Raw genomic sequence first — 283,490 nt, 5'->3', positions numbered from 1 at the left:
TCAATAGAGAGTTCAGTCTAGAAAGCGGAAGTGGGTACAGTTTAGAGCGAATGTGATGAATTTCAAGAGGTTTATTGATATGTTCAGCAAGGCCATTTATAGAAACATCATGTATATCAGGTGGATTTGGCGACGATGTCCATGGCTGAAATCCTTAGCAAAACCGTTCGGAATTTTTGGTTCTCATTGCTCCTTCACTCCGTACTTTTTTAGGCCTATTAAATATTTTGATTCGAGCTACACTGATTAGTCTTTTGTAGACAAAACGCTCAAGACGAGCACAAAATTGTAATCCTGGTATCTATGACTAACATATCCTCACTATCTTCTTTTACACTTGTATACTATTGAAGACTTATAATCTAAATATTTGTATTTTTTATCATAAACATTGATAAAGTTGAATATCATTACTATTCACTCCGTAATTCTTCATAAAAAACAATGTACAATTTGGAATTTTGTAAATGTCTAGTTTTTTTTTAAATAAATACAATTGATACTTAATTATTAAAGAGTGTTTTATTACAGCTCTAATTATTATTTGTTTTTTAAAGATTTTAGATATTTATACACATTAATAACAACCTGTGTTCTTTCTTTTTCGTTTTCTATTGTCAGATCAAGTCCAGCTCCTAACATTTTCCTTGGATGGTTTTCTTATACTAATTTTAGCTATAAGTATGGATACAATACAAGAAAACATAAACAAGAAGTAAAAATAATAATTTATATTATCTTATTCCTTCCTTTTAGATATAATTTGTTGGTTTCTGTAAAAAAAAAATGAGCTAATATTGATTTTGCCTCTAAATGATGACACTATATAAATTTCCTCAAAATTATTGCCAAGATAATCTAAAAAAAATTTCCCAAATAAAGCCAGAAATCATTTCCATAACAAATATTTAAAAAATGACATCCAGTCAGGTTTACTTGAACCAACTATGTTAGATATTATATATAACTGAGGTGTATTATTATCACATATGTCTCGACGTAATGGAAACTACAATTAAGTAAGCTATAATAGTATCAAATGTGGAGCAAAATATCCTTACCCTTTTGTTTTTGTCGGAGTTCTTGTTGCTCAGTCTTTATATGTTGTGTTTTTGTTAGTTGTTGTTTGTCTTTGGTACCTTTTTGTATTTTGCTATGGCGTTGTCAAATTATGTTTGACGGCTTGGTTTAAAAGTCCCTTTTGGTATCATATGAGTCTGTAACGGTTACAAAAAAAGATTGTACCGTTCTATATTTACGACTGAGAGTTGAAGTATTCTCTTTTGTAAATCTAACAGTGCCAATGTAAGTCGAACCTATATTGTATATTTGAAGACAAATATCACAAATTGATTATATAAAACAAATAAATGTTTATCAAAGAACAAGGGTCAATCTTAAAAGTATGACAATTTGATTTAAAATTTATCAGAATAGAATCTATTTTTAATAGCTAAATTCTTGTCAAATTACAAATTAGATCGAGTACATCATATGCTATCACTTTATGGTCTTTGATTTTTTGGAAATGAAAGCTTCAGAAAAAACTCGACTGCAACCTACGATTCAAAATTGTCTTTAGTTTTAAAATGTGAAGATATGTATTGTATTTTTTTGCAGGGGTTGTAGCCGAATTAGATCGAGTACATCATATGCTATCACTTTATGGTCTTTGATTTTTTGGAAATGAAAGCTTCAGAAAAACTCGACTGCAACCTACGATTCAAAATTGTCTTTAGTTTTAAAATGTGAAGATATGTATTGTATTTTTTTGCAGGGGTTGTAGCCGAAATTAATTGTCCTAAAACCTATAATACTTTTTTTAAAAGAAAGATTAAATCAAAACTCACGTTGCAACTAAAATTCAAAGTTAACGGTTCATAACTTCGAAATCTACAATTTGGTGTACCAAAAAGAAGTTATTTTGAGAAATAAATTTATGTTGCAATAATATTTTTGTGTTTTAAGTAAACATAGGACCTTATTAAAAGCATTAAAATGTAAAGACCAATTGTTACCCTCTTCGAACCAAGTCCCTTGCTACTACAGGTGGTTAAGAGACTTTGGAAGGACTTCTGCTACTTCAGAGTCCCTTTCCGCCAAAAAATGTATCCCATGGTTTTATCTAAAATTATAGGCTTCGTAGAACTTGAATTGCTCATATTGAGAAAAATGCCTTATTTTTTTTACATAAAATACATATATAAGACCGTTAGTTTTCTCGTTTGAATTGTTTTACATGGTCATTTCGGGACCTTTTATATTTTACTGTGTCGTATGGGCTTGGCCTATTGTTGAAGGCCGGACGGTGACCTATAGTTGTTAATTTCTGTGTCTTTTTGTCTCTTGTGGAGAGTGGTCTCATTGACAATATTACCACAACTTATTTTTATATATTGTATTTTCCCTAATTGTGTTCAAGAGCTGTTCTTAACTAAATGATAATTCCGATAAGGATTCCGCATGTTGTTTTCTATATCTATTATGGTTTTCAAAATGCTAGATATTCATACTTTAATTTAACTAAATAAATTATGCTTTTAGTTAAATTATGTCAATGGTCATTGATATACTTACCAAGACTGCAAAAGTAAAAAATAACATAAATACAAAACTCTAGGGACTTGATACAGTCATTTCCATGTGCAGAAGATTGTGGTCAATTCCTGTTTTGTTAAATTGGTCCTGTGGTTTCAGACAAAAAGATTGTTTAAAAAGTGAACGACGACGGATGCCATGTGGTGGCAATAACTCACATAACGGTGAGCTGGAAATATTCACATTGAATTATCTTTTAATTTTTTTTATTTAGATGTTTTATATTAGATTTGATTTAAAATGACCTCTATTACGACGATGGTGTAAGTGTGAAATCCCAAAGCTAATTTGTAGGTAAAAAAATATATAACCCTCTACAAAGTAGGTTAATGCCACTAAAAAGAAGTAATTTTCCAAAAAAAATTTATTGGTGCAGCTGTGTCATATTACAAATGTATCAACCATGAAAAAAAAATCCTACAATTGTATTGACTTGTTCAAGAGATCAAAGTTAGAAACATATCTCTTTATATGAGAATTCAGCTTTATATATTGATATTAATGAATAAAGGACTAAACATAATAAAATAAACACAGATAATATTTTTTGTATAATTTCAACCTACTTAGACAACATATTTGTTCCAATTGTTTAAATTTCCAAGTTAGGTTTCGTCATTATTTTTGTCTTTCTCAGCCCTTTTCTGACATCAAAAGTATACCAGTGATTGCTGTCTGCAGATTCCTCCTCTTTGTAAATTCCGTTTATATTGGAATAAGTGCAGGATGCGTACCACCATCCTCCCTTCTTTCGAGTAGCACAATTAGTACCGTGATATTCAATATCGTTGTCCTTATCTCGTGTGGTAAATTTCATACCGTTCATCGGCTGACCCGCTGAATCTTTCATGGAATCACCTGTAAAGCGAAATGGAATGACTAAAGAAATATGAACACTAACGAGTTTGATGGAGAGTTGTCTCATAAGCACTCATACCACATCTTCTTATAACTACTAACGGAAATTATCAAACTTAAAATTTGCTACTGCAAGGATCTGTACGTAGTCCTCTATGTCTTCTTTCTTAATGTTAAAAACATTTGTTCTCTATTCTTTTTTTTCCATTTCCCCATCATTCACTTTTCATCTTGATATTACAACCAATTATTCTCTATCCTGTTCTTTTTTGTCATTTTTTGTCATTTTTTTTTATTCGAGCGTCACTGATGAGTCTTTCGTAGAGCAAAAGCGCGTCTGGCGTAAATTTAAAATTGTAATCCTGGTATCTATGATGAGTTTATTTGCAACCACTGAGTCGATGCCACTGCTGGCGAAAATTTATTTTCCCGAGGGTATCACCAGCCCAGTAGTCAGCACTTCTGTGTTGTTTTTTGTAAAACTAAGGCTTTTCTACCTCAGGAATAGACAATCTTAGCTGTATTTGGCAAAACATTTAGGAATTCGTGGTCCTCAATGCTCTTCAACTTCGTACTTTATTTGGCCTTTTAGACATTTTTTTATTCGAGCGTCACTGATGAGTCTTTTGTAGACGAAACGCGTCTGGCGTAAATATAAAAAATTGATCCTGGTGTCTATAATGAGTTTATTATTACATTTAGCGATATTCTGCACTTTTTGCCCATTAATTTCTATTCTGTTAACCTTATGCAGGCCATCCTTAATTAATTACGCTTATCACAAAAGGATAAGAAAGTCATCCGTATAGACAGCATAAAACAAAAACGTCCTTAATAATTTAAGGAAAACTATGCTTAAGAGAGTTGGACCTTAAGGACAATTACACAACTTTATGAACTGGACTCAAGAAATCCTAGATGTTTTCATACAGAACCAAAAGCTAAAAACCTAAAAAAAAATACGTTTGTTGTATACATGAATATAAAAAACTTCAAAAATACATTTATAGGGAAATTAATATTTAGTTCCAAAAGCATGTAAAAGTTGTTTGACAGTACGGTCAAAAAGAGGCTTAAGAGAAAGGATGAGGATATACATTTGACCGTATAATGGATATGTAATCATAAAGAATCATGTATAGTCGTCACCTACCGTTAAGGGGAAATAAAGAGATACTACGTCTACTAGATTCTAGGACTTATTTGAATTAATAAAAGGTTGTGTATAATAGTAGGGTTATGCATATATTTTATATCTTTAGTGAAGTTGATAATAAACTTAGTACCTTCGTACAGCTGTATATAAAATTAGTACTTAAGTAGGCAATGTATACTAATTGCAGGGATAGAAAATATCGCTAATGTGGAAAAACATTTCTTATTTAGGGTAGAAAGTATAAACAATAAAAATACTGATCTCCGAGGAATTTCAAAACGGTAAGTCCCCAATCAAATGGCAAAATCAAAATCTTAAACACGTCAAACGGATGGACAAAAAACAGTCACATTCCTGACTCGGAACAGGCACCCTCTCATGTTGAAAATTGAGGACCAAACCTGGTTTCACAGCTAGCTCAATCTCTCACGGGTACGACAGTCGCACTAAATTCAACGATATTGACAACGATGCGTGAACAAAACAGACAGACAATATAGGTAAAATTGTAAATCCCAAGGAGGGCTGTATATATATACAGCAGTCAACATTGTGTTGTAATATTAATCACTAAAAAAAGAAAATATGTAACAAAGAAGCACAAAATTGAATTTAGACCAAGCAAATTAACGAATGATATAGTACCTGCTGTTCCATGATAGTCAGAAATGCTCAATAGGTACTCTGTACCCTCGACACCAACGTTAAATTTGCCGTAGATAGCATAGGCTGTATTTCCGGAATAATCTTCAAGGTCAAACCGGACTTTGTAAAGTCCTTGATCAGTAATATAGTGAAGATTATCATTTCCTGAAGTTACAAAACATTTTTTAATTATCCTTGAAAGCAAATACTGTGGATTCATTAATTTTCGTTGGATGCCAATTTTCGTGGGAACAGAGGAACCACGAATTGGAATTTTCAACGAAATACAAGTTTTCTAAAAGAACTTTGCAAAAAGTACGAATTTAAATATCCACGAATATGCAAGTTTTCATCAATCCACGAAAATTGGTACACACAAAAATAAATGAATCCACAGTAACGAAGATAAATGAAGACTTTCTTATTGGAATGTGTTATGCATGTTCGTGCAAGAGCAATTTTTTTAACCATTTTATATGTTTCTCTTTATTATTTGTTGTTTTTCAGTATATCACTAATTTGTCAATTACTGCTATCTGAAATAAAAGGCATATATTTAAATCATTGCTTAAATTTTTTACAAATTTACAGCTTAATTAATGTGGTTTTTTTTAACGCCACTTTTTAGGGGGCTCGCGGGTCTAAATGAATTTTTTTATTTAATATAGGATTTCTCTATATTTTTCTATAAATGAACTTTATCTTATACTTAATAGAAAAATGAAATAAAAAAATGGGGTCACCGTTCATTTTCGCTCACAATCTGCCTTCGAAAGAAGCATACATTTTTGTTAATGTCCTTTTTTTCTGTTGAACTAATAGGAGAAATAGCGGCAATATCGAAATAAAAAAAGAACTAAATTACAGAAATCGCTAAATTTTTACAATTATTTAGTTTATGTACAGCTTATTCGAAAACAACAATAAAAAATATAGGTCACCGATGAGTTAAAAAAGATATTTTAATTTTAATGCCAAAAAATGACATTTTTGCACCAAAGGGAGATAATTTGGAGCTTTTTCAATGATATCTACATTTTAAAAGTCCGCTGGGGCCAACACGAATTGATTTTTTGGAATGATTTTTGTACCATATGATAAAGTGACAGCTACTTAAGGTAATCAATAAAATTTGTAATGAAAAATTAATGTTTATTTTTTTCTGAAAATCTTATACCCTCGAGCCTCCTTAAGCACAACATTTATACTTTTTCGTGGCGGCCAGTATTAATTGGTGGAGGAAGCCGGAGTGCCCGGAGAAAACCACTGACATTCGATAGGAAAACTGACAATCCTATTCAATTAAGATTGAAGTCGATTGCACCCGTATCAAGTGTTGGCTAGTGAGTACAGTAGTAACTACTTAGATCACTCGGCCACCGAGGCCCCCAAATTTACAGATATTATTGGTTGAACTTTATAACTTACTATGTTAGTTCGTTATGAATAATAAAAAATATGTATGACTCAACAACCAAACAACTGTACAAAAAAGATATTAAGAAGCATTCAACAACAAACAGGAGTCTTTATTGAAATGAAATATCATTGATATGGTCATAATTATAAATTAAATGTTTACAAATCTTTAATTTTTTCGCTAGATAACAGAAACCAGATTGTCAAAAATATGTTCATTAGTTTATAGTTTTAGTGTATTTAAATTTTGAGGATTTTTGTTTTGTGGATATATCAACTATTTCATAACTCCCGTGAATATCTAATTATATCTACCCAGCCAATGTTCTCCTATGATGTCACCAAATCCAGATTTGTAATTACTCCAAATCCTGTCAAAACTTACTGTACCATTAAACCGTCTTTGAATAACCTATAACGGAAACATGATTTAAATAATAAAATTGAGAATGGAATGTGTCAAAGAAACAACAACCCAACCATAGAACAGACAACAGCAGAATATCACCAATAGGTCTTCAATGCAACGAGAAACTGCGTCACACGGAGGCGTTCTCCTTTTTTTTTTTTTTTTTTTTTTGCCTTTTTGCCTTTTTTTTTTTATTCGAGCGTCACTGATGAGTCTTTTGTAGACGAAACGCGCGTCTGGTGTAAAAACAAAAAGTCATCCTGGTATCTATGATGAGTTTATTTACACTATTTGCCTGTCATCACCAAGTATGTTGTCAGAAATATTAATTTTATACACTGATGTTTTTTGTTATTCATTAATCATGTGTTTCTTTGTCTAATACGTTTTCCTATTATTTGTATTGTAGTCCTGTAATATTATGTCGTCATTTCTATATTATATTTAACATTGCCATTAAAGTGCGAGGTTTGGCATGCCACAAAACCAGGTTCAACCCACCATTTTTTCCTTTAAAAATGTCCTGTACCAAGTCAGGAATATGGCCATTGTTATATTATAGTTCGTTTCTGTGTGTGTTACAATTTAACGCTGCGTCGTTTGTTTTTTCTTATTTTTTAGTGTAAATTGACATTGCGATAAGACGTGTCATGGTACTTGTCTATCCCAAATTCATGTATTTGGTTTTGATGTTATATTTGTTATTCTCGTGGGATTTTGTCTGATGCTTGGTCCGTTTCTGTGTGTGTTAGTTACATTGTAGTGTTGTGTCGTTGTTCTCCTCTTATATTTATGCGTTTCCGTCAGTTTTAGTTTGTTACCCCGATTTTGTTTTTTGTCCATGGATTTATGAGTTTGAACAGCGGTATACTACTGTTGCCTTTATTTAGAACAACTTAAAGAACTTGTATATATTTTTCATAGTACGATATGTCTTATAGGTCGGGACAAAAACCGTGAATTCGTTTCACCATATGTACGTTTTATATGAATCCCGAAACAAAATTGTCTGTTAGTAATATTGATACTATCAAGAATCTTGCATCAGACTACTAACACAAAGATTCCTGGTACGATCCCCGCTCAATTTCAGTGACTCGATTTTCTGCTCTCTTTTGACACCATTTGCGAGTATGGTCTTGAGGAAACGATGATAGTCCGTCGGAAGAGGACGATAAATGACTGACCCACCATATATTTTGCACGTTAAAGACACCCTTGAAGATTTCGAAAAACAGCACATTAATGCCGCTACAAGGCAGCGCTCGCACCTGCAAATTGGAAAGGGCTTAATATCACTTGCAAAAACTAATTTCGCAATCCACTGTAAATAAATACGTTTAAACTAAGAATCTTGCTGTAAATTAAGCGGAAAAGATGCGACAGACAATATTCGTTATGAATTGATTTTGGGATGTTTTATCAAGTATCTTGTTGAACTATTTTGGCCATTGCATACGTTCTCACGAATTTCAAAAAGAACTGCACATATTTATCTTGATGGAAAAATTTGTAAATTAGCATTATATTATTAATCTCATAGAATATAAACCGGAAATCATGAATAATGTATGAATATGTTAGATGTTTATTAGAAGATTAATGTTCGTGTATCTTCACTAAATGCCTTAATAAAAAAAAAAGATTTGGTATGATTGCCAATGAGACAGACCAAATGACTTAGACATTAAAACAACTTGTTTAATATGAAAGAGTATAGCGGGACAAATCTTCTCCGATATACTCAAGGTTCAAAGGGTTTAATACACTCCCACGAAATACGATTGACAAACTGCCTATTTAACCGTTTTTCGTTAAAAAAAAAAAAGAAAAAAAGAGGCTAAAAATAACAAAAGAATGCTCAAACTCAAAAGTCGACAAACAAACTGACGATGTGATGGCAAAAAATAAAAAAAACATAGAAAACTAATGACTGAGCAACACGAACTCGACTAAAAAACGGTGCTTATCTAGGGTTCTCCGGAAGGGTAGGCAGATCTTGCTCCACATGTGTTAACTGGTTGGTTATTATATTTAGATCACAGTCGCATTTATAGTAAAAATTAAGTTTCTTAAAAAATACCATTGCATTTTTACTTCATAATTTATTTGCTATAATCAAGTTGACCATCTATAACATCGGAGCGTGGGTACATGGCACTGCATCAACTAGTTAGACGATTGCCATTTGAAACTAGTCCTGTTCTGACAATGATAACGTAAAAAACATCTATCAACCAGAACAGTGAGAAACAGGTTAAAATCACAAGGACTGAAGAGTTATTAGACGTTCCATGTTATCTGATCAACATCCACGATTGAATTTGGCATGGTGTTTATCGCACGGTGGATTGAACTTGTAACCTGCATGGCACAAGATCCATTGGTCGGACGACAGCCGGTTTCTACGGCTTGAAACAGATTGGCGAATGGGAAATTGGAGACAGAAAAATACGGCACATACGATTAAGAAAATTCTCTGTAATGATATTAGGTTGCATCCCTTGTGATAACAAGTTGGACTTGGTGAAAAAAATTGAACACTGTGACAACACTTTTAATAATTTCATGCGTCCGTTGCGCTTTTCTGGATGAATCTGCATCAGGAACGCTCAAAGCCAATTATTTGAAATCCGAGGATGTAGAAGTAAACGAAACCATTGAAAAGCTATATGACAAAACTACCTAAAACAAGTGGCCAAATTCATCTAAGGTTAACTTTGCCTGGTGAGTTTTTTTTTTTAACTTTAAAAATGTATAAACGGAAATTTTAGAAAGGTTTGTTATTAATCATGTCAGAACCGATGTAATGACTATTGAGCTGATGATACCCGACATACGAGGAAACCTTACAGGTGATCAATACACTAGGGAAATTCTTCAGCCGTTTGTTATTTCCATTTTAACAACCATCCACTAGCGGCAAGACCTGTGTTTACGAATGCCGATGACAGGCCGCATCGTACAAAGTTGAAAGCGTTACTTATCTTCAATTTCCAGCCATGAGTCAACAATGGAATCCGGTAGAGTATGTTGGGACACATTTGTCAGTTTGAATCAGACTTGCACCGGGAATGGCAACAGCTATATAAGAATAGGGAGATAAGGAATGATTGACATTGAGAAAACTATCCACCATAGAAGAAATCCAATGACATACTGGAGTGATCAGATCTAGAGTTGAGGCCGTCATCCAAGCACTTTTCACTTGGTAATACGCGTTACACAATGGATGTCGTTACGTAAGACGATTTCATCGGTCATTATGAGCTCACAATGACAATACTTACATGTACATGTTTTAGTTTTGGGTTGTGATTTTGTGATACTTTATTCATTAAATCATCGTTTCTGTTTAATTTTAATGCTTATGTAAAGTATTAACAGTCAACATTTATATGTTTACGATCATTTGGCAGGTCATATCATAGCTCTAATAGTTTCATTTTCATTTCGAAACGCGTGTCGGTGCCTATATTTTTTCTGTGTGTATAAATTGTTCCTAAGATATATTTTTAGTTTTAGTTCTTGTGTATAATTTGGAGTTTAGTATGACGTCAATTTTCATTGAACTAGCATATATATATATGGTTATTGGTTATGGGGCCAGCTGAAGGACGCGTCCGGGTGCGGGAATTTCTCGCTGCCTTGAAGACCTATAGGTGACCTTCTACTGTTCTATGGTTGGATTGACACATTCCCCATTTCCATTCTCAATTTTATTTGAAAGAGTAATCATTGCAAGATGTGCGAAAATCTTTTTCGCAAAAAACACAAAGTAATTAGAAACGACTCAGATGCAATTCAAATTATTTGTCAAATATTTCAATTGAAATGAAATGAACCAGAGTTTTAACTTACTTGATTGTGTATTTTACTGTGTATCATTAAAGTTCGTTTCCACAGTTGGATTTCGCTTTTCGGGACGCTTTAAACTGGATAAGCATTAAGCATTGTGTAACAATAATATTCATCGACTCATCTTCATGGTTACTAGGACAAACAATATACTGTGGATTTATTATTATTCGTTGAATACCAATTTTCGTGGATTTAGTGCACGCCTGGTAAACCATCTAATCTCAACCAAAATGTTGAGACGGAAAAAAGTATTCTGGCACTTCCTGTTGAGTCTTTCTGGTTCAAAATATCCAAAATAAACACAGGGTAGGTCGACTTTTCGTCAATTTACTGAAAATCAACGACTTTTTTGTAAATAGGAGAATGTCATGCCATAGATAAATGATAATTGTAGCTAATATGTCTCTGTTTGGTTCAAAATATCTGAAATTGAAGTCACAATCACTTTTCTCCTGCGGATTATCATGTTTACTTTCTTTGAATCCGATAAAACTGCTATGATATTAATGACCTAGCAAGAAAATATGTCAATTATTTGTGTTTTTTTTTATGCTTTACGATAACCACGTCTGTAAATTGCAAAAATATTTTTTGTCAAGCCTATTCTAAGCAGAAAAATGAAAAATTCTAAATGGTTGAGATATAAAGGTACTGGTTGAGTCTTTCTGTCACAATGTTGAGACTTTCTGGTAACTTTGTGTCATAAAGTATATTATTGTTAAAATATTGGCGCTGAGGTTTCAAAGTTCAAATTAACTACGACTAGCAATCCTAAACGCATGCAATATTACTATATAAAGACAAAAACTGCTAAAATAGCTATGCTTAAGTTTAATTTAAATAATTAAATGTAATTTCTGTTGTAAAAATAAAGTTATTTCCCAAAATGAACAACGAAACTTTATCAGTGAGCGGTACTATTCGAGTTTACCTTTTTGCGGTTAACCTGATATATATGTTTTCTGTCTGTGGTAAGTTAAAATCTAAATACTGATACAATTTTGATAAACATGCAGCAAAAAATGACGTTTGTTCCTCTATTCATGAATATTTGATAAATATGAGTTATTTCTGAATACAAATTGCATATTTTTTAATGATACTTATAAAATACAGAAATTACCGATTATTTAACAAAAAAAACATTTGTGTTTATCGTTTAAAACAAAAAAGTTATGTCTTACTTTCGAAAAAGAAAATGAGGACACAAATCTGAATTTTTAGCAAATATACAAAATTTCGAACTCATTTTACTCAAAAAGTAGCACATGAAGGTATATTTTTTTTTTATTGCATATTTGATTTAATGAGGTAAAAAATAGCCTATATGCAAATTTTCATCAACTTGTAAATACAGGTTCAAAACTGTATCGTATGCCCTTAATACAACCACTACGACTATTCTACGGTTATGCTCAGCAGTTCAAGACCGTATCCTTTACAAAAGTCGATTCTAGTCTAATTGTATTATCTGGTTCTGTCCTGGCCTTTTATAGCATTTTTTAATAGTATTAACCAATGTTGTTTTCCTATATTATATGTCTCTAATTTGTGTCTAATCTTACGTACTTGTATGTAATGTCATGAAAGCTCTTTATAGGGCCCTTTAATTGGAAATAAAATATTTTTTTTCTTATTCTTATTCTAGAACGATCGTAATGAGGACGTTGTGACAGAAAAAAAAACATGAAAATAACGAATTTTCCGTGACATTTTATGCCACTTATACCACGACCTCAACACGCTTTGAATTTATTTTAGATCGCTGTGAGCGTTGTGCGATCGTGGTCTAGTGTGCCGAGGGTATTCTCAATATCCGCTCGACATTTATTAAAAAAGGGAACTAACAGCTAGGAAATTTAAGAGTAACTCAAAACGATTTTAAGGTGGTATGGGTGTCTTTCTCCATCTTGGATCGTAAAAAACAGAGAACCAAAGGTCCAGACTTTCTATCAAGTCAGCAAAATTTGATGCAGGAATGCAGATATTTAATGTGAATTTTCATTTTATGTCCGTTATGTAATGAACAAATAAAACGGACTTGTAGTATGCCGAGAAATGGTAGGGGTTGAAAAGAATTAGAAAACAAATATCAGAATAAAAAGCCAATAACTTTGCCTGATCATGATTTAGAAGATCATATAAAAAAGAAGATGTGGTATGATTGCTAATGAGATAACTCTCCACATGACACCAACATGACACAGAAATTAACAACTATAGGTAACCATACGGCCTTCATTAATGATCAAAGCCCATACCGCATACATGTAGTCAGTTATAAAAAGCCGTAAATATGCATGATACTAAAGAAAACCAACATACCAATAATTGTTTTTTCCTGACGCGATTTTCAATTGGTGTGTATCCGTCTTATAGTCAATTATCGTTCTGTTATCCTTCTGTTCATGTCCGTCTCACATCCGTTTTATCCTTTATATGTCCGGTAACTTGAGATTGTTAGTGAACCTGTCTACCGGACCTCCAACGGATGTTTAACGGACGAGTAACAGATACAAAACTAACACAGAACGGACGAGTATTGTAAACAAAAAAACAGACGCCTACTGGACACTTCATCCGTTGAACGTCCGTTCAAAGGTTTTTAACATGCTAAAATTTTTCCACCGGACCAACCGGACGTCGACTGATAAAGTTGATACTGAACGGAATGAAACAGATATGTACGGACGTCTATAACGGATAACAACATTCGTTTCACGGAACGAACGAATTGAAAAAAAGTTATCCGTGCGGCGTCCGTTCGCGCTATCTGGTAAGGTGTGACTGGAGATTTAAGCATATGTTACACTTTTTTTTTTTTAACGATAACAAATATTTTATTGCATGTTACACCTTAACGGATAGCGCAAACGGATTACTTTTTACAATCCGTTCATGTCCGTAAGACGTCCGTTAATTTTCGTTTCATGTCCGTTCAACATCCGTGATATCCATCAATGGCCCTTCTGTCCGGTGGAGAATTTCGAGCATGTTCAATACTTTGAATTAACGGACATTCAACGGATGAAGTGTACAACCAAAGGTCTCTTTAGAAGCTGCCTGCCATAACTATACAGACACGAATAAAATGACAGTTGAAAAAGATAAGATTAAAATGACAGTTGAAATGTCAAACAATATACGGCAAGTTTATGAATTTTGGCGGTTGTACATTTGTATGTATAATTGATACTAAGCTAGTTGAAAATTTCAATCACCAGAAGATCTCAACATTGTTCCAGAATATCTCAACCGATACCAGAAAATCTCAACATGATCTACTTCATAACATATTTAGCTTAATTAAATTATATTAGTAAACAAAAGGAGCAAACTGTTATTTTATGTTTATAAGGTTTTAGAAAAATACTAATTTACTGATATATACGTAGTTTATCAATGATTTCACTGTAATTTTGTCAATAGCCGACTGCACTGGCCACATTTACCCGCAGGAGAAAAGTAATTACAATGTCATTTTAAATCATATTGGTCCGTGTTATACACGAAACAAATCCTAATTCAATTATCTATGGCATGACATTCTCCTATTTTACAAAAAAGTCATTGATTTTCAGTAAATTGACGAAAAGTCGACCTACCCTGTGTTTATTTTGGATATTTTGAACCAGAAAGACTCAACAGGAAGTGCCAGAATACTTTTTTCCGTCTCAACATTTTGGTTGAGATTAGATGGTTTACCAGGCGTGTAGTGGGTACAGCTGCAACACGAAATCAAATGTTCAACGAATGTCAAATTTAGCAAGTTTTGTATGCAAACTTCTACCAAACCACGTAAATTAAATACCAACAAACATGTGATTTTTCTATCGCCCACAGTATAAACTATATTTAAATGCAATCAGAGATCGCTGGCAAATATTTAAATGCATTGCAAAATATCCTAACAGCATTTTCTGTTTATTGCCTACATGTTTCCAATCTTTAAAGCGGTTTTATATTGATACACTCAAACATGTGTAGACCCTGCACGGCATGTGTAAGTTATCATATACAGTGTAACTTAAGTTATCCGACACACTGGAGGACCAGGAAAAAAAATTCGGATTAAGCAAGGTGTCGGATTACTCAGGTTTTTTCTACAAGGATATTCATATTTTGGGACAATCGGTTAAAGCAGGGTGTTGGAATACTCAGGTGTCAGATTAGGCAGGATGCACTGTTTCTCAACTAAATGGAGCTTACCGTCCAACCTCCATCATCAGTCACCATATCACAGAAAACAGATATATCAACACCATTTTGTGGTCGTATGGTATAAACTCCACTGCACGTTCCTGGTGACAGATCACTACAATCATTAGGCAAAGGGCCGATAACTCTTTCTGAAAATTAGAAGATGTTAATAATGTCATCATTTTAAGAAGATAAGGTGAAATATACCATAAGAATATTCGACTCATGATTAAGACAAGCTGACTAGGCCATGGCAAAAAATCGAAAAACGTCAAAAAACGAACACAACAAATAAAAACAAAATAAAGACTACACGAATCCCAACATAATAACTGATGGATTTTATGTTCCCGGAAGAGTAAGCAGATCCTTCTCAAATATTTGCACCTATTTTTGATGTCACATTTGCGGAAAATAGGACGTGAATTTTGTTACGGCAGTTGAAACATAGCCGTAACAATTTCTGAAACAGATATTCCATACCGGTAAACCAATTAGGTATTGCGTTCTTAGAATTTTCGAAGGGTTGGCTTCAACAATACTTCATTTAGTGGGAGATATTATGGACATAATTGTGCAAATCGTGATACAAGCATGAAATTATGTATACAGGTAGGCTAAATGATAATTAAAAAAAATCAGCTGCTGGCCATAAAAAAAAATCATTTTTTTCAAAATGGCCACCGCTCATTTGGAAATGGCGTCATATTTAATTGGCTACATTCCATAAATCCTTTAAAAGCTGTTTTATAGGTATAATCCAATGTAAGTTTTGATAAAACTTCATTTAGAATTCCTACAGTACGATGAAACAATACATACATGAAAAAAAATGGTGACTTCCGGTTCCAAAATGGCGGCAACAACGTGGAAAATGTCAATTTTATTATTTTTTTTAACTTAACAAGAGATGTCACGGTCTTTGTTAGGTTCAAATGCATATATACAGGCTGCCTATCTTATAATTATCTGACAGTTACCAATACACACACCTGTACAAGGAAGACCAGAACGGTAGTATTTACAGTCAAAAAAATCCCGACACGAGGATGGAACGACAGCCAAAGAAGTCCATTTTTGTTACCAACTGCCATTGTTTTTGTTTCTACCATCCAACTCCAGTGTTCATGACGTACATCAACCTGTCGAATGCATAAATCCGGATGTGCCCAAATATGTCCACCTTGATATGATTCTCTTTTAGTCCGGAATAGAACCTCTGGTAGGCATCATAAAGCTGCTGCTTCCTAACAAACGATTCAAATCGTGCCTTGTTAACAGCAAATGTTGATGTTGCCATCATGATGCAAACAAATGCTTCTATGGTGTCAATGTCTGTGTTCTAATACAAAAGCGGGGTAAAAACGTTCGTTACATCTGGAAATACTTTCCATGTCTGCCAAGCTGACCTCTTCACTTTCCCATGAAATGCCTACACAGTGTCACATCCATTGAATGCATGGCAGAAAGGAAGAGCACCTACACGAGGACCAAACCAATTTGCTATGACATGTAGAGGAAGCCATAGAAAGTCTTCAAAAACCTATTCACAATTTGTCCACATCTTATCTTACGATTGTTGCGATTTCTAATACTACTACGTCCATGTCAGTACTACTTAAAATTCCTTTGTACCATCATTTTCAGCGGCCTGCATAACATTACCAATGATCTGTTTCTTCATGGTTACAAGGGGATAGCTTGGAAGTTTCCGTATTGAAATTGCAAAGAATATTTTCACCTTTAGTAACATAAGCATTTTAATAAATAACTATAGAAACCATTATGTCAGCAAGAAGCATGAACAAATTCGTTTTGTTGTCATCTTCACAGCAAAAACTACTCCAAATCCTAAAAGATGTTACCAGAACCAACAACTTTCCGTCTAGCACCAGTACCTTGCTTTTTTTCTCTCGTCCCAGCCTTTAAATTATTCATTTAGTAAACATCAAATACAATGTTTACTCTTGGATACTTATTGTTAAAAGATTATAGGTAAGGCAGTGTGACATCATTTGAATAATCATCAAATATTCATGCCCCACGTTGTGACCTGGAATTAACCATTACTGCTACCCCACCGACAAATGCGTCAGAATTTGGATCAGTTGATGCCCAATCGCAAAATGTATTAAGTAGACTCGTTTGTTGCGATTTAATATAACAGTTTAAAGTGATATTCTGCGAGAAAGAGGAGCATATTGGTTTTCATGGCTAATGAAATCTTTAAAGTCAAACTGTCAGTTTGACAAGAAATTAAGTCATAGAAAAGAGATCGCAGTCACTTTTAAGGATCTCCAGCTTTGTTTTTGACAAAGAAGTTTCCAGTTTCATTTTAAACCTTTTATAGGGAATTGCTCTTTTTTATCTGGTTATATAAAAAGCAGATTCACCTTCGTTTTGCATTTGCCTCAAAAGGTCTTTGTATTGTTTGGACCCAATATCTTGGAGTTTATAAACATATATTACCCGCTTCTGAATCAGCAACATCTTTAGGGGAGTCAATTGTGTACAAATCTTACGACTCATCTAGAAATGAATTTCTAAACTCGTTCATTACGTTGGAAGGCCTTTGGAGTTTTTCATAGAAATACTTTTGTGTATCGTAGAGTCTTCATGACGTCGTTCATCTATTGTAGAATGACTCAAACCACTATATCTTTCAAATTTATCTAGCAGTCTACTGACTTCTGGTCCAGCTACCATTCATAGTCTCAAAGGGATCTTCGGTTAAACGTATGGCACCAACATCGTCCTTCACAATTGCATTATTCTGTTTTTGTGTCTGATCAATTGTAATATAAAAAAAAAACTTTCTGGTCTTACGCATAGTAAAATTACCACTTGCAAATTCCATTGATACCTTTGGGTGATGTTCGTGAAGGGAAGTCAGATCTCGGAAATGAATCAGTAACCATCGACAAAAATTAACATGATCAAGACAAACAAAATACGGCATCAAGCTTTGTAAAGTACGATATATGACTTGTGGAATGGGCGTAATCCCGAAAGCACCAGAAGTGCTTAGTTTATAAATGAACGCGATATATTAAACTGTGGTCTGAATTACTCTTTTTCCGTTCACCAGTTGATCAAATACTTATACGTCACAGAGTCATGAGCTATATTGTCTGCGTTTACGCTTTCATAATCTGACATTATCAATTCAAGCAAAACACATCTGTTATCTGATGCACGTGTTTAGTCCTAATTACATTTGAACATTGAACATTGTTGCAATATCGGCTTCGGTGAGGGCACTTGTCCATGTTCTATCACACAATATTTCACTCAGACTTTTAAAACAAGCCATTGCATTGTACAATCCACCAAACATGACGATAAACTTATCTTTTCCGTACAAATCTGGCCATTCCCACTGAAATTGCTTATTCAATACCAAAGTGGTTGATCTGCAGCTATAATATATGGTTGCCTGGGATTTAGAAAGTTAACCACCTTGTTCGCCTTATCCAATAAATGCTTAATCATTGCACATGAAAGGGCGTATTTTTAAACAGTGGCATCATAGAAGTTACACTTACTTGCTCAAAAGAGCCTAGATCTTTAGAGGAAAGAAATGACGACAAAAATAGTTTTACGAAATCCAAATACTCATCTGTTAGATGATCTACGATTTACATCATTGTACCCTTGTAGTGCGCGCAAATCGCTCTTAATGCCTTTGAAAAGTGTGCGCATGCACAAAATTGATAAACGCATGGGTATCGTAACCTCGAAAATGTTATAAAACAAATTCATAACATCATTAAAAATACCAAAGAGCTAAGTATATAATGAATAGTTCAAATGTTTTTGTGTGAATTTTGTAACATTTTCGCACATGCGCAAACCATGAACACGTCAAATATTAATTTCTAGTATATATGTCACATGTAAAGAAGTTAGCAACCTAATCTGATATTATTTTATTCTAAAAAAAAGGTCAAAGACAACATTTTCCAGAAAAATAAGTATTTTATAACTGGAAAAAACAACCATTTTAGAAAACGTGGTGGCCATCTTGAAAAAGTTAATTTTTTTATGGCCAGCAGTGAATTCTTTAAAAGTTTATAATAATGATGCTTCGTGGTAATTTTCATACTTGTATCATCATTTGCACAATTCCCTCGATTTTGCTTGCTAATATCTTCCACTAATTATCTTCCTTGAAATCATCAACTGGGAAGGAGTAGTTGCAGTAAGAGCCGAATTTGGCCTCAAATATTTTCTGAATGATTTTGGACACTTTTTAAACACTTAAATTTCTACTTAGGTTGATTCAATTAGTTTATGTGAAAGATTTGAACTGATTTTATCATTAAAGACGCTCAAAGGCAAGCTTAAATATGTCACTTTTCAGATGATTTTTTGTCAAAAATGAAAGCGGCCGCATCCGTGTTCACTCTCAACCTTTATATATGTTATGTATTGTGATTAAATACAACTTATATTTAAACGTTAAGAATAAACACTGATGCGGCCACATCCATTTAAGACGGCAACCGTCTGAAATTTAAGTAAAATTCTAAAATTGTGAAGATTTCAGAAATTTAGCATGACTTAATGGTGCTAGTAACCGATATATATGCATTTTCTTGTAAAAAAACCAGCCCATATTTATGTAGCAGAAGTATTCTACTTTCCAATGAATAGCTAAAAGTTTACATTTTAATAATTTTGCAACACTACAGTATATAGGGCCAAAGAGGGGTCTTACTGAACCTACAGCTTTGAAATTTACAATAAAACTACAATAACTTATAAATATAGTGTTAAAACTAGGAACAAGAATACACAAAAATTTAACAAAATTTCTAGTATTTTGTCACCTAAAAGTATTCGCAGGCATCATTATCAAATTATATTATGCAGTAAAGAAAACTACTTACGGAGTTAGTGTTACCCATGGAGAAATATAGGTCAGCAACAAATGTACCACTTTAGATGAAATAAAAAAAGGTATCGAACTGAATTAATCAAAATTTCCCTTTCAAGTTGTTTAATTGTCCCTGATGTTATGAGACAAAATATTTTAGAAGTATAAGAACATTCCGTTTTACCTATTTTTTACCAAAGATGGTAAAAAGAAAGTATAACTTGAAAAGAAGTCTTCTTTGAAATGTTGTACAATTAAAAATTAAACATTCTAAGTATTGATTGTTTGATAAGCTATACCACAGAACCTGTATTATTTTAACAGCCATTAACAGTATCACTTTGTTGTATGCATTAATGTTTGCGATTTGAGAAGCAGCACTTAATATATCTTTATATTTTTATTTCTTTTATTGAAATTATATACAAAAGATATTTATTGAAATGCAAAGCTTCTACAAAATTTTAAAGGTTTGCAACAGTATCAATTACGAAAAGTAAAATCACAACAATACTGAACTCCGAGGAAACTTCAAAACGGAAAGTGTCTTATCAAATGGCAAAATCAAAATCTCACATAACACGAAAGGATAACAACTGTCATATTCTTTCTTAGGAAGAAAAATGAAGACAGATAAGAAGTAACCAATTTCCTTGAACTTTACGTTCCGCTATATAGATGATGTTCTCTCACTAAATGATACAAAATTTGGTGACTTTGTTGAACGAATCTATCCCATCGAACTGGAGATAAAGGATATTACAGATACAGCTAAGTTTGCCTCATATCGGAGTTCAGTTCTTATAGTATTTTCTTAGTGATTTTAATTTTTTTTCACACAAAAAACACTTCGGATGAACTAACTGTATTAAGTGTCATTTTCATTTTTAGGCTAAATACATTCCAATTTTCATGGACTATCGTTTTTTTCTCTCTCACTATATTTGATGATTAAATTGACATGGGCCAAATAAAAATTCTATCATCACCAATCATTTTTCAATTCATAATAAGACTAGCGATACAAAGTTCAACTTACAAGCTTCTTTTTTTATCATTTCTGACCTGATACCAAACCCAACGGCTGTTGTGTTAAATGCAATAACATCTTTACAGCCGACTGATCTCAAATTATGCTATGAAAATTGGAGGACAATCGATTTGTTGCTTTTTGTCTACCTTGAGGGAGTAAAAGAGCGAGACATAGGTGTTCTGTGTACGGCGTCGGCTTTATGGGGAACCACTAGTGGGTAGGTTTATGATAATTGATATGCAGTTGTATAAGCATTGACATATCTCATACACTTCAATGAAGATTATGTGGGCCCACCCCTCAGTCATGGTATATGTACTTTAAAAACTTTTGCTTAGTTTTCATGTATTATTTTTTGATCGGGTTGGTTTATGGGGAACCGCTAGTGTAAGGTCAATGATAATTGGTATGCAATTGTATTAGTATTGGCACATCTCATTACCATGGAGATTATTTGAACCCCTCCGCCTCAGTTATGGTTTATTTTTTTTTGAAATTTTGCTAAGTTTACATGAATTAGTTTGTGCTTAGGTTTGCTGAAAGGGAACTACTTAAAGTAAATATTTTTTTGGTATGCTTTATATAAGCATTGACACAATTCATTCCAAAGGAGATTGTTTAGCCATGTACCTTCAGTCAATGCTCATTGACAATATTTGCAAATTTTACATGTTAAAGTGTTGCTATTTTAATTTCAACATTACTCATTGTCAAACTCATAGATAGAAAATAAACTGACAACGCCATGGCTAAAAATAAAAAGACAAACAGACAAATAATAGTACAGAAGACACAACATAAAAAACTAAAGACTACTCAACACGAACCCCACCAAAAACTTGGGGTGATCTCATGTGCTCCGGAAGGGTAAGCGAATCCTGCTCCACACGTGGCACCCGTCGTGTTGCTTATGTTATTACAAATCCGGTAAATAGTCAAATTCAGTAGGTTACATTTGTGAAAAGGGAAATGGTATTGTAGTTGCGACATAAGGAACATTTCCTATATCATCTGGGAAACGGTTATTCCATAACGGTCAACCAACTCGTGATGGCGTCCGTAAAATTTACGAAGGGATGATTTCAACTCTCTTGATTTAATAGTTTCCTTGTGAGTAGCAATCCTCTATCAAGGAAATCATGATAGGAAACACAAGCCCGGGAATATTGTATCAATTGGGAGATATATATACTCCGTATGCAGGCGCTGCTGGAATGTTGCTACATAGAAATAAACTCATCATAGATAGCAGGATTAAAGTTGTATTACGCCAGACGCGCGTTTCGTCTTCAAAAGACTCATCAGTGACGCTCGATTAAAAAATGTTAAAAAGGCCAAATAAAGTACGAAATTGAAAAGCATTGAGGACCAAAATTCCTAAACGTTTTGCCAATTACTACTAATGTAATCTATTCCTGAGGTAGAAAAGCCTTAGTATTTCAAAAAATCAAGTTTTGTAAACAGTTAATTTATAAATATGACCATATCAATGATGATTCATGTCAGCACAGAAGAGCTGACTACTGGGTTGGTGATACTCTCTGGGTTAAACTCCAGCAACAGTGGCATCGACTTAACTTGAAATAAAGGATACAACAGATACAGTTTAGTTTGCTTCTTATCTTGACTTACATCTAGAAATAAACAATCAGAGTCGGTTGAGAAAAACACTTTGCGACAAAAGATATGATTCCAGCTTTCCAACTGAGATCTTTCCACGAGGTGGTGAAGTTCCCTTCGATAGTTTTTCGGATCACCTGAGATCACCCCCAGATTTATGTGGGGTTCGTGTTGCTTTCGTGTTGCTTATTCCTTAGTTTTCTATGTTGTGTCATATGTACTATTGTTTGTCTGTTTATCTTTTTCATTTTTAGCCATGGCGTTGTCAGTTTATTTTTCGATTTATGAGTTTGGCTGTCCCTCTAGTATCTTTCGTCCCTCTTTTACGAACATCATGACGAATTGTTTGACGCTTACAGAATATCTGTTTCACAGACGTCGGTTATGTTCCAATTGCCATTACCACAATCCCGTCCTCCTTTTCCTCGAATATGACATACCGAAATAGGATTATAACTGGGTAGGTGCAATATGTGGCACAGGATCTGTATACCCTTCTTGGGCAGAATTTTTTTCGTTTTTCGTTTACTTGCCGTGACATTGTTAGTTTGTTTTGGATATATGAGTTTGAATATCTCGTTGGTATGTTTGTCATAGTTTAGTAGTTTTTTTCTAAACTTGTAGGGTATCGGTGGCCGAGTGGTCTAAGTAGTTACTTCTGTAATCACTAGCCAGTCATCACTGAGGTTTTCATTTCGTACCCCACTCGTGTTGTTGTACTCGACTCCAATCTTAATTGACTAGGATTTTGAGTTTTCCTAGTAAAGGTCAGTGTTTTTCTCCGAGCACTCCGGCTTCCTCACCCAATAAAAAACTAGCCTCCACGAAATAACCCTAAAGCGTTAAAACACCAAAAATCAAATCATATCTTTAAAGTGTCATACTTTCTATTAAACTTTCTTTATTCCATTGACCTTGTTAAGAAAAGGGGAAAGGTGAGCGCTAAACAAAAGCCCTATCTTGTCACATGTTCGAGTTCTAGACCACCAAAGTCGAAAACATCGTCAGTTGTTAAAATATACTGTGTGCTTAGGGGAACGTTGGTAAACATGAGCCTCTTGCCTTTGTTAGTCTTGTATGATTTTTAATTTTAGTTTCTTGTGTTTAATTCGGTGTTTAGTATGATGTCCATTATCACTGAACTAGTATAGATATTTGTTAAGGGGCCAGCTAAAGGATGCCTCTGGGTGCGGGAGTTTCTCGCTTCATTGAAGACCTATTATTGACCTTCTGCTGTTTTCTGTTTTTGGTCGGGTTGTTGTCTCTTTGACACATTCCCCATTTCCATTTTCAATTGTATGGTAGGTCTATGATTCATTCCACTATTCTCTCGACGTGGGTCGACCCTTGTCTGCCACGACCGCGTGGTAATTTTTATGCTGTTATATTGCCGTCTCATTGGTGTAGTATACAACAACGTTATCATTGGTAACAAGGAAAATAATCAAATCATTTAATTAAAAGCAAAGATACCAGGCTTATAATTTGTAACACTATCTATATAAGACTCATCTGTGACACTCAGATCAAAATACTCTTAGTTAGAAAGCCAAAACAAGTATTAGGTTAAAGAGCATTGATGACCCGAACTTAAAATATTCTTTAAGTATAACTACACAATATGTGTGAGACAAATATATTCAATACCTACCTGGTATTGAATTCCTTATAAGTGTTGTTGATCCAACCATATGTTCAGTTTTAGGACAACAAGCGTAAAATAATGAACATTGTTCTATAGAGATATCATACATGCTCGAGCAGCAATCTTTCACGTTTGTGCACTGCATTGCACATTCCATTTCCGATTCGACTCGCTTACTATATATTAACGCCTCACCTAAAACTATTTGTGAATCTTTTTCTTTAGCAAACATTTGTGACAAAGCAGCACAGAGTGATGTTAATTCTAGAATATATACTATTCTGTAATAAAACATCCTTTATTGTCATCAACTAGATAAACTAATCGAGATATAAGTTTTACAGTTATATATATTACTTGATTTATTTCACTTGACTGGGCGGAGTTTTATCCGTTCGCTCATATATATGTTATAGACACGTCTATCTATAGACAGGTGTTTTGGGAGAAACGCATCTTTGAACTTTCCAGTTATGGTTAATTGATCCGGTTTTTATGTTAACATTATACGGGTATTTGCAAATTAAATAATGAGACACAGTCGTTATTTTTCTTGTAAAGCCGATTTTTAAAACATGTTAAAAATGTCAAACTTTGAAATTTGTGGATATGAAAGTAACACTATAACGACAGCAGTTGCAAAATCTGTATATGTCGCTATATTATAATGTGTTGGTGACACTAAAGTTTATTAGAAATCAGTAATAATTATAACGGCAATCATCCTTATCAAATAGACTGTCCTTATCCAGATTGAAAAGAAAACGTCGCCTGATCAGTTGAAAATACATTGGTAATATGAATGAAGAAACTGTTTTGTATAGTTTTAATGTCATCAATATAACTGTTGTTGAAATATTTAAATTAATAATGAATAACTGAACTGATCATCAAAAACATTGTTTGATACAAAAAGAAAAATCACAAAAATATTGATCTCCGAGAAAATTCAAAACGGAAAGTCCCTTATCAAATTGAAAAATCAAATGACAAATGACATCAAACGAATGGACAACAACTGTCATATTTCCTGAGTTGGTACAGGCATTTTCAAATGCAGAAATGTTGGATTGAATCTGGTTTTATAGCTCTAAACCTCTCACTTGTTTTACAGCTGAATCAAATTGCATTTTATTTACAACGATGCGTGAACAAAACAGACATAATAGGTAAAATTTTCAAAATAGGGGTACTGCAGTCATCACTGTGCCATAATCTCAATTAGAACAAAGAAACGAAAAAATATTCAACCAAGAAGCACAAAAAGCATTTATCAAGTTTAACAACAACATTCATTAATGCAATCTATATATTCAATATAAAAAAACGGAGTTTTGGTATGATTGAGAAGGAAAAAACTAACCATAAGAACACAGGACAAAGATTGTCTGATGAAAGGTATGAACTTCAACAATGAGTAAACCAACAGCAGAAAGCTTTTAAATTATTATATGTTATACCTTATTCAAAAGAGAAAACAAAGGCTCTGATTTTTATTACAACACTACTTGTAACCAGTGAACGAAAACAAATAGGACAACCAACAGAAACCACTAGATTACATTTTATGACTTGTTATAGGCATGTACAGAATGTAGTGGAGTTTAACGTTTTCGTGATTTCTTAACCGACTCCTAATAGACCAGTTTTGAGTTCATCCGTCACCAGAAAACAACTCGTCCTCAATGCTCTTAAACTTTGTATTTATTTGGCTTTTTAACTATTTTGATCTGAGCGTCACTGATGAGACTTATGTAGACGAAACGCGCGTCTGGCGTATAAAATTATAATCCTGGTACTTTTGATAACTATTTACACCACTGGGTCGATGCCACTGCTGGTGGACGTTTCGTCCCCGAGAGTATCACCAGCCCAGTAGTCAGCACTTCGGTGTTGACATGAATATCAATTATATGGTCATTTTTATAAATTTTCTGTTTACAAAACTTTGAATTTTTCGAAAAACTAAGGATTTTCTAACCCCAGGAGTAGATTACCTTAGCCATATTTGGCACAACTTTTAGGAATTTTTTATCCTCAATGCTCTTAAACTTTGTATTTATTTGGCTTTTTAACTATTTTTATCTGAGCGTCACTGATGAGTCTTATGTAGACGAAACGCGCGTCTGGCGTATAAAATTATAATCCTGATACTTTTGATAACTATGTACGCCTTTGTGCCGTCATTTACCAGATAAAGAGGATCGCCTGTATCCCTGGACTATTGAAGTTCATCCAGTATCTTAGTTTTCGTCATTGTGCAGGATAAACCAGAAATAATGTATATTTTGTAAGTACTTATTCACAAATCCCTAATGACAGCATTGCTGATTGTCAATTATGAGAATTTAACTTTGCCGAATAATTCGTGCAATATAATATTAGTTTTCCAACCACTCGCTCACTATTGGAACGGAAGTGACGTAGTCCAAATAATTATGACGTCTGGCAAGGCTATTTTAATTGTAATAAGGCGTCCCAGAAAAAAAAATAGCCTTGCCAGACGTCATAATTATTTGGACTAGAGTGACGATGCCCCTAAACGCATGAATGATGTTCACTAAAACCAGAGTTTTTGACGGAAATGCATCGAACTCGAACGTTGTCTATTGGGACAATTGTGTAACAACCAAACATAAGATCACACTGTAAAAATGCGCTGGAAAGGAAAAAATCAAAATAAAATTATAGCACAAAACAAAAGCTTATAACAAAAAGACAACAAAACACAAGTTACCGATCTAACAATATGCGCAGTTATCAAAACTTCTAAGTTATATTTCAATTACTAGTACTTAAAACAGTGTAACCTGTGTAACCCGACACACTGGGGGGCCAGAAAAAAATGTCGGATTAAGCTGGTTGTCGGAATCCTTTGGTTTTTATGCAAGGATAGGCATATTTTCGGACCACGAAAATGTGTCGGTTGAAGCAGGATGTTTGCATACTCAGGTGTCGGATAAGGCATGTGTCACTGTATGACAGATTCTACAAAAATGATGAAAAAAATGCTAACACATAAATATACTTAAATTAATTTAATAAGAAAAAATAAGCATGTAAAGATTACTAGTCAATTGGAACCATATATATATATATATGTTGTGTACAAGTTATCATTTTGTACAAATTATAATTTGTACAAAAATATTATACACATTACAATTTGTATTTTGGCTTTGTACAAATTGTAATTTGTACAAAAAGTGCTTGTACAAATTACAATTTGTACAGAAATTGATAAAAAAATCACTTCTAACTTGTACAATAATTCATCATATGGATTTTAATGAAAAACAGCATTGATACATATCATAGATTGCTATTAAATGACCACACAGTACACCCTTAAGTTACAAAATTCAAAAAGTAGTTCTTGATCATTTGTTTGAACAGGTGGTCCAATAAGGTTATACAATAAATCACCAAGTTTTCTTCATATAAATAATCTGTCTTACCAATAAATATGCCTATGCCAGATCAGGAATATATGTCAGTTGTTTTTCTGCTTTTTTATCAATGTTTTTTTTTCAATGTTTTAGCAATAATCTTTGTTTTATAGATCTGACTATGCATAAAACTAAATGGAAATCAGATGAGACTATCTAAACTTTAAAACTGCTCTAGTTCATTACTTTAGGAATATTTATCAAAAAGTAGTATTTCAATATTCAGCCCCATTCTACTATTTAGTCAGCCATCAGTCCTACCCTGATATACCATATCTTTTTCGGGTAATTAATTCTACAGAATGTGAATATATATGTTCAAACTCTTTTAGGTCATTTTTTAGTAGCAATAAAAATATAAAAAAAAAATACTATACATGCCCTTGAATTTTTACTAGATAACAATTTTGTTCGCTTTGGGGATTCCGTATATCGTCAGATGATCGGAATTCCAATGGGGACTAACTGTGCACCACTTATTGCGGACCTGTTTTTGTATTGCTATGAGTTACAATTTATGTCAAAAATAAGCAAAGACCCATCGAAACAACATCTGATAAACAAATTTAATAATACTTTTAGATATTTGGATGATATTCTGGCTCTCAATAATGACGACTTCAGTATGTATATTAAAGAAATTTATCCTGTTTAACTTACTTTAAATAAAGCTAATACTAACAATGACCACTGCCCTTTCCTCGATCTTGATATCTATATCATTAACGGACAGCTGAATACTAAAATTTATGATAAAAGAGATGATTTTTCATTTCCTATCGTTAATTATCCATTTTTAGATGGTGACGTTCCCTTGTCACCATCTTACGGTGTTTATATATCTCAATTTGTAAGATTCGCTCGTGTATGTAACAATGTTTTAGATTTTAACGAGAGAAATTTATGTATTACTGAAAAATTATTACACCAGGGTTTTCGATATCACAAACTAGTCAAAACATTTACTAAATTTTATCATCGGTATAAGGACATCATTCGTAAATATAGCTCAACATGCAGACTTCTTATACGTTCAGGTATTTCACATCCATTTTTTTATGGAAATATTCTTTATAAAGCACAAAGGTGTCTGTATTCACCTCAAAAACTAACAAAACTTTTGAATAGACTTATTAAGAAGGGATATAGTTACGATACTGTTGTCAGGTCATTAAAGATTGCATATTTTGGCGTTAATATTAATTCACTTATAGGGTTTTTGCATCGAAACTAAACACATTTATTCAAAAACCAGTTGTTGGCATGACACGGGTTATGATCTTCTCATATATGTTATGTTGGTATGATACTAAACCCCTAACGGGAAGGATTGTGCCTGATGTTCATATGATGAAATCATAATCTTTCAGTCAGTTTAATTGAAGTCTGGAGCTGGCATGTCAGTTAACTGCTAGTAGTCTGTTGTTATTTATGTATTATTGTCATTTTGTTTATTTTCTTTGGTTACATCTTTTGACATCAGACTCGGACTTCTCTTGAACTGAATTTTAATATGCGTTTACTTTTCTACATTGGCTAGAGGTATGGGGGGAGGGGGGAGATCTCACAAACATGTTTAACCCCGCCGCATTTTTGCGCCTGTCCCAAGTCAGGAGCCTCTGGCCTTTGTTAGTCTTGTATTATTTTTAATTTTAGTTTCTTGTGTACAATTTGGAAATTAGTATGGCGTTCATTATCACTGAACTAGCATATATTTGTTTAGGGGCCAGCTGAAGGACGCCTCCGGGTGCGGGAATTTCTCGCTACATTGAAGACCTGTTGGTGACCTTCTGCTGTTTTTTATTCTATAGTCGGGTTGTTGTCTCTTTGGCATATTCCCCATTTCCATTCTCAATTTTATTTAAAAATTACATAAAACTTATGCAGAATGGACAACGGATGTGTATTGGTATATGAAAACTAGTCGGTTTAGTATTAATATCAAATAATCAGACCCGATGGCATTGAACCAACAACCTTGCTATTTACAAACAAAAGTGAAGCGGAATTAGTCATGTAAATCCAATCTTTTGATATATCGATCTCAATTGTAAACCACCGCAGTGAACTATGGTCATATATTGTATAAATTGTAATTTGTACAGGCACGTACGCGTTTTGAGCAAATTGTAATTTGTACAAAGTCAAAATACAAATTATAATTTGTACAAAGTCAAAATACAAATTATAATTTGTACAAAGTCAAAATACAAATTATAATTTGTACAATATTTTTGTACAAATTACAATTTGTTTCTTAATAATATTGATATAATATATAACAGTATCCCGACTAAACGTCATTATCGAATCAAACATTTTCTTAATCTGTTTATTTCATTTAAAAATGTTAAAATTCAATCAACATGTTTAAAATTATGGATGTACTTAGGTAAACAATCTAGAATTGAGATTAGAGTCGATTGCAACTGTGACATGCAGAATTGGAACTCACAACTTGAGTGTTGACATACTAATGATACAGTAGACTTATTTAGACCACTTGACTACTGAGGCCCCCAATCTGAAATTGAAACTTGGCAAGATCACTAAACCCTCAAATTGACAGGGTAATAAGACATGGGACATCTACAGACTGACTGTCAGATTTCTCCTACAAACAAATCTAAAATTAAAATCTATGACTTTAGAAATTTACCAGATGACAAGTTTCTTAAAATATTCCAAAGACAGGCATAATTCTTGCTTATTTCTAAGAAACATGTATCTTCTGACATTTACTTAAAAAGTATCACATCATATTTAGTAAAATGTCTGGTATAACATTTTATAAGTTAATTAGATGATTGAATTCAAAAGTGTTTGTAAATTATGTAAATCTCTTGTTTACTTTGTCCTTAATCCACATCGATTTGACCTTCTCAATTGCAATCTGATTGGTCTTCTCAAAGGTCAATAATGGATTCTCATTGATGTTGTCATGGGTGATTTGCTTCCGATTTGTCTTTTTCAAGGAACCTGTCCATTGGTTTTGTGTAAGGATTTTTGATCTTTGACCTTTTGGTGGAATCTTAAAACAGCCAAGTTCGTAGTCTGCTATAAAAACGTATGCCAGATCTATGATGATTTTGGCACATCCACTAAATGTCGAGTTAGAAAGGTCAAGGTTAAAGAATTTCAGGCACATACTGGCTATTTTCTTGGTGTATGGTAGTTCTGCACATAATGCTGGAGGATTCTTAGCTAAAAATATAGAATGAATCAAAATCTGAAACAAACACTTGGACTTTGTGTGTAAATTTATGTTTTGCTTAATACATATGTATAGGAAGATCATGGTATAGGTGCCAATGAAACAACTCTCCATTCAAATAACAATTTATAAAAGTAAACCATTATAGGTCAAGGTACGGCCTTCAACACAGAGCCTTGGCTCACACCGAACAACAAGCTATAAAGGGCCCCAAAATTACAAGTGTAAAACCATTCAAACAGGAAAACCAACGGTCTAGTCTATATAAAACTAGAGGCTCTAAAGAGCCTGTGTCGCTCACCTTGGTCTTTGTGCATATTAAAGAAGGACACATGACAAAATTGTGTTTTGGTGTTGGTAATGTGTTTGAAGATCTCACTTCACTGGACAGTCTTGCTGATTACAGTTATTTCTATCTATAATTAATTTGGCCCAGAAGTGACTGTTGAAAATAAATTGTAAAAATTTACACAAGAATTTACAAAAAATTGATAAAAAAATGACTATAAAGAGCAATAACTCCTTAAGGGGTCAATTGACCAACTGCCTATTCTAGAGGGGGCGTGAATCAGATACTTAAAAATTCCAAAGATCTTTTAGAGTACATATAATCTAACACTCTTTCATCTTGTAACAGTATTAAAACATTTGACTTTTCTACTATGTACACTAGTATTCCACATTCCAAACTAAAAGACAAATTGAAAGAGTTGGTATTGCTTTGCTTCGTAAAAAAGAATGGCCAACGTAGATACAAGTATCTTGTCTTAGGGAGGGATAAATCCTACTTTGTAAAGGATCACTCTGATTCGAACAAAAAATTCTCTGAAACTGATATTATCAAGATGCCTGATTTCTTGATTGACAACATATTTGTTACGTTCGGAGGACGTGTTTTTCAACAGACCGTCGGCATTCCAATGGGAACAAACTGTGCCCCTCTACTTGCCGACTTGTTTCTGTATTATTATGAGGCTGACTTCATGCAGGAACTTCTTAGGAAGAAAGATAAGAAGTTAGCACTATCCTTTAACTCTACTTTTTGCTATATAGATAATGTTCTTTCACTAAATAATTCAAAATTTGGTGACTATGTGAAACGCATCTATCCAATCGAGCTAGAGATAAAAGAGGGACGAAAGATACCAAAGGAACAGTCAAACTCATAAATCTAAAACAAACTGACAACGCCATGGCTAAAAATGAAAAAGACAAACAGAAAAACAATAGTACACATGACACAACATAGAAAACTAAAGAATAAACAACACGAACCCCACCAAAAACTAGGGGTGATCTCAGGTGCTCCGAATGGAAAGTTCACAATTGGAAAGCTGAAATCATGTCTTTTGTCGTAAAGTTTTGTTTTCAACCGACCCTCATTGTCAATTTCTAGATGTAAGTCAAGATATGAGGCCGACTTAACTGTATCTGTAGTATCCTTTATCCTTTATCCTTACGTAGTAACTACAATCCCCTTCCCTTTCATGAATGTGACCTACCGAATTAGACTATTTACCGGATTTGTTATCACATAAGCAATACGACGGGTGCCGCATGTGGAGCAGGATCTGCTTACCCTTCCGGAGCACCAGAGATCACCCCTAGTTTTTTTATGGGGTTCGTGTTGTTCATTCTTTAGTTTTCTATGTTGTGTCGTGTGCTGTTGTTTGTTTGTCTTTTTCATTTTTAACCATGGCGTTGTCAGTTTGTTTTACATTTATGAGTTTGACTGTCCCTTTGGTATCTTTCGTCCCTCTCTTTGACTTATTTGTAGTTCTTACTTTGCTGTACATTATTGCTGTTTAAAGTTTATCTCTATCTATAATAGTATTCAAGATAATAACCAAAAGCTCCAAAATTTCTCAAAATTACCAGTTCAGGTGCAGCAACCTGACACAAAGTTGTCCGATTGGTCTGAAAATTTCAGGGCAGAGAGATCTTGACCTAATAAACAGTTTTATCCACATCAGATTTGCTCTAAATGCTTTGGTTGCAGAGATATGAATCAAAAACTGCATTTTACCATATGTTCTATTTTTAGCCGTGTCGGCCATCTTGGTTCATGGGCAGGGTCATCGGACCCATTTTTTAATCTAGATACTTTGTCATGTGCTCCAAAATCATGTTAAGAAACCTGTTATTAACAAACAGTCTAGTAATATCGTTTTAGTTGGACATTTTCAAGTTTTAAAAGTATAAAGAATGGTATAAATGAAGTAAAATTTAAACAGTTGATTGATATGTGTATACATTAAGTCAAAGTTGAACTGACATTTAAATAGTGATTTAAAGTGTGAAGTGAAGATATTGAAACATTTTTATATACAAAATGGGAATTGGCATATTGGAACAAAGATTAAATATTAAATTACGTTGATATAAGTATAACGCTAAAAAAAAATCCGTCGTACCTTTCAAACGCTAAACAAATTTTCAAAGTAAAGGGTTTAGATATGTGTATTTGTAAAATACCATTGAATAATTTTAAGCGAATAAAAAAACATTTAAAAATACAGAAAAAGCACATTTCTTTTGGTTTAAATGATAAGAAAATGTTCACAAAAAGTTCAAAAATAACATTTATGTTATACATGTTATATGTTCATATTCTCAAAACATCATTTAAATGTCAAAAGTATATGAGCATGATGATTTTCAAATGTTTAAAACCAATGCTCAGAAAACATTTCTCCAATGTTTTAGAAAACAACTGAAATTCTTATATCTTTTTGACAAAACCGCTCGGAATTTTAGGTCCTCGGAGCTCTTCCTCTTCGTATTTTATTTAGCAATCAAATATTTTGATTTGGGTGTCACTAATTAGTCTTCTATAGACAAAGCGCACGTCAGGAGAACAAAATTGCAATTATTGTGTCTATGATAAGTTCACTAACATATAGTCAGCAATTCATGTTACAATATAATCTAAATATCTATATGTGTAGTATCTTCCTGTTGAATCTCATTGCCATGTACCTAATATTTTCCTTATTCAATACAAGGTGTTCATGTAGACTTTGAAATTTTGGAAATGTCTAGTTTTCCTTTGAAATTAAAACTATTAATACAAAATAGTGTTTTCTTACAGCGTTTATTCATTTTTATACAGATTTTAATATTTCTACACATCCAAAACAACTTGTGTTCTGTCTGTATACACAGCTACTTTTGCATAGGTACTATTTCTGTACTAAAAATATGTAGTACTGGAAATTTACTTTTTATATTTAGTACTATTTCTTTACATTAAAATAATTGTAATATTTAGGTACTTGTATTTTACATTACTATATTTGAACTAAATATTTTGGTACAGAAATAATACAATATTCCATGTTTGAAAATGATAATTTTAAGAGATTTGAAATAGAAAAACTTTCAAGGTGCTGAAAATGAAACGGTAGTAACCAAAAATCTGTAGTACCTAAATTTCAAGTACAAATTAAGTACTGTAAAATACAGGTACCTAAATATTACAATAATTTTAAAGTAACAAAATAATACTAAATATTAAAAGAAAATTTCCTGTACTACATATTTTTAGTACAGAAATAGAACCTATGCAAAAGTAGCTGTGTAGGTATATTTTGTTGGATCATGTCTACCTCCTCATATGTTATCTTAGATGGTTTTCTTAAACTGTTTTTTAAGCTGTCGTGATATACATATAAATGCAAGTAAACAACAATAAAAAGTGAAAATATAATTTTAAATTGTTTAATAATTTCGTCATATACTATCATTTTAGGTTTCATCTGTTAGTATTAGTAAAAAAAAATGAAACAATATTATTATTGTTTCTGAATGATGAAACGAGAGTAAATTCCTCTAATTTATTACCAAAATAACCTAAAGAATTGTTTTTAAATAAGTCCAGTAGTAGACCTCTACAACATCTGTCGACACCTACAGTTTAGAACGACTACGACAGGTAAAATGTAAAGGGTCGTCTAAAAAAAAAAATGAGATCATTATTGATTTTATTGCTTTCAATCATTGACAATGACAAAACTTTCCTACAGAGTCCAATTTTTTTTTTAATTTATTATAAAGAAAATGATAGACTTTAAGTCACATTTCATCTTTTAGACGTTTAGCTTCTAGCTGTCCTGGTTGCATTTGGAAAACAAAAAGAACAAATCATGTTTTATTGTAGTTGATATTTAATTAAACAATGATTATGTCGGTTGACAAGGGCGGCACATGTCTGTTAGTTTTGGCCTTGGATGCCTCCATAATGTACTCAATACTTTGTATCATTTCAATTCACCAATTTTGTGTTCCACTTGAATTCTGTATTCACCAATCACTGCTTAATTGTTGTAACATTGAAAAGAGGGGTCAATTAAATTTTTTTTCAAAATTCATCAAGGATACCTCAAACAAGATTTATTGAAGCGGAGAAGACCGTCGTTGTTAAAAAAAAAGAAGTAATATTTCCTTTCGACCTAAAAGATCAAGATGTAATTATGTAAAAATCGAATATGTACATCAACTAAGGTAAAGATCGGTGGAAAAACACAAAGTTGGCCGTGTTTACAAGTGTGATACGGACGGACGGTCAAGTATTCTTTTTCAATTTTGAAAAAAAATCATTAAAGCTTTTACACCAACAAATTAAATCGTTATTGGCATGTGGCAAATATTTGGCGAAAGACTCACATAATCACAAACGTGAAGAGAAAATGGGTTAGGATTCTGAATGATTGGAATATTTTTTTAATCAATTCAACATGAAATGTCGTCAGATACATACGAAATAAGAATATATGACAGAGACATATGTATGGTGGACGGATGCAGACGTTTCCCCTTTTCGTGTTTTCGGGGAAATTCAGAAATCGAGAAATTGAGAAATCGGGAAATCGAGAAATCAAGAAATTGGGAAATCGAGAAATCAAGAAATTGGGAAATCGAGAAATAGAGAAAGCAAAAACGCAAAATCGAGAATTCATTTCGCGTTTTCGCGTTTTCGTGTTTACTCTTTCGTGTTTTGGCGTTTTTGCTTTCTGGATTTCTGGATTTCTCGATTTCCCGATCTTATATATTTCCCAATTTCTCGATTTCCCTATTGCTCGATTTCCCGATTTCCCGATTTCTCAATTTCTCGATTTTGCTTTCTCGATTTATCGAATTCCCAATTTCGCGTTTGCAAAATGAAAGGAGAAGTCCCGAAAACTCGAAAAGGCGAAATAAATGGCCGCATCCGACCACAATACATATATTTATTTATTTATTTGGTTGATATATATATTCTTAAACTATATAGTCAAAACAGTATAAAACCGCCAATCCAATATGTTACATAATGATAATCATGATGGTTTTTGTCTTTGAGACGACCCATCAATTTTACCTGTAAACTGTACGTGTCATTAGTCGGTGTCGAGAGATGTTGAAAAGGTCTAATTATCGACATCAATATATCAAAAAATCACATCCAGTTAGGTGCACTCGAAACAACAGTGTTAGCTATTAACTACAACTGAGATGTATTATCATCACATGTCACTGGACGAAACCAAAACAAACAATTACTCAGTCTATAATTGTATCATATGTGGAAAAGGATCTGCTTACCCTCCATGAGCACATGTGAACATCCCCGGTTTTAAGTGAAGTTTGTTTTGCTCAGTCTTTATTTTTCTATGTTGTGTTTTGTAAACTGTTGTTGTATTTTAGGATTTTACGTTTTTTTGCCATGGCGTTGTTAGATGATTTTCGACTTATGGGTTTAAATGTCCTTTTGGATCACATGAGTCTGTAACAGTAAATTGCACGTGACTAATAAAATAAGATTGTACCGTTATATATATATACGACTGAGAATAGAGTATTCTCTTTAACTGATCTTACAAAGCTGCATTGAACCTGTAGTGTATTTGTGAAGACAAATATCATAAACTGAGAATATTTAAGAAAACAACGTTTACAAAAAAAGTGAAATAAAAAAATACAGTTCCTTAACAAATGGCAAAATCAAATCATAAACACATCAAACGAATGGAAAACAACTGTAATATGCCTGAATTGGTACAGGCATTTCTTAATGTAGAAAATAGTAAATTAAACCTGTTTTCAAACCTCTCACTTGACTATGACAGTCGCATAAAATTCCAAAATATCTTGAATACCGAATGAGTTGGGAAATGTATTTTCCATATGCAGGTTAAACTGGTATATTTCTACCACAGGTGGAAATGTATAATTTAAAATTAGAATCGTCGCGTTTGTCATAAATTCTGGTACTGAGATGACCACTTATGTCAAATTCGAGGTAATAGTCTAAATACGAGGCAAGGAAGGCGTATTTGTTGTTTCTTTAATTTCTAGTCTGTAGGATATATTAATGGTACCCAATCTGAAAAGTTTGGATTGTTAATGGAAAGAACATCATCAATATATATGAATGTGAAATTAAATAATCTGGCTTCTTTAATCTTCTTGTTTTGACAAGCGTCTGAAGGAACTCCTACTCATATGAAAATAAGAATAGGTTGGTCAGGAGAGGCACACAGTTTGTTCCCAAAGTAACGCCGACAATTTGTTAAGAAATTCTACCTCCTATAACAAATATGTTATCCATTAAAAAAAAACTCCAGCATACTGATCACTTGTTCCTCTGTGCAGCATGTTTTATCTTTTTGTTCACTATTAATTTAATATGCCGTATGGTATACACTCGTAATAGTATGATTTACATACAAAGACAATAAAATTTGAAGCTTTGTCCGCTTTGAACGACAAGGTTCACTCTTAGAAATACGTCAATTTGATTTCAACTTTATCATAATGGAATCTTTTTGAAGAAAAAAAAACGTAATGCTTGGTAAAACAAATTACTTATTCCAGTACATTATATGTTGTCAATATATGTTTTTTTGGTTTTTCGGTTTTTAGGAACTCAAAGCTTGAAGAAAAAAAAACCTACGTTTTTCTTCAATGGAAGTATTACATTACTTAGTTTGTCAAAAAAAAACAATGTTTGTCTATTATATAATTCAAGATAATAGGCAAAACCACTCACATTCGTTTTTATTGACAATACATAAAGGCAACAGTAGTGTACCGCTATTCAGTAGTCATAATTCGATTAAGCGAAAACAAATCCGGGTGATAACTCATATCAGGATCCAGTCGGTGGTTTTGGTCATGTAATATAAAAGAGAAGATGTGGTATGATTGCTAATGAGACAACTATCCACAAAAGACAAAAATGACACAGACATTAACAACTATAGGTTACATTTTTGTAAATCTTTTATCGCTTATCAGTCTTGTTTTTTTCTCAGTTTCTGTCTATCTATTTCAGCTTTTAAGTAAAAATGCAGAAATGCTAAAATAAGTCTAAAATATGATTTAAGGTGGTATGGAAGTATAAATTAAAAATGAAAGAATTTGTTCATACTATGCCAAAAAGTAGTTTATATTGATATATGTTCAAACATATAATAAAAATGATAGGCCGCCGAATATTTTCTCAGGCTACAGGTTGTAACAAAATGACCTATTTTGTATGGATTATACAAGAAAAAAACATCATTATATGATTAGAAGAAAAACTAAATGATAGAATTGTCAAACAAAATACGAAAAGATAGCTTTTAGAAAATGCTTTGAGAATATCAAAAGAAAAGATAGGTTTATCGTACGTTTTTTCCGGCTAAAATACAAAATTGCAAAATTCCATGTAGATTCCTTCAGAAAATGTACTATTTCAGAGTTACCTCCCCTTCAACTGCCAATTTAAAACATTAAAAATTAAGCAAATATATTCTACACTTATAAATAAATGATATTTATAAGTTAACATTTATTTATAAGTTAAAATCTTATAAAATTGTTCTTCAAAATGAAAATTAACATTACTTATCTGTATTCCTGCGTCACATTTCGATTACTGATTGAAAATCTGGACCTTAGGTTCTCTGTTTTTTAGAACCCAAGATTGCGAAAGTCACACATACTACCTTAAGGGCACAATAAACATATCAATTAATGGAAAATCGCAATATTAAAGACACTAACAACTGTCAATAAACTCATTATAGATTTAAGGATTAAAATTTTATATTTGCGCCAGTTGCGCGTTTCGTCTACAAAAGACTCATCAGTGACGCTTGAATCAAAAAATGTTAAAAAGGCCAAATAAAGTACGAAGTTGAGGAGCATTGAGGACCAAAATTTTTTTTTAAGTTTTGACAAATAGAGCTAAAGAAGTCTATTCCTGAGGTAGAAAAGCCCTAATTTTTGAAAAAATCAAAGCTTTGTAAACAGTTAATTTATAATTATGACCATGATAATTCATGTCAAAACACAAGTGCTGACTATTGGGCTGGTGATACCCTCGGGGAATAAAACTCCACCAGCAGTGGCATCGACCAAGTGGTTGTAAATAAACTCATTGTAGATATCATGATTGAAATTTTATATGTGCGCCAGACGCGCAATTTGTCTTCAAAAGACTCATCAGTGTCGCTCGTATAAAAAAATGTTAAAAAGGCCAAATGAAGTACGAAGTTGAAGAGCATTGAGAATCAACAATTCCTAAAAGTTTTGCCAAATACAGCTTAGGTAATCTATTGTTGTCCCCGCAGATAAAGCCCCAAACAACCTCGTTTTTGTGTGTAAAACTCATTACATTAACTGCTTGATAAACGAATTAGGTATTGACAATTCACTTGGAAACTCAACATATACCCTCACGACACTTACCAAAGAGGAAATCCTGGATAATCATAGGTCTGTTCTGTATTCCTTTGGAATTTCAACCAAAGATGAATAACTGGATCTTCCATCACTGTATTGGATACCTAAACTACATAAGTGTCCTTACAAACAATGGTATATTGCTGGGTCTTCCAAGTGCTCCACAAAACCTCTTTCTAAATTATTAACATCTATTTTATCACCAATCAAAGACGGGCTTCAAAGTTATTGTGAAACTGCCTATTCTAGAGGGGACGTGAATCAGATGTGGATACATAAAAATTCCAAAGATCTTTTAGAGTACATACAATCTAACTCTCTTTCATCTTGTAACAGTATTAAAACATTTGACTCTACTACTTCTACTCTTTACACAAGTATTCCACATTCCAAACTAAGAGACAAATTGAAAGAGTTGGTATTACTTTGCTTCATAAAAAAGAATGGCCAACGTAGATACAAGTATCTTGTCTTAGGGAGGGATAAATCATACTTTGTAAAGGGTCACTCTGATTCAAACAAAAAATTCTCTGAAACTGATATTATCAAGATGCTTGATTTCTTGATTGACAACATATTTGTTACGTTCGGAGGACGTGTTTTTCAACAGACTGTCGGCATTCAAATGGGAACAAACTGTGCCCCTCTACTTGCCGACTTGTTTTTTTTTATTATGAGGCTGTCTTCATGCAGGAACTTCTTAGGAAGAAAGATAAGAAGTTAGCAATATCCTTTAACTCTACTTTCCGCTATATAGATGATGTTGTTTCACTGAATAATTCAAAATTTGGTGACTATGTGGAACGCATCTATCCCATCGAGCTAGAGATAAAGGATACTACATATACAGTTAAGTCGGCCTCATATCTTGACTTACATCTAGAAATTGACAATTAAGGTCGGTTGAAAACAAAACTTTACGACAAAAGAGATGATTTCAGCTTTCCAATTGTGAACTTTCCATTTCTGAGTAACAATATTCCAGCAGCACCTGCATACGGGGTATATATCTCCCAATTGATACGATATTCCCGTGCTTGCATTTCCTATCATGATTTTCTTGATAGAGGATTGCTGCTCACAAGGAAGCTATTAAACCAAGAGTTCCAAATGGTGAAGTTGAAATCATCCCTTCGTAAATTTTACGGACGCCATAACGAGTTGGTTGACCGTTTTGGAATAACTGTTCACAAATGATATCGGATATGTTCCTTACGTCGTAACTACAATCCCCTTCCCTTTCATGAATGTGACCTACCGAATTAGACTATTTACCGGATTTGTTATCGCATAAACAACACGACGGTTGCCACATGTGGAGCAGTATCTGCTTACCCTTCCGGAGCACCTGAGATCACCCCTAGTTTTTTGGTGGGGTTCGTGTTGTTTATGCTTTAGTTTTCTATGTTGTGCCATGTGTGCTGTTGTTTGTTTGCCTTTTTACATTTTTAGCCATGCATGTCATGGCGTTGTCAGTTTGTTTAAGATTTATGAGTTTGACTGTCCCTTTGGTATCTTTCGTCCCTCTTCTATTCCTGAGGTAGGAATTACTAGATAAATATTTTAATTTCAGCATTATGTTTTCTTTTTAGCAATGTCGGCTATGAGGATTGATTGACAGGAACAAAAAAATTCACCTTATTTTAAATGCTTACGGATAATTAAAAGAGAATAACATAAATATCAAACCCCAAAGGAAAATACAAAACAGAAATAAAGGCAACAGTAGTATACCGCTGTTCAAACTCATAAATCCATGGACAAAAAACAAAATCGGGGTAACAAACTAAAACTGACGGAAACGCATAAATATAAGAGGAGAACAACGACACAACACTACAATGTAACTAACACACACAGAAACGGACCAAGCATCAGACAAAATCCCACGAGAATAACAAATATAACATCAAAACCAAATACATGAATTTGGGATAGGCAAGTACCGTGACACGTCTTATCGCAATGTCAATTTACACTCAAAAATAAGAGAAAACACAAACGACGCAACGTTAAAAAAGTGTTTTATCAAATGTCAAAATCAAAAGCTCAAACACGTTAAACGAATGGAAAACAACTAGTATATCCCTGAATTGATACAGGCATTTCCTTGTGTAAAATGATGTGGTCAATTCATCTTTTTTTTTAAATTGGATTTGCAAATTCAGACAAAAGAGTGTTTACAAAGTTAGCGACGACGACGGACGCTAGGTGGTGGCAATAACACACATTAAGGCATGTAAGGTGAGCTTTAAATATTCACATTGAACACTCTTTTTCATTTTTTATTAAGATGTTTTATATTCAATTTAATTGAAAAAGACGTCTATTACGACAATGGTGTAAGCGTGAAATTCAAAAGCTAATTTGTTAGATATAAAAATATAAAATTCTCTCTCTGTCCTCTACAAATTAGGTCAATGCCAATAAAAAGAATTATTTTTCAAAATTTATATTGGTGCAGTTGTGTCATATATATTAGAAATGTATCAACCATGATTAAAACATCCTACAATATGATGGGCGTATTAGCACCAAAATATTACCATAATTTAAATGCCCCGTTCTTAGGCTTAAGTTACAGCAATTATGGATTATTTTCAAGAGGGGGGCAACAATGGCCCTTATCACACCTTGTACTTAATAATGAGTTTTAATGATTACTTGTCAATGGGATCAAAGTTAGAAACATATCTCTTTATATGTGAATTTAGCTTTATATATCTATATTAATGAATAAAGGGCTAAACATAATGAACTAAACACAGATAATAATTGTTGTATGATTTCAAACTACTAAGACAACATATTTGTTCAGGCCCTATTCCATTGTTTAGATTTCCAAGTTAGGTTTCATCATTATTTTTGTCTTTCTCAGCCCATTTCTGACATCAAAAGCAACCCAGTGATTGCTGTCTTTAGAATTATCCTCTGTGTAAATTCCGTTAATATTGGAATAGGTGCAGGATGCATGCCACCATCCACTCTTCTTACGAACAGCACAATTATCATTGCGATAATCAATATCGTTGTCCTTATCTCGTGTGGAAAATTTCATACCGTTCAACGACTGACTGGATGCATCTATCATCGAATCACCTGTAAAGCGAAATGGATTGACTAAAGAATAATAAAAAGTATTTTACTGAAATTTTTTACGTTTTTTTAAAAACCATTAAACTGGCATAAAACTTGCACATTCTCATAGATTGAAACAAATCTTTTCAAATTGCCAAGACAATTATATATATATAAATTGTCTTGGCAATTTGAAAATATATATATATATATAGGTATGTGTGTGTTTGGGTGTCTGTGTGCGTGTTTTAATGAAAATTAATCCACAACTTTGTTGAACGCATTTGATATTTAATTTAGAAGGTGAAAATTGTCCTATTTGATCAAACAATCATTTAAATGGTGATAAAAAGAAGCGGAAGATACCAATGGGATTCAAACTCATAACTCGATAACAAACTGACATGCCATGGCAAACTCATAACTCGATAACAAACTGACATGCCATGGCAAACTCATAACTCGATAACAAACTGACACGTCATGGTCAAACTCATAACTCGATAACAAACTGACATGCCATGGCAAACTCATAACTCGATAACAAACTGACACGCCATGGTCAAACTCATAACTCGATAACAAACTGACACGCCATGGCAAACTCATAACTCGATAACAAACTGACACGCCATGGCAAACATATAACTCGATAACAAACTGACACGCCATGGCAAACCGAAAAACAAGAATAGACACTACAAACCACCATAGAAAAAACTTTAGACTGAGTAACACGAACACCAGCAAAAACCAAGTATATCTCACAGAATAGTCACATAAATTCGTGGGTTGATAATAAGCCGTAATTGGTTATTTTTATAAAATTATTTAAAAACTATAACTATGAGTTGAACGTCTATAAAAACAAATGATACCATTACGAGCACACGAATCATGCTACTGCAATACCTGCACGAGGATCTGGGTGAAGTTTTCCGTGTCTTTTTTTTTAATGTATAAGACCATTTGTCTCTATATTCCTATTTTTATTTCCCAATCATTCACTTTTTATCTTATTATTACATCCAATCATTATCTACTCTGTATTTATTTTTCGTTTTTGTTGTATTCTTTATTACTTTTGCCGATCTTTCTGAACTTTTTTGTGCTTCTTTGTTAAATAATTGTTTGGTTTTTTTTAGATTAAGATTGTAACACGAGGTTGACTGCTGTACCCTTACTTTGACAATTTTACCTATTATGTCTGTTTGTTCTATTCACGCATCGTTGTCAATTTAATGGAATTTGATGCGACTGTTATACAAGTGAGAGTTTTAGCGCTATAAAACCAGGTTCAATCCATCCTTTTCTGCATAAGAACATGCCTGTACCAATTGAGGAATATGACAGTTGTTGTCCATTTGTTTCATGTGTTTGTGCCTTTGATTTTGCAATTTGATTAGGGACTTTCCGTTTTGAATTTTCCTCGGAGTTCAGTTCTTTTGTGATTTTACTTTTTATGCTAATTATTCGCTATTCTGTTAAACTCATACAGTCCATCCTAAATAAGGTACGCTCATTACAAAAAGATACGAGAGCGTTCCGTATGGACCGTTTGTGAGCATAAAGCAAAAACTCCTCGATAATTTAAAGACAATTTTGCTTTAGGGAGTTGCAACTTTAGCTCAACTACACAATTATATGAACTGGACTCAAGTTCCAAATTATATTTAATTTATATATACAAAACTTCACAAATGCATATATAGGGAAATAAATATTTAGTTCCAATAGAATATAGTAGATGTGTGACGTTTTGGCCAAAACAAAGCTTAAGAGAAAAGATTAGGATATACATGTGCCCTTATAATGGATATACAATCATGAAAAGACATGTAGAGTCGTCATCTACCGTTAAGTGGAAATAAAGAGGTACATGTACTACGTCTGCAAGAATGCCCGGTCTTATTTGATTTAATATAAAAGGCTGTGTATAATAGTAGGGTTATGTAAGGACTGTGTATAGCCTTAGTGGAGTTAATAATAAAGGTAGTACCTTAGTATATCTATAAATAACCTAATTACCTAATATAAATAGGGTTATGTATGCATAGTACCTTAGAATGGCAATGTAAAACCTAAGTTGGTATTTGTATAATATTTGTACTGTTACGTATAACCGAAGTAGGGTTATGTAACTATAACCTTTAAAGCTATGTATAAACTATAAGAAGGATAATTAATAAACTTTGTATGGCTATGTATAAATTATAAGTAGTGTTATGTATAATATATCAGCGATATGTATATTCCAAGTACCTTAGTAGTGCTATGTATAACCTGATTACTTAAGTAAGCTATGTATAATCATAGTAGGGATAGGGAATATCGTTAATGTGGAAGATATTGTCGTATTTAGAATTTAGTACCTGCTGTTCCATGGTACCCAGAAATGCTCAATATGTAGTTTGTTCCCTCGTCACCAACGCTAAATCTGTTGTAGATAGCATAGGCTGTATTTCCTGAATAATCTTCAAAGTCAAATCGGACTTTGTAAAGTCCTTGATCGGTAATATAGTGAAGATTATCATTTCCTGAAATTAAAAAACTTTTTAATTAAGAATTGAATGCTTCTTTTTGTAAATTCATTGGGGTGCAAAGCGTTGACCGAAGCACATTTTGTATGAAACGCGGAAGCGCTTCATTCTGAAAATGTGCGCACGATCAATGCTTTTACAACCCTATGAAATTACTAAAAGAAGCATTCAATACTTATAATTACATTTTTTCGCTGTGATCATGAAAAATCGATTTTTATTATTCATTTCTTTACGGCATAACCCTGTGCATTTTTTTGTGATAACATGTGTCATCGTGAATGTTAAACTTCATTGGGATGTGAAGGTGAATTGTAGTATGACGGATTCTTCTGAAACATACATGTAATGTAATTATTCATCCTTGAAAGCAAATAACGAAGATAAATGAAGACTTTCTTATCGGAATATGTTATGTATGGTTTTTATCAATAAGGGTTATCTAACAGGCATATATTTAAATCATTACTTAAATTGTTACAAATTTATACATGTTACTGAGCTTACTGTTTTAGTTTGTTATGAATAATTTAAAAAGTGCATGACTTAGCAACCAAACGACAGAAAAACAAGATATCAAGCATTCAACAATACACAGGAGTCTTTGTTGAAATGAAATATCATTGATATGGTCATAATTATAAATTAACTGTTTACAAATATTTGATATTTTCGAAATACTAAGGATGTTCCACCCCTGGAATAAATTACCTAAGCTGTTTTCGGATTTTTTTTATTTTTTTTTTTCGGAATTTCGGGTCCTTCATGCTCTTCAATTTTGTGCTTTATTTTTTTCTCTTAACCATGTTAACCTTTTTCATTCGAGCGTCACTGATAAGTCGTTTGTAGGTCGAAACGCGCGACTGGCGTGCACAATTTTAATCCTTGTATCTATGATGAGTTTCTTTACAGTGTGGCAAGGATTAAGTTGCCCAATTCCTTAACAGGTAAAAATAATCTTATCAGAAACTATGGATAATGCTATCAACATCAAATATTTTAATATACAAATAAATATCTTTACTATATATATCTTTCAGTTTCACTCTGAAAATCTATACAAAACTTGAAAACAAAACAGACGACTTTTCGTTTCCAATTGTTATTTTTTTTGAACGGTGAAGTACCTTCTTATGATGTGTACATTTCCAAGATCGTTCGCGAATTGACGTTTTAGATTTCAATGAGCGTAATCTATGAATAACTGGTGAATTATTAAGGCAAGAATTTCGCTACCGAATTATTTCATAGATATAAATATTTGGTTTGGAATTATCACTGTAGCTGTAAATGCCTTATAATTGCACATGAGACATATATATATCCACCAAAGTTCAAATGAAGTAGAGTTAACGAATTATAGCCAACCGGACGGCCTTCAACAATGAGAAAAACTCATACTGTATAGTCGGTAACATAACAAATAGGAGTACAATTTGATTAAGACTCGCATAATTTGCTTGAAAACAGAAACCACATTTTCATAAATATGTTCATTAGTTTATAGTGTCAGTGTATTTAATTCTTGAAGATTTTGGTTTTGTAGATTTTTTTACTATTTTATAACTCCCGATACAACATCTAAGTATATCTATCCAGCCAATGTTCTCTACATATTAACTCTTTTATAACTCCCGTGAACATCCAATTTTATCTTACCTCCTATACATTTCTAGGAATATGATTGGTTAAAAAAGAGTCCGCCTGGAGACCGTGTATATTCCATGTTAGGTTAGCGGGAGGCGGGGCTTATTTCAATACACGGTTAGTAGTGGAGTTACGACTTTGGTACTATTTGATTATTTAAATGTATTGTTCTGTTTAATATTGTTATATCTAGGTTGTTGATATTAAATTGTTATTGTTGACATTAGTTTTTTTTGTGCAGACCAATGGAAGTGTGTTCTTAAAATTTAACACTTGAACACTTTAATGTAAAAATAAGAAGATGTGATATGATTGCAAATGAGACAACTCTAGTCTGAATTCAATAAATAAAGATAGTCGGTAAGATAAATTCGTTACATAGTGTGCTAGTGACATAATACGATATATACGGGGTCAGTAAATTCCATATGGGGTTTGAGCTTCGCTCTCACCCAATATGGAATTTACTGACCCCGTATGTATAGTATTAGGTCACTAACACACTATGTAACTAATAATATCTACCCAGCCAATGTTCTCGATATACTAACTCACGATACAACATCTAATTATATCTACCCAGCCAATGTTCTCCTGTAATATCACCAAATCCAGTTTTGTAATTACTCCAAAACCTGTCAAAACTTACTGTTCCATCAAACCGTTTTTGAATAACCTACAACAGAAATATGATTTGAATGAGACTATAACACTATTTGCTAGTCAACACCAAGTGCGTCGTCAAAAAATCAGTATTTTACACACTAGAACAATTGAAAGAACTTGTACACCTTTGCCAACAATGAGCGTAGGTTGAAAACAAAACTTTATGACAAAAGAGATGATTTCAGCTTTCCGCTTGTGAACTATCCATATCTATGTAGCAACATTCCAGCAGCGCCTGCATACGGAGTATATATCTCCCAATTGATACCACATTTCCGGGCTTGTATTTCCTATCATGATTTCCAAGAAAGCTATTAAACCAAGAGTTCCAAATGGTGAAGTTGAAATCATTCCTTCGTAAATTTTACGGACGCCATCACGAGTTGGTTGACCGTTATGGAATAACCGTTTCACAGATGATATGTTCATTATATCGTCACTACAATCCCCTTCCCTTTTCACGAATGCGACCTTCCGAATTAAAATTGAGAAAGGAAATGGGGAATGTGTTAAAGCGACAACAACTCGACCATAGAACAGACAACAGCCGAAGGCCACCAATGGGTCTCCAATGCAGCGAAAAACTCCCGCACCCGTAGGCGTCCCTCAGCCGGCCCCCCAAAAAAATATGTATACCAGCACAGTGACAACGGACGTCATACTAAACTCCGAACTACACACAAGAAACCAAAACTAAAAATCATACAAGACTTACAAAGGCCAGAGGCCCCTGACTTGGGACAGGGGCAACATTGCGGCGGGGGTTAAACGTGTTTATGAGATCTCAACCCTCCCCATATACCTCTAGCCAATGTAGAAAAGTAAACGCATAACAATGCGCACATTAAGTTCAAGTTCAAGTTCAGTTCAACAGAAGTCCGAGTCCGATATCAGAAGATGAAACAAAAGAAAATAAATAAAATGACAATAATACATAAATAACAGCAGACTACTAGCAGTTAACTGACATGCCAGCTCCAAACCTCAATTAAACTGATTGAAAGATTATGTCTTCATCATATGAATGTCAGGTACAATCCCTCCCGTTAGGGGTTCAGTATCATGCTATCAGAAAATATATGAGAAGAACATAACCCGTGTCATGCCAACAACTGTTTTTTTTAAATAAATGTGTTTAGTTCCGATGCAAAGACCCTATAAGTGAATCAATATTAAAGCCAAAATATGCAATCTAAAATGATCTGACAACAGTATCGTACATGTAACTATATCCCTTCTTAATAAGTACTAGAACACACCCGTGATATCGCGGGTCCGTGACTGAATTAAAGTATATAACTATGCGCAAGCCTTATTTTAGTATTAGTACTGTCATCTGATAAAGTCATGCCGATTATAAGATACACAATTTTCTCTGCTTTCAAATATTTCTGTTTGAACCCGTCGAACTGGAACTTATCAATTATTGGTAATATTAATTATTTGGAAAACAAAAGGTCCTGGAATGGAGTATTTTTTAATCAACAGCATTGTCCTATATTAGTTATAAATAAAGTTGAATTCTTTGATTTGCTGTTTTACGTCATGCCCGATAACAAATTGAAATTTTCCAGATTTTTAGTATTCGTATTGTTATCTTAGAAAGTCTTACGGATTAAAATACTACAATAGGTAACAATTTGACAATTAAGTAGTGTCAACCCTGTGATTATGACCCGTGTATATAGCATATTAATCCTGAATACACCGTTTGGTGGTGCGCCTGTCAGATGCGGAACGTACAGATAAGGTAATAGGTAACAGGTGATTATACTATTGGTATCGGTATCGGACTCGACCCGGAACTTCCTAATTATTGGCAATATTAATTACGTGGAAAACAAAAGGGCCTGGAGTGGTGCAATTTTTAATCTACACCTTTGTACTATATTAGTTGTTAGTTGTATATAAAGTTGAATTCTTTGATTCGTCGTTTTTACGTGATGACGGCTGACAAATTGGACCTCGTAATTTTAGTATTATAGATGTTTAAAGGTTTTGTAAGCTTTTGAGGTGAATACTGACATGTTCGTGCTTTGTAAAGAATATTACCATAAAAGATTGGATGTGAAATACCTGAACGTATAAGATGTCTGCATGTTGAGTTATATTTACAAATTATTTCCTTATACCGATGATAAAAATGTTTTGACTAGTTTGTGATATCAAAAACCCTGGTGTAATAATTTTTCAGTAATACATAAATTTCTCTGGCTAATATCTAATGCGTTGTTACAAACACGAGCGAATCGTACAAGTTGAGATATATAAACACCAGAAGATGGTGACAAGGGAACTTCACCATCTAAAAATGGATAATTAACGATAGGAAATGAAAAATCATCTCTTTTATCATAAATTTGTGTATTAAGCTTCCCGTTAATGCTATAGATATCAAGATCGAGGAAAGGGCAGTGGTCATTGTAAGTGTTAGCTTTATTTAAAGTAAGTTAGACTATTTAGCGGATTTGTAACAACATGAGCAACACCACGGGTGCCACATGTTGAGCAGGATCTGCTACCCCTCCGGAGCACCTGAGATCACCCCCAGTTTTTGGTGGGGTTCGTGTTGCTTAGTCTTTAGTTTTCTATGTTGTTTCCTGTGTAGTTTTTTTGACTGTCTGTCTTTTCCTCTTTTAGCCATGGCTCTGTCAGTTTATTTTCTATCTATTTTAATTGTCCCTCTGGTATCTTTCGACCCTCTTTTGTCAAAGTGCGATGTTTCTTATACGTCGGGGAAAACCTTGAATTCGTTCATCCATGATATAACGTTTCACATGAATCCCAGAACAAAAATGTCTGTTACTGATATTGATACTAATAAGAATCTTGCTGCAGATTAAGCGGAAAAGATGCTAGAGGAAATATTGATAATGAATTGATTTGGGATATTCCAAACTAGTTACATCTTCCTTATAAACAAGTGTGCACAAATATTAAAGCTTTTGTAAAATTGCAAGTAAATTTGAAAACAAAGAAAGTTTGCAAGTATCTTGTTGAACTATTTGGCCATTGCATACGTTCTCACGAGTTCAAAAAGAACTGAACTAGCAGGCAAATATCTATCTTGATGGCAAAATTTGTAAATTAGCATTATAGAATTAATCTCATAGAATATATACAGGGAATCATGAATAATGTATGAATATGTTCGATGTGTAGTAGAAGATTAATGTTCGTGTATCTTCAGTAAATGCCTTGATATACTGTGGATTCATTATTATTCGTTGGTACCAATTTTCGTGGAATTCGTGGGTAAAGGTGAACCACGAAATTAACTGTTCAACGAATGACAAATTTTCTATAGGCTTGTATGCCAACTACGGAAAAACCACGAAATTAAACATCCACGAACATGTGAGTTTTCCTTAATCCACGAAAATTGGTAGCCACGAAAATAAGTGAATCCACAGTACAAGAAAAGGGAGATTTGGTATGAATGCCAATGTGACAACTCTTTACAAACCAAATGACATAGACAACTTGCTTAATATGAATCTTCTCTGATATACTCAAGGTTCAAAAGGTTTAATACACTCGCACGGTACGGTTGACAAACTGCCTATTTATCCTTATTTAGTAAAAAAAAAAAAGAGGCTAAAAATAAAAAAAGAATATTCAAACTCAAAAATCGACAAACAAACTGACGATGTGATGGCAAATAATAATAAAAAAAAAAAAAAAACTAATGACTGAGCGATGCTAACTCCACCAAAAACCTGGGCTTATCTCGTATTCTCCGGAAGGATATGCAGATCCTGCTCCACATGTATTAACTGCTTGATTATTCTATTCGGATCACAGTAACATTTATAGTAAAAATTAAGTTTCTTAAAAAAAATCATTGCATTTTTACTTCATAATCTATTTGTTTTTCCCGTTTGTTCGATGGGCTATCACTATACTATATTAACCCGGCTTGTGAGAACACACATCCAATTCACCTCTGGGAAAGACTTGTTATGATCCGGTAGACCATCTTCAATATCGGAGCGTGGAGACAGGGCACTGCATCACCTAGTTAAACGATTGCCACTAGAAACTAGTCCTGTTCTGACAATGATTACGTAAAAGACGTCTATCCATCAGAACAGTGAGAAACAGATATAAATCACAAGGACTTAAGTGTGTTAGACGTTCCAAGTTATCTGATCAACATCCACGATTCCGTTTGGCATGGTGTTTATCGCAAACTGGATGGAACTTGTGACCTGCATGGCACAGGATCCATTGGTCGGACGAAAGCCGGTTTCTACTGCTTGAAACATTGAGTTTGGAGACAGAAAAATACGGCACATACCACAAGTAAAAGCGAACCAACTGTCCTTTATAGTTGATTCTCTGTAATGATATAGGGTTGAATCCCTTGGGAAAACAAGTTGGACTCGGTGAACATACGAGGAAACCTAACAGGTGATCAATACATCAGAGAAGTTCTTCAGCCAGTTGTTATCCCCATTTTAACAACCATAAACTAGCTGCAAGACCTTTGTTAACGAATGCCAATGACAGGTCGCATCGTACGAAGTTCAAAGCGTTACTTATCTTCCATTGCAGGCCATGAGCCAGCATTTGAATCCGGAAGAGCATGTTAAATGGGACATGTTAGTCAGTTTGAATCAGACTTGCACCGGGAATGGCGTAAACTACATAACAATAAGGAGATAAGGAATGATTGACAATGAGAAACTATACACCATAGTAGAAAATCCAACGCCTGACTGGAGGGATCATATCCAGGGTTGAGACCGTCATCCAAGCACGTGTCACTTGATAATAAACTTTTCATCATGGATGTCGTTAAGTAATTTAAAATGGACGTTTTCAAAATGAAATGACGATTTCATCTGTCATTATGAACTCAGAATGTCAATACTTAAATGGACATAACAGGGGTTGTGATTTTGTTATGATTTATTCATTAAATCATCGTTTCTGTTTAATTATTATGCTAATGTAACGTACTAACATTTATATTTTTACGATTATTTGGTCGGTCATATCATAGCACTAATCGTTTCATTTTCTTTTCAAAAAGCGTGTCGGTGCCATCACGAGTTGGTTGACCGTTATGGAATAATCGTTTCACAAATGATATCGGATATCTTCCTTACGTCGTAACTACAATCCCCTTCCCTTTCATGAATGTGACCTACCGAATTAGACTATTTACCGGATTTGTAATCACATAAGCAACACGACGGGTGCCACATGTGGAGCAGGATCTGCTTACCCTTCCGGAGCACCTGAGATCACCCCTAGTTTTCGGTGGGGTTCGTGTTGTTTATTCTTTAGTTTTCTATGTTGTGTCATGTGTACTATTGTTTTTCTGTTTGTCTTTTTCATTTTTAGCCATGGCGTTGTCAGTTTGTTTTAGATTTATGAGTTTGACTGTCCCTTTGGTATTATCTTAGATTGGTATTATCAGACTTGTTAGGCACAATAAGAACTACTAGCTGTTTCTACTTGTATTGATTCTAAAACTCATCTTGCACATAAATCTCAACGTCATAAGTAGCGTGACGTTACAATACATACATAGCGGTACCGCGAACGTCTAATGAACACAGTCCTGAACATCCTGGGGGCCCGCGAATGATAATTTAAGCAATAAATAAAGAACAATTCTTAAAATGAAATAACTATTGTCTCTCAAATGAAATAAAACTTTAACTATTTACACTTAAACAGTCTTTATGTTTTACGGAACGGTTGAATCCAACTTTTGATTTTCTTCTTGGCATCAGTTTTTGCTTTTATAGTTGAAGTAATAGTACTGTCACTAGAATCACACGGACTATTTGTTGATAAGAGTTCAAGTGGATATAGCTTACTTATCGGTCTAGATGTCGTACCATTTTTAGTGCGTAAAATGGCAGACCTACAAAGTCCATCTCTCCCATAAACTTACTTAACGACAATCGCTATATTCCACACTGTCCTTGGGGTATCATCATGAATCTGTACAATGTCACCTACTTTAATGATTTGGGTGTTATTTCCGGTGTTTCTATGTTGTTCCCTGAGTGAAGTGAGATATTCTCGTCGCCATCTGTTCCAGAAGTCGTGAATAATGCGTTTTTGAACACTAGATTGTCTATTTGCTGTGTAATGTGTTAAGTTTTGTACGTTCTCCTCACTGTTGAAATTATTTGTTCCTGAATACGGTAAAGTTTTAATCCGTCTTCCATAGAGAAGATGAGACGGTGTAAGCGGTTCATCATCGGTAAGGTCCGTTGATACGTGGGTTAACGGACGATCATTTAATATAGCCTCTATCTCGGTCACAATTGTCTCTAGCACTCTAAAAGTAACTAGTGCTCGTCCTAACACTTTCTTTATGCAATTCTTGGTCAAGCCGATCAATCGCTCCCACCAACCACCATACCATGGTGCACGCTTCGGAATAAATTTCCACTGAGTTCCATATATGTTGAGTTGTTCCTGAATAGTAGTAGATTTTGTAAGCATTTCAGTATCCTTCGCTGCTGCGGTATATGTTGTACAATTGTCAGACATCATGATTTTTGGTAACGATTTGCGGCTGGTGAATCTCCTAAACGTTTGTTCTGTAAGGTCTTCAACGATTTCCAAATGCATCACCTAGTTAAACGATTGCCACTAGAAACTAGTCCTGTTCTGACAATGATTACGTAAAAGACGTCTATCCATCAGAACAGTGAGAAACAGATATAAATCACAAGGACTTAAGTGTGTTAGACGTTCCAAGTTATCTGATCAACATCCACGATTCCGTTTGGCATGGTGTTTATCGCAAACTGGATGGAACTTGTGACCTGCATGGCACAGGATCCATTGGTCGGACGAAAGCCGGTTTCTACTGCTTGAAACATTGAGTTTGGAGACAGAAAAATACGGCACATACCACAAGTAAAAGCGAACCAACTGTCCTTTATAGTTGATTCTCTGTAATGATATAGGGTTGAATCCCTTGGGAAAACAAGTTGGACTCGGTGAACATACGAGGAAACCTAACAGGTGATCAATACATCAGAGAAGTTCTTCAGCCAGTTGTTATCCCCATTTTAACAACCATAAACTAGCTGCAAGACCTTTGTTAACGAATGCCAATGACAGGTCGCATCGTACGAAGTTCAAAGCGTTACTTATCTTCCATTGCAGGCCATGAGCCAGCATTTGAATCCGGAAGAGCATGTTAAATGGGACATGTTAGTCAGTTTGAATCAGACTTGCACCGGGAATGGCGTAAACTACATAACAATAAGGAGATAAGGAATGATTGACAATGAGAAACTATACACCATAGTAGAAAATCCAACGCCTGACTGGAGGGATCATATCCAGGGTTGAGACCGTCATCCAAGCACGTGTCACTTGATAATAAACTTTTCATCATGGATGTCGTTAAGTAATTTAAAATGGACGTTTTCAAAATGAAATGACGATTTCATCTGTCATTATGAACTCAGAATGTCAATACTTAAATGGACATAACAGGGGTTGTGATTTTGTTATGATTTATTCATTAAATCATCGTTTCTGTTTAATTATTATGCTAATGTAACGTACTAACATTTATATTTTTACGATTATTTGGTCGGTCATATCATAGCACTAATCGTTTCATTTTCTTTTCAAAAAGCGTGTCGGTGCCATCACGAGTTGGTTGACCGTTATGGAATAATCGTTTCACAAATGATATCGGATATCTTCCTTACGTCGTAACTACAATCCCCTTCCCTTTCATGAATGTGACCTACCGAATTAGACTATTTACCGGATTTGTAATCACATAAGCAACACGACGGGTGCCACATGTGGAGCAGGATCTGCTTACCCTTCCGGAGCACCTGAGATCACCCCTAGTTTTCGGTGGGGTTCGTGTTGTTTATTCTTTAGTTTTCTATGTTGTGTCATGTGTACTATTGTTTTTCTGTTTGTCTTTTTCATTTTTAGCCATGGCGTTGTCAGTTTGTTTTAGATTTATGAGTTTGACTGTCCCTTTGGTATTATCTTAGATTGGTATTATCAGACTTGTTAGGCACAATAAGAACTACTAGCTGTTTCTACTTGTATTGATTCTAAAACTCATCTTGCACATAAATCTCAACGTCATAAGTAGCGTGACGTTACAATACATACATAGCGGTACCGCGAACGTCTAATGAACACAGTCCTGAACATCCTGGGGGCCCGCGAATGATAATTTAAGCAATAAATAAAGAACAATTCTTAAAATGAAATAACTATTGTCTCTCAAATGAAATAAAACTTTAACTATTTACACTTAAACAGTCTTTATGTTTTACGGAACGGTTGAATCCAACTTTTGATTTTCTCCTTGGCATCAGTTTTTGCTTTTATAGTTGAAGTAATAGTACTGTCACTAGAATCACACGGACTATTTGTTGATAAGAGTTCAAGTGGATATAGCTTACTTATCGGTCTAGATGTCGTACCATTTTTAGTGCGTAAAATGGCAGACCTACAAAGTCCATCTCTCCCATAAACTTACTTAACGATAATCGCTATATTCCACACTGTCCTTGGGGTATCATCATGAATCTGTACAATGTCACCTACTTTAATGATTTGGGTGTTATTTCCGGTGTTTCTATGTTGTTCCCTGAGTGAAGTGAGATATTCTCGTCGCCATCTGTTCCAGAAGTCGTGAATAATGCGTTTTTGAACACTAGATTGTCTATTTGCTGTGTAATGTGTTAAGTTTTGTACGTTCTCCTCACTGTTGAAATTATTTGTTCCTGAATACGGTAAAGTTTTAATCCGTCTTCCATAGAGAAGATGAGACGGTGTAAGCGGTTCATCATCGGTAAGGTCCGTTGATACGTGGGTTAACGGACGATCATTTAATATAGCCTCTATCTCGGTCACAATTGTCTCTAGCACTCTAAAAGTAACTAGTGCTCGTCCTAACACTTTCTTTATGCAATTCTTGGTCAAGCCGATCAATCGCTCCCACCAACCACCATACCATGGTGCACGCTTCGGAATAAATTTCCACTGAGTTCCATATATGTTGAGTTGTTCCTGAATAGTAGTAGATTTTGTAAGCATTTCAGTATCCTTCGCTGCTGCGGTATATGTTGTACAATTGTCAGACATCATGATTTTTGGTAACGATTTGCGGCTGGTGAATCTCCTAAACGTTTGTTCTGTAAGGTCTTCAACGATTTCCAAATGCACAGCTCTAGTGTTAGCGCAGGTGAATAGACAAATATATGCTTTACTAATACTGTTGCTTTTTGTTCTCACATTCAATGCTCCTGTGAAATCGACACCGGTAACGGTAAACGGTGGTGAATCATTAAGTCTGTCGGACGGCAGTGGTGGTGGATCGGGTGTAAGATAGGGTCTTCCTGTAATTTTACGGCAAGTAACGCAATTACGGAGTATTGATTTCACACATTGTCGAATCGACGGAATCCAGTAAGACTGGCGAATAAATGTCACTGTACTTTCTAATCCAGAGTGAAAATTCCTTGCGTGTGCATCCATAACAATTAATTTACAAAGTCTGTCTTTGTTCGGTATTAGTACTGGAAATTTAGCTGATTCATCAATAGGTGCATTGTTAATTCTCCCGCCACAACGGATAATGTTCATTTTGTCTATGTACAATCTAAGTTGCTTCACTAGCGCATTTTTATCGATTTGTTGTTAAAACTCTCAATAACATCCGGGTATTTACGCATTTGCGAATCTCGGATCCATGAAGTCGAAGCAGTCTGAATTTTATTGACACTAAGATTTCCTGTTAGTTTGTCATTATTTCTACAGTTGTTTATGAATCGGTACATGTATGCTGTTATACGCAAAAGTTTTTGGTATGAGCTGTAGCGTTGTATATCCATAATTTTACTTATTCCTTCATAAGATCTGATTTTCTGTTGCGGTTCACTAGTTGATTGTCCTTGCTCAATTGTAGTGCTAAGAATGTGTGATTCTTTATTTTTCCACTGTGGCCAGTTTGATTTGTCAGTGAGCCATTCAGGTCCTTTCATCCAAAGTTCCAATTCTAAGAATTTCGTTGCAGTTACTCCTCTCGGTAGCATATCTGCCGGATTTGAATCTGTCGGACAGTACTTCCATTGGTATTCTTGAGTAATTTCTTTAATTTCCTTCACTCGATTACTAACGAAAACGGGTAATTGTTTCTCAGTAGTAAGCCAACACAAAGTTATCTGACTGTCACTCCATAATGTGACGCTTGTATCATCCAAGTACGCTTTCAAATGCTTGACGAGTCTTGCGCCTATCAAAGCTGCACTGAGTTCTAACTTCGGGATTGTTAACTGTTTCAGAGGTGCCACTCGATTCTTTGACATGATAAGTACGGTTTCTTTTCCACTGACTAAATATGCGCATGCCCCATAGGCTTTCAAGCTTGCATCCGTAAAAACATGTAATTCTAAATTGTCTGATTTTTCTTTGAAATACGGTCTATTAATCTCCAAATGTGAACATTCATTAATATCTTGTAGTACACACTTCCATTCTGTTGTAATTTCAGATGTAAGAGGTTCATCCCAATTTAATCCTTTCTCCCACAAAGTCTGCATAAGAATCTTACTACGCACAGTAACTGGACCAATAAGTCCGAGTGGATCATAGATTTTCGACGATTGTCTTAAAATCTCTCGTTTTGTCAGACGTGTATCTTCAATATCGGTGTATTCCGGTTTGGCGAAAGTAAGTGTGTCGTTACAAGTGTTCCATCTCAATCCAAGCACTTTTATGAGTTCATCTTTGTCTAATACGTTGTGTGAATTTGCGCGGTCTCGCAAAAGTTGAGAATTTGAGGCCCATGAGCGCAAGTTAAATCCTGCTCTAGTTAATAAGTCTCTTGCTGTATCAAAATATTTCAATTATGCACTCTCTGTAGGAAAACACAACAGTATGTTATCAACATACAAATCATTCATTAAAGTGTCAGTATATTCACAACGGTTCTCTCTCAAGTGTTTTTGTAGAACGGAATTCAGTATGAATGCCGATGAAGTGGCTCCAAATAATACAGACCTAAATCGGTAAGTTGATAGTGGAGTTGATGGGTCTGTTGGTGTATCGAACCAAAAGAAACGTGTGACATCTCTATCTTGTGTCTCTAATCCAACGTTCAAGAACGCCTTCTCTATATCAGTAGTAACGGCAAATTGGTGTAAACGAAATCTTAAAAGAATGCCGACTAAGTCATTTAAATTGGGTGGAGTAGTCATCAAACAATCATTAAGACTAGGCGATTCTGGTGTTGCTTTACAACTGCAGTCGTATACGACCCTGATTGGTGTTGTAGTTGAATCTTTTCTCACAGCATGATGCGGAATATAGTGTATTTTGCTCGTTTCGTCGGTCTCATTAGTAGTATCCACTTTCTCTATGAAGCCCCTTTTCTCCTGCTCAGCCATTATTTTTCCATATTTTTCCAGTAGTTTGGGTTCTTTGCTAAGTCTTCTTACTACATTTTCTGTCCTTCTTTGTGCAATTGCTTTATTTGTCGGTAACGTAGGGTGATCCTCTTTTCATGGTAACGTTACAAAATATCTGTTGTCATGGTAACGAATTTGTTTCTCTTCATAAGTCTTTTGAATATCTATCTGTTCTTCTAACTTTGTGGTGTCAATTTTCTCGGTAGCCATTGACTCTATTTTCCAAAATTTCTCCAAGTCGTACTCATCGGTTTTTGTTGCGATCATTACGTTCATCATTGAAGCTCTCTTGTATCCATCTGTGTCAGAGTTGTGTGAATGTAGCGTTCCAGACAACAAGTATCCGATTTTTGATTGAACAGCTGTCGGTCCTTCGCCTCGGATAATATCATTCTGGACAATTGACCAAAAGTAATCAGCTCCAATTAGAATAGAAATTTCAAAGTTTTCATCTGCTGTTACTGGGTGAGCTAATTTGATTCCTGACAAATATGTAAGTTTTGCTGCTTGGCGTACATAGGTTCTCATCGGTGCTGCGATCTCTGGAACGATCAAGACTCGAATCGGCAGTTTACCATCTGTAGTTATGAGATATACCAATCCTGTTCTCAAATGGCGAATTTTAGTACTATTTGCATTGTCTCCAAATCCGGATAGGTTAACGTTTTCAGTTCCAGTAGGCTTGAGTTTCCATTTCTCTGCTAATTCCTCTGTGATAAATGACCGCTGTGCGCCTTCATCAAACAATATTTTTGCATCAAGTATTTCATGCTCTGCACTTACTGGGTTCATTGCTGTCTTCAAAAGTACACGATCTGGCGATTGTGAGTGTAAAACAATGTCTGGTTCCTCCGCGTTGTGTTGAATTGTGCCTACGTTTACATCCCCTGTAAGTTTGTTGTCTTCATGTGTTTTAACATTGTCTTTGCAAATGCTGGTGTGATGACGTTTGTGACACTTGTTGCAAGTTTTTGTAGATTTACATGCTGATAAGCTATGGTGTCCTAGACAGTTAAAGCATAAGCGGTCTTTTTTCACGATTGACATTCGGCTATTGTAATCAGATACTTTAGTGCAATTAACAGACGAGTGTGGCTCTTTACAGTACGCACAGTGTGGCTTGGGTTTAGTGTTACTTGCGTTTGTATTCTTGTTACCTCTATTTCGATTACTGTAATTTGTATTTGTCAGAAAGGCGGCGGTAGCTGTAGGGGGTTCTAACTGTTCTGAAGTTTTGCCTGCATCCATAATATAAAGTTCATCGAAAATTCCACGGCGTAATTCATTCAGTTGTAAATCTGTAGATCTATATTGTCTGGCAAGATTTCTGCGGATTTCACCGGGTAGTTTGTTCATAATAATGGGCACTAAAAACGCTCCGTATGTGTCTTCACTTTGACCTAATGACTCCAAACCTCTAATGTGTATCTCAATTTCATCGTAGTAGTTTTTCATGCTAGATATAGTGTATTTAGGGGCTGGTATATCAACTAGTGCTTGCATATACTTCTGTCTTATTACATGCGATTGTCCATATCTTTCTTGCAGTAAAGAAATAGCTTTCTCATAATTTGCATGTGTAAGCGCAAACCCTGTGACGGTTTCCAATGCTTCATCATGGAGTAGTGACTTCAAATAATTAAATTTCTGAACATTTCCAAGAGTAATGTTTTCGTGAACGGATGTCTCGTATGAATCCCAAAATGACTGCCACTGCATAATATTACCATCAAAGGTAGGAAGATTCAATTTGGGCAACTTGTTGTACTCATTTACTCTAGTGTTACTACGTGAAAACTGAGTTTCCGGTTCACGGAAGTTTGAATTACATGTATTCTGTTTAGTGTATCTCTCGGGTTGAGCATAACTTTGTTGATCATGAGCGGGTTGAGCATAACTTGACTGATCATGAGCGGGCTGAGCATAACTTGACTGATCATGAGCGGGCTGAGCAGGGGCGGAATGAGAAGGGCCGCTATAACTGACGAAATCTTTTGCATTTGTATTGAGTGCGGATGTATTGACAAGAATGAGCTTTTGTATTTGCGTTATTTTTCCATCTAATTTGTAAGCATACTCATCTGAATCGACGATCTCGGCTTCTATTTCTCCTTCATCAAGATTTTCTAGAATGTCCTCATTTAGTTTTTGTAGTGTCTCTTGTTTCTTCAACAGATTGTTCACAATTTTAGTTAACTCTTCAGTGTTCACGGGCTCATCTCCGTCGTCTCGTATATCCTCAAATTTCTTCAAAAGTCGGGAAATAACACTTCTGTGTCCTGCACGTATCGAACGTAGTTTGGAACTCATCCTGGTCACGGCACCAATATCTTAGATTGGTATTATCAGACTTGTTAGGCACAATAAGAACTACTAGCTGTTTCTACTTGTATTGATTCTAAAACTCATCTTGCACATAAATCTCAACGTCATAAGTAGCGTGACGTTACAATACATACATAGCGGTACCGCGAACGTCTAATGAACACAGTCCTGAACAGGTATCTTTCGTCCCTCTTTTTTTGTTCCCAAGATAGATTTTGCAAGAGTAATCATTGCAAGGTCTTTGGAAATCTTTTCCTCAAAAAACAGAAAGAAGGCTCAGACAAAATACATAATATTTGTCTAATGTTTAAATTTAAATCAAATGAACCAGTGTTTTAACTTACCCAATGGTGCATTTTACAAAATGTGTATCATTAAGTTCGTTTCCACAGTTGGATTTCGTTTTTTTTTTGTGACGGCATAAACTTGATAAACATTTAGAATTATGCAACCATAAAATTTAACGACTCATCTTATTATGGTTACTAAGGCAAACAATAGATGAACAATGTTTAAATGCAATCAGAAGATAGGTGGCAAATATTTAACGCATTGCAAAATCTCCTAATAGTATTTTTTGTTTATTGCCTACATGTATGCAATCGTTAAAGTGGTTTTATATTGATACAATTTAAAAATATTAGACCCTGCACAGCATGTATACGTTAACTATATCTCTTAAGCTTACAATTAAATGGAGCTTACCGTCCAACCTCCATCATCAGTCGCCATATCACAGAAAACAGATATATCAACACCGTTTTGTGGTCGTACAGTATAAACTCCACTGCACGTTCCTGGTGACAGATCACTACAATCCTTCGGCGTAGGGTCGATAACTCTTTCTGAAAATTAGAAGATGCTTATAATGTCATCATTTCAAAAAGGAAAGGCAAAATATACCAAGGGAATATTCCGACTCATGAGTGAAGACAAGCTGACTTCGCCATGGCAAAACGTCAAAAAATTAACACAACAAATAAAAAAAACTAAAAACTGTGCTACACGAACCCCATCATAATAACGGGAGGGATCTAATGTGTTCCGGAAGGGTAAGCAGATTCTGCTAAAAAAATTGCATCCATCTGTGATGTCAAATTTTCAAAAAAGAGGACGTGATTCCTGAAACAGATATTCCATACCGGTTAACCAATTAGTGATTGCGTCCCTAGAATTTTCGAAATGATGACTTCAACAGCATTTCACTATCTTCCTTGAAAGCATCAACTGGAAATTTGAAATTTACAATAAACCTATAATAACTTATACATCTAGTGATAAGACTAGGAACACGAATACACTAAAATTTAACAAAATCTCTAGATATTTTGTAATCTAAAAGTATTTGCAGGCATCCTTATCAAATTATATAATGCAGTAAAGAACACTACTTATAGGGTTAGTGTTACCAATGGAGAAATAAAGATCAGCAACAAATGTACCCCCTTTAGATGGAATAAAAATGGTATCGAACTGAATTAATCAAAATTTCCCTTTCAAATTGTTTAATTGTCCATGATGATAGGGGACAAAACCATTTTTTAAGTACAAGAACATCTCATTTTACCCATTTTTCGAGAGCTACCAAAAATGGTAAAAAAGTAGAAATTAAAAACAAGCAGAGAGTTATATGATTGTTGTTTTTCTATCGTTTTCATCATTTCTTTGAAATGTTGTACAATTAAAAATTCAACATATTAAGTATCGATTGATAGTTAAGCTATACCATAGAACCTGTATTATTTTAAGTATCAATTGATAGTTAAGCTATACCATAGAACCTGTATTGTTTTAACAGCCATTAACAGTATCACGGTGTTGTATGCATTGAAGTTTGCAATTCAAGAAGCAGCAGTCAATACTTTTTTATCGTCTTATTTCTTTTATTGAAATAATATACAAAAGATATTTATTAAAATGCAAAGCTGTTACACAATTTAAAAGGTTTGCAACGGTATCAATAACGGAAAGTAAAATCACAAAAATACTGAACTCCGAGGAAAATTCAAAACAGAAAGTGCCTAATTAAATTGCAAAATCAAAAGCTCAAACACTTCAAACGAAAGGATAACAATTGTTACATTCCTGACTTGGTACAGGCATTTTCTTTAATATGTAGAAAATGATTGATTGAACCTGGTTTTATAGCTAGCTGAACCTCTCACTTGTATGACAGTCGCATCAAATTCCATTACATTGAGCACAATGCGTCAACAAAACAAACATGCTCTTCATGGTTGCAATAAACTGTTATCACAGAGATATGTCTCGCTTTTTTGTAATTTCTATAATGCCAACGTTGAAATAAAAATTGCAACACTTTAAGATTTGCAAAAATTGTCAATAAACCTTGACTGAAGGTACGTGTCAAACATCTCCATGGAAATGAGATGTGCCAATGCTAATACAACGCATACCAAATACCATTGACTTATCATAAGTAGTCCCTTTTCAACAAACCTAAACACACATTAATACATTTAAACTTATAAAAATTTCAAAGTCAATAAATCATAACTTAGGGGGGCGGGGTCAAATAATCGCCATGGAAATGAGCCCTCGGTTTTAGTTTGTTACCCTGATTTTGTTTTTTGTCCATGGATTTATGAGTTTTGAACAGCGGTATACTACTGTTGTCTTTATTGATTGCTTATACAACTGCATACCAATTGTCATTAACTAACTACAAGTAGTTCCCCATAAAAGAGGAAGAAAGATACCAGAGTGATAGTCAAACTTTACCTGAGGAAGTTTGAACTTTAGTTTCTTAATCATTTCTTAGTGCATCTTCAACTTCATATGTGTTGTAACCTTCCAACTGTTTCGATTTAAGCGCCACTGATGAGTCAATTGTAGACAAGACACATGTTTCGATCCTGATGGGCGTGTCGTCCCTGACGGTATCACCAACCCAGTAATCAGCACTTCAGTGTTGCCATGAAAATCAATTATATGGTCATTTTTATAAATTTCCTGTTTTCAAAACATTGAATTTTTCGAAAAAATAAGGATTTTCTTATCTCAGGCATAGATTACCTTAGCCGTATTTTTTTTTTTTTTTTTTTTTGGAATTTTGGATCCTCAATGCTCCTCAACTATGTACTTTTTTGACTTCATAACTATTTTGATCTGAGCGTCAATGTCTGTATTTGGATCACGCCTCTATTGTGCTCTTTCCAATAAAATATTGAATTGAATTGAAAAAAATGTAGACGAAACGCACGTCTGGATTTATTAAATTATAATCCCGGTATCTTTGATAACCATGATAACTATATAATATAAACTATATAAGAATGAACTACTGGAAATTTACTACATGGAAATGAACAGTTCACAATAAGGAAGCTGAAATTATAACTTTTGTCGTAAAGTTTTGTATCAACCGACTCCTATTGTCAATTGTTCGATGTTACTCAAGATTTTATGACAATTTAACTATATCTGTTGTATATTTTTTTCAAGTTCGATGGAATAGTTGCGTTAATTGTGCTATAATTTTCGGAAAATTTATAACTGCCCTAGGGACACAATTAAGGGTGCTGACGAATCTCGTAGTGACTATTATTCAATAGCATCTTTTTCACTACCATGGAGAGAAGTTTTAACATGAATTACAAGTCGGAGTGAAATTATATAACATGAAAACTTGAACTAATCGGACTGTTCAAGCACTCCCTGTCTGTTTATCTGGTAGTAAAACATGTAAAATAAGCAACTAAAAAGTAAAAACACAAAAATACTGAACTCAGAGGAAAATTCAAAAAGGAAAGTCCCAAATCAAATGGCAAAATCAATAGTTCAAACACATCAAACGAATGGATAACAACTGTCATATTCCTGACTTGGTACAGGCATTTTCTTATGTAGAAAATGGTGGATTGAACCTGGTTTTATAGCTAGCTAAACCTCTCACTTGTATGACAGTCGCATCAAATTCCATTACATTGTCAACGATGTGTGAACAAAACAAACAGACACGATAAGTAAAAATGTCAAAAATAGGGGTTCAACAGTCAACGTTGTGTTATCATCTTAATCACTATAAAAGCAACAACAAATGTAACGAAGAAGCACAAAAAGGCATACATCAAATTTAACATCCTCATGTTGCTTATATTATACGATTTTATGTATCTATGTAAAATCTACCCATACAGGATATAAGGTTTTCAGTACTGGTGTAAAAGTGCGCGTTTGAAATTCGAGCAGGTAGACATAAAATAATTGTGTCGTTCAAAGTACAGAGTCACGTTAAACGTATATCATAAAAACAGACTTAAAGTAGTATTAATGACCGACCGTGCAAGAGCTGTATAGCCAGTCAAGGTCGTTAAAAACTTCCATTTGTTGTAGTATTAATAAATAAAATAGTTTTGTCATTCAAAGTATGACAAGATACGTAAGTAAAAGTAATATTAATGAATAAAATAATTTTGTCGTTCAAAGTATGATGGTATACATAAGCACAGAGTCACGTCAAATGAATATCTAAAAAAAAACTGACTTAACAGTAAAAGTAATATTAATAAAGACAAATAAAAGAATACTATAACACGTTATTAAGATGATAACCAACGTCAGGACGCAAAATCTATACTTCAAGACAATCTTGTATTATTTGTGAAGTTGATACGGAATATTTATCTACAAGTTCTTGGTACCTTCCGATGAACCTTTTTAGAAAAAGGACGAGACTTTCTTTGACATACCTCTGGTTCATCAACTTTCTGCTCAGACACTGGTGACGTTTTACAAAGTCTGAGTAGGAGCTGCAAGCTCTTGAATACTGAAGTTGGGAAATGTATATTCCATATGCAGGTGAAATTGGTATATTGCTACTAAGGTGGGGGAAATTGATAATTTCAAAATCAAAATCGTCTCGTTTTTCATAGATTCTGGTACTGAGATGACTGTATAAGTCTAAAAATGAGGCGGAGGAAGCCATGTCTGTTGTCTCTTTAATTTCTAGTTCTGGTGGAACCCAATCAGAAAAGTTCGGATTGTTAATGGAAAGAACATCATCAATATATCTGAAAGTGAAATTAAATAAGCTTGCATCTTTAATCTTTTTGTTTTTGACAAGTGTCTGAAGGAACTCCGATTCATATGAAAATAAGAAGAGGTCGGCAAGGAGAGGCGCACAGTTCGTTCCCATAGGAATGCCGACAATTTGTTGAAAAAGTCTACCTCCAAATTCAACAAATATGTTGTCAATAAGAAACTCCAGCATACTGATCACTTGTTCCTCTGTGTATAATATATATAAAAAAGAAGATGTGGTATGATTACCAATGAGACAACTATCCACAAAAGACCAAAATGACACAGACATTAACAACTATAGGTCACCGTACGGCTATCAACAATGGGCAAAGCCCATACCGCATAGTCAGCTATAATAAGCCTTGATAAGACCATGTAAAACAATTCAAACGAGAAAACTAACGGCCTTATTTATATAAAAAAATGAACGAAAAACAAATATGTAACACATAAACAAACGACAACCACTGAATTACAGGCTCCTGACTTGGGACAGGCAGTATGTTTTACCCTTTTGTTCCCTATTAACAAAATATGCCTTATGGTATCCCAAAGTAATAAATTTATAGCGTATGCTACCATTTTTATGATGAAAAGCATTGTGGATTATTTCTTTTAGACGGTTTTTCAATTTCGCATGGGAATGGTTGTATACAAGGTAGAAAAATCTAAAGTTTTGATATAACTAATTTCAGAAAAAGACCGAGATTTAAAATTATCCAGAAGTTCTTTAGAGTTTTTAAGAATCCACATATGGTTAATACCACTACGCGAGTAAACAGTATCACAGTATATCTAAGGACCCCTTTTCACTGCGGACAGAATTTTAGTCAATCTAATGGACAATTCTTTAGTAGAACATGCAGATGAGCCGGCAATGTACCGTTGTTTGTACGGAATTTTGTGAAGTTTAGGTATCCAATACAAACAAGGTAAGTCCTCCGATTTGTTGTTCTATGCAATGTTCATTGAAGCCATGAAGGACTTATGATTCGCCAAAATCTCATCCTTGTCAAATGATAGGTTTTTGTATGTGGGATTACCTAAGTGCTCATTTGTTCCTAATTCTTTTACAAGACACTCGTAGTAATACGATTTACATATAAAGACAATATTATTTGAAGCTTTGTCCACAGGAACAACAACATACTTATCATGAAGAGATGATAGGCATTTTACAGCCTCTTTGTCACTGAAAGCGGACTTAAATCGATCATTCACACAGTTTTTCAACTTATGAATGCGACGTTTTATCAGAGACCTGATTGTTTTGACCCATTCTGACAAAGTGTCCAGTTGAACCTCTTTTCGTTTATCCCATGCTCTGGCGTAGTCCTCAATGGAATCCATAATTATTTTGAAGTTATGGTTCCAATTGATGTGTTGGGGTTCTCTAAACTTAGGAAACGATTGTTTCCAGATTTCTCTTACACCAATTGAAATAAATCATAATTTGAGCTCAAATAAAATTATAAGTGCTATCTGTGAAGAAGGTTTAGGAATTACGTAGTTTATTCTGATGCCAAAATAGTAGACAACAATGTATTGTGGGTTATTCAGAAACTCAATGATCTACCAAGTATGTTTAACACACAAATTGAAGTCACATACAAAATGCTAATTTGACCAGTGATCATGATATTTAAGAGGTCAGAGTGGGTGCATTGATATGTAATTAGCATTTAATAGTTGTTTGTGCACAAGGCATGAGTGCAATGTGATCATAGCTATTTGTAAAAAAAATATTATTGAGCTATCCAGTGACCAGCGAAATATTATCAAGGTTTTGACAGTTTTCGCTCAAGGCAGAAAAGGAACGGAAATGCTCATTTATTTTAAGTATACTAATCAAAAATAAAGTGGAAAATTGTAAGTATGTTTGTTGTGTTGTTGAAATGTGAAACACTGCTTATTCGAGTGCAACTTGTGTGTCTTATTCAAACGAAATACACGATATACAGGCATGGAGCCATGTAAATAAATACATCTTAAGATATGTTCTAAGACATGATCGAATTTTGTTTAGAACTAGATTAACGATGGTCTTCGCAATATGCTGAGACGGATCTAACATTGTTGGGCTCATGTTTAGACGAATTGTATATATATATATATATATATAAAAGTCTATAAAAACGACCAACCAGCAAATTTACTATGTACCGGATCGTCTAGAATAGGCGATACTATGCAGATAAGGAAAAAATTATATCAGTCTAAAGATTTGCACAACGGTACTGATATAAGATGTTATAACATCTTATATCAGTACCGTTGTGCAAATCTTTAGACTGATATATATATATATATATATATATATATATATATATATATATATATATATATATATATATATATATATATATATATAAGTACGTCTGAGTCAGTGACAACCCTACAACAGATGTATCCACCGGATCGCCATCAATGATGGTGATACATGGCTGTGTACATAATGTATATACAACTCGTCTAAACATCAACCCAACAATGTTAGATCTGTAAATTTGCTTTCGCAAATTTTTGGTTCTTCCCTCGCCGGGATTCGAACCCATGCTACTGTGATATCGTGACACCAAATCGCCTGCACTGCAGCCGTCCCGCTAGACCACACGACCACCTGGGCTCTAAAAATAGAGCTTTCGCTGGCCGTGTGTTACCTTTCCACGTCAGTTTTAATCTAGCGGCGTACTGCAGGTGGTCGTGTGGTCTAGCGGTACGGCTGCAGTGCAGGCGATTTGGTGTCACGATATCACAGTAGCATGGGTTCGAATCCCGGCGAGGGAAGAACCAAAAATTTTCGAAAGCAAATTTACAGATGTAACATTGTTGGGTTGATGTTTAGACGAGTTGTATATATATATATATATATAGATTACTAACTTATCCAGCATTTCCGGTATAAATAGTTTTATTTCACAAGTACATATAATGGCCAAAAAACAATACAACTCTAAACATTTCTAGATCTTCTGTAATTTATTTGATACAAATCAGTCATGAAGTTACTTGTGTATATTTTTTTCTGAAAAATTTTGATTTCAGTCAAAATGATAGGACATTTTTTGACTGATAACTCACTTTTGTCTAATAGTGACTTATGTTCTTAAGGGAAAGTTGGTATACATGGTAGGTCTTTGATTCATTCCAATATTCTCTCGACGTGAGTCGACCCTTGTCTGCCATGGCCATGTTGTAATTTTCATGATGTAGTATTGTCGGATCTCATTGGTGTATTCAACAATGTTCTCGTTGGTAAAAAAGAAAAGTATCAGATCAGGCCATTAAAAAGAATAGGTTTGTTTGCCCAAACCCTACCTACCCAGAAAAAAGCTGCCTACTCAAATTCTTTTATTGTCCTGATTTGAAGAAGTTTTTTTTTAATCAGATAGGCATGAAGACTAATAAACACCCGATACTTCAATTTAATACTTAAAAACCAAAATATTTTTAACTGTGGCCTCATTTAATTAAGATATTTTTAAAGCTTGACTACACAAATAAAAAAATTTAACTCTGGTATCTATGATGAGTTTTATTTACAACCACTGAATCGATGCCACTGCTAGTGGAGTTTTGAATTCCCCGAGGGTGTCACCAGCCCCAGTAGTCAGCACTTCTGACATGAATTATCATTGATATGATCATATTTATAAATTAACTGTTGTACAAAATTTTAGAAATACAAGGGCTTTTCTACCTCAGGAATAGATTACCTTAGTTGTAAATGGCAAAACTTTTAGGAATTTTGGTCCTCAATGCTCTTTAACCTCGTACTTTAATTGACTATTTTATTTTTAACTTTTTTTGATTCGGACGTCACTGATGCGTCTGGCGTAAATACAAAATTTAATCCTTGTAACTATGATGAGTTTACACAATATTTGAGAGAGAAAAATATACAAGACCTACCTGGTATTGAATTCCTTATAAGTGTCGTTAATCCAACCATGTGTTCAGTTTTAGGACAACAAGCGTAGAATAATGTACATTGTCCTATAGTGATATGATACTTGCTAGAGCAGCAGTTTTTCACATTTGTGCATTGCATTGCACATTCCATTACAGATTCGACTCGCTTACTATATATTAACGCCTGACTTAAAACTATTTGTGAATCTTTTTCTTTGACAAACATTTGTGACAAAGCAGCACAGAAGGATAAAAGTTCTAGAATATATACTATTCTGTAATAAAACATACTTCTTTTTAAATCGTCAACTATATACTCTAATCGAGATGTCTATAAGACTTACAGTGATATAAAAAGTAAAATCACAAAAGTACTGAACTCCAAGGAAAATTTAAAACGGAAAGTCCCTAATCAAATAGCATGATCAAAAGCTCATACACATCAACCGAATGGATAACAACTGTAATATAACAAGTATCAATAAGGAAACTGCTTTTTATTGTGATGATGTCATCAATATAATTGTTGTTGAAATATTTAAATAGATAATCAATAACTGAACTGATCAAAAATATTACTTGATACAATAAGTAAAATCACAAAAATATTGATCTCCGAGAAAATTCAAAACGGAAAAGTATCTCATCAAATTGCAAAATAAAATGACAAATCACATCAAACGAATGGACAACAACTGTCATATTCCTGACTTGGTACAGTCATTTTCAAATGTTCCATTATATTTACAACGATGCGTGAACGAAACAGACATAATAGGTAAAATTTTCAAAATAGGGGTATAGCAGTCATCACTGTCACAATCTAAATTAGAACAAAACAAAAACAAATAGTCAGCAAAGAAGCACAATGAGCATCTACCAAATTCATTAATGCAATCTATATATTTAATATAGAAATACCGAGTTGCGGTATGATTGAGAAGGAGAACATTAATCATAGGAACAAAGGACAAATATTGTCTTATTAAAGGAATCCGTTAGAACTTCAACAATTAGCAAATCCATATCGTATAGAAAGCTCTTTTAAAAAAATACGGTCCTGGTATGACAATTAAAAAGTTAAACTTATAGGGCACATTTATACTACAAGAACAAACAAACGAAAATATAAGGGAACCAGTTACATTGAATTGTAGGTCCGTAGCTTGTTACAGAAACATAAATGACCTGTGATTAGGTCATTTACAGTGGAACAACTCACGTCACTGTTATTTGGTATGCCACTGTTTCTTTATTTACCTTTAATTGTGACATTTTTACCTATTTTGTCTGTTTGTTTTGTTCGCGCATCATTATCAATGTTGTTAAACTTGATGCGGCTGTTGTACAAGTGAGACGTTTAACGCTATAAAACCAGGTTCAATCCACCATTTTCTACATTTGAAAATGCCTGTATCAAGTTAGAAATATGACAGTTCTTGTCCATTCGTTTTTTATGTGTTTTGTCGTTTGATTTTGCCATGTGATTATGGACTTTCCGATTGGATTTTCCTATGAGTTCAGTATTTTTGTGATTTTATAGTTTTTCATAATTTTCACTTTTCATATTCATGCAGATTATTTGGTGTTATTAAGCCTTTAGTTTTCTATGTTGTTTCTTGTGTGCTATTATTTGTATGTTTGTCTTTTTTTATTATTAGCCATAGCGTTGTCAGTTTATTTTCGATCTATGAGTTTGACTGTCCCTATGTGTCTTTTGTCCCTCTTTTTCGGTCCTGCTTACTCAAGGAATCATGAATTGACATTGAAGTTTGTATAAAGCTAAATAAAGTAACAGAAGGTCGCTATGACAAAATGTGAAACAAATAAAAAAAAAAACCAATGTCCAGATTTCAGACAAAACAATATTTTAAAATAAAATTAACAGACATCAACCCACGACAAAAACTGAAATACAGACTACTACTTAGAACAGTGACATATAAAATGTGGCACCGGCCAGGGATAAATTTTTGTTTGTGAGCTCCCAATCCTCTTCTTTCAACATGTACAAGACACAAAAGTGTAACAGGGCAAAATGTGTCTATAGATCATATAAACATTTACCACATGTTTAAAAGAAATTCCCATTAAACATATGGTAAATGCATTCTATAGCTTTTGTCTAATGAAAACTATTAAACAATCTGAAAAAATAACTGCAACTAGTTATTCTGCAGGTTTCATGGATTAGTGTCACTGGAAAAAACTATCGTCATTTTAACTACTATTGATGATCCATTTAACCTTTCATTTATTTCATATACAGTACTGTCCCAGGTAAGGGGAGGGTTGTGATCCCGCTAACATGTTTAACCCGCCACATTATGTATGTATGTGTCTAATCCAAGTCAGGAGCCTGTAATTCAGTGGGGTATCCGGTCGTTACCTCCCCAAGTCGATTCGGTCCAAAGTCAATCGTTCCCAAGTCGATCTGGCCAACGTCGATCCGGTCAAAGGTCGATCCGGCCCCATAATAAAATAGGAATAAACTATATTGACTAAAGTTAGGCAATCAACAAGGTCTTTCTAGTTTGATCTTTTGTTGGGTGTTATGTGTTATAATAATTAAATGTATTTTTTTTAAGGTAACATCAGAGACTTCTATAACACATGTTTTGTTTTTGTAATTGAAAGTAAAATCACAAAAATACTGAACTCAGAGGAAAATCAATTCGGAAAGTCAATAATCAAATGGCAAAATCAAATAACAAAACGCATCAAAAACGAATGGACAAGAACTGTCATATTCCTGACTTGGTACAGTCATTTTCAAATGTAGAAAATGGTGGATTGAACCTGGTTTTATAGCTAGCTAAACCTCTCGTTGTATGACAGTCGCATCAAATTCCATTATATTGTCACCGATGAGTGAACAAAACAAACAGACACAATAGGTAACAAGAGTGCACACGCTGAAATGTCTCGCCTTCTATACTAATCATTGATATTATGTTGATAGTCCTAAGTATAAAGCTAAGCTTTATTACAACTGTCACATAAACTTAACATTAACCAAGATAACAAAGACCAATGAACCTTGAAAAAGAGGTCCAGGTCAGATGAACCATGCCAGGCAGACAGGTACAGCTAACAATGCTTCTATACAATATATATAGTTGACACATTACTTATAGTTTAAGAAAAATAGACCAAAACACAAAAACTTAACACTGTGCAATGAACCGTAAAAATGAGGTCACGGTTAAATAAAACCTGCTCGACTGACATAAAGATCATAAAATATTTCCATACACCAAATATAGTTGACCTATGGCATATAGCATTAGATAAAAAGACCAAAACTCAAAAACTTAACTTTGACCACTGAACCATGAAAATGAGGTCAAGGTCACATGACATCTGCCCGCTAGACATGTACACTTAACAATCATTCCATACAACAAATATAGTAGACCTATTGCATATGGTATGAGAAAAACAGACCAAAACACAAAAATTTAACTATAACCACTGAACCATGAAAATGAGGTCATGGTCAGATGACACCTGCCAGTTGGACATGTACACCTTACAGTCCTTCCATACACCGAATATACTAGCCCTATTGCTTAAAGTATCTGAGATATGGACTTGACCACCAAAACTTAACCTTGATCACTGATCCATGAAATGAGGTCGAGGTCAAGTGAAAACTGTCTGACAGACACCAGGACCTTGCAAGGTACGCACATATCAAATATAGTTATCCTATTACTTATAATAAGAGAGAATTCAACTTTACAAAAAATTTGAACTTTTTTTTCAAATGGTCACTGAACCATGAAAATGAGGTCAAGGACATTGGACATGTGACTGACGGAAACTTCGTAACATGAAGCATCTATATACAAAGTATGAAGCATCCAGGTCTTCCACCTTCTAAAATATAAAGCTTTTAAGAAGTGAGCTAACGCCGCCGCCGTAGCCGCCGCCAGATCACTATCCCTATGTCGAGCTTTCTGCAACAAAAGTTGCAGGCTCGACAAAAATGTCAAAAATAGGGGTACAGCAGTCAACATTGTGTTATCATCTTAATCACTATAAAAACAACAAATGTAACGAAGAAGCACAAAAAGGCATACATCAAATTAACATCCTCATTTTGATTATATTATACGATTTTATTTGTCTATGTAAAATGTAACCATCAAGGAAGGAGGGTTTTGAGTACTGGTGTAAAATTGTGCGTTTGAAATTCGCACAGGTAGACATGGAATAATGTTGTCGTTCAAAGTATGGCGTGATGCATAAATACAGTCAGGCAAAATAGATATAACAAAAACTGACTTGACAGTTAAACATTGTTAAAGTAATAATAATCAATAAAATAATAGTGTGGTTCAAAGTATGACGGGATACATAAGTACAGAGTCACGTCAAATGTATATCACAAAAAAAGGGTGGGTTAACAGTAAAAGTAATATTAATAAATAAAATAATTTTGTCATTCAAAGTATGACAAGATACATAGGTACAGAGTCACATTATAAAATAATTTTGTCGTTCAAAGTATGATGGGATACATAAGCACAGAGTTACGTTAAAAGGATATTTAAAAAAAAGACTTAACAGTAAAAGTAATATTAATAAAGACAAATAAAAGAATGATATAACACGTTATTACGATGATAAACAACGTCAGTACGCAAAATCTATACTCCAAGACCTTCGTGTATTATTTGTGAAGTTGATACGGAATATTTATCAACAAGTTCTGGGTACCTTCCGATGAACTTTTTTAGAAAAAGGACGAGACGTTCTTTGACATACCCCTGGTTCATCAACTTTTTTGCTCAGACACTGGTGGCGTTTTACAAAGTCTGAGTAGGAGCTGCAAAATCTTGAATACCGAACAAGTTGGGAAATGTATATTCCATATGCAGTTGAAGTTGGTACATTGCTAATAAGGTGGGGGAAATTGATAATTTCAAAATCAAAATCGTCTCGTTTGTCATAGATTCTGGTACTAAGATGACTGTGTAGGTCAAATTCGAGGTATAAGTCTAACAAGAGGCTCTCAAGAGCCTGAATCGCTCACCTTAATTTTTTTGGTTAAATCTCTCATCAATGATTTTTTGGCTTTTCAATTTATTTAAATGTTCTTTGAATCGTCCTCTTTTCTTCAAAAGCCAAAAAAAAATCATTTTCTCCTATGTTCTATTTTAGCCATAGGAGCTATGTTTCTGACATACAAGGAAATGAAATATAAAATTTATACTAGATACTCTGAAACTCATTTAGCCTAAGTTTGGCTGAAATTGATACAGCAGTTTCAAAGGAGAAGATTTTTTAAAGTAAGTCAACATGATGAACAAATTGTGAAAAAAGTCTTTAAAGGGCAATAACTCCTTAAGGGGTCAATTGACAATTTTGGTCAAATTGACTTATTTGTAGATCTTACTTTGCTTAACATTTTTGCTATAAACAGTTTATCTGTATCTATAATAATATTCAAGATAATAACCAAAAACTGCAAAATTTCTTTAAAATCATCAATTCAGGGGCATTATACCTGAAAAACCAGTTACCCAATTCGGCTGAAAATTTCAGGACAGGAAGACCTTGACCTAATAAATACTTTAACTTCTTGTCTTATTTGCTCTAAATGCTGGAGTTTTCGAGATATAAGCCAAAAACTGCATTTTACACTGTGTTCTATTTTTAGCCATGACGGCCATGTTTTTTGACGAAATAAAAAATAAAGAATAAACTTTATTTTATACACCCTACTGATCATTCAGTTGAAGTTTGGTTGAATTTGGTTTAGTAGTTTTAGAGGAGAAGATTTTTTAAAGTTAGCAAATATGATGAACAAATTGTGAAAAATTGTCATTAAAGGACAATAACTCCTTAAGGGGTCAATTGACAATTTTGATCATATTTAACTTATTTGTAGATCTTACTTTGCTGATCATTTTTGCTGTTTACAGTTTATCTTTATCTATAATAATATTCAAGATAATGACCAAAAACTGCAAAATTTCCTTAAAATTACCAATTAAGTGGCAGAAATCCAACAATGGTTTGTTTGATTCATCTGAAAATTTCAGGGCTGATAGATCTTGACCTAATGAACATTTTTACCCCCATGTCAGATTTGCTCTAAATGCTTTCGTTTTTGAGATATAAGCCAAAAACTGCATTTGACCCCTATGTTCTATTTTAAGTAACGGCGGCCATGTTTTTTGACGGATCAAAAATCGAAGCACACACTTTGTGCAGGATAATCTAAGAAACAATCATGCTAAGTTTCATCCAAATCCATTCAGTAGTTTCAGAGGAGAAGATTTTTTAAAGTTAGCAAATGTGATGAACAAATTGTGAAAAATTGTCATTAAAGGACAATAACCCCTTAAGGGATCAATTGACAATTTTGGTCATATTAACTTATTTGTAGATCTTACTTTGCTGATCATTTTTGCTGTTTACAGTTTATCTTTATCTATAATAATATTCAAGATAATGACCAAAAACTGCAAAATTTCCTTAAAATTACCAATTAAGGGGCAGCAACCCAACAATGGTTTGTTTGATTCATCTGAAAATTTCAGGGCTGATAGATCTTGACCTAATGAACATTTTTACCCCCATTTCAGATTTGCTCTAAATGCTTTCGTTTTTGAGATATAAGACAAAAACTGCATTTGACCCCTATGTTCTATTTTAAGTAACGGCGGTCATGTTTTTTGACGGATCAAAAATCGAAGCACACACTTTGTGCAGGATAATCTAAGGAACAATCATGCTAAGTTTCATTCAAATCCATTCAGTAGTTTCAGAGGAGAAGATGTTTGAAAAATTGTTAACGACGACAGACGACGACGACGACGACGACGACGGACGCCAAGTGATGGGAAAAGCTCACATGGCCTTTTAGGCCAGGTGAGCTAAAAATGAGGCGGAGGAAGCCGTGTCTGTTGTCTCTTTAATGTCTAGTTCTGGTGGATATATTAATGGAACCCAATCAGAAAAGTTCGGATTGTTAATGGAAAGAACATCATCAATATATCTGAAAGTGAAATTAAATAACCTGGCTTCTTTGATCTTCTTGTTTTTGACAAATGTCTGAAGGAACTCCGATTCATATGAAAATAAGAGGTCAACAAGGAGAGGCGCGCAGTTCGTTCCCATAGGAATGCCGACAATTTGTTGAAAAAGTCTATCTCCAAACTCAACAAATATGTTGTCGATAAGAAACTCCAGCATACTGACCACTTGTCAATATTATATATTTTTTAAAGTTGACAATGTTTTGAATAGTTCTGTGTACATAAAAAAAAGTTTGTATGTATAAGCTTGGGGATCGGCTTTTTATGTAAATAAGGCTGTTAGTTTTCTCGTTTGAATTGTTTTACATTGTCTTATCGGAGCCTTTTATAGCTGACTATGCGGTATGGGCTTTGCTCATTGTTGAAGGCCGTATTGTGACCTATAGTTGTTAATGTCTGTGTCATTTTGGTCTCTTGTGGACAGTTGTCTCTTTGGCAATCATACCACATATTCTTTTTTATATTGTATCGTTGTGTATGTAACTATTTGTTATTACACAGGCTAAAAGACTTGTTAAGATCACAGTCAATTGAAAGAAAATGCTCATTACTGCTAATTATTGTTGATGTCTGTTTTTGCTCTAAATGCTTTCGTTTTTGAGATATAAGCCAAAAACTGCATTTGACCATTATGTTCTATTTTAAGTAACGGCGGCCATGTTTTTTGACGGATCAAAAATCGAAGCACACACTTTGTGCAGGATAATCTAAGGAACAATCATGCTAAGTTTCATTCAAATCCATTTAGTAGTTTCAGAGGAGAAGATGTTTGAAAAATTGTTAACGACGACAGACGACGACGACGGACGCCAAAAGATGAGAAAAGCTCACATGGCCTTTTAGGCCAGGTGAGCTAAAAATGAGGCGGAGGAAGCCGTGTCTGTTGTCTCTTTAATGTCTAGTTCTGGTGGATATATTAATGGAACCCAATCAGAAAAGTTCGGATTGTTAATGGAAAGAACATCATCAATATATCTGAAAGTGAAATTAAATAACCTGGCTTCTTTGATCTTCTTGTTTTTGACAAATGTCTGAAGGAACTCCGATTCATATGAAAATAAGAGGTCAACAAGGAGAGGCGCGCAGTTCGTTCCCATAGGAATGCCGACAATTTGTTGAAAAAGTCTATCTCCAAACTCAAAAAATATGTTGTCGATAAGAAACTCCAGCATACTGACCACTTGTCAATATATATTTTTTAAAGTTGACAATGTTTTGAATAGTTCTGTGTACATAAAAAAAGTTTGTATGTATACGCTTGGGGATCGGCTTTTTATGTAAATAAGGCTGTTAGTTTTCTCGTTTGAATTGTTTTACATTGTCTTATCGGAGCCTTTTATAGCTGACTATGCGGTATGGGCTTTGCTCATTGTTGAAGGCCGTATTGTGACCTATAGTTGTTAATGTCTGTGTCATTTTGGTCTCTTGTGGACAGTTGTCTCTTTGGCAATCATACAACATATTCTTTTTTATATTGTATCGTTGTGTATGTAACTATTTGTTATTACACAGGCTAAAAGACTTGTTAAGATCACAGTCAATTGAAAGAAAATGCTAATTACTGCTGATTATTGTTGATGTCTGTTGATTGTTTTAAATTCTGTTATATATAGGTTTTAATTATAATTATACCCAATAATCTTCAAAGACTTGTTATGAAAACATAATCAACCTAGTACTTGCTTTATACTCATCTAAGACATCTAAAGACAACTTGATATTTGTCAAAGGACATTTTTTTAACGTATATCTTTCACATTATAGTAAAATTCTTAAACATTTATGAATTACTATTTATATATATTTTTTTCCTTATAAATATATTTTTTTCATTTGGGCTGGATGGACTTCAAATATTGGCCGGATCAACGTGGGACGGATCGACTTGGGTGGATCGACGTGGGGCCGAATCAACATGAAAGCATTCAGTGGTTGTCGTTTGTTTATGTGTTAAATATTTGTTTTTCGTTCATTTTATGAACATAGATAAGGGCGTTAGTTTTCTCGTTTGAATTGTTTTACATGGTCATTTCGGGGGCTTTTATAGCTGACAATGCAGTATTTGCTTTGCTGTTGCAATGGGCATTATTGAAGGCCATACAGTGACCTATAGTTGTTAATTTCTGTGTCATTTTGGTCTCTTGTGGAGAGTTGTCTCATTGGCAATCATACCTCATCTTCTTTTTTATGGGTAGTTTTACAAAACTACTAGCATATACTGATTTTTAGTCAATTTGCATCAAATATCTATCAAAATAGAAATTATTTAAGAAATGCCGCATGAAACAAGTCTACAATTTTTATTTCTATATTATCTGGTAAATACTACAGAAAAAGTTAAATAAATACACAATTTGTATTAGCACTGACACATTTACAATTAAAGTGTTAAGTGAACACTGAAGGTAAAGATTGCATTCATTTTGCAGTGTGAAGTATACTACAGATTAAACTTTGCATTGCATTTAGCAATTGAGGAATTTTTATCTTTCTTTATCCATAACAGTGGCGGATCCAGAAATTTTCATAAGATATGCCCACTGACTGATAAAGAGGGGGCCAGGTCCAGTCATGCTTCAGTGTTTCCCTTAACTAATTTTCTAAGGCCGTTTAAATTTACCTCTGCATAATTATAATTTCACATCTTATGTAATTTCAATAAAATAGTTTTTGATAAGATATGTCATACATATACACGTTCTTGTTCCCTTGAATATTTGAGTATATATTTCATATTTTATTGATAAATTGCTGTCAGAGCACATACACAGATAAATGTAAAGAATATTCACTAAATGCATTATGTTTTTGTGCTCTAAAAAGTAGAGAAAATGCTGCATCAAACCAGTCCCATAAGGGTTTTGATTGGATGAATGCAATCTTTACCAGTATTTAAAAAAAAAGTATATGGTGATATATTCATATAGATTACAGTGACATTGGATATCAATACATGAAATGTTATTTTTTTATCTTTCATCCTACTCTCAGTTTATCATACATTTATTGAATATAAATTTTTAATTATGCATAACAAGTAAAACTAGAGGCTCTAAAGAGCCTGTGTCACTCACATTGGTCTATGTGAATATTAAACAAAGGAAGCAGATGGATTCATGACAAAATTGTGTTTTGGTGATGTTGATGTGTTTGTACATCTAACTTTACTAAACAGTCTTGCTGCTTACAATTATCTCCATCTATAATGAACTTAGCCCAGTAGTTTTAGTAGAAAATGTTAATAAAAATTTACAAATTTTATGAAAATTGTTAAAAATTGACTATAAAGGACAATAACTCCTTAGGAGGTCAATTGACCATTTCGGTCATGTTGACTTATTTGTAAATCTTACTTTGCTTAACATTTTTGCTGTTTACAGTTTATCTCTATCTATAATAATATTCAAGATAATAACCAAAAACAGCAAAATTTCCTTATAATTACCAATTCAGGGGCAGCAACCCAACAACGGGTTGTCCGATTCATCTGAAAATTTCAGGGCAGATAGATCTTGACCTGATAAACAATTTTACTCAGTCAGATTTGCTCTAAATGCTTTGGTTTTTGAGTTATAAGCCAAAAACTGCATTTTACCCCTATTTTCTATATTAAGCCATGGTGGCCATCTTGGTTGATTGGCCTGGTCACTGGACACATTTTTTAAACTAGATACCCCAATGATGATTGTGGCCAAGTTTGTTTAATTTGGCTCAGTAGTTTCCGAGGAGAAGATTTTTGTAAAAGTTAACGACGACAGACGACGACAACAGACGACGGACGCGAAGTGATGGGAAAAGCTCACTTGGCCCTTTGGGCCAGGTGAGCTAATAAAGTATACATATAATATATAACAAAGGGAAATCATTTATGAAAATAAAAAAAATTGAATGAAAGCCCTTGAACCTATGTCATTAAGGAAAGATGTAAAGTCCCTTAGTCTGTACTGATGTGTTTTATATAAAAGTAAGAAGATGTAGTATGATTGCCAATGAGACAACTATCTGTCATATACCAAAGAAGTCAGATTGAAACATCTAATAAGTCAACTATGAGTAAAACTCATACCATGTAGTAAGCTATAAAACATTTAGCATGACAAAACGTAAAAGAATTCAAAAGAGAAAACCAGCAGATTGATAAGTGCCAAAAACAATTAAACTCAAACTGAAGGGGCACTATCCAATAGGAATCTACCCCTGAGATCATTCCCAAAACGAACATTCACAACATATGGCATAAACAACAGAATGTATACAAAATTATTCAAATAGTTTTCAGGTTTTACAAAAAATGCTGAACTCCAAGTAAAATTCAAATCTTAAAATCAAAAGCTAAAAAAGGAAAACAGCTGTCATACTGAACAGATTTCTCAAAAAGAGGTGGTCAATACGTTTTTTTTTTTTGCTTGTGGAGATCAGTTTTTATAAGTGAAGAAACCTGGAGAGAAACACCCTCCTTTGGTAGAAACACTGATAATCCTTATCCATTAAGATTGTAGATAAGCGCTCCTATCATGTGCGAGATTCAAAATTCACAACTTTAGTGTTGACAGACAAGTAATACAGATGATTAAATTGAAAATGGAAATGAGGAATGAGTCAAAGAGACAACACACCCGACCATAGAACAGACAACAGCTGAAGGCTACCAATGGGTCTTCAATGCAGCGAGAAACTCCCGCACTCGGAGGAGTCCTTCAGCTGGCCCCGAAACAAATAGGTTACTAGTTCAGTGATAATGGACGTCATACTAAACTCTGAATTATATACAAGAAACTAAAATTAAAAATCATACAAGACTAACAGAGGCTCCTGACTTGGGATAGACACAAAAATGTGACAGGGTTTAACATGTTTATGAGATCTCAACCCTCCCTCTATACCTCTAGCTAATGTAGAAAAAACAAATGCACAACAATCCGCATAGTAAAACTCAGTTGAAGAGAAGTCCGAGTCTGATGTAGGACTACTTATACCACTCACCTACTGAGGCTCCCAAGACGAGACAAAAACAAGGGGTACAATCAAAATCATGTGATGGATATACACACACCGGAAGTAACAGTCGAGTAGACCGCTTGAAAGGTAAGTAGTCGTATTTACTTGTTTATATCAATAAAATTTAATAAATAAGGTAGTGCACCGAATGTAGGATACTATCTAGTTTTGAAATACACAATTATCCTTTCTGGAAAGCGTGCAGTTAATGCGAACACTTCGACACAGTTCCAAAATTTCACCGTCGAAGTGTTTGCAATAACTGCACGCTTTCTAGCAAAAACAATTGTGTATTTTAAAACTACAAACTATCCGACATTCGGTGTGCCAACTTATTAATCAAAATTTAATTGATATAAACAAGAAAATGCAACTACTAACCTTTCAAGCGGCGAGTTAGACTGTAACTTCCGGTGTGTGTATATCCATCACGTGATTTTGATTGTACCCCTTGAAAAAACAAGAATGTGTCCATAGTACACGGATGCCCCACTCGCACTATCATTTTCTATGTTCAGTGGACCGTGAAATTGGGGTCAAACTTATAATTTGGAATTATAATTACAAAGATCATATCATAGGGAACATGTGTACTAAGTTTCAAGTTGATGTAACTTTAACTTTATCAAAAACTACCTTGACCAAAAACTTAAACCTGAACTTTGCACTATCATTTTCTATGTTCAGTGGACCATGAAATTGGGGTCAAAACTATAATGTGGCATTAAAATTCGAAAGATCATATCATGGGGAACATGTGTACTAAGTTTCAAGTTGATTGGACTTCAACTTCTTCAAAAACTACCTTGACCAAAAACTTTAACCTGAAGCGAACGGACGCACAGACGGACGCACAGACGGACGAACGAACGAACGGAGGCACAGACCAGAAAACATAATGCCCCTCTACTATCGTAGGTGGGGCATAAAAATATAAAGATCACTGAACCCTGAAATTGTCAAGGTAATGAGACATTGAGCATTGACTATCAGATTTCTCTTGCAAAAAATCTAATGATAAAATCTTTGAAATTAGAAATTGACCAGATGACAAGTTTCTTATAATATTTCAAATACAGTCATAATTCTTGCCTTTTTAAAGCAACATGTATCTTCTGACATTTTCTTAAAAAGTATCACATCATATTGTGTAAAATCTGGCCCTATTTTTCCTCCTATTATAACATTTTATAAGTTATTTAGATGAATTCAAAAATGTTTGTAAATTATGTAAATCTCCTGTTAACTTTGTCTTTAATCCACATTGATTTGACCTTCTCAATTGCAATCTGATTGGTCTTCTCAAAGGTCAATATTGGATTCTCATTGATGTCATCCAAGGGGGATGGCTTCAGATTTATCTTTTTCATGGAACCTGACCATTGATTTTGTGTAAGGATCTTTGATCTTTGACCTTTTGGTGGAATCTTGAAACAGCCAAGTTCGTAGTCTGCTATAGAAATGTATGCCAGATCTATAATGATTTTTACACATCCACTAAATGTTGAGTTAGAAAGGTCAAGGTTGAAGAATTTCAGGCACAAACTGGCTAATTTCTTGGTGTATGGTAGTTCTGCACATAATGCTGGAGGATTCTTAGCTAAAAATAGATAGAATGAAGGTCAAAGTCAGAAACAAAAACTTAGATAAAAAATTAATACTATCTAATTACATCCAAAATAGCCTTACTGACGATGGAAGTTTTTAACGACCTTGACTGGCTATACAGCCCTTGCACAGAATGTAGCTAAATCATAATCTGTCAGTCAGTTTAATTGAAGTCTGGAGCTGGCATGTCAGTTAACTGCTAGTAGTCTGTTGTTATTTATGTATTATTGTCATTTTGTTTATTTTCTTTGGTTACATCTTCTGACATCAGACTCAGACTTCTCTTGAACTGAATTTTAATGTGCGTATTGTTATGCGTTTACTTTTCTACATTGGCTAGAGGTATAGGGGGAGGGTTGAGATCTCACAAACATGTTTAACCCCGCCGCATTTTTGCGCCTGTCCCAAGTCAGGAGCCTCTGGCCTTTGTTAGTCTTGTATTATTTTAATTTTAGTTTCTTGTGTACAATTTGGAAATTAGTATGGCGTTCATTATCACTGAACTAGATATAGGAAGATGTGGTGTGAGTGCCAATGAGACAACTCTCCATACAAATAACAATTTAAAAAGTAAACCATTATAGGTTAAAGTACGGCCTTCAACACGGAGCCTTAGCTCACACCGAACAACAAGCTATAAAGGGCTGCCTCCGGTTGCTGGAATTTCTCGCTACATTGAAGACCTGTTGGTGACCTTCTGCTGTTGTTTTTTTATATGGTCGGGTTGTTGTCTCTTTGGCACATTCCCCATTTCCATTCTCAATTTTATAAGTTACTATCTTAATAGTTTCTGAATTTATTGAAGCACTGAATACTGTTGATGATAAATGTAAATTTGGCTACCAACAGTTTACCAGCAGTGGTTTCAAACCAGGGCTATTAATAAATGAAAGTAACACTTGTTAATTTTTTTCAGACAATGCAATTTCTAGATTTACCATAATAAAAAAAGCTTAAACTTCAACAATTAGCATGATTAACAGTCTGGAATATAATGCTGCAATTTTGATAGTCTTTGTTTGTAATATATTAATGTATTACTTAATGCTTAGTATATTTGTGGTGACTTTTTGGGTTATTAACTTGTGTTGTTTATTGTTCTAATTGATCTTTACCACACATTGTATATATACATAATGGGGGGGGGGGGGGGGACGTTAAACAGCCAATTATCATCATCATTAAATGATTTGAGAGGGATTTGATCCAATTTTTAAAGAAATCCCTATGCATAAATAACCTCAATCAAGTAGAATTGAATATAGTATTCTTTTGGAGACATTCAATTATGAGGATTAACAGAAAAGAGAAAAGTTGACTAAAATAAAAAACAAACAAGAATAATGAGATGCTTAAATATAAAGAATAAAGAATAATGGGAAAAGTATAATGAATTAAAATACCTTAGTAAGCACTCTCACATACCCCACGTCCCCACATTGTCACTGGAGAAATAAAATAACCGTAAGAAAAACAAATTGTGTAAGAAAACAAATTTAATTATCATTTTCTGTTGATATGCACATCTGCATAGTATGTCCTTATCATCTAAAAAGGTTTCATGAAATTCTGTTGTGTGGTTTCAGAGGAGTTGAGATGACAAACTGTTGCAGTAGTATATTGAAGCAAATAAGTTCAAAGGGATGTAACTCCTAGAAAAAAAAATGGAATCGTAATTTCCTGTAGATTTGCACATCTGCATATAGTATGTCCTTATTATCCAAAAAGGTTTCACCAAATTCTGTTGTGTGGTATCAGAGGAGTTGGGATGACAAGAAAGAGGACTGACGGACTGACAGACGGATGGACAGACAGGTCAAAAACATTATACCCTCCGCAACTTCGTTGCCTGGGGTATAATAAGGACAATTGGTATAAAAATTAAACAATACAGAAATGAAGCCCCCCCCCCCCCCCCCCCCCCATCCAGACCCTTAATCATATACCACTTCAATGCTTACCAGAAACTGTTTCATTGATTAAGGCTCTCCCATCAATAGTCAGAGTGAGAGAAATACCATATTCTGTTGGTAAATATGTCATATTGACACACACTGAAAAATAAAGAGAGGCATATAGAGGGTAGGTGCAGTCTATCCTGCAATGAGGAGTTGTTTTTGTTCTCTTTTAGAGGCTTTGTTTTGTTGCTTTACTTTGCATTTTATAAGGTGTTATACAATGTATTAATCAAACTTGTTATATTTGAGCTAAAACAATAAAAATAAAAATAATGTTTTTGTTTTATTTGTATGAGAACAATGAAATAAAGATAGAATATTTGTACCAGTCCCAAGTGAGAAACTTCTTTAACTGTACTGTTTAAATCCATTTCATGGTGTTCACGCTGGCAACAATCTCTTGTTCTGGAAGTGTTGAAGTGGTCTGGTCTATGATTCTATAAACGATATCATATGAGGAACTTCTGGACTTTGTTGTAATTTTTTTTTTATTTTGGTTCATTTACATGTTTCAGAATTAAGTGTGATGTCTATTTTGACAATAAGATACATGTAGCAATAATTGCATGTATGGTAAACTTATATTTTACAAGTACACACCCGTGATATCGCGGGTCCGTGACTGAATTAAAGTATATAACTATGCCTAAGCCTTATTTTAGTAATTAGTATTGTCATCTGATAAAGTCATGTCGATTATACATGTTATAAGATACAATATTTTCTCTGCTTTCAAATCTTTCTGTTTGAACCTGTCGACCTGGAACTTATCAATTATTGGTAATATTAATTATTTGGAAAACAAAAGGTCCTGACTATCCAGGAATGAAGTATTTTTTAATCAACAGCATTGTCCTATATTAGTTATCTTAGAAAGTCTTGCTGATTGCTGAATAAAACTACAATGTACCAAATAAAAGTACATGGGCGCAGCAATTTTATGAAGGGAACATGACATAGAGATAAAAATAGATGGCTCTCTGTGATTGGTTGTTATATCTTTTATATATTTTTCTTCTGGAAAGCAATTTAGCTGCATTATGAATGAAGTTTCATGCAAGCACAAATCTGTCCTTAAACGTTTAGTATGAAGGGCCGGAAATTTTTTTTTTATGTTGCTCAAAATTAGGGAATTTTTTCTGCGAAATCGTCAGGTATCGTGAAAAACCCCAAAATTCACCAAGAAAAGCCATGGGACAATATATATTTGAGTGCGGTAAAATCGCAAATAGATATCGAGCTTCAATTAGACAACAGCAGTTTTTCCCTAATTAGTTTATTAAAAGTGCCTTTTAAGGAGATAATTGCTAAAAATAGCATTGCCGGCAATGGGGCCACCATTTAGTACTTTATATCCATAAGGTAATAGCTAACAGGTGAATATACTATTGGTATCGGTATCGGATTCGACCCGGAACTTGTTAATTATTGGCAATATTAATTATGTGGAAAACAAAAGGGTCTGGAGTGATGTAATTTTTAATCTACGCCATTGTCCTATATTAGTTATATATAGAGTTGAATTCTTTGATTTGTCGTTTTTACCCGATGACGGCTGACAAATTGGACCTCGTAATTTTAGTATTATAGATACATAAAAAAATGTCACTATGATACAGATTAAAAACTAAATAACAAAATTGCCATGGTTACCTGTACTGTTTAGATCAACTTCATCTAGTTCTACATGTTGACAACAACCAGCATTGTATCCCACAACATGACACTCTCCGTTCCTGCCACCATGGATGATCAGTCTCTCGTTTAATTGATGAAGCAGTCTCTCATTTTGTACCTGACCCAGTCTCGTCTGTAATTCTATAAACAGAATAAATTAATATAATATTCATTGAATATTGACACACACTCACAGTATATCTGCGTTATGGAAATTTCGACTGCAGATTAACCACATAGAAGTAGAATATATAATTACTTTAACATTTTTAAAGTTTTTGTTATTTTTTACATGTTTCATTAACATGTTTTATTGTTTATCAATATAAAAAAGAAGATGTGGTATGATTGCCAATGAGACAACTGTCCACAAGAGACCAAAATAACAAAGACATTAACAACTATATAATTCAGATATATAAACATCTAGCATCAATCTGGCCGAAAGATGATTCGTCCAAAAAACAATTTGACCCAAGTCTACATGGCCTCAAGTCAGTCATGCCCCAAAATGAAATATTTATCAAAAATCAGGGATCGTCTTGCACCTTTATCACCCTTAATTTTATTTATAATATAAATCTAAAATATCATAAAAATCAAAAGTGTCAACTGCTGTCTTTTATCTTAAATAAAGGGTTGACATGATAAAGTTGTTAACTAGAGTACATTTGCATACCTCTTACACTAAATGCAAATGTGTGACAAGACAAAAGAAGAAAAACAAATATCAGATCTGTCATTGAAGTCATTTTGTTTCCCAATAAATTTCTTCCTGGAATGAATTGAGAGTGACTTCCCTTTTCCCAAATTTTCTCTAGACTTTTCCATACAAAAGAATGAAAAATCCTTTGATCACGTGACAGTACCTGTTTGTCTGGTCAAAATGGCGGCAGTCTTGAAATTTTTGTGTTTGTTTATTTTACTTAATCCCAGCAGTTGCAAGCATGAAATATATAAGACAAACGACGCTATTGCTGCAGAATATGAATTGCCAAACCTTCCGTATGACTATGATGAACTTGAACCTTACATTGACAAGGAAACGTTGAGAGTTCATCACCAAGGACATCATGCAGCTTATACAAAGAAGTTGAATGCTGTTCTAGAAAGCTGGAGACAGTATAATAATTCTGTAATTACGAAAAGAAATAATGATTTTTTTTCTTTCAGCATACAGTATAATTATTTGAATATAGTTTAAATGCTTTAGTATTGACATGATATGAGTTAAGAATATTTATGTCATCTATATTTTTCTGTTTCAAGATTACATCAAAGACATATACCAGTACACTCTATTGCAGGGTTTGGATTAAACAAATTTCATTATTTCATTTAGTCAAAGTTCATGTTTCCAGTAGTCATGGTAGTTAGCTGCTCGAAAGTGGGCATGTCAAATGACAACATCTACATGTCAGAGATGTATAGTAAATCATATAAGTTATATACTGGTTTAACCCCATTCCGGTGGTCATAATGTTATTCTTCAAATCCAACTGGCGGTCGAGCTAGACGGAACAAATATGATTCAAATAAATAAAATTCAGATATTTAGCTTTACAATGATGCATAATATGTTACCCAATTGTCTAGTTTATTCAGTTCAATAAATGATTGAAAATCGGCGATCACCATCCGCCATTGTTTTGTTTATTAACCTCTTTCCGGTGCAAAGATAAAATATAGTATGGAGGACAACTAGAACACTAATGCACCCTATTTTGTGCATCAAATAACCTTAATATTCCAGTAAAGAAACACAAATGAGCAAAACATTGTTTTATTCAGGACAATTTACATTTGCAAGATGAAAAGTGGTTACAGAGTCAAATGTGCAAGAATTAAAAAAAAAAAATATTGTAAGAATTTTTTGTTTTATTTTTTTACTTTTATTGTGAAAAATCCATAAAGATAAATTTATTTGGATGTCTATAAGGAAACAATGATTTCACAAATTTTCAATATTTGAAAAATTACCTGAATACATAAAAAAAAAAAAGATAATTTTTAAAACAGTTTTAAAACTATTGTGTGTTTGTTTGAATCAGAATAATGGAATAAATATTGTTCTGTGTTGCAGTTTACGTTCGTAAAGAACTATTCCCTCTTCTCAAAACACTAATGTTCATAATTATCACTGCAGAATTGAAGATATCTGTAATAAAAATTAACACTCATAAACACTTAAAACATGAAAAAATGACCAGTAAAAACTGAAATCTGCTTTGAATCAAATTGTTAGCAACATGTTATTTCTATTTTTTTATTTTGCTTGTATGGCACTGTACAACAATACCTTCAACAAAGAGCAAAACTCTTGTTGTATAATCAGTTGTAAAAGGCATTGACATGACATATTGTGAATCAATTCAAATGAAGAAAAAAAGATTGATCTGACTTAGGGAGCTACCATTTGATTTTTATGGGGGGGCTAGGATGAAATTTGAAAAAAATAGGCAGGACAGGAGTTTTGAGTAATAAAAAAGGCAGGATGAGACACTTGCAAAAAAAAAAAGTCAGGACGACAATTTAGGTAAAAAAAAGTCAGGATAAACTAAAAAAAAAAAAGGCAGGACCGAACAGAGTGAAAAATAAAAAGGCAGGACAGAGATTACAGCTAAAAAAAAATGCAGGACAAAATTTTTCATCCTAGCCCCCCCATAAAAATCAAATGGTAGCTCCCTTATACATCTTTGTAACTAAACAATTTAGAAAAACAAATGACAGACCTTGCAAACAACAACTGAATTATAGGCTTCTGACTTTGAACAACCCTGTTATATAATAACCTTTCTATTGCTGGTTTAAATCATCTTCAATTATCAGCAGTCACCTTTAAATCTCAAATTGAATAGTAATTTTTAACTGATGTATACTGCATATAATATTAATGAGGTCATCCAAATCTTAACCTAAAATAAACAATTTACAGATTTGTAAACAGTAACTTATCTAATTCCATTTAGTAAATGTTGTTATCACATTAAGCTATTAACTTAACCAATCATATCTTTTCTCTTTATAGATTTGTGAATCATAATTTATATTGGTGGATCATGTCGCCAAACCCTGATGAAGAAGACAGAAAACCTTCTTCAAATCTGATGACTGATATTGAAAGAAGTTTTGGCAGCTTTGATAAATTTAAAGAAGCATTTACACAGAAAGCATTGTCCTTGTTTGGATCAGGTATTTCAGATTTTTTTTATGAAATTGAAATTTATTTCTCCTTTTTTGGATCAGATTTAGATTTGTTATGAAATTGAGAATTATCTCCCCTTGTTCAGTCAGAGATATAACTCTATAGGGTTATTACAGAAAATAACTTGCGTGTGTTATTACAGATACTTTTCCTTAAATTTTCTAAATCTATAATAACATATGTTTGTTATTTGTAAAATTATTTAATCTATAGTGGACTCTAGGGAACTCATGGGACTTTGCGCAGAAACTAAATGCAAAGCCTTGATAATTAATTTTTAAATTGAATTAATACATTTTTGATTAACCATGGTAAATCAATGAGACAAGGCTATTAACTTAGAATTAACTTAGCTGTGATAACAAGGCATAGTTATTAAAGGAATGTAACTTATTATAATTTTTATAAGAAACTTGGGAATTACTGAGAAACTTACGCAGAACCTCATTACATGCTCTGGTCATTATTTCTTACAATAAATTAAAATACATTGTAATTCAGCATGATTTATGTCTAAGCAAATGCTTTGAAGTGATATAGAGAAGCTGTGATAACATCCTTCAGTTATTACAGGCAATTTTTTCTGTAATAACATATAAGTGTACTATTCAAAATTGGAATACTATGAACTGTTACATCTTTTAATAGTTAAGTATACATAAAGACAATAGTAATATCAATAGAACTTGTATACATTTTACATACCTGTCAACTGACCCGTATTCTGCGGGTGTGACCCGAGATTTTCACAATTCTGAAAGATCACCCGGAACACCCGCCGGGTCATTGAAATAACCCAGGAATTTCGAAAATGACCTGATTTCACCCGTATTTCTTAGCCTTGAGATTGATTTCATAAGTAATATTCCTTTGAAATACCAGCAAATTCGTTATTCTTCCATGAACAGGAAGTTCATCTAGCTATGTGAACTGTCAAATTAAGTGACCCATTAAGTGCATGGCTTCACTTGACAGCTTTGGTGTCAAACACCAATAATTACCTTAGCTTTAGGTCGTAAATAAATTGCACCATTGGTTTACAAACTGAACTAGAGTTACTTCCCCTTATTTGTCACCATTCAAAATTATTCCTTATATTTACGTTTTATGGGTGAAAAAGATTAAATCATAAAAATATAAAATTCAAATACATATTGAAAAATAACTTTTCATTATGTTTGTACCTTTATACATTTTTTTTTAAAAAGTTGAAAATTATTTTTTACATTTATACTTCCTTTAACTGTATTACTATATTTTATCATAGTCTAATTTCCTTGATAAATGAAAATTAATATGGTTATAGGCTACATAGTCAATAGTCTCAAACATTTAAGATTTACATTAAATTCTAGTGTTTGATGATTGTAGTATTTTTCTCAAAAAGTAAAGCACATATAAGACTGAGTTACACAAATTTATAAAAATCTTTAAAAGTGCAATGAAATAATATTTAATAAGATTTAAAATGACTTAACAAAGTGAACATGCATTGATGTTTTGGTATCTTTGATATACATTATAAGAAAATGTACCATAAATACTGAAATTCAGCTCGAAAAAGTTCGTACACGTTATGACCTGAGATTTGATTCTTCAATGCAGGTCATGACCTGCATTTTCATTGTCACAGGTTGACAGGTATGATTTTAACTAAACTTATGATGTATATTGTCCCTTTGAAACATGTAACATAGGTATGCTATCACAGTTTTTGATTTTTTAGTCCACAATAACAAATGTATGTTATTTTCCTGTAATAACCCTATAGAGTTATATCCCTGACTGTTGTTTGGATCAGATTTAGATTTGAATGATGAAATTGCATAACTATCTCCCCTTGTTTGATTCAGGTGGCAAGTAACAGTTTTAGTGTACCAGAACATGTGTCTCATGCAGAAATTTTGTTATAGTTATTCTGTGAAGCATTGAGCCTTTGAGGTATATAATTGCATTATGTGGACTGAAAAAAAATGTCTGTAAATTGTAGGTTATTGTACTACACATTGCCAAGTAAAAAGTTGCATACACAGGTTGGCGATTTCCTTCAGATAATGGTCCAATCAGAAGTCGAAATTCTGGTCTCCTCACTTGACGGCATCCAATCGAAGTGGGGGAAAATTTAGTATTATTTAAAGAAAAATATCTTGAGATTTTGATGGTAAGGATACGTTCTGACAAGGGTTTTATCAGTGGCGGATCCAGAACTTTTCCTAAGGTGGGGCCCTCTGACTGACCTAAGGGGGGGGCCTCTCCAGTCATGCTTCAGTGATTCCCTATATAATCAACCAAATTTTTCCCACGAAAGGGGGGGGCCCAGGCCCCCCAGGGCCCCCCCCCCCCCCTGGATCCGCCTATGCTTATTCACTGAATATAATTTATCTCTTGAATTTTGACTTTAATTCTTGTCGGCTTTTAGCAGGATTCTGCAGGTGAGGAAAAGATTGGTATCAGAGCATCAAATTTTTTGCCTTATTTGCAATGCATTTATAAATTTCAAAATCTCCATGCTGGACAGACACCCAAAGTAAATGGTTTTCTATATGTTCACATAAGCGTGCACACATCTTCGTTACTTGAAACCATACATTTTATGTGTATATAAGCTTGAATGAATTTTTCAAAAAATAAAATCAAAAATCCAGGAAATTCTGAAGATTTAATGGTTCATGTGGTTTCTGCCATCTCAGGAATTTCAGATTTTTCATGAAATTGAAAATTATCTCCCCTTGTTTGCAGCAGGTATTTCTGATTTTCATTATTAAAAAATAGTAAAAAAATTACCTCCCCTTGTTTTGATCAGTCATTTTTAGATTTGTTATGAAATTGAAAATTATCTGAAGTACCTGATCTAAACAAGGGGAGACAATTTTCAGTTGACAACAAATGCATAGAACTTCATATAGTTGAAAACTTTCATGACCAATGTAAAAAAAACACTTGTTAACAACATGAAAATTGTCAAAATCAGTCAACAAAACTTGAAAGTATCTTTATCACAGCTTCAACTTAAAAATCATGATTATAGCTAGTTATATAACAAGTAAAGTTTTAACCTCCACGTCAAGGACACTATCCCTTTATCTGTCAGTCCTTCCCTCTGTACATCAAAGAAAGCATTGTACAAATTCAAGCAATCTTTCATACTTTGATGAGTTTCCGTAAAACTTTCATAAAAACAATTTAAAAGATGACAGAAAGCTCCCTTCCAATTTTGTAAAATTTCCTGGTTGATGAATTTTAATATCTCATATATCCTACTCCAGCTTGCGCATTAATTTTCTTTACACAATTGTTGAGATTATAAAGATAAAGAAAAATAGACTACTATGCTAGGATAAATAAAAACAAGCTATCAATTGATTTTGAAAATTTTCTGATTCACCATTCTTAAGTTTTAGGATGTCAGTCACCAATTTAAAGAAATGTTTTGCTTTCTTTATAGTATACTTAGATAAATGAGATTTATTTTAAATTTTAACAAGAGACAAAATTGTTCAATGACATTTTTTCATGGACAGATTATAAATGATGTACTTTTGGAAAAATGATATGCTTTTATATACTGGAATTTGAAAAAAATAAATATTCCAGATTACAATGCTATATAAAAAAAAAATGACTTACTGACCCTGTAAAAACTGCAAGTCAGTGGCAATCACACATCATCACCTTACTTAAAGATAGGGAACCCCTAAACGCATGTCCAGTTTCAATATTGACCAGTATTTCCATTATCCAAGTTAATATTTTTTTTCATTCTAGATAAAAATATTGAAACTCTAAGCCAATACTATATTATATTATTCCTGAAATTACAGGTTATGTATGGTTGTCAAGGCAACCAAAGGACAGGATGCTCATCATTTCAACAACAGCCAATCAGGATTCTCCATTGTCACAAGGACTCTGCCCAATTTTAGTGATTGATGTATGGGAACACGCCTACTATTTAAAACATAAAAACAAGAGACCTAATCATATCTCTGATTGGTGGAAACTTGTAGACTGGAAAAATGTAGAAGAACTGGATTCTTGGTTTTTAAAAAATAAAGGGCATGATGAACTATACTTATGGTTTTAACTTAAATTATTTGTTTGGTAGATATCTGTCGACATATATTTGTTCCCCCTAACAGAAGGTCCCCTTAACCTACAATTTCATTGATTCCTGTTTGAAATAATATTTTATATCATTTAGTTTGTAGGGAAAAAATACCATATTTGTTCCAGTGGAAAAAATATTACAGAATATTTCTTCCATTTGGTTACTCATAATATGATGGAACATCCATTTTTAACATTCTTTGTTACTTTTGTTTGTTTTTATAGTGATTAAGATGATAACACAATGTTGACTGCTGTACCCCTATTTTGACATTTTTACCTATTGTGTCCATTTGTTTTGTTCATGTATCGTTGTCAATATAATGGAATTTGATGCGACTGTCATACAAGTGAGGGTTAAGATAGCTATAAAACCATGTTCAATCCACCATTTTCTACATTTGAAAATGTCTGTACCAAGTCAGGAATATGACAGTTGTTATCCATTCTTTTGATGTGTTTGAGCTTTTGATTTTGACATTTGATTAGGGACATTCCTTTTTTGTTTCCTGTCTGAGGGTTTTACCACAAGTATCACATGAACTTAACATTATCAATCTTCTATGATAATGAGGTCATGGTCAGATGAATCAGGTAAGACAGACATGTACACCTTACAATAATTCATTAAACCAAATATAGTTGACCTGTTACTTTTAATACATTTGTAGTATCTCATATACGGAAAATGATGTCAAGGTCTGATAATACCTGCCAGACAGACATGTACACCTTACAATTATTTCAATCACCAAATATAATTACTACTGCTTGAAGAATTTGAAAAAAAACTATTACTTTATAGTACTTGAAAAACAGACAAATACACAAAAAAAATAACATTGACCAATGAGCCATGATAATGAGGTCAAGGTCAGATGATACCTACCAGACAGACATGCACACCTTACAATCATTCCAACTATAGTTGACCTATTACCCATAGTAGTTCAAAAACAGACCAAAACACAGACTTAACATTGACCAATGAGCCATTAAATGAGGTCAAGGTCAAATGAAACCTGCCAGACTGACATGTGCCCATTACAGTCATTCCATACACCACATGTGGTTATCCTTCTGCTTATAGTATTTGAGGAATGGACCTAATCATTCAACTTTAATCTTGATCAATGAAACAGGGAATGAGGTCAAGGTCATGTGAATCCTCTCTGATGGACATGTATATCTTGCAAGGGACCAATATACTAAATATAGTTGTCCTATTACTCATAATGAGAGAGAAATTCACATGACAAAAAAAACTAGATTTTGTTACTGAACCATAAAAATGAGGTCATGGACATTAGACATACAACAGGCATACACTTTGTAACATAAGGTCATGGCATACAAGATATGAGGCATCCAGGACATTTGCCTTCTGAAATATAATGCTTTCAGCATATAGATTACACCACTGCTGCCGGATAGTTATATCCATGCATACAACTTCAATATATACTGACAAACTTTATGAATGCAGCAGATCCCCTTCCACCTTGTGGACAATATTTCAAATACATTTTACTTGAAGCTTTAGTTCTCCTTTTGAAGATCTTGTTAATCTGTTTAATGATCTTGAATTTTGCTAAAATACAAATGAGGAGATGTGGTATGATGCTAATGGGAAAATTATCGACCAGACCATGAGAATGTAAACAAACTATATGGAACTGTATGGAAATTGTTAATTACTTCTTCTCCTCTAACCACACAGCATGACAGTAGTAACATTAATTAACAGCAGAGTGGTTTGCTACTAAATGTAGTAAAGAGTTATTTGTCTAGGCAAGTTAACTGGTCTTTATTGTGGATTGTTAGTTCGTGCAGTGCACTACCACATTTCAAAAGCCAGCCCAACTTGTTGGTCTAGTACAAAGGAGGCTTCATATTCATACCACATTAACATGTTCTCATCCTGATCAGAAACATGGATATTTACTTGACATGCATGGCCAAAAAGGGCCCTCAGGGAACATCCTCCTATGAGAAGGTAATGAAAATGGAAATGGGGAATGTGTCAAAGAGATACAAATGTAACAATCTCACAGAAGATCAGAAAACAGCCAAAGGCCACCAACTGGTCTTCAATGCAGCGAGAAATTCCTGCACCCAGAGGCAAGCTTCAGCTGAACATATATGAAGCTGATCATGTTGATTAACTTGCATAAAAACTGAATAATAAATAATTAATCTAACATATGAAAGACAAAACTTAATTAAGAAAATTGTTCTTTTACTGTCTCAAAAACTTTACATACATATACACAAACAGAAATATATCGTCTATTCTATTTATAGACACAGTTACTGCGGTAAGGATAACAATGTCTGTTGGCCTGACGGTAAGTATGTGATGTTACGTGACCCGGACAATTGGTAGGCAATGTCTTCTGCCGCCTCTAGTTTACGTAATTCGACTAATCCTTCGCCTGCCTCTCTGAATGCCAAGGCCAGTAACTTGGCTCCTTCTGAATCTCCCTCTGCTGTTATGACAGCAGCTTGCCTCATCATCTCGGCCTATAAAAGATAACTCTGAAAAGTTACAAACCTCGCCACTATTTGAAATATGTTACTTTTTTTCTCTCCAGTTTTTACTGATTCTAGAATTCAGCGTTTTTTTCTCTTTTTTATTCTTTTTTTTGTGTGTTGTTTTTTATCATCATGATCAAAAGGATTAATTACATAATAGTTATTGAAAAACTGGTGATTATGGAGATATGGTATTGATTAAGACAATGATAACGACTGAGCCATAGGGGAGGTCATTATTGCTGTCGCAGTCAAAACCACTGTCCTACGGGCAGTCCATGAGGAACCATGTTTTCACAAATTCTCATAAATTCAAAAAGTTCAAAGCAAGCTCGAGTTATTGTACCACTTCTATAGCAAAGAGTGAAGACCAGCCGTAGTAATACATGTAACTATAAGTCACTGCTATTCATTAAAGTGCAATTTTTCAGTATATGAATACTAAATACAGTTTTTTATAATATTATAATTTACGAAAACATATGGTAAACAATTCAACAACTTAAATATAAAATTGAAAACAAGAAAATGTTTTATTAAAATGATATCTCTCTAAACAGAGAAACCATGCCTCACCGGTCATTAACATGTAAAAGTCCGTAAACGATCGGTTTTCTGGTCAACTTTGTTCCGTTAAAGACCGATGGAATGAATAATAAAGAATGTCATGTGACCCCTTTGTATCCAATAAGAGAATCCAATCCTTAACCAATATGAAATAAGCGTTGATAGCAGATCATTGAATGTGTCTGTTAAAATATTCGAAACTTTGATTGACTCGGGACTATTTGGAGATTGACATATTATTTAGACCCACTGTACATTCAATACCAAACTATGTGTCCTCTGATTGTTTTTTTTTGGGGTTGCTGTCTTATTAATGTGTACCCGCTTCTAATTATTTTCATATTTAATATAGACTGATCAATTAATTTTTTTACAGCTGATTTAACTTTTTAAACTTTTGACTTGTTCATTTCAAAATGTTCAAGGTCATCTGTACAAGTCTGTGTGTTCATATTGGCCTTTCTTAGTTCATGTTTATAAATATACTAGCAATGGAATTCTTAAATTTCAAAATATTAAAATTTTATAAAGTGAGACTTAAATATCACCAAATGAGCAATGAACAACAACACAGGTGCCACACGAAAACAACAAGACAGGTGCCACACATGGATCAGGATCTATCAGAGTGTTGGCGGCGTTGGTTTTGCTTCAGACTTTAGTTTTCTATGTAGTGCCTTGAAGATTTGTTTTTCTTCTCATTGTTATTTTTGTCATGGTAATATGGTATCATTGGTTTTTCTTTGACCTTTTAAATTTTATTGTCCCTCTAGTATATGAGACTCCTCATGGGGATATTGATTATGTGATTACTTGGTCATTTTACAGTGATTATTTGATTACCAAACCAAATATATATATGATTATTTGATTACCAAACCAAATATATATATGATTATCTGATTACCAAACCAAATATATATATGATTATTTGATTACCAAACCAAATATATATATGATTATTTGATTACCAAACCAAATATATATATGATTATCTGATTACCAAACCAAATATATATATGATTATTTGATTACCAAACCAAATATATATATGATTATCTGATTACCAAACCAAATATATATATGATTATTTGATTACCAAACCAAATATATATATATGATTATTTGATTACCAAACCAAATATATATATGATTATTTGATTACCAAACCAAATATATATATGATTTTTTGATTACCAAACCAAATACATATATGATTATTTGATTACCAAACCAAATATATATGATTATTTGATAAACAAGGACTGTATTTTAGATTATTTGATTATCTTGTTAAAAATTAATCAATGAATATGTGATTATATTGGCAAAAAAATTGTGATTATGTGATTATTTGACACCCCCATGAGGTCTGTCTTTTTTATTCAACATGGGTGGTACCTAAAAATGTTGAATGAAAATTGGAAATGCCTATCCTCATATTAATCTTACCTTTTCTACAAGATATCTAGCTCGTTCAGCATCTTGCTGGGCTACCTGTTTCATTTCTACAGCTTGTGTGAATTCTCTACCAAATGTTAAATGTGTCTGGAAAATAAAATATCTTTGGATTATCTTCCCTTGATCATTCTGAGAGTGTAAAGAAGTCACAATCATCATTCAACTTCTCTTTAGTTTAAACATATTTATCTATAGTGGATTGGGAAACAAGTTATTGCAACTTATATTTAAATAAAATCCTTATCCACTTTGCGGGTGCGAGTGCTGCCTTGTAGCGGCATTAGCCTGCCCTTTTTAATACTACAATGGTGCCTTTTATGTGCAAGAGATATGGCTCTCTCTTAACATGGGTTAGCCATTTAACGTCCCCTTCCAATGGACTATCATCGTTTCTCAAGACCATACTTGCAAATGGTGTCAAGGGAGAGCCAAAATTTATTCCCTCAAATTTTCTTCCCAGTGAGAATAAAACCAGGAACCTTTGTGTTAGTGGTCCGATGCACTAACCACTACACCATGGCTCTCCTTTGTAACATGCTTAAGGTATTTTTGCATTGAGTACCTTGACATAGCCTATTAGGAATTAGTAAAAAAAAAAAAAAAAACACACATTGTCAACCTTAACTAGGGTAATTCCATGATAACGGTTATAACAGAGACATATATAATTATATTGTCTTACTGAATATGAATTCATTATTATCCCAGGGATACCAATATACACGGATTTCATTGGTACAGTCGAACCTCAAATTTAATAATGTTAAACAAAAAAACTAATTTTCTACATTCTTGTATAAATACATGTCAGACTTAAAATCCACGAAATCCGTTTTTAATAAAAACTAGGATTTTTTTTTTAAAAGCACATGATTCATATAGTTCAAATTAATCTTAGAAATATTCTTAAAAAATGTTAAAACTCAAAGGTCAAGGACCAGCTCATGACCCCTGAAAAATCTTACCAATGAAATGTCATCCAGAATTAAACCAAATGTGGCAGCTCTTTCTGTTAATTCTTCACTAACTCTGTGTGATACAATTTCTCTCTGTGTTATCATTTCACTTGCATCAAACTGGGCCTAATAGAACAAAAAGAAAACAAATTAAAGGTGGTACATGTATCTTAAATTTCAGTTTTTTTCTGTGAAACACTGGTCATTTTTGTGGATCTTTAGGCCAAATAAATATATATGTGTGGTTCCAGTTTCCAGACCAATCCTAGTTAAAACGTCGCGACTCTAGAACTTTTTTTTTCATTTCTGAAAAATAAATTTTCAAAAGATGAAATTTATGAATCAAAATGATCAAATTCATAGATTTCTGTCATCCGATTTCCATCAAAAGTATCTGGTATGGCTAAAATGCAAAAATTCATAAAAGAATGCAACAAAATTAGCTAAAAACATATCATGATTGTTTATTTTACAACCAAACACATGTAAAAATGACGGCCATCCTGTTTGAGCTTGTATAATACTGGAAACAATTTCAGTAAACACTCAATTTTTTCCCTGATTTTGACAATCAAAAATTAAATTTTTTTTTTTTTTTTTTTTTTTAAATGGCGACAAACCGACCCTATTTTTTAAAAGTTTGTAACTGGAACCACACATATATTTTTATTTGGCCTTATAGCTTGCTGTTCATGCTGTTTGATGTGAGCCAAGGCTTTATGTTGAAGACTGTACTTTGACCTTTTACAAATTGTGACTTAGATGGAGAGTTGTCTCATTGGCACTCATACCATACATGCCATATCTTCTTATACAGATTTACTTTATATTTATTCAGATTGGTAGGGTTTTATTTTCTGTTCTTTCAAGGCTACATTTAACAATTAACAATGTATTGACAATTTGAAAAAAATGTAAATATTAAATAAATGTGTTTGTGCTTAATTTAGATTTTTGAGTCAACCGCAATCATTGAACATGTTGAATGAGGAACATGCAAATAAAATTATCAGTAGAAAAGGGATTTTTGTTTCAGATTACATTTTTTTACCCATTGAGTTTATCAAATTGTCTATCTTGGAGATATTATTACTTCAATACAGCCAAATGGAATATGGCAGAAGGAATAAGGGTAAGGGTATGCCAGGTAGTTTCATATTCCGGAAACAGTTTTCAGATGTGTGCTTGACTTTTAACATTAACTTTCTCTCTTTCTGTTTTACAATACTATAACTTTGCATTTTTCTAATTTTAATAGACAATATATTTCAAGACGTTCATTTGTGTAGTGATTTTCCGGTAGGAAATAGGATAGCTCTGGTGAAATCAAACACATACTTTTGATGTTAACAAGAGACGCTGCATCTCTAATCAAATTTACTCACCACTACAGCCTTTAAGACTTCATTTGTGATGGATGGAAGAATTCTTTCATCGTAATCAAGACCAACATTTGTGTATATATTTGGGAGGGCATCAGCCTTTGGTCTGAATAAAATTCTCAATGTGACATTAACGTTCTGTAAATCTGAAAACATAAAATGATTATTCTTTGATTTCTCAAAAACCATCATATAGAAAAGTGCAAAGATTTTGTATACTAACAAAATTGGGAAAATAAGCAAATAATATGCATGATATAAACACGATAAATATACGGGAAATGTGTCAACTCAAGAAAGTTCTGTAAAAGCGACTCTACCCAAATTTTTACTTGATCTGAGTTTTGAGGTACATGTAATTTAGGCATTGTGTATGAGTTTCTTAACATTTGTTTTTCAGAACAAAAAAACAAAGCCAATTTTGAGACAAACTGATGTATGGACCACGAACAGACAGACAAGGATATAACTTAATACCCCCTCCCCTGCAGCAGAGGCTGAAACATTCCTTTAAAAGAAAACAATTCAATATTCTTTGTTTTTTACCCTTCTGATAACAAGTTGAAATCATGCTATCATTGAAGACTAAATGAAAATAATGTTGCCCTAATAAATGTATATTTTATTTCTTATGGATTGCTATCTCAATGATTTATTATATACCCCATGCCATAACCCCTTTAAATATAAGCAAAACATAATCATGATAATGTACTAGGATGTTTTAAAATTATTTTATCTACCAGGCATCTGATTTAAACACAATCAAGTTAATCAGCTACATCCTGTAGTCATAGGCGGATCCAGGGGTGGGGCCCCCCCTTTTGTGGGAAAAATTTGGTTATATAGGGAATCATTGAAGCATGACTGGAGAGGGCCCCCCCCTTAGGTCAGTCAGCGGGCCCCCCTTAGGAAAAGTTCTGGATCCGCCACTGGTAGTTAGTAGTTATCACAAACGAATAGTTTTTTCGATAGTTTCCGTTGTATATTATTATCAATGGAAAATTTTCCTACCTTTGCTTCCTGTAACAACAGGAACACTTCTTGGTCTTGATCGAATGTCAAATATGATTGGTTTCTGTACCCATGGTATCAAAAAATGTGTCCCTTCTCCAGAAACTATGTCTTGTACTCCTCTGAATCTGTCAAATATAACTGCTCTATGACCACCATCAACTGAAAAAATAGAAAAGAATACATTTTCTATCATTGTGATATATATACGTGTTCTTTAACCAATAAAAAATTTGATTTTAATATTGAAAACCTTAAAAAAAATCATGCATGTCATGATGTTAACAATGCAGGACAACTCAGCCTAGAGACAACTGGGTACTAAATAAAACCTGATCAAACAACATTGTCTAAAAGTTGTGATACACAGTCTGATTTGTCTAATCATTGTTTAAAGTCTTTGAGTTATCATGTGATTATGACAGCCCAACTTCTGAGAAAAAGTTTGGTTCATGTAAGAAACTCATTTATGTAGTCAAATCTTTCCTATTTATACTAAATATAACTTTGTCCAAGTCGATTGTATAGATGGTCAGAGTTTACGTATTGACGGTCCAAGATGACTTTTATAGCGGACTATGACTTTTAAATCATACTACATCTTCTTTTTTATAATTAAAAGATGTTCTGAGTTGTCTTTTCTTTGAAATCAGCACATTTTATCTCAGTGACTAGTTGTCTTGCACCTGATGTAAGTTATAGGTCTGGTGATGAAATCAAAGCCAGAACAATGTCAATGACCTACTTTACTGCAACCTTGTTTTGAGTTCACATGCATTTCAATTGTTGTTAATTTTTACCTCTGAGAGCCAGTATTGTTTCTACTATACTAAAATAAAATTGAAATATGAAGGTCAATAAGGACCACTGGCACTGAATCGATTATTGAACCCACATGACTTCTAGACCTGTGGCTGTGCAGCTGATTACATAATTGTGTAACATTTTAGAAATTAAATTACGAATCTCAAATCTACGGTCAGTCAAATTTAACATATACACAATATCTTAGTACGTCAAACTCATCTTCGACAAGACGAAATAAGGTTTTCAAAAAGATGAAGTTTACCGTTGTATAATGCTGTCTGAGCGACTCCACCGACTAGAGCAACACCAAGGCCTAGATATCCAATTTTACTTAGAAAAGACATTGTTTATGGCGTTTGTGGTGGTTAAGAAAGAATATATTGCTCAAAAATGTTGTTGTCACACACTCTGAATAAAAAAGGATGATAAAATCCAAGAAAGGTCAACTTTTTTTGGTCAAGGCAGCATGCTATGAAAACCGGATATTTTATAAAACTTTTACCGGACGACGGATACGAACCTGTTTTAAATACGGATGAAGGGTGTTTTTTTTAGAAGTAATTTGGTAATTTGCCACAATTTATTTAAAAAAAAAGAAATTAATGTAGTATGATTAACCATGACAAAAAAACCTATCTAGAGGATATAGACAAATACTTTTAGAATATTCAAAAAAATGTGATCCTATTCATAATTAAAAGATTCAAGAATAGAACATATCTCAGGTAAGTATAAATCCATACAAACATCACATTCAAGCTTATTACATATATGAACTAGATGTATTTTGACTTCTTCTTAAAACTTTGGATATATAAACTGCACGACAAATCACGGTCAAATAGTGGTTCACACTACCAGCAGTTAGTAATGACTTCTGTTTTTGTCACGTATTACATGTCTCTGATATAAATTAGGCAGTGGATATTTTGCCAGCTCCGGCAAAATAGCGATCTATATAGAGTTTTACTATTTTGCTGGTCTTATCTCCGATTTTAATATGACTATATATGAAATCCAAATTTATTGAAACTATTTATGCATAAATGATATGTGTTGCTAGATGTGATCAATTACTCTGTTTTCGCCTTGCATCCTGGGTCCTAGGTCTGGTGTATTCACTTATAGTGACCTGGCTCATTAAATCATATGTACACACGATATTTATGTTTATCTTGTAAAGCATTTTGATGTTGTTGAATTTTTATATAAAAACTAATATGATATGCTTATCAATAAAAGAATTAGAGTTATCATTTTTCATATGGGTTTGCATGTTTAGTAAGTAGTAAACAATGCATATCTTCTATTTCAATACAGATTGTTTACAGACTTCCTTTTAAAGAAAAGAAAACTAGTATCAGTTTTAGTATGTATGCTTTTAAAATGTTTTAAAAAAGACATGTTTTAGAGACTTCTAATTAAAATAAAGAATATAAACTTTTATATGGACGCTTTGTATATATAAATGTGCTATAGAAGACTTATTTGTATAAGGTTTCTTTTCCAAGTGTATATTTCTATATTTTTTCTATTCTTAATCTGTATACTTCTAAGTCTTGATCTTAAAACCGGCAAAATAGCAAAACTATTTATAAATAAAGTTATTTTGCCGGAGTCGGCAAAATAGCGCCAAGGATGCACCTATTAATTACCATTGATGTGGCCATATTTCTTATCAATCAAATGTTAACAATTTCTACACTCTGAATTGTTCACTGACTGAATTATAAACGACTTTCTACTCCCAGGAATAGCTATAGATTGCATAAATAGTGGTTTGTCAAACGTTTTGGAATCGGGAGTATTCGAAGCTCGTTAACGAATTACCAATCTCCCGACCTATTTTCCTCGATTTGGACATAACTGAGCGAGACTTAAAATGATCATCATGACATGAGTGTCATATATGGAGCAGTGCGTGTTAGGAGCATCCGATATTACCACATGCCGATTTTGTAACCTAAAATATTGTACATGTCCCCCATGAAATATTGTCTATCGGACAAAAGTTCATATAGAATATTGTCCACTGACAGTATTTCATAATGAAATAGTGACTTTCTCCATGAAATTTTGTCACCTCCTTCTGGACAATATTTCACTATGAAATTCTGTTCATGATAATGCCTCACTATAAAATACTGGCTTTGAAAATATTTTTTAATCGAATTATTACACTATTAGAAATAGCACACAAGCATGCAGCATGCAGCATGCACATTTTCAAATTTATGACTGAAATGGTTTTGTATAGAAAGGAATTTAAAGTATTACTAATAGAGGGTGGTAATGGGGGTACCTTCATGACGAATAACGGTAAAAAATTCTTGCCAAATGACGTTAACGGTAATTTTTGGTGCATGACGATAAATTATGCACTTTCTTAATTTTAGACCCAAAAAAATGGAATGATTTTCACGTTATTTTTTTCCACAAATAACGGTAACGATAATTATTTGAGACCTCTGACGAATCACGATAAGGATATTTTGACGAATCACGGAAATTTCACGCTAACGGTAGCCGAAAATGGCCGTTTGACGCCTGACGGTATAGGGCATTATTACGATCTATTACCCTTTCAATAGTGAGTTTCAAATTTTCATAGATATATTACAAATGGTTAATTATAAAGGCAACAGCTAGTATACCGCTGTTCGAAATTCATAAATCGATAGAGAAAAAATAAATCCGGGTTACAAACTAAAACTGAGGGAAACGTATCAAACGGCAAACGTCAAACGGTCATTTTCGGCTGCTGTTAGCTTCAAATAGATTAAAATTTTAACGAGGTTCGTCAAAATAACTTTTTCGAAACATATATTGAATAAACTATTCGCCATGTAATGAAACATGCCTGATTCATTTAAATTATAATTTTTAAAAGTCTAAGCGTTATTTTGAAAAGTAAAAAAAAGAGAAAAGTTAACAGATTAGGTGTACAGACCTGCCAACTATCCCGATTTTCGCGGTATCATCCCGATTTTCATCCCTCAACCCGAATCCCGATATCGGGATTCTAAAACAAGTCAAAATCCCGATTTTCACAAAATATACCCGAAAAAATTATTTGGTGTCCGATTTTGAAGTTTTTCTGATAATCTATAATTTTACCTGGGGACATATTATGACAAGTTTACAATACTACGCTAATCAACGGTCACAACAGGTGTCATAATTTGTTGTTGCAAGTAATTGGATTACCTGATTGGTCATAACAATCCTCAATATTAATTAATATTATTATTTGTAAACAGAAAGTCGGTCAGTTGGCCTTTCATTTTTAATCAATTTATCATACGAGCACAATTTGCAACGTTTACCGTAGTTCCACAACGAAATCGTAATTAACTTAAAGATGAGAACTGTATTGAACTCTTAAAAAAACATTGTTTATCTTGAAATCCATTTAATTTTTGAAATCAGACATGTGTCTGTTGATTTAAAATCGACGCCATTTTGTATTCTTCTACTGTGAATAAACCTCCGCCGGTAAGAGCACCTCCGAACACAAAGAAAGATAACTCAACTTTTATCCATTTTCTCATTAATACTGATAGACTTAATCAAAATCTGTATTTATCCTTCTAACTTTAGGACATATAGGTTTATGTCTTTTGAGTCATGGTCCAAAAGATAAGGTTTTTGGAGGGGAAAAAGGGGTTTTCACTAAGTATCCTTTATTTTTTTAATGCCATTTTTCTCTATTCTTAAGTTATTTTGTCAATTTTAAAATAAGTACAAGAATCATGCCAATTAAAGAAATCAAGGCTTATAAGATCATCATCAGTATACCAAAAGAAAAAAGAAGAGACATGAGACTATTTTAAGAGTAAAAAACAGTGCACACAGAAACGCCGCAAAAATTGTCCCTTAAAAATATGGTCGCGCACTAAATCCCCCATGGAGATTTTTAAAAGTTGGCAGGTCTGGGTGTAACAAAGGATTTGTCAGTGACAGTAAACAAAATCTTGGTGTAACAGGTGCCCTTTTATAATACGTTAACATTACAGATCAGTTTCCGACATTTGTTTTTGCATTTACTTAGTTCATAGACGGAAACAGACCGGTCTTTTGGGCGCATGCGTGGCTGTATGATGCAAAACGTGGTTGAGAACTGAAATCGAAAATAACAAAGTTTAGGCGACTAGACCAAAATTTGAGTGGTAAGTTAACGATAACATCTTCATTGTGTATTTTGGTCAACTGCTATTAACCCTTTTTGAATGTAATTTACTGTCAAACTGCAATTTGAAAGTGAATAAAATGTTGGGGACGCTATCAGGCCATCTTGCGCCACAAAAGAAACTAGACTTTCTTATATGACGTTAAATATCCCATGTGTAAATGAATGTACTTGTTATTGTTTAAATGTGTTAACGAAGGAGTACACAAAACATTTAAAAAGTTTGTTTTTAATTGAGAAAATTATACACGTGTATATTTAGGTTTTGTAGGGGAAATAACTCTTGATTCGAAAACCATGTACCTTTTCTTTTGTAGTTCCCTCCTTTCTATGACCATTAGGATGACACTGATAATTTATATTGAAAGTATCTGTACACTTTGATAAACTTAAAATCCTTCTATATCTTTTTTTATGAACACTGCCATTATATTGTCAATCTGGCATCATGTTCTGATTTGAAATGTTAGTTTTTAGTGATGGTTTGTGGTACAGTATCCTCAAGGTGCCTCTTTTTATCTTTATTATTTCTGTTGCTGCTTCATTTTATATTTTGTCAAGATTAAGGTTCATCATAAGGAATTGAAAAATATGGCCGTGTTTACACCTCCAAAATTACTATGAGTACAGACAAACTGGTACATCCAGGAAAGTTTTAAGGCATGGCAGGAACTAGATATATAAAAGTTATATGAAGTCTATGTTTCAGAAAATTAAAAACTTACCTGGATTTTGATGTTCATTTTTTTCCAGTCTGCAGAAGATAGCAAAATAAACAAACACCCGAGTTTCATTTGATACGGTCCACTCAGTTACACAGTTTAAACCTGTTAAATCACCTATTGTTTACAGGTGTCTATTGTCCATCTATTGTCCATTTAAATCAATACTACTCACAACATTGATTATATGAGGGGAGCTTCTCAATCGTTTTCACTACTTAGTTAATTTTTGCACCTTCTGCAGGAACGAAAAAAAATGGATAGCAAAATCTAGAAAAGTTTATAATTTTCTGAAACATAAAATGCATTTAAAATTTATATATCTAGTTCCTGCCATCCCTTAAAACTGTTGCAGGTGTATAGGTTAGTCTGTACTCAGAGTAAAATTTAGGGTGTAAATACGGCCATTTTAGCCAAAAGGTTATGATGAACCTTAATTATCTTATAGACATATTTAAACTATGTGAATATTGCCATTAATCATCATGATCATGATGTTAATTAAAACCACCCAAGTTCCTTCAAACAATTACAATTGAAAACATTTCAAATTTTGATGTCATTATTTAGAATTGATTGTTGTCTAACATTAGAAGGTTATAAATATTGGTAGACAGATCAAGGGTCATTAAGAAACAAAAATCAGCTAAATAAGTGTAAATATGTTTATAATATTATTTATTTATATGCTGCAGGCTAGGCTTTTGAAACAACAAAAACAACCATGGCAGATACAGAAAACAGTCCACCTGCAGATGATGTTGACATGAAGGCTGGTGGTGATGCAGAAACAAATAACAAATCACCAAATGGTGAAGTGAAAGTAGAAATCAAAGACGAACCAGAACCTGAACCAGAGGTTTTAGGTCCACCAAATGGTCTGGAAAAGAAAATTATTAAACAGATGGAGGTATGTTATCATGGTTATTATTAAAAAGAATTTGTGGTATGATTGCCAATGAGAAAACTCCCAACAAGAGACCAAAATGATACAGAAAATAACAACTATAGGTCACCGTACAGCCTTCAACAAAAATCAAAATTAAAACTGATAAGAAGTTGGTGATGTAAATCATTATCATTTTGATCAGTAATGGATTGCATACATCAAACTTGCAGATAAATGTTGTTTTTATAATATTTGAAGTGATTAAGTAATTTTGAAGATATTTTTCCTACTTCATTTTATTTTAATCATGCTGTTATACATTGATGCAAGCAGTGACCTACATATATCTTAATGTACTACTGGACATCTCTTGTAAATGATTTGTATTATATTTTGCAGTATTATTTTGGAGATGTGAATCTACCCAGAGACAGATATTTACAAGAACAGATCAAGTTAGACAATGACGGATGTATCCTTTTGTCATCACAGCAACAGTACACTAAAAGAGTGTATTAATTTAAAGTCATTCTTTGTGACTCACCCTTTATATATCTCCCTATATCAGTCAGAGCTCAGACATAAATAAGTCTGAATCTGCTTTTGGCTCATAGAGGTCTAAATTTGTAAGTTTTAGGATTTGTCTCCCTTTAATGCAAGACAAAATACGACTTTAATAGGTCAAATATTGTTAAGCAAGAACTAATTGACCAGAATCAAAATGTTGCAAAATATTGTCTCCTACAAGTTGATAAGTGATCAAAATTGGTTATCTTCAAGACCCACGCATATTTATAAGGAGGTCATGCATCTAAATCAAATAATGACAACATTGAAAGACAATGCGTTGTCTTCTAAAGAAAAATATGAATGAGAGTCTAAAAAATCAGAGATAATGTTAATTAACCTTACAATGCAACGAATTGGAACCACACTTAATGAGGTAAAACATCTGTGTTTAGTAAGGATGTTCAATTAGACAATTAAATATAGATAGCTCAAGTCCTTGTGAACTCGCAGACAGGTTTTTGCTGTCATAGGTGGTGTAGTTTTGCCAACAAGTGAAATTAAGTTTTTTTATCAACATAAATAGACCTAAACAAGTCTGTCATTTTCTGACTTAGATAAGTCTAAAATTGAAAACACATTTTTATGATAAATACATGTTTTGACTTCTTTAAGTCAAAAACAAAAATCGACTTGTTTATGTGTGCTCTGACTATATCTATTACATACTCACATAGGTTATACATCCTACAGAGCCGTAAATCTGTGTTGTTTCCTTAAACTATTCTACATTTTCAAGCAATCACCCTGTTTCAATGTGTAGCCAGCAAAACAGGCAAGGGTGATTTTAACAAAGCCCCTTCAGCATAAAAAAACGGCTATGGAAATATTGGGTGGAGAAAACATTTTATTGTACCATACCACACATCACATCTTTTTTTTTCATTTTCTTATATCCTTTACTACCCACATAAAAAAGATTATGTGATGTGAAAAACTACCCTTCAACTGTATTTTTTTCTATGGAACTTTTGCAATTTTGATCTGAATGACAAGGACATAATCCCTTACACAATTTCAGTAATCCCTAAAGCCGGTCAGACATGTGCCAACATCCAGTAATAAAAGGTTTGGTCTAGTAAAATGTCATAAATTATTGGACCAAATGACCAGTCAGTGTAGATTTTAGAATTTGATAAATGTGAAAGACCACTAAAACACTGACTTGACCAATAATGCTTTCCCTGTGAGTAGTGTGAGATTTTAACAACATTTTTAGTCGCTGAGAGGAAAATATTATCTACTTATTCATCTGCATTATAATTTACCTTAACAGAACTTCAGGGGTTGCACTTGCAGTTTTCACACGATTCAACAGATTAAAGGTTTTAACAACAAATCACAATATCATTGCCAAGGCTATTAGGAAAGCTTCATCAGGTCTCATTAGTGTAAGTAAAATTGAGAATGGAAATGGGGAATGTGTCAAAGAGACAACAACCTGACCATAGAACAGACAACAGCAGAAGGTCACCAACAGGTCTTCAATGCAGCAAGATATTCCCGCACATGGAGGCGTCCTTTTTTTTTTACAGTTTGATATCTCGCATTTGAAATTCAAAGATCATAAAATAAGAAATATTTACCAGAATTGCATCTTCTATATAAGCTTTAACAAAACAATAATGGGTTACTAGGCAATTGTTTTGGAAAAAGTCTGAAGGGTTACAAAATGTTCATCAAAATTAGAAAAAAATTTAAAAGACAAATCGTTGGCAACAATTTTATATTTTAACATGACCAGTTTTTATACGACCGCAAATTTTGAAAAAATTTTCGTCGTATATTGCTATCACGTTGGCGTCTGCGTCGTCGTCGTCGTCGTCGTCGTCGTCGTCCGGCGTCCGAATACTTTTAGTTTTCGCACTCTAACTTTAGTAAAAGTGAATGGAAATCTATGAAATTTTAACACAAGGTTTATGACCACAAAAGGAAGGTTGGTATTGATTTTGGGAGTTTTGGTCCCAACATTTTAGGAATCAGGGGCCAAAAAGGGCCCAAATAAGCATTTTCTTGGTTTTCGCACTATAACTTTAGTTTAAGTTAATAGAAATCTATGAAATTTTGACACAAGGTTTATGACCACAAAAGAACGGTTGGGATTGATCTTGGGAGTTTTGGTCTCAACAGTTTAGGAATTAGGGGCCAAAAAAGGGCCCAAATAAGCATTATTCTTGGTTTTCGCACAATAACATTAGTTTAAGTAAATAGAAATCAATGAAATTTTAACACAAGGTTTATGACCATAAAAGGAAGGTTGGGTTTGATTTTGGGAGTTTTGGTCCTAACAGTTTAGGAATAAGGGGCCCAAAGGGTCCAAAATTGAACTTTGTGTGATTTCATCAAAAATTGAATAATTAGGGTTCTTTGTTATGCCGAATCTAACTATGTATGTAGATTCTTAATTTTTGGTCCCGTTTATTGGTCTACATTAAGGTCCAAAGGGTCCAAAATTAAACTTAGTTTGATTTTAACAAAAATTGAATCCTTGGGCTTATTTGATATGCTTTATCTAAATATTTACTTTGATTTTTGATTATGGGCCCAGTTTTCAAGTTGGTCCAAATCAGGATTCCATATCAAGTATTGTGCGATAGCAAGAAATTTTCAATTTGCACAGTATTGCACAATAGCAAGAAATATCTAATTGCACAATATTGTGCAATAGCAATTAATTTTCAATTGGAGTTATCTTTCTTTGTATAGAATAGTAGTTGATAATATATGTTGGAAATTTGCCAGACATGACTATGATGTCATTTTCTATTTTTATTTGCCAATAACTTTATGTAAATAACTTCATTGGAAATTTGCCAATATAAAATGTTACTGATGAAGCTTTTTTTCCTTATCTTATCTAAAATGTTTTTAGATAATGTATGTTGGACATTTGCCAGACATGACTATGATGTCATTTTCTATTTTTATTTGCCAATAACTTTATGTAAATATTGAACTTCAATTTGCCAATATAAAATGTTGCTGATGAAGTTTTTTTTTATTGTTTTATACAATAAACAATGTATATTCACTTTTACTACCACCCAATCTTTACCATTCAGTGATAACAAGCACTTTATTTTACATTTTAATATTTTATGATGTATTTAAAAGAGTAGTTATTGTTGCAAACTCCATTAGAAATTTGAATTGATATCAGTTTTGGAAAAAGGGAAACAGGGATGTGAAAAAAAGGGGGGGGGGGGTTAAATTTTTCTCATTTCAGATTTCATAAATAAAAAGAAAATTTCTTCAAACATTTTTTTGAGAGGATTAATATTCAACAGCATAGTGAATTGCTCAAAGGCAAAAAAAAACTTTTAAGTTCATTAGACCACATTCATTCTGTGTCAGAAACCTATGCTGTGTCAACTATTTAATTTTAGATTTAAAAAGTTTGATGAAATCTTTAATTGATTTGTAAAATCTTGACATTTGTTTTGTGTAAAAAAAAAACATGTAATGTCAAAAATTTGATCACAATCCAAATTCAGAGCTGTATCACGCTTGAATGTTTTGTCCATACTTGCCCCAACTGTTCAGGGTTCGACCTCTGCGGTCGTATAAAGCTGCGCCCTGCGGAGCACCTGGTTGTGAGAATAAAAAGGGTTAAAAGGATACTACAGTTGTTTGATACATTTTATTTATATACCTTTACAGAAGCTTTTTTTATATATTTTTTCAGATCAGTAAAGATGGAGTGTTTGTACGAAGGAACCCAGACATGGCAGTACCAGAGAACACGGAGGAATGGAGAGAGGATTTCAACGCAAGGACAGCATATGTTGTATGTTGATTTCTATATAAAAAAGAAGCACTTATACAAACAGAGCAAGCAAGCCTACCAAAGTCTTACTCTACATGCATTAGGAAATTAGCTGTAAACATCATTATCAGCTCTGTTTACTTTATCATGGTTGTCTGTTTTCATCGGAGGAGGAAGCCCAAGTTTTACAGAGAGAGCCATCTATCAACCAAAAGAACACTTTCTACCTTTGTCAATTAATCATACAAATTACCTTATTAGCAAAGTTAACACTTGTGGTCTATATTGTTTGTACATTACCAAAAAACAGCAAAAACTACTGATTATTTGTTTTAAAAATGTCCTTGTAAAGAAATATAAATGGCTAAGGGCTATTCCAGAAAAATTGTATGGGGAGGTTGGAAGGCAGTTTTTGTCAGCACCCGCCATCCAGACAATTGTAATTGAGAATTATAGTGTATTATAGTGTGAAAAGTTGCTCTGATACCCATCACCAATGTATTACAGAGATGGGTCCGATTACTCTCAATGTAATTGATTAAATTACAATTACTTTGTCATTTGTACGATTAAATTAAATTAATGATTACATCATTTCTGAAAGTGTCTGATTAAATTAATGATTACATTAGCAAAGTAATCATGATTACATCTGATTACAATAAATTAAAAAAAAAAACACATTTTGAATGATATGAATGAATTAACATTTGATACAACTAAAGCACTTTTTAGAAAGGACTTTGTTTTATATATTAGAAAATGATAACTTCAAACTTCATCTATTTAATGAACCACAAAGGTTCACAACATACATACATGAACATTGTGTCACTGGTTATGACCCGTTACACTTTATCAGCATTGATCTCTGAGTTATTTTCACTTCAATTAAATATGGCATTATAAAGAGTTTGCTGTTTGTCTTCTGACCTCTTTGAGACTTTATTTGTATATCAAGGTGCAGTTTATGGAAGTTAGAATATGGTTGAAATAAAGTTACCAGTTAAAAACTATGTAAAATTTTAACAGAATTATTTAATCAAATTGTAAACAAAATACAAGTCCTATAAATCATTGCATTTTACATTTCCAGTTTAAGAAAATACAAAAATTTGCTTTAATATCTTGAACAAGATATTTGTCCAACTTTTAATTTTGTTTGTGCTAATTAGATAAATTTTCACATGTCTGATTAATCTTTTATCATATACATCATTGTACATTGTTCTACAGTTATACTCAATTGGAAATTGCAATAAAAACAAACCTTGATTGGTTTCCTACCTGTCAATTCAAAGTTGACAAAAATCACAATATTAACAACAGATCATAATTCAGGATTAAAGAAAAGTATAATAGTACTTGAATATAACAGTTATTATCATATATATATATATATATGTACATCTTTCAATTGTGAATATATGTACAATATCTTTTATTAAGACTAGTACAATATATTTTACTAATTGTATCATATATCTCTTCTTAGGCTATAAATGATGACTTTTCAATACTGTTACAGTTTATTTTTTACTGAAGTATACAAATCAATTAACATGCTTTATAAAGTAAATCAAACTATCTTAACATGTAAATATTTATTAAATAAGAATAACAAAATTGTTCATTTATTGACCATAAACACCGTTTAAGATTTTGTTTTCATTGTAATCAGAATGTAATCAAAAAGTAATCAGGATTACAGGGTATTTTGAAAAGTAATTGATTAAATTAAATTACATGTAATCAGATTTTTGGCTGATTAATGATTACAATGATTACTTGAAAAATTGTAATCAATTACAGCTGATTAACGATTACAATTACAATTACCCCAAGTCTGATGTATTATTAATACAATGTGCCTTCCAACCCCCCATACATTTTTTTCTGGAATAGCCCTAAATTAAATTTATTTATGCAGTTTCATTGAAGACAATAATATTTCAACAATAAATACTAGATTTTGCCATACTTTAACCACACGGCAACCAAACAACACAAAAAACTATAAAAAGTTTTAAATTATTGTTCTTCAAAATTCGTTCATGTTAAATGAAAGCATTCAGAGTCTTGGGCTCATTTATGTAGTTTCACATAAGGATAAGATAACTAACGAGTGTTTTCAATATTACTGCTTAATTAATTTCTCTCATTTTGTGTTTTACAGAAAGGATTCCCATTGAAAGTTAGTTTGGACAAATTAATTATATTTTTCGACAAGCTTGGCGCTGGAGATGTAGACACAGTATTTATGAGACGAAATCCAAACCGAGAATTCAAGGTAAGTAACTCTTTATATAAGGCTGTTCATTCAACCAGCCTTGTTATAAAGTGGAAAAGATTATCACTAGTCAAGGATAAGTTGGTTTTTTCTGTAAGCAGTATAAAAGTTAGAAGATGTGGAGATTGCTAATGAGACCGAAAATACATGGATGCACTCATTTTAAAAACTACAATTCATGTTATATAAACTGATTCCACTATCTGAAATGAAATATTTTTCACATCCTGACTAACAAACATTCTATACCCCCCCCCCCCCCCCCCCCCCAAAAGTGTTTTGCCATATTTGTTAACAAAATCATCAAATTAAAAAATTCTGCAATTTATAGAAACTAGTTCATGGTGTATGAATCTATATTTATTCTACCTTCAAGTTTTGAAACATGTGATTTCTTGATAAAAATACTTCCAAAAAATGTCTAATTGCTGTTAATACAATGTACTGATCAATTTCAAGTTCACAATATCGATACAAATTGAAAGCAATCAACTCCCTCGGCACTAACCAGCATTTTGATTTGAACTTATGATTGTATTTTCATGATTATTATTTTTAAAGGGATCAGTTTATGTGACCTTCCACACAACAGAGGGTATGGACAAATTTATGAATTTAGGAGAAATTAAATATGAAGACAAAGTGTTAGAAAAGAAAACAAAGTGAGTAAACATTAGTTATCTCCCTTTTGTTCAGTTTAGAACAAAATAAAAATTTGTTTAAAATACCATTTAATTTCCAGAAATTGAAGCATCACATCCATAACACTAAGTAACATAATTAATCTCTGATTGCATCACATTCAAGCAAGTAAACAGTTGGAATATTGTCTCTTTGACACATTCCCCATTTCCATGCTCAATTTTATTAATCAATATCTTGAATGTGTTGGTGAAAAGTTAAAGTGAAGAAATTTTCATCAAAAAGTGAATTAGTGTTGGTCAGATGACCCTTAATGCTTATATTTATATGCCTTATAGAAACTCCTTCCAATTTTCTTTGAGAATGGGTATATAAAAAGTTCAGGCCTGAAGTTAAGACAAAAGTATATTGCATGTCTGGCAGAATTTCTCAACAAAATTTGAAAAAAGAAAAAAATATATACAATATAAAAAGAAGATAGTGCTCGATTGCTAATTGAGACTACTCTTCATGAGAAATTGCACAAATTTTTAACTGTAGGTCACTACGGCCGTCAACAATGAGCAAATCCCATATCACATAATTGATATTAAGGGCCATTAAAGAACAAATTTAAAAGAATGCAAACTGGAAAACTAACAGCCTAATTTATGTACAAAAAAATGACAAAAATACAAATATGGTACACAGCAATAAAAGACAACCACTGAATTACAGGCTCCTAGCAGGTCAATTTGTCTTTCTGGTTTTACGGTTAACTTGCACACAATTGACACAAATACAGGTGTTCATTTCATTTTACAGAATGGATTATTTCAAAGAAAAAGAGGAAGAGAAAAAGAAAAAGAAGTTGGAACAACTGAGAAAGAAAAAAGAGTAAGTAAAAACTATTTTCAATTTATGTGTCTGTATTCTTTAAAGTCATATGAAACCTCAAATTAAAAAAAAATATGCATCTGTTTTTATGCCCCACCTACGATAGTAGAGGGGCATTATGTTTTCTGGTCTGTGCGTCTGTTCGTCCGTTCGTTCGTTCGTCCGTCTGTCCCGCTTCAGGTTAAAGTTTTTGGTCGAGGTAGTTTTTGATGAAGTTGAAGTCCAATTGACTTCAAACTTGGTACACATGTTCCCTATGATATGATCTTTCTAATTTTAATGCCAAATTAGAGATTTTACCCCAATTTCACGGTCCACTGAACATAGAAAATGATAGTGCGAGTGGGGCATTCGTGTACTCAGGACACATTCTTGTTTATAACTAAATGGATAGTTTTCATTATAAAACTTTTGTACATATACTTTTTTCTGCGGAAAATTCTTTAATTTGTCCACATTTAGAAGAAGTTTACTTATTTTTAATTGCTTGCTTCCAGGAAGCAATTCGCCGACATATTTTCCGTATGCATAGTGACCTGAGCGTAACCCTCCTCGTAAAAATCCGGTGATCGCAATACGCATGAATCTGGCATTAAAATAAACAATTATCTGATTGTACATGTTAAGCACGTGCTCAATACCCATGCTTTTTGTTATTTATTTACTATAAGGTGACAATCGGTAAACTTCGGCTTCAAAACACGGCATTTAATGAGCAGCCATATTTGTTAAATCATAACAGACAGAGAGAAAAAAAATTGACGATTATACGATATATTTGCGTAAATAATGATAAAATCGTGCACAGAGGACTTAGTTTGTGATATATACATGCATTGGTTCAAGAATTGGAAAAACATTATTTTTCACCACTCACTCGTTTCATATGACTTTAACAGTTTTTTTATCATTGTCAAGTTTGGGTTTTCAGATAAGCAAACATTTAAACTAAAAACCTACATATTTATTATGCTTTTAAAATGTATGCTCCTGATTTGGGAGTGGCTAAACATTAAGTGTCTTATTATGAGTGGTGCATGGTGTCATATATATATATACAAGATTTTCTTGCTTGAGTATTATAAATGTTTTATGTGGAAATATAATTTTTTTTTACAGAGAACAAAAGAAGAGAGAAGAAGAAGAAAGACAGGTTAGTATTTGTATTGTATGTTGTCCTTGTCATCTACTCATAAAAGCTATCAGTCAAAAATCTATTAGGAACATAGTCTGAAAATTTCAAATAGTGCAAGTGGCAATAATAGCCGCATAAAACACCCAATCAATCAATTTAATATCAACCTATTATAAGGCCAAATAAAAAAGTATGTGTGGTTCCAGTTACATCTGAAAAAAAATTGGGGTAGGTAGGGATTTTTTTTTTATTTTATGGTTTTTTTTTACATTGAGTCTATGGGAGCAACATTCTGACTTTTAAAGTAGGGATGGTAGGGTTACTGGAACCACACATATATTTTTATTTGGCCTAAGAAAAAGTTTTATGTAGCATTTTCTTCCTGCATCTTGCAGGTACATGTAGGTTGAATATTTTACATTCTGTATAGTTACATAAATATTAATTCTTACGTATGAAATTTTAAGTTTCCTCATTTGTCAAAATGCATTAGGTTATTTTAAGATACATGTTTACAAAAATAATGCATATGAAAGTCACCTTTCAAATTCACTTATGTTTTATTGTTTTCAGCACATGATTTAATGAATGATATTTATACCCCCGCTTTAAAAAAGGGGGGGTATACTGTTTTACCTCTGTCTGTCAGTCCGTCAGTCAGTCAGTCCGTCCCATGAAACTTTTGTCACATTTTTCTCAGGAACTACACATCCACCCTTTCTGTAATTTGGTATCAACATTTATATATGTCAGCCATACCGTGTGATGCGTTTTCAGATTCATCACTTGACAACTTCCTGTTTACCGAACACTTGTCTGATTTTACACATGATAGCCAAGTTGAAAATTTTCGTCACATTTTTCTCAGAACTACAATACTAGGATTTCTGAAATTTGGTTTCAGGATTTATATAAGTCAGCTATACCGTGTGATGCGTTTTCAGATTCATCACTCAACAACTTCCTGTTTACCGAACACTTGCATATTTTTACACTATTAATATTATCCACTTGCGGCGGGGGTATCATCAGTGAGCAGTAGCTCGCAGTTTCACTTGTTTTGTCATGTTTTGCTTTCTTTCTTCTAAAAATCAAGTAAAATCTGTTCCATTTAAACTTGTATGGTATCAAAGGAAGTTCTTACAAAATGGCTAAACCACAAATTGAAGCATATACAGAATTTCTTGACGAACAATGAAAGTGGAGATTTTGAAGTTCTTTATCCGGTTCCCTTGACCCTTGTATGTTGTTATGGAAACAACCCCAAGATTACCCATTGGATATGTGTTAATATTCATTTACATTATGTTGCAGCGGGTAATTGACGCAATGCAAGTTGGATCTGTACTTTGTGTGGAGAACATTACAGCAATTGACACAGAAAGGGAGGCAATCAAAAATTATTTCACAGACTTTGCCCCAGTGGCGTGGGTGGACTTTGATACAGGTGATACAAAGGTAAGGAATATTTTGATAGGTACAAAGAGTTGGTTCCATATTATTTTAAACAGATATATCATGTTAAGGAGGGGTATTTGGCAATTTTTTTTTGAATTTTAAAGAAAAAATTCTAGGGTCAGGGGTTTTAAGTAAGGTTCGGTCGGGAACAGGAAACAGACATATATTTTTTATAGCCTTCGGACATATTTTGTAATATATTTCTATCAAACTTAATTTATTACTAGGCTTGTGTCAGGTTTGAAGAGGCAGGAAAAGCGGAGGATGTTTTAGAAAAAGCAAAGGCAGCTAATGAAGATAAAATTGTCATTAATAATTGTGAATTGGAAGTTCGAGTTTTAGAAGGTAAGAATTACTACAATAAAGAAATGGAGACCTATTCTATTCTCTTAAAGAAAAAGAATGTCAACAATGAAAGTGAAACAAAGGTAAATCATTTGATTGACTGATTCGATCCACAAAAATCATTCTTATACAGGTAAAAATGATGATTAACGTATAGTTTTAATCTATAATATTAGATTAAACAGACCTAGTATCTGTATTTATGTTTTAACTAAATATTGCTTATATGACCTTATAAGGTATTCAGATGTCAGCTCGATGGTTAATTAGAGAGCGTCTAGACTAAAATACACACGAAATGAAGCTTCTTATTATTGAGTCCATGCCCTGTCAGCCTGTAAATTGTTTATTTTAGAGTCTTATTATAGTTTGGATAAATGTTTTACATTGTTATAAATCTGAAATGAGAATTTGAGTCAAATCGTTGAACATAAATTTGACAGCTACTTCCCCCTATAAAATTTGTTAACACAGTAACTGATTTTCATTTTATTTAGGTGAAGAAGAAATAGTCCATTGGAGAAAAATTTTACGAGATCAAGATGAAAAAAAGAAGAAAAGCAGCAGTAAAAGGAAAGGACGAGATCATAGAGATAGAGGACCAAGGGTGATTATCTGTGTTTTCATTGTACTGTTTGTAGAGATATGAATTGGAAATCATGCAGTTATTTAACATACAGTTAAAGATTTTAATGTTTTACAAATGAAATACACATTAAAAATGATAATCATTAAACAAACACAAATTGAAAATCTTGGAGGGCAGAGGTCAAACTGTATTTTGGAGAAGATATGAAGCGTGAATTTATAATACAGAATCTTCACTTTTATAAATACACCAAGCAAGTTAGTAGAAAATTATAAAATTTATGGACTCAATGAAAAGAAAAAAAAGAATTCCTACTGTAACCTACTTACCTATTTTTTTCAAAGTGGTAATAGGAAATACACATATTATTTTTTTTTGCCTCAGTATTTTAATCAGATTATTTTTGGATGTAATTTGTAGAGTAAAAGAAGTCGAGACGATAATAATGATGATAATGATAAGAGTGGAGGAGATGATGATCATGATGATGATGATGACGATGGAGATGAATAAAAGACAGATTTTAAATATTGTAAAATTGTAAGTACAACTTGGGTATTGTCATTGTTAGTATAACTTGTATGAATAAAAGACAGATTTGAATTATTGTCATTATAAGTAAACATGGATGACTAAAAGACAAATTTAATTATTTTCATTGTAAGAATAACTTGGGTGAATAAAGGAAAAAATTAATTATTATCATTATAAGTATAACTTTGGTAAATAAAAGACACATTTAAATTATTGCCATCATTGTATTAAGTATAAATGGACTAGATTGAAAGGCAATTTTTATATTGTCTAAAATTATACCTCCACTATATACACCTTATCGCTATTTGTCCGCCATTGCTGGAAATCACACGGGTTCCCGTAAAATTTTGACGTCATAAAACAAAATGTCTGACGCCACAATGGAAAAGTGATTGTTGTTGACGTCAAAAGTTCAAGCGGACGGGTCAGCCGGGAATAGCGATAAGGTGTATTGTAATCAATATGTATTAGACCGTCTATCTATCAAACAAAGATTTTTGTCACCCATTTCTCGTGAACCACTGAACAGAAAGACTGCATATTATGTATTTACAGCCGATTTCAATGAGTGTGAAGCCAAAGGTAATATCTTTGGTTAGCTTGCTTGTTAGCTGAACAATGACTTCATTGTTTTCGAAGTAGCCTAGTCCAACAGACAGATTGGTTATCTGCTGGACTAGTCTACTCTTAAAGGAGGGTAAGTTTACCTGTCCCAACAATGACTTTACTGTTCAGCTAACAAGCAAGCTTCACACTCATTGAAATGGCTGTAAAGCAGTGTGACATTGATTGCACTTTTCTGATCTACTTCTTTACTTGAAATAATTCAATATGTTGAAGAAACTTGAAAATTTCATTGCATGTTTAAACGAATAAAATATGATTATTTTTTTTTTGTATTTGTAAAACCAGGAGATGATGTTTATACACATGTTAGACTCAAGATTAATAATGATTATAAAACTTGATGCTGATCCTGGACAAATTAACCATAGAATATTTGAAATAGCTCTTGGGACCAATTATTGATGCAGGTTGAAGATATTTGTTATGTTCTGACATTACATTTTTTCTTAATTTTGTTTTGGTAGCTAACTCTTTTTTTCTGGAAGTTTTATGAGGAGATAACTCAAAATAATGTACTCATGGTTTTAAGGGAAATAAATATTTAGTGATGATTTGTATGGGAGATAATCATGATAATAAAAAAAAAAACACAAATAGACGAATTAATGATTTCAGTACCTTAGGTGTCCGTCTGTTTATCGGTCTTCTTTTGTATTTAGTAAACTTAGATATATAAAAATCAACTGAAAGGGATGATGACTTCTAGTTCTGTTTTGACCAGCTTAACTTTTTTTTAGAATATTTACAATAAAATGAATTAAGACATGAAGTTTTTGTCTTTAAACTGTAAAATGAAAGGAGATTTTGTACACATGATGAGATTACTATGTTGGATTCCCCTACATGAATCTGATGAATGTAAACCCCAACTCTGATGTAATTTTCAACTAAGCTTTCTTAAACTTAAATAATTTACCCTGAGAACATTAACTTTGTAGAACAAATTATTTGGATGGAGAAAAACTTGTACATGTATGTTCATGGATATTTGAATTTGACAAAGTTTTGAAAGTTCATACAAGCCTCTTAGATAATTTGTAATTCATCGAATACTTGTAAACATTCTTATGTTAACATTACACCCATGAATTCCATGAGAAATTGGTTTCTCAAGCTTATTTGTTACCTAATGTACAACACTGTCAGTGGTTAAGCAAAATTAACTTAAGGGGAGATAATCATATAATACACAACTAACAACTTGCATAATTAAAATACTGTTGACATTGTTATCATACCCTGCAGAAAATAGTTCCAAGAATGCAATTCCCCTTCAAATTGTTTCGCCTTTTAGAATTAAATAGAGAATTGCTTTTATTTTGTGACTTTCAGATTTGTGCAACTTAACAAGTAAAATGATTGTCTTATGTCAATGTAATTGCACATGCAGAGAACACTGATATATCTAAAACTTAGTTACAGATGATGAGATTACTATGTTGGATTCCCCTACATGAATTTGATGAATGTAAAACCAACTCTGATGGAACTTTTATTTTCCTTTATTAATAAGAAATTTAATTTTTCATTGTTTGACTATGACTTGAAGCAAAGAAGATTTACAATATTCACTGAAAAATATAAATTGTCACAATTAATGAACACTGATGAAAAAAGATTATGTATAGATTAATTGACTTGAGATGTACTGAAGTTCCCTACGCAGTTAAGACATCTGATAAATTGATGCAAAAACACTGAGCAGGGCTTGGTAATTCAGTACTTTATCTTCCACCATAAAATGACCTAATCAGTTTAAAATACTAATTCTAATGCAACAAATTTGTAACGTTCATTTTGATTGGATAACATCACTTTTTTACATGGCATCAATTGACAATTAATTGACAATTGATGCCAATGGGACGTACGCGCAAGCGCAGACGGCATATGACAAATTTTAAATAGAATTAACGTTGTTTTCAGTCAGTTTCATTAGAATTGAGATAACAATATTGTATTTTAAGCTCCAACGGAATCAATTGGGGATTTGATGGGCGCAAATTAAGTTTACTGGTGACGCGTTAGCGGAGCTTAAAATACAATACAGTTATCTCCTAACTACTGTAAATTAAAAAAGATTGAAACATAAATAATCAGACATATGTATTTCCAAGTCTGCTATAATAAATATCTAAACCAGGAGATGATGTTTATACACATGTTAGACTCAAGATTGACAATGATTATAAAACTTATTGCTGATCCTGGTTTATTATTATCCTAAAACAGCAGTGTACAAAACACAACCTAGAAAACTTAAGACTTAGCAAACCAAACCAAGAATGGGCTCGAAAAGGGTAAACAGATCCTGCTCCACAAGTGATCAATAAATACAAGTTAACAGAGAAACAAACATACAATATAAATACAGATATAATAGTTAAGGTAAACAAATACAGTAAGATATTTTAAAAGTACAAAATTATGATGGCGTATATACATGTTTAGTAGCATGTATAATAAAAGGTTGAACTCAATAGAAAGGAGAAAAAGATCAGTAAGATGCTTATGGGATTACATTAACATGGAGGGACACACTTTTTAGCTCACCTGGCCCAAAGGGCCAAGTGAGCTTTTCTCAGCACTTGGCGTCCGGCGTCCGTCGTCCGTCGTCTGTCGTCCGTCGTCCGTCGTCGTCTGGCGTCGTTAACTTTTACAAAAATCTTCTCCTCTGAAACTACTGGGCCAAATTTAACCAAACTTGGCCACAATCATCATTGGGGTATCTAGTTTAAAAAATGTGTCTGGTGACCCGGTCAACCAACCAAGATGGCCGCCATGGCTAAAAATAGAACATAGGGGTAAAATGCAGTTTTTGGCTTATAACTCTGAAACCGAAGCATTTAGAGCAATCTGACATGGGGTTAAATTGTTTATTAAGTCAAGATCTATCTGCCCTAAAATTTTCAGACGAATCGGACAACCGATTAATGGGTTGCTGCCCCTGAATTGGCAATTTTAAGGAAATTTTGCCGTTATATGGTTATTATCTTGAATATTATTATAGATAGAGATAAACTGTAAACAGCAATAATGTTCAGCAAAGTAAGATCTACAAATAAGTCAACATGACCGAAATGGTCAGTTGACCCATATAGGAGTTATTGCCCTTTATAGTCAATTTTTAACCATTTTTCGTAAATCTTAGTAATCTTTTACAAAAATTTTCTCCTCTGAAACCACTGGGCCAAATTTATCCAAACTTGGCCACAATTATCTTTTGGGTATCTAGTTTAAAAAATGTGTCCAGGGACCCGGCCAACCAACCAAGATGGCCGCCATGGCTAAAAATAGAACATAGGGGTAAAATGCAGTTTTTGGCTTATAACTTAAAAACCAAAGCATTAAGAGCAAATCTGACTATTAGAAAATTGTTTATCAGGTCAAGATCTATCTACCCTGAAATTTTCAGATGAATCTGACAACCTGTTGTTGGGTTGCTGCCCCTGAATTGGTAATTTTAAGGAAATTTTACTGTTTTTGGTTATTATCTTGAAAATTATTAAAGATAGAAATAAACTGTAAACAGCAATAATGTTCAGCAAAGTAAGATTTACAAATAAGTCAACATGACCGAAATGGTCAGTTGACCCATATAGGAGTTATTGCCCTTTATAGTCAATTTTTAACCATTTTTCGTAAATCTTAGTAATCTTTTACAAAAATCTTCTCCTCTGAAACTACTGGGCCAAATTAATCCAAACTTATCCACAATCATCTTTTGGGTATCTAGTTTAAAAAATGTGTCCGATGACCCGGCCATCCAACCAAGATGGCCGCCATGGCTAAAAATAGAAGATAGGGTTAAAATGCAGTTTTTGGCTTATAACTCAAAAACCAAAGCCTTTAGAGCAAATCTGACAGGGGGATAAATTGTTTATCAGGTCAAGATCTATCTGCCCTGAAATTTTCAGATGAATCTGACAACCTGTTGTTGGGTTGCTGCCCCTGAATTGGTAATTTTAAGGAAATTTTACTGTTTTTGGTTATTATCTTGAAAATTATTATAGATAGAAATAAACTGTAAACAGCAATAATGTTCAGCAAAGTAAGATTTACAAATAAGTCAACATGACCGAAATGGTCAATTGACCCCCTAAGGAGTTATTGTCCTTTATAGTCAATTTTCAACAATTTTTATAAAATTTGTAAATTTTTACTAACATTTTCCACTGAAACTACTGGGCCAACTTCATTATAGATAGAGATAATTGTAAGCTGCAAGGATGTTCAGTAAAGTAAGATGTACAAACACATCACCATCACCAAAATACAATTTTGTCATGAATCCATCTGCTTCCTTTGTTTAATAGTCACATAGACCAAGGTGAGCGACACAGGCTCTTTAGAGCCTCTAGTTTATTAATACACTTAAAAAATAAACACAGATTGTTTTTTACTATTAAATAGTGAGCAAAATGAAATTATATTTGGACTATTTGAAAATTCAGTTTGTAGAAATAATACTACGCATGTATCTACTTAAGTGTTGATACAGTTGACATTTGAATTTATATTCAGAACTAAGTTACAGATGATGAGATTACTATGTTGGATTCCCCTACATGAATCTGATGAATGTAAAACCAACTCTGATGGAACTTAAACAATATATGTTAATTTTTCATTGAAAAGTTTCATTAAACTTGTTAGATGATGTTTATAAACATGTTAGACTCAAGATTAATAATGGTTATCAAACTCATTGCTGATCCTGGTTTATTCACATGCTAAAAGAAAAATAGACTACTTAAAACATTAATATGTGATATTAGTCTACATATGCAAGTTTCAAATGTGAAATTTGTAAAGAACAAAAAACATAGCAGTAGTTCATTCTTAAAAAAAATACATTTAAATCCAAATTGAGCTCACAAATTGTATGAGCTGAAGGATCCTCTTGGAAAATATATTCACATCTAAATTTATATTCAGAATCTAGTTTCAGATGATGAGATTACTATGTTGGATTCCCCTACATGAATCTGATGAATGTAAACCCAACACTGATGGAACAATTATTCTAATTTTGATGTTATTCTTACAAAAAAAGCTTCCAGAAATCTATAAGAGTGATTTTGATAAGTTTAAAGAAAAAAGTTTTCCTTTGATAAAATGTATGACTAAATATATTTGACTATTACATCAATTAACTTTTTTCCAAGTTTGGATTTCTTTTTATTACAAAATGTTTTAAGTATTTCTTATGTGGTCATGGTGATTATGTAGAAATTTTCAGAAAAAAATTAAAAGCAATAAAATACACAGAAAAAAGACTGAACTTAAATTATTTGTCTGAATATTACCTAAGCCGTATTTGGCGCAACTTTTTGAAATTTTGGGTCCTCAATGCTCTTCAACTTTGTACTTGCTTGGCTTTTTAACTATTTTGATATGAGGGTCACTGATGAGTCTAATGTAGAAGAAACAAGTGTTTGGGGTATCAAATTATAATCCTGGTCCCAATGTGGTCCTTTGATAACTATTTGCCATAAGCATGATAAGTAAAATATCTAAATAGAACTGAATTTATCTCATTGAGTTGGATTATGATCAGTTTGCCTGCTAAAGATCACTTTTGCCTACCAGGCAAATCAACATTTATACGTCTGTTACAACTCAAGATTAACAACGATTATTATAAAAACTTATTTCTGTACATAATTTTAAAGGAAAAGGTTCAGCTATACCAGGAGATGATGTTTATACACATGTTAGACTCAAGATTGATAATGATTATAAAACTTAGTGCTGATCCTGGTTATGTTATACTCAAAATTGACTATGATTAAAACATAATGATGATCGATTTCCTGTCCTTACCTATATTCAGTCCCAAATGTGACATTTATTGTTGATCTAAGACAAATTTTGGATGAAACAAGATTATAAAAAATTAATTTTGTGCCAAATTCCTTGATTAATAAATTAATTAGCTTGTTTAATTACATATTAAATTTGGACAAAATATTGATTCAATCCTTTGATAAAAATATAAGAATTCTAAAAATCTTTACCCACATTCTTTATCAATAAAATTTCATTGGCTATATATATATATATATATATATATATATATACATGTAGGAGTTTGACAAATACTAATTTTGATCAATGAAAGCTAAAAAGAACGTGATAAAGAATGTTCAGCTGAACTTTAGAGTTATCTCCCTGTAGTGTTATGTACCACCTTAAAACAATTTTATTATACCCCACGCAACTTCGTTGCGGAGGGTATAATGTTTTTGACCCGTCAGTCCGTCCGTCCGTTCGTCAGTCCTGTTTCTTGTCATCGCAACTCCTCTCAAACCACACAACAGAATTTCACGAAACCTTTTCAGATGAAAAGGACATACTATGTAATTGTGCATATCGACAGGAAATTGCGATTCAATTTTTTTTATAAGAGTTACGCCTCTTTGAACTTATTTGCTTAATGTACTACTGCAACAGTTTGTCATCGCAACTCCTCTGAAACTACACAACAGAAATTCACGAAACCTTTTTAGATAATAAGGACATACTATGTAGATGTGCATATCGACAGGAAATTACGATTCAATTTTTTTTCTAGGAGTTATCCCCCTTTGAACTTATTTGCTTTAAGGTACTACTTCAACAGTTGTCATCTCAACTCCTCTGAAACTACACAACAGAATTTCATGAACATTTGTAGATAATAAGGACATACTATGTAGATGTGCATATCGACAGGAAATTACGATTCAATTTTTTTTATAGGAGTTACGCCCCTTTGAACTTATTTGCTTCAATGTACTTCTGCAACAGTTTGTCATCTCAACTCCCCAGAAACCACACAACAGAATTTCATGAACATTTGTAGATAATAAGGACATACTATGTAGATGTGCATATCGACAGGAAATTACGATTCAATTTTTTTTATAGGAGTTACGCCCCTTTGAACTTATTTGCTTCAATGTACTTCTGCAACAGTTTGTCATCTCAACTCCCCAGAAACCACACAACAGAATTTCATGAAATTTTGTAGATAATAAGGACATACTATGTTGATGTGCATATTGACAGGAAATTATTATTCAATATTTTTTCTTATACAATTTTTTTTTCTTACAGTTATTTAATTTCTCCAATGACAATGTGGGGACGTGGGGTATGTGAGCGTGCTCACTAAGGTTCTTTAATTATGAAGTACATTTCTTAGATACAAAATATAATCAGGTTATTTACACAACATTTTCAAGTTCTATGACGATTTTCAGCGAAAACATCTTAGTTTACCTGCACATTTTGTACACATGATGAGATTACTATGTTGGATTCCCCTACATGAATCTGATGAATGTAAACCCAACTCTGATGGAACTCAAAATTCAGTATTACATGTATTAAGTCACATGTATTCAGAAATTATGGAAATATGACCACTTTGAAGTATTTTTCTGAGAGAGAAATTTTAAACTTGGCAAAATAATTTTCTTTGGATAATACTTGTAGGTAAATAAATTTTAATATATAAACAGTTATTTAAGTTCGGACATCAATTTCAATGTTTAAATCTTATGAACTTATTCTTCATTTATCATAAAGGCAATCATCTGTATAACACTCCCATTAAACATGTTTAATTCCATTATATTGACATCCTTGGGTTAACAAAGTATATAAGTAAAAATGTTAAAAATAGGGGTCAGTTACTTTAACATTAAAAGATGTAGATGATGCATATGAAACTGTCAAATGAAATCTTTAGAATCTGTCTTTATTGTGCAATTCTTCTAATGAAAAAAGTACATTTAAACCAGGAGATGATGTTTATACACATGTTAGACTCAAGATTGATAATGATTATAAAACTTATTGCTGATCCTGGTTTCTATAAACAAATGTTTAATTTAAAATTTATTTTTATTAAAAACAAAATGATGTTGATCCTTACATGTTATATTAAAAGTTCAAAAAACTTTTACCTCATGATTTCGATCAATGAGAATCTTGAAAGAACTTGATTCAAATGTTCGGCTGAATTTTACAGAGTTATCTCCCTGTAGTGTTATATTCCACCTTAAAACAATTTTAATATGTTGTTCATTACTTAGATACAAAATATAATCAGAATTGAGCAAGTAGTTATTTACACAACATGTTCAAGTTCTATGACAATTTTCATGGAAAACAGAGAAATTTTACCTGCACATTTCGTACAAATGATGAGATTACTATGTTGAATTCCCCTACATGAATCTGATGAATGTAAACCCATCTCTGATGGGACTTAAAATAAAATTCAGTATAAAGGCACATGTATTGGGAAATTTGGGAAATATGACCACTTTGAAGTAGAACTTTTGGAGAGAGAAACTTTACTCAGCAAAATATTTTTTATGGGATAACACTTGCAATGTTTGAATCTGATACCTGGCTGTTTTAATATTATGAATTCACTCTTCAGTGTAATAAAATTTTCAAAATGCTAATTTAAAGTTCAAAAATATTTATCTTAGAGGATATAGTTTGAGCATAACTCCATCTTATAAATTTAATGATTTAGTTGCAATCTAGTTACATATGATGAGATTACTATGTTGGATTCCCCTACATGAATCTGATGAATGTAAACCCCAACTCTGATGTCACTTGAAATCAGTTTTATAAGGCACATGTATTTGGAAATTATGGAAATATGACCACTTTGAAGTATTTTTCGGTGGGTAGAGAAAGTTTAAACTTGGCAAAATAATTTTCTTTGGATAATGCTTGTAGGTAAATAAATTATAATAAAAACAGCTATTTTAGTCGACATCAATTCCAACCTTTGAATCTGATACAAGGGTCCTAATATTATTAATTTATTCTTCATTTTTTTTAAAGCTAAACCTCTAACTTGTATGACAGTCTCATTAAATTCCTAGATTCGAGCGTCACTGATGAGTCTTTTGTAGACGAAACACTCGTCTGGCGTATATACAAAATTTAGTCCTGGTATCTATGATGAGTTTAATTATATTGACATCCATGGGTTAACAAAACACAATAAACTAAATAAGTAAAAATGTCAAAGGAGTTACTGTGGATTCATTATTATTCAAGGGATACCAATTTTCGTGGATTGCTTGGATATAGGTGAAACGCTAAATTAAATCTTCAACAAATGACAAGTTTTCCAAAGGCTTGTATAAAGACTTCTGCAAAACCACGAAAGTAAATGTCGGCAAACATGCAAGTTTTTCTTCAGCCACGAAAATAAATGAATTCACAGTTACATAAACATTAAGATGTAGATGATGCATATGAAACTGTCCAATGAAACATTTAGAATCTGTCTTTATTGCGCAATTTTTATAATGAAAAAAGTTCCTTTATACCAGGAGATGATGTTTATACACATGTTAGACTCAAGATTGACAATGATTATAAAACTTATTGCTGATCCTGGTTTCTAAAAACAAATGTTTAACTCTAAATTGACTCCAATTAAAACTTATGGTGCTATTAGCTACATAGTCTACACATATGTTAGTTTCAAGTTTGACATTTGTTCCGAACTATTATTGCCTCTTATTTATACCAATATTAAATTTTGAATTGATATTCAGAACTAAGTTACATATGATGAGATTACTATGTTGGATTCCCCTACATGAATCTGATGAATGTAAACCCCAACTCTGATGTTACTTAAAATACAGTTTTAAGGCACATGTATTGGGAAATTATGGAAATATGACCACTTTGAAGTATTTATCAGAGAGAGAAATTTTAAACTTGGCAAAATAATTTTCTTTGGATAATACTTGTAGGTAAATAAATTTTAGGAAAATAAAATTGAGAATTGAAATGGGGAATGTGTCAAAGAGACAACAACCCGCCCAAATAAAAAACAACAGCAGAGGGTCACCAACAGGTCTTCAATGTAGCGAGAAATTCCCACACCCGCAGGCGTCCTTCAGCTGGCCCCTAAACAAATATATACTAGTCCAGTGATAATGAACGCCATACTAATTTCCAAATTGTACACAAGAAACTAAAATTAAAATAATACAAGACTAACAAAGGCCAGAGGCTCCTGACTTGGGACAGGCGCAAAAATGCGGCGGGGTTAAACATGTTTGTGAGATCTCAACCCAAAACATCTATTTTAGACTGGACATTAATTCCAATGTTTGAATCTTGATACAATGGTCTTAATATTATGAATTCATTCATCATTTATTATAAAGCTAAACCTCTAACTTTTGTGACCTTCCCATTAAATTCTATTCTATTGATATCCATGGGTAAACAAAACAAAACTAAGTAAGTAAAAATGTTAAAAAAAAAAAGGGGGGGTCAGTTGCATAACATTAAGATGTAGATGTAGATGATGCATATATATGAAACTGTCAAATGAAATCTTTAGAATCTGTCTTTATTGTGCAATTCTTCTAATGAAAAAAGTTCATTGAAACCTGGAGATGATGTTTATACACATGTTAGACTCAAGATTGATAATGATTATAAAACTTATTGCTGATCCTGGTTTCTTTAAACAAATGTTTAACTCTAAATTGACTTTTATTAAAACAAAATGATGCTGGTCTACATGTGCTCAGTTATATTCTCATAATTTTGATCAATGAGAATCTTAAAAGAAAGTGATTCAAATGTTCAGCTGAATTTTACAGAGTTATCTCCCTGTAGAGTTATATACCCCCTTAAAACAATGTTATTATTTAGTTCATACTCGGATACAAAATATAATCAAAATAGACCAAGAAGTTATTTAATTTACACAACATGTTCAAGTTCTACAACGATTTTCATGGAAAACATCAAAATTTTACCTGCACATTTTGTACAAATGATGAGATATTCAGAACTAAGTTGCAGATGATGAGATTACTATGTTGGATTCCCCTACATGAATCTGATGAATGTAAACCCCAACTCTGATGTGACTTTAAAATTGATATTAACGCACATGTATTGGGAAATTATGGAAATATGACCACTTTGAAGTAGAGTTTTTGGAGAGAGAAATTTTAAACTTGGCAAAATAATTTTCTTTGGATAATACTTGTAGGTAAATAAATTTTAGTGAAAACAGCTATTTAGGTCTGGACATCAATTGCAATGTTTGAAATTGATTCAGGTCTTTTGATTTTATGAACATGATGAATTTATTCTCCAATCTTCAAAATGCCTATTTGAAGTTCAAAAGACAGAATTTTGTGAACCGTTGTGTAAATTTTTTTTATCTTGGAGGATATAGTTTGGTCAAAATTCCATGTTAACCCTTTCCTCCATAATGACGCCTTTTGACGCCACCCCCTTTACTCCATAATGACGCCTTTTGACGCCTGTGTAGTACCTCATTTGAAACGCTATGTCTCCAAAATGTCTGCGTCAGACTTAAAAAAAATTGTATCCAATATGAAAAGGAGATTCATGAGAATATCTGACTTGAATTTCATTGATGAAATATTAGTTTTCACAATGCATTAACACTTTAAACCTGATGATTTTTTTTACTGAAAAAAATCCTATGCGAATCAAGTATTTAAAAAAAAAATATCCATGGAGTAAAGAGTTAAAAGTGTTTTGATTGAATTGCAATCTAGTTACAGATGATGAGATTACTATGTTGGATTCCCCTACATGAATCTGATGAATGTAAACCCCAACTCTGATGGAACTTAAAAAAAGTTTAAACTTTTATTTTGTATTATAAAGATAACAATTCTTTGTTGGTTATTTCTACATGAATACACTCAATGGAGCTGAAATACACTATGATATTTTGTCTGCGTAAAATAAATGTTCACAAGCAATTTCATTGGAATTGATGGTGTCAACCTTTGAGTATATGATTTTAGCCTTAGCACCACAATCGCTTTTAAGTTTTCTTCAGAATCTTGATGATGACATTACATTGTTGTGAATCTAAAGTTGTATAATATTTGTTCTTGAGGACCAGGAGTCAGTTTCATAAAAATACTTACTATTAAGATTGATTGTAAGACCTGAACAATTCACTTTACTTACAATAAATCTTAGTCGCAAGCTTTTTTGTGAAACTGGCTCCAGGATCTTGTTACAGCATAGGTACATGTTTCACATTTATCTATAATTCAGAATCTAGTTACAGATGATGAGATTACTATGTTGGATTCCCCTACATGAATCTGATGAATGTAAACCCCAACTCTGATGTAGCTTGAAAACTTGATGTTTTGGCTGTGCAACTTGGAAGAAACTTAACACTAACTTACGATGAAAATAAAAAAAGTTTTTAAATATCAGTCTGCACCAAAAAAAAATTTCAACTACTAGTCAGAAGACGAATATTCTGACATTTTTCTTATTGGTCCAAACAAAGTTTTGCAAAAACTTACTAGTCTGAAAGAAATTTTTGTGAGAAATAGAACCTTAATGTTGTAAATAATTTTAAAATTACAAGGAAACAGGAGGTAAGATTCAGGTTCTGTCCACTATTTTCTACATCCCTGTAACAAGTCTGGAATAATACTGGTTTTCCATTTATTTAATGGGTTTGAGCCTTTGATTTTGCCATTTGATAGGGACCGTTTATGAATTTTCCTCAGAGTACAGTATTTTTGTTATTTTACTTTTTATGCATAAGGTTTATGCAGCCTTAACAACTATTTCTTTCTTTTTACAGGTATATTTATCATGACCAGCAAAAGAAGAAGACAAAAGACTTCTATTTTAAGTGGAAATTCAGTGTTCTCGACATTCATATCTCATTTTTAATCATGCAGTAGTCATTATTGTTGTTGTATGTGTTATTTTTAAAACAATGACAGAAATAACCATAGGAACCATTGTTGAACAGACATATGTTGTTACCATGGTGATCATACATAGTAACCAAACACAAATGAATTTTTTATGAAGATTTTGTATTATGTAATGTTGTATTCCATATTCCTTAGTAAGGATCCAGTCTGTCTTTTTTTTAAGACTAATGAGTAAATAAGCAGTGTTTAAATTGCAATAATGACCATGTAGATTTATTACAAAAGGCACTTTTATATATTCATTTTAATTGAGAGCAGGATAAATTCATGTTGTCTTTTATAGGCTTCAAAATGGCTAATTGCAAAGACTATGAAGTACATACATGGGAGCTGGAAATTTGTTTATTCAGTAAATATTGCTTAAATTTTTGAAATTTCATCTTTCCAAATTCAAGTTAATCAATGAGCAATTAATATACCAGAAACTGTTATCTTTTAATTGTAAAGTTGTTTTATTGTGAAAGAATTATTTTAATGTATTTCATAGCTTTGAATACTGTGCTCATCTGTTATGAGCATGAGCAAATAAAAGATTTGTATTTTGAAATGTTATCCTAAAGAAAAAAATAATCTGGACTTGTAATAGGAATACATGATGTGGTTTTATCTTGTTAAACTGTAAGGCATATAAGATGTAACATTTGAGTGTTTTATCTGTCAGAGTGGAATAGATCACAGAGATGATCTGTCACATTCTAACATACCATCTTGTAAATATAAAATCATTCTCAGTCAGACAATAATGGTAGTTGTTTCTTTACTTTTTTTTTTGCCTGTTATAGTAGATATAAGAAGATGTTGTATGAGTGCCAATAAGATAACTCTCCATCCAAGTCACATTTGTAAAAGAAAAAACAACATAGGTTTAAGTACGGTCTTCAACAAGGAGCATTTGGCTCACACCGAACAGCAAGTTATAAAGGGCCCCCAAAAATGACTAGTGTAAAACCATTCAAATGGAAAAACCAACATTCAACATAATCACTGTACTAGTATAAATATTTTTTTAAGGGGCCAGCTGAAGGACGCCAACCGATGCGGGAGTTTCTCGCTACAATGAAGACCCGTTGGTGGCCTTCGTCTCTTGTCTGCTGTATGGTCCAGTTGTTGTCGCTTTGACAAATCCATTTCCTTTCTCAATTTTATTTTAAATTTTTTTTTTTAAACGAGAAGACTTATTTACCTGAAAACCAACCCACAGTTTGGAGAATGAAGTAAGAAATAAGCCTGTATATAGTCAACCAATTTATCCAAACCAATGTTAAAAAGCCACCTACAATGAAATTGAGTATTTTCATGCCCACACCTTAGTGGATTAGTGATAAGGTCTATTGCTGTGTTCCTTGAATACTACAAGCAAAGGGTCAACTATATTTGTAGTATGGATTGTAAGGTAAAGAGGGTCAACTATATTTGTAGTATGGATTGTAAGATAAAGAGGGTCAACTATATTTGTAGTATGGATTGTAAGATAAAGAGGGTCAACTATATTTGTAGTATGGATTGTAAGATAAAGATGTTTATTTGGGATGTTTAGACTGACCTTTGACTTCATTTTTAGCCCACCATTCCAAAGGGAGGGTGAGCCTTTGCCATCACTTGGTGTATGTTGTCTCCGGTCTGATGTAAACTATTTCAAACATCTCTGAAACTATGGAACCAATTCCAAACAAACTTAAGCTGAATTACTTGTAGGGTATCTAGAATAAAGTTTGTATTTTATCTTCTATTAAAAAACATGGCCGCCATCATCACCCATGGCTAAAAATAGAATACAAGTGTAAATGCCGTTTTTGGCTTTTAAGTCCAGGAAATATAAAAACCCTGCACAATGTGGTAAAAGCATGAAATTTGGTATACATATAAACTAACACCATTCTAAGCAAAATAACATATGGAGCCAACTTGAAGAAAATCAACTAATGTTTTTTTTCCAAGATGGTGGACAAAATTGCAAAAATTGTAAACTAAATATCAAAGGAACCGTACACACGGTGGTAAAACAATGGAACTTTGTATATTATCTCTTTAGACCCTTCTATACAAATAACTATATGAAACCAATATGGAAAAAACTTATCAATTTCAGTTTTTTTCAACATGGCTGGTAGAATAACAAACATGATGTCAGAAACAAGTCAAAAGGATGGTGCAATATTTAACCAAAAAAAATAAATAGGATGAGTACAATTGAAAGATATATATTTATACAGTAGCTGTCCTATACAATTAGACGTTCATTCATCCTGTTTGTGTCGGTTAACCCTATACTCAACAGTCCATCAGGCTCAATCTACTACTCTTACATAAAGCTGTTCTCGGAAGGGCGGATTTGAAACACTTGCACTCTTGATAACCTTATTGTATCCACAGTGAACAAGCTCCTGTAGTGAAGGGGCTGTCAGGAATATTGTCCAGAACAGGTTCCACATGCCGTTGTCTTGCTTCTATATATATCAAAATACAAAGCATTTAGAGAAAAGCTGACGGAGGGTAAAAGTCCATCAGTTATAGTTCAATAAGCTGAAATTTATAGATGAATCTAACAAATAAACTCATCATAGTACTCGCAGTTAGTTGACAGCTAGTTCAAAGCCACTAACAACTAAAAGTTTGATTTTTAATGTAATGTGTCTTCTGATTGGCTGACGTCGTTTTGTTTATCAGCCCATAGACAGAAAAAAGATTACAGTTATTCCTTAAATAAAAAAAATCATGCATCTAAGACTAAATTATCAATCCGTACACAACCAACATCACATGGATTTAGTATAAAGACGTCATAAACAGTCTGAGAAAAACCTTGTGCAATACAAAGATACAGCTATTGACATATTGTAGATCCATGAATGTGTAAATGTATAAAACATACTAGTAATATTTAGTTTGCTTTTAATTTACAAAATCAATATTAATACCGATAAAAACAATATTCAATAATCTTATTACAGTTGAATTGGTAAACTTTTAGAAAAATGTATTTAAAGGATTGATAAGTTTATTAGGATCGTTTCTAAATTTCCGTGCATGGTTAACAACATTTCCGTAAAAATGAGGATGTGCTATCCCGTTTGAAATCAAGTACGGGAACATCAAACTTCAAAACCAAACCATTTAATATATCTATGGAAAAATTTAGTAAAGGTTTTAAGTAATTCTATGGTAACGAAATCCCTGACTTAACAATTTACCAGTAATACATAGATTAGGTTCGTTAAAATCAAAAACGTCACAACAGACACGGGCATAGCGAACGAATTGTGAAATATAAACACCGTAAGATGGTGCCAAAGGAACATCACCATATAAAAATGGAAAATTAACAATACAGAACGAAAAATTGCCCCTTTTTGTCGTAAATTGTAGTGTGGAGTTTCCCGTTTAAAACCAAAATATCTAAATCTAGGAAAGAACAGTTCTTACCGTTTAAATTTGATTTAACTTAAGTATAAGTTCCTTTGGGTAAATTTCAGCAGTATATTTAGAAAATGCTCGATTATTTAACGAAAAAATATCATCATGATCAGTAAGTGTTGTTGAATTTATCAATTAAATGCAACTTCGAGGAGTCTTTACTGAGTTTGGTCATAAACTGTGATTCATAATAGTACAAAAACAAGTCTACTATTAAAGGAGCGCAATTACTCCATAAGGATACCTGCAACCTTTCGATAAACTCGATATCAAAAAAAGAAGATTTGGTACGATTGCTAATGAGAGCAAAGCGACACAGAAATTAACAACTATAGGTCACCGTATGGCCTTCAACAATGAGCTAAGCCCATACCGCATAGTCAGCTATAAAAGACTCCGCGGGAAATGATAATAAATCAATTCAAACGAGAAAACTAACGGCCTTAATTAAACAAAAATGAAATGTTAAATTTGCCTTATTCAAATTTTATGAAACTATTACACAATGCTATTTTGATGAAAAACCAAAACTTGCAGACATTTGTGGTTGGGCAAGGATTCCTTAGTACTTGCTGATTTTCAATTATGTCTTTGTAATGAGAATCGTGTTTTCCTGTTACGAACACAACATAAACGCATAGGTTTTATTCCGATCTCAGAATTTTAATTTGAGTGTACTATAAAGATAAACCTGTCGGTTTAAGGCTAAAATGATTAGTTAATTAACAACTGCATCATTTAATCATATGGTCCTCAACGGAATAAATGGCTTTGTGTTTATCTAATAATTCTATATTTACGATAAGATGTTCTCGGAAGGCATTAATTTTCCTTCAAATAAACCCACTAAGATTATTTTTGAAAAAAAACCTATCACATTACAATTATCACTGGGGTAAAGCTGATGACCGTAACTGCATTCACGGTCATCCCAAGATGTCGGATGAAAAAATAGGTCAGTATCTGAATTGTCTGTTACAGTGTTTCTATATCATTTGCTTTACAAAGGACATTGATACGATGTAAATTTATAAAAGATTCACACGGAAATTACTTCCGAGAAATGTGCATGAAACAGGAAATTCGATTAAAAAAAATCGCTAAGATGACCGTAAATCACAATCGAGATGGCCGTAACAGAATCAGCAATTCATAACAAGGGCGACCGTAATTGGTTAAAAGATGACCGTAATTTGTAAAGGATGACATAATTTCTAAATGATGACCGTAACTTTTAAAGGATGATCGTCAATTCTTAGAAATATCCGTATTTGTATAACTACTTTTTTTGTATCAAATGATTAATGGTGTTGATATAAAACATATTTATATGAGAAGGTAGGAGAAAATAAGACGTGCTTTAAATACGAAGTTCACCATATATATCTTTTTTTTTTACGGTAGAGGGTATAATTTTAAAATGAACATACAACAAGACATGCACATGAAAAAGTGGGGGAAACATGCAACAAAAGCACGATAAAATGACACCTTACAAGTATAATAATAAAAAAAAAGTGTGCTGCACAGCCTCCAACTAAAAGCCAAAAGATTTTTTTTTTATTTCTGGAATTCCTTGTAATGACATATAATAAATGCACTTTTTTAAAAATGCCAATGGATGTACACCCATTGTTATTATATATATCGTCTTTGATTTGTCTTCTATTTTGTCTTGCAAGTAAAATAACAGAACCTGTTTTTAAAATACTACGACCAAACTAGTGAAGGCAAGCTCCAGCAAAATAGATCCTTAAAATAGTCTTGTGCGTATAGCGTATCACAAGGGGCAGGGGCAGATGAAGCCATTATCAAAAAAGGGGGGTCCCAATCCAGGGTAAAGGGGGTTCAAACTATGTGTCCCCATTCAAATGCGCTGATCGGTAAATAAAAAGGGGTTTCGCATCCCCCCACCCCCGCCTGGATCCACCATTGAGGGGAACCTTGTCAATTTGTATATACAGCAATGTTATTCATATATAAAGACAAACTAAGATTTTAATCTGCTTCCTCTGGAACCATACACACAGGCTCGATTACCGGATATTCATATGTTTGATTAGTGTTTTGCATTATGTTTTCTGGTCTGTGCGTCCGTTCGTTTGTTCGTCCGTTCGTCTGCTCGTTCGTCCGTCTGTCCCACCTCAGGTTAAAGTTTTTGGTCGAGGAGGTTTTTGATGACGTTGAAGTCCAATCAACTTGAAACTTAGTACACATGTTTTCTATGATATGATCTTTTTAATCATAATGCCAAATTACAGTTTTTTTCCCATTTTAACGGTCCACTGAACATAGAAAATTATAGTGTAGACGAGGCATGTACTAGAGTCACCTCAGAGGGACACATTCTTGTTTCTTCATCTTTTCGTCGTATCTCTGTCAATTTGTATTAAAATTTTAAAGTCGTTATCAATAAATATTTCATTGTTTACGAGAAAGGAGTAGGTTCAGTAAGACCCCTTTTTGGCCCCAAAATATAGCAGTTTTACAAAATTGTTAAAATGTAAACCTTTAGTTATTTATTGGACAGTATAATGCTTCTGCTACATAAATATGGGCTGTTTTTTATAATACAATGCACATATATGCGGTACTAGCACCATTAAGTCATGCTAAATTACTGAAATCCTCATTATTCTAGCATTTTAGTTAAATTTTAGACGGTTTTCGTGTAAAACGAAAGTGGCCGCATTCGTGTTCATCCTTAATATTGAAATGTAAGTTGTATTTCATGATAATACATAACATATATAAAGGTTGAGGATGAACACGGATGCGGCCACTTTCATTTTTACCAAAAACCATCTGAAAAGTGACATTTTTCGGCATAATTTATTAGGTAGATTTTTCATATTTGAACTTGAATCGGATCGTTTTTAATGACTAAATCTGTTAAAATCTTTCACATAAACTAATTAATTCAAAAAAATAGACACTTAAGTGTTTAAAAAATGGTCAAAATCTTTCGTCAGATGAACCTGAAATTTGAGGCCAAAATCGGTCCTTACCGGACCTACTCCTTTGCAACTTGAATTTACTATTATTGTCATGAACTCAAAGTACGGCAAATAGTTATAAATAAATTGATGAAACATGTTTATATACACTAACTAAGCCCCTATTGAGACAAACACAACAAAAAGCAATGAATACAAATACGGATATTCTTAGAATTTAGGGTCATCATTTAAAAGTTACGATCATCCTTTATAAATTACAGTCATTCTTTACAAATTACGGTCATCTTTTACAAGTTACGGTCATCTGTTTACCAATCACGGTCATCCTTGTTTTATGTTACGGTCATCTTGAAAATATCTTGATAATGATTTACGGACATCTTAGCGATTTTTTCAAATTGAATTTCGCGTTTCCTGAACATTTTTCGGTAGTAATTTGTGATTTCTGTGTGAATCTTTTATAAATTTACATCGTATCAATGTATACTTTGTAAAGAAAATGATATAGAAACACTGAAACAGACAATACAGATACTGACCTAATTTTTCATCCGACATCTTGGGATGACCGTGAATGCAGTTACGGTCATCAGCTTTACCCCAGTGAATTATACCTTTTATAAACGAGTGAAACACCCTGTACGAAAAAATCCAGGCGTATTTTACATGCATTCCAGACGGAAATGTTAGAGGGAATCCGTTTAAAGTCCACTTTTACAAAAAGCTTTCTTACATGGATTACAGGCGAGTTCAGGGCGGAATAGGGCCGACATAGCCGTCTTAAAGGGGGGGGGGGAGGAAAATTCCGTCTCATTAAAAGGAAAAATATTTTTTTCAAAAAAATATCCGTCTTAAGAGAAGGAAAATATATCCGCCTAAAGAAACGGAAAAAATACGCATAAAGAATTTGAAAAAAAAATTCGCCTTAGAATATGGAACAAAATCCACCTTAACAATATGAAAAAGTTCTGCTTTCAATGAAAGAAATTTTCATTCCAAAGATTCAGGTTTTTACCATTTCTATGCCTTCTTGCAAAAAAAAACTAGGCCTTCATACAATTAAATGCTAGAATTGTTATCAAACTTGATCGAAAGTATTTAAGCAACTACAAATTATTATATGTATAATTTTGACATTTTTAGTTCTTCACAATTTCTTCATTTTCAGTTATTGTTCATATTATATGGTCTTTTCAGTGTTCTTTGAATATAAAGTATTATCACAAGTACCTGAATTTCTTTCGTGCATAACTGATTTGCTCTGTAACAACATCATTAATCTGACCATCTTGCATGGATCTGTTGTGTTATGTGCACCAAGCAGTAATGTGTTCATAATCTTTAAAAAATGAGGACATAGATTAAAATTACAATGCATTATATTGATCAAACTAAAAGGAATTTGCCAGATTGGTCTATGTTATACAGGTAAATTGTGAGCTGCCTAATAAGGTGGGGTGACTTTTTTATGCATTCCTTCATTGGTTTATTTAATTTGGCCATGTCTATTCCAATATATATTTTGTATTCTTTCCACCATTTTGACATATTGACTTGAATTTACTATTTTTACCATACATATATCATTCAATATACAACAGAAACATCTAAAACTTAAAATTATAAGATCAAACTATACAAAATAAGATGTTAAGCATGTTATACAGAGTAATTATAATTTTTAGAAAAAAAACATGTCAAATCAAGGGCAGATAATTATAATGAATTCACTATGACCTGTTTTAGGGTTTTTCTCAATAAAATAAGAACTGTGGGCTGTGACCTCCGTTTTAAAATTGCTAATTTCAAAGATATATATATATCATGTTTATATCTAAACAAAAAATACAGATGGTTTTACAACTTTTAATTTTTTTCAAAATGTTTTGAAAGTCCAATATGTGCAAAAATTACTTAAAAAGCATTAATAAGGATTTCTTTCATATAAAACTACTTACTAAAAGTTTGATTGTGTGTCCATTCTTCAGTCCTATCAGAAAACATTTTTCTTTTGTTTCACCAGTCCTGACATATATAAAAAAAAATGCATTTAAACCATATTCTGTGCATGAAGTGTATAGATTTTTCTTTACTTTGATTAGTATTGGTCTTTTATTTTACTTTAACATCATAGGCCCATATTTACATGTAGGTCTTGCAATTTTTGAAATCTTGAATTTGATACATAATCATGATAATTGAGTACATATGTACTAGTTTTAAAAGATAATGCTTTTTGCTTTTTGGACTAGATGTCTATATATATATATATATATATTTAATTATTACTGCCATACTACAGATCTCCAATTTTGCCAAAACTACTATTCAATAATATTTTATAAAAGAGATTGTCTTAAAGATATAAGTCTTGTGTTGTACACAATATCAAAGTAATTATGTATATGCAAAAAATGCATGGTTTTATAGTTATTTTCTTGATCATACATGGTACTTATATATGTCACAATTTATTTGAGGGAAATAGCAGTTTCATAATATTCAAACAGATGGAAATACTTATTCATAATTTGTACTTACTAGAAGATTTAATCCAAAGTATATATGATAACATCAATCTTAACAAATCCAAAAGTCATGTCATCAGAAGAATATATCTGCACTTTTTAATGTTAATAGAATACGTTGGCTCTTTTAAGCCTACAGCTCTGCATCAATGGTAAAATTCACATTTTGTCAAGATAAATAAGACATATTTTCTTGTAATGTCTGCAAGTTCAAATTTTGTATCTGACCAGTGTTGGGGTTGTTTAGGGAGTTGTTTGATTCCTTGAGATGTTTCCTTAATCATACTATTAATTACCTAAATCTTAAATATTTGATATAAATAATGATAAATAGATAATATTCACCAATTTTTATCTATTATTTTATATTTTAAATTGTAGAAATTTATGATAAATGTACAATAGAGATACACTTAATAATTAATTCTACTTGAAAATAAATTAATTTTAACCTGCAATTTCTGAGTTGGAAAATTCAAAAATAAATTATTGTCTTAAATACTGTAAATGAAATAAGTTTATATATTCTAGTCACTTTATATATGTATAAATGTATATAAATAGCAACACATAACATAACGTTATAAATTACCTAACAATGCTATCAATTTATAGACACTATTTAAATTTGATTGAAGTTCATATGCCATCTCTAAGACTCTTTAGATAAATGTTGGATTTCAGGGTGGTACAAAAACTGGCTTTATGGCCTAAATAATCAGCATGCGCTCTCTCATCAGTAATGATATATTTTTCATTTGAAAAAAAGAACAATTCTGCCTCATAAGTTTGAAAAAAATTATGAGTACCAATTCCCGCCTCATAAATTTAATTTTTTATCAGTCCAATTTCCTCCTAAGAAACCTGAACAAATAAACTAAGTCCAGCATTCCGTCTATGATATTTCTTGAACTATACAGAAATCCTGTTAACTCAACAGGAAAGTAGTAAATATTTTATCTAAGGTCTTTGATACATAAGGCGGATTTGTTTTCGATATTCCATGTCCGCCTTAATTCCGTCTATAAGCCTTAACTTTTGGGTGGATTCCGCATGGAATCCTGCTATTTTTAAGCGGAATCCTCCTAATATTCTCATACGGGACATTACAAACAGAAAAGAAAAATGTTCAAAAGTTCAAACATTCAGATACAGTAATAAATGGACTGTATTTTAATTACTTTTCTTTAAGGTATTTCATGTTAGCAAATCATTTGTTTGTATTGGAAACTGACTTGAAATAGAAGGAATAAAAAATAATCAATCTCTTTTTGATTTTAATTTTGATCCATATAACACCATTTCCAAAACTACTAATTAGATTAGAACTATTATTGATAGTTGTTCATATACACAATTGATGTGTGTATATTTGTGAGGGGGACCAATACCTGTGTTTACCTTTTTTGTCCTTTTTTAGGTGTTGCTATCTGTTATCTGAGATAAATTTAAATTGTATACTGTTTTCAACCCACTGTGTTAACTGTTATCATCATTTTATCATTTGTTGTTAACTATTTTTGCCAAATTAGAGGTGTTGTTAACATGTTAACGGACCCCCTATTCCCCCCTCATTTATCACTTTGTTTTTAATTTTCAGTAGAAGATTGCACAAGTTTTATTGTTGGCTACAGCTAATATCATCTATGACAATACCGTTTGTATAGTTTCTTATGAAAATGTCTTCACTTGTCCGGATTACAACAGCAGATTTTTTCGTGTTTTGTTGGTTTTATCAGTTTATTGTCCACCAATCCAAGCATCCACATTGTGGAAAAACTTTTAGATAGTCTACGTGAGATACATGTATATGTCACAGTAGTTTGACAGTTTTAGTGATAAATGACAGTCATGGTATTTCAAAGATATTCTTTAACGTATTTTACAAAAATCATTATTATATAGTTATCAAAGGTACTAGGATTATAATTTAATACGCCAGACGCGCGTTTTGTCTATATAAAACTCACCAGTGACGCTCAGATCAAAATAAGTATAAAGCCAAATAAATACAAAGTTGAAGATGATTAAGGACCTAAATTCCAAAAAAATGTGCCAAATACGTCAATGTAATCTATTCCTGGGATAAGAAAGATAGTTTTCAAAAAAATTGAAGTTTTGTCAACAGGAAATTAATTAAAATGACCATATAATCGAAGTGCTGACTACTGGGCTGGTGATACCCTCGGGGACGAAACGTCCAAGAGCAGTGGCATCGACCCAGTGGTGATATAGTTATCAAAGGTAAATTTATTAAAATTACCATTTTTTATCTCGAAAAACAAATTAAAAATGGAAAATTGAAAATGGAAAGCTTAATTTTAAATGACGAGTAGATTCGAGTGTTACATTTTAATGTTGTGTTTCTGTTGTGTCGTAGTTCTCTTATATTTGATACGTTTTCCTCAGTTTTAGTTTTAGTTTGTAACCCGGATTTGTTTTTCTCTATCGATTTATGAATATGGAACAGCGGTATACTACTGTTGCCTTTATTTATAAAATTATAAATGCATTTTCTTCATTTCTCGACTGTGTCTTTTTTAGCAGTCAATTGATTTTTTTTTATTATCTTTGAAAATGTGTTTATATTTGAATTAACTATTAGTAGAGGTAGTGTTTTAAACAGTGGTAATTTTAATTTAATGTATATATACAATTTCACTTTGAACTGCATTGATTTATAATGAAAAACTCTTATATATATCTGATAAAGCATAGAATAAGCCCTTCACATATCCACTTAAATGGCCATACATGAAATAGATATATGCGAAAAATATCAAAAAGAACATGCAATTAAACTGACAACGTCTGCCTAAAAAAGAAAATGAAAAACAGGCATTTTGTCCTTTTTGAAAATTACTTTTTATTGGTAAAGATTGAAATAACACGAAGTCGTCACCAGATACACAAATAATCGATAATTTAATGTGCACATTATCCATGACTTATGACAAACGAGGAAGTAAAAAAAAAATATGATATTAATAATCAACCTCAAATTAGTTCAAGCGAAATACCAATAGTTTGTTAATGTCACGTTATGAATTTTATAACGTGGGATTTGAATTTTAAGTTTGAGAAGACAGGACTGAAGAACGCATTATTGTCTGTTGTGCGTGTCGTTTGTTTCCTTTTATATTTGATTGTGACATGTCACGGTACTTTTCTATCCCAAATTCATGTATTTAGTTTTGATGTTATATTTGTTATTCTCGTCGGATTTTGTCTAATGCCTAGTTCGTTTCTGTGTGTGCTACATCTAAATGTTCTGTCGTTGTTCTCCTCTTACATATGTACATGTCTTATATTCAATGCGTCTCACTCAGATTTAGTTTGTAACCCGGATTTGTTGTTTTTTTTCAATCGATTTATGAGTTTCGAACAGCGGTATGCTACTGTTGCCTTTATTTGTGACAGGTCATAATGAGAACATTTACTGTAATGAAATTATTAAAGTACGTAGAAGATAGATTTCAATTTAACAAAATCTGTTTCCATAATTAAAATGAAATTAGATATATGTTATTTTATATAAAAAACGAAATAATAGAACGTAGTTTTATTTTGGGAATACATGCGGTATTCATTATGTTAAAATTCATTTGCTATATGTTTGTTCTTCTTCTGGTTCGATGTCATGCAGGTATGTCAAAATATTTATACGTTTATTTCTGAAAAAAAAAGAAATTACTTACACATAAGCAAACACACACACACACACACACACACACACACACACACACACACATATATATATATATATATATATATATATATTTATTTGAATTATAAATGTATTATAATCACACACATATTACTAATACAGAATAATTGCCGTTTTCATGATTTAAGGAATTTGTATTAATCTTATAGACGTTTTATTTCTTCTAAATACCAAAAAACCTAACAAGTGTTCCTTATATTATAAACATTATCAATTTTTCAAAAAATCTGTAGATACAATATCTTTGCTTTAACAAATCTGCTTTTATAAAGAAATAATGAGTGTACAATTGCATTATGAACAAATAAATTTAGGCAGTCATCAATTTTTTTGATACAAGAGAAACGGCCATATGTTTATCTTATAGTATTATAAAAAGTTATCAAACGTACCAGGATTAAAATTTAATACGCCCGACGCGCGTTTTGTCCAAATAAGATTCATCAGTGACGCTCAGATAAAAATATTTATAAAGCCAAAAAAGTACAAAGTTGAAGAGCATTCAGAACCCAAAATTCCAAAAAAATGTGTCAAAATACGGCTAAGGTAATCTCTTTCTGGGATAAGAAAATCCTTAGTTTTTCGAAAAATTCAAAGTTTTGTTAACAGGAAGTTTATAAAAAGTACCATATAATATCCAGACTCTGTGGACACGCATGTTTTTATTTCTGACTCTATTTAATACAAGTAGCTTATTGGCTCTCTTATGTTCCTCTTTATTCACCAGAGTGCACGAATCTTGTTTTAACCAGTTATTTATATTTATAGATGAATGCAGTTACCCATACCGCCGAGTAGGTAAAGGATGTTATCTTATTCAAAAAGATAATATATCGGCCGATGATGCTTTTGTAAGTTTTTTTCAGTCATCCGCATACAGACAGTTAATAGTAAAGAATCAAAAGTCGGTCCCATGGGGGAAAGTTGGGGGAGTAGTTTCTGGTATCGGGTCCCGCTTACTGTTTTTTTTCAGATTCTCGTATCCCGCTTACACTATGTACGTAAGCAATTCTCATTTTTTTTTGTAATTTTCCGTGCCCCGCTAGACTTCATTTCCTGTTTTCATGGCACAATAATTTGACTTTCACGTGTCACGCTTACAAATAATCGGCAACCCCGGGTCATGCTTAAACCCCAAAATAAGACCTATTCAAAAGATTCAAAGGGTTTATTGATATCAAATCCAAAATTTGCATTGTCATCAACACACAAACAAAGAACACATATTAATCATTACAATCAATTGTAAATCAATACAGAACATAAACAAAAATTATATATATATATATTGTTGTATTTTTTCATTTTTTCCCTTTCTATCTAATTGACTGATGTGGTACTTTGTTAGATACTAGTAATACAATTTATACATCATATGACATAAAATAACTTAAGTTAGTGAACGTTTGAACTTGTACATTTTATTAATACCTTTTATGCAACATTTACTGACATCATAATCATCACTTCAAAATACGAGTTCGTCAATTATTTAATTAACAGTTAGAGTATACAGCGGAACACTTGAGAGTTGTCTCATTGGCAATTATAATAAAATTGAGAATGGAATTTGGGAATATGTCAAAGAGACAACAACCCGACCATAGAACAGACAACAGCATAATATACCACATTTTTATATTTTTATATTTGAAAGAAGTAGCTGCTGCAACCCTTTGTCTTTTATACTATTTCAGTTTTGATTAAGATTTGTTCTCTAATAACTGTACTGTTATCATGTTGATAATATAAAATTATATACACTTTTATTCACAGTATCAGAATGTTATACTTTTAGGCTAAATGCTTACGACGAGGTACACACCTGGCGACCTTTGAAAACATAAATGAAGCCATGTTAATGAAGTATGAACTATTGAAGATGAACACAGGTACTGAATATAAGGTATTAGTAGTTAATGTAATAACAGCACTGTAGGAATAAAAAGTAAGAAAATAGACAAAACAAATTTTATTTTACACAGGAAATAAATGAATAAGAGTGAGCATGCGTCTCTCTCTCGATCCATCTTGATTGGTCGAAAACAAGACTAATGTATTGAAGGGATCAGAAATTCAAGCCAGTCTTTTTCGCATGTAAGACGTATTCAAATTCGAGATATTCACTTGTGACTTTTGTTTATTTCACAGGTATTCATTATTATGTCGGCGGACGTAACATCAATAGATATAAGCCCGGTGGAGATTGGAGATGGATAAAGAAGAACGGAGATATGGTCAAGATGACTTACTTTGCATTTGATAGAGGAGAACCCAATGGATCACTTAGTTTGGCGGAAGATTGCATGTTTTTCTTTGCTATTAGGGGATACAGATTCCACAATGTTTGGTGTGCAATGGGTGGTTTACTTGGAGGCTATATTTGCGAGAAATAAATAAATATATAAAATATTGAGATTTTTGCGTTAATTTTCTGTATAGTATTTTGTAAACTATTGTTTCTCTTTTTGTCGTTTAATTTTTTTGACAAAGGTGTTATCGTTTTGTCTCTTCGTCCTTTATGCTTTTGATCAAGGTGTTGTCTAGTTGTCTGTCCGTAGTTTATGTTTTTGACAGAGGTTTTGTTCGTCTGTCTGTCTGTCGTTTATTATGTTTGACGAAAGTGTTGTCTGGTTGTCTGTTCATTCGTTTTGTTATTGACAAATGGTGTTGTCTGGTTGTCTGTTCATTCGTTTTGTTATTGACAAATGGTGCTGTCTGGTTGTCTGTTCATTCGTTTTGTTATTGACAAACGGTGTTGTCTTTTTATCTGTTCGTCGTTTAGATGTTTGACAAAGGTGTTGATTGTTTGTATTTTCGTAATTTATGTTTTTGACCAAGGTGTTGCTTGTTTGTCTTACATTCGTTTTTATACCCGCTTTAAAAAAGTGGGGTTTACTGTTTTACCTCTCACTGTTCATCAGTCAGCCCATCCATACAGTCAGTCCGTCCGTTCCATGAATATTTTCGTCGCTCCTTTCGAACTACTTGTCAAGGATTTCTGAAATTTGGTTTCAGGTTTTATATAAGTCAGCTCTACCGTGTGATGCGTTTACAGAAGATTACTCAACAACTTCCTGTTTACCGAACACTTGTACTATTTTACACATGATAGCCAAGTTGAAACTTTTCGTCACATTTTTCTCAGAAACTACAATACCAGGATTTCTGAAAGTTGTTTCAGTTTTTATATAAGTCAGCTCTACCGTTTGATGCGTTTTCAGAATCATCACTCAACAACTTCCTGTTGACCGAACACTAGTATTATTTTACACATGATAGCCAAGTTGAAAATATTCGTCACATTTTTCTCAGGAACTACAATACAAGGATATCTGAAATTTGGTTTCAGGGATTATATAAGTGATGCGTTTTCTGATTCATCACTCAACAACTTCCTGTTTACCGAAATATTTCAGCGGGGTTATCATCAGTGAACAGTAGCCTACAGTTTCACTTGTTTTTTCTATCAAGGTGTTGTTTGTTTTTCTTTGGCCGGTGATATTTTATTTTCCTAATGATATATTGTGTTTCTTTTAAAGTTCACAACGTACAATGTAAACTGCTAAAATTTAAGGATGATAAACTTGATCTAACTTATCATAACATAAGATATATAACTATAACAAACACTTTAAGGAAGTATACCATGTGTGCGTAGTTCATGGTCTCATTCGAACGACTTATTGACTTTTGGGCGGATGATACAATAGTATTAGTTACATTGTGTGGTAGTGACCTACTACGATATTTATGGGGTCAGTGAATCCCATATGGAGTTTACTAACCCAATAAATATCGTATTAAATAAGTCAATAGACCAATGTGTAACGAATTTATCTTACCGACTATCTTATAACATGTGGTATTCAGACTTGAGGCTTTTAAAAATGAGTTCGTCTACAATACTTAGAATTAAGAACCTACTTCCATATGCCTATACAAAAACAAATGCCAACATTTACAATTTGTTAGCTTTGAAAGTGATTTTGTTTCAATCATTCATCATCAATTTTTTCGTCTGGTAGAACTTTTAAGAGTTTTCCTCAACACATTGTTGTGTTTATAAAGGGACGTAACACCGTATATTAAAATAAGCCCCGCCTACTAACCTAATATGAAAAATACACAGTCTGCTCGCGGTTGCTTTTAACTAATCTTATTCCTAGAATGGTATAGGAGGTAAGATAATATCTTAAATGCTATATTGTCAAGTAAAATAATCAAGTTACATTTAGGTACACAGGAATAACAGTGATTGGGTCGTATTCTCATTGGCAATCATATCGAATGTCCTTATTTTTATTTGTTATATATGTAAACTACTAAAAACCTTTACCTAGTTATTCGATAAATAGAAATATTTGGTTTGGGTGTGTTGTTGTACTTGTAGAAAACTTGTATTTCAAATGTAGTAGCACACCCTCATTTTTACGGAGATGTTGTATACCGTGTTTTAGTGTTTGAATTATTTTACATTGTCATTTCGATGCCTTTTATACCTGGTTATGCTGTATGGGCTTTGCTACTTCTTGAAGGCCGTTCGGTGATCTATAGTTGTTAATTTTTGTGTCGTTTGGTCTCATGTGAAGACTCGTCTCATTGGTAATCATACATCATATGAATTTGGCTATTTTAAGGTATTTTGGCATATACTAGTATCTCTTGAACGGTTTCGGTACTTATACATCTTCGGATTTCAAATGTTTGGCTTTGAGCGTTCCTGATGAAGGTAAATCCAGAAAAGCGCTTCGGACACACGAAATTATTTAACGTATTGTTTTTAATTTTTTTTAACCACATTTTCATTTTTATGTTTATACTGATAGTTTACTCCATTATTCGAATCACCCCTCGAAAGCTTCGAGTGTCCCGGCAGTTGAATCAAAAATTAATAAAGAGGAGATGTGTGAATAACGTATTTACAAAAGTGTGTATTATTATTAACATAATGTGCTAGTGATCTAATACGATATATAGGGGATCAGTAAATTTCATATGGGATGAAAGCGAAGCTTGAATCCCAATATGGAATTTACTGACCCCATAAATATATCGTATTACTGTGGATTCATTATTATTCGTTGGATATCAATTTTCGTGGTATTCGTGGGAATAGGTAAACCACGAAATTAAATGTTCAACGAATATCACGTTTTCTATAGGCTAGTAAGCAGATTTCTGCTAAACCACGAAATCAAATATCCACGAACATGCAAATTTTCCTTAATCCACGAAAATTGGTTCCCACGAAAATAAATGAATCCACAGTAGGTCACTGGCACACTATGTAACGAATTTTTCTAACCGATTGTCTATGAAGTATTTAAACTAGAGGCCGTTAGTATTAGGAACCTATTTCCATTGGTCTATACAAAACAAATGCCAACAATCACAAATTGTTAGCTTTAAATATGTTTTATGCATTTATGTCAATCGTTCATTATCAATTTATCGTCTGTTGAATTTTTTTTCCCCCCGTTTTAGAAAAGGGCCATAACATCGCTATTAACCATGTATTGAAATATGCCCCGCCTACTATCCTATCATGAAACCCTACTTACTTAATATGGAATATACACGGTCATCTATAAATGTATAGGATGAAAGATAAGACTGCCCTTCTTTTAATGAAAATCATGCTGTCCGGTTTTCTCACCGTTCAAAGGTTTTGTTTCACTTTCGGAATATTGTTTTTTTTTAATTTCATTTAACTAAAATGTAAAAAAGAAAACAAAGTAGATAGGTGAAAAGTTCGACCGATCGGTTTTGGTCGCTGTGTTAATATCATATGAACCTCTACGGAGTAAATGGCTTTGTGATATTTTCCCCCAATTCAGTATTAGAAATAATGAAGTTATGTTTTATTTTCAAAGCATTAGTTCTCATTGAAACCAACTAAATAAAATCTTTTCTTTCAAAGACCATTGTATGAAACTAATCTTTTATCCACGATTAAAACGCATAAAACAAACGAGAATTATGTCCAAACGTTCAGATAAAGAAATATATACTATTATATTTCATAAACTTTACTTTAAACATTTCAAATCAATTTTTGTAATTTGTTATAGACTTCAAAAAGAAGAAAATAAAAACAAAAATATAATCACTTTTTGAGTTTTAATGAAATGAAAAAAAGGATAAAATTACAGACGAATCAAAAAACAAACTTATACATCGAGATAAACGATACCAATTAAATTTCATTTATAGATGCAAAAATCAATGTGAGCTGATTTAACACTTTGATTCTTAATCTAAATCAGCCAGCCAAAATGTATGCAAACTTATAAAAAAATGTGTGTCCTAGCCTATTTATTGTTTCTTGGCACCAAGAGAAGTTTTATGCTAATGCTTCACAATCTCTTATACAACTGAAATGCATTTCACCTTTCTAATTTTCCAGACGTTTAGGGATACGTGTGTGAAAATTTTACACAGAATGCATTTCTTAAAATAAAAAAAAATGGTGCAACCCAACATTTTTTCTTTAAATGTCCTGTACCAAGTCAGGAACATGGCAGTTGTTATCAAATTGTTCGTTTCTATGTACATGTATATTGCATTTTTGTTTGTTTTTCGTGACAAATCTGTGTGCAAAATCAAAAGCGCAAAGCCATCAAACATTTTGTCAAACGAATGGTTAACAACTGTCATTGGTACAGGCATTTTCTTATGTAGAAAATTAAAACATCGAATAATCCAAAAGATTTTCTACAAAAGGGAAACGTAAGTACAAGTTCCTTGTTATAGGGACATAGTCTTATTTACTGAAGAACCACATTGATTCCACTACAAATTCACCGAACATTTTTTTATAGAAAATATTTGTTATATTAGATGGATTGATGCTTCATTACAATCGATACTAATTGTACTTTACTACTGGCCGATTTGCTTTGTACTAATATGAAACAGAACTTATACAAATCAATTCCCAAAAGACATAAAAGAAAAGCATCTTGCGAAGTTATTTTATTTCACTCTATGATATACTGGACATTTAATGTTACTCAATGACCCTCGTTTCAAACTAGAATCTATGACAATCGTGATTTCCAGCAGTAAGTAACTCTCTGCTACGTCGTTTCGCGTTATGAGTCTTATGTAGACGAAACGCGCGTCTGGCGTAATAAATTATAATCCTGGTAACTTTGTTAACTATTTACAAACCTAAGTTACTGTTGATTCATTTATTTTCGTGGATTGAGAAAAACTTGCATTTTCAGGGGTATTTTATTTCGTTATTTTACTTAACTCTGCATACACATCCTATAGAAAATGAGTAATTCGTAGAACATTCGAACAATTGAAACATGTTCACATTAAACATACTTTTAGGGTAAAGAGTATTTGTTCTATGGAATACGTTGACCAGGTCACCAACATGATTTGGTTAAATGATACGATATATACGTCTCTTTACTTTCAGGTTTTCGTAGTCTTGTAACTTTAGATACCTATATACATGTATTCGTTTGATCTGCACCGATTGTGTTCAATTCAGATTTGATATTTTTTATTGAGTGATGATTCGCATGGTGTTTTGGGCATGACGAGCATAATAGGTTTACCCTAGCTACGCAACCGGTCTCTATCTTTTTGAGTTCATGCGATTCCATCTGAGTTCATGCGATTCCATCAGTTCTTGTTTGGTACCTTGACTTTTTTCTTAATCGATTTACGAGATTTGAATATCGAAGAACTGCTGTCGCCTTATTTTCCATTTTATAAAAAAAATTGCTCAATGATTTAATTTAATTGGTCGTTACAACTGCTGGTGGAGTCCCCCACCCCGAGGGTATCACAAGCCCAGTGGTCAGCACTTAACATGACTTATCATTGTAACTTTTTACAAAACTTTAAATTTTTAAAATGCTAAGGCTTTTCTACCTCAGGAATAGATTATGTAAGCTGTATTTGGTAGAACGTTTAGGGATCTTTGGTCTTCAATTCTTTCAAATTTGTACTATATTTGGCCTTTTTAACTGTGTTTTTTTTCGAGCGTCACTGATGAGTCTTTTGAAGATGAAACGCTCGTCTGGTGCAAATATGATGTTTCAATCTGGGATCTATGGTGGGTTTAATCACACTGATTGGAAAATAAAGGCTATTAATCAAGCTTGGAATTCGGATGACATGGAATTATTTTTATTGTTCAAATTTGCGAGAAATTTCACAGAATGTAAATTGCTTTTCTCGTCAAGTCAAAAAAACAATGGGATGCTAGAACTCCAATTAAATCGTTTCTTTCTTTTTGGCAGAGGTATATCAGAAATTCAAATAGTCTCTGTTAATCCTTTTTTAATCCCTTTGCAAATAGAGATGAGGTTTTATTTACCATTATATAAATAGTAAATAATTATCAAAGATATCAGGATTATAATTTAGTACGCCAGACGCGCGTTTCGTCTACATAAGACTCATCAGTGACGTTCATATCAAAATATTTATAAAGCCAAACAAGTACTAAGTTGAAGAGCATTGAGGATCCAAAATTTCAAAAAGTTGTGCCAAATACGGCTAATAAACTCATCGTAGATACCAAGATTAACATTCCGAAGCACCTGAGATCACTCAAGGTTTTTGGTAGGGTTCCTGTTGCTCAGTCTTAAGTTTTCTACGTTGTGTTTTGTGTACTTTTTTCATTGTTGTCTATTTCGTTTCTTAATCATGACATTGTCAGTGTTGTTGCGACTGTATGAGTTTGAATGTTTCTCTGATATCTTCTCATCTCTTTTATAAATTATAGAAGGGTGCTTTGAAGATATTATGACGTCTTAATCTATGTTTCATCGATTCAAAGTTTTAGTTGTTATCTAATAATAGTTTCTTTCTATGTATGTTGCATTGTCGTTTGATTTTGTTGCACTTCAGTATTTCTGTTGTTTCATTGTTTTTCTATTATAGTTCATGTGTTTCCCTTGGTTTTAGTTTGTAACCCGGATTTGATTTGTTTCAATCGATTTATGAGATTTGAACAGGGTATACTACTGTTGCCTTATATATATTTGGAATAGAATATGATATTAGCATACTTCTCCCTTTTTTGGCTTCAGACTGTGATGGACAAGTTTTTTTTCATTTGAACACCAAATACAATACATGGAGTCTGATATTATATACGACGATCGGTATTGTTGTAAATGTACTCATCATAGAAACTCATCATACATACATACATGTACCAGGTTATGTTCATTAAGACATTTGGTTGTCTTTTTTTATTCTAATTTCCAAGTTTATTAGTATTGCTTTATATACAGCAATTAACGATTACCAACGATAAGAATGACGGGCTCCTGACTTGGGGCAGGCTAATTCAGAATGTTGCAGTTCAAAATTCTTTTGTCCGAAAAAAATAACAATGGAGCAATCAAATGTAATAAGTTGAATAAACAAGACAAAATATTAAATCGACCAAAATAAAATCAAAAACACTATACAGATAACAAATATTTGGGCTTAACATCTCATGAAAAACCAGGTCAAACTCCATAGTTCCTGTTCTCAATGTACTACCCGTCATGAACCAACGCGACGGGTGTCACATGTGGAGCAGGACCTGCTTACCGTTCCGGAGCACCTGAGATCACCCCTTGTTTTTTATGGGGTTCGTGTTGCTTATTCTTTTGTTTTCTATGTTGTGTGGGTGATATTGTTGTCTGTTTGTCTTTTTCATTTTTGGCCATGTCGTTGTCAATTTATTTTCGATTTATGAGTTTGACTGTCCCTTTGGTATCTTTCGTCCCTCTTTTACTAACTAGTCGTAAAACAACACTGATTAACTGCCTTGCAACAATCGAACATAAGCGAACAGTATTGTTGTTGCGACAGGTGGACCATATATATATATTGCGAGCTATGATAACCTTCGTCCATCTATCGAAGGGATGACACCAATCGACCATTTGAAACCACTGATGTAATAGTGGCATTGAAAGCAGTACCTGCTATCGAAAACGCAATCTTTTTAGATTATTCATGCGGGCCGGTCGTATTGGGAAACACACTTTATTCACGGGTATCCGTTTGGGTCAAGGTTATATGATCTGATTTTAACATTAGTCGATTTTTTTTATTAAAAAGGTCAAGTCGGGTCTTTTTTTATTGATGAGGGTGACATTTTTAAATATCTTTTTTTTGACGGATAAAAGTATGAAAACAAATTTATTATGTATAAAATTATAAACAACCAAGTGACTTTAAATGGATTTGCAAAGTCTGTTGTAAACACTAAGTGGAATCTCCTTCCATATACTGCAGTATTGTTTTATATCATTTTCCCGCTTATGACCTGATGACAAACCGGATAACTCTTTTACAATGAAGTTAAGTAAACTATCTCGAGTGCATGATGGGAACTGAAGCAACAATGTTCAAGGTAATTCTTTCTTTAATGCCAGTGGGACACAGTTGTAAAGCAAAATCTACAAAAGAAAAAATAATATATTTATAACAATTATGTGCTGTATGGGGAGCAGTTATTAATTTAGAACCAGAGAGTACAAATTTAGTCGATGCCACCCTTATTGATCTGGCTCAACATTGGAATAACTTGAATCATCGAGTTGATAAAATCAAGTCTAACAGAAAAGACACCATAGCAAGTTCATTATCATATTTTTCTCAGATCGGAGTGTATCAGTATTTTAGGCGTCTTGGTCTCACGAATTAAATCGTCGCTGTTCATGTGCGTAGTTGATTTATAAATGTTGTCTTTTCCACACAATGGTTGACATTCATATTTTTTAAAAGAAAATTAGCTTACATTTAAAAATTTATATAGAAATAAAAGATGTTGTTTAACTGCAAATGCGACAACTATCCACTAGGAACCAAGGACGAGGATATAAGCCATCATAAGATAATGCAAAATGCCCAACACTTGTACTTATAGATAGAAAACTTGGCAACATGTTGACTATAAAGGAGAAGGATTTACACGGATTTACTTATTTATATTTTGCCTTGACAACACATGTATTTATACTGATTTACAAAACACATGTTAATACGGTGTCCTGAGAACACAAGTATTATACTGATTTTCAAAACACATGTTAATACGGTGTCCTGAGAACTCAAGTATTATACTGATTCACAGAATACTTGTTAATAAAGCGTCATAACACCACAATGATTTATACTTGGTTATTGTCAAACAACAAGGGAAAATTTAAGTAACTTTTACACCATTAGTGAGATCAATTTGACAATAATTTCACTTACATCATCAAGTTGACCTGCAAATCTTGGATATTTATCACATGCTCCAAATGTGAGTCCTTTCCTCTGTACAATATTTCCTACAAAAGTTTAAAACAACTAGCTATAGCGTCTTGTTAGTACAAATGTTACTCTGATAGTTTCATTTAGGTAACCAATGAAGATATCACTTGGCCGACACTCCTGCTATCTTTAGTACTGTGAAAGTAATTTTATTCGTGTGGTACTAATTTATATGTTTTTTTGCAGATGGCTACATCCACGGATTTAAGTGTCTAACAATATATAATTGAAATTCAGCCTTTAAACAGTCATTCATATTCATTATGTCCTATTTTTTTGTTTTAATGTCTTATCAAGGTGTGACATGTTGTTTAATTAACGTGTTTTCAATTATTGTTTATTGTCATAAACAATAATATAAACGGTTCAATTTTTTCTGTACCAGATTAGCATCTCAACATCAATGTCTCTGCAGTAATGCTTGATGACAAAATATTTGAAACATATTTAAAAGATGAAGTAATGTTTGACATTGTATTATGACATCACTTAATTTGTGTGACGTTGACACATGTTAATGTTATATAATAACCTTTAATGGCTACATTGTTTTAGTATGTTTCTTGCTAGTTTGTATTGTTTGTTTTATTACCTGTTAACGGTGTTTTCTAATGTTATTTTTCCTTGCCAGTCCTGAAGAGTTCCATGAAGATGTTTGCCGTAAATTTCTTTTTTTTCCCTTACTAAATTTGTATTGTTTGTTTTATTACCTGTTAACGGAGTTTTCTTATGTTTTTTTCCTTGCCAGTTCTGAACAGTTCCATGAAGATTTTTACCGTCATATACCATAGTAACTTCATTCCATCCTTGTATCTAAAAGTAGCAACACATCGATATAAGAACATGTGGTATGAGTGTCAACCAGACAACTCTCCCTCCAAGTCACCATTTGTAAAAGAAAAAAAACTATAAGTCAAAGTAAGGTCTTAAGGTGGTACCTAACACTTTAACTAAAATTAATTTGGCTCGTTTAATTTTCTTAAAAGTTTGACAAAGTATTTACTTTGACCCTTTGACAAAAATATAAAAATTTCAAAAAATTTGAACCAACCGTTTAATCAGAAAAATTACACTGGTTATATAGCAGTTTGACAAACACTTATTTTAATCATTAAAAAGCTTATTATTCCCTTATGAACACAACGTCATTAAAACGTTCTGCTGATTTTACAGAGTTATCTCCCTGTAGTGTTAGGTAACACCTTAAACCACGGAGCTTTTGCTCACACCGAACAGTAAGCTGTAAAGGGTCTCAAAACATTACTTCTGTAAAACCATTCAAAAGGGAAAACCAACGGTTTAATCTTGATAAAAAAAACACTTATGAACCACATCAACAATTGACAACTACTGAACATTTCGTAAAGATGAGGCATGTTATTGTATTTTAGATTGTGCGCTAAAAATACACTTGTGGTTTAAAATGAATTCCCTTCATGATATATGCTGTCACAAATAAAGAGCAGTTTTATAGCTAATTTCCTAAAGCATGTTGAGCAAGACTTTAGTTAGTTTGATAGCTTTATTTGTATATTGAACAATTGTAATTGGGATAAATGTCCAATCAAATCATAACATGGTATACGGGTTTGATTATGCCTATATATATATTGTTTCAAGATAACAGAAACTGGTTACTTGTTTTTAAAAGAAGATGCTTTACCTGCAGATGTGTATGGTTTCGCTCTGCTTAAGACTTCGGATAACTACCCTAATACTCACCAATGGAATTTCCAGTTCGGCTGGTATGTTTTGTGTCAACAAACTCATTTTGACATTTTGTTCATTTGCTGTGATAGAAATGGATGGTTTAACATTATTCCCACAATTGCCTACTAAGGCTACATGTGCCATTTTGTCGACAATTGCTCGTTTCTGTCGGTGAGCTGATCTACGTTTCCTTGAAAATCCGCCATCCATATCCCAGTCTCCTCCTAAACCCCAGAAAAAGTCTGATCCACCAGAGCTACTGCCAGAACTAGTACCATAGGAACCGGAACCTGTTCCACCACTGAGGCTATTCAAGATGGCGTCTAGGGATTCTGCTGTGGTTCCTCCAGTCATTCCAGCTCCAGCTAAAGTACAATAAGCAAATTAACAATAGTCTTTTTTATATAACCGACTTTTCACTCCGGAGTTTACATTTTTCGACAGGTTACATTCTCTCTGGTAGGACATTCTGGTACTCTGTCAACCAAGACCAACGTAAAGAAGTATTTTCAAGGTTTTAATCGGTACTTTTTTTAAGGAAATAAAAATAATCGGAAACAGTAAACTTTCCCAATAGTGCAGAGATTTTATGTTTACCAGGATGTCCAGCCACAGAATGAGATTAGGTAACCTGTCGAAAAAAAGATATTAGAAACTTGCTTGGAAAATACGTGGTCATCAGTGTTAACATATTGTTGATACGCATGACTAAGTAAGTGTTCCATTTCATTTCAGTATGTAACTTATAAACTTTGTGTTCCATTTCAAGGTTCACGTTTTACTTAAAATATCCGAAAGAGTGAAAGGGGCGGCTGCTCCTATCAGTGATTCTTTGTTCAGTCCTTTTTTATTGGACTATTTTAATTTGGATTAAGATTCAACCAAGCACGAAAAGGTTGACACAATATAGTACAAAAAATATTCCAACAAAGCATTTAACTTAAAACTATCAATTGAACCTCGGGACCGCCAGTTCTTTTTGTGACTATAATTAAGTAGAAAGTTCCTAATACAATGACAGTGATAATCACCACCGTGTATCATCAGTACACCGGATATAGGTACTAAGCAAGCGGGCATGATCGATTTTGACCTTACACGGTAACGAAAATCTTTGTTTTGCTTGATCAATATTCAATGTACATTTCTCAACATTTGAAATTCTTGTTCCCAAATAATGTTTGCATCGATTTTTTTCCTATTCATAAAACAAATTTGATATTCTAATAAGAACAATTAACTTGTACAAGCGCAAATAGTTGTGAATGTCAACACCAACTTTCAATTTCGATAATTAACATGTTTTATCTGAAAGAAACCTAATACAGGGCAAAAGTAATAGTCACCAATCATAAACCTACCTGTGATTACTCATTCCTTGAAACATTTTGGGTAATAAACGAGTATAAAAATAATGTTTTTGTGTACGGTGTACAACAACATAACTTATATGCACCGTACATAAGGATTTGTGTGGTCAGCTAAACACCGTACACAACACTTTTTTAGGGATAAAATATCGAAAAATAACATATGTATGAAAGATTTCAATGCCAATTATTGAAACAGCTATACTTATTACACACACACATTGAACTTCTATCAGAAAAAGAGTTGCAATGAATATAGAATTGTATCGGATGAGACGAGGGCCAACTTCTTTGACAAGTATTTGCACATGCTTTTACAATGTTTTAGTAATCCCTCTTGTTTTGGGAAAATAATGAGACATCTCTAACCATCAATCTACGACCAAATCATTTCTTAAAATAGCAATTATGTTAAGATTGAAGAACACATTGATATTATGTGAGCAAAACAAAGATTTTCGTTACCGTGTAAGATCAAAATCGCTCACGCCCGCTTGGTTAGTACCAATATCCGCTGTACGATGATACACGGTGATCACATATATGTTAATCAACTCTCACCATGACTGTATATGAATAAATAAGAGGTACAATTTCAAGACCGCGACAAAAGCGCGCAATATGCAAAACTAGCTTTTAAAAACAAACTTACCTGTTGAGCTCCATGACGCTGTTATATCATTGCCATGTAAGAAAGTTATCCAATCATTTCGGATCATTTCGTCCATCATCAATATCGTCATTTCATTAAACAGGTGCATGTATTCATCAGCAGAAATGGCACCAGGAATAACATTCAATGTCCACCAAAGACTATCAGCCCATTGACCGTAACCCAGATTTCTATCGAAAACAAACTGGATCCAAAGATTAGCCAGAACATCGAGTGGTACAGACATTCCACTGCTTAGATAGTGCCAAATCCAGTTACCTGACGAACTGGAGGTACTTCCTACATCTAGTATCATTCGGAACCAGTTTATCCAAACATTACCCGCATTGTTTTGCTGTAGGTAATTAAACCAATGATCACGAATAGTAGTATTTTGAAGAACCGAAACGACTTCATTTGACCAGTCAATATATCTATCTGTAAGTCCTACTCCGAGTGTCCAAATTAATTTTTGATTCCAGTTCTGTCCGCCTTGTCCTCCTTGCCCATTAAGATTTAATGCTCCTATAAATCTCTTCCACAAGCTCATTACTAAGTTAAGACCAGATTGGTCTACTTCAAATGAACCTCTCGAATCACCAGATATAACCATGAACCAATTTATCCATTCGTTCCCAACATTCTTTGCGTTGAGGAAGTTAAGCCATCTGCCTCTCATTTCCTTGTTTCCCAATACGGATATGATTTCATATATCCATTCCATGTACTCACCGGGGCCGCCATTATTACCACTTCCGAGTGTCCATGTTAACATACCATTCCATTCTGGTCCTAGTTTGGATTGTGTAACAAAATCTCTCCATAAACCAATGATTTGATTCTTATTTGTTTGTCCACCACCTCCACTTCCTCCAACACCTATACCACCTGTTGAGTTACCTATACCGGCATATTCTTTGTTACGATAAAGGTACCAGTATACCCAGTTTTCATTGAAAGGTCCTCCTTGATCAGAGAAAAGTATCCTTAGGAACCATGATTTATCTATACCGTTGTCTTGAAGATATTTCAGCCAAGCAGTATCTACGTTATCATCAGCCATCAGAACGTTCTTCATCTCTTTCAATAGTAGTTTAACATTTATATTTTTAGATCCAGGTTTATCGGTGTTTGTGAAGATTAAAAGATCTTTCCATTGTGGTCCTTCCAGTTTACTTTGGGTTACAAATGTCCTCCACAAGTCAGCGAGCTTTTTAATATCAACAGAAGTCTGGCCTGTTCCCGTTTGTGAGCCATCAGTCCCAGGACCAGTTCCAGAACCATCTTTTCCCTGACCAAATATGATTTTCCAGAATAATTATCCCCTTGGGCCTGGTTTCCATAATTGGGCTTCTGTTTTACCTGGACCTCCGTGCGCATAATGACCTTGAATAAAGTGTATCCACTTATTCTTGAGATTATCATCTCCAAGTACAGTATTTATTTCTTTGAAAAGATCGTCCTCAGTAGCATCCGGTCCACCAAATGTCCATGTTAATTTTTGTTTCATTGATTCCGGAAGTTGTGCTTCTTGAATGAATTTTCGCCAGAGATCAGCAACAATTCCCACCGACATTCCCCTATCAATACCAGGAATTGGCGCCATGCCTCTTCCAATACCAAATGTTTTCTCCCACCACGATGTCGTTGGGTTCTTACCCTCAAAGTCGAGACGCACATTTTTTCCGCGAAGGAAGTCATGCCATGCTTGTAAAATAGTATTGTTTCTTCCAAGAATATTTTTCATTTCATTTATAAATTCTACATCTACACGGCCTCCTTCTCCTATAATATCTGTCCCTAAAGTGATTCGAAGCAAGTTTTGCCAATCGCGCGTGTCCATACCCATCGCCCGAGCAAACGTCCTCCATAAATCAGCAATTATTGCAATAGATGACATACTTCCAGTTCCAATTTTATCAGCAGGTTTATACCACGTGATTTTACCAGTTTTCCATTGGTTTTCAGGTAAACTAAGTGATTCTAAGAAACGATTCCAATTCTTCATTGTGATATCAATATATTGTTTAGGAGTATTTTGTAGAATCCATGTTCTCATTTCCGGTCTAGATAACATTGTTTTCAAGGTCATTCGCATATCATAAGGTGATTTTTGTTTTTCTAGTGCAATAACAATCTTCTGTAAGATACCTGCTCCATTACCATTCATCAATAATCTTAATAACTGCATTCCACTGGAAGTGTTTGGTACAAATCCTAACTGATACAGTAATGTCTTAAAATCCATTGAATTAGCTACCTTCCACATATTTTGTTTCATTTCCGGTTCTGTCCTCGAACTGACAAGTGTACGGAAAAGCTTAACCAAATTTCGGATATCCCAGCCGCCACCAACAGTGATGTTTCTTGTCCATCCAGATTCAATGTCGTACTTCCAGTGTACGTCGCCACCTTTTCCCATATCGACAATGACACCACCGTAGTCAAAACGGTCCGTCCATCTGTCTAATTTAAACTTGAACCGAAGAACTAATTTGTTGTTAACATTAATGTTTCTATTTTTCCACAAATTCATTTCACCGTTTCCGGTAAAGTGTGCTGTTCCGTATCTTGTTCGCTGAACATTACGGTATGAGATCGGTACCGATCCACCTGATTTATCTTTCATATCAACGTCAAAATTGAAATGAGCCTTTGCTCTGCATTTATCTGTAATAAAAAGACAAAACAGTTTTATGTTACTCAATTATATGACACTACTACCAATGTCTGCTTTCTATGTCGAATACAGGACATTTTATAAATGCATATCGGTTCATAACAGTTTTGTTTGCAATAATAAAACTTAAAAAAGAACAAACAAATTTATGTGAAAGGATCATAGACATCAAACACGTGCATTGTGTGGCAATTCTATTGATAGTCAAAGTGCTATTAATGTATTCTTTTGAATGAAAAGCAGCACAACTCAAAATGTAATGAACACGTAGTTCCCGTTGATAACATTACAAACAAAAGTAGCTCCAACACATGAAGAGTACAGAGGTAAGTATTGGAAGAGGTTTTTAATATTAAAACACAATATTTAGCAACCACAATTGTTTTCTGACACCTCAGATTTACAAAAATACATACACATTGATTTTAGGACAAATGTAACTAAACACTGGGAATAAACTCTTACTTACCTCCAGGAAGTATCGGAATAATGCCGTTGGTGCCCTTCACGACACAATCACAATAACTTGTGGAATAGACTGTTCCAGGTGGACATGGCCTTACTACCTTCCCATAGAATGGAACCTTCTCAATAAAGTAACGTTGATCCCAGTGTTCTTCCTTGCTGCAGTCAGCTAAAAATAAATTAGTCATATGACAGGATGTAAGAGGTGCTTTGTTCAGGAAGAGTTCGGAATGCAATGATTTGGTCGACTGATTGAGTGTGTTAACGCCTCATTGACATGCATGACCTAAAATAAGTCGGAGAATCCCATTACATGATACCCGTGCATGTGTTTGGTAGGTTCTCGAGTATAGTAGCTTACAAAGTTTATTTGATGGGTTTTTCGCGAAAAGTTATTTAACAAAAATACCGAACTTCCAAGGAAAAATCAATACGGAAAGTCCCTTATCAAATGGCAAAATCAAAAGATGAAATGAAAATATTTTCTATTTTATTGTTTTCATATCTTCAATTCTCCATTCAATTAAGAATCGAATGCTTCTTTTTGTAAATTTATTGGGGTGTAAAAGCATTGACCGAAGTACATTTTGTATGAAGCGCATGTGCGCACGGTCAACGCTTTTACAACCCTATAAAGTTACAAAAAGAAGCATTCAATACTTTTACATTTTTTAGCTATGATCATGAAAACACGAATTTTATAATTTTTTTTTATTTAATTCACCTGTGCACTTTATTGTTGGACCACGTGTTTTCATGAATGAAAAGTTGTATTGAGCAATGCAACTGCTTACGGAATCACACGTGATGTGCAGTTAGCCAATCAGAATAAAGTATTATAATGAAACATACACCTAATGTAATTATGGAGAAATAAACATTAGTTTCGATTGTTCAAGAATAGCTTAACCTCAAAATACAAGGTCACATGTATTGCCAACAGTAGTGTTAGGGTGTTCTGGTAACGAATTGTAATATATATAGGGGGTTGAATCCGCGTTTCCGGAAATACTGTTCAGTCCGTATATGATTTTGTTATATACATGTATGTAATCGTAATCACATGTACGGTCTCTTTTTCATTTTGCAAGTGCCATTAAAGGACGTAATTTTATTAGCTGTTAATGTTTTGCCTCTCGCACCCCCATACAGAATCATTACATGGCGGAGGACCCGAAATATAACTTCATTCAAAGGACTTTATTTGTGTAAACCTGAACTGAAATGAACTGAAATTTTTTTTTTTTCCCATAATTTTCACTGAAGTGGGAAAACCACGTGGGTGGTCAAATTTTTGTATGTGTGTCCGAATTATTAGAAATAACATTTTCATTTATTAACAATATATTAAGTGTACTTTACATTTTCCTATGAGTTTATCGAAGGTGAATAAGCAAATTCGGAACCTCGAACCAAGGTTGAATTCCTTAGGAAATTTAGGGAAAATTCCTGTTATACTCTCTGACAGCAAGGGGATATATCTACAGGAGGTCGTTAATTCACAAAGACACCCCGAGAATAAACTTTATTTTTGGTGTAGGCGTGGTGTGGGTGTTGAAGAACAATATAGGTGGCTTAAAGACAATCTAGCAACCAAAATTCAAGAACTTGACTCTAACCACATTACACTCTACATTTGGCTCGGGACCTGTGATCTCACAGAGAAAAAGGGAAAATTCATTGATTTAAGATCGGAGGATTTCACGACCGTACGACACGTGTGTCAAACATATAAACAGATATATGACTATTTGAAAGATTATCCTACAATTTCACTGGTATTTCTCGAAATCCCATATTATTCCATCTACTTGTGGAACGAGCGGCACGACCACGCTTCTCCAGAAAAATTTCGAACACAGGATAAAAAACTTGAACATCAAATTACAGAAGTGAATAAATATATTTCACAGATAAATACACTTTTTCATAAAAACTCTCCATTATTTGGTCTTGACTTGGAACGGAACAGAAAACATAGAGAGCGTTCCCAGGCATCATATAATTTAAATTACGCACTTTATATCGATGGAGTTCATCCTATACCAGAATTAGCCAGGTTATGGGTTATAAGAATCGCCTTGCGTCTGCCTGCTGACTGTCAATGAGTTATTTAGTTCATTTCATTGGAGAACCGGCTCAAAATGCCCGTTAAATTCTTTAAGTCGTTTTGTGTCCGTGAGGTTTACCTCATGATACACCGTTTTTTTAATGTTTTATTCAGACGTGAGCGTTTAATTTTATGGAACGCTCATATTGTACATATTTGTTGTAAAATTCAAGACAATTGCCAATGCTTGACGAGGATGTTTATTTTGAACCTTTTTGTCCGTGAGATTTATCTCATGACAATTTATTAATCTGTGTACAGCGATGTTTTTCTTGAACTTATTGTCCGTGAGATTTATCTCATGACAATGCCCTTTGATGATGGTACAACGACTTTTTCTGGCGAACTTTTCATGTTTTTGTCCGTGGGATTTATCTCATGACAATCCGTTACTATGATATCAGATGAAATTCAGTACAGAGCGGAGCCCTATTTCAATGTTATTCAATAAGAATTTTTTTTTTAAATATACGGACATTAGTTTGTTTGCATATATAATAAACATGTACATGGAAACTGCTCATTAACTGCTAAAGATTTTTTTTTTATTTTGTATATGTTGATATTACTTATCTTTTTAAAATACTTGAACAATTCGTATTATGTATGTTTGCTTGATTTTTTCTATTATTCTGATGCAAATAATGAACGATTGTTGATATTGCGTATACAGGACATTATGCTAAACACTTGTGCATTTTTATACATGTATCTTTTTTATTTCAATTTCATTTACATAAGTATCATCTAGTCATTAATATTTGATTTATTTAATTTTGTTACATAATAGCAGAAAGTTGGTACTGCGTTTTCAGATTTGTAATTCAATAATTATTTTCTAGGAAGAATGCCGAATTTTGTATGTTTATATTTAACGTCGATCTTTACTATTTTTGAAATATGTTGATGAGATCGTATGAATATGGTTCATTTTGTATTTAGTGGTTTTTAAGGAAACATGAAAGTGATATACAGTTTCATTAGCGAGCAAATTAAGGAAAATGTAGAGAGAATTTTTTTTTTGTTCTGTTGTTTTTTTTTTTGCATGGTATAAAGACGGAAATCTGTAGTTAACGTCCTTTTGGAACTTTTATGAGGAGTGTACGGTCTCTTTTTCATTTTGCAAGTGCCATTAAAGGACTTAATTTTATTAGCTGTTAATGTTTTGCCTCTCGCACCCCCATACAGAATCATTACAGAATAAGAGAAATAGATCAACTTAAATCATATAGATACTTACGAGTAAGAATAATACCGCCATCTGGTGGACAAGGTTCTTTACAAGCCTTCCCTCTCATGCATCCCATGCCTTCTACATAATAACTCCCTTCGGGACAACATGATCCAACACTATGTCCGTTTACACACAACCAGTAAGCTCTACAACCTTTGTTCTTCATACCATAGGTAAACCCGTCAGGTGAATGACGACATACGTCTGCAAAGTGGATATTATTTCAGTGTACAATAACTCTTTCTATTTCAGTTTAATATAACTGTCCCTGATTGGTTTGTTTGTTATAATAAAATCTAATAAAGGCAACAGTAGTATACCGCTGCTCGAAACTCATAAATTGATAAGAAAAAAACAAATCCGAGATACAAACTTAACCTGAGGGAAACACATAAGTCAGGCCGTAAAACAATAATATGTGTTTTCGCTTACTATACCTTCTCCGAAAATAGCTGCCTACTCAAAATCCTTTTTCTGTTTTGTCACGTGATTTTCCTTATCTCGATCTACATATTCCCGTTATCCATAGATATGTCTTCAACAAATGAGTTCATAAAATACCCAAAAAATCAACTCCTGGTATATAATATAATTCAAGATGATACAATTACTAGTACTTGAATGTTCATTTCTCTCCTGGACAAATGTCCCACGAGTTCCACTGATGAGTCTTGTGACGTCTAACTACGCATGTGACATAGTGAATGATCAGTTCTTTGGTGAAGCATTTTTTAGCTTCTACTTTTGAGTCCTGGTGTTTTCAGTTTATTTCCGAGAAAGGAGTTCGTATGTCTATTTGGTATTTTTCGACTCCCTTTTAACGCTCTCTGTTTCTTAATACTACATTATTTTGTGTCAGTATTCGTGAGAGCTCTTTTAAAATTGTATTACTTCAATATTACAATGCCTTGTGTCTAAACATTATTTTTTATATTAAGAGGTTCAAACAACGTAAAACTGCTGGTGGACGTTTCGTCCCCGAGGGTATCACCAGCCAAGTAGTTAGTACTTCGGTGTTGACATGAATATCAATTATATGGTCATTTTTATAAATTTCTGTTACAAAACTTTGAATTTTTCGAAAAACTAAGGATTTTCTTATCCCAGGCATAGATTACCTTAGCCGCGTATTTGGCACAACGTTTTGGAATTTTGGGTCCTCAATGCTCTTCAACTTTTTACTAATTTGGCTTTATAACTATTTAGATCTGAGCGTCACTGATGAGTTTTATGTAGACGAAGCGCGCGTCTGACGTAATAAATTATAATCCTGGTACCTTTGATAGCTATTCTCATTTCCTATACATACCTGCTGGGCACTGTACACTAAGTGATGGTTGACAAGCCATTGCAACTCTGTCCCAGAACTGACCAAATGGACAGGATTTAATAGCTCCCATTACCCTGTTATTGTCTCGCCAGCACTGTACATACTTTGTACAATCTCCTGGGTAAGGGTTAAATCCTGTTCCCTTGTCTATCAAGCAACCAGAACACAATTCTGAAAAAAATATACGAGTTTTACAACTTTTATCTCAACGCACTGTATGCAACCTGTTTCAACCGAACATCTTCAGGACTTCAGATTTTGTTCGGTTTTGGCCGATGTTCGGTTCTATCATGTTTACAACGCACATTATTTGATATGACGGTGCTTACGAATATTTTTGGTTAAGACAGGTTTTCGGTTTATACAGGGTTCGGTTTAGTCAGGTTTCACTGTATAAACAATTATGTCGTTTGGAATTACAGCAAAAAGAAAATCAAGAAGACACGTTTGAAATTAAATTGTATTGCCATTTTATACAAACCGCTTGGTTCAAAATATCAAGCTTTCGTTACAAAACATCATATAGTACTTACCCGTTGCGTTGAATAGGTAATTCCTCGTTTCAGAATCTTATGTATTCTGTGTAATATTTTCAAAATCATACATTAAAACGTTGTGATTGGTTTAAAACGTACTCAACAATGGAAATCCAACCAATGACATAACGTTATTTTCATTTTGGTGTGTGAACAATGAAATTACCCATAGTCCTCTAGATTCTGAAAAGGCGAATTGAAAACACAATAACTTACCTGTAAACGAATCACCTGGAGGTTTCATGATTACTGAAAATAGAAAGATCAATACATTTAGTTATTGGTTGACACTTAGGGTGCATTCTAACACAAACGATGCAAACGGCAAAGCGCGCACATGTTTTGATAATTTCTTTCTAACATACGTCTACATAAACATGTTTTGATAATTTCTTTCTAACATAAGTTTACATAAACTTTGGCAAACTATGCACTCGCAAAAAATGCGTCTACAGTTTGTCGTTCATCGTTTGTTAGAAAAAAGGCTACATTTGTTTCTAAGTTACTTCACCTCGATTAAAAAATGTATTTGTTTTTACGTTTGTAAAAAGTCTGTTAACAAACAACATGTGCATGCATTATTGAAAGTCAAACAGGGTCAGGAAACACTGATTAAACGATGTATTTGTTTCTACTTTTGTAGCGTTTAGAAAACAACGACAAACGCCACACAACGTTTACAAAATTTTGGTTAGAAAGAAATGCACTCTTAAAAACTTTACTTGTAACTATTTACACATTTTTGACCGCTTGTAGTAATGCAACTTACGCCCTATTAACATCTACATGTATATAAATGCTTCTCAGATCACAAACTTAGAACCAGTTTCTGGTTTAGACGAAAGCCTAAGAGTCTAAAGTGTTCACCTATACATTGATCGATTTTTAAACATGCCCTTGTTTACTGCCCTTTAAACAATTTTCAAGTTAACCTCCTATTAAAGGAATCACAATGCATAAATGGATGTATATTTCAGAAAATTGTTTGGTATTACACTTAATCAAACAACACAAATTGTTTGATACATAATTTAAAATAGTAAATCTATAATTATTTAGATGATGGACGTAGGTCAACGGAAATCTCTTAATCGTTTTTGTCAATCATTTTCATAAATGTTATAAAAGCTTCAACGAAACACAGATAACTTTGGTCTGTATCATAAGCACGCTTAATAAACATTGATCTAACCGATTGTTATAAACGCGTTACTGATGTAAAGAACTATACAAATCCTTTAGCCCAGGTACACCCCTATGTAAATGACTGTTTATATAAATACGTTTTTAATGTAAAAAAAAAAACTGTAATTCTCCCTGCGTCTGGCTAAAATACAAAATTTCAATCCTGGTATCTATGATGAACTTATTTAGCCCAGGTCTACCCCTCTTAAGTGGTCCCTAAAGGAAGTTCGCTGCTCAGTTTCAAAATAAATAACTTTCCATAAAACTAGTATATATTGATAGGGGATTAATTGAGGAATCAAAAAAGCGCCCAAAAAATACAGTGTGCAATGCGCTTGTTTTCGTGATATAAGCCATTGGAATTTTCGCGGGAAAATGTTCTCTCTTGACTTTTCTCTGTTTAGTTTATTCAATGGGACCTTTAAATTTCTTGCAAGAGAAATCTATCACTCACTGATTAATTTACCTGAACAAAAAATTGAACTGTCAATGATGGAAATACATGTACAAATAAGTAATTATGAAACTGGCACTGCATGTGATGTTGTATTTATTCAATCAATAATACATTTTCAATTTGTTTGATATAAACACTGATTTAAAAATTAAAAGTTGATATCTGATCAAATTTTAACATTTTACCTATTAAAATTTGCTTTTTTTTAGTCTGTTCATAAGTAAAAACTTGAAATGATAATGTTTAAATAAAGGTCTTCATAAATGTATTCTTTATAACTGAACAACCACAAAAAACATGCAAATTCTTTAAAACATAAATGCATGCAGTAGTTAAAAAAAATCAGAAATAAACTTTTTTATAATTAAATCAGTGCTTATATTGAACAGATTGAAAATATATTATTGATATTGAATAAATACTGTATCACATGAGTTAATGTGAGTTTATACATGTATTTCAGTGAACAAAGAAGATATTTTTTTGGTCAGGCAAATTAATCAATGAGTGATAGATTTCTCTTGGAAGAAATTTAAAGGTCCCATCAAATAAACTATACAGAGAACAATACCTGTTGTATTTGTTCAATGGGACAATAGAACTTACAAAAGTTTAAATGGACAGGTAACTTGCAGGTGAATCTATGGAAAACTATGATAGGGTTCGCAATAACACATTTACTTTAACAGTTTAATATTATTCAAAATAAGTGGACCACTCTTTTAGAAAAAAGTTGTTTAAAATATGATGAAATCTCCTCTTTTTGAGTACAAAATTCTAAGTTTTCAAAGGTTTTGTATAGAAGAACTATACAAATCCTTGGTATTTCTATTTTCTTTTCTGCATCAGTAAAATGACCCCTTGTCCATGTTGTCTGAGGGAGGGTTGTTTTCAACCTGATATAAATAACAAACACAGGTCAAAGTACTGCCTTTTACACAGGGCTTTGATACAGACCAAACAGCAGGCTATAAAGGACCCAAAATTATTAGCGTACACAATTCGAACAGGAAAACCAACGATCTAATTTATATATCATGTACATCCAAACGGGAAAATACCAATGAACAACATTACCAAACGATAACTGCTGAACGACAGGCCCCTCAATCAATCAGGACAGGTGCATAAACATGCAGAGGCTATGGATAATTTTGTTTCGCCAGCATACAATATAATTGCAGTTGAAGGCAAATCCTTCAGAAGTTCTTTGTACTTTATTCTAACAACGAACATGTTTTGATAGGGAATATAAGTAAGGGGGAAAGTAACCAATTTTTTGTTCTTTACTCCGGTATTTCCGCTGATATAGATTTATATCGGAGATACAAATCCTTGATCGGAGCACTCCCGCTTTGGATAAGTAGGTTTCATGCTGAAACAAATATTCTCACAGATATTTACAAAGTGTGCTGGGGTGCTTTTATGTTTAAAATCGTTATATACAGGTTAGACTGTGATTTTAAAAACAAATGTTGATATCTTTTTATAATGTTTACAAAAAAAACGGTGCGGGAAATGGACATGATTACATTTCCGGATGCGGGAAGTGGGAATATAAAAAAAATAAAAAAATTCTGTTTTGAAAAAAATAGGTGCGGGCGGGTCCGTCGAACAAGGAATCAAATTGGTGTGGCCTTATTCTTCATTTATTTTAAAGCTAAACCTCTAACTTGTATGACAGTCTCATTAAATTCCTAGATTCGATCGTCACTGATGAGTCTTTTGTAAACAAAACACGTGTCTGGCGTATATGTAGACAATAATAGTGCATTGACTTGACATATCAATGATATAAGGATGAGGCTTAGAAACAGGGAAATGCGAGGCTGTGTCGAGCTATTTTCCCGTTTCGGGCCGAATCCTTATATCGTTGATATTTCAAGTCAATGCACTATTATTGTCTTTATACTGCAATCTAAAACAACCTTTTCAATGGTTGTTTAATGCGTTACGGTAATTTATTGGATTTAAATATTGGGGAAAATCCCCTTTAAAAAGGCCTCATATCATGCTCGCGGAGAAATATACAACACCATGAAATGTACATATTTACCTGTTGAAACGCACACTCGATGGTGAATGAAATCGTTTGAGTCTGGACTTAAATAGCAACCATAAGCATGAAAAATAATAATTTATAGGTTGTAAACAAAAAATATTAACAAATGAAATATGTTTTCCCAATAATTGCAAAAGAAACAAGGTTTAGTCGATCCACGCGTCGTTGTATGCATTGGAAACAAGAACAGGTTGAAGAGGTCGTATGAATAATTAAATATTATTTCAGCATTTTCTATTTAAGTATTCATGAGGAAAAGTGATATCGGGTCAGTGACTGTATATGACATAGAAATATACAGTCAACGCATTTTGACTGCTCAAAAAGAACGAGTGCAGTATAAACAAAATTTAGTCCTGGTATCTATGATGAGTTTAATTATATTGACACCCATGGGTTAACAAAACACAATAAACTAAATAAGTAAAAATGTCAAAGGAGTTACTGTGGATTCATTATTATTCAAGGGATACCAATTTGCGTGGATTGCTTGGGTATAGGTGAAACGCAAAATGAAAGCTTCAACAAATGACAAGTTTTCCAAAGGCTTGTATAAAGACTTCTGCAAAACCAAGGAAAGTAAATGTCGGCAAACATGCAAGTTTTTCTTCAGCCACGAAAATAAATGAATTCACATTACATAAACATTAAGGTTATATGAAACTGTCCAATGAAATCTTTAGAATTGGTCTGTATTGTGCAATTCTTCTAATGAAAAAAGTTTATCGATACCAGGAGATGATGTTTATACACATGTTAGACTCAAGATTGACAATGATTATAAAACTTATTGCTGATCCTGGTTTCTTTAACAAAATGTTAAACTCGAAATTAACTCCAATTAAAACTTATGGTGCTATTAGCTACATAGTCTACACATATGTTAGTTTCAAGTTTGACATTTGTTCCGAACTATTATTGCCTCTTATTTATACCAATATTAAATTTTGAATTGATATTCAGAACTAAGTTACATATGATGTGATTAATATGTTGGATTCCCCTACATGAATCTGATGAATGTAAACCCCAACTCTGATGTTACTTGAAATTCAGTATAAAGGCACATGTATTGGGAAATTATGGAAATATGACCACTTTGAAGTATTTATCAGAGAGAGAAATTTTAAACTTGGCAAAATAATTTTCTTTGGATAATACTTGTAGGTAAATAAATTATAGTAAAAACAGCTATTTTAGTCGACATCAATTCCAATGTTTGAATCTAATACAAGGATCTTAATATTATGAATTTATTCTTCAATTATTATAAAGCTAAACCTCTAATTTGTATGACAGTCCCTTTAAATTCAATTATATTGACATCCATGGGTTAACAAAACAAATCAAACTTAATAAGTAAAAATGTCAAAAATAGTGGTCGGTTACATATTAACATTAAGATGTAGATGATGCATATTAAACTGTCAAATGAAATCTTTAGAATATGTCTGTATGGTGCAATTCTTCTAATGAAAAAAGTTCAGCTATTATTGAGCTATACCAGGAGATGATGTTTATACACATGTTAGACTCAAGATTAATAATGATTATAAAACTTATTGCTTATCCTGGTTTCTTGTAACACATGTTGAACTCGAAAATTGACTTTAATTAAAACAAAATAATGCTAGTCCTTACATGCACTCAGTTATATTAAAAGTTACAAAAAACTTTACAGCATGATTTTGATCAATGAGAATCTGAAAAGAATGTAATTCAAATGTTTGGCTGAATTTTACAGAGTTACCCCCCCCTGTAGTGTTATATACAACCTTAAAAACAATTTTATTATGAAGTACATTTCTTAGATCCAAAATATAATCAGAATTGAGCAAGTAGTTATTTACACAACATTTTCAAGTTCTATAAAGATTTTCATGGAAAACATCGAAATTTTACCTGCACATTTTGTACAGATGATGAGATTACTATGTTGGATTCCCCTACATGAATCTGATGAATGTAAACTCCAACTCTGATGGAACTTTAAACTTGGTATTAACGCACATGTATTGGGAAATTATGGAAATATGACCACTTTGAAGTATTTTTTGGAGAGAGAAATTTTAAACTTGGCAAAATAATTTTCTTTGGATAATACTTGTAGGTAAATAAATTTGAGTAAAAACAGCTTTTTAAGTTCGGACATCAATTTCAATGTTTGAAATTGATTCACGTCTTCTGATTTTATGAACATGATGAATTTATTCTCCAATCTTCAAAATGCTTATTTGAATGTTTGAAGTTCAAAAGACAGAGTTTTGTGAACCGTTGTGTAAATTTTTTATCTTGGAGGATATAGTTTGGTCAAAATTCCATGTTAAAAGTGTTTTGTTTGAATTGCAATCTAGTTACAGATGATGAGATTACTATGTTGGATTCCCCTACATGAATCTGATGAATGTAAACCCCAACTCTGATGTAACTGGAAAAAAGTTTAATTTTGTATTATAAAGATAACAATTCTTTGTTGGTTGATGGAGCTGAAATACACTATGATATTTTGTCTGCGTAAAATAAATGTTCACAAGCAATTTCATTGGAATTGATGGTGTCAACCTTTGAGTATGTGATTTTAGCCATAGCACCACAATCGCTTCAGGATCTAGATGATGACATTATATTATTGTGAATCTAAATTTGTACATTATAATATTTGTTCTTGAGGGGCAGGAGTCAGTGTCACAAAATTACTTACTATTAAGATTGATTGTAAGGCCTGAACAATTCAGTATACTTACAATAAATCTTAGTTGTAAGTTTTTTTTGTGAAACTGGCTCCAGGACCTTGTTACACATGTTACAGCATAGGTACATGTTTCACATTTATCTATAATTCAGAATCTAGTTACAGATGATGAGATTACTATGTTGGATTCCCCTACATGAATCTGATGAATGTAAACCCCAACTCTGATCTAGCTTGAAAACTTGATGTTTTGGCTGTGCCACTTGGAAGAAACTTAACACTAACTTATGATGAAAATAAAAAAGTTTTTAACACTAACTTACGATGAAAATAAAAAGTTTTTAAATATCATCCCTCATAGCATGAGTTTTTGTGAGAAATAAAACCTTAATGTTGAAAATAATTAATTAAAATTACAAGGAAACAGGAGGTAAGATTCAGGTTCTTTCCACTATTTTCTACTATTTTCTACATCCCTGTAACAAGTCAGGAATAATACTGGTTTTCCATTCATTTAATGGGTTTGAGCTTTTGATTTTGCCATTTGATAGGGACCGTTTATGATTTTGCCATTTGATAGGGACTGTTTATGATTTTGCCATTTGATAGGGACTGTTTATGATTTTGCCATTTTGATAGGGACTGTTTATGAATTTTGCCATTTGATAGGGACTGTTTATGATTTTTCCATTTGACAGGGACTGTTTATGATTTTGCCATTTGATAGGGACTGTTTATGATTTTGCCATTTGATTGGGTCTGTTTATGATTTTGCCATTTGATAGGGACCGTTTATGATTTTGCCATTTGATAGGGACCGTTTATGATTTTGCCATTTGATAGGGACCATTTATGAATTTTCCTCAAAGTTATGTACTTTTGTTATTTTACTTTTTATGCATACAGGTTTAAAACTAATGTTTTATGCAGCCTAAATAAATATTATTTTCTTTTTACAGGTATATTTATCATGACCAGCAAAAGAAGAAGACAAAAGACTTCTATTTTAAATGGAAATTCAGTGTTCTCCACATTCATATCTCATTTTAAATCATGCAGTAGTCATTATTGTTGTTGTATGTGTTATTTTTAAAAACAATGACAGAAATTACCATGGAAACCATTATTTAATGTAGGAGCCATTGTTGAAAAGACATATGTTGTTACCATGGTGATCATGCATAGTAACCAAACACAAATGAATTTTTTATGAAGATTTTGTATTATGTAATGTTCAATTGTATTCCATGTTCATTAGAAAGGATCCATTTTGTCTGTATTTTTTAAGACTAATGAGTAATTCGGAGCAGGAAATTTGTTTTTTCAGGAAATATTGCTTAAATGTTTGAAATTTTATCTTTCCAAAGACAAGTTTATCAATATATAATAAACAACAGATACTGAACTGTTATCTTTAACTTGTAAACTTGTTTTATTGTGAAAGAGTTATTTTAATGTTCTTCATAGCTTTGAATTCTGTTGATATAAGATTTCTATTTTGAAATGTTACCTTAAAGGAAAAATAATATGTAGACTTGTAATAGGAATACATAATACATGATGTGGTTTTATCTTGTTAAACTGTAAGGCATATAAGATGTAACATTTGAGTGTTTTATCTGTCAGAGTGGAATAGATCACAGAGATGATCTGTCACATTTTAACATACCATCTTGTAAATATAAAATCATTCTCAGTCAGATAGTGGTAGTTGTTTCTTTGCTTATTTTGCCTGTTATTATAGATTATCGCTGATATTCTCAACGAGATAGATTTTCCTCGCTTGAGCCGGAACATCGAAAACGAGAAAGGCAATCGAGTTGAGATGACCTATCATAATCTGTTTATCACCATTTTACCTATGACGACGTTGTCAATTTCATGTCAATTTCATTAGCAACACCAAGTGCCTCTTTAGTTTCTAGCGATAATTTACCATCTCAGGTGAGAAGCATGATGTGAAAATTATCGCAAAAAAATGATCAAAGGAAAAATGCACAAAATAGCGATAATAGTAGATATAAGAAGATGTACGAGTGCCAATAAGATCACTCTCCATCTAAGTCACATTTGTAAAAGAAAAAACAACATAGGTTTAAGTACGGTCTTCAACAAGGAGCATTTGGCTCACATCGATCAGCAAGTTATAAAGGGCCCCCAAAAATGACTAGTATAAAACCATTCAAATGGGAAAACCAACATTTAACATTATCACTGTACTAGTATAAATATTTTTTTAAGGGGCCAGCTGAAGGACGCCTACCGATGCGGGAGTTTCTCGCTACAATGAAGACCCATTGGTGGCCTTCGTCTCTTGTCTGCTGTATGGTCCAGTTGTTGTCACTTTGACACATTCCCATTTCCTTTCTCAATTTTATTTTAATCTTTTAAAAAAAAACGAGAAGACTTATTTACCTGAAAACCAACCCACAGTTTGGAGAATGAATTAAGAAATAAGCTTGTATATAGTCAACCAATTTATCCAACCCAATGTTAAAAAGCCACCTACAATGAAATTGAGTCTTTTCATGCCCACACCTTAGTGGATTAGTGATAAGGTCTATTGCTGTGTTTCTTGAATACTACAAGCAAAGGGCCAACTATATTTGTAGTATGGATTGTAAGATAAAGATGTCTATGTGGGATGTTTAGACTGACCTTTGACTTCATTTTTAGCCCACCATTCCAAAGGGAGGGTGAGCCTTTGCCATCACTTGGTGTATGTTGTCTCCGGTCTGATGTAAACTATTTCAAACATCTCTGAAACTATGGAACCAATTCCAAACAAACTTAAGCTGAATTACCTATAGGGTATCTAGAATAAAGTTTGTATTTTATCTTCTGTTAAAAAACATGGCCGCCATCATCGCCCATGGCTAAAAATAGAATATAAGTGTAAATGCCGTTTTTGGCTTTATAAGTCCAGGAAATATAAAAACCCTGCACAATGTGGTAAAAGCATAACATTTGGTATATAAACTAACACCATTCTAAGCAAAATAACATATGGAGCCAACTTGAAGAAAATCAACTTCTGTTTTTTTTCCAAGATGGTGGACAAAATTGCAAAAATTGTAAACTAAATATCAAAGGAACCGTACACACGGTGGTAAAACAATGGAACTTTGTATATTATCTCTTTAGACCCTTCTACACAAATAACTATATGAAACCAATATGGAAAAAACTTATCAATTTCTGTTTTTTTCAACATGGCAGGTAGAATAACAAAATTGATGTCAGAAACAAGTCAAAAGGATGTTGCAATATTTAACCAAAAAAAATAAATAGGATGAGTACAATTGAAAGATATATATTTATACAGTAGCTGTCCTATACAATTAGACGTTCATTCATCCTGTTTGTCGGTAAACCCTATTCTCAACAGTCCATCAGGCTCAATCTACTACTCTTGCATAAAGCTGTACTCGGAAGGGCGGATTTGAAACACTTGCACTCATGACAACCTTCTTGTATCCACAGTGAACAAGCTCCTGTAGTGAGAGGGCTGTCAGGAATATTGTCCAGAACAGGTTCCACATGCCGTTGTCTTGCTTCTATATATCTCAAAATACAAAGCATTTAGAGAAAAGCTGACGGAGGGTAAAAGTCCATCAGGTATAGTTCAATAAGCTCTGAAATTTATAGATGAATCCAACAAATAAACTCATCATAGTACTCGCAGTTAGTTGACAGCTAGTTCAAAGCCACTAACAACTAAAAGTTTGATTTTTAATGTAACGTGTCTTCTGATTGGCTGACGTCGTTTTGTTTATCAGCCCATAGACAGAAAAAAGATTACAGTTATTCCTTAAATTAAAAAAAATCATGCATCTAAGACTAATTATCAATCCGTACACAACCAACATCACATGGAGTTAGTATAAAGACGTCATAAACAGTCTGAGAAAAACCTTGTGCAATGCAAAGATACAGCTATTGACATATTGTAGATCCATGAATGTGTAAATGTATAAAACATACTAGTAATATTTAGTTTGCTTTTAATTTACAAAATCAATATTAATACCGATAAAAACAATATTCAATAATCTTATTACAGTTGAATTGGTAAACTTTTAGAAAAATTTATTTAAAGGATTGATAAGTTTATTAGGATCGTTTCTAAATTTCCGTGCATGGTTAACAACATTTCCGTAAAAATGAGGATGTGCTATCCCGTTTGAAATCAAGTTTTCTACGGGAACATCCAAACTTCAAAACCAAACCATTATATCTATGGAAAAATTTAGTAAAGGTTTTAAGTAATTTTATGGTAACGAAATCCCTGACTTAACAATTTACCAGTAATACATAGATTAGGTTCGTTAAAATCAAAAACGTCACAACAGACACGGGCATAGCGAACGAGTTGTGAAATATAAACATCGTAAGATGGTGCCAAAGGAACATCACCATATAAAAATGGAAAATTAACAATACAGAACGAAAAATTGCCCCTTTTTGTCGTAAATTGTAGCGTGGAGTTTCCCGTTTAAAACCAAAATATCTAAATCTAGGAAAGAACAGTTATTACCGTTTAAATTTGATTTAACTTAAGTAAGTTCCTTTGGGTAAACTTCAGCAGTATATTTAGAAAATGCTCGATTATTTAACGAAAAAATATCATGATCAGTAAGTGTTGTTGAATTTATCAGTTAAATGCAACTTCGACGAGTCTTTACTGAGTTTGGTCATAAACTGTGATTCATAATAGTACAAAAACAAGTCTACTATTAAAGGAGCGCAATTACTCCATAAGGATATACCTGCAACCTTTCGATAAACTCGATATCAAAAAAAGAAGATTTGGTATGATTGCTAATGCGAGCAAAGCGACACAGAAATTAACAACTATAGGTCACCGTATGGCCTTCAACAATGAGCGAAGCCCATACCGCATAATCAGCTATAAAAGACCCCGAAATGATAATAAATCAAATCAGACGAGAAAACTAACGGCCTTAATTAAACAAAAATGAAATGTTAAATTTGCCTTATTGAAATTTTATGAAACTATTACACATTGCTATTTTGATAAAAACCAAAAACTTGTAGACATTTGTGGTTGGGCAACGATTCCTTAGTACTTGCTGATTTTCAATTATGTTTTCGTAATGAGAATCATGTTTTCCTGTTACGAACACAACATAAACGCATAGGTTTTATTCCGATCTCAGAATTTTAATTTTATTAAAAAAAAATTATTAGACATGAGTGTACTATAAAGACAAACCTGTCGGTTTAAGGCTAAAATGATTAGTTAATTAACAACTGCATCATTTAATCATATGGTCCTCGACGGAATAAATGGCTTTGTGTTTATCTAATAATTCTATATTTACGATAAGATGTTCTCGGAAGGCATTAATTTTCCTTCAAATAAACCCACTAAGATTATTTTTGAAAAAAACCTATCACATTACAATTATACCTTTTATAAACGAGTGAAACACCCTGTACGAAAAAATCCAGGCGTATTTTACATGCATTCCAGACGGAAATGTTATAGGGAATCCGTTTAAAGTCCACTTTTACAAAAAGCTTTCTTACATGGATTACAGGCGAGTTCAGGGCGGAATAGGTCCGACATAGCCGTCTTAGGGGGGGGGGAATTCCGTCTCATTAAAAGGGGGAAAAAAAATTTTCAAAAAAATATCCGTCTTAAGAGAAGGAAAATATATCTGCATAAAGAAACGGAAAAAATACGCATAAAGAATTAAAAAAAAAAAATCGCCTTAGAATATGGAACAAAATCCACCTTAACAATATGAAAAAGTTCTGTTTTCAATGAAAGAAATTTATCATTCCAAAGATTCAGGTTTTTACCATTTCTATGCCTTCTTGCAAAGAAAAACTAGGCCTTCATACAATTAAATGCTAGACTTGTTATCAAATTTGATCGAAAGTATTTAAGCAACTACAAATTATTATATGTATAATTTTGACATTTGTAGTTCTTCACAATTTCTTCATTTTCAGTTATTGTTCATATTATATGATCTTTTCAGTGTTCTTTGAATATAAAGTATAATCACAAGTACCTGAATTTCTTTCTTGCATAACTGATTTGCTCTGTAACAACATCATTAATCTGACCATCTTGCATGGATCTGTTGTGTTTTGTGCACCAAGCTGTAATGTCTTCATAATCTTAAAAAAATGAGGACATAAATTAAAATTACAATGCATTATATTGATCAAACTAAAAGGAATTTGCCAGATTGGTCTATGTTATACAGGTAAATTGTGAGCTGCCTAATAAGGTGGGGTGACTTTTTTATGCATCCCTTCATTGGTTTATTTAATTTGGCCATGTGTATTCCAATATATATTTTGTATTTTTTCCACCATTTTGACATATTGACTTGAATTTACTATTTTTACCATACATATATCATTCAATATGCAACAGAAACATCTAAAACTTAAAATTATAAGATCAAACTATACAAAATAAGATGTTAAGCATGTTATACAGAGTAATTATAATTTTTAGAAAAAAAACCTGTCAAATCAAGGGCAGATAATTATAATGAATTCACTATGACCTGTTTTAGGGTTTTTCTCAATAAAATAAGAACTGTCGGCTGTGACCCCCGTTTTAAAATTGCTAATTTCAAAGATATATATATCATGTTTATATCTAAACAAAAAATACAGATGGTTTTACAACTTTTGATTTTTTTCAAAATGTTTTGAAAGTCCAATATGTGCAAAAATTACTTAAAAAGCATTAATAAGGATTTTCTTTCATATAAAACTACTTACTCAAAGTTTGATTGTGTGTCCATTCTTCAGTCCTATCAGAAAACATTTTTCTTTTGTTTCACCAGTCCTGACATATATAAAAAAAATGCATTTAAACCATATTCTGTGCATGAAGTGTATATATTTTTCTTTACTTTGATTAGTATTGGTCTTTTATTTTACTTTAACATCATAGGCCCATATTTACATGTAGGTCTTGCAATTTTTGAAATCTTGAATTTGATACATAATCATGATAATTGAGTACATATGTACTAGTTTTAAAAGATAATGCTTTTTGCTTTTTGGACTAGATGTCTATATATATATATTTAATTATTACTGTCATACTACAGATCTCCAATTTTGCCAAAACTACTATTCAATAATATTTTATAAAAGAGATTGTCTTAAAGATATAAGTCTTGTGTTGTACACAATACCAAAGTAATTATGTATATGCAAAAAATGCTTGGTTTTATAGTTATTTTCTTGATCATACATGGTACTTATATATGTCACAATTTATTTGAGGGAAATAGCAGTTTCATAATATTCAAAAAGATGGAAATACTTATTCATAATTTGTACTTACTAGAAGATTTAATCCAAAGTATATGATAACATCAATCTTAATAAATCCAAAAGTCATGTCATCAGAAGAATATATCTGCATTTTTTAATGTTAATAAAATACGTTGGCTCTTTTAAGTCTACAGCTCTACATCAATGGTAAAATTCACATTTTGGTCAAGATAAATAAGACATCTTTTCTTGTAATGTCTGCAAGTTCAAATTTTGTATTTGACCAGTGTTGGGGTTGTTTAGGGAGTTGTTTGATTCCTTGAAATGTTTCCCTCATCATACTATTAATTACCTAAATCTTAAATATTTGATATAAATAATGATAACTAGATAATATTCACCAATTTTTATCTATTATTTTTATATTTTGAACTGTAGAAATTTAAGAGAAATGTACAAAGCCATGTGGTCTCCTTCATTGGGCTCCAACTCTTGGGTGTGTACATATCATTTCCTGTCCATTTCACAGAGACAAATTGAAAACAGATTGCAGTACATAACATTTCTATCACTAAATGATAAGAAAGAGACAAATGGAAATAATATGCGTGTATTATCATGATTATCATTAACTTAATTAAATAGAGATACACTTAAAAATTAATTGTACTTGAAAATAAATTAATTTTAACCTGCAATTTCTAAGTTGGAAAATTCAGAATAAATTATTGTCTTAAATACTGTAAGTGAAATAAGTTTATGTATTCTAGTCACTTTATACATATTTAAATGTATATAAATAGCAACACATAACATAAAGTTATAAATTACTTAACAATGCTATCAACTTATAGATACTATTTAAATTTAATTGAATTTGATATGCCATCTATAAGACTCTTTAAATAAATGTTGGATTTCAGGTTGGTACAAAAACTGGCTTTATGGCCCAAAATAATTCATCATGCACTCTCTCATCAGTAATGATATATTTTTCATTTGAAAAAAAAATTAAAAGAACAATTTTGCCTCATAAGTTTGAAAAAAATTTCTAAGTACAAATTCCCGCCTGATAAATTTAAACAAAATGTTTTAAGTCCAATTTCCTCCTAAGAAACTTGAACAAATATACTAATCCAGTATTCCGTTTATGATATTTCTTTTACTACAAAAATCCTATTAACTCAACAGGAAAGTAGAAAACATTTCGCCTAAGGTCTTTGATACTTAAGGCGGATTGTTTTTCAATATTCCATGTGCGCCTTAATTCCGTCTATAAGTCTTAACTATTAGGTGGATTCCGCTTGGAATCCTGCAATTTTTAAGCGGAATCCTCCTAATATTCTCATACGGGACATTACAAACAGAAAAAAACAATGTTCAAAAGTTCAAACATTCAGTTAGTACAGTAATATATGGACTGTATTCTAATTACTTTGCTTTAAGGTATTTAATAATAGCAAATCATTTGTTTGTAATTGAAAAATGACTTGAAATAGAAGGAATAAGAAATAATCAATTTTAATTTGCCACCAATTCTTTTAAAATTTTGATCCATATATTAACACCATTTCCAAAACTACTAATTAGATTAGAACTATTATTGATAGTTGTTCATATACACAATTGATGTGTTTATATTTGTGAGAGGGACCAATACCTTTTTGTGTTTACCTATTTTGGCCTTTTTCAAGGTGTTGCTATCTGTTATCTGAGATAAATTTAAACTGTATACTGTTTTCAACCAACTGTGTTAACTGTTATCATCATTTTATCATTTGTTGTTAACTGTTTTTGCCAAATTAGAGGTGTTGTTAACATCTTAACGGACCCCCTATTCCCCCCTCATTTACCACTTTGTTTTTAATTTTCAATAGAAGATTGCAAAGTTTTATTATTGGCTACAGCTAATATCATCTATGACAATACCTTTTGTATAGTTTTCAATTTCTTCTGAAAATTTTTGTACTTAGTCCGGATTACAACAGCATTTTTTTTCATTTTGTTTTGTTGGTTGGTATAGTCAATCGGCTGATTTTATCAGTTTATTGTCGCCCAATCCAAGCATCGACATTGTGGAAAAACCTTTAGATAGTTTACGTGAGATGCATGTATATATGTAACAGTAGTATGATAATTTTAGAGATAAATGTCAGTCGTGGTATTTCAAAGACGCTCAGATAAAATAAGTAATAAAGCCAAACAAGTACAAAGTTGAAGAGCATTGAGGACCCAAAATTCCAAAAAGTTGTGCCAAATACGGCTAAGGTAATCTATGCCTTGGATAAGAAAATCATTAGTTTTTCTAAATATTAATAAATGTTTTGTCAACAAGAAATTTATTGAAATGACCATATCATTGGAAAAATTGAGTTAAAAATGAAAAATGGAAAGCTTTATTTTAAGTGACGAGTAGATTCGAGTGTTATGAAATTATTGATACAGTGAAACCTGTTTAAACCGAACCTCTTCAAGACTTAAGATTTTGATCGGTTTTGGCCAAAATTCGGTTTTATCAGGTTGACAAAGCATACAATTTGATATGACGGCGCTTAAAAACATGTTTGGTTTATACAGGTTTTCAGTTTATGCAGGATTCGGTTTAGCCAGGCTTTACTGTAAATGCATTTCTTTATTTCTCGCCTGTGTCTTTTTCAGCAGTCAATTGATTTTTTTTAAGGAGGTAGACCTAGGTTAAGGGAAATAACTCTTAAAATCATCAGTACGTTTGTGTCAACCATTTTCATAAATATATTCTAAGCTTCTAGCTTACATAGATTATTTCCAATCTGTTTCAGGTAAATGCTTAAAAAACATTGATGAAACTTGACTTTAACAAACACATAACTGACTTAAAGAGTTATCTCCCTGAACCAAGGTCTACCACCTTAAATTGATAAATAATTATCTGCAGAATAAATGTGTGTATATCTAAATTAACTATGAGTAGAGGTAGGTTTTAAACAGTCTGTGGTAATTTTAATTTAATTAAATAATGTATATACACAATTTCACCTTGAACTGCAATGATTTGAAATTACACATCGTAACGTTGAAAAATCAGATAACTCTTATATATCTGGTATGGTCCAGAATAAGTCCTTCACATATCCACTTTGAATGGCCATACATGAAACAGATATGCGAAAAATATCAAAAAAGAACACTAACAATGACAAAGTAATATATATACTTAACCTATCAACACCATCACAAGTGAATTAACTAGGATCCTTTATAAAAAAAAAGTCAATGGAACTGAGGACAGGGGACCCTTTGATATTTACCTGCATTTGTATATATATATTGAGTAACTTAGTTATTGTCTTCATTTGTTTTTGTTTTTGTTATATGTCACAAACTGTATAGTTTATATGGCAATAAAACTTTGAATTTGAATTTGATTTAAACTGACAACGTCTTACTAAAAAAGAAAAGGACAAACAGGTATTTTGTCCTTTTTGAAAATTACCTTTTTCTTTACTTTTTGTTTGTAAAGTTTTGAAGAACACGAATGCGTCACCAGATACACAAATAATCGTTACTGGTTAATTCTCAAACTCAAGAACTTAGCTGCAAACTATGTGCACTTTATCTAATGAAATGACAAACGAGGAAGTATAAATTTTATGATATTTATATATAATCAACCTCAAATAATTTCACGTGAAATAACAATAATTTGTTAACGTCACGTTATGAATTTAACGTGGAATTTGAATTTTAAGTTTGAGCAAACATGACAGTACATAACATGCATAATGAAAACATTTACAAATGATTAAAGTACGTAGAAGACAGATTTCAATTTAACAAAATCTGTTTCCATAATTAAAATGAAATTAGATATATGTTATTTTGTATAAAAAAAAACGAATAATAGTATCGAGTTTTATTTGGGAATACCTGCAGAATTCGTTATGATAATATTCACTTTCTGTGTGTTTGTTCTTCTTCTGGTTCGATGTCATGCAGGTATGTAAACATATTTATACGTTTATTTCAGAAAACAAAATAATAACATACACATAAACATACACGCACGTATATATATTTTTATCAATGTATTATAATCACAGACACATTATTTTTCATGATTTTACGAATTCGTATTAATCTTATAATTTTGGAATCCTTTCTTCTAAATACCAAAGAACCTAACAAGTATTCATTATTTTATAAACATTATCAAATTTTCAAAATATCTGTAGATACAATATCTTTGCTTTAACAAATCTACTTTAATAAAGAAATAATAAGTGCGGAATTACATTATGAACAAACAAATTTAGTCAGTCATTATTTTTTTTGTAAGATACAAGAGTAACGGCCATATGTATATCTTGTTGATTATAAAAAGTTATCAAAAGTACAAGGATTAAAATGTAATACGCCAGACGCGCGTTTCGTCTACATAAGACTTATCAATGACACTCAGATCAAAATAGTTATAAAGCCAAACAAGTACAAAGATAAAGAGCATTAAAACTCCAAAAAGTTGTGTCAAATACGGCTAAGGTAATCTATTCCTTGGATAAGAAAATACTTAGCAAAATTCAAAGTTTTGTAAACAGGAAATTTATAAAAATTACCATATAATATCCAGACTCTGGACACGCATGTGTTTATCTGTTACTCTATTTAATACAAGGAATTTGTTGGCTCTCTGATGTTCCTCTTTATTCATAAGTGTGCACGAATCTTGCTTTAATCAGTTATATATATTACCAGATGAATGCAGCTACCCATACCGCCGAGTTGGTAAAGGATGCTATCTTATACAAAAAGATAATATTTCGGCCGATGATGCTTTTGTAAGTTTTTTAATAATCCACATAAAGACAGTTAATAGTCAAAAGAGTCAAACATTTTATTGATATCAAATCCAAAATTTGAATTTACATCAACACACAAACCATAACAAATATTAATCAGTACAATGTATTGTAAATCAATACAGAACATAATTTTTTATATAGAGATTTATATATATAATGTAATTTTTCACCCCCCCCCTTCTATATATTTGACCGAGGTGGTACTTTGTTAAATACTAATAATAGGATTTATATAATATATGACATAAAATAACTTAAGTTAGTGAACGTCTGAACTTGTACATTTCATTATCTAAATACCTTTTATGCAAGCAACATTTATTGACATCATAATCATCACTTCAAAATATGAGATCGCATTTGTCAATCATTTAATTAACTGTTATAGGCGAGTGACATTTTCAGAAAAGACGCTTAGTTATAGTGACTTTAATGCACCCACCTAACACACATCTAAAAATAGATGGCGGGTCTATCACAAATTAAACAGAATTCATATTGACACGTAGATCGGTGCTGCAAGAAAACTCCAAAGTGTCCGATACCAAAAATAAGTATGCATAAGTCTTATCAAGACGATCTGAGCAAGCTACATAATATCAGACTTCCAACCAAAACGATTGCCATCGTATCACGCCTACCTCCAAGTGCATCATCATTCAAACTACATGTTCTGAAAGATTCAAACAAAGACATGGCGTCATATCAAACAAATACGACAGAAGGTTTAACCAAGTATGAGTACGGATGACAGAAGTGGTCTTTATACGTCATACTTTCTTCAGGATTTGATAAATTTGTTCTTGTGAAGGAAAATATATATGCATTCATTATCACTGGACTGGTATATATTTGTTTAGGGGCCAGCTGAAGGACGCCTCCGGGTGCGGGAATTTCTCGCTACATTGAAGACCTGTTGGTGACCCTCTGCTGTTGTTTTTTATTTGGTCGGGTTGTTGTCTCTTTGACACATTCCCCATTTCCATTCTCAATTTTATTAGGGAACTTGTGTATGTATTGAAATCATTGTAAGCATCTGTTACACAGAAATATGTCAGTAACAGCGAAGTATCAGAAATTGATCCAGTAAAGCAAAAGCTTCACAGGCTCAGTTTTAAAATATGAATTTCGACTGTCTTATGTTGTTAAAAATCACAAAATTTATTATGACTATGATTGGATTCATATCACAGTGACCTGATTTTAGTTTACGACCATCCCCTATTATATGATGTATATGCATACTTAGTTTGGAAAACCCAGGTTCAACGGTTCAAAAGATATGGACCGGACACATACCAGACAAGCACGAATCAAACAATGTTTGAAAACTTGACGGCTCAAATGTCCATGTCAATGACAAAATGAACAGATTAGATTTATGAAGAACCACGTGCCATCCCATAATACATCTCTGAACTAAGTGTGTTTAACATCAGTTCTATAGTTCAAAGCAATGCCTTTTATGTTTGAAATCATTGATTTTTGGAGGAACTGTATATCTGTATTCATGTATAAGTTACCTGATTTAATTCGACACGGGCCGCAAACGAGTGGAGACTGACGGACGGACAGACTAAAAATGTGATTCATATATCCTCTTTAACTTTGCTTGTGGTTGTATCAAACATGTAAGATAGTGATTTCCGATCTTGACACGGTTTGTAGGCTGTTAATAAACAGGTGACTATTGTCCCTGTTGATGTGACAAAGACGTCTACTTTTTACTCTCTTTATTGCGTTGTTTTCTCTCCCTTTAACTTACAAACATTTCATCATATTTTTTTTATTTTGCATGGCACACCCTCAATTATATTAAATATTAACAAATTTAGGTCAAATATTTGTTATTATACGTCGTTTTTGTAGAAAGTACCGTTTTACCTATAGCAGAGTGAAAACGTCAAAATGACGTCAATTATCGTCAAACCATGAACGATATGCAACTTAGAATCAAAGAGACGTTATCATAGTATCGTGTCAAGTAAAATGTTAATTAACTATATTAACAGCTGCTTCAAATAAGACAATAATACTACAAAAGTGTTATTCTTTCAAATTTTTTATGAACGACCTTTGACCCTAATTTAAAAAAAAATGCACCGTATTTCACTTCTACGACCGGGAAAAATGGAATCTACACATGTTTACCATTCGATTGATATATAATATAGCTGTGTGTAAGATAGGTGCATTAAAAATATTTTTTAGGTCTGAATGTCACTCGCCTATTAGGTTATGCAGGGGGAACACTTGAAACGGGAAAACATTAATAAGTTCTGAATAGAAATCTGCTTTTATATTGCAATTTTCAGTTTTATAAACACTCTCTTTTTATAATATAATAAGAATGCGAAAATTTGCATCAACACTTAAAAAACAAAAATATTACAGTTCGTTTCTGTGTGTGTTACATTTCGGTGTGTGTCTCTGTTGTGTCGTAGTTCTCTTATATTTGACATGTTTCCCTCAGTTTTAGTTTGTAACCCGTATTTGTTTTTTCTCTATCGATTTATGAATTTTGAACAGCGGTATACTACTGTTGCCATATTTATTCATACAAAACGTTTTCTATAAGTATTAAATGATTCGTGTCATTTTGGTGGAGAGTTGTCTTATTGGGAATTATACCACATATTTATATATTTATATTTGAAATTAGTAGCTGCTGAGATCCCTTGTCTTTTATATAATTTCAGTTTTGATTAAGATTTGTTCTCAGATATCTTAACTGTTATCATGTTGATAAGATATATACAATTTCATGCAAATTATCATAATGTTATACTTTTAGGCTAAATGCTTACGACGAGGCACACATCTGGCGACCTTTGAAACCCTAAATGAAGCCATGTTAATGAAGTATGAACTATTAAAAATGAACACAGGTAATGTACATAATGAATAAGTAGTCACTACAGAACTGTAGGAATAAAAAGTAAAAAAAAAATAGAGCATGCTTGATCTTTCGATCTCGATTGGTCGATAACAAGACTAAGGCATTGAAGGGATCAGAAATACAACCAAGTCATTTTCACATTAACACGTATCAAAATTTAAGATAAAAACGCTTATTGATAACATCGTTTTCAGATATTCACTAGTGAGTTTGTATATTTCACAGGTATACATTATTATGTCGGCGGACGTAACATCAATAGATACAAGCCCGGTGGAGATTGGAGATGGATCAAGAAGAATGGAGACATGGTCAAGATGACCTACTTTGCATTTGATACAGCCGAACCTGCTGGATCACTCAATAAGTCGGAAGATTGCATGTTTTTCTATGCTAGGAGAGGATATAGATTACACAATATTTGGTGTGCAATGGGTGGTTTACTTGGAGGCTATATTTGCGAGAAATAAAATGATATATAAAATATTGAGATTTTTGTATGTCTAGATGTTCATTCGTTATCCATTTGAAATCGCTCAAATGTCCAGTCCTCGACACTTCAGTCAAAGAAATGCATTTCTTTAAACAACACAAAGGACGCACAATAAGCAACAACCTTTGCCACTTGAATTTAATTAATTTTGTTTCATTTGTTAAAACTTATAAGTATAACTTTGCTTTATGATTATGACATCCAATTTTCGAAAATAAACTCATCATAGATAGCAGGATTGAAATGTTATATTTACACCAGACGCGCGTTTCGTCTACTAAGACTAATCAGTGACGCTCGAATAAAAAAATGTTAAAAAGGCCAAATAAAGTACGAAGTTGAAGAGCATTGAGGACCAAAAAATCCTGAAAGGTTTGCCAAATACAGCTAAAGTAATCTATTTGACTTATTGCAGAAGTGGTTTTATTTTTACAATGAATCTTAATTGATGCTACTGTTTAAGAAGGAATGGCCAACTAATCTGTAGTAACCGGGGATAACTCATTTACTTTGATGTTGTTCAGTCTTAATTTTCTGTATAGAATTTTGTAGACTATTGTTTGTTTATTTGTCGTTTAAAGACGTGTTATCGTTTTGTCTCTTCGTCATTTATGCTCTTAATCAAGGTGATGTCTGATTGTCTGTCCGTAGTTTTATATTTTTGACAGAGTTGTTGTTTATTTCGTCTGTCTGTCTTTTATTTGTTTTATCAAGATGTTTTCTGTTTATCTGTTCGTCGTTAATATGTTTGACGAAGGTGTTGTCTAGTTGTCTGTTCATCGTTTATGTTATTGACAAATATTTTGTCTGTTTATCTGTTCGTCGTTTATATGTTTGACAAAGGTGTTGATTGTTTGTCTTTTCGTAATTTTATGTTTTTCTATCAAGGTGTTGTTCGTTTTTCTTTGGCCGGTGATATTTTATTGTCCTATTGATATATTGCGTTTCCTTTTAAGTTCACAACGTACAACTTAAACTGCTAAGTGTTAAGGATGATAAACTTGTTCCTTCTTATCATAACATAACATATATAAATATACTAAAAACTCTAAGGAAGTATACCATGTATACGTAGTTCATGTTCGCAGTCGGAAGAGGTCTTGACTTGTGGGCGGGTCCCGGGTTCGAGTCCTGGATGAGACAATAGTATTAGTTACATATTGTGTTAGTTAACTAATACGATATATATGGGGTCAGTGAATTCCATCTGGGGTGAGAGCGAAACTGGAATCCCCATATGGAGTTAGCTAATCCAACAATACATATCGTATTAAGTCACAAGCACACAGTGTAACGAATTTATCTTACCGACTATCTTATAACGTGTGGTATTCAGACTACTGGCTTATAAAAGTGAGTTAGTCTACAATACTTAGTATAGTATTAAGAACATACTTCCATATGTCTATACAAAAACAATTGCCAACATTTACAACGTGTTAGCTATAATGTGATTTATGAATTTATTTAAATCATTCATCATCACTTTTGTCGTCTATGGAAACTTTGATATTTTTCCTCAACACATTGTTGTTTTTATAAAGGAACGTAACACCACTACTGACTGTGTATTGAAATAAGCCCTGCCTACTAACCTTATAGGAAAAATACACGGTCTGCATGCGGTTGCTTTAACTAATCATATTCCTAGAATTATATATGAGGTAAGATAATATCTAAAATGCTACATTGTCAAGTAAAATAATCAAGTTACATTTAGGTTCTCAGGAATAACAGTGATTAGGTCATATTCTCATTGGCAATCATATCGAATGTCCTTTTTTTTTTATTGTTATAGGTGAATAACTGAAAGCCTTTACTAACTAATTCGATAAATAGAAATTTGTGGTTTGGAAGTGTGGTTGTACCTGTAGAAAACTTATTTCAAACGGAGTATAGCACACCCACAGTCTTACGGGGATGTTGAGGATATGCAGTTCTTAAAAAAAACACAAACTTTTGAGATATCAAAACAATTGCTGCATTCCTATTTTTGCATTGATGACTTTTTTATGAACATACATACTGTATGTACGGGCTGTGCATTTGATCCGTAATACAACATCACATTCTAATGGTAGAGTGTATGGTATTAAATAAGGAGATTTTCTATGTGACGACTATTCGAAAGATAAAGATTCCAAATAAGAGCCAATTTAAGCAATTAAAGGTAACCTTGCGGCAATCAACAATTACATGTAACAAAGCTTTGTAAATGTTTTTTCAGTAAGTGCTGAAAGCTCAACAAAAAGTCATACATTTATACAACAACCATATAATTGTTTTTAAAGTTAATCCCTTTATAAAAGCTTCAAACTCTATAAAAAAAAAGCTTATCAATTGCCGTCCGTCATCTTTTACTATTTACATGTTGAAGAAGTGTTGTTACTTTATAGCTGATCCATCATCCAAGATGGCCGCTAGCTAGGGGACTTCTTTTAACATGGGACCACGTAGACAATACATACAAATGTCTTCTTTTAGAGAACCACTGAGTGGAATAAAAATAACAAAACTAAGAAACCGAGGAAAATTCAAAAACGGAAAGTCTCTAATCAGATGGCAAAAACAAAAGATCAAACACATCAAACGAATGGCTTGGTACAGGCATTTCTTATGTAGAATATGCTGGTGAACCTGCTTTTCAAGCTAGCTAAACATCTCACTTGCATGTCAGTCGCATCAAATTCCATTTTAATTGGAACGATAGGTGAAGAAAACAAACAGACAACAACTCGTTGCATTGAAGACCTGTTGGTGACCTTCTGCTGTTGTCTGCTCTATGGTCGGGTAGTTGTCTCTTTGGCACATTCCCCATTTCCATTCTCAATTTTATAATAGGTAAACATGTCAAAAATAGGGGTACAGCAGTCAACATTGTGTTATAATCTTAAACACAGTAAAAACAAATATTTAGCACACAAAGGCATATATAAAATTTTACAACTCATTCATTGCTTATTTTTGTATGTTTTATGTTTGTTAAATACACCATTAAGGGATTGAAAGATTTTAAGTACTGGGACCGAATGACTAGATTAACATTAACTCAGACATAGAATCGTGCGTTTGGAGTCAGAAATTAAGTTCACAAATGTAGAGATATAAAATAATTTTGACGTTCAAAGTATACAAAAATTATTTCAAGTGAAAAACCAAACATGGCATGAATTTTCCTTTTGAGGTGCTGATGAAGTGTTATTACTTTGAAGCAGATCCAGCAACTACAATGTCAACCAGAGAGGTACTAGCTTTAACATAAGACCCTATCGGAAATCTCGGTATATTTTTGAAATTAATTCTTACATACTTTTGATTTTTTAACCCTGTATGCTAACATTGCCCATGTGAAATTTTAAAATTGTTTGTATATACATTGAACGACACATATATGTGACGTTTAAAATTTTCTGACGTCAGACACGCGAATCAATTAATGTGCTTGTTGATAGATGTTTTTGTGTTGTTAATTGTTCCTTTTTAAAATTGTTACACGATGATGACTGATGTACCCATATTTTGACTATTTTATTTATTATGTCTGTTTGGTTCACGCATCATTGTAAATATAACGGAATTTCATGCGACTGTCATCAAAGTGAGAGATTTAGCGCCATAAAAACCAGGTTTAATCCACCATTTTCTACATTTCAAAATGCTTGTACGAAGTCAGGAATATGACAGTTCTTGTCCATTCGTTTTTGATGTGTTTTTGCATTTGATTTTGCCATGTGATTTCAGTATTTTTGTGATTTTACTTTTTACACATGTCTTATTTAGAGAATAACTTAATGTAATTAAACCAAACACGGTATGGATGTTCCTAAAGCAAATATGACCTGTATACTAATTGATGTCCACATAAGGTAGAAGGGGACAGTCTGTTTGTTCCTCCCAGTTTAAAGTTTTTGGTTAACGTTGTTTATCATGACGTTGTGGTGGCACCATCTTGAAACTTTGATAATACATTTGATTCTTAATTGATGTGTTTTTGCATTTGATTTTGCCATGTGATTTCAGTATTTTTGTGATTTTACTTTTTACACATGTCTTATTTAGAGAATAACTTAATGTAATTAAACCAAACACGGTATGAATGTTCCTAAAGCAAATATGACCTGTATACTAATTGATGTCCACATAAGGTAGAAGGGGACATTCTGTTTTTCTAGTCTGTTTGTTCCTCCCAGTTTAAAGTTTTTGGTTAACGTTGTTTACCATGACGTTGTGGTGGCACCATCTTGAAACTTTAATAATACATTTGATTCTTAAAAATCGCGCAAACCCATCAAAATTTTGTCAAAAGAATGGTTAACAACTGTAATATTCCGGACATGTTACAAGCATTTTCTTATGCAGAAAATTAAAACATCGTATAATTTTGAATTTTATGCATTTTTAATGCATTTTGTATTTTTATGTATATTATTTTTTAACTTCTCTGTTACCTTTGTACTTGCATGTTTTTATGAGAATAAACTATATGTTGAAGGCCGTACGGGGACCTTTAGTTGTTAATGTCTGTGTCATTTTGGTCTTTTGTGGATAGTTGTCTCATTGACAATCATAGCACATCTTCTTTTTTATATCTATCTATCTATAATCCAAAAGATTTTCTACATAGGGAAACGTAAGTACAAGTTCCTTGTTATAGGGACATAGTCTTATTTGCTGAAAAACCTCATTGATTCCCACTACAAATTCACCGAACATTTTTTTTATAGAAAATATTTGTTGCATTAGATGGATTGATGTTTCTTTACAATCGATACTAATTGTACTTTACTACTGGCCGATTGATGTTTCATTACAATCGATACTAATTGTACTTTACTACTGGCCGATTGATGTTTCATTACAATCGATATTAATTGTACTTTACTACTGGCCGATTGATGTTTCATTACAATCGATACTAATTGTACTTTACTACTGGCCGATTGATGTTTCATTACAATCGATATTAATTGTACTTTACTACTGGCCGATTGATGTTTCATTACAATCGATATTAATTGTACTTTACTACTGGCCGATTGATGTTTCATTACAATCGATACTAATTGTACTTTACTACTGGCCGATTGATGTTTCATTACAATCGATACTAATTGTACTTTGCCGATTGATGTTTCATTACAATCAATATTAATTGTACTTTACTACTGGCCGATTGATGTTTCATTACAATCGATATTAATTGTACTTTACTACTGACCGATTGATGTTTCATTACAATCGATATTAATTGTACTTTACTACTGGCCGATTGATGTTTCATTACAATCGATATTAATTGTACTTTACTACTGAACGATTGATGTTTCATTACAATCGATACTAATTGTACTTTACTACTGACCGATTGATGTTTCATTACAATCGATATTAATTGTACTTTACTACTGGCCGATTGATGTTTCATTACAATCGATACTAATTGTACATGTACTTTACTACTGGCCGATTGATGTTTCATTACAATCGATACTAATTGTACATGTACTTTACTACTGGCCGATTGATGTTTCATTACAATCGATACAAATTGTACTTTACTACTGACCGATTGATGTTTCATTACAATCGATACTAATTGTACTTTACTACTGGCCGATTGATGTTTCTTTACAATCGATATTTATTGTACTTTACTACTGGCCGATTGATGTTTCATTACAATCGATATTAATTGTACTTTACTACTGGCCGATTGATGTTTCATTACAATCGATACTAATTGTACTTTACTACTGGCCGATTGATGTTTCATTACAATCGATATTAATTGTACTTTACTACTGGCCGATTGATGTTTCATTACAATCGATATTAATTGAACTTTACTACTGGCCGATTGATGTTTCATTACAATCGATATTAATTGTACTTTACTACTGACCGATTGATGTTTCATTACAATCGATATTAATTGTACTTTACTACTGGCCGATTGATGTTTCATTACAATCGATATTAATTGTACTTTACTACTGACCGATTGATGTTTCATTACAATCGATACTAATTGTACTTTACTACTGACCGATTGATGTTTCATTACAATCGATACTAATTGTACTTTACTACTGGCCGATTGATGTTTCTTTACAATCGATATTAATTGTACTTTACTACTGGCCGATTGATGTTTCATTACAATCGATACTAATTGTACTTTACTACTGGCCGATTGATGTTTCATTACAATCGATATTAATTGTACTTTACTACTGGCTGATTGATGTTTCATTACAATCGATACTATTTGTACTTTACTACTGGCCGATTGATGTTTCATTACAATCGATATTAATTGTACTTTACTACTGGCCGATTGATGTTTCATTACAATCGATATTAATTGTACTTTACTACTGACCGATTGATGTTTCATTACAATCGATACTAATTGTACATGTACTTTACTACTGGCCGATTGATGTTTCATTACAATCGATACTAATTGTACATGTACTTTACTACTGGCCGATTGATGTTTCATTACAATCGATACTAATTGTACTTTACTACTGACCGATTGATGTTTCATTACAATCGATACTAATTGTACTTTACTACTGGCCGATTGATGTTTCTTTACAATCGATATTAATTGTACAATACTACTGGCCGATTGATGTTTCATTACAATCGATACTAATTGTACATGTACTTTACTACTGACCGATTGATGTTTCATTACAATCGATACTAATTGTACTTTACTACTGGCCGATTGATGTTTCTTTACAATCGATATTAATTGTACTTTACTACTGGCCGATTGATGTTTCATTGCAATCGATACTAATTGTACATGTACTTTACTACTGGCCGATTGATGTTTCATTACAATCGATACTAATTGTACTTTACTACTGGCCGATTGATGTTTCTTTACAATCGATACTAATTGTACTTTAGTATTGGCCGATTGATGTTTCTTTACAATCGATACTAATTGTACTTTAGTATTGGCCGATTGATGTTTCTTTACAATCGATACTAATTGTTCTTTACTAATGGCCGATTGATGTTTCTTTACAATCGATACTAATTGTACTTTACTACTAGCCGATTGATGTTTCATTACAATCGATACTAATTGTACTTTACCACTGGCCGACTTGCTTTAGTACTCATATGAAGCAGAACTAATACAAATCAATTTCATAAGAAATCTTGCGAAGTTGTTTTATTTCACTCTATGATATACTGGACATTTCCTGTCACTCAATGACCCTCGATTCAAACTAGAATCTATGACAAACGCGATTTCCAGCAGTAAATATAAAAAAGAAGATGTGGTATGATTGTCAATGAGACAACTATCCACAAAAGACCAAAATGACACAGACATTAACATCTATAGGTCACAGTACGACCTTCAACAATGAGCAAAGCCCATACCGCATAGTCAGCTATAAATGGCCCCGATAAGACAATGTAAAACAATTCAAACGAGAAAACTAACGGCCTTATTTATGTAAAAAAAAAATGAACGAAAACCAAATATGTAACACATAAACAAACGACAACCACTGAATTACAGGCTCCTGACTTGGGACAGGCACATACATAAATAATGTGGCGGGGTTAAACATGTTAGCGGGATCCCAACCCTCCCCTAACCTAGGACAGTGGTATAACAGTACAACATAAGAACGAACTATAATAATCAGTTGAAAAAGGCTTAACTCATCAGATGGACAACAATACAAGTGGACGTACCCGGTACTTATACATCCCGACACCAAACGATACAATAAACAGATCTGAGAGTACTCGCAGTTATCTGACAGCTAGTTCAAAGCCACTAACAACTAATAAATAAGTAACTCTCTGCTACGTCGTTTTGCGTTTACATGCCTCAGTTACTGTGACGTCATTAATGTTCGTGGATTGAGAAAAAATTCAGGAGTATTTGATTTCGTTATTTTACTTATCTCTGCATACACATCCTATGGAAAATGTGTAATTTGTAGAATATTTGAACAATTGAAACATGTTCACATTAAACATACTTTTAGGGTATAGAGTATTTGTTCCAATGGAATATGTTGACCATGATTTGGTTAATCGATACGATATATACGTCTCCTTACTTTCAGGGTTTCGTAGTCTTGTAACTTTAGATACCTATATACATGTATTCGTTTGATCTGTACCGATTGTGTCCAATTCAGATTTGATATTTTTATTTTAGAATTGGATGCTTCTTTTTGTAACTTCATTGGGGTGTAAAAGCTTCCGCGCTTCATACAAAATGTACTTCGGCCAACGCTTTTACAACCCTATGAAGTTACAAAAAGAAGCATTCAATACTTATAATTACATTATTCTAGCAATGATCATGAAAACACGAATTTCATTGCTGTTTCATTCAATTCACCTGTGCACTTTATTGTGGGACCACGTGTTATCATGAATGAAAAGTTTTATTAAGCAATGCAATTGCTTACGGAATAATACGTGATGTGCAGCTAGCCAATCAGAATGAAGTATTATAATGAAACATACATCTAATGTAATTATTAAGTGATGATTCGCATGGTGTTTTGGGCATGAAGAGCATTATACGTTTACCCTAGCTACACACCTCGTCTCTCTGAAGAGCATAATACGTTTACCCTAGCTTCACACTTTGTCCTCTGAAGAGCATAATACGTTTACCCTAGCTACACACCTTGTCTCTCTGAAGAGCATAATACGTTTACCCTAGCTACGCACCTTGTCTCGCTCTCTTTGAGTTCATGCGATTCCATTATTTCTTTTTAGTTACCTTGACCTTTCTCGTCCTTATCGATTTACGAGATTTGAATATCGAAGAACTGCTGTCGCCTTATTTTCCATTTAAAAAAAAAATTGCTCAATGATTTAATTTAATTGGTCGATGCCACTGCTGGTGGAGTCCCCCACCCCGAGGGTATCACAAGCCCAGTGGTCAGCACTTAACATGACTTAGCATTGTAACTTTTTACAAAACTTTAAATTTTTAAAATGCTAAGGCTTTTCTACCTCAGGAATAGATTATGTAAGCTGTATTTGGTAGAACGTTTAGGGATCTTTGGTCTTCAATTCTTTCAAATTTGTACTATATTTGGCCTTTTTAACTGTTTTTTTTTTTCGAGCGTCACTGATGAGTCTTTTGAAGATGAAACGCTCGTCTGGTGCAAATATGATGTTTCAATCTGGGATCTATGGTGGGTTTAATCACACTGATTGGAAAATAAAGGCTATTAATCAAGCTTGGAATTCGGATGACATGGAATTATTTTTATTGTTCAAATTTGCGAGAAATTTCACAGAATGTAAATTGCTTTTCTCGTCAAGTCAAAAAAACAATGGGATGCTAGAACTCCAATTAAATCGTTTCTTTCTTTTTGGCAGAGGTATATCAGAAATTCAAATAGTCTCTGTTAATCCTTTTTTAATCCCTTTGCAAATAGAGATGAGGTTTTATTTACCATTATATAAATAGTAAATAATTATCAAAGATATCAGGATTATAATTTAGTACGCCAGACGCGCGTTTCGTCTACACAAGACTCATCAGTGACGTTCATATCAAAATATTTATAAAGCCAAACAAGTACTAAGTTGAAGAGCATTGAGGATCCAAAATTTCAAAAAGTTGTGCCAAATACGGCTAATAAACTCATCGTAGATACCAAGATTAACATTCCGAAGCACCTGAGATCACTCAAGGTTTTTGGTAGGGTTCCTGTTGCTCAGTCTTAAGTTTTCTACGTTGTGTTTTGTGTACTTTTTTCATTGTTGTCTATTTCGTTTCTTAATCATGACATTGTCAGTGTTGTTGCGACTGTATGAGTTTGAATGTTTCTCTGATATCTTCTCATCTCTTTTATAAATTATAGAAGGGTGCTTTGAAGATATTATGACGTCTTAATCTATGTTTCATCGATTCAAAGTTTTAGTTGTTATCTAATAATAGTTTCTTTCTATGTATGTTGCATTGTCGTTTGATTTTGTTGCACTTCAGTATTTCTGTTGTTTCATTGTTTTTCTATTATAGTTCATGTGTTTCCCTTGGTTTTAGTTTGTAACCCGGATTTGATTTGTTTCAATCGATTTATGAGATTTGAACAGGGTATACTACTGTTGCCTTATATATATTTGGAATAGAATATGATATTAGCATACTTCTCCCTTTTTTGGCTTCAGACTGTGATGGACAAGTTTTTTTTCATTTGAACACCAAATACAATACATGGAGTCTGATATTATATACGACGATCGGTATTGTTGTAAATGTACTCATCATAGAAACTCATCATACATACATACATGTACCAGGTTATGTTCATTAAGACATTTGGTTGTCTTTTTTTATTCTAATTTCCAAGTTTATTAGTATTGCTTTATATACAGCAATTAACGATTACCAACGATAAGAATGACGGGCTCCTGACTTGGGGCAGGCTAATTCAGAATGTTGCAGTTCAAAATTCTTTTGTCCGAAAAAAATAACAATGGAGCAATCAAATGTAATAAGTTGAATAAACAAGACAAAATATTAAATCGACCAAAATAAAATCAAAAACACTATACAGATAACAAATATTTGGGCTTAACATCTCATGAAAAACCAGGTCAAACTCCATAGTTCCTGTTCTCAATGTACTACCCGTCATGAACCAACGCGACGGGTGTCACATGTGGAGCAGGATCTGCTTACCGTTCCGGAGCACCTGAGATCACCCCTTGTTTTTTATGGGGTTCGTGTTGCTTATTCTTTTGTTTTCTATGTTGTGTGGGTGATATTGTTGTCTGTTTGTCTTTTTCATTTTTGGCCATGTCGTTGTCAATTTATTTTCGATTTATGAGTTTGACTGTCCCTTTGGTATCTTTCGTCCCTCGTTTACTAACTAGTCGTAAAACAACACTGATTAACTGCCTTGCAACAATCGAACATAAGCGAACAGTATTGTTGTTGCGACAGGTGGACCATATATATATATTGCGAGCTATGATAACCTTCGTCCATCTATCGAAGGGATGACACCAATCGACCATTTGAAACCACTGATGTAATAGTGGCATTGACAGCAGTACCTGCTATCGAAAACGCAATCTTTTTAGATTATTCATGCGGGCCGGTCGTATTGGGAAACACACTTTATTCACGGGTATCCGTTTGGGTCAAGGTTATATGATCTGATTTTAACATTAGTCGATTTTTTTTATTAAAAAGGTCAAGTCGGGTCTTTTTTTATTGATGAGGGTGACATTTTTAAATATCTTTTTTTTGACGGATAAAAGTATGAAAACAAATTTATTATGTATAAAATTATAAACAACCAAGTGACTTTAAATGGATTTGCAAAGTCTGTTGTAAACACTAAGTGGAATCTCCTTCCATATACTGCAGTATTGTTTTATATCATTTTCCCGCTTATGACCTGATGACAAACCGGATAACTCTTTTACAATGAAGTTAAATAAACTATCTCGAGTGCATGATGGGAACTGAAGCAACAATGTTCAAGGTAATTCTTTCTTTAATGCCAGTGGGACACAGTTGTAAAGCAAAATCTACAAAAGAAAAAATAATATATTTATAACAATTATGTGCTGTATGGGGAGCAGTTATTAATTTAGAACCAGAGAGTACACATTTAGTCGATGCCACCCTTATTGATCTGGCTCAACATTGGAATAACTTGAATCATCGAGTTGATAAAATCAAGTCTAACAGAAAAGACACCATAGCAAGTTCATTATCATATTTTTCTCAGATCGGAGTGTATCAGTATTTTAGGCGTCTTGGTCTCACGAATTAAATCGTCGCTGTTCATGTGCGTAATTGATTTATAAATGTTGTCTTTTCCACACAATGGTTGACATTCATATTTTTTAAAAGAAAATTAGCTTACATTTAAAAATTTATATAGAAATAAAAGATGTTGTTTAACTGCAAATGCGACAACTATCCACTAGGAACCAAGGACGAGGATATAAGCCATCATAAGATAATGCAAAATGCCCAACACTTGTACTTATAGATAGAAAACTTGGCAACATGTTGACTATAAAGGAGAAGGATTTACACGGATTTACTTATTTATATTTTGCCTTGACAACACATGTATTTATACTGATTTACAAAACACATGTTAATACGGTGTCCTGAGAACACAAGTATTATACTGATTTTCAAAACACATGTTAATACGGTGTCCTGAGAACTCAAGTATTATACTGATTCACAGAATACTTGTTAATAAAGCGTCATAACACCACAATGATTTATACTTGGTTATTGTCAAACAACAAGGGAAAATTTAAGTAACTTTTACACCATTAGTGAGATCAATTTGACAATAATTTCACTTACATCATCAAGTTGACCTGCAAATCTTGGATATTTATCACATGCTCCAAATGTGAGTCCTTTCCTCTGTACAATATTTCCTACAAAAGTTTAAAACAACTAGCTATAGCGTCTTGTTAGTACAAATGTTACTCTGATAGTTTCATTTAGGTAACCAATGAAGATATCACTTGGCCGACACTCCTGCTATCTTTAGTACTGTGAAAGTAATTTTATTCGTGTGGTACTAATTTATATGTTTTTTTGCAGATGGCTACATCCACGGATTTAAGTGTCTAACAATATATAATTGAAATTCAGCCTTTAAACAGTCATGCATATTCATTATGTCCTATTTTTTTGTTTTAATGTCTTATCAAGGTGTGACATGTTGTTTAATTAACGTGTTTTCAATTATTGTTTATTGTCATAAACAATAATATAAACGGTTCAATTTTTTCTGTACCAGATTAGCATCTCAACATCAATGTCTCTGCAGTAATGCTTGATGACAAAATATTTGAAACATATTTAAAAGATGAAGTAATGTTTGACATTGTATTATGACATCACTTAATTTGTGTGACGTTGACACATGTTAATGTTATATAATAACCTTTAATGGCTACATTGTTTTAGTATGTTTCTTGCTAGTTTGTATTGTTTGTTTTATTACCTGTTAACGGTGTTTTCTAATGTTATTTTTCCTTGCCAGTCCTGAAGAGTTCCATGAAGATGTTTGCCGTAAATTTCTTTTTTTTCCCTTACTAAATTTGTATTGTTTGTTTTATTACCTGTTAACGGAGTTTTCTTATGTTTTTTTCCTTGCCAGTTCTGAACAGTTCCATGAAGATTTTTACCGTCATATACCATAGTAACTTCATTCCATCCTTGTATCTAAAAGTAGCAACACATCGATATAAGAACATGTGGTATGAGTGTCAACCAGACAACTCTCCCTCCAAGTCACCATTTGTAAAAGAAAAAAAACTATAAGTCAAAGTAAGGTCTTAAGGTGGTACCTAACACTTTAACTAAAATTAATTTGGCTCGTTTAATTTTCTTAAAAGTTTGACAAAGTATTTACTTTGACCCTTTGACAAAAATATAAAAATTTCAAAAAATTTGAACCAACCGTTTAATCAGAAAAATTACACTGGTTATATAGCAGTTTGACAAACACTTATTTTAATCATTAAAAGCTTATTATTCCCTTATGAACACAACGTCATTAAAACGTTCTGCTGATTTTACAGAGTTATCTCCCTGTAGTGTTAGGTAACACCTTAAACCACGGAGCTTTTGCTCACACCGAACAGTAAGCTGTAAAGGGTCTCAAAACATTACTTCTGTAAAACCATTCAAAAGGGAAAACCAACGGTTTAATCTTGATAAAAAAAACACTTATGAACCACATCAACAATTGACAACTACTGAACATTTCGTAAAGATGAGGCATGTTATTGTATTTTAGATTGTGCGCTAAAAATACACTTGTGGTTTAAAATGAATTCCCTTCATGATATATGCTGTCACAAATAAAGAGCAGTTTTATAGCTAATTTCCTAAAGCATGTTGAGCAAGACTTTAGTTAGTTTGATAGCTTTATTTGTATATTGAACAATTGTAATTGGGATAAATGTCCAATCAAATCATAACATGGTATACGGGTTTGATTATGCCTATATATATATTGTTTCAAGATAACAGAAACTGGTTACTTGTTTTTAAAAGAAGATGCTTTACCTGCAGATGTGTATGGTTTCGCTCTGCTTAAGACTTCGGATAACTACCCTAATACTCACCAATGGAATTTCCAGTTCGGCTGGTATGTTTTGTGTCAACAAACTCATTTTGACATTTTGTTCATTTGCTGTGATAGAAATGGATGGTTTAACATTATTCCCACAATTGCCTACTAAGGCTACATGTGCCATTTTGTCGACAATTGCTCGTTTCTGTCGGTGAGCTGATCTACGTTTCCTTGAAAATCCGCCATCCATATCCCAGTCTCCTCCTAAACCCCAGAAAAAGTCTGATCCACCAGAGCTACTGCCAGAACTAGTACCATAGGAACCGGAACCTGTTCCACCACTGAGGCTATTCAAGATGGCGTCTAGGGATTCTGCTGTGGTTCCTCCAGTCATTCCAGCTCCAGCTAAGTACAATAAGCAAATTAACAATAGTCTTTTTTATATAACCGACTTTTCACTCCGGAGTTTACATTTTTCGACAGGTTACATTCTCTCTGGTAGGACATTCTGGTACTCTGTCAACCAAGACCAACGTAAAGAAGTATTTTCAAGGTTTTAATCGGTACTTTTTTTAAGGAAATAAAAATAATCGGAAACAATAAACTTTCCCAATAGTGCAGAGATTTTATGTTTACCAGGATGTCCAACCACAGAATGAGATTAGGTAACCTGTCGAAAAAAAGATATTAGAAACTTGCTTGGAAAATACGTGGTCATCAGTGTTAACATATTGTTGATACGCATGACTAAGTAAGTGTTCCATTTCATTTCAGTATGTAACTTATAAACTTTGTGTTCCATTTCAAGGTTCACGTTTTACTTAAAATATCCGAAAGAGTGAAAGGGGCGGCTGCTCCTATCAGTGATTCTTTGTTCAGTCCTTTTTTATTGGACTATTTTAATTTGGATTAAGATTCAACCAAGCACGAAAAGGTTGACACAATATAGTACAAAAAATATTCCAACAAAGCATTTAACTTAAAACTATCAATTGAACCTCGGGACCGCCAGTTCTTTTTGTGACTATAATTAAGTAGAAAGTTCCTAATACAATGACAGTGATAATCACCACCGTGTATCATCAGTACACCGGATATAGGTACTAAGCAAGCGGGCATGATCGATTTTGACCTTACACGGTAACGAAAATCTTTGTTTTGCTTGATCAATATTCAATGTACATTTCTCAACATTTGAAATTCTTGTTCCCAAATAATGTTTGCATCGATTTTTTTCCTATTCATAAAACAAATTTGATATTCTAATAAGAACAATTAACTTGTACAAGCGCAAACAGTTGTGAATGTCAACACCAACTTTCAATTTCGATAATTAACATGTTTTATCTGAAAGAAACCTAATACAGGGCAAAAGTAATAGTCACCAATCATAAACCTACCTGTGATTACTCATTCCTTGAAACATTTTGGGTAATAAACGAGTATAAAAATAATGTTTTTGTGTACGGTGTACAACAACATAACTTATATGCACCGTACATAAGGATTTGTGTGGTCAGCTAAACACCGTACACAACACTTTTTTAGGGATAAAATATCGAAAAATAACATATGTATGAAAGATTTCAATGCCAATTATTGAAACAGCTATACTTATTACACACACACATTGACCTTCTATCAGAAAAAGAGTTGCAATGAATATAGAATTGTATCGGATGAGACGAGGGCCAACTTCTTTGACAAGTATTTGCACATGCTTTTACAATGTTTTAGTAATCCCTCTTGTTTTGGGAAAATAATGAGACATCTCTAACCATCAATCTACGACCAAATCATTTCTTAAAATAGCAATTATGTTAAGATTGAAGAACACATTGATATTATGTGAGCAAAACAAAGATTTTCGTTACCGTGTAAGATCAAAATCGCTCACGCCCGCTTGGTTAGTACCAATATCCGCTGTACGATGATACACGGTGATCACATATATGTTAATCAACTCTCACCATGACTGTATATGAATAAATAAGAGGTACAATTTCAAGACCGCGACAAAAGCGCGCAATATGCAAAACTAGCTTTTAAAAACAAACTTACCTGTTGAGCTCCATGACGCTGTTATATCATTGCCATGTAAGAAAGTTATCCAATCATTTCGGATCATCTCGTCCATCATCAATATCGTCATTTCATTAAACAGGTGCATGTATTCATCAGCAGAAATGGCACCAGGAATAACATTCAATGTCCACCAAAGACTATCAGCCCATTGACCGTAACCCAGATTTCTATCGAAAACAAACTGGATCCAAAGATTAGCCAGAACATCGAGTGGTACAGACATTCCACTGCTTAGATAGTGCCAAATCCAGTTACCTGACGAACTGGAGGTACTTCCTACATCTAGTATCATTCGGAACCAGTTTATCCAAACATTACCCGCATTGTTTTGCTGTAGGTAATTAAACCAATGATCACGAATAGTAGTATTTTGAAGAACCGAAACGACTTCATTTGACCAGTCAATATATCTATCTGTAAGTCCTCCTCCGAGTGTCCAAATTAATTTTTGATTCCAGTTCTGTCCGCCTTGTCCTCCTTGCCCATTAAGATTTAATGCTCCTATAAATCTCTTCCACAAGCTCATTACCAAGTTAAGACCAGATTGGTCTACTTCAAATGAACCTCTCGAATCACCAGATATAACCATGAACCAATTTATCCATTCGTTCCCAACATTCTTTGCGTTGAGGAAGTTAAGCCATCTGCCTCTCATTTCCTTGTTTCCCAATACGGATATGATTTCATATATCCATTCCATGTACTCACCGGGGCCGCCATTATTACCACTTCCGAGTGTCCATGTTAACATACCATTCCATTCTGGTCCTAGTTTGGATTGTGTAACAAAATCTCTCCATAAACCAATGATTTGATTCTTATTTGTTTGTCCACCACCTCCACTTCCTCCAACACCTATACCACCTGTTGAGTTACCTATACCGGCATATTCTTTGTTACGATAAAGGTACCAGTATACCCAGTTTTCATTGAAAGGTCCTCCTTGATCAGAGAAAAGTATCCTTAGGAACCATGATTTATCTATACCGTTGTCTTGAAGATATTTCAGCCAAGCAGTATCTACGTTATCATCAGCCATCAGAACGTTCTTCATCTCTTTCAATAGTAGTTTAACATTTATATTTTTAGATCCAGGTTTATCGGTGTTTGTGAAGATTAAAAGATCTTTCCATTGTGGTCCTTCCAGTTTACTTTGGGTTACAAATGTCCTCCACAAGTCAGCGAGCTTTTTAATATCAACAGAAGTCTGACCTGTTCCCGTTTGTGAGCCATCAGTCCCAGGACCAGTTCCAGAACCATCTTTTCCCTGACCAAATATGATTTTCCAGAATAATTCTCCCCTTGGGCCTGGTTTCCATAATTGGGCTTCTGTTTTACCTGGACCTCCGTGCGCATAATGACCTTGAATAAAGTGTATCCACTTATTCTTGAGATTATCATCTCCAAGTACAGTATTTATTTCTTTGAAAAGATCGTCCTCAGTAGCATCCGGTCCACCAAATGTCCAAGTTAATTTTTGTTTCATTGATTCCGGAAGTTGTGCTTCTTGAATGAATTTTCGCCAGAGATCAGCAACAATTCCCACCGACATTCCCCTATCAATACCAGGAATTGGCGCCATGCCTCTTCCAATACCAAATGTTTTCTCCCACCACGATGTCGTTGGGTTCTTACCCTCGAAGTCGAGACGCACATTTTTTCCGCGAAGGAAGTCATGCCATGCTTGTAAAATAGTATTGTTTCTTCCAAGAACATTTTTCATTTCATTTATAAATTCTACATCTACACGGCCTCCTTCTCCTATAATATCTGTCCCTAAAGTGATTCGAAGCAAGTTTTGCCAATCGCGCGTGTCCATACCCATCGCCCGAGCAAACGTCCTCCATAAATCAGCAATTATTGCAATAGATGACATACTTCCAGTTCCAATTTTATCAGCAGGTTTATACCACGTGATTTTACCAGTTTTCCATTGGTTTTCAGGTAAACTAAGTGATTCTAAGAAACGATTCCAATTCTTCATTGTGATATCAATATATTGTTTAGGAGTATTTTGTAGAATCCATGTTCTCATTTCCGGTCTAGATAACATTGTTTTCAAGGTCATTCGCATATCATAAGGTGATTTTTGTTTTTCTAGTGCAATAACAATCTTCTGTAAGATATCTGCTCCATTACCATTCATCAATAATCTTAATAACTGCATTCCACTGGAAGTGTTTGGTACAAATCCTAACTGATACAGTAATGTCTTAAAATCGATTGAATTAGCTACCTTCCACATATTTTGTTTCATTTCCGGTTCTGTCCTCGAACTGACAAGTGTACGGAAAAGCTTAACCAAATTTCGGATGTCCCAGCCGCCACCAACAGTGATGTTTCTTGTCCATCCAGATTCAATGTCGTACTTCCAGTGTACGTCGCCACCTTTTCCCATATCGACAATGACACCACCGTAGTCAAAACGGTCCGTCCATCTGTCTAATTTAAACTTGAAACGAAGAACTAATTTGTTGTTAACATTAATGTTTCTATTTTTCCACAAATTCATTTCACCGTTTCCGGTAAAGTGTGCTGTTCCGTATCTTGTTCGCTGAACATTACGGTATGAGATCGGTACCGATCCACCTGATTTATCTTTCATATCAACATCAAAATTGAAATGAGCCTTTGCTCTGCATTTATCTGTAATAAAAAGACAAAACAGTTTTATGTTACTCAATTATATGACACCACTACCAATGTCTGCTTTCTATGTCGAATACATTTTATAAATGCATATCGGTTTCATAACAGTTTTGTTTGCAATAATAAAACTTAAAAAAGAACAAACAAATTTATGTGAAAGGATCATAGACATCAAACACGTGCATTGTGTGGCAATTCTATTGATAGTCAAAGTGCTATTAATATATTCTTTTGAATGAAAAGCAGCACAACTCAAAATTTAATGAACACGTAGTTCCCGTTGATAACATTACAAACAAAAGTCGCTCCAACACATGAAGAGTACAGAGGTAAATATTGGAAGAGTTTTTTAATATAAAAACACAATATTTAGCAACCGCAATTGTTTTCTGACACCTCAGGTTTACAAAAATACATACACATTGATTTAAGGACATATGTAACTAAACACTGGGAATAATCTCTTACTTACCTCCAGGAAGTATCGGAATAATGCCGTTGGTGCCCTTCACGACACAATCACAATAACTTGTGGAATAGACTGTTCCAGGTGGACATGGCCTTACTACCTTCCCATAGAATGGAACCTTCTCAATAAAGTAACGTTGATCCCAGTGTTCTTCCTTGCTGCAGTCAGCTAAAAATAGATTAGTCATATGACAGGATGTAAGAGGTGCTTTGTTCAGGAAAACTTCGAATGCAATTATTTGGTCAACTGATTGAGTGTGTTAACGCCTCATTGACATGCATGACCTAAAATAAGACGGAGAATCCCATTACATGATATCCGTGCATGTGTTTGGTAGGTTCTGGAGTATAGTAGCTTACAAAGTTTATTTGATGGGTTTTTATTGGTTTTTTTTTTATTATTTTATTGTTTTCATATCTTCAATGATCCATTCAAGGAGAAATAAACATTAGTTTCGATGGTTCAAGAATAGTTTAACCTAAAAAAAACAAGGTCACAAGTATTGCCAACAATCGTGTAAGGGTGTTCTAGTAACGAATAAGAGAAATAGATCAACTAAAATCATATAGATACTTACGAGTAAGAATAATACCGCCATCTGGTGGACAAGGTTCTTTACAAGCCTTCCCTCTCATGCATCCCATGCCTTCTACATAATAACTCCCTTCGGGACAACATGATCCAACACTATGTCCGTTTACACACAACCAGTAAGCTCTACAACCTTTGTTCTTCATACCATAGGTAAACCCGTCAGGTGAATGACGACATACGTCTGCAAAGTGGATATTATTTCAGTGTACAATAACTCTTTCTATTTCAGTTTAATATAACTATCCCTGATGGGTTTGTTTGTTATAATAAAAACTAATAAAGGCAACAGTAGTATACCGCTGCTCGAAACTCATAAATCGATAAAAAAAAAAACAAATCCGGGATACAAACTAAACCTGAGGGAAACGCATAAGTCAGGCCATGAAAAATAATATGTGTTTTCGCTTACTATACCTTCTCCTAAAATAACTGTCTACTCAAAATCCTGTTTCTGTTCTGTCACGTGATTTTCCCTATCTCAAACTACATATTCCCGTTATCCATGGATATGTCTTCAAGAAATGAGTTCATAAAAAAAACCCAAAAAATCAACTCCTGGTATATAATATAATTCAAGATGATGCAATTACTTGAATGTTCATTTCTCTCCTGGACAAATGTCCTACGAGTTCCACTGATGAGTCTTGTGACGTCTAACTACGCATGTGACATAGTGAATGGTGAGTTCTTTGGTGAAGCATTTTTTTAGCTTCTATTTTTGAGTCCTGGTGTTTTCAGTTTATATCCGAGAAAGGAGTTCGTATGTCTATTTGGTATTTTTCGACTCCCTTTTAACGCTCTTTGTTTCTTAATACTACATTATTTTGTGTCAGTATTCGTGAGAGCTCTTTTAAAATTGTATTACTTCAATATTACAATGCCTTGTGTCTAAACATTCTTTTTTATATTAAGAGGTTCAAACAACGTAAAACTGCTGGTGGACGTTTCGTCCCCGAGGGTATCACCAGCCAAGTAGTTAGTACTTCGGTGTTGACATGAATATCAATTATATGGTCATTTTTATAAATTTCTGTTACAAAACTTTGAATTTTTCGAAAAACTAAGGATTTTCTTATCCCAGGCATAGATTACCTTAGCCACGTATTTGGCACAACGTTTTGGAATTTTGGGTCCTCAATGCTCTTCAACTTTTTACTAATTTGGCTTTATAACTATTTAGATCTGAGCGTCACTGATGAGTTTTATGTAGACGAAGCGCGCGTCTGACGTAATAAATTATAATCCTGGTACCTTTGATAGCTATTCTCATTTCCTATACATACCTGCTGGGCACTGTACACTAAGTGATGGTTGACAAGCCATTGCAACTCTGTCCCAGAACTGACCAAATGGACAGGATTTAATAGCTCCCATTACCCTGTTATTGTCTCGCCAGCACTGTACATACTTTGTACAATCTCCTGGGTAAGGGTTAAATCCTGTTCCCTTGTCTATCAAGCAACCAGAACACAATTCTGAAAAAAAATATACGAGTTTTACAACTTTTATCTCAACGCACTGTATGCAACCTGTTTCAACCGAACATCTTCAGGACTTCAGATTTTGTTCGGTTTTGGCCGATGTTCGGTTCTATCAGGTTCACAACGCACATTATTTGATATGACGGTGCTTACGAACATTTTTGGTTAAGACAGGTTTTCGGTTTATACAGGGTTCGGTTTAGTCAGGTTTCACTGTATAAACAATTATGTCGTTTGGAATTACAGCAAAAAGAAAATCAAGAAGACACGTTTGAAATTAAATTGTATTGCCATTTTATACAAACCGTTTGGTTCAAAATATCAAGCTTTCGTTACAAAACATCATATCTATAATACTAAAATTACGAGGTCCAATTTGTCAGCCGTCATCACGTAAAAACGACGAATCACAGAATTCAACTTTATATATAACTAATATAGTACAAAGGTGTAGATTAAAAATTACACCACTCCAGACCCTTTTGTTTTCCACGTAATTAATATTGCCAATAATTAAGAAGTTCCGGGTCGAGTCCGCTACCGATACCAATAGTATATTCACCTGTTACCTATTACCTTATCTGTAAGTTCCGCATCTGACAGGCGCACCACCAAACGTTGTATTCAGGACTAATATGCTATATACACGGGTCATAACCACAGTGTTGACACTACTAAATTGTCAAATTGTTACCTATTGTAGTATTTTAATCAGTAAGACTTTCTAAGATAACAATACGAATACTAAAATCTGGACTAAAAATAAGGCGTATAGGTACAGTTTTCAATTTGTTAGTAGGCATGACGTAAAACAGCAAAGCAAAGAATTCAACTTTATTTATAACTTATATATAGGACAATGCTGTTGATTAAAAAATACTCCATTCCAGGACCTTTTGTTTTCAAAATAATTAATATTACCAATAACTGATAAGTTCCAGTTCAACGGGTTCAAACAGAAAGACTTGAAAGCAGAGAAAAACTGTATCTTATAATCGACATGACTTTATCAGATGACAATACTAATACTAAAATAAGGCTTGCGCATAGTTGTATACTTTAATTCAGTCACGGACCCGTGATATCACGGGTGTGTTCTAGTAGTACTTACCCGTTGCGTTGAATAGGTAATTCCCCGTTTCAGAATCTTATGTATTCTGTGTAATATTTTCAAAATCATACATTAAAACGTTGTGATTGGTTTAAAACGTACTCAACAATGGAAATCCAACCAATGACATAAAGTTATTTTCATTTTGGTGTGTGAACAATGAAATTACCCATAGTCCTCTAGATTCTGAAAAGGCGAATTGAAAACACAATAACTTACCTGTAAACGAATCACCTGGAGGTTTCATGATTACTGAAAATAGAAAGATCAATACATTTAGTTATTGGTTGACACTTAGGGTGCATTCTAACACAAACGATGCAAACGGCAAAGCGCGCACATGTTTTGATAATTTCTTTCTAACATACGTCTACATAAACATGTTTTGATAATTTCTTTCTAACATAAGTTTACATAAACTTTGGCAAACTATGCACTCGCAAAAAATGCGTCTACAGTTTGTCGTTCATCGTTTGTTAGAAAAAAGGCTACATTTGTTTCTAAGTTACTTCACCTTGATTAAACGATGTATTTGTTTTTACGTTTGTAAAAAGTCTGTTAACAAACAAAATGTGCATGCATTATTGAAAGTCAAACAGGGTCAGGAAACACTGATTAAACGATGTTTGTTTCTACTTTTGTAGCGTTTAGAAAACAACAACAAACACAACGTTTACAAAATTTTGGTTAGAAAGAAATGCACTCTTAAAAACTTTACTTTACACATTTTTGACCGCTTGTAGTAATGCAACTTACGCCCTATTAACATCTACATGTATATAAATGCTTCTCAGATCACAAACTTAGAACCAGTTTCTGGTTTAGACGAGAGCCTAAGAGTCTAAAGTGTTCACCTATACATTGATCGATTTTTAAACATGCCCTTGTTTACTGCCCTTTAAACAATTTTCAAGTTAACCTCCTATTAAAGGAATCACAATGCATAAATGGATGTATATTTCAGCAAATTGTTTGGTATTACACTTAATCAAACAACACAAATTGTTTGATTCATAATTTAAAATAGTAAATCTATAACTATTTAGATGATGGACGTAGGTCAACGGAAATCTCTCAATCGTTTTTGTCAATCATTTTCATAAATGTTATCAAAGCTTCAACGAAACACAGATAACTTTGGTCTGTATCATAAGCACGCTCAATAAGCATTGATCTAACCGATTGTTAAAAACGCGTTACTGATGTAAAGAACTATACAAATTCTTTAGCCCAGGTCCACCCCTATGTAAATGACTGTTATAAATACGTTTTTAATGTAATAAAAACTGTAATTCTCCCTGCGTCTGGCACAAATACAAAATTTCAATCCTGATATCTATGATGAACTTATTTAGCCCAGGTCTACCCCTCTTAAGTGGTCCCTTAAGGAAGTTCGCTGCTCAGTTTCATAAAAAAAATAACTTTCCATAAAACTAGTATATATTGATAGGGGATTAATTGAGGAATCAAAAAAGCGCCCAAAAAATACAGTGTGCAATGCGCTTGTTTTCGTGATATAAGCCATTGGAATTTTGGCGGGAAAATGTTCTCTCTTGACTTTTCATAGCTTTACCATTGACCAGTTGAAGTTCTCAAAAACTATTAAAAATAAATAATATTTCATAAGGCTTTTACAAATGGCTAATAATTATACATGTAAAAGATTTATAAAAAGAAAAATGGGGGTCCATGGGCAAAATTTTTTGAGGCATTCAAATGAATAAAACCAGAGGATTTCGAAAATCTGACAAGAATTCCAAAACATGACAAGCAAACATCCTTAAATGACATACTTTCACAAATCTGCTGTCTAATTTGAGGCATGATCATCTCTAAGCTGTTAAAGTTGTCAGTTCTGTGGATAAATCTCTCAGAAGATGATAGCCCTTGTAGTTCACGAGGATTTATATTGTTACCAATACCAACAGTTAAAAGAGTGATTCCTTCTTTCTTGGCTTGCTCTGCCTCACGTTTTGTAGCCGCAGTATCAGTTGATGTTTGATCAGTAATGACAATTCCTGAAATCAAAGATAAAAAAGAGAATAAAATATAGGACAAGCAATGATCATTTTTCAAGTGCTTGATTTTGTAGATAGAAGCAACAGCCGCAGGCTCTGTCCGCTCTCGTGTAGACTAACGAGACCATCGTTGCAACTTGATAATAAGACACCAGATCTCGTGTAGACTAACGAGACCCTCGTTGCAACTTGATAATAAGACACAAGATATCGTGTAGACTAACGAGACCACCGTTGCAACTTGATAATAAGACACAAGATTTCGTGTAGACTAACGAGACAATCGTTGCAACTTGATAATAAGACACAAGATCTCGTGTAGACTAACGAGACAATCGTTGCAACTTGATAATAAGACACAATAAAGAAAAAAAGTGTACTTACCAATTCTTGGTGCTTTCGTACGTGCTTGTGTCTTGTAAATTTCTCTTAGTTTCTTCATACCTGCAATTAAAAATAAATAAAAATTATTTAATTTCACGTTACAAAACATTTCAAATGAAAACTGAAAATGATTATATGACAATGAAATATTATTATATGTATGGACTATAAATTACTGTCAAACATTGATAATTTGTTCGATCTTTAGCAGGTAGTGAATTCCCCATAATCATTTTCGGTTGAAATTATTATTGTATTGCATTTTTTCCAATAAAATTATTTTATAAGAAATCAAACTAAATTTACTCCTCGATCTCTGTCTTTTTTTCTGATTTGTACTTTATCAACTACAATAAACATACCTATAGCTGTGTTAACTCCCTTTCCTGGATGTATCAAAGAGTTGGCCATATTTGTCAGGTCAAAGGTTGACTTGTATGGTTCTAGACCAATCGTATCGCCATATGTGTTACTATATACAACGTATCCAACGTGATGCTGTGTTTTACCGACATTCAAATTCCTTATCAAGCTAACTATGAAGTCTTTATTTTTGTTCCAGTTGTACTCATTGATATTTTCTGAGCCGTGAGTTAGAAGCATGATTTCTGCAGGAATATCACAACCAGGAACTAAAAAAGAAAAATGTAACAATGGCTATAAAAGTATTTCAAAGATTTCGAGAGGTAGAAATTGTATTTTGACATGTTCGCATGCCTGTTAACTACCAAAACAGCATGGCTCAAATAAGCAAAAACTGTGATATTGTCATTCCGCACATGGTAATATTTTAGTAACAGTAAGCGTTAATTGCAGTATACTTTCTTCACCGTTGAAGATTGAGATTCTTGTTAAATTATAATTTTTAAGGTCAACTTTGTAAATATTCACTCAATTAAGATTTCCCATTTTGATATTAACAAAATGCAAAAGGTATAAAAAGACGACTGTTTGCTGATCGTTCGCTTTTTACTAAGACTTAGATAAGGTATAAGATACAAAATATAGAATTTGAATTAAATGCTTAATTTGGATAAAAAAAAAACACACACACACAAAAAAAAACAACACAAAACTTAGGTGTTTAAAGTAATAAGTATATACGATAATCAACAAATCGGGAGATGAACACAAACTGAACGATCATATTTTCCAATAATAATTTATGAAAAGCTAACTAAGTTTGACTTTATCCATGCAGTGGTTTCCTGTTCCAATTCTTACCAAAGACATGTTTAAACTTGTGTGTCTAATTGCTACATAATAAAGATTGATTGATTGATTGTTTGAAAGATTGTTTGAAAGATTGTTTATGTTAAAGTACTTCCGGTCTTTTTAGTTAAATGGTGGCCTTTAGGGAGTATTTATTTGGTGGAGGAAGACGAAGAGCCACCATCGGCAGCAAAACTTAAATCATACAATTAAGTTTTGAATCGAACGCACCTGCAATTAGCACATATTGAGATATAGACAGTTTACATTAACTGTGCAATATGTTATAGAGTGAAACCTGTTTAAACCGAACCTCTTCTGGACTTAAGATTTTGTTCGGTTTTATCAGGTTCATAACGCATACAATTTGATATGACGGTGCTTTTAAGAACAGGTTTTGGTTTAGACAGGTGTTCGGTTTATGCAGGATTCGGTTTAGTCAGGTTTCACTGTATTGTATACATTTGACTGTACATACTTGGTGGCAGCAGTGGATCTGGTTGTGGTGTTGTGCTTATTACTGGAGGTGTTGTTGTAATGACTGAAATATAAATAGGTATACTTTAGTGCATAATTATTTTATATTCATAAAATGCATATTATCAATTCACATTTATTGCATAAAAACACATTTCAAATTAACGCATAATTATCCAAATATGCACATGTGTAGACAAATGACTAGAAATGTGAAGCATAATAAACTTGTAAATGCTATTCTTCAAACATAGTACATTTTAGAGCACTGTTTGAAGCGCAAATGAATTTAACTAAAATATTCAAAAAATGAAAATCAACGAGACAACCGAAATAAAAAGAGAGCTATATCGTTCAAAGAAATAGCGCAATCGGCAATCCTCGGTAGAATCCGCTACTCTCAGGCCTTCTATCCGTTAGGCTACGGAATCGGCCGAGTTGAGACGAATGTGAAATAGTGGATACGCGACACAAGAGTTTGAAGATTCCAGGGAGCAATCAAGAACCATACATCGAAGAATTAAAAACAATAGAATAACAAAGGAAAAAAGACGACCCCCCCCCCCCCCCCAAAAAAAAGTCCACAAAACACCATACACACAGACTTAAGATTAATACACACATCACACCAAAATAAACCTGAGGAAGTGCTTATATTTTCTCAGTGTACTATCCTTTTTCGTTGATGTCATCAAATAAATACGAAGTCATTACTTTTGGAAAAAATACTCTATTTAAAATTGCACTTCAATGTCAATTTAATATCAAACAATTGATCATGCCATACCCTGTGAAGCACTGAAACACAGAGTGCGATGGTCCTTATTTACATCAGTAATATAAAACAAAGTATGTACCCTTTCGCGCATCATTTTAAAGTCACTATTTTTTTTCTTTTTGGAAACGACAAACAATTCTATTTAAGATGATATAATATTGTTATTATGCGTATTTAACAAGTTAAATAGATGTTGTAAAATATTGCTTTAGACTCATATTCAAAACAGTGTAGCTGTGGCCATTGATTGACAACCTTAAATTATCCCATTGACTGGGGCAGATTAGGTGAACGTGTGTCTGTAACGACAACTGTTCACTACTTACTTATTATAGAATTTAAACTGTGGGGTCACCAAAGGTTCTTAACGCCTTTAATATTAAAATAGTTCATAACTTTATGTTTTGATTTATATTATTGATATAAATCAAAACATCGTGTTATTCCTGATTAGTTTTTCTAATTTCTTTATTTAGGTGTTGAGAACCTTTTGTGACCCCACAGTTTAACTGCCTTTAACAAGTACATAGTGAGCAGCGGTTGTTACAGACAAACGTTCACATAATCTGCCCCAGTCAATGGGATAATTTAAGGTTGTCAATCAATGGCCACAGCTACACTGTTTTCAATTTGAATATGATTCTAAAACAGAGATCCTTTAACGGCATCTTCATCGATGAAGGGATACGTGCCCCATTTCCCTGCAAGTCAGTCCTTTGGTGTGCGGATGTTTGAAACACATTTTAAGTTTTCGGAAAGGACGTTAAACATAGATGGTATTGTTACTTTACATGCGCGAAAACACCCGTTCAGCACCACTGTTTAGAGTAGTCACATTTGTAGCCGTTGTGGAATATTACTTCTCCAGTGGCGGATCCAGGGAGTGGGTTGGGGGATGGGGTTCCGGGGGTTGGAACCCCCATTTTCATTGGACATCCCCCCTTTGTCCTGGGTTGGGACTCCCCTTTAAAATGGGTGGATCCGCCCCTGTTTACCCATAGATACCATCCAACCCTTTATATATTTCTTCTGATAGTCAAATCCGTCTCTTTTTTTTTTTTTTTTTATCCCAAACCTACCTCTTTTGTATTTTATTTTCGTGTTATGTTTTTTTTAATCTAAAGCTTCAACAAATAATAATTTTGTACAAAAAATAGCAGTCGTTGCAAAGAAAAACTCAGCTTAAAAGCAACATAAACAGTCGGTTGTTTAATACGATATTTTGAAAATATAACCCACAAATAGTTTAGAGTTGGAAACTCAAAGATACGTCTTTTCCCCCCTCTTTTTTAATTTGATTAGTTTTAGACCAGTTGAAAATTGTCTTCACCATATTAATGTCAAAATTTTACGAACAAGATCGACATTTTGTTCAAATACAAATATTGGCCACGAAAACCTTTAATTTTCGTTGGATGGATACCGGCATTTCAGAAGAAACAGAAAGATAAGGTTTCTGTTTTCCTGAAAAAATTGCATATTAAATCCGAGATTGATCGAATAAAGAGGTTGTATTTTTAATGATTATAATATTTTGAAAAATACACTGAAATCAATATTTTGAAAAATATATGCGTGAGCGGCCCATAATTCGTTTTTAATGAATTAACCAGCAGGCAAAAAACTCTAAGGCATTTAGCTCAGATGAGAGAAATCTTTTTCTAATCAAATAATATGTCAATTAATGTTGTGAGAAAAATCAAAAGATCCAGAAATAAATTAAAAGTAGTCTAAAAGAAACTAATAAACATTTCACTTTTTTTACAAAGACAAATAACTATACTTCATCACAGGTACATATTATAGGAAAATCATCTCAAAGGCATTTGTTAACTAATTATTCAATATGACAAACATATTTCTTACTTTGAAACTTTTCACCTTTTTGCAACGTTAATCACCGATGCCCGTAGAGAAATTAACTGCGGGATAATGATTTACTGCGGACTTGTGGTCAGGTGACAGAACCATCATTTATATGGGCGTATGACGATACACAATACTTGTAATAATATTAATCTGTCTAAAAGGCGTAAATACATGTAAGCATCATGTCATAGTACATGTATCAGGACAGAAATTAATAATATTAGCAGGTGTTGTCTGGGAACACGTAGAAATAAAAAATGTATTGTGCATCATACATTTTATCGGAGAAATATGTCCAAATATGGAGATAAAACAGGTGCACTATTTTGTCAAAGATGAAAACGTGTGTATTATAAATGATATCAACGATCAATTCCAGCTACCACCTAACATATAAAAAAAACATAAGGGAACGACCACTTAACTTCACAAGGGGTGTATTTTTTTCCCTAAAAAAATATTTTGATCCACAATTTGTTGAATAAAAATTGTTCTGTTTCCAGATTTTCCGCTTGCCTTTCAGTATTAAATTTTGAAAACAATAATTTGATTGTTTGCGTCAAAACAATTAAACAAATGCGCGTGCTATGCTCGAAATAAATTCTGACTCGGACTAAAATCCTTACCCCTTTTTTTCGAGTTAAATGGTTGCTCTCTAACAAAACAAACAATCTTTTAATGGAAAGGGAAATTTTGTATTGATCATTCTTTGATTTTCATGTATTTTCTTTTTTTTTAGAAAACGGACACAAACAGTCGCGTATTCGGCTTACATAATAAACTGAAAAAGAACGATTCTATAGGTCTACTTGAAACCTAACCTTGTAAAACATATAAGCCTACTTCGATTCGTCAAACTATCACTAAAATGATAGAGGTACTTACCCATACAAATCAGATCTCTAAGTTGCTGAATAATAGTTGTGAGCGACCTGTAATCTGCCACTTCAAAGTATTTGTTCTTGGTAGCGATGTCACGGATTTCATCTTTAAACATACTGGAACCACCAATACCGACTGTGATAATAATAGCACCCTCGGCCTTTGCTCTCGCTGCTTGAATTTTAGTTTGACCAGGATTTGTTGATTTTCCATCAGTTACGATAATCATAACTTTGGGTGCGTCATATCGACCTTGGTTCCGGAACATCTGTCTCATAGTATCAACACCCAATGCTGTGTTGGTTCCCTGTTTAGGTTGCTTCAAACTTTTAGTCATAGCCATCAATAACGGCTTTGATTTAAAGGGGTTCAGAGGAACCTTTTCGTTTATAAAAGTACTGTATACTACTATACCAGCATGTATACCCTCCGGGGTGATATATAGGTTATTTATAAGGTTAGCTACGAAATTAAGTCCCTTTGGCCAATCTCCAGAGGAAATACTTTTTGACCCGTCAATCACGAAACCAACATCAGCAGCGACGTCACAAATAAGACCTGAAACATAAGACGTAGTGGTCATCAGACGTATTTTCAAAATACTTTCTGCTTCTCTGCTACGGAGTTTTTTTGGTTCGTAGTTAAACAGTTTTGTCTCTTGTGTTCGATAGTACATTGTATCTTTTCGTAAAAAAACACATGTCGATGTATATGATACGTTTTCGTTCATTCAGAATTTTTAAATGAAAAGTCATCCGGAGCAAAATAGGTTTGATGAGTGTCTGTACGCTTTTAATTTTTTAGAACGTTTTTCTCTATTCTTAAACTTCCAACACCCAATTATTCTCTATTCTTTTCTTCCCCTTTATTCTGCACAGGTGTCATATAATGTGCAGAATTCAGAACCTAATGCATCCTGGGTAATATTTCCAAAAGTGCACACAAAAATGTTGTGATGGGTTTAAAACGAGATAAACAATAGAAATTCAACCAATGACGTAACGATATTTTCATTTTGGGGTAGGAACAATGAAATAACCCATGATTCTTTAGATTCTGAAACGGCATATTCTGTATTCCGTAAACCCCATCCACACCCTCAGTCTTTCATAACGAGAAATAATTGGATGTCGCTTGATATCAACTCGGAATTATTTTATTAAAATTATAAAATTATAATGATAAAAGAGCCTTGTATGACAAAGTTTTATGTATTTGTAAAAAATGCATTGACGTTAAGGGCAAACGATAATGTTTCGATCCCATTGTGATTTTTACGAAAATTTGCAAACAAGATATTTTTCACCTACATTGTAAGCAGTTCAAATATGTAATGAAGACATATACCTTTATGTGCTACTTTAAGCGAAAAAAGAGGACACATTTTAGACATTTACTCAAAGCACCAGACTGGTGCTTCACAATGAACCTTTTATACTTTAACTGGCAATAGAATATTAATGATCGTTTTCATTGGGAAAAATACAACACAATTTGATACATTTCCTTTAAGGGGGTACTTTATTTCTTTATTCTTAATTTTGTATACCCCTTTTCTCTTTTCTATGTAATTAGGCCCTTTGTTCTCTAATCGTTAATTCTTTGCCAATTTTGCTATATTTTCTGTTTCCCCCCTTTATTCTGCTTTTTTTTGCCGTTATTTTTTATTCAGTAAACCCCGTGCAGACCCCCTTATAATCTCACCTGGTGGATACGGTACGTTGATCGTAGCTGGTGTTGTCGTTGTTGTTGTCGTAGATGTCGTCGTTGTTATGGCTGGAAAAGAAATAGATTTTTTTAACATAAAATTAAAAATGGAAATTGAGAACATGTCAAAGAGACAACCGACCAAAGAGCAGATAACCTCCGAAGGCCACCAATGGTTCTTCAATGCCGCGTGCAGATCCCGCACACGGAAGTTGGCCTCATACATTGATAGTTTTTTGTTGTTGTTTTTTTTTAAAGTAGACAATTTAACATTCAAAATTATAAAACGACGAATCCCCAACGCTTCTCATTCAAAGTTGAATTCTTCAATATTTGATTTTAATTTTCTAACGAGATGCTATCGACTATCGTTTGAAAGAAACAGCATTACATCATTTGTAAGACATAAAATATTTACCCAAAACGAAGTTGTATTTCTATAAGCTAAAATCCAATTAAATCAAAGCGTGACAAGTTTGTTCAATTAAAAAAAGTTTCAAGTATCGTTTGTTTTTCATCAATTGTACATATGCAGTTGTATGTTCTTTTTTTTTTTTGGCATTTGTAAGCCTTTTTAGCTTCATTCTTTATCCATGACGTCTTATAAGAGTACGCTTTACACATTTGGATATAGTTTTGGAATAGCAAAATGAGGTCTTACCGAAACAATTACTAACTAACGCATGTGTTTAAAAGATTCTACATGCGTAACATAAACTAAAGTATATAATGATCTATAATTATACTGGCTTTTCTATCATTGCCGGTAACCATCAAAATGGTGCTTACATTGACAAATCAAATTCCTCATTGCAGTTATAATCAATTCCAAATCTTGAAATCTGGTAACCTGGAACATTTTCCCTTGGTCACTAGCAATATTTTCCAACTCGTCCTTGAACATTGCACTTCCCACACCAATGGCAATAACAGTCAGTCCTTCTGCCTTAGCCAAAGATGCTTGCAAAGATGTGAGAGCGGGTGAGGCGGATCGACCATCGGTAACCACGACCATGATTTTAGGGGCGAAAGAACGTCCTTCTTCTCGCATCATTTTGCGCACGCGTTCAATACCCAAAGCGGTATTAGTTCCAACTTTTGGATGTCGTAAATTGTTTGCTAAAATTTTCAATAAATCTTTTGATCTTGATGGTTGTAGATGGACTATGTCTCCAATAACAGTACTAAATACAACAATACCAACATGTATAAACTCTTTTCCAATTTCAAAATTATCTATCATGTTTGCTACAAAATTCTTTTGTTTCCGAAAGTCTGCATTGCTCATACTGTTTGATCCATCAATCAAAAATACGATATCCCCAGGCACATTACAAACCTTATCTGCAAAAACAAGATTTTCAAGATTTTTATTCATAACCTTTCTTTTGAACTTGTACGTTACATAAAGACAGCAAACCAGTAAATTTGTTCTTGCTTGGATTCATTACGTAATAAACTTTGATCTAAGAGCAGAAACATTAGCATTTTTACAGATAAACAATATATGGAACTCATCACCTATTCCCTCATTGTTCACATTCTAAGGTCCCTGGCAATTCCCGCACATCTCCTAGTCTCACTAGGTGATTTCAGATTCGAACATCGAAGTTTAGAAATATAATATCTGTCCCTAGGTAATAATCGTTATAAATATATCAAAACCAAAGTACGAACTATTCTAAAAGAATAATCAAGAAAAACAACATTTTTTTTTAGTGTGTTCGTTTTTCACAAATCAAATCAGTTAATTTATGTGATAATTAATTTTTGATATGGAAATTGAACTTGCAGTAAACTATATCCCTTTATTACAGCTTTTTTCCTAATGCATGTAGAGTAAAACTTTGGTAGGCTTACTTGCTTTGTTTGTATAATTGTTTATTCAAGCTTTGTAATTAAGATTGACATCTCCAAACAATATATATGACATAATTAAACCTGTATATATAATATTTAAATTCAATTGGACATTTTCCCAAATAACTGTACAATATACAAACAAAGCAATCAAGCTAACCAAAGTCTTCATCTACATGCTGTAGGAAAAAAGCTGTAAAACCCCTCATATATTGTCTGGGGTATCTTACATGTTAACGATCAGTTGTTCTGTTTCCCTCAATTATTTTATTGAATAAATAATCATGCCATACGAGGCGTAGCCGAGACTTACCGGTGGGATTGGCAACGTGTATCGATGGAAGAGTTACCATTTGTGTTTGTAATGGTGGACTTGTAGTTGTTGTAATTACTGAAAGAAATGTTTGAAAATATGAAAGTAAGAAATATACATAATTTATATATCTATATATCAAATAAAATGAGGTCGAAATTGTTCATCAATTATCCCATAGTTAAAATATGTATGTTATTTTCTCTTTCAGAATACGATGTTTAAATTTTGGATCATATTCTAAAGACAGTATACCAAAAATGTTGATCTTTTTGAACAACACCCTAAGTATATATATTGGAATTCCAATCAATGACATTTAGTTTATCCTGACTTTTTTTTACCTAAATTGTCGTCCTGACTTTTTTTTTTGCAAGTGTCACATCCTGCCTTTTTTTTTACTCAAAACTCCTGTCCTGCCTATTTTTTTCAAATTTCATCCTAGCCCCCCCCCCCCCCCCCCCCCACCCATATGGTAGCTCCCTAAAAGACCGTATTTGTTTCGATTCAAATCAACTCAAAATAAAAACATACACACTTAAAGACCACAGTCATTATTAGATACAAATATTAGCTTTTCTAAAAGCGTGATTAAGGTGCGCATCTATAGATTGTGAGAAGTACAAATGCGTGCTACTTGAAGGTAGTGTACGGTTTGGTATAGGCTAACGACTATTTCTAGGAGGAAGCTTGAATTATATTATAGGTTATGACTCTTTATTGCTACGAAAATTTAGTATAGAATGTTCAAATCTTAATTTCATTGACCTATTATAATTTCTTACATTTTTAAATATATTTGACCCTTTATTCTCAATAGTTTGCCCATTATTTTCTATTCTATAAACCCTTTCAAAGCATTCTAATATGAAGAGAGTATGAGTTTATCTTTTTATTGACACTTCTTCTTGGGTTTTTTTCGCTAAAGGATTCAAAACATTCGTCTTCAGATTGAGAACAAACATAAAACAATATAATATCCTTACCCAAGATATAATAAAATTGATTACAGTGCGTTTAAAAATACATTGAAAAATTCTTTATCTCATAAAAATTTGAAAAATTCCGTTGTAAAGTTTTTTTTACTCATTTGCAATGTAGGTGTTAAAGTTTTCTATTTTCTATATATATTTTATGTATTCAATTAATCTTTCTTGGTAGAAACTCAGTCAATCATGTATCGTTAAAAAAAACGGAGTGGCTATTTGTCCGGCTAGCCGGACGAATAGTGCCAGGGCTATTTGTCCGGCCATTGTAATACGCATGTCATATTATGATCGTTCGGAAGTACGTGTAATATAATCTTCAGTAGCACCAGGGGTCGCGTGTAATTCGATCACTGATATTCAATCTTTAAGATCATGGCTGAAAACAACGATATCAAAATTTATGATTTCGGAATTTTTACAATGGAATACTATAGCATGAACTTCAAAGAAGGATATAATCTTATGAAAGGGACTAAAAAATAATTGAAATCACAAGAAAATGGTAAATAAAAGATAATCGATCGGAGAACTATAGTTTTACAAAATTATTCAACTCGCTACAGCTGTATAAATGGTGGAAAAGACTTTCAAATTAAGCAAGAGTAGTTGAGATGGGCATTTACAATGTCATGTCTAACTTAATAAAATTTAATTATATTCCGAAAATGAATCTTGCAAGTAGGCCTCGAAATGGGATACAAAAGGGGGTTGTGGGGGAAGGGGGGTTACAAAAAGTGGGGATATTGGATAATGGATTATAAAAAGTGGGGTAATGAAATATAGCTGCACAACAAAGGTGGGATCTGGAAAAAAAAAGAGGAAAAAGGAGCACACCGTGTCACCCTTATCCCCTCACGTAAATAATAAAAAATCCCACCTAGAATTTCTTCATAAGATTTTGACAGTGTTGTTTACTCTATTTTTTAGGGGGGAGGGGCATTATAGAAAAATCTCCCACCTCTCACCCAAAGTATGGACATCTTTATGTGGAGGGGTCTATAATTCTCTTTGTCAGCTACAGACAAATATATAGTAATTTTGAACCTTTTTCAGCTACACAAAATCTTTTACGTTAACTTAAAATGCACGAGTAAAACACGAACCGAATTTGTTTTACAAGTACTTTCTTTTCTCTTCTTACAATGTAACCATAAATGAAGTAATACTAATAAATATGATTTTCCCCCTAATTATTCGCTATCCACATTGGAATTGTATTAGTATACAGAAAACAACAATTCCTATTACCAGTAACAAGATTAGACCCTAATTATAAAGATTACAGACATTTGCTGCCCCCTGGTGCTGCTGGTGATAATATTACACGCACACACAAATAGTGGCATGCGCATTGTATTGGCCGGACAAATAGTCCTGGTACTATTCGTCCGGCTAGCCGGACAAATAGCAACTGCCTAAAAAAAAACATCAGTGTTACTATGAAAACTAGTATTAAAATTGATCATGATCAGACAATTGTTTTACAATGATATTTTTAACAGGTTTCAGGTATGTTCTTATTATGTTTAAAATTCAGTAAACATATATGTTTATTTTTCAGCTTTTATTAAATAATTTAACAAAATATTTAACTTTGATATGAAAACTACGATATACACTGTAGTTGTTCAAAAATCAATTTCAAATATATTAATTTACGGGATTTACGTAGTATCTAATCTACTGCAATGTAACCAATTATGTTGACCAATAAAAAAACCAAGAATGTGTCCAAAGTACACGGATGCCCCATTTGCATTAGCATTTTCCATGTTCAATGGACCTTGAGATTGGGTAAAAAATCTAATTTGGCATTAAAGTAGAAAGATCATACAATAGGGAACATGTGTACTAAGTTTCAAGTTGATTGGACTTTAACTTCATTAAAAACTACCTTGACCAAAAACTTTAACCTGAAACTCGCACTTTCATTTTTTCAGTAGACCGTGAAATTGGGGTCAAAAGAAAATTAGAGAAATCATATCATAAGGAACATGTATATCAAGTTTCAAGTTGGTCTGACCTCAGCTTCATCAAAAACTACCTTGACCAAACACTTAAACCTGAAGCGGGATGAACGGATGGACGGACGAACGAACGAACGGACGTACCGAGTAGAAGACATAATGCCCCTCTACAATCGAAGGTGGGACATAAAAACATATTTTAATGGTATTTGTTAACGGTTTGTAATTATCAAATTTAAATCAATATGTGTGATTCTGTATTTTGATTTTTTTTTTATAATAAATTGTAAATTATGTTGTACCTTGCCATCTATCATTAACAAGCATGTTTACATGACAATTAATCATGTTATTCATGTTTAAAAGTTGATGGAGCATATTATTCATTTTGATATTAATAGTGTTTAACAATACTTTATAAAGTTTATATATCAATTATGATAGTTAATACTAATAAGGGGTAAATAATGGTTCTTGTAGAAATTAATAACACGGTGTTTCAATTAATTATCACGGTAATTGCATGGTTTAGAAGGGTGTTACGTTAGGATTAACTTTCCGAAGCAAGATCGTAGCCTTTACGAACTTTTCCGCACTATTGCTGTCACTTGCCGAGGTTTTTTTTTCTTGATTCGGTCTTTGCTTGGAAGTTTGGACGAATTTAACCACTGCTAAAATTTGAGAAACCTATACTTTCATAAAAGACGGCTTATTTCAAATGTGAAGAATTTTAAAAACATCAACAGTTTGATGTTTAACATAGGGATAATGATCACGTTTTGATAGCATAAAATGTTTTTTCCTTAAAATTAACATATCTTCAGCAGTTTTTTTTTTTTGTATGTTTTTGTCTTTTTTGAAAATATACTATTTTTCTTCATATATCATATATTCGATTAAAAAAAAAGAACTTGTATGGTCTTCTAAATCAAATTGAAATTAAAATGATTGGAAAAACTCAACAAACAAGGTCGGTTTTCAATGACATAACTAATCCACAAACAATACTAAAACATGACATAAATCTTGTACTATGTTTGTCGATCAGGACATGTTTTATGTCATGTGTAATTGAATTAGATAACTTATGTTCTGCAATACACAATTATTTTCCTTTTTCCCACAGATAAAATAGTGTGAAGAGAGTGATAAAAGTCACTTTTAGTCAAAACAACTTGAATGTAACGGTTTTGGTACGAAACAGTGGTGTGAAAACAACGTATAAAAGAATATTAAAATACATACTTATGACATGCATGCAGTCAAGGGGACACTTTTCGTGTAACCTGTGCCAGAACGGCAACTGATATTTTATTATCATATATCATAAACATATATATAGAAATAAACACATAGTTTTGAAACTTAAAATAGGTATAGGAAGATGACGTGGCATGAGTGACAATGAGACAACTCTCCATCAATAAAAATTTATAACTCTCGCTGGTTTTGATGTAAATACAAAAATCAACAAGTCTGTGTTGTGTGTTCGTTCGTCTGTAGGTTCGAAAATTTATAAAAGTAAACAATTATAGGTCAAGGTAAAATGTACGCTTTGTATTGCATAAGTGTGAAAGATTTTCGAAACCTAAAAAAAAGAATTACTTAAAATTATGTGTTGCTCATCATTTTGTTCTTAGAGTTCGAAACTCATTCTACACAATTCATCAACGGTTCATAAAACAATTCTAACATTAAGATGAGTAACCTGGTCCTTTTTTTTTAAGTTCCAGAGTTATGCCTCTCGTTCATAAAACAATTCTAACATTAAGATGAGTAACCTGGTCCTTTTTTTTTAAGTTCCAGAGTTATGCCTCTCTGCAGTTGGACAACTTTTATACTATTCAGTATGTGCCTATCTCTTTCCTATTTGCTTAAAGAAATGTTCATAGAACAAAGTAAATTAATATACGATACTGATATCAAGCTGTAGATATAAGAAGTTGGGGTATGAGTGCCAATGAGTCAGCTTTCCATCCAAGTCACAATTTATAAAAGTACATTATAGGTCAAAAACACGGAGCCTTGATTCACACCGAACAGCAAGCTATAAAGGACCCAACAAATCACTTGTGTAAAACCATTCAAACGGGAAATCCAACGGTATAATCTATGTAAAAGACGAGAAACGTTCACACTTGTAGGGCAACTTGGTATCAGCAAATCTGAGAGCAACATATTCCACGAGCTTCGTAATGTGTTTATGAAACTTTGTGTGCTCATATCGACATTTACCTCAAAAACTAACCAAACCTTTAAACAGACTTATTCAGAAGGGATATAGTTACGATATTATTGTCGGTTCATAAAAGATGGCATTTGGTATTTCTATATTGATTCACTCATAGTGTCTTTGCATCGGGAATAACCATATTTATCCTAAAACCAGTTGTTGGCATGATACGGGTTATGTTCCTCTCATATATTTTATGATGGTATGATACTAAACCTCTAACGGGAGGGATTGTGCCTGATATTCATATGATGAAGAGATAACTGGAGGAATTGTGATTGGTTTTCATATGATTGAGACATAATCTATCTTATACAAACACCAGATGTTGTTTTTATTTAAAGCATACTAATCTTTTAAAGTTTTTTGTTGGAAAAATAAATATGGGGGAAAATATGTTGAAAGACATCTAATGGTCTGAAGAATATTTGTTAATTTGGTTCTTCTTTGGTTTTAGTAGTTTTGCTTTCTCTTGAGGTGAACATAGTTATTACACAAATAAACCCGTGACAATACTTCTTCTATTAGTACCAAGTTGATTAGAATCCGACCTGAAATAACCTTACAATATTTGTTTTAAAAACAGTAGCAGTCTTATATTAAATATACAGTGAAACCTGTTTAAACCGAGCCTATTCGGGACTTAGGATTTTGTTCTATTTTGACCTATGTTCCGTTTTATCAGGTTCACAACGCATATAATTTGATATGACGGTACTTACGAACATGTTTGGTTTAGACAGGATTTCGGCTTATACAGGATTCGGTTTAGTCAGGTTTCACTGTATAGAAAAACAAATAAAAAAGATCTTCCTCCTTCCATCTTCATAGAGAGAAATATGAGAGAAATGTATAAAATTCATGGTTTAAGTTGGTCCGTCCAGCCCACAACACACACATACACACAACCACGCACTTTAAAATTTGGGGCAAATTTCAAATAGTTAACAACATTCTGAACCATACTACTAGTACTTTAAAGATAAACAGATAATTACCTTGACAAACCATGTTTCTGATCTCAGATATTAATCCTTGTAGAGTTATATATGAGGTTGCAGTGTAAACTTTCCTTGGACTGGATGCAATCTGTCTCAATTCGTCTTTAAAAATCTGTTTTCCGACACCCAAAGCTAGGATACGAATCCCTTCAATTTTCGCCAATTCTGCTTGAGAATGCGTATCACGCGGAGAATCAGAGCTTCCGTCGGTGATCACAATTAGAATTTTTGGCACACCTTGTCTTCCATCTTTTTTAAATTGTTCTCTGGCATATTGGATACCCTTTGCAGTGTTCGTAGAATGCTTAGGTTGCCGAAGAGACGTTGAGATAATCTCTAACATTGTTTTGGGTTTAAAAGGTGCGAAACTAACATAGTCTCCAATATTTGAACTGTACACTACAATTCCCATATGAATAGCGTCGGGAGCTACATCAAATTGTTTGATCAGCTGTTTCACAAATGTCTTGGCATTTGTCCAATCTCTGTCTTGTATGCTGTCCGACCCATCTAATAAAATTAAAATGTCAGCCGGAACATAACAGTTTAGACCTACAAAAATAAAACTAAAATGCCAGCCGGACAATAAAGTTTGAACCTTCAAAATAATTCTAGAATACAATATTGTTTTCTTTTCATCGTTTCAAATGGATTAGTTTAAAACATGGACAATTCTTAGTACAACATTTAATTCGGAAAACATGCTGTAATTCGCAGCCTCGGATAACTCAATCGGTCGAATAGGTTTGTGGGTTCTTCCGACTCATCCACTTATGGAGGTTCGACTGTTTTCCTTTCTGTAGTATTTAAAGCAAATAACCCCCAACCACCCAAATCCCCCTCCATCGATTTCATTTAAAATAAACCAGGCCTTACAATCCTAAAATTTTGGAGTATGATTTTAATACTCAGATTCAGAAATCTACCAATCAAAACACTGGATTTGCATGCAGTTTCGACAAGAAATTTTGTTCTCCTAGTACGGGGTAAAATTTAAGGACTTAAAGATCTATCCTATTTACAAAAGACCAACAAATTACTTGAATTTTTTAAGATTTAGAAATAGAACAAAATCCAAAAAAAAATCAATAAAAATTATTCAAGATTGAAATAAACATTTCGTCGCATTCTCATCGCTCTCATCATTTTATCAAAGAAAGTGAATACATTTGTTATAATTTTTACAGTTGTATAGAGTTTACAACTAAAAAAAAAACTGAAATAAAAGAAAATATTGATATTAACCCCGCCACATTATGTATGTATGTGCCTGTCCCAAGTCAGGAGCCTGTAATTTAGTGGTTGTCGTTTGTTTATGTGTTTCAAATTTGTTTTTCGTTCATTTTCATAATATATAAATAAGGCCGTTAGTTTTCTCGTTTGAATTGTTTTACATTGTCATTTCGGTTTTTTTTTTTTTATAGATAACTATATAGTATGGGCTTTACTCATTGTTGAACGCCGTACAGTGACCTATAGTTGTTAATTTATGTGTCATGTTTGTCTCTTGAAGAGAGTTGTCGCATTGGCAATCATACCACATCTTTTTTTTTTATATATATGTACGGTGCATATGTTTCTTTTCAATATTTGTATGCGAACAGAAATCTTAAAATGGATCGAAAAAACAATACATTTAACATTTTATTCGACATATAATGTAATTGCTTCAATTTTTATTTCAATGTTTTTGTTAAAACATATTATGAAAAAAATAAACATTTATTTACATCGAATCGTATGAATCACACACGTTGTAAAAAAGAGCGGTGTCATGTTTTTTTGTTTAAATAGTATTATCTTGTACATTTTTGTACTTTGATTTTTGGTTGACCTTCTCTACACGAAATGTTGTCAATCTCTCGAACTGAATAACTGTTTAATGGGACCGAACTTCCGTAATGGTTGTTAAATTTCATAAAATATAATTTTCAAGTGCAAATTGCAATTTATCTGATTTTTTATAAAGAGAGTGGAATAATGATTTGAAGTCGACATGCCCACAGCTGTCGTTCTCTTACGAAACGCAAAGATACAACGGTTTTAAGTATTTTTCATATACAGAAAAAGGACAGCCTTGCCACAGAATTGAGATTGTTGGTTTTGTTTGTTTTGTTTGACATTTTATTCATTTATGCTGAATGTAAAATTATTTCAACTCTAGTTATATGTCGATTTACATCAGCAGATTCGCATTTCATTGGTACCAGACAACAATGGGTTGTTATGGTAAGAGGACCAGTTTTCAATGTGTTTGTTATCACAATTGTGCAGAAGATATTAAATTGACAATCCAAAATCGTAGGCCTATGAAAAAACTGACATTACTATGGGAAACAAGCGAAAAAAGACGAAAAGACAAACGACTTTTTAAAACACTACATTGAAAACTAAAAACTGAGCATCATGCACGAACATCAATAAAAAAAAGGGTGTACTACGTTGATTGTGATCATTTTGCTCTACGTGTAGCCCATTGTTGCCCATTGCCAGTATACAATTCATTGTTTAAAGTCATACGGTTGACTATAATTCTACTTTATTTGAACTTTTGATGGATATAGTTGTCTCATTGGCAATTATACCACATCTTCTTATTCTTATGTTACACTTAGCATATATGAGTTCCATTTTCTTATTTTTGTATTGAACTTTAAAACAATAAGAGTTACCGCCCGAGAAAAATATATACACCTAACATATAAGAGTTACATCCCGTGGAAATATATACTCCGAACATATGAGAGTTACCTCCCGTGGAAAATATATACACCGAACATATAAGAGTTACATCCCGTGGAAATATATATGCCCCCCTCTTTAAAACAAATAAACCTACCTTGTTGATGTGTATTCCGTACAATGAGACATAATAAAACTATAAATATCGGTATCTTCATCTGAAAAATAATTAAACTATAAATATTGGTATCTTCATCTGAAAAATAGTCAAACTATCAGTCCACACTAGAATAAACAATAATGTGCTTCTCAAGAAAAAAAACCTTTGATTTTCAAAATATAAAAAAAGGTTTCCAAGTTATTATATTCAATTATTCTATATCAATTAATCGCATCTCTTCATTCATAGTTTAAACGAGGAGCTATTTACAATATACAAACATATAGCTTATGTTTCACTAGCTCAGCTGTCACTTTCAAACAATCAATCTATCAATTTTTAGAAAAATCACAATATAAAAACGTATATATATTTTAGTTTTTCTCGAAACCATTTGCAAAATTTGGTATACAGACTTTCAGATGACTCGAAACTATTTCTGCATTTATATATAAGAATTAAACTGGATGCTAGATCTTTTAAACAGTGAGACCATTTTAATATTACTGATATCACATTGACTGTTTAACAACATAACATAATGCTCTATGAATACTATTGTCATTACCATTATCATTTCATATTTTATCAAAATTGTTATGTTTTATTTTAGTGAAACGCAGTTACTTTTAAATAGAGTTATTGAAATAGTGAAATTTTGATAAAAAGTGATAAAAAATATAGATTGAAAAAACTAATCATTAAAAATAAGATAAACAAGAGAATCTCGAATTATACATATAAAAAAAATAAAATAAAATATAAGAGTAAATTAAAAATACAAAGTTTCATACCGTGGACAAAAGTTACTTTCCGTGTCAGCTTCTCATAACGTCACACAGATCGGTCTCCTCATCAACGTTTGACCATACAGTTCTTAATCATCCCGTTAAAATACATCTCCGTACGGGCAATCACGATTTCTTTGATCCGGATCTGCTCCGGGCATAGCGAATTTGTTCTCTTGTCAAGATGCATTTGCCCAACAGGTAAACAGCGACAGATTCTTCTGTTTCTATTGTAAACGGCATTGGGGCATATAAGGTTGACTGTAAATTTGTTTGAACTTGTTAAAAAAGATGTAACGATGTATTTATCATAATAACATGCCAGAAAATTGATTATTTTAACTTACAATGTTCCGAAGAAGAGAAGACCTTCGTGAACCTCGAGAAAATTAACTCGAGTTACAATAACCTTTATGTTTTTAATCCTTTATTACGATAGAAATTTAAAAAAAAAATAGGTCGTTTATGAGATAAACTTATTCATATTAAAACACAGATGTTGATAATTGTACAAAAAAGGATGTTTAATTAGATTTTGAATATGTTTCCATTATATTTTTGGTAGAATGAAGATGTATATTTGTTCATATCTTATCGCAAAGAAGAGGTCTAATTGGACAACCTTGTCGAATTGTAGTCACTGATTGCGAGTCAGAAGTCCAGACGTTCTCAAGAGTACATTGATTTGCCTGTATGATTCTTTTAAATATTATTTCATAATCTTGTTGTAAAATAAGAGATTGAATAGACAGCCTTGTCGAATGCAAATGTATATACATAAATACATGTATATACCTCATGTTTCATAGTGTCTTTTCTTTTTAAATTGATTTCCAATGTGGAAAACCTATTATAAGACACAAGAACCTCTAAAACCAAAAATGTATACATTAAAGTGCCACCGCTTGAATCTCAATGTTTTGAAAGTGCAAAGCACGTAAAGTATTCGATATTTGCAAGCAGAAATAACAAAATATCAGATTAAAACATCTTACTGAGTCAGGCTAACTTGTCTGATATAAATAGGGTTGACATCTTTTCAAATTTTTTTTCAAATTTTGTTGATATTTTGAGAAACTTGTCAAGTTTCTCAAAATATCAACAAAATTTGAAAAGATGTCAACCCGATTTATATCAGACAAGTTAATCTGACTCAGTTAAGGTTAACTACACAGGAAGTCGTCGTGTGCTGTTGTTACTTTGTGGTGTGATATCTACTCTGAAGTGAGGTTATCGATACATTAAACTTAATTTCTGTAACTGCGAGCATTCTTTGGTTTTATTGTCTTTTATATCGCTACCTAAAAAGAAATTGCATTCATGTATTGAATGTCACCACTATAGAGCTCTATATTAACTTTTATCTGTGAGTCAAACCCCTTTCGTAATGAAAGCCATTTTTAGACATGGCCTTACGAAATGTGAAACAATTCATAAAGGAAAACCAAGGCCTGATTTAACTCTTAACTTGGGGCAGGCACATACATTATAAGAGTAAGTACCATAAATACAATCACATGAGCAAAAAGTAAAATCAGAAAAATACTGAACTCCGGGGTTAATTCAAAACGGATAATACATGTATCTAATTAAATGGCAAAATCAAAAGCTGAAACACATCACACGAATGGATAGCAACAGTTATATTCCTGACTTGGTACAGACATTTTCGTATGTTGACAATGGTGGAATAAACCTGGTATTAAAGCTAGCTAAACCTCTCACTTGGATGACAGTCACATGAAATTCCATTATATTGACTACGATGCGTGAACAAAACAAACAGACAAAATAGGTAAAAATGTCACAAAAAGGGGTACAATTATAGCAACACGATCCCCAACAAAAACTGGTGTGATCTCAGATGATCTTATATTTAACTTCAATGGTATTGTTATACGCAGTCTATAATGGAATGTTAGTACAGTGAAACCCGTTTAAACAGAACCTCTTCGGGACTTAAGGTTTTGTTCGGTTTTATCAGGTTCACAACGCACATAATTTGATATGACGGTGCTTACGAAATGTTTAGTTTCTACAGGTTTTCGGTTTATACAGGATTCGGTTTAGTCAGGTTTCACTGTACATCATAAATACAGTTGACTGGTTCCGTAAGATGACAATAAAACTAAGTTTTTCACACTTTTGTTTTCTCGACTTTTTATTGTTTTGTAAACGTAGATTTGACAGTGGTATTTTAAGACGTGGTGTATAATGGAATGTTAGAACATCATAAATACAGTTGACTGAATCCGTAAGATGACAATAAAACTAAGTTTTTCACACTTCTGTTTTCTCGACTTTTTATTGTTTTGTAAATGTAGTCTTGACAGTGGATTATAAGTTACTTGCTCGGAGCTTTTGATGAGGTTATGGGTCACCGTATGTGATGCGATATGATAAATGGTACTCGACGCCAAAACTTTATCTTCAGGACATTTAGATGTAAGTGTGAATGACCACCAATACCCTAAATTTGCGTCATTAACAAATGGAAGATTTAAACGACCTTGACTGGCTATACAGCCCTTGCACGGTCGGCCCTGGCTTGCGCCTTTTTGGGCATTGATTAATTTAATTTGCGTCATTGTATCGTGGTCGACCTTATCTGCAAAGAATTCCGCTCAAACTGGTGCTAGGGGCATTTTAGATTACAGCATGGAAGTAATATTCCAATATTACTTCCATGATTACAGTGAGGTGAGAGTTTGGTTCCATTTTGAAAACCTCACTTTTGCTTTGACTTTGAGATGAAGAATAGCAAAACATTGTTCTTCATTAAGTTATTATTTGTTGTGATTTTGTATCAAGAATAGATATACTATACATAATTTCTTTCCGTATTATAATTTTTACCAAACTTTTTAATTTTATCACATATTTTCAATCGTGAAAATTGACACAAATTGTTATTGTGTGACAAATCTATTTTAGGAATTGGTTGAATATTTATAGTATGCAAATTCGCTATTTGAACGAAATCTTCCTCTAGAACTTAAAAACATTAAAAATGGTTGTTACATGTAGAACAAAATGGTTTAAAGGTCGGAGTGTACATGTCGATGTATCAATATAATCTAAATCACATTGTAAGACGAACAGTCTGTTATTTAAACAAAAACATGGCGAGGCAGACAACATAATAATAAGCGAACAACCATTTAACTTCAAACGGGGCTGATTTTATTCCCTAAAATAATATTCTGATCCCCAATTTGGTGAAAAAAATATTGTGTCAAGCAAATGACACATGGATTTCCCCATACATTAAAGTGCTAAATTTTGAAGAAGAAAAAATTGATTGATAGCGTTGAAAATAAAAGCGTTTTGCATTCTGACTCAAGCACCCCCTTCCCCTTTTTGAAGTTAAATGGTTCCTCCCTAAATAAATCTGTATATGTATACTCTGCGAAAAAAGAAACGCATACTAATTTTAAAAAAATGCACTTAACAAAAGATCAGTGGCGGATCCAGGGGGGGTCCGGGGGTTGAAACCCCCCCTTTTTTTTTGGCCGATCAATGCATTTGGATGGGAGCATATAGTTGGAACCCCCCCCTTTTACTCTGGGTTGGGAACCCCCTTTTTAAAATGGCTGGATCCGCCACTGAAGATTGTTTCCTTTAAATGCTTGGTATTATATTTGGTATATTCAACTAATAGTTTACACACACATATCATGCAAGATATCGAACAAAGATAATAAACCGGAATAATACTATGAATTGGTTTTATAATCAATGTCACCATGTGCAGCTAACACTGTTTCTGCATCTTCTTAGAATAAATCGAATTTGATTTTGTATTCGGAACCTTTCGTGATCTATCATTTTGTATTCGGAACCGTTCGTGATCTATCATTTTGTATTCGGAACCATTCGTGATCTATCATTTTGTATTCGGAACCGTTCGTGATCTTTCAACATCGTCTCAACGGGGCATTGGGGGGTTCAATTCTGACACCTTTCCCTTAAAGTCTAGGCATTCAATGTATGAAACCAACCAAAACGTGTATAGGGGAGGGTTGAGATCTTAAACGTTTTAATGGTACCAAACCTTCTCCCTAATCTGAAACAATAATGTAACATCACACCATAGAAAGACACACTACAAAATTCAATTGGAATGGCTTAACTCAATCAAAAAACGATATGTAACCGTTTGTACATGTACATAGATATAGGAAGATGTGGTGTGAGTGCCAATGAGACAACTCTCCATACAAATAACAATTTAAAAAGTAAACCATTATAGGTTAAAGTACGGCCTTCAACACGGAGCCTTAGCTCACACCGAACAACAAGCTATAAAGGGCCCCAAAATTACTAGTGTAAAACCATTCAAACGGGAAAACCAACGGTCTAATCTATATAAACAAAACGAGAAACGAGAAACACGTATATATTACATAAACAAACGACAACTACTGTACATCAGATTCCTGACTTAGGACAGGTGCAAACATTTGCAGCGGGATTAAACATGTATGTATTAAGTAACTGTGTCTTTCACGTTTTTCAAATAATTTGTAATTTATCGTGGGGAAATGGAAAACTGCCACAAACGGTACGGAAACCATCTTTCAAAATTTATTTAGAGATAAGACACCTACGATACAAATTCTAACAGATATATTTATTAATACTTACATGTCCCCGGGGAAAGGTGTATGAAAATGACCAACGTAGTAGGTGAACATGTAAATAATCTTTTGATAAATAACCCACTGTGTGGACAAACTTAATAAAATATGTGTATCTAAATATAATAGGACTGTGTGCGGAGTATAAGGATTAAAAAAAACAATTATCATTCACTTATTTCGTTAATAGTGTAATTAGCAGTTCACTGAACTTGGTGTTTTTCAACGTCTATCGTGTGTTTGATGCATAGATGATCTACGTTATATAATTTATAAAATATGTTGACTCTGATGTCCAATAGTTCTCGTTTGTTTGATGTGGTTCATAAGTGTTTCTCGTTTCTCCTTTTTTTATATAGATTAGACCGTTTTTTCCCCGTTTGAATGGTTTTACACTAGTATTTTTGGGGCCCTTTACAACTTGCTTCTCGGTGTAAGCAAAGGCTCCGTGTTGAAGACCTTACTTTGACCTATAATGTACTTTTATCAATTGCGACTTGGACGGAGAGTTGTCTCATCGGCGCTCATACCACAGCTTCGTATATCTATATATTATATAGTACAATCTACGTTATATGATTTATAAACTGTGTTGAATAAAGTGTGTGCTTATCAATGTAATAATTTGGTTCGTTATCTGCTGCTTGTAAAAGTTATCGTTTCATAATATTATCCGAAGTTATTTTTCATCTTTTATATATGAAAAAGAAATCTGATATTGACAAATGTTTTCCAATATTCTTTAAAATGATATACTTTTTTCATGGTATGAAATGATATTCATTAAATTAATATGATTAAATTGAATTTTCGATATATATAAAAAGAAAAAAAATATTCATATTTTTTATTATTAATATTCAGAATACATATTCAATTCAATACCAAGTTATTCGATTGACATACAACACTGTTCGAATCTCTACTTTGCGTTGTTGGAAAAGGCAGTGAAAAAAATCTATCACGTGACCATCTTTCAAGCTGATCAATTAGGAATGAAGTAATGGCGCATGTGTGTGTGTGTGTGTGTGTGTGTGTGTGTATAAAAAATCGACAACATATTAAGTGCGGACTTTTTTTTAGAATTGTTAGTTACCAAATCTTATATTGCTCGAGAAAAATTTCCCACAACCAATAACAGGCGCCTCTAGCTTTCCGTTTTCTCAAAAACTCAAGTTTATATGACCACAGATACTGACATTGTATTGCAAGTTTCTGAGAGAAATAAAAACATGGACCCGATTCCGTAAAATTGTTAAGACTTGCTGTTTTCTAGTAAGAACTATTGCCAGTCTAGCTCCAATTCAACACGTTTTGTCCATTATTGAACCGTTCATTGATCTATTAGTTGCTTACATTCAGGTCCTGTTTTTCCTTGATATTTCGTTGTCAATCATACCACATCTTTCTTCTACAAACTAAGTGTATGTGTCACATTAATAGGTTGATTGATTTATTGGTGTTTAACATACTTTCAGTGTTATCGTGTTATTTAGTGGCGGTTAGTTTGTATCGGTGTATAGGAAGCCGGTGTGCCCCAAGAGAATACGAACCACCGGCTTTCGGTAGGATAACTATCAATCCTAATCAATTAGAATTAAGAGTCGAGCGCACCTGTAATGTGCGGGATTCGAACTCGCAGCCTTTGTGCCAATTAGAAATTGCTTATCGATTACAGATTGAAATAAACAATTAATTTCCCCATAGGCGACAATGGTAGCCTTTTTCGAGATACAGACTTTAGAAAGTTGATTTTTTTAACGAAACCTTGCTAGAATCAAGAAAAGTTATTAGGACAGTATTTTTTGGTCCCAAAAATATATGTTCGCGTAGCTTTTCTTAGTGTATTTTGTACTTATTATAATATATATATAGGGGGTTGAATCCGCGTTTCCGGAAATACTGTTCAGTCCGTATACGATTTTGTTATATACATGTATGTAATCGTAATCACAGGTACTGTCTCTTTTTCGTTTTGCAAGCGCCATTAAAGGATGTAATTTTATGAGCTCCTAATATCCCATGCCTAACAATTTTGCCCGAAGTGCACGAAGTCTCTAAATATAAAAAATAACGGGTGCACATATCGACCAATCAGGATTAGCCATACTGACTCTCTTAATTCTGAATACCATGTTATGCTAATAAAATGGCTGCGCCCATAAAATCTAATGGTGTATTGTAACCTACAATAATGCAGAATTGAGTTTTGCTTTTATTGTAAACTACCCGTATTTGCGATGTCCATCGACAGTCCCATATTGGTCTAAATAGCGGAGCTAACGCCGAACAGCTAGTGCTATTTCCAACCAGGGAAAAACAACGTAAACTATATACGTTCTAGATTTTATAATGACGACCCAACCTGTACAGTTTACCGACATTCAAACACATGATAAACTAAGCAACCACGAAATAGTTATGGGACACTGAAATATACAGTTAATTGATCCGGCCGTTAAAGAAATCTAGATCTGTAATATAAAATTGAGAATGTAAATGGGGGACATGTCAAAAAGACAATCTGACCAAAGAGCAGAAAACAACCAAAAGCCACTAATGGGACCTCAGCACAGCAAGAAAAATCCAGAGAGAACACACTGGGAGACATCAATCATATGAGCGAGAACACTAAATATTAAACAAGTGACAAATAATTCAATGGTCATTAGTGCAACAGCTAGATCTGTACAGAAAAAAAAGATAGATGGTATTTTAGTTTGAATTGTTTACATTCGTTATTTCGGGGCCTTTTCTGGCGGTCAATGCGTTATTTGCTTGAATCATTGCTGAAGGCCTTACGATAATGACCTATAGTTAATTTGTGACAATTTGTTCTGTTGTGGCTGGGACTATGTCCATGTCCACTGTGTATCATCGCCACCGGAAATTGGGTACTAACGAAGCGGAGAGAAATAGAAAAAAAAGTAAACAAGTTTAGGAATTCATTCAATTTAAAGCATTTCCACTCATTTGATGAGGGTGCCGCTTAAGAAATGATTTTCTAATATACAATTCTTTAAATTATTAGGCAGATAAGTACAAAATTGATACAAGATTTTGTGTAATACTCCAAAACTTGCCACTTAGTACCGGAAAATTTCGAGGTCGATCGTCCTCTGTCGCCCCATTCTCAAGATATTGAACTGTTTTTCATTATTTTTCCAGACACGTTTTTAGATTATTATAGTGTGGCATCATATTTACTGAAATTTGTTATCAAAATGATGTATTTTAAAGAATATAGACCATGAAAAATAAAGTCTAGTGTACGGCAACTTGCTCGTGTTGACAAATTTACTGTATGGCAACTTGTTTTTAACTGTATGGCAACTTGCTAATTTTATAATAGTTATTTACCGTCCTTTTAAAGAAAATAAAGTATTAAGTTCAAATATCTAAGGGGTGGGGGAGGGGGAGGGGGATTTCCCTTTTAAATTAAACTGTTTTTGTCTTTTTCAAGGTTTTAATTTGTTTAAAACTGTTATTTGACTGATAAATTTAAAACCCCTTAACTGTTCGACCCACTGTCTGTAATCTGTTTTGTTAAAATTTGCAATTTTGTTAACTGTTTATTTGAAATTGAGATTCCAGTTATCTGTTACTTAATACTTAAGTGTTCACTGTTTTTGACATTATTTTTTCTGTTAACTGATCTTAACTGTAATTTACAAGAATCACATGCAAATTTGCTGTCCATTCCTTTTTTTTACGTTGCTTCCGCAAAGTAAAAAATCTTTGAGTATAGTAAATCCTTGATAAAATTGAGAATGGAAATGAGGAAAATGTCGAAGAAACAGAAGCCCGACCAAATAGAAGAAACTACTCAACGCAACGAGAAGATTATTCACTAGAATGGGGTGTCAATTCACAGATAGGAAAAAACTTAGAATTGACACTCATAATTTTTAAACACCCTCCTTTCCCTTCCTTCCTAATAAATAAGGCTTACTATTTGAGTTATGCATGTGTATATTTATGGAAAGAGAATCGTCCATAGATTTGATTTCCAATAGTAATAATTGTAAAATATAATCTTTTTTGTGTAACCATGGCAACAATCAGCATTTATTTGATACCAAATATTGCAAGATAGGGGGTTGAACATGTCACAAAGATCTCAAAAATTTGGTCCAAAGGAAAATGTCAATCAATATTCCTGAAACCATAGACATATATCCATCAAAAGGTAAAAAAAAAGATATATGCATTTCTGCGTTTTTTTCCATAAAATTGAATTGAAAAGATCGAGCGTCAAATCTTTGTTGAAAAACAATACAAAATTTTTAAATCTATGGCGGTACGGATAGGAACGTATGGACGTTCAAACTGTAAAATGGCTTCTAAAACATGTTAAAAACAATCTAAATGTTCATATAAACCCACTAGGAAGGCTATATTATTATTAGATAGATAGATAGTTTATTCTCATAAAACCATGCAAGTACAAAGGTTACAGAGAAGTTAAAAAAAAATAGTATACATTATTCAACTATCTCAAAATCAATTCAATTGTACAAAAACTTTCAAAGAAAATCCACCATGGCCATAATGCGAAACTAAACTTGTAACTGTGTATTGATATACCCGAAGCTGTCTCCTAACTACAAAAAGGGGGTAGAAGTTCAATGTTTGTTTCTTGAAACATATAAATGAACCAAAATTTAAAAAATGAAATAAATACAAGACTATATAAAAATGTAGCAAAGGTTACAGACTCAAGTTGGGTCATGCAGGTGCAACAAATGCGGCAGTGTTAAACATGTTTAGAGATATATCGTACCCCTCTTTATACGTCTAACCAATGTAGTTATATCTGCCTTCTATTTGTTATGTATCAAAAATGTTAAAAGGAAAGGCCACTTCTTATCCAGCTAAAACCCTGATCAGTCCTATGATGAAAATAATTCAGAAGTATGTGGAATGTTTGATAAGTTATATTGACCCTGAGTACCTGGACGGAATCGTGAAATATAAAGTACCTTTACATTTTGCAATTCGTAAAATAACTGAACAGTGTGGCCTGGTAGAAGAGGCCGAAAAATGATGACTTGGTTCTCAAATTGATGTCAAATTTGCTAGTCTAAGACTTCAGAAATGTAAAGATGGACCAAGACTTTTTTTATATCAGCTCAGAGTTCTTAATTGGGACTTGGAGATGACAGAGCGCTTCAACTTGTGACATCTTACATGTTACTTTCTGATTGAAGCATTTTCGATTATTCATGACATAGTCCTTTTTCTTGGAGTCGATCACTCCGTCTGCTTTTCCATCCGTTCAATTGTCTGTCCATGTGTCAATAAAAAAAATCTGGTACTTGCCACAGGCACTTGTCTCAGAATTTTTTTTTCCTATATACCTTAATATAGGAAATTTTTACCTGTGGTACTTGCGTGTGATGGATAGTTATCTTATTTGCTATCATACCACATCTCCACTGTTTTTATCTAAAAAAAAAAAAAGCTAGCACCAACAAAAGAGGAATGGACGGTTTATTTTATTGAACTTATATACAATTCAACCTAACAACAAATAAGACAACAGTCGTTAGTAGTATAACGATATATAAATGTATTTAGGATAATATGGTTGAAAAAAACCTTTTTGTACAAAATCGAAAAGCGGTACGCAACGAGGCTTTATGAACTGAATTAACGGCATATATTTAATAATATTTGATAAGTAAGACATTTTGTATATTTGTAAGCCTGTAAAGCTTTGATATCAACAAAATATCGTCACTTGATATTATTTAAACAGTGATTATAGTGTGTGATAACATTGTGTGAGGGAATTCGACGTTTGATGTACCACTGTTCACTCCAGTGCAATTTATGACAATACCACTGCATCAATCAGAATTATTTTTTTTGCAGTGTTTTAAGAAATGATTTTGCTTTGTTGTCGCTTATTATTTGTGAAACATTCAATGTTTTAAAAAGGCGAATTTTCTTTATAAAGTCAATGATTATGTTGACTTTTGAAGGCCAAACTTTCTACAGCCTTAAATACGCTAATGAAAGATCCAAAAACTATACCAATACATAACGACATGATTATGAAATTATAACAAATCTATTGGTTAACAAATTTTTACTCGTTATTGCAAAATAATGAACTTAATATATCTGACATTTTCTCCCTACCCAGTTTACCCCTATACATTTTTATGATGTGGACTGGTCATTGTTATTGAATCGTAGGCAATTTGATTGGATTAAGTTGTTATTAGTTTACCTTCAAACTTGTTTATGCTTTTCATACATGACTATTGATTAATTAGAACGTGCATGAATGTGACCGGTAACTAAAATGACCTTCAAACTGGACACTGGACGAGTCAATATTATGTTTTATCAATGAAAGTTAAGGTATGAAAGGTAAGAATTGCCACTTATTCGATTTTCACAAAATTTTCGGAATATACAGTTGGAAAGGTTATTTTTTAAAAGCCTATTGTGAAGAGTAAAGAGAAAGTTTACAAATAATACGTTTTGTTCCATTAAACAAGTCATTTTCGTAAGAGAAATACCGAAATATATTTTACGCACGACTACGGCAGGTAAAATTATTATTTATCATAATAAAAAAAAGCATTTTTCAGTCTCATTGGAATATGTTGATTACAATTAATCCCAAACTTAAGAAGTAAGTAACTAAAGTCAAAATATGTCCGATCTGCCTATTTCTGCACATCAAAAGTCAATACGATCGTTTTAAAGTCAATTTCGTCTACCTCACAAAATCTTGTTATGCACTATAATTTCCTCTAAAAATTATAATATATTGCAAGACGCCGTACAGACAAAAGTTGTTATTTTGCAATTCGCCGTACAACGTTATGCAATTCGCCGTACAACAAACAAACAATGTTTTTGTCCATATTCTTTAAAAAACATGTTTTTGACAACAAATTTCAGTAAATATGATGCCACACTATAATAATCTAAAAACGTGTCTGGAAAAATAATGAAAAACAGTTCAATATCTTGAGAATGGGGCGACAGAGGACGATCGACCTAGAAATTTTCCGGTACTAAGTGGCAAGTTTTGGAGTATTACACAAAATCCTGTATTAATTTTGTACTTATCTGCCTAATAATTTAAAGAATTATATATCAGAAAATCATTTCTTAAGCGGCACCCTCATCCAATGAGTGGAAATGCTCTAAATTGAATGATTCTTAACTTGTTTACTTTTTTTTCTATTTCTCTCCTCTTCGTTAGTACCCAATTTCCGGTGGCGATGATACACAGTGATGTCCCAGCCCAGCTTGTGGAGAGTTGTCTCATTGGCAATCGTACCGCCACTTTCAATGGGTTGAAAATCGAGAATTGCGTTTCCACATGTAACATGCATTAATTTTGCACCTGTCCTAAGTCAGGAATCTGATGTACAGTAGTTGTTTGGTTATGTTATTTATACGTGTTTCTCGTTTTTTATATAGATTAGACAGTTGGTTTTCCCGTTTGAATGGTTTTACACTAGTAATTTTGGGGCCCTTATAGCTTGTTGTTCAGTGTGAGCCAAGGCTCCGTGTTGAAGGCCGTACATTTACCTATAATGGTTAACTTTTATAAATTGTTATTTCAATGGCACTCACACCACATCTTATATCTCTGTCCTTGAATATGCAATAACTAGAAAACTCCCAGAAAAGAGCGGCAAGATCCATAACACCAACTAGTTACTTGGCAAAAAGCTTTTCGAATCTAGTCTAAATTCAAAGCTCTTCAACTTCGCACTTAGACCTTTAAAACCTTTTCATTCTAATGCTACCGGCGAGTCCTTTGTGTGCGAAACGCACGCTTCTGTTATACAAAGAAATTATACTGGTATCCTTGATCATCTTGATAAGTTGTTACTACATGTAACAAGTGGTCCGAATTCAAATCAAACTAGAACCCCTGATAGTGAAGATAGGCAAAGACAAATCCGACCTATTCTTGTTTTTGGCAAAGGTATACATCTATCAGAACTACCAACAAAAATTCTTAAACGACCACAAAGAAAATGCATATTCAACACTTTCTCAGAATTCCAACAAAGACGGACACTTTGAAATTAGACCCCAGCTTCCTATCAAATCCAATTCCAGAGGTGCTAATGTTGATCATAGGAATATACAGAAAATCATTTCTCGCTTAATTTTAAACGGCTTTAATCCCTGAAACAAGGAATATCGGACCTTTCCGTTCACTGACCAATAAACAGCTTGTTATTTTGAAACATAGCAGTAAGCATCCTTGATGAACAGTGTTGGTGATAAATAAATCAGATGCATCCCTTAGTTAAACCAAAAATACAGAATTACTCAGCAGAAACGTGTATTCAAGATGCAGACAGCTCTATTTATATTGAAACATAACAAACCATAAAAAGACGACCAGAACATATTTGTAAACACATTTTTTTATATATTTTTTATTCAGAAATATCCAAGACTGTTGGTTCGTTGGTATTATTCGTTCCGGCTCCACTTTTTACTGAGAAACTTCTACAAAATATAAAAAAGAATGAATTAGACTAATGCCTAAAATAATGGATTGTAAATTTATGCATAGATTGAGAAAAAAACATTTTTTGTATAAATGATCCCCCACGCTGCCCATATTTTATCTATTCAAGTGCAAGGTACAAGGGCAATAACTAAAACAACTGCGTTTTTGTTCTCTTAAAAGTTTCTATTAATAGGAAAGCTTCCGAGGAAGTTCAATAGGACCTTTATTACAATTTATATTTCCAAGGGGTACAAGTCGTTAAAGAACTTATTTTCGAAAGTTGCAAAAAAGTTATTGATATAACCTAGTAGGATTAACGTTTAATAAAATTCTGACAAGAAATGAACATATTAGGGAGTTGAACTATGCAATTTCACATATATCAATATTTCCAAGGGCCTTAACTTTAATAAACATCTGACAGCTCTCATTTTCAGAAAACATTTTTAGACTGCCAAAATTTATCTTTGATTATCTTTTTAAACAAAAAAAACCATTTTAAACAGACATTCTAAATGGTAGTAATCACAAGCAGATCCAGATATTTCATAATTTGGGACCGACAGACCGTCTTAGAGGGAGCCCGCTCCGGTCATGCTCTAGTGTTTCCCTATATAATCATTTCCCCCCCAGAAAAGGGTGGCACTTGTCCGTGGCCCCCTCTCAATCCGCCTCTGGTAATGCCCTTTACTGTCCGGCATCAGTCATTTTTGGCTACCGTTAGCGTCAAATTGATTAAAATGTTACCAGGATAGGTAAAAAAATATCTTTATCGTGATTTGCAAGAGGTTTCGTTTTTTTTTCATTTAAATTTTATATATGTAGCAAACTTAATCAATCGACTTAACCTTAATATTCTGAAGCATGAGACGTCTTTGATAGTTATTTCTTTTCCTTGTTTCAGATGGTGCTGTCGTCGTATCCTCAGTTGGTGGCAAGGTTGGTGCTAATGTCGGAGGAATGGTTGTCACTGCTGTCTGAGCCTTGGTTGGTGCTGTTGTCGGCACTAAAGTCGGTGCTGCTGTCGGAGCCAATGTCGGCGCTGCTGTCGGAGCCATTGTCGGCTCTTTTGTCGGAGCTAAAGTCGGCGCTGCTGTCGGTGCCATTGTTGGCGCTGATGTCGGTGCCATTGTTGGCGCTGATGTCGGTGCCATTGTTGGCGCTGATGTCGGTGCCATTGTTGGCGCTGATGTCGGTGCCATTGTTGGCGCTGATGTCGGTGCCATTGTTGGCGCTGATGTCGGTGCCATTGTTGGCGCTGATGTCGGTGCCATTGTTGGCGCTGATGTCGGTGCCATTGTTGGCGCTGATGTCGGTGCCATGGTTGGCGCTTCTGTCGGAGCCCATGTCGGCGCTGCTGTGGGAGCCAAAGTCGGCCCCATGGTTGGCGCTATAATAAATAAGTAAATAAAACAACTAAATAACACAGCAGAAAAGGTCACTGTTACAGGGACAATTAACCTCTCAATCCGGAATGATGTTCATACACAAATAGAGCTTTAAAATAAAAATAAAAATAGACAAATTACAAAAAATCATGCACGAGCAAAACCCTTAAATTGTATTTTTCATGACATAAATCTTGAGCGACTGGTAAACGGCCGTTTGTTGCTGGATGACATAAATTTGAGGCCGAGTTTTCTCGATTGAATTATTTTACACGTCATTCCGGGGCCTTTTTTAACTAGCGGTATGGGCTTTTCTCATTGTTAGAGGTCGTACGGTGACCTATAGTTAATTTCTGTGTAATTTGGTCGCCTGAGAAGAGTTGTTTCATTGTTAATCCTACCACATTTTCTATTTTCTATATACATATTTATATCAGATAACGTTCTCATTCAATATTTTATTAAAGGGCCGTCAAAAAGGCATTGTTATATAGCCACCATGGTCCATGGAAAAATTTCAAGCATGATGAAATTCATGTACCGAACCAAATGTACTGAAGACTGGATTGAAATTTAATGCCACTCTTTAATGTAGCACTATTATACTGTCTGGCAGATTTTATTGGTGGAGTATTCCTAAGTGCCTTGAGAGAACAACATGCGGACGGTAAAATGACGATGCGGGTATATTAAGATTGGAGTCGAGCGCACCTACTACGTGCGAGATTCGAGCCCATATCTTCAGTGTCAACAATGCAGTCATCGACCACGGAGGACCCCCCAAAACTATATTGGAAATTCCCCTTTTCAGAATTTAAAGGACTATTATATGGATAATCTCATTGTTCGTACACAATAATGAAAATAACGTTACGTCATTGGTTGAAATTCTATTGTTTATCACGTTTTAAATCAATCACAACGTTTTGTCGTATGCTTTTGGAAATATTACCCAGAATGCATTACGGGTACATGAAATGGCAAATCGCGGTAACTTACTTTGGTCAAAGATGTTCAAGCTTCTAATCAATCTCTCAGCAAATTGCAGTTTCTCTGGGGCTAAAAAAAAAATAAGCTTTATTAGTATGGCACTGACAAAGGGATGGTGTGTTTTTTTCAACAGTATGTATGTTATTGTAAGTTAGAATAAAAATGAAAAAAAAATGCCCAAAAACGTACATAAACTAGTAAAATGATTTTAATTATTTTTCAAAAAACTTCCTCCGGCAAATGTCAAAAATCAGTTTTGCTCGAGTTTGTAACATTTTAAGAGCCACCGACACATATTCCATGTATTTGTACATCCTTTGTTTTCAATTGTTTAGGGCTTGTGCCTTTGAACGCATAAAAATTAAGTTATAGGATATGTCATTTCTTTTCAGTGGAAAATTTGAAAATTACGAAATCAATTCTTACTCAAAAACTTTGTGAAGAATACCAGCATTTCACTAGTGGACCTGGCATCAAGGAAGGGCTTCAGTTGTGTTATAACTTTCATTGCAAACTTGTGAGTTGTCCTTGTTAAAGTTATATGTAAATCGTCCATAACTGCTGTGGCAGAGTGGCGTCCCTTTCCAAGACGTGGTATAATCTTCTTCATAACCTCACTGAAGTGTTGGAACAGCTTGTTTTCATTCCTGTAAATGTAAAAGGCGATTAATTTAATCATAATTGTTTAAAAAAAAAAGAAGCTTATTTGTATTACCCCCCCTCCCCCTTTCAAATTAGTCTTTCCAATTATACGTCCCTAATCAATTTGCTTTGGGAGGTTACCTTGGTCTTTTTCACATTATATTTGTCATCAACTTTCTCGGGGTGGTTAACTTTCTGCATTTCCCCCCGTATATATGTCATTCAATGATAAATTTACTCTGGTAGGTTAACCTCATATCATTCCAATTAAACTTGTACTTATAAAACTACTCTGGGAGGTTAAAATCACCTCCCTCATATTAATCACATTGTACTTGTCCTTAGAAACTTACTCGGGGAGGTTAACTTCACGCCACTCTTTTCCGTAGATATTCACGATACGACGAGGGTCTGTACATTCGAACACATCCGGGAAGTACTGAGTTGACCATTTAGACAGCTGGTTTTTAACCTGTGCTAAAGATGCTCCAGTCTCGACCTCACTTCTGACTTCACCTCTGACAAATTCGAGGAAGCAGGCCACATCTGAAATAAAAGTTATTTCTGTAGTTGACAGAAAAAAAACTATCGTTGCCAACTTCTAGGTGGCAGGTTGTTGCTGACCTGTAAATTACAACCCTCTATGTGACAGGTTGTTGCCAATCTGGATATTTCCACCCTCTTGGTGGCGACGTGTTAATTACCAATTGCCGACGTGGAAATTGTCAACCTCTAGGCGACATGTTGTTGCCGACCTGTAAATTGCCAACCTCTAGGTCAAAACCAAAATTAATACTTTATTAAAAACCAGTTAGCATGGTTAATGTCTATGAAGTGACAGATATTCTAAACCAGTATAATGTGTATAGTACCAACCCAAAAAGAGATTTAATAGCTATTATCTGTTGTACCTAGTGTAGTGTTCCATTTTTTCCAAATGATACGTTGTACCTACCGTAGAGTTCTATCTTTTCCAGATGATACGTTGTACCTACCGTAGAGTTCTATCTTTTCCAGATGATACGTTGTACCTACCGTAGAGTTCTATCTTTTCCAGATGTTACGTTGTACCTACCGTAGAGTTCTGTCTTTTCCAGATGATACGTTGTACCTACCGTAGAGTTCTAGCTTTTCCAGATGATACGCTGTACCTACCGTAGAGTCATTCTTTTCTAGATGATACTTTGTACCTACCGTAGAGTTTCGTCTTTTCCAGATGATACGCTGCACCTACCGTAGAGTTCCTTCTTTTCCAGATGATACGCTGTACCTACCGTAGAGTTCCGTCTTTTCCAGATGATACGCTACATCTTCACGTAAAGTTTGTTGGAGAACCCAAAAAACTTTTCCAACAATTTTTCCTAGTCTTGATTTTGGATCTTTCATATCATTCTTTCCAACTCTTTCCGACCTTTTCCCCTTAATCGATGGTTTAGGAACAGATATAGTTGATCCTAATTGATCAATAACCGTTTGGATCTCATTCCAGGCTCCTGCCATGAAATTAGTCGTAGTATTCCGCAACACATCTGAAATTAAAATTATATTTTGTTCCCGTACATAGATCTTTGTCTTTGTCGTATAAACTTAAGAAAAAAAAATATCCGAAGAAAACTTCACACGCAGTATGACCTTATACTATACGCATGCGCCAACTGCAACTCAGCAGCAGATACATTATTCACTCAGCCGTTTGGTCTTTGCTGCTTTATGTGGCATGCGTAGCAGTGAAATGATGCCGGGAAAGACTCATGGACCTTTCAAAAACCGAGTCCAGTAATTTACCACCACACCATCGATACAGTTCACAAAATTAATAAGGTACGCTTGCCACCACCAACAAATCATCTTGTGTGGGGGGACGACAGGTGCAGGTTTATTTTCATATTAAATTGTTTGATTGGGGATTCATTGAGAAAACAAACAAAAAATTGTGAAATAAAATTATGAAACAGTATTGATTATGGTAAAGTATAATGAAAGATTGACATATCGAGGAAAGGCAGTTGAATTTTATTTTGTATTTTTCTTTTGAAAAAAAAATTGGTGTTTGCCTCCCATTTAAAAACAATTGTTAGTAAATGCGAGACATAACGAGAAATCGGTAGATTTTAATAGCTACTTACCGATCATCATTTGATTCAATTGTGTCCCTTTGCACTGATAACGGTCTGCAAGAAGAGTCTTGGAAAAGTCTCCCATGAATATTCTAATTGCTTTATCTAAACCGGCCTTCTCTTTCTTTTTCCAAAATTTATCCAACAAAGGTTCATACGTAGCAGCGTCATAACCAATCATTTCTGTAAAAAAAAAAGGGGGAGGGCTTAGATCTTAGAAAATGGTTTTAACCGTGTCAAGTTTTTAGCTAAGGAAGTTTGGTCAGTTTAATCTTACTGTGTAAAGATTAATCGTCAAAAACAAGTCCACTCCTTGGATGAGTATCGCTCGGTATAAAGATAGTGACAAATATAATTCCTTCCCATGTTAAAATGAGCACAATGCATGGCATGAAAGAATCTTAATTCGTTCATATAATTACGAAGTTGTTTGTACAACTATTGTTTTTTTTTCTGCATTAGATATCGAGTCGGTTCAATTAATGCATTTCTAATAGATATCCAAAAATTGGAAATGCCATGGAAGTGTTTTAGAATGAATAGTTTTTTTTTCAAGTATGTTGTGCAATCTTTCATTTAGAAAGTGTATCAATAGACTATGATAGTAAAAACAAACAAAAACGCCCGTATATAAGTTGATTGATTGATGAATGGGCTAACGAGTGTTGAGTCAGTTTTATCGTGACTCCGGAATTGGGTGATTTTAAGCTCGGGATTTCGGAATTAACCCTTTCGAGATCCGGGAATTCTCTTTTCGAATTTCGGGATGTCGGGATATAAATTTATCTAAATTCGGGACCTCGGGATTTCGGGTTATTAAGCCTAAGAGTTCGGGATCAGGACCCCTCCTAACCCAGCTTCTAAACTGATGGAAGCTTCTATGTTTGTTCTTATTACTAAAAAAACTACGTTTACCTACCTTTGCTTTCCGTTTTGGGGAATTTTCTAAAAAATGAAAGCAGTTTATAAAAAGCAGGTTTAATGCATTTATCTTTGTCTTCACCAGATCCATAATCGTCCTCATTAGATTCAGATCCACCACTTGTTGGACTAGGGGTAGATGTCTTGCCGCCAATTTCTCGACGAAACGATTTGTACACATTTGGTGTAGTAGATTTGTACACATTTGGTGTAGTAGATTTGTACACATTTGGTGTAGTAGATTTGTACACATTTGGTGTAGTAGGCGTGAATTCGGTTGTAATCTCACTAGACATATCATCACCTGGTTATAATGGAGAAAAAAAATTAAAGCACCCATAATCGAAAATAGACTAGGCAAATATTAACACATCTTTTTAGGCAAAACAGTAAAGAGTTAAAAGGGAGCTGCAATTTGATTTGTTTCGGATAAGGGGGACTAGGGTGAAAAATTGTCCTGCCTTTTTGTTGATGTAGTCTCTGGCCTGCATTTTAATTTTCAGTCACCCTATTCGGAACCGCCTTATTTTATTAAAGTTCATCCCGAAGTTTTTTTTACATTGTCATTCCGCCTTTTATTTTGCCAAGTTACTAATGATCACTCATCCTGCCTCAGTCTTAACTCAAAATAATAATTTCATCTTTTAAAATATATCAGTTAAACATTTTAATTTAAAATGTTTATACTTCGACATAACATTTAGTGCTAATATCTTTGTCTTCATACTAGAAATATAAGGAAACCTGAATGGTTTAAATTCTAATTTTAGTTTACTTAAATCAAAATCATATCCATAAAAAGTCTTGTTGTGTTCTAATGTTCTTTGTATTGATGCTCAGTATTAAACTGTATCACGTAGTCAAGGAAATATGGAAAAAAATGCCAAACAAAAGACTGTGCTTGCGTCATCCATTTGTGTAAAGCAGTTTATCCACGAGCATCACTGAAGAGACATGTATCGTCGAAATGCGCATATGGTGCAAGAAAATTGGTACCGTTAATCTTATTATTATCAATCACTGATCACTTGTACAAAACATCTGTACACATTATAATTTGTACAACATTACAATTTGAACAAAATATATACAAGCTCATAGAATGTAAATTCATGCATAGAATGAAACCCACCCAGACCCTCACCTATGATCCGAAACATATTTGTACAAGACATGCCCTAAATGAGAATATGATACTTACTACCAAAGAGGTCCAAACTTTGAACCAATTGTTCGGCAAATTGAAGTTGATCAGCGGCTGAAATAGAATAAGAAAGAGTCAGATTTACTGAGGGGGGTTTGAGGGGTTCTGATCCCGAAATCCCGGGCTTAAATTAAAAACATGAAATCCCGAGGTCCCGAATTAAAACAAATTAAATCTCGACATCCCGGAATTTGAAAAAAGAAATCCCGAGCTTAAAAACACCCGATCCCGACTTCCCCTCTCCACGTGTACAGAGGAGAACAAGTAATTTTTCAGAAAGGGGTTCATCATTTGAAGAAGTAACTTTGTTATGTCAAGCAATGTTTCCTGTAGTTAAATATTTTTCGTATATTACTTGGTATATCTCATTCCTGTAGGAAAACCTATTCAACATTCATTATTTAGTACTTAATTGTTTGACAAGAACTTTTCTTAGAAAGTTCATTATGTTTTTCAAGTGAAGATTGTTCCATATTTGTTAAATTTCTAAGTAATCAAAATCCTGTCCTATTTTATTCAAAATATTTCGCAAAGGAAATCCGAAGATAAAATTGTACACATTAAGAAAAGACAGTAATTTGAAATTATGATTGGCAGAAATATACGAGGCACCAGAAAAACCTAGTGAAACGTAGTGAAAGTTTGCACACAAAAAGGAGCAAAAGAAACTGATGGACTCAATACAGGAAATTGCAACCAGACCTCAGTCAGCTGACGGATCTTCACTTAACTCAGTAGAAACATGCATGTCCGTTTCTGCAAACAAGAAGTTCTTGACTTAATTAAATCTTTTTGTCCAACACAAAAAGCTTCATCGGTGCATTTTGTAAATCAATAGCGCATATTAAGAAATTCGCCTATTCAGAATCTAAAGGACTAAGAATGCTTATACTATTGTTCGTACACCAAAATGAAAATAAAGTTACGTCATTGGATGTTTTTCTATTGTTTAAAACGTTTTAAACCAATCAACATTTTTGTGATCGGTTTTGAAAATATTACCTAGAATGCATTAAATTCTGAAACGGCGAATTAAGATACAAGGAACCATCGATTCATCCTATATTTACCATTAAAAAAGCACAAACATGCAATAGGTTTAAACCTTTTCATCTATTTAAACACGAGGGAACACATGTAATACAAGTGTATTTGAGATCTCATACACATTAAACCCCGCCGCATTTTTATGCCCCACCTACGATAGTAGAGGGGCATTATGTTTTCTGGTCTGTGCGTCCGTTCGTCCGTCCGTTCGTTCGTCCGTTCGTCCGTTCGTCCGTCTGTCCCGCTTCAGGTTAAAGTTTTTGGTCGAGGTAGTTTTTGATGAAGTTGAAGTCCAATCGACTTCAAACTTGGTACACATGTTCCTTATGATATGATCTTTCTAATTTAAATGCCAAATTAGAGTTTTGACCCCAATTTTACGGTTCACTGATAGAAAATGATAGTGCAAATTTCAGGTTAAAGTTTTTGGCTTCAGGTTAAAGTTTTTGGTCAAGGTAGTTTTTGATGAAGTTGAAGTCCAATCAACTTGAAACTTAGTATACATGTGCCCTATGATATGATCTTTCTAATTTAAATGCCAAATTAGAGTTTTGACCCCAATTTTACGGTTCACTGAACATAGAAAATGATAGTGCAAATTTCAGGTTAAAGTTTTTGGCTTCAGGTTAAAGTTTTTGGTCAAGGTAGTTTTTGATGAAGTTGAAGTCCAATCAACTTGAAACTTAGTATACATGTGCCCTATGATATGATCTTTCTAATTTAAATGCCAAATTAGAGTTTTGACCCCAATTTTACGGTTCACTGAACATAGAAAATGATAGTGCAAATTTCAGGTTAAAGTTTTTGGTCAAGGTAGTTTTTGATGAAGTTGAAGTCCAATCAACTTGAAACTTAGTATACATGTGCCCTATGATATGATCTTTCTAATTTAAATGCCAAATTAGAGTTTTGACCCCAATTTTACGGTTCACTGAACATAGAAAATGATAGTGCAAATTTCAGGTTAAAGTTTTTGGTCAAGGTAGTTTTTGATGAAGTTGAAGTCCAATCAACTTGAAACTTAGTATACATGTGCCCTATGATATGATCTTTCTAATTTAAATGCCAAATTAGAGTTTTGACCCCAATTTTACGGTTCACTGAACATAGAAAATGATAGTGCAAATTTCAGGTTAAAGTTTTTGGCTTCAGGTTAAAGTTTTTGGTCAAGGTAGTTTTTGATGAAGTTGAAGTCCAATCAACTTGAAACTTAGTATACATGTGTCCTATGATATGATCTTTCTAATTTAAATGCCAAATTAGAGTTTTGACCCCAATTTTACGGTTCACTGAACATAGAAAATGATAGTGCAAATTTCAGGTTAAAGTTTTTGGTCAAGGTAGTTTTTGATAAAGTAGAAGTCCAATCAACTTGAAACTTAGTATACATGTTCCCTTTGATAAGATCATTCTAATTTTAATGCCAAATTAGAGAATTTATTCCAATTTCACAGTCCTTTAAACATAGAAAATGATAGTGTGAGTGGGGCATCCGTGTACTGTGGACACATTCTTGTTTTAGCCTGTCCTAAGTCAGGAGCCTCTGGCCTTTGTTAGTCTTGCATCATTTTTAAATTTAGTTTCTTGTGTACAATTTGGAGTTTAGTATGGCGTTCATTATCACTGAACTAGTATATATATTGTTTAGGGGTCATCTGAAGGACGCCTCCGGGTGCGGGGACTTCTTGCTGCATTGAAGACCTGTTGGTGAGGTCTGTTCTATGGTCGGGTTGTTGTCTCTTTGACACATTCCCCATTTCCATTCAATTTAATGTGTACTTAAGTTGCCAGCGGAGAGTTTGAAAACATGAAAATAACTTACATAAAGATTTCTGAAAGAATTCAACCATCTCATCTACTGATTGTGCATCATAGAATGGCTTTAATTCCTTCAAAACTCTCACTACAAACTTCTGAATTGTTCTTGTTAAAACACTATGTAATGTCTTGCGATCTCGTGGTATAATTTTCTTCAAAGCGCCACTCACTAGTTGGAATAGTTCATTTTCATCTCTGAAATAATTAAAAGAAATAAGATTATTTTCATAATTGTGACCTACCGAATTAGACTATTTACCGGATTTGTTATAACATAAGCAACACGACGGGTGCCACATGTGAAGCAGGATCTGCTTATCCTTGAGGAGCACCCGAGATCACCCCTAGTTTTTGGTGGGGTTCGTGTTGCTTAATCTTAAGTTTTCTATGTTGTGTCATGTACTATTGTTTGTCTGTCCTTTTCATTTTTCATTATGCGTTGACTTGCAGTTTATTTTCGATTTATGAGTTTGACTGTACCTCTGGGATCTTCTGTACCTCTGGGATCTTTTGTCCCTCTCTTATGGTAAGACATTAGATGCTAAGGAAGTAAGCACACAACCCTCAAAACCCGACTGTTTTAAGTAAAAACAATTAAAAATCTGATAACTCTTCAAAAATTGATAAACTGCCACGATCCAACCGGAACTAAGGAAAGGTCTTTCAGGTAAATTTATTTTGAGGGGAGTGGGGGAGTAATTATCTCTGCATACTGCAAGAAATAATACATACCGTCAAACATCAAGTACATTTCGAGTTCTCGCGTCGTGTGCGAGAACTGCATACGACAGGTTAATAGATGTAAGAAATAATTCTTTTGTATGGCCCCGCAACGAATTTGTCGGTGCCATATAGTTTTACCCTTGTCAAAAATTCCGTCCTTCCGCAACAAACCATTATTATACGGTTTTTGCTCTAAACGCCTTCAGATATTGGTCTGATTTTTGGTATGCGAGTTAACCAGAGTTTAAGTATCGTTCCGCTCCGCTAATTATTACCGAAATTACGGGCTTTGGACTTCATCAGTTATACGGAGTTTTTTTCTAAACGCCTTCAGATATGGGGCCGATTTTTTAAAAATTGTTAAAAATCACTGTTTTAGAGACTATTTTTCTAAATGCTCTCATATATTAGGATGATGTTTTGCATGTGAGTTAACCAAGATGAGTTACAGATCAAGTTCAAGTTTTCTTCTGCTCGGCTAATTTTTGCCGAAATTACAGGCTATTGACTTCGATAAATTGTTGAAAATCAGTTATACAGACTTTTTATGCCCCACCTACGATAGTAGAGGGGCATAATGTTTTCTGGTCTGTGCGTCCGTTCGTCCGTCCGTCCGTTCGTTCGTTCGTCCGTCTGTTACACTTCAGGTTAAAGTTTTTGGTCAAGGTAGTTTTTGATGAAGTTGAAGTCCAATCAACTTGATATACATGTTCCCTTTGATAAGATCATTCTAATTTTATGCCAAATTAGAGAATTTATTCCAATTTCACGGTCCAGTAAACATAGAAAATGATAGTGCGAGTGGGGCATCCGTGTACTGTGAACACATTCTTGTTTCTAAATGCTTTAAGATATTGGGGTGATATTTGGTGTGTGAGTTATCCATGATGCGTTAAAGATGAAGTTTAAGTTTTGTTACCAAAATTAAGGGTTTAAAACTAAAAATTGTTGGAATCACAGTTATACATACTTTTTCTATACGCGACCAAGTGTTGAGCTGATTTTTTTTATATGTGAGACTACCATCATGTTTGTGTCCACATGCGTTATTGAAATTGCAGCTTTTTCCAATTTTTGAGACGGGGCCATTCGTGTCGCTTTGACACATCTAGTTTTTAAACAGTTTTTAATAAAATAGAACCAATAGTTAAATAAAACTTTGTAAAATGGTTCTCATTGCTACCGAGTAGACGCAACCTATTTTAAGTTTGCAGGTTCCTCCCACTTTCATATTTCTATAATGCAGGAACCTCCCACTTTCTATTTCAATTATGCAGGTTCTTCCCACTTTTATATTATGATGCCATTATACTTACTCTGGAAGAATAACCATCTCCCAATTTTCCTTATAGACCTCGACGACACGACGAGGGTCGGTACATTGGAACACGTAAGAGAAATCTTGTGTTGACCATTCAGCAAACAGCTGTTTAATTTGTTCTAGTGGTGCAACATCAGCCTCGGCCTCACTTTTTAGATTTTCCCTTACAAATCTCAGGTAGCAGGCGACATCTGAAATAAGCAAGATGATGTATGCCATGTCGTCATGCAAGGTATTATTTATAGAGCCCTACTTATAGAGTATAAGTCATTGACGAAATTCGATGATCAGTGGGTGAAATAAAAAAAATCAAGGTTTAATTTACCAAAAAAAAAAAAACCAAAGGGGCGGATCCCATCATTTTTTTTTACCCTGGATACAAGGGGGACCAAACCATATGTCTCCATTCAAAAGCAATGATCGTCAAAAAGGAAATTCCAATCCTGGTGTCGTGTTCCTTCTTCACTGGGGTAAAGCTGATGACCGTAACTGCATTCACGGTCATCCCAAGATGTCGGATGAAAAATTAGGTCAGTTTCTGTATTGTCTGTTAAAGTGTTTCTATATCATTTTCTTTACAAATCATACATTGAAACGATGTAAATTTATAAAAGAATCACTCGGAAATCACTAATTACTTCCGAGAAATGTGCATGAAACGGGAAATTCGATTTGAAAAAATCGCCAAGATGACCGTAAATCACAATCGAGATGACCGTAACAGAATCAGAGATTCATAACAAGGCTGACCGTAACTGCTTTTAAGATTACCGTAATTTGTAAATGATGACCGTAACTTTTAAAGGATGACCCTCAATTCTAAGAAATATCCGTATTTATATAACTATCGTTTTATATCAAATGATTAATCGTGTTGGTATACACATATTAATATGAGAGTTTTATCCTATAGGTAGAAGAAAATAAGACGTGCTTCAAATGCAAAGATTACCATATGTATCTTTTTTACAGTAGAGGGTTTAATTTTTAAAATGAATTTGACAAAAGACATGCAAATGAACAGGAAGGGAAAAAATGCTACAAAAGCGCGATAAAATGACACCTTACAAGCATAATGAAAAAAATGCGGTGCACAGCCTTCAACTGCTCGACAAAAGATTTTTTTTTGTTTCTGGGATTCCTTTAAAAGACATAATTTATAATAAATACACATTTTTAAAAATGCCAAAAATTTGCATGTACACCCATTGATATTATATCGTCTTTCATTTTGTCATGCAAATAAAATAACAGAAACATTTTGAAAATATCATTCGAATAAACTAGTGAAGGTGAGCTCCAGCAAAGTAGATCCTTAAAATAGTATTGTACGAAAAGCGTATCACAAGGCGGAACGTTGTCAATTTGTATATATACAGAAATGTTATTCATACAGTCAGGATTCTACTTCTTCAAAATTATCTCCCCATTACGCCAGTTCAGGCTCACAATCGTAGAAATGGAAGCCATTGTAGGGATGACGCTCTGCCAATTTTGCTCTTGAAAACTGATAAATTTATCCACATAGCACCATTACGATCGATCGTTATATGTCAGTTATATTTTAAAAGACAAATGTATCTACTAGCTAATGAGCATTAGTTAATGATCTTGTCTGCATTGATTCAACTTAAAAATATTGTCTGTTCGGATGTCAGATGGAATTTTTGAAAATTCTTAAGCATTTAAAAAAATTCTAATTAAATATTTCGTGGAAGGGCAGACTAAACATTTTCAGTATTTGAAGATTATAAACCCTAGTTATCACACACAAGAAAATCATATATTTTCGAAGATATCCATTTTCATCATCCAAATTAAAAGACTGTCGTCAAGTACGTTTAAAAAAAATAGCTATTCGAACACACCTACTCTGTTTTTGTTATTCTTTAGATAGGTATCTCACTTGACCCATATATTTCATCTTTTCGTACTGTCATTTTTTACGTTATAAAGTCAACCTGTAGCTTTGATATATAATAATGATAGAATCTGAAGCGAGATGCTATATAAAATACTCTTGCTTTGTACGTTTTAAAGACAAAATATACACCCCAAACATGCCCTAACATAAAAAGGTGCACTCGATTTTTCTCGTTTCGATACAATCGTTACCTGTTTTGGGGAATTTTTTCTTGATTCACATAATGGAAGGACAGACACGAAAATTTCTAAACTAAAAGATTGATATGTTCTCCGTCCGTGATAAAAAAAATCGGAGGTTATGCATTTTCTACATCCAACTTATAGATACTATATATAAAAAAGAAGATGTGGTATTATTGCCAATGAGACAACTATCCAGAAAAGACCAAAATGACACAAACATTAACAACTATGGGTAACCGTAAGGCCTTCAACAATGAGCAAAGCCCATACTGCATAGTCAGCTATAAAAGGCCCCGATAAGAACCATGTCGTCGACTTGATATCTTATTGTTTTGCATTACTATGTAATAGATACATTGAAAACAGAGCTTCGATTCTTTTGTTCTATTTCAAAAGTGTTTCCGCCTGCATATATCAAGACAAATTAAGATTTTAATCTGCTTCCTCTGGAACCATACACATGGGCTCGATTACCAAATATTCGTATGCATTATTAATGTTTTTAATGCTCTATTTATTGGCATTATGTTTTTCTGGTCTGTGCGTACGTTCGTCCGTTCGTCTGTTTGTCCGTTTGTCCAGCTTCAAGTTAAATAAAATTGAAACTTAGTACACATTTTCCCCTATGGTATGATCTTTTTAATTCTAATGCCAAATTACAGTTTTATCCCATTTTCATAGTCCACTTAACATAGAAAATGATAGTGTAGATGAGGCATCCGTGTACTAGGGACACATTCATGTTTCTTCAAATTTTCGTCGTATCGCTGTCAATTTGTGTTAAAATTTTAACGTCGATATCAATAAATATTTCATTGTTTACGAGAAAAATGCAATTTACGGTCATCCTTTACAAGTTACGGTCATCTTTTTACCAATCACGGTCATCCTTGTTCTATGTTACGGTCATCTTGAAAATATTTTGATTATGATTTACGGTCATCTTAACGATTTTTTCAAATCGAATTTCCCGTTTCATGCACATTTCTCGGAAGTAATTAGTGATTTTCGAGTGATTCTTTTATAAATTTACATCGTTTCAATGTATGATTTGTAAAGAAAATGATATAGAAACACTTTAACAGACAATACAGAAACTGACCTAATTTTTCATCCGACATCTTGGGATGACCGTGAATGCAGTTACGGTCATCAGCTTTACCCCAGTGTTCTTGTATTTTACTAGACTGATAAATATATATTTTACTCAAAGTCTCATGAAACAGAGACCGGAAAAAGGAAGTAGATTTCTGTGCAAATGCGGGAATTTAAAAAAGTCTGAAAACAAAAAAAGTAGAATGAAATTTTCCAGTTTTTTTGTTTTTTATTGATTTTTTTACCGTAATAGAAGTCCCCTTATAATATAGGCTGTCAATCTACAATACAAAATCAGTACATGCACACACAAAAAACAAAGGAACAGCGTTTTTATTGATATTCTTCATCTTAAAGTCACAGTGAGGCCTTCAGGTTTAATCACAAGTTCGATGCCTCCTGTATTTGTCTTTTTTTGCGGAATACATGCTCATGTTTTTAAGTAGAAAGGATAATATAAGAAGTATGTTAAGATGGGTAGATGGTTTTTAAATTTTAAAGAAATTATGAACCGTTTATGTGAATGGTCATTCTAAATCGAACACTTTAATAATAGTTATCAAAGGTACCAGGATTATAAGGCAGCAACCATTTGATTTTCTGGGGGGTGGGGGGGTGGGGGCTATGGTTTTTTTTTCTGTGCAAACTTTTTTTTTTTCGCCTTTGGCGAAGAACAATCTATTTTTTTAGCGACAAACCGAAAACAATTTTTTTCTTTCAATTTTAGCATTACATATAGTGGCAGCTGAGGGTGAAACAAACAATTTTTTTTCTCAGGGTCCAAAACAAATTATTTTTTTCACCAAAACCTGGAAACAAACTTTTTTTTCCAAAAAAAAACATAGCCCCCCCCCCCCCCCCCCCCCCCCCCCCCCCCCGAATATCAAATGGTTGCTGCCTAATTTAGTACGCCAGGCGCGTGTTTCGTCTACACAAGACTCCTCAGTGACGCTCATATAAAAATATTTATCAAGCCAAATACATGCAAGTACACAGTTGAAGGGCATTGCGGATCCAAGATTCCAAAAAGTTGTGCCAAATACAGCTAAGGTAATCTATGTCTGGGATAAGAAAATCCTTAGTTTTTCGAAAAAATCAAAGTTTTGTAAACAGGAAATTTATAAAAAAAAATGACCACATTATTGTACATAATTCTTTTATTTATATCAGATAAAATTGTTCTAGTACGTACCCCAAGTTCCCCAGTCTCAAGAACCGTTAATGTGAATGGTCATTCTAAAATCGAACACTTTTAAATACTTGTATCTATATCAGGTAAAATTGTACTAGTATTATTTACTCGATTTATTTCGTTTAACCGGTTCGCTCATAATAAACCAGTCCATCTATAGATATGTGTTATACATGTAGTTACACGAAATAGAAGTTCCTTCATAATATTAGTTCCAAAGGGAAAAAATATTCTGGAATATTATTTCCACAGGAATAAATATTACAGTAGATATTCCTAACGGAATAAATAGTATAGAATATTTGTTCCAACAGGTACAGGTATTATGACATTGTTTATAACAAAGTTTCCACTGGAACTTCTGTTAGGTGGAACAAATATACGTTGACAATAGGATAAACTCATCAATGACGTGTCCAGTCATTGTTTCAAGTAAAATCCTTTGATTACACCGATAGGTGATTAGAAATCAATATTAATCATAACGGCAATCCTCCTTATTATACACGCCTCAAATAGACCGTCTTTGTGCAAATTAAAACGTAAACTCCGCCCGATCAGTTGAAATAACATTGTTAATACGTACCCCCAAGTTCCCCAGTCTCAAGATGACCAGTCAAGGTCATATGTAACATATCGAAGAGCACCGTATAAACTTTTGGAATCAATGCATGATTATATGTTTTGGTGTTTTCCATATCTTTGTAAGAACTTCGTCTGGTATTCGACTTTGGATGCATCTGCTCAAATGCATCCGTAATACTTTTCATTCCTTCTAGAAAGAGGCCGTGACTTTTTTTCTTTAAAATAGCTAAATTAAAAGTGAGAGAATTATATATTAGCTGTGAACTATTATTAGATCATAAAATGTATTTGAAAATTTAAAAATTACCATGAGTACAATACATACAAAAATGACAATAGAAAAGATCTATGTTTAGCAAACATAACTCACTCAGATTGCAATAAAAGCAACACATAGATAAACAAATTATTAGGATTACCAAGTTGTCGATTCGAGCCTTTTGAGGCACGTGATCAAAATTATCCCAAACCCCACATAACATATATATTTTTTTCATAAACAAGACCCTTTAAAAAAAACAAAAACAAAAACAAACAAACCCAAAGCATGCTCTTGAATTGGTAATTTTGAATGATTGCCGTCTCGAGTGTGAATAGAAAATAATGGGCAAAAACTATAAAGAATAGACAAAAATAGACAAAAAAAAAAAATAGTGAGGTGCAAAAATATAAAGAATAGAGAATAATGGGTAAAAAATATAAAGAATGATGACAATGGCCATAAAAATACAACAATAAAGTCCCTTGAATACACAAAAACGATTTATCAGGTTTACATTGGCAGGAAACAATTATTTTTTTACCAATTGTTTCCCTCCAGCTAAAGATATTTTTTTTTAATACAAAATCGATTTTTTTTTAAATTTACCATAAAATTGAATACATTTTGAATTGATAATTTGAGCAGGGTACGGTACATTCGGCAATCCTCGGTAGAATCCGCTACTCTTTCTATCCTTTAGATGAGGGTACGGAATCGGCCGAGTTGAAACGAATGGTCTAGGCGCTAGAGCAGTGGTAAATATTGGTGTAAAATACGAGGATGTGCATGGGGTTAAAATGTAAAAAAAAATTGGCTTAGTAGTATAAAAGATACTTATATTTACGAGGGAAGCTTAATACAAAAATTTATGATAAAAGAGATGATTTTTCATTTCCTATTGTTAATTATCCATTTTTAGATGGTGACGTTCCCTTGTCACCATCTTATGGTGTTTATATATCTCAACTTGTACGATTCGCTCGTGTATGTAACAATGTATTAGATTTTAGCGAGAGAAATTTATGTATTACTGAAAAATTATTACACCAGGGTTTTCGATATCACAAACTGGTCAAAACATTTACTAAATTTTATCACCGGTATAAGGAAATAATTCGTAAATATAACTCAACATGCAGACATCTTATACGTTCAGGTATTTCACATCCAAAATTTTATGGAAATATTCTTTATAAAGCACAAAAATGTCAGTATTCTCCTCAGAAACTAACAAAACCTTTAAATAGACTTATTAAAAGGGGATATAGTTACGATACTGTTGTCAGGTCATTAAAGATTGCATATTTTGGCTTTAACATTGATTCACTGATAGGGTCTTTGCATCGGAACTAAACACATTTATTTCTAAAAAAACAGTTGTTGGCATGACACGGGTTATGTTCTTCTCATATATTTTATGATAGTATGATACTAAACCCCTAACGGGAGGAATTGTACCTGATATTCATATGATGAAGACATAACCTTTCAATCAGTTTAATTGAGGTCTGGAGCTGGCATGTCAGTTAACTGCTAGTAGTCTGTTGTTATTTATGTATTATTGTCATTTTATTTATTTTCTTTTGTTACATCTTTTGACATCAGACTCGGACTTCTCTTGAACTGAATTTTAATGTACGTATTGTTATTCTTTTACTTTTCTACATTGGCTAGAGGTATAGGGGGAGGGTTGAGATCTCATAAACATGTTTAACCCCGCCGCAATTTTGCGCCTGTCCCAAGTCAGGAGCCTCTGGCCTTTGTTAGTCTTGTATGATTTTAAATTTTTGTTTCTTGTGTATAATTCGGAGTTTAGTATGACGTCCATTATCACTGTACTATTATGCATATTTTAGGGGCCAGCTGAAGGACACCTACGGGTGCGGGAATTCTCGCTACATTGAAGACCCATTGGTTGCCTTCGGCTGTTGTTTGCTCTATGGTCGGGTGGTTGTCGCTTTGACATATTCACCATTTCCTTTCTCAATTTTAGTATTATAATTTAGTACGCCAGACTTGCGTTTCGTCTACATAAGACTCATCAGTGACGCTCATTTCAAAATAGTTATAAAGCCAAACAAGTTCAAAAATCAAGACCATTCAGGATCCCAAATTCCAAAAAGTTGTGCCAAATACAGGTAAGGTCATCTATGCCTGGGATAAGAAAACCCTAATTTTCTAAATATTCAAAAATAGACAAAAGGATAAAACAAAATATATATATATATATATTGTCACTGACTCAGACGTACTTATAAATATAATTATTTTCTGTGACTGTATATTACATTAATTTGTAGGATCCTTTACTACAGATAATTTAGCTGATCTGTAACAATAACATCTTCATGCCTTATATATCATGTACTGTAGTACGCCGCTAGATTAAAACTGACGTGGAGGGGTAACACATGCCCACCGAAAGCTCTTTTTTTGAGAGCCCAGGTGGTCGTGTGGTCTAGCGGGACGGCTGCAGTGCAGGCGATTTGGTGTCACGATATCACAGTAGCATGGGTTCGAATCCCGGCGAGGGAAGAACCAAAAATTTGCGAAAGCAAATTTACAGATCTAACATTGTTGGGTTGATGTTTAGACGAGTTGTATATATATATACATATATATATATATAAAATCCACTATTCCCCAGCCAGACCCTCATAATGAATTTTGTTTAACATCTACTTACATATTAATATCTGATTCAGCTGTGTCCCTTTGCAGTGGTAACGATCTATAAATACAGACCTGGATAAGTCCCTCATGAAAATATTCAGGGCTTTATCAACACCAATACTATCTTTGGTGTCCCAAAATTGATCCAACAAAGGTTCATACAAATAAGCTTCATAACCATTTATTTCTGAAAAATATAATACGAATTACTTGATCTGAAAATTTCAATATAATACGAATTACTAATGGTCTGAAAAATTAATATAACACGAATTACTTGGTCTGATTTTTTTTCTCAAATTTATTGATAATTTAACGAATATTAACATGATCTTTCCCATACTTCAAGAGTCAAAAACACCATTAATTGGCCTTATACATTAAAGCTATTTTTTTCCTACCTCTGCTGTCCGTTTTGGGAAATCCTCTGAAAACTGAAAGCAATTTATAAAAATCAGGTTTAATGCATTCATCTTCGTCTTCCATTGATCCCGATTCTTCCTCACTAGAACCAGATGTTTGCTCACTCCGTCCAATGAACGATCTTTCAACATCCTCATTCATCACTTCCATTGGAGATGCTATAGAAAATAAGAAACTGAGGAATTAATGCCAGAGAGACAAATTTCCAACAGAGACCAAACCAAATATAAGTTAACTTAAGGTCACTGTACAGTCTTCAACAACGAATATTGACTATTTTTCAGGGTCGTTTGTACGCCACCTTGAGAACTAGCACGTTCCTGATCCTATAAGCCTCATGCACGTGCAAAAACACAACAGGGGGGTTGTTTTTATTTCAGACATTCTTGTCCTATATAGTATTGAAAGACTGTTCGTTGGTGCTTATCAAACACCCATAATGGTTTGGATGAGAAAAATTGGCAAAACAGCTGAAAAAATGAAAATGAATTTCCAAAATATAAAGAATAAACAAAATTGACATTAAAAATTAAATAGAAGTTCTTTAGTGCAAGACAAACAAACTTTTGTCATAGCAATACAGGCACAAATATCGGGATAAGAAATATCAGCAAAAAAAAAAAAACAGAAATGAAGGACAGTTAAGAGCCTCGTTCAAGGGAATATAATACTTACTGCCAAAGATGTCTAAACTTTGAACCAATTTTTCAGCAAACTGTAGTTCACTAGTATCGGAGGCTGAAAAGATAGAATGTTGAAGTATTTATTAAGATCAGTCCGATATCTTCGAAAGATGAGGGCATGTGAGCTTACAAACAGGACCTATAATTTCAGAAGGTAATTTGTTCTATCAATTTATTTTTAACTGTTGTGAATATTGTTTCCTGTAGGAAAAAATGTATCATTCTTGTAGGAAAACTATTTAATGATCATTATTTGGTAAGCATCATTCATTCGATAGGACCTTGTTATAAGAAAACCCATTATGCTTTTCAAGTGAAGATCGTTCCATTTTTTGAATTGCAAGTCATCCAAATCCTGCTCTGTTCTTAATATTCAGATAAAAAAAAAGAACATTCCAAAAGAAGCTGTTTGAATCAATACATAAAACTGGAACCATGATAGCTTAAGTCGATCAACTCTGGTCTACCCATAATTAGGGAGAACAACGTTTGCACAAACGAGAAGTTCTGCTTCCGAATTAAATCTCTTGTTCAAATAAAACAAAAAGTTTCATTAGAACATTCTGAAAATCAATAGCACATATTTAGAAATTAAAAACCCATAGATTTATCCTATTTTTACCATAAAAAAAATGTACACACATTCAATATATGTTATCCTCTTTATTTCAACAAATGGGAACATATTTTAAAACAAGTGTATTTGAGCGACCAGCTAGAAGTTTGAAAACCTGAAAAAAATACTTACATAAACTTTTCTGAAAGAACTCAACCATTTCATCGCCCGATTGTGCTTCATGGAATGGCTTTAATTCATTAAAAACTTTCACTACAAACTTCTGAATTGTTCTTGATAAAGTGATATGTAATGTGTCATAAAGTGTCTGCAGAGACTTGCGAAACTTTGGTAAAAATTTCTTCAAAGATTGACTCACTAGTTGGAATTATTTGTTCTCCTTTCTGAAATTATTAAAAAACAACAACCTCTAAAACAAAATGTTTACTCCTTATCCCAGAAGCACCCCAGAAGACTGCAAGACAACATTAAATACACTACGCGATAAATATTAGATATGTATATTGTTATTCGCATCGATATATGAAGGTTTAGACAATTTTTTTTTCAAAGGGAGAATACAAATTGAAAAATAATTCTCAGAAAAAAAATCGAAATCAAGTCATTTACGTCTAATTGAATTAACAAAATCCATGCATCCATTACCACACCAACCCACTTTCTTTATTACATCTTTAGTGCACTTACTCTGGAAGATTAATCCCCTGCCAATTTTCCCTATAGATCTCGACGACACGACGAGGTTCTGTACATTGAAACACGGAAGGATAATCTTGTGTCGACCATTCAGCAAACAGCTGTTTAATCTGTTCTAGTGTTGTAACGTCTGCCTCGGCCTCACGTCTTAGATTTTGCCTTACAAATCTCAGGTAGCAGGCGACATCTAAAATAAGCAAGATGGTGTATACGTATGCCATGTCCAGCTATTTGTATACCCCTACGGTACTTATCATTAGAAAATATCGAAATGCTATGCTACATCTATGCGTTGGACATGCTCATATGAAGGAAAATACTACCCGTGTTTCAGAAAAATATTAAAACAGGCGATATCTTTTTCAGTCCGACCAAATTTGGCAAAATATCACCTAATGGTATGAATAGAACGGATAACTGGATATTTCTAAACAGATAAGGGCAGAGTTATTTCATGAACCCGATCAACAATATACAAAAAGTTACCATCAAATCATTATGTGTATTAAGTTTTTATGTCTTCGTGGTCTTTTGGTTTTTTGCTGAATACAAACATTAAGGTAGTTCGACTTGTATAAGAAATACGTTATGATTGGTCACAGTATAGCATATAATTTCAAAATAACACGAGTACATGGGGTACGTAACCTGAATCGAACCCCAGTATTTGTAAACAAATCAGATACACTTGTTCTATTACGTACCACTAAATTCCTGAGACTCCATTCCAAAGGCTGCATTTTCATGTAATATAGCGTAGACCACCATAAAAGCATCTATCACAATGTCTTCAACTTTGGTTTTTGGGTTTTTCATATCCAATAGATCTTTGCTTGCATTTTTGTCATCATTTGATTTAGGCTTTAACTTATCAATTGCAGACTTAAAACTTTTCAATTCTTCTGGCATGAATCTGTTACTTTTGCTCTTCAAAATAGCTATATTAAAAGTGAAATACATGTCATATTAAGTATACACGACCATATAAAGCATATAATGTATTCGAATCTGAAAATTATCATCAGTACAAGACATACAAAAATGATACTAAATAAGATTTTCAAAAAAGCGAACATATACTAAGTAATATATTGCAATTAAGACAAAACGTAAGTAAACAAAAAAATGGCTACGGAGTTTTGTCAGGTAAAGCAATTTGGGCTCTTTTTTACCCCCCCCCCCCCCCCCACTCAGAATATAATTTATTTATTGTTTTACTAAACAAGATTATGTGTGGTCCTTTTGAATACAAAGCAATGCACTGTCCTAAAGCTTGCTTTCGAAATGTAATTCTTAAAGATGTCGACATGAGGGTGTGTATGGTAGTGTTAACATAATAGTGTTAATGGACAAAGCATATAATGAATATAGAAAAATTGACACAAAATAAAGAATATAGAGAATAACGATGTGCTAAAGTTTAAAGAATATAAAAATTAGCTATGGCATAAAAAGTGGAGAAAATTATAAAACAGAAAAATGAACGGTCTCCAGCCCCCCTTTTAGACCCTAGCTCATAAAGAAATAATGGATACTTACAGATTACTATCTGATTAAGTTGTGTTCCTTTACAGTGGTAACGCTCTACAAAAAGAGACCTGGAAAAGTCCTTCATGAAAATATCCAGGGCTTTATCTACACCCACCTTATCTTTGGTGTCCCAAAATTGATCTAACAAAGGTTCATACAAATCAGATTCATAACCATTCATTTCTGAAAAAAAAATGATACGAATTACTTGGTCTGAAAAATAATATGAATTACTTGATCTGAAAAAAAAATCATTTATTATTTAGTCTGAAAATAACATGAAGATATTTTTACCTTTTACAAAAAACCAGTTTTACCTTATACAAAAAGCTATTTTTGCCTATACAATAAAGCTATGTTTACCATATACAATAAAGCTATTTTTACTTTATGCAATAAAGCTATTTTTGACTATACAATAAAGCTATTTTTAAATATACAAAAAAAGCTATTTTTACCTTAAACAATAAAGCTATTTTTACCGTAAACAATAAAGCTATTTTTACCTTGTACAATAAAGCTATTTTTGCCTACCTCTGCTTTCCGTTTTGGGAAATCCTCTGAAAACTGAAAGCAGTTTATAAAAATCTGGTTTTACACATTTAGCTTCGTCTTCCATTGATCCAAATTCTTCTTCACTCGAACCAGATGTCTGCTCACTCCGTCCAGTTACCGATAGTTCAACATCCTCATTCCTTTCTTCCATTGGAGATGCTATAGAAAATAAGAAAATAGGAATGAATGCCTATGAGACAAATTTCCAACAGAGACCAAACCAAACAGAAGTTACTTAGGTCATTGTACAGTCTCTAACAATGAGCAAAACGAAAGCTTTCTCCGAGTTTATTCTATCTGGAATAGCTAGTTATATTATACTCTAAATTTTTATGTAACATTTTTCAAGATCAGTTTCAAAATAAACGGATACTGTGCGACTATAAAACACTTTTGTGAGCGCTGAAAACGCCGATTTGGGACAATCATGGTTAGAATGTACGAGAAGCTAAAATGTCAATATTAAATGTACAATTAGCTGTTTTCCTTATGCTTGTAACTCAAAGGTTTGGTTTGTTTGTAAACATTTTATAACATTCATTGAGTATGAAGCCAAAGGCAATATCAGCAGATCAATCTGTTGGACTAGGCTACTTCGAAAGGAGGGTAGTATACCCGACCTAATTACTTCACGGTTCAGCTAACAAGCAAGCTAACCAAAAATATTACCTTTGTCTACACTCAATGAAATCGGATGTAAGTATAATGTATTTATAACCGCTTCAGCCCCGTCAATCATTTGAATGCATATGATAACCTTAGTTACAATGCTAGAGTGAACATTTATACATAGAAAGCAGACAAGCTCACTAAACATTTAAATTACATGCATTAGGAAAAAATCTCAAATTCTCTTACGGTAATCTTCACTTGCTCTGCCACCCTTGCCTGGATATGACTTCATCCCACGGGATTTAAACCCCTCCAATCCTGAAAAAATGCAGGAGACTAAATGTGTGCAAAAGAGAGATGATACATGCATAAAAATATATACATAAATATAAACAATAGGATTTGGTATGATTGCCAATGAGACAACTCTCCACAACAGACCAAAATGACACAGACATTAAAAACTATAGGTCACCGTACGGCCTTCAACAATGAGCAAAGCCCATACCGCATAGTCAACTATAAAAGGCCCCGATATAACAATGTAATGCAATTCAAACAAAAAAACTAACGGCCTTATTTATATTTAAAAAAAATGAACGAAAAACAAATATGCAACACAAAAACAAACAACCATGATTGAATTACAGGCTCCTGATTTGAGACACACACATACATACATGTGGCGGGGTTTATATAGTTTAGAAAATTGTAAACTTTTCTTGATTTTTCTATTCATTTTTTTCATTCCTGCAGAAGGGGCAAAAATAAACTAAGTTGGTTAAACGTGTGAGAAGCTCCCCTCATATTATCAATGTTGTGAGTGGTATTGATTTAAATTAACAATAGACATCTGTAAACAATTAAAGGTGATTTAAACTGTAACTGAGTGGGTAAAAGTCGTGTGTTTGTTTATTTTGCCATCTTCTGCAGACTGTAAAAAACATGCACGTCAAAATCTCGTTCAGCTCTTATATATACCCTATATACGGGTAGGGGTAATAAATATAAAAGGCAAAACCGAATAATTTATTTAAACATATTCATATTTTTTCAACGCGTGTCCAAAAAAATTTGAAATAAATGTAAAAGTTCAAAATGAAGAAAATTAAATATGGAAAGGGTGAATCATAAGACACAGGAGACAGAAACATTCGGTCTAATAAAGGTATACTATAAGAAAAAGAATAAGAATATCCCTATAAAGAGTTTTGATCACACATACTAGTACATAAGATTAGACATTAATTAGTGTCATACAAGAAAACACCGTCGTTTAATACTATTAACAATGTTATAGAAGACCAAGACAGAACCAGAGAATACAATTTGTTTAAAATATACAATTCAAAATAATATACTTCTCAACTGTATATATATTTAGGGCTAATTTGCATTTATTATGTTTGAACTTCTCCTAATTTCAGATTTTTAGATAAATACTTTCACAATCATTTATACACATTTAAATGTTATTGTGTAAATAGTCATGCAAACTTTGAAAAATTGTCTAATCTAAAAGTTTGAAAATATATAAAATTATATTCTAGCAAGAGAAATAACAGCTAATTTCCCAATGCTTGTAGAGTAAATGCATGCTCTGTTTGTATGCACATTAATTCAAGCTTTGTGATTAACATTGACATTTTCAAACAATATAATAATTTAATAATCTTTATTGCAAAATTACACCCATGAGGGTCAAGCAATACAATCAAACAATAATTTTATACTAATATAGACGGGCATAGTTAAACCTTATATATGAATTTGATTGCACGTTATCCCAATAAAAATTGTACTATATACAAACAAAGCAAGCAAACTAACAAAAGTCTTGCTTTACACGTATTATGAAATTAGCTGTAAAAGTCATAAAACTTACCTCCGATGAAACACAGAACGAATATAACTCCAACGAACTTCATCCTGGAAGTCTCTGCTGAAAAGTGGTACGATTTTGTCTTTTATAGTGTCCTATAAAATGCCGTGCACGAAATTTACATTATTTTATATTTGGCGCGTAAATTTGCTCAGGGGTTTAAAACAGGTTGATTACACCATTAAAAAACAATTTGACATAATCAAAATTTAATTACATTTTGATGAAATAGTTTCAAATCACTGTCATTTTTTTTTCAAAGTTTTTGTTATATATTTAATTATTGTTTGATATTAAATATATGTTAAAGGTAATCAGATAACGACATCCCATTTGTGTACCTCAAAACTAGGAACAACGTTAACGCATATCAATGGTCTGCATTAAATCCAACAGTTCAAAAAGAAATTAGGAATAACGGGTTTTGCATTGAAAAAAAAAATAATTCGTTTATCATCAATTTTGCTTCTTGAACATGTTTGCCCGCAAACGAAAACAATAGAAGTCACACACTATCTTTTATAGGGTTAAATGAAGTGTACAAAAATCATAAAAAAGGCCAAAGGAAAAAAAAAAACCCAAAAACATACAGAAATCAACAAGCAATCATGCCTAATCCCGAAAAAATTCTGATGCACCTGTTGCTAACCTCTCATTTTTAAACTAGCTTTCGAATGCGTTCGTTGTCAATTTGGCTCTTTGTTTCGACCAAGCATTTTACTTGCATTAGTATTGTACTGTTCTTTTCATGTAAACTGAATGCTGACCTTGATATCAAGCACTGATCAACATATTTTTACTGATTAATCTAAATAAATATGCAGGTACATCATAGGGACTTGAATACAGGTCAGAAGTCGTTTTCACAAAAAAAACTTATGACTAAGGTTGATCTTAAGTATACTGAATTGTTTATGACTTACGATTAATTGTAGTCGTAAGTTTTTTTGTGAAACAGACTCCAGATGTATATATAAAAAAGAAGATGTGGTATGATTACCAATGATACAACTATCCACATGAGACCAAAATGACACAGAAATTAACAACTATAGGTCACCGCACAGCCTTCAACAATGAGCAAAGCCCATACCGCATAGTCAGCTATAAAAGGCCCCGTTATGACAATGTAAAACAATTCAAACGAGAAAACTAACGGCCTTATTTATTTTAAAAAATGAACGAAAAACAAATATGTAACACATAAACAAACGACAACCACTGAATTACAGGCTCCTGACTCGGGACAGGCACATACATACATAATGTGGTGGGGTAAAACATGTTTGCGGGATCCCAACCCTCCCCTAACCTGGGACAGTGGTATAACAGTACAACATAAGAACGAACTATAAAAACAGTTGAAAAAGGCTTAACTCATCAGATGGACAAAAATACAATTGGATGTAAAAAAAATATATATATATACGCTTAACCTTTACAATAAGAAGGGATGTACCCATATGGACTTGACTACAGGTCAGATATATAAACCCCGTTAATCGTCTACATGCATTTAGCTAAACAAAACAAAAATGCCCGGTGTCTGATAGTAGGGGCATATATTTTTTTTTCAAATGCATGTTACAATTAAATGTTCCTGACAGTCAAAACAAATCGTATGATAAAACATTTAAACAGATATTGATGGCTGTCGAAAAAAGAGTGCATGTTTCTAGACTCGGAACATACATGATAGTTTCGATACAGATTAAATGTTTCTATTTTTATAAATCTTTTTTTTTTTTTTTTTTTTTTTTAGCTTTTAGCGATTTATTTAAAAGAATCAAGAAGAATGATAAATATCTCGTGACATAAACTACATCTTTTTTCGTTTTTATTTTTTATACATCTTGAGCAGGAAAGGTTGCTTACTATAGGGAGATAAAGCTACAAAAGAAAAAGGATTGAGATGGCACACAAACCAGTCTTAATTAAGTATGTTAAGTTAAAGTCATTGACCAAGCAAGTCGGTATATACGATTTAATCTGCACGTAGGAGTTCGGGTTAAAGGGTCATCCTGCAGATCGTGCAGATTAAATCGTATATACCGATTTGATTGGCCAATAACTGTTTCAACACATGACGCCATCAATTACGTGAACGTTTTAGAAATGTGGACGATTTCCGCAATCCACGGATCCTAGGAAAGTTTCTTGTAGGGTAATAAAAGGGGGAAATACGACTTTGGTAAGTTTTAAACTAACTTTTTTTTATAATTAGACTTATTCTAAAATTGCGATTTAATGGTAGATTTTTTTTATCGTTTCTGTTAAATTTATTCCCAATTTTTATTTAATTGGTGACGATTAAGACTTAAACAAATTGTGTAATATCAAATGATCGGTGTATGCAAAAAATTATAACTGAAAGGGTTATTGAGTTTGGATCAATTGCTTTTGAATTTCTTTCCCTCAATGATGTGCTTAGAGAAAAATGAACCGAGAAGATGTTATATTACTTAAATTTAAAATGTTAAATAAACAGAAAATACATTTCCCTTTCTTATCTTTCACTCCGAAAACCCCAGAAATTTCTTTTTATCTACTGTATTAATTTTTAAGACACGTCCATCTAAATGAAGTCTGATTCATCTCCAGGTAATCCTCCTGTTTTGAAACTAACTCAAAAAGGATCCTCATTAAATTAGATCCAAAAATAGTCACTTTATAGGAATAGATATTCAAAAAGTCATTAAAAATTCCATTGACTCTAAAACTAATCCAAATCAGATTTCTAAGATACATTTCTTTTTTGGCAGAAATATCCAAAAATTGTTTTAACTATCTTTTGTACACAAAATATGATGAAATATTTTAGGTCCCAGCTTAGATAAAATATAGAAATGAGAGACCTTTCTTTTTTCCCCATTTTGAAACTACGATGTTTGTACAAAGTTCAACTTTGTCGTAATTTTAAGGCAAATGGCGGATTCAGGGATGGGGGCGAATAGGGATTGGACAAAGTATCGTGTTTTAGCATCATGGTCCGAGTACACAGACGAATATAGTCCCTAGTGTGGACAGTGTGTAACTTGTCATACCCCTTCCAAATGTATTTCTTCATGTTTTATGCCTCAAGTAGCAAGAAGGGGGGATACAATTAAACTGTAAAAAAATTTGATTCATGAATTATTATGTAAAGTAGGGATTTGGTCCAGTTGAAAAAGGTCAAAAATTAGCATTTCGGAAGCTGTCAAAAGATTTCAAGACCCCCTTTACATAAAATTGTCCATATTTTGAGTTGGAGCTGATGAAGTTTTCTATAACTTCGATATAATTTGTCCCAAAAGTAGTACAACACACTGTAAAAATTTATTGAGAAAGCGCAGGTTGGATTTTTTGGATTTCCATTTGTTGTCTAAAAGAAATGCACTACAAAATAACTGTGTACTCGGACCTTATAATATGGTAATATTGCTTTTATTCTCGCTAGACTCGGTGATTTTTTTTTATTTTGTAGAATAACGCCCCTTTCAAAATCCGGGAACCGTCCCTAAAGGTAAAAATAGATTTGAACTGTGCAGTATATCTAAGGTAGTTAATGCACACCTTTGCTGTGCATTATCCAGATTATAGCACAGTAAGAACAAAGATTTTACCTATGTCATGTGTTAACATATATATGACAAAAAAAAATCGATAAAGTCCAAAACGGTTGACTTCACTGAACAGTAACATACATCTACAAAATAAAAGACAAAATATTAGAAAAAAATTGTAAGGGTTCCTCGGAACCCAGTGTCTCGCCTACTTTTGCTGTTAATCGCAGGCCCAACAAAAATGAGGGAAAAAAATCAATAAAATTATTCCTCTTGATACTATCTTTTGATTGTCATGATTGTAAGAAGCTTCTGTCCAAGTTTGGTAAAATCCAGGATAGTTTATGAATCTAATAAATGTTTTAAAAAAAGTAACTGCATGCAGACTGTATGTAATGTTAACTGGAAGAAAAACTAAGTCTATTTATAAGTAAAATACGGATACACAGGTACAAAATTTTAACAAAATTTCCTTCTAGATATTAGCTTTTGATCAAAAACAAGCTTCTGTCCAAGTTTGGTACAAATCCAAAATAGTATAAGACATTTATTAAAATTTTAAAAACTTTAACCACAGAGTGAATGTGTTGTTCCTGGCAGAAAATATAAGTCCATTTAAAAGTAAAATACGGAAAAAATGGAATTTTATTTTTACAAAATTTACTTCTGGATTCTTCTATGATACTATGTTATCATCATAAACAAGCTTCTGTCCAAGTTTGGTAGAAATCAAGTATAGATTAAAGTTATTAAAATTTCAAAACCTTTAACCACAGAGTGAATATTTGTGGACGCCGCCGACGACGACGACGACGGAATGTAGGATTGCTATGTCTCGCTTTTTCGACTAAAGTCGAAGGCTCGAAAAAATGATATCATGTTGCTACATGCAAGTTTTTTTCAATAATATGCCTGTCGAACAGGCTTTCAGTGTGAATTTATCTCGATAAATGAAAAGGGCGGGAGAACAACCTTTTATATTCGAGTAGACCGAACTACTTACAAAAAAAAAAGCGTTTGCAAATACATACGCTAAAGATTCAAAATGAAATGAATGCTATATATGATAAACATACACACATAAATCTGACCACATTTAGAAAACGTTGTACATATAAAATGTACAATGCATATCCTCATTATTATTAAAAGAAATTAGTATTACATTAAAATAATTATGTACCTAATCTATGATAAGGAGGTGGTATCACAAAGTTATTTATTACTTATTTATATAGGCATGCAGTCAGTGTTCTTCCCTGAGAACAATTTATGTACGATAATCGGACGATGTTATGCTATTAATAAGACAATTTTAGGGGACATAAGCTCTCTACACACTTGCATCCGCCACTAGATAGCGATTATATATGTCAGGCGAGGTAAAGTGCCATTGTAGACTTATGCTTATAGCTAACAAGTGTGGACACAGATCAGTGTGGATAGTATGTTTGGATGCAGAATGAATTTGATCGTTGTTGAAATTGATACGGTGACCTTTAGCTGCTAACTTCTATGTCATTTTGTTTGTGTTGAAGAGTTGTCATCGACAATCCTACCACATTTATTTTCATATTTAGCCTGATTTTAATGTATTATTGTACGGTTGTACTCTTGCAGACGAAAAAGAAATATTTTACAATGCGTACAAAAATACTACTGAAAATTAATTTAAAATACTGATCAGCACTTTAACTTATGGATTCAAGTAGGTCACGTTAATTAAACCATTGCTTAGTCACTTTTGAGCAATTAAAACATACATCCCAATCCATTTATTTAATATAATCAGCTTAGATTAATTATAAAAATAAGAAAGTATGGTATGATTGTCAATGAAACACCGCTACTCTCCACCAGAGACCAAATTACTAGTTAAATATAGACCGTCGTACGGCCTTCAACAGTAAGCAAACCCATAGCGCATTAAAAGCTATAATAGGCCCCAAAATAACTAATGTGAAACAATTCAAAAATGAGAAAGAACAGCTCAAGAAAACAAAATGGGTACATGCGATATGTAGAAACGACAACTGAATCACAAGCTCCACAGTGAGGTCTATTTTATTAGTGTTTAAGACTTTACTCCGTCTTTTCATCTTTAAAACCAGGAGCCTATCAAGTTGCATGGTTGAACAGTTTGTTTATAACGATGTGTTTTGGGTTTTGGTAGAGTCTTGATGATAATAGACAAAGATAAATAACAAATCCGCCAGGATTAGAAGTCTCACAAGTCATAATAAGAAACGAGATTTGAGGAGTAGGAATTGCAGACCTTTTTGGTACTTGTGCTTTTGGAGTTTGGGTTGTGAATCGTGCGTCTAACGTAAATACAAAATTATATCCTGGTATCTATGAGTTTTTTTACAACTACTGGGTCGATGCCACTGCTGGTGGAGTTTAAATTCATGGAGGGGATCACCAGCCCAGAAGTCAGCACTTCTGTGCCGACATGAATTACGTATCATTGATATGGTAATATTTAAAAATTAGCGGTTTACAAAATTTTTGAATTTATGAAACACTTAAGGCTTTTTTACCTAGGGAATGGATTATTTCCTTCGCTATATTTGGCAAAACTTTTCGGAATTGGTCCTCAATGCTCTTCAACTTATTTATTTGGCCTTTTTAACTTTTTTTTGATTCGTTAGTCACTGATGCTTTCCAGACGAAACGCGTAAATACAAAATTATATCCTGGTATATATAATAAGGGTATTTGCTCAATATTTCAATAACAGTTTTCCGTGAAGCGCTTTTTTTTATAGGCAGTTACAAAATGTACATTTTATTTCGTATGGTTCTCATTTTCTTTGGTACATGTATATTTTTCTCAATATATTGTAATCAACGTAGTCAATCATGGTAACTTAGAAACTGTATAATCGTTAACTTGACAACCGACTTGTAAAACAACGGTACCACGATTTCCTCAGAAATACGAGAAAAACGTAATATCCTGAAA

The 283,490-nt window shown here is 33.2% G+C and overlaps 11 protein-coding genes across 16 annotated transcripts; 4 read left to right on the top strand and 7 right to left on the bottom strand.

Moving 5' to 3' along the window:
* Positions 1–3,190: 3,190 nt before the first annotated feature.
* On the bottom strand, positions 3,191–16,830 carry LOC139504416 (fibrinogen-like protein A). Its single transcript, XM_071294498.1, has 6 exons — positions 16,782–16,830; positions 15,156–15,295; positions 6,992–7,088; positions 5,788–5,793; positions 5,258–5,422; positions 3,191–3,456 (listed from the first exon to the last, which is right to left on the bottom strand). Exons 1-6 carry the CDS (start codon positions 16,828–16,830, stop codon positions 3,191–3,193), a joined length of 723 nt encoding a protein of 240 aa, XP_071150599.1.
* A 25,139-nt stretch (positions 16,831–41,969) lies between these two features.
* On the bottom strand, positions 41,970–67,779 carry LOC139504415 (fibrinogen-like protein A). The gene is made up of 5 exons (XM_071294497.1): positions 67,473–67,779; positions 62,089–62,228; positions 47,543–47,639; positions 45,149–45,313; positions 41,970–42,797 (listed from the first exon to the last, which is right to left on the bottom strand). Exons 1-5 carry the CDS (start codon positions 67,777–67,779, stop codon positions 42,532–42,534), a joined length of 975 nt encoding a protein of 324 aa, XP_071150598.1. The 3' UTR covers positions 41,970–42,531.
* A 15,656-nt stretch (positions 67,780–83,435) lies between these two features.
* Positions 83,436–88,451, bottom strand: LOC139504475 (uncharacterized). The gene is made up of 4 exons (XM_071294578.1): positions 88,314–88,451; positions 87,611–87,775; positions 85,961–86,053; positions 83,436–83,991 (listed from the first exon to the last, which is right to left on the bottom strand). Exons 1-4 carry the CDS (start codon positions 88,384–88,386, stop codon positions 83,618–83,620), a joined length of 705 nt encoding a protein of 234 aa, XP_071150679.1. The 5' UTR covers positions 88,387–88,451; the 3' UTR covers positions 83,436–83,617.
* Positions 88,452–88,493: 42 nt separating this feature from the next.
* Positions 88,494–94,938, top strand: LOC139504414 (superoxide dismutase [Mn/Fe]-like). The gene is made up of 4 exons (XM_071294496.1): positions 88,494–88,832; positions 89,718–89,722; positions 90,663–90,826; positions 94,661–94,938. The coding sequence occupies exons 1-4, from the start codon at positions 88,521–88,523 to the stop codon at positions 94,921–94,923; spliced, it is 744 nt and encodes a 247-aa protein (XP_071150597.1). The 5' UTR covers positions 88,494–88,520; the 3' UTR covers positions 94,924–94,938.
* Positions 94,939–97,168: 2,230 nt separating this feature from the next.
* Positions 97,169–104,171, bottom strand: LOC139504474 (prohibitin 1-like). The gene is made up of 6 exons (XM_071294577.1): positions 103,931–104,171; positions 102,862–103,023; positions 101,851–101,993; positions 100,475–100,591; positions 99,501–99,596; positions 97,169–97,469 (listed from the first exon to the last, which is right to left on the bottom strand). Exons 1-6 carry the CDS (start codon positions 104,010–104,012, stop codon positions 97,257–97,259), a joined length of 813 nt encoding a protein of 270 aa, XP_071150678.1. The 5' UTR covers positions 104,013–104,171; the 3' UTR covers positions 97,169–97,256.
* Positions 104,172–107,696: 3,525 nt separating this feature from the next.
* LOC139504471 (lupus La protein-like) lies at positions 107,697–179,194 on the top strand. 4 transcript variants are annotated; one of them, XR_011659237.1, is made up of 15 exons: positions 107,697–107,837; positions 109,275–109,489; positions 109,868–109,940; positions 111,320–111,426; positions 113,721–113,822; positions 115,978–116,091; positions 116,653–116,753; positions 117,538–117,609; positions 118,729–118,762; positions 120,059–120,202; positions 120,430–120,547; positions 121,045–121,154; positions 121,557–121,676; positions 134,947–135,048; positions 178,552–178,765. XR_011659237.1 is itself a non-coding variant. In XM_071294574.1 (14 exons), the coding sequence occupies exons 2-13, from the start codon at positions 109,304–109,306 to the stop codon at positions 121,647–121,649; spliced, it is 1,254 nt and encodes a 417-aa protein (XP_071150675.1). In that variant the 5' UTR covers positions 107,697–107,837; positions 109,275–109,303; the 3' UTR covers positions 121,650–121,676; positions 178,452–179,194. The 4 variants fall into 4 exon arrangements, 2 of the variants coding, with proteins under 2 accessions (XP_071150675.1, XP_071150674.1); XR_011659238.1 differs by lacking the exon at positions 178,552–178,765 and adding an exon at positions 135,050–135,828 and having other exon boundaries at positions 134,947–134,984; XM_071294574.1 differs by lacking the exon at positions 134,947–135,048 and having other exon boundaries at positions 178,452–179,194.
* Positions 147,564–150,128, top strand: LOC139504472 (uncharacterized). Its single transcript, XM_071294576.1, has 4 exons — positions 147,564–147,633; positions 148,483–148,565; positions 149,513–149,606; positions 149,866–150,128. The coding sequence occupies exons 1-4, from the start codon at positions 147,579–147,581 to the stop codon at positions 150,108–150,110; spliced, it is 477 nt and encodes a 158-aa protein (XP_071150677.1). The 5' UTR covers positions 147,564–147,578; the 3' UTR covers positions 150,111–150,128.
* Positions 157,869–171,399, bottom strand: LOC139502433 (uncharacterized). The gene is made up of 9 exons (XM_071291907.1): positions 171,313–171,399; positions 170,540–170,731; positions 169,237–169,434; positions 165,891–166,055; positions 162,742–165,411; positions 160,732–161,084; positions 159,720–159,822; positions 158,950–159,026; positions 157,869–158,147 (listed from the first exon to the last, which is right to left on the bottom strand). The coding sequence occupies exons 1-5, from the start codon at positions 171,338–171,340 to the stop codon at positions 164,060–164,062; spliced, it is 1,935 nt and encodes a 644-aa protein (XP_071148008.1). The 5' UTR covers positions 171,341–171,399; the 3' UTR covers positions 157,869–158,147; positions 158,950–159,026; positions 159,720–159,822; positions 160,732–161,084; positions 162,742–164,059.
* Positions 179,195–188,679: 9,485 nt separating the features above from the next.
* LOC139504413 (macrophage mannose receptor 1-like) lies at positions 188,680–192,974 on the top strand. The gene is made up of 4 exons (XM_071294495.1): positions 188,680–188,742; positions 189,499–189,581; positions 192,400–192,493; positions 192,730–192,974. The coding sequence occupies exons 1-4, from the start codon at positions 188,688–188,690 to the stop codon at positions 192,972–192,974; spliced, it is 477 nt and encodes a 158-aa protein (XP_071150596.1). The 5' UTR covers positions 188,680–188,687.
* Positions 192,975–204,277: 11,303 nt separating this feature from the next.
* LOC139503799 (uncharacterized) lies at positions 204,278–236,919 on the bottom strand. Its single transcript, XM_071293726.1, has 20 exons — positions 236,803–236,919; positions 236,006–236,066; positions 233,164–233,718; positions 226,977–227,054; positions 225,593–226,147; positions 224,801–224,872; positions 223,100–223,654; positions 219,569–219,631; positions 218,241–218,510; positions 217,879–217,938; positions 217,270–217,494; positions 215,696–215,728; positions 214,168–214,359; positions 212,868–213,065; positions 212,294–212,458; positions 209,149–211,818; positions 207,140–207,492; positions 206,129–206,231; positions 205,359–205,435; positions 204,278–204,556 (listed from the first exon to the last, which is right to left on the bottom strand). The coding sequence occupies exons 2-20, from the start codon at positions 236,064–236,066 to the stop codon at positions 204,506–204,508; spliced, it is 6,336 nt and encodes a 2,111-aa protein (XP_071149827.1). The 5' UTR covers positions 236,803–236,919; the 3' UTR covers positions 204,278–204,505.
* Positions 236,920–249,897: 12,978 nt separating this feature from the next.
* Positions 249,898–277,142, bottom strand: LOC139503221 (uncharacterized). Of its 3 annotated transcripts, XM_071292984.1 has the most exons (17): positions 276,988–277,142; positions 275,349–275,420; positions 270,428–270,607; positions 270,040–270,213; positions 267,093–267,317; positions 262,106–262,301; positions 260,071–260,261; positions 257,199–257,255; positions 256,263–256,301; positions 255,996–256,214; positions 255,086–255,259; positions 254,234–254,488; positions 253,313–253,505; positions 252,744–252,964; positions 252,327–252,386; positions 250,788–251,329; positions 249,898–249,935 (listed from the first exon to the last, which is right to left on the bottom strand). In XM_071292984.1, the coding sequence occupies exons 1-17, from the start codon at positions 277,028–277,030 to the stop codon at positions 249,900–249,902; spliced, it is 2,877 nt and encodes a 958-aa protein (XP_071149085.1). In that variant the 5' UTR covers positions 277,031–277,142; the 3' UTR covers positions 249,898–249,899. The 3 variants fall into 3 exon arrangements, with proteins under 3 accessions (XP_071149085.1, XP_071149083.1, XP_071149084.1); XM_071292982.1 differs by having other exon boundaries at positions 255,996–256,301; XM_071292983.1 differs by lacking the exons at positions 275,349–275,420; positions 276,988–277,142 and adding exons at positions 271,125–271,187; positions 271,881–272,080 and having other exon boundaries at positions 255,996–256,301.
* Between the last annotated feature and the right edge of the window lie 6,348 nt (positions 277,143–283,490).

The sequence above is a fragment of the Mytilus edulis genome, chromosome 14 (assembly GCF_963676685.1).
Source record: "Mytilus edulis chromosome 14, xbMytEdul2.2, whole genome shotgun sequence".
NCBI lineage: Eukaryota > Metazoa > Mollusca > Bivalvia > Mytilida > Mytilidae > Mytilus > Mytilus edulis.
This window is presented reverse-complemented; position numbering and strand designations above follow the sequence as displayed.

What these genes read in the sequence shown, in the direction of transcription:
- LOC139504416 (XM_071294498.1), bottom strand. Translation starts at nt 16,830, where the DNA reads ATGAAGAAACAGATCATTGGTAATGTTATGCAGGCCGCTGAAAATGAT. An exon ending in CTGATGATGGAGGTTGGACG is followed by an intron (nt 7,089 to 15,155) that starts GTAAGCTCCATT and finishes TTTCCGTTATAG; the next exon opens with GTTATTCAAAGACGGTTTAA. An exon ending in TGACTATCATGGAACAGCAG is followed by an intron (nt 3,457 to 5,257) that starts GTACTATATCAT and finishes TTCGCTTTACAG; the next exon opens with GTGATTCCATGAAAGATTCA.
- LOC139504415 (XM_071294497.1), bottom strand. Translation starts at nt 67,779, where the DNA reads ATGGATTCCATTGAGGACTACGCCAGAGCATGGGATAAACGAAAAGAG. An exon ending in AGGAACAAATGAGCACTTAG is followed by an intron (nt 62,229 to 67,472) that starts GTAATCCCACAT and finishes TCTAATTTTCAG; the next exon opens with AAAGAGTTATCGACCCTACG. An exon ending in TGGGTACCATGGAACAGCAG is followed by an intron (nt 42,798 to 45,148) that starts GTACTAAATTCT and finishes TTCGCTTTACAG; the next exon opens with GTGATTCGATGATAGATGCA.
- LOC139504475 (XM_071294578.1), bottom strand. Translation starts at nt 88,386, where the DNA reads ATGACTTCAATGACAGATCTGATATTTGTTTTTCTTCTTTTGTCTTGT. An exon ending in ATTTGCATTTAGTGTAAGAG is followed by an intron (nt 87,776 to 88,313) that starts GTATGCAAATGT and finishes TTCTGTTTATAG; the next exon opens with AATTACAGACGAGACTGGGT. An exon ending in AGTTGATCTAAACAGTACAG is followed by an intron (nt 86,054 to 87,610) that starts GTAACCATGGCA and finishes TTTATTTTTCAG; the next exon opens with TGTGTGTCAATATGACATAT.
- LOC139504414 (XM_071294496.1), top strand. Translation starts at nt 88,521, where the DNA reads ATGGCGGCAGTCTTGAAATTTTTGTGTTTGTTTATTTTACTTAATCCC. An exon ending in ATTGTCCTTGTTTGGATCAG is followed by an intron (nt 90,827 to 94,660) that starts GTATTTCAGATT and finishes CTGAAATTACAG; the next exon opens with GTTATGTATGGTTGTCAAGG.
- LOC139504474 (XM_071294577.1), bottom strand. Translation starts at nt 104,012, where the DNA reads ATGTCTTTTCTAAGTAAAATTGGATATCTAGGCCTTGGTGTTGCTCTA. An exon ending in AAGTCTTAAAGGCTGTAGTG is followed by an intron (nt 100,592 to 101,850) that starts GTGAGTAAATTT and finishes TTGTTCTATTAG; the next exon opens with GCCCAGTTTGATGCAAGTGA. An exon ending in TTCTGGATGACATTTCATTG is followed by an intron (nt 99,597 to 100,474) that starts GTAAGATTTTTC and finishes TTTATTTTCCAG; the next exon opens with ACACATTTAACATTTGGTAG.
- LOC139504471 (XM_071294574.1), top strand. Translation starts at nt 109,304, where the DNA reads ATGGCAGATACAGAAAACAGTCCACCTGCAGATGATGTTGACATGAAG. An exon ending in GTGTTAGAAAAGAAAACAAA is followed by an intron (nt 116,754 to 117,537) that starts GTGAGTAAACAT and finishes TTCATTTTACAG; the next exon opens with AATGGATTATTTCAAAGAAA. An exon ending in GGAAGTTCGAGTTTTAGAAG is followed by an intron (nt 120,548 to 121,044) that starts GTAAGAATTACT and finishes CATTTTATTTAG; the next exon opens with GTGAAGAAGAAATAGTCCAT.
- LOC139504472 (XM_071294576.1), top strand. Translation starts at nt 147,579, where the DNA reads ATGTTAAAATTCATTTGCTATATGTTTGTTCTTCTTCTGGTTCGATGT. An exon ending in TCTGGTTCGATGTCATGCAG is followed by an intron (nt 147,634 to 148,482) that starts GTATGTCAAAAT and finishes TTATATTTATAG; the next exon opens with ATGAATGCAGTTACCCATAC. An exon ending in TATCGGCCGATGATGCTTTT is followed by an intron (nt 148,566 to 149,512) that starts GTAAGTTTTTTT and finishes TTATACTTTTAG; the next exon opens with GCTAAATGCTTACGACGAGG.
- LOC139502433 (XM_071291907.1), bottom strand. Translation starts at nt 171,340, where the DNA reads ATGAAACCTCCAGGTGATTCGTTTACAG. An exon ending in TGGCGGTATTATTCTTACTC is followed by an intron (nt 166,056 to 169,236) that starts GTAAGTATCTAT and finishes ATTTATTTTTAG; the next exon opens with CTGACTGCAGCAAGGAAGAA. An exon ending in TATTCCGATACTTCCTGGAG is followed by an intron (nt 165,412 to 165,890) that starts GTAAGTAAGAGT and finishes TTTTTATTACAG; the next exon opens with ATAAATGCAGAGCAAAGGCT.
- LOC139504413 (XM_071294495.1), top strand. Translation starts at nt 188,688, where the DNA reads ATGATAATATTCACTTTCTGTGTGTTTGTTCTTCTTCTGGTTCGATGT. An exon ending in TTTCGGCCGATGATGCTTTT is followed by an intron (nt 189,582 to 192,399) that starts GTAAGTTTTTTA and finishes TTATACTTTTAG; the next exon opens with GCTAAATGCTTACGACGAGG. An exon ending in ACTATTAAAAATGAACACAG is followed by an intron (nt 192,494 to 192,729) that starts GTAATGTACATA and finishes TATATTTCACAG; the next exon opens with GTATACATTATTATGTCGGC.
- LOC139503799 (XM_071293726.1), bottom strand. Translation starts at nt 236,066, where the DNA reads ATGAAGATACCGATATTTATAGTTTTATTATGTCTCATTGTACGGAAT. An exon ending in GAGGAATTTGATTTGTCAAT is followed by an intron (nt 224,873 to 225,592) that starts GTAAGCACCATT and finishes TTTCTTTTCCAG; the next exon opens with CCATAACAACGACGACATCT. An exon ending in TAGAGATCTGATTTGTATGG is followed by an intron (nt 219,632 to 223,099) that starts GTAAGTACCTCT and finishes TTTATATTTCAG; the next exon opens with TCATTACAACAACACCTCCA.
- LOC139503221 (XM_071292982.1), bottom strand. Translation starts at nt 277,030, where the DNA reads ATGAAGTTCGTTGGAGTTATATTCGTTCTGTGTTTCATCGGAG. An exon ending in ATTCTTTCAGAAATCTTTAT is followed by an intron (nt 257,256 to 260,070) that starts GTAAGTTATTTT and finishes ATTCTATTTCAG; the next exon opens with CCGCTGATCAACTTCAATTT. An exon ending in GGAAAAGACGGAACTCTACG is followed by an intron (nt 253,506 to 254,233) that starts GTAGGTACAGCG and finishes CTTTTATTTCAG; the next exon opens with ATGTGGCCTGCTTCCTCGAA.